This window comes from Argiope bruennichi, chromosome 1, assembly GCF_947563725.1.
Source record: "Argiope bruennichi chromosome 1, qqArgBrue1.1, whole genome shotgun sequence".
Lineage (NCBI taxonomy): Eukaryota > Metazoa > Arthropoda > Arachnida > Araneae > Araneidae > Argiope > Argiope bruennichi.
In genome coordinates, this window is record NC_079151.1 from 147,534,794 (window position 1) to 147,812,110 (window position 277,317).

Genomic DNA, 277,317 nt, shown 5'->3' on the forward strand with positions numbered 1-277,317 from the left:
CTTATAAAATTTCATCTCAACCTTAAAGAAGAGATGTTAAATTGTAATTAATATTTAAAAAAACTTTTTTTTTTTACTGAGATTAATTATATCTTTTTTTATATGAAAATTGAAAGCAAGAGTCGTTTGGCATCGAAGTTTTATGTGCAATACATAATAATGATCATAATTTATATAATATTTCGAAGAATTATTCAACAAAAATTTTTCTGATTCATCACAAAATTTAGTTTTACATTCAAAAGATTTAAATGATGGAAGCAAAACTATTTTATTTTATTTCAGTCAGTAAATGTGCTTTTAAAAAATTATGAAGTTTAAATCTTAGACAGTTCTTTAGTCCTAAGGGATCATATTCTGTGAAATACTCTTGACACTCCAACTTTTAAATACATAAATAAATGTTTTTGTCTTCTGCAATGAAATCTGACCGATTAATGAAGTATTTTCAATGAAGAGCTAGAAAAATTGGTATAGCAGGGCGTATGCAAATAATGAAGGTGTTCAACCAATCAGCGCAACGCGATGCGGTCGACAGTACGTATATAAGATAACAGATGTCTGAGGAAGCTATTCAATCGATTATTGACATTACTGACAGCTCTGATCGTCACAGAGGATGGACTGATAGGAAACTCTTCAACCAAATCAACTGTCCCTTCTGCGGGAAGCATACACTGACCATTTTTGGATTATGCCAGCAATGCAGAAAGCTTCTTCGGGATGAACTACTACCAAATGAAACTTCCATCTACCACCTTGATAACTCAAAGCCAGACACTACATCAACACGCTGGGCAGACAGAGAGATACAAGAAATCACCCCCGCCATTAACGAGGAAACCCAAGTCATCATCAACAACACACTCTCCAAAAAATTTACACAAAGCTGCGACACCTCTTCAGTTGACACTGACGGAAGCTTAACAGAAGAAATCAATGCCTTTAATCCTGTCTCCCCAAAGGAAGCAGTCAAAAAACTGAGAACAAACAAAGTTTTCTAAATCAGCACCGAGAACCCCTACGCAGCACTAAATACAGAAGAAATGGACACTACAGAGCCTCACATCAAAAAGGAAACCTACAATCAACTTAGTTCTAAAGAAACATTATAACTTAATCCTTCAAGAAATAACCTGGCAGCACCCTAAAACAAAGAGCAAATACTCCTTCGGACATATAAAAATCCAGCCCCCCCCCCAACCCAAGAATCAAAAATGGAAATCATCAAATTCCTAGACAAAAAAAGCAAGAGTATATCATGAACGAAGCCCCAGAAGAAAGACCACTAAAAATAATACTAAAAAACTCCCCATCAGCACAAGTTCCGACGATATTAAACAAAAAGTAGAACAGAAAAACTGCTCAATAATCAGGATAAGCCAAATGAAAAACTGCAGACTGAAAACCCTCCTCCCGAAGTTCCTAACTGAAGTAAAGAAGACCCCGGATTGCCAAAAGATTTTAAACATCAACTCCTTAAATTTCTTAAAAATCAAGATTAAGCCCTACAGAATCATCTTCCACAGCTATCATCTGCTACAACTGTTCTAGATTCCATCATTCCGATAGAAACTGCCATGCCCAGCCAGATGTATCAAATGCGAAGGAAACCACCCAACTAAAGAATCTCCCATCCAAGAAAAAAAAAATTGAAAACCCCATCTGCACACACTGCAAGTCCTTGGGGCATCTGGCCGCATGGAAAGGATGCCCAGCTATCCCAAGAGCACAAATAAATCCCTTCAACCCCACCAGGATCACATACGCACAAGCTGCAGCATCCAAAAAACCAGCCCAAATTCAGAAAAGGCCAACTCCAGCATCCTCCAGATCAGCACCTACCACCAACTTTAATAGCTTTCTTCCGAACCTTCAAGACCTAAAGGAATCCCTAGACTGCCTCAGAGAAATCAAAGCCCTTATTCAAGAGTTCCCAAATCTATTACAAGCAATAAATCGGAGCAAAAAAGTCAAAACGCAGAGAAGAAAAACTGCTAATACTCATAGATGCTCTCTTTACAAATCCATAGACATGCTCAAAGCGTAATCAAGACTTCTCATTGGACCTCCCCCTACAGCTGTCAATAGTGTTTAAACCGATGCACTTCTCTTCCAACCTCATATGAAGAAGTTATCAAAAAACTAGCAACTAATTTCTACAAATCCCTAGATTCCCATGAAAACGAAGAATTAAATAAAATAACCCCATACATTCCTGATCTTAAAACTAAAAGACCCCGTAATGTACTGATAATCTAACACACCTTTAAAACAAACTCTAGAAATAATTACCCCCCCCCGACATATGTCTGCTTTTCTCGTATACCTAATATCACCCAAGCCTTAAAATTTCAATATAAGTTAATATCAAATTAAATTCAAATCCCTGCAAAACATACTACACGCAAGCAGCCAATGGGAAAGTAGAGCAGTCCAACCACCCTTCAACCTACCCCTCACTACAGCAAGAGGAGAAAGTCGATCTAGAAGAAGAGCAAGTCGATTAAGAATAAGTGAAAGGAGAGCTCCGGATTCGCCTGCATGGAACAATGGGTTATCCACCGGCAGAAGGAAACGGTTCCAACTTCACCCTCCCCCACGCGTCTCTTACAACTCGATCCTGATTGGTCACCACTGAATCCCTTATATCTTCACCATCTGAGAAAGTTCAGTTAATGTCATTTTATCAGAAGCAACGGTCTAGTCAACAACTGCAAGGTTTGGAGGTAGCCCAACTGGGGCGGGTACTCCGTAAATCGTTGTCATCTTTGTTCCAACCTCATTCCAAAACCTGCTTTACTCATAACCAAACCACTACGATCTGTTGCAAAAGTATCTGTCGGTCGCGGATGGCACCTCTTCGAGGCGCTGGCGCAGCAAATTTATTCCTTGTGTGAGGATGCTATTACATCGATTCTTGTTGTTACAATGGCAGTGATTTTCAATGGGGTGTAATCGTCGGCTCACGAGAGATGGAGCACAGCATTTCCGAAGTAACGATGAAATTTAGATTTTCGCGCATGGTCATTTGACGGGTGTACCGCGGATATCAGGTTTCCGGTAAAACTTCAAATCTCCGGCAGCGGTGCGACCGGAAAGAGGCCTTGACAGAACGGGATCATCGACGGCTGAAAAGAATTGCTACACGAGATAGACGCTCAACACTTCCTCAAATTGCTTGCGTATTTGATTGCAGGCCCGTAAACAAATGCCAGCGTACGACCCTAATTGATTTGTGCTTTCGCAGGCAAAAACCTTCTCGTGTACCATTGTTGACTCAGCGGCACGAAGCTCTGCGCCTTGCCTGGGCTCGCCATTACTGTCATTGGATTCTTAATGATTGGAAAAACGTTTCGTCTGGCGAATCACATTTCCAATTATATCGGGCGGGTGGCAATGTACGGGCGTGGATAGGGTACCCCATGAATCCATGGATCCCTCGTGCCTACAAAGAACTATTCAAGCTGGTGGAGGCTCTGGAATGGTATAGGGCGTGTGCATTTGGCATGAAATGCCAAATGCACACGCCCTATACCATTGATACAATTTGGGACCATTGATACGTCTAGACTCGACAATGACAGGTCAGTGGTACGTTAACATCCTTTCTGACCACCTGCATCCATTCATGTCCTGTGTGCATTCAGACACTTGGACAATTCCAACAGGATCAGGCGCCACTCCACAGATCTACAGTAGCTACCAAGTGTCTTGAGGAGCACTCTTCTGAATTTTATTCCTTCTCTTGGCCATCTAATTTCTCTGATATGATATTTGAGGTGTTGTTGAAAAGAATTGCAAATTTGAATACTTCGAAGAATTGAATATTTTGGGTTTTGTTGAAAAGTTGCTCAGACTAAACCTCAAATCCTTGCTTGATGAAGAAATCCATTATGTCTCCCAGAAAGCAGCTATAAAAACTATCTATCCTTATAAATTGGAATTGAAACAACCGAAAGTAGAAAGACTTAATAAAGAGATATTAAACACATCAAAATATTAGTTCAAATAGAACAGAAATTAAGACTGTTTACGTATCAAATGTGAAAAACAAAAGGATAAAAGAGAAAAAATGGCACTATTGATAAATATGGAACTTGAATTCATATTTTATGTACTGATACACATTTGAAAATCCAGGTGAATAGTTAAGCATTTGAAAAACAAATTTGCTTTACTTTAAAAAAAAATTGGTTATATAATTTGAGGAACTATTTTCTTTGATTGGATCGATCGCATAATTTTAATAAGCTATATTTTATTCTACTTTAAAGTGTGTCTTTCAAAAAATTTATTCAATTTTTAAAGATAAATGGGCTATAAGAAATTCTATTTCATTACTAAGGATATTATTATTACTCTACTTCATGACACACTATTGCTCCATTTTATTAAAAAGGTGAATTAAATGTATCAAACTTCTTTTATTTCTGCTGTTTTGAAAATATACTTTTCTAATCACACATTTCTTGAACAACACCATTTCTTTTTTCTGAAGGTATTCGACAGAATGGTGAAAGAAACAAAGCTTTATCGAATAATAATTGTATGGAATGCGCTAATCTTTTTATTTAACGACCCATTAAGATATAATCTTTGTTAGATTAAATGGTTGTATCAATGAAACTAGGATTTAAAGCTAGAACATACGTCCTGTTATAACGAAGAAATGAGTATTTTACATACAATTCAGTATACATAAAATTCAGTATTCTATTTAAAACATGGTCTTCAAATTTCTTGTGTAAAAATGTCCTCTTTTGACAATTATTTTCAATTCTTTGTGATTTTTTTAAATAAAATGTATCAAGGATTATAAGACATTTCTCGGTAATGATTATGTTAATAAAACTCATAAACTTTAAAATATTTTTAAAAACAATATTAGTCATAAAGATTATTATATTAAATGTTGAAGCAAACAACTTTATTTTAGTATATGTAATACATTGCATAAAAAAGTGCAGAAAAAGTCCTAGAAATCTATTGTTTAGCTGCTACAAATATGTATAACATCGATCACACACGATAATTTTAGTAAATTAAAGAATTATATTTTGAAAAAAATATTTGAGTTTATTTTCCTTTTAATGTTACTTATTTAAATGTCAAAATGTATAATTTTCTACATAATTTAGGTGCTGGCTTTTTTTCCTTGAGATCACGAAAGAAATTTTATTTTTAGTAATGTAAAAGTATTATTTGGCAGAATCTCATGTTCGAAGCTTATCATTTATGCACAATTTTTAAAATTATATCCCTTTCACATTATCATTCTGCTTTAATTAAATGTTAGGAAAAATTTTAATCCTGCTAAATTTTTTAAATGAATTGAGATTAACATTTTTGATGCCTTTTTAATTATAACAATTATTACAGATGTTCGCTGTTCTAAACTTCGGCATATCCACAGTTTTTAGCGTCTCCTTTCAAAAGTTATTTCAAATTCTGATTGGCCATATTTTAATCGGGAAAAGAATTAAATTATTTTTCTCAATATTTAGTATAAATTACTTGTTTTAATGTTATAATATCTTGACAGACCATATATATTGGCAGACTATATACAATATATATTCACTATTTATATTTTAATTTTCGTCATTAAAACATTAATTACATCAAAATTTTAAAATGAACTGAAAGGTTGATGAAAATACATTGATAAAAAATCTAAGTAAAAGAGTGTGTATTTCAAAAAGAAAATCTACTTTTTATATAATGATTCATTAAAAAAAAGTTAACCCATTTACAAATAAGGCAGTTGAAGAATTCGTTAAAATCGCATTTGTGAAGGCATTAACTTTTAAAAAACGCCCATTTAAAATATATATTCACTAAACGAGATAAATGAATTTATATGTTTTTTTCTGTAGATAATGAATCATCTCCGCGTTTTTTATTTGTTTGTAAATTTATAATTACTTATATAAATTCTCATTTTGCATGAAATATGTCATTTTAAATCATATATTTGAAAGATCGAATGATTTCTTACTTGTAATGTTATACAATCAGTGGTGCAAATCTAAAATGACCATGATTATTTTGTTATGATTATTAAAGATTCCGAATATTGAAGATAATTGAGCATTTCTTGTCTTACATGTAGAGAGACACATAGAAAGTTGCTCTATTTCCTAAATTATAAAAATTGTTGTACGATTATTCGATTTACATTATGGTGTCTATATTGGAAGCATTTTTTGCCTATCGAAATATTTATTGACTATCTTACGATGGAGATTTTTAAAAACACAAATGTTGTGAAATTTTACAATTTGCAAAGATTCATATCCGTCAAAAATTCATATTCTCTTTGAAAAAAATAAGAGACATTTCCTCTTAATATATTTTTGAGAGGAGCTTTCTTTTAATTTTTATGACATATTTCTTGACGTCTATCTTAGTTTCACCAGACTTACATTGATGAATAATTTCGGAGTAAACACTATTGTATTTCTTTATTCTTTTCAGACTTTTTTTTTGTTGTTGTTAAAGCTGCGGCATTCAACTGCACGCTTATGGCTTTTACGATATTGTCGATATTGATATCCATTATACACAGATGATGGCTTTACTTTAGGTATTTTGAAAATTTTAATACTATTATTCATATTTAAATTCAGGTCAAGGCAACGAAAAAAGAAAGCAGACACACCGGACACAAAATCATGAGATAAAATTTTAAAAGGGTTTCTTAAAGGGTAATTTACTGTAGGAAAAAAGACGAATATTCCATGAGAAAAAACCCTCAACCATTGATCATTTCTTATCAAAACAAGAAATGTGCATTCTCTACTATCCCTCTAGATATTCGCCACACTTTCTTGGTAAAGGTGATTAAACTCGAGTAAACCTACAATGGGAGCACAAGGGCCACTATCCCGGGATAAGTGCTCCCCCTTCCCTACACAAATGCTAATAGAGGACTTTCAAGATGGTGCGTGGAAGAGAGTTAGTTTAGTTTGGTTATAATAACACCTCGTTTTTAAAGCAGCACTAGGGCTATTTCGAATCTTGGTCAGGTGACGAGGACGACACCTGAGTTGGCGCCTCCTCTCCAAACTTCCGCATCACACAGTATGAAAGAGAGAGAGAGAGAGTGAGAAAGAAAGGGAAAACCATAATCTACGCAGAATTTTTAGAATTTCTTAAACCTTTAAAAACTAAGTAAACAAAATAGTATGAAATTACTTTTTGATATTAACATGCAATCTCTTCAAGGTCTGGCCACAAATTGCAGTATTCGCTACTGAGAACTCAGTTAAGCCTTTTGAAAGCAAATCAGTACATCGATCCAGAAAGGCAGCACTGCGCTTTACATCTTTTTGTGCAACAGCAAAATACTTCCTTAGTCTCAGCGTAGTCTGGATTTCCAGGCGAGTGACATTCTCGTAGAAACCGGGCCTTGGATTCTTTGATCGAAATCTCGTCCTGAAAAACTCCAAAATCCGACTTCCATTATTCTACAGGGTTTGGCTAATTAAATTGATCTGCAACCTAAAAAAAAATGTTATTACTTTTGGGTGACATCCAAGCTTGCAAGCTTTCCAAACTGAATCATCACACCAGAAGGAGGGCACTTGACCCCGACCGAATTTCACGTGCACCCAGCCCACTAACACGGTGGTTTTTGAGCTCAAAGTTTGAGTCTTGCTCTTTCTGGTGGCAAGACCTTACCAATGCTACCCCAGTTTCTCGCAAAGAAATTATGCAGTATATCATATTCACTAATTTTTAATTAATGTAAAAAGCCACAAGAATTGTTTTGTGAGCCATTTTGCAAATATTTTTGTGAAAAACAATACACTCTTCTCATTTATATAGAATTGCAATGACATTTCTAAAGAAGAGGAGTGCTATTATTCTCTTAAATAAAATGGACGGAAACAGGGTTTGAGCCACCGCCTCTGTAATGGCAATGAGGGCACATACTTGCCCCACCCTCATTGCGCCTCGGAGCCCATACTATGTTCTGACAAAAATTCATATTATCTCATGATAATCTAGGATTTACCCCATTCATTTCTAGTTTGTTCTGTGATACTTCGTTTAAAAGAATAGTTTTCAAGACAAGCCTTTCTACGCTAGAAGCAATGATTCGTTTCAATGAAGGCTTAAGAAATTATTAAAGTTAGGATGACGTAACCTTCAATCTTATCTTTTGCTTAAATTGCATTGATGTTTATTTTCGAACGTTGCCGTTGCAATGTTTACTACGGCGATCTTTGACTTCTCCGTTAAAGGATGTTCCCATTCATAGATAAAACAATTTCATATCACATGCTCAAAATTAATAGATCTCGTGTTTGGACGAGTAGACTTTGGACTTCTCTGTTTCAATGTCACCTTTTGAGCCTTTTATTTCGTAATTGTATCAACCCTTTCCGACCAGGAAGACATACATAAACACACCTTTCGCCAAATGGAGCGATTGGATATAAAATATGGCAACCCAACACTTGAAAACAACTTTTTCGATGGAAGTAAAAAGGCTTCGCACGCCGGCCGAATCATTTCAGCTCAGGTTTCGCTAGCCTCTCGTTTTGCGCTCATTTTGCGGCGAAGTGCCGACAGCGGAGATTTTAAATTTTGTTGTTTTGAAATAATTTGCTCCCTTTCTCAAGAAAAATAAATAAATAAATAGAGATGAAAAGGACGGTGATGCAGTTGTGGATCCTGCAGTCTTTGATTCTGATGACTTGCGGAAACCCGACGGGGAGAATTTCTACAGTAAATGATGTTCTGCAGTTAGTTTATCAACTTTGCTGTAAGTATTAAATCGAATATTTAAATTTTTCATTTGAAATTGAAATATATACATTTACTGAATTCAGCGTTATAATTATCTAGCGAATATTAATGTTGTTTGCCATATCTGAAAACTGCCATAATCAGTTTACACATGCCAGATATTAATCCTATTTTATCGCTTACTAGTCACCTATGGCGATCAGTTGGTTTATCGGAATATTGGTTATATTTAATGCCTATTAAATCGCTTAGGCGTAATTTCATGTCCATGACTCCGTCATATCATCCGACATTAGAACCTTTTTATTTTAATTGTCTTACACATGCTCTTTTCATTGCATACATGAACCATCTGATGGAAATCAGTTCCGTGCTATCCTAGCGCCATTAAAAAAAACCCAATTATCTTGCTCATATTTCTTTAGCTTGCACAAATTCGCTTTTTATTCAACTTGTGAATTGCAGAAATATTGAACAGAAACTTTCTTTGCTTTTGGAGAAAATTCCCGCGATTAAATATTGGACGAAACGAAGCGGTTTGAATTTCATTGCAACAATGTAATCTATTTTTGGAAATTAGATGAAAAAAATATATTTAAAAAATTGCTATAAATCAGGGGGAAATGGCAAGTTTATTAAATAAATATCATTAAAGAGGTAATGGATTTTGAAACGGTGTAAAAGCTAATTTTGTGACATAATTTTTTCGGAAACGTCAATATGATGCTTCATTTTTAATTAATTAAAATTCTAAAATTTCAAAAGCAAATATCTAAGGGTGCTCATTCCCCTTTTCCCAGATATATGCGCTCCTGGTGTGATAGTGTCAGTGACAATTTAACAATTTTACTTATGCTCATTCGAACTTTTTCTTGCATTTAAAAATGGAAGAGAAAAGTAATAGAATAATGGAAGTAGATATTAGATTATCAAATTCTCAGAAGAAATTTTGGTGGGCGCTTCATTGAACCATGGAGTTTATTACTATGTTATACACAACTGTTTAATGATTTCAAATCAATAACATCATCTGTAGTTTTTGATTCAATTTAAATATAAAAAATCGAATTAAATCGCAAGTTGTAAAGACAAATGGACGAAGACCAGAAGAATCGCTCAATACATTTCTTTATGAATTTGTTTAGAACGCTTTTTTATAATAAATTTTACAATGGCCTCAAAAAGAAATAAAATTTTATTCTGCGTCCAAAATGTGAAATGTGCAAACATCCAAATCAACGAGTTTCATTGTAGGTCAAACGGGCTTGGTCCGTACAGCACCAACGCACACATATTCATCTTATGACTCGTAGAAATATGCAAAATAAATAAATTCAAAAAAATACATTTGAAGAATGAGGCCAATGAAAAAAATGGACGTTTGTTAAAATATGTTTAATAATAAAACTTATTTATATAATAAAACTTATTTAAATAAAAATGGTTTTATTTTTTCATATTTTAACGAATTTCTTTTTTAAATTTAAGTAAAATGAATATAAATAAATTGTACGCATTCGAAACATTGGAGTCATCTAAAAGCAGCATTTTTTATATATTTAATACAGCACTTGTGTGAATCAACAAAGGAGAGCTTATGAAAGAGGTTTTAAAAGCAGATACGAATTCCGCGATGGATATCAGTATTCATTTGTTATTCTAATCTCAAATAAATTTTTGAAATAAGTTTGAAGGATGAATTGAATTTGAAAGTGAGTTTCTGACATAAAAAATATATATATAAAAGAAGGTTTATTTCTTTCTGCAGATTGTTATTATTGTTCGTGTTCGAAGTAGTCCGTGTTTGAAATAGTTAATAATTTTCATTTCATTATTCAACTACGTTTATTGTTCGTGTTACATATAGTATCAAAATATCTGGCAACGTGTTTCGGGCTCGTTCTTCAACCCAATTATTGAACAAAACTTTTGGGATGTAGTAAACCTGCGATCCTCACACATCATTACTTCTTATTGCTATACATTTTCATTGAATGAAAAACGACCCGAAATTCATGGGCAGAGGCCGAGAATTATTTGAAGCCAAAAATACAGTGGAGGCTCCATTGTTTGCGTTCGGGAAAACTTCAATACAAGTAAATAAGAAGAGTTTTAACAAATCACACACACATTTAAAAAAAAAAAAAAAACGGACCCATTTTTTGAAAGTATGTTGACATATTTTTTGTTCAGAAATCTATTACTTACTACATCGTAATTGTATATTTAAGCCCACTTCTCCAAATGAAAATGGTTCAAAGGCCTTTCTGTGTTCATGCGGGGCATTTTCCAGTCTGTCTGTGTCGTCCAATTCTGTGGATTTTACTGTCATTGAATCCTTATTAGTAATTGACATTTATAAATTGCTATCTGACTCAATTCACTCATTATGTTGTAGAAAAATATTCTCTTTCTGCTCCAGAGACGTCTCGATGTATTTCTCTTTTTCAAAGATATACCAGCCAATGGATCATCGTTTTGATTTATCTTATATGCATTCCTATTATAATCAAGTTCCCTTTCTTTTATAACTACTCATTTCATCTTAAATCTTTTAATATTTTGTCTTGCTCTTTTCCTGAATGTTTCCTGCGATTGTCGGCATCTTCTTTTGGTGTTGTAAATAAAAAAGCATTTATTAATCTCGTTCATTTCCAACGACGGATCGGTTATATTTTTGGAATGGGTGGGTTGGTTGGTTGGTTGTTTTATTGGCACAAGAGCCAGAATAGGCTATAATGCGCCAAACGTATCATTAATAAAAAAAATTTTTAATACGACCTAAAAAAACTTTGGTAAGAACAAAAGATGTATTAAAAGTCGGCGTTAGAATTAAAACGAAACGATGGAATATTGAACAAATTTAAAATGATGGGGTTTAAATGGAATGATAAAAACCAATTGCTTTTATAAACTTAAAAAGATTTTTGTGAGGATTTTCTCCCAACAGCGTTGGCATGTCCAGTGACGAGGAGTTAAAATACCGTAAACGATGAAGATTAAAATCAGGACATTCTATTAAAATATGAAAAACTGTTAACATTTCTTGGCATCTAGAGCAAAAAGGAGCTCGATCGCCTTATAAAAGATGTTTGTTTGTTAAGCGAGTGTGACCAATGCGGAGTCGAGTCCATTTGACATCGAGCTCACGCACTGGATGAGAGAGCCAGGATGTAATTGTTGGTTTTATGTTCCTCAATTTGTTATTTATCTATTTATTCGAATGGGAGAGGCATTTACTAATTTAATAAGAATCCTCGTCATCTGACTCCGTTCAAAATGTCGCCTTTTGAAAGTACACAAAGGCTATTTCCCAATATAGCCTTTGTGTACTTTCGAAAAGAGACCTTCATCTAAATAAACTACACTGAGTAGATCAATTTACTTCTCTGAAAATTAATTGTAATTATTCTTCATTATGTGTTTTAGAAAAAGCATTTAAAAGAAAATAAAAGCGTCTTATTTGGAATAAAAATCTCTTTTAAATGTAAATGAAGCACGTGTATTAATGAAAGGTATATTTAAAAGTAGGCGAAAAAAAGGCATTTATTATATTATAATCAAGGAATGGAAGAAATGGAAGAAAACATGAACATTTAAACTCTGAGTATTGTAATTCTATGTAATTTAATCTTCCACCATGTTTTCCAACATTGACAGGGAAATAATTACGACGATGGATTTACAGTCTGTTGAAAGGAGTTTATCAGCACAAATGTCTGATTTCTTCAGCTGATCTTAATTTTTGTTTTTAATAGAATGGTCCATTATTAAGTTTTAATTACTTTCCTGTATTTGGTTGTGTGTCACTGAAAAATGGTTGAATAATTTAATTAGTTTGCTTTCGCTGTAATGCTTCGAATGCAAACTTTTTAAAAAAATGCTTTTGGGGATTGATGACGTGTTACTTCTGATAGCTATTTATATACAAAGATCGCGAATGATTTGAAAAGCTTTGTAACTTTGTTTGTATGCGACATCCGCCAAACTGTATGAAGGAACTCAGACATGATTTCTTCTAGTTATTTACTCGAAAAAGGGAATTACTCAATCAGTTCCTTCGATTTATATTTTAAATGACTTATTCAATCTGAAATTTTGAAACTTGGGTATTATTTTAAAATGTGAAGTAGTTAGAAAATCAAGATTGGTAATGATCAATTAAATTTCATGCTGCTAAGTGGCCATATGCAATTTTTTTTAAATTCACTTTTTGTGAAATTACGTGGAATTCACAAGAAGTAAATAAAATTATTTCCAAGTAAGAAATATTTTTGAGAAATTTTAAGGAAATATCAATTAAAATTTCTTCAGTGATGATATATATATGTGTGTGTGTGTGTGTGCGTGCATGCGCGCGAGCGCGTGTATGTGTGTAACACATAATTTTTGTAAGAAGAATCGTGGCCGAAGACAGAAGGAGAGATACTTTGAATTTTAAAGTTCGCATTTATTGCATTCCGGGAAGTATGATTTATGTACAAGAGGCGAGGACAAGGCATGTTCGTTCACAGCAGGCACAAAAGTAAAAGAAACATAAAAGAGAGGGAGAATATTTTTCCCAGTGCTGATATACTGTGAGATTTTATAGGAATTTCCTACACTTGTCGAATTTAGGTAAGGGAATTATAGGAATCTTTGAAAAGAATTTGTTTAGATCAGCAATTTTTATCACTTCACCCGGAACGTGGGAACTGCTGACAAAAGCATTTTTACTGAGTTTTCTATTGTATTAATTAAATAGAAAGAGTGGAATGGGATCAGGAAATAAGAGAATATTTTAGAATGAAGTTAATATGTGCTGAATTGTGTTAAAAATTAGGAAATTAATTAAGTTTAAATTGTATTTTAATATATATATATATATATATATATATATATATATATATATATATATATATATTAAAGGATATATTATATTATTATATATATATATATATATATATATATATATATCCGCTCAGATTAATTTTAGAGCACTGTTGCGCCTCTAATGTTTTCAGTATAGCAACAAGAGGTCTGTGCGAGAGAAACAATTTATCAGGTGTGATTTTTATCTACATCAAATTTAATTATACTAATGGATTAAAGCCCTTTTTTGAAGCCTCTATTATCACACCAATCTTCATAATTAAAAAAATTATCATTTTCGATAAAAGAAAAAAAAATAATAATATTCAAGTTTGCAACGCCTTTCCAAATTTTCATACCGCAACATACAGAGTTTGTCATAAACACATTTACAGATTTTGAGAAGGGAAATTAGAATAAAATTTCAATTTTCAAATTCTCAAATTCTCAAAAAAAAAAAAAAAAAAAAAAAAACCGAAAAATTCGCCCGATTTTTAATTTCTTTACTTGATTCAATCCTACTTAATAATGATCATTTAATCTGAAATAATAATAATAAGCGTGCATGGGGTCAAGGCTCTCTTTGGAGAAAGTGGTACGCTAAAGGTAGAATTACGAAATTTTTTCACATATACCCTAGAAAGTAAATGTATACATCTAGAAATATATTTTTAAATTTTGATTAGAATTTTCAATAATCTCTGTTTATTAAAATTGCTTCATTTCAAGAGCAATTCATATCCAATTATGCTAAAGGATGGCATTTTCAGGAAATAAATCCCTTTCAGTAATAAAATGAGTGGCCCAGAAATGTTGCCTTTGTTTTAGATTCGTAATTATAATTATAAAAATTTACTTATACAATTTTTTGTTTAATTAAAAAATATAAAAAACTTTCGTTTGCTATTTACAACATTACTTTTCACATAATTGTAAAAAATTCCAATCATTTTTAGCGCTTCTGTAATTGTTTAATCGAAGGTTTTTCTTTGTTAAAAAACAGTAACATAAACATGCAATTTATATTTTTCACATTGAATTGCTTTCATTGGAAAAAAAAATAAAATTTTAATAAAAATTTTGCAGGACTCATTTTTTTTATATATTTTGAAATAATTGCATTTTAAATTTAACTTCAGAAAGCAATGATGAAAAATTTATATATCTTGTCTGTTTCTAAACTTTGCTGTTCTTCTTTGCCATGTAATGTTCTATATAAATATATATTATCGCATTGTCAATTTGGTTTTGGTTTTTTTATGGAACTTTTGATTTTTTTTTTTCTAAATTGAATCTGTCAGAAAAATCTCACAAAAATATTGAAAACATTATAAGAAATAGATTCGGCATTATAACGTTGAATGAACGTTAATAAAAACTAAACTAAACCGGAATACCCAGGAACAAATTTAGTATCTTGTTTTGGATGATCAATGGGATAATTTAAACTAATAAAATTCCGTTCTGCCTTCTTTCCACGTCGAAGTGCAATCCGCTAGACTATTGGTTAAGTTTCCATTTTTATGTCTGTCTAATCTTTTGAATTTCTGTAAACATTTCGAAAAGATTAATTAATATTATGGCATATTTCCAAGTACCAAATCTAATTCTTAGAACCAGAAGTATCGGACACATAACGAAGGCGCAGACATTCTCAGCCTCTTTGTTCTGAAAAGTGGACATATAAAAACATTTAAAGCATTTTTTAAAATCATTACTTTCCCATTTCCAAGGAATATATATTTTTTAAAATTATACGGCAATGATCCATTTCAAAAATAGTTTTCTGCAATTTAGTTTTTTTTCTCGGTTAGACATCAGCAAATTGTATAGTTTTTAGTTTGTCTTTGAAATCTGAAAAAATGTGAAACCTTTAAATTCAGATGACATTAAAAATCTTTACAAAAAAAAATGGGTTACGTTAATTAATATCATTAAAAAAAAAAAAGGCGATTGCAACTCAACGGCGAAACAACGATAGGTCGTCGGTGGTTCTTTCAAGAAGTGAAGTGTTGAAAGTTTAGAGCGCAATGTACAATCTGGTAGGGAATTTTTCTTTCATAAATTTACTTTTAAAAGCTATTTTCTGCAGTATCCTTTATTGATTTATATTATTTTTTTCTGGAGTGTTATTGTATTTTAAACAAAATCGAAAAGCGACGTTTTTCTACATCGAAGTCCAGATATCGCTTAATACTTAAATTGTGCATTTTTTTCCTTTTCATACGAATGTAAACATATAAGATAATGGAATTTGGTTGCTTTGAATAATGAAATATCACGGAAAACTAAATAAATAAAATAATTCTTAATTAGCTACAAAGAGAACCTTCAAAAATTAGAAATTTAATGAATTGTAAATAGTCAGAAATCATCTACGCGTGTTATGCAAATCTTCATTTAAAAATAAAAATTCAGTAGTAAACAATTATAAAATTCTTTGAAATAAAATGATTTTTTCTTTGTTATGTAAAAAATCGAAATCAAAAAACAATTAAAAAACATTTGTTAGGTTTAGGTCTAGTAAAACGTCAATTTTTTTTTCATAATTACTTGCTCTCTTAAGATGACCGTCATGGAAAACAATTTCAACGTTGAATGTGGGACCCTTTCGTCTCTAACGCATGTTATGTCTATCGCAAGAGCAGTCATATTCTAGAGGTATCCCCTTTTTCATGGACGGCATCGTTACTTTCTAAAGTATTCTGGCGATGTTCTTAATCAATTCTTGGGCGTGGAACAGAATTTCTTTATCACGGGTTATGATGGTTCTGTAAAGGTAGTGTTGGGTCACCAATCGATCCAAACTGTATCACTTGAATATCATTGACCTTACGAATCGCCTTAATGTCCAAGTCACCCTTTTTATGGAGGAATAAATTGGAATCGTAATATTTCCTTTCTTTTTTTCTCTTAATATAAATCTACTGAGCATGCAAAAGACACAATTTTCTAGTCTTTGTAATTTTTCGGATATTTAAAAAAAATTTCAAAGTTTTCTTCTTAAAAAGGATATATATATTCTCCGATTTCCATAAGAATCGAAATAAAAATTAATAATTTGTGATAATTAAGTTTCACTGATAGATCAGTTCAATCTTTTAAAATAAATTATTTCGTTTTGAAGCTATTAAATTTTGTTTGCATTTGTCAAGTGAAAAAAATAAAGACAAGGCCAAAGGGATATTAAAATTAAAATCTTCAATGTACATTTTTAAAATAATTTTTGTAAATATTTTAAGTTACGTTATATTTTAATAACATACAATGGATTTTTCTAGCGAAATGTTAAATTTTATATAGTAATTATCATTAAATCTGCATTCATCGCAATTCTTTTCAGTAGAATTGTAGAAGGAAAATACATAAACATTATATTAAAAGGAAAATATTTTGCAGAAATATTGCGCTCCAAAATTATACCGCGCATTAAAAAAGAATTTTTAGAATAATATGAGTCATTTTTATGCCCTTTTAAAATGTTATTAAAATAACGAATATTGTTAAATAATAGTTGTAGTTGTATAAAATGCTATGATATGTTCATATTTGAACAACAACCTTCATGCAACTATCTGGAAACAAGAAGAAAAAAATTGCAGTAAAATCCGGGTATTCATTATGCAATCAAATGCGATGCCGGTTAAATACTCCAATTTCATGTTAGAATCCATTTTATATCCTACAGGAAGAAAAATAACGTGCTTAGAACGTGTTATTTGTATGTTAAATGGCATGCGTAGTTACGCTTGTCACATGACTAAAACATCACGTGAATTGACTCCAGCAATTGAAGTTCAAATTGAAATTTTATTTGTCAAGGATAACGTCAAATTAAGTTTAGTCATTGAATGAAAGTATTTCTTATTCTGAACAATATTAACCGCAAAGAACTGGAATTATTTTTTATGAAACAAGAAATTACTGCGTACATTTAAAGACAATCTATTCATGCGCGAATGGATGATTCGTTAACTGTATAAATAATAGTATAAATGCATCAACAGCAGTTTTTCTCCTCGTCGTTCAGAAATATCCTTTAAGTATAAAATAACCTTTCTCTTTTGATTAAAGATGAATTGAAAAATGGTTTTTATAATATTTTCTTTCATTTGATTTGACAAATTATTATCTAAGACGATAAATCATTTATTATTTATATGTAATTCTATGAGAGTAAGACAAATACAAATGAAGAAAATGGCTGCGTCATTTTGTACAAATATGGAAAAACAATATTTTTGATTTTCTTTTTATGAGCGTTTCAAATGGAAAATGAATAAAAAATGAAGTAATAAGTATTTTAAATTTGCAAAAAATGCACTAGTGATTTCTTTTTTATTCCTGCATATTCAAATATCGCTTTTGGATCAATGGAATTTTTTAAAGATCCAAGCTTCGATAACGCTTGTTTTTTATTATTATTTTTTCTATTTCTACGAATTTCTCTTTCTGAAAACTACACGTGCATTTCAGAGAAATTTGAATGATTTATTTGCAGAAAATCAAATGTATCTATTTGCCCAAAATTGTTTCAAAATTCTATGAAAAAGTACTTTCATGTTGGTCCTTAAAAATATATATATCAGTTTGACTAATAATATTATAGCTAGTAAACATTATTTACTAGCTATAATATTTTTTGTTTATATATAATAATAATTGTTTTATTTTTTAATTATATATAATAATTGTTTTATTTTTTTAAGATGATGGGAATTCTTTACAAAACTCTAATTCGAAAATTTTTAAACTTTTGATATGAAAAGTTATTTTACTAAAAAAAAAATCCTAAAAGATGCTTAAACAAATGTAAAATAAACCTTAAAAGCCATAAATGTGAGTTGCGCAAAGATGTTGCAAATGTTTCACGAAGAAAATTTAAAATAAATCATAATTTAAACAAGTGTTTCTAGTTCCAACAAAACTTTGTAAGTTGAACAAGGCACAGACGTTTGGTTTGTGAGGCATTCTTTCTTCCAAATAAAGTGAAAAGACCTTACGGATGGGTTTTAACTCCGGACTTCCATTTCTATTTGGTGGCGGTAGGCTGGCTTTATCCGAAAAAGAGGCAATGTTCTGGTCGACAACCATTTTGCCAAGATGTTTGCGCTATTAGCTTAATCTTTTGTTAAAAGCTGCAAAATGAGGGAGATATTAGGTGCGGTGCGATTTCATATTTTTTCTTTTGTAATGCAGTCTGCATACATTTTAAAGTAGTAGAACACACAAAAGTTGTTTTTCTTTTGTTGAATTTTTCAGTTTTCACTTAATCATTCCTATTATTAGGAATTTAAAAAATATGGACTAAAACAATAGTAGATGAATTCCAAATCTATCTATCGACAAAAAGCATAAATGCATGTTAGTGATCACCGAAGTTTTTAAATGATTATATTATAATGTTTATATTTTTTGCATTTTATCTATGATATACTCGATAAGAAAAAATAGATCAAACAGTAGCAATCAGTTTTGACTAGTAACTATAGCACATAGTGCATCCTGCTGCCCCAATGAACTCCTTCAGTTAAACAACATCGAGAAACAAGTTTTTATAAGCCGGCCGGTGGGCAGTGCATGTGTAGAAAGGTTGAAAAATTCAGTTCTATCGACGGCAAGTAATTGTCCCGACGGCACAACAGCATGTCGCTGTATTGTATTTTTTTCTTACTGAGCATGCGTTTGTAGAATTTGGTGGGCTTTTTTGACTTGAAAAAATCTATCACTTATCATAGATTCATTCCGACATTTTTTGCTCTTTGTTCTTTCTGATGCGAGTTTTTTTTTTTTTTTTTCATTTTATTTGGCATTTTTTTCTATAGTTTTCCAAATTTAAATATATGAACCTTTTTTATATATTACCTTGCTTCTTTGTATAACTATCCATCCTTTTAATTACGCAGTGAAAAAAAATTCAGGGACGCCAAAACTGCAATTAATAGCCAAGCATGGAATGCCTAAATCTATCTTATGAATTTCTACGCATGCGCTGCCTACTGGCCGTCTTATAACTGGCCGAGTGTCAACCCGGCGTTACTTTAATGAGGTTTTATCAAAAAAAGTTATTTTTTAAACCCATCTTGAGAATTTTGCATGAATTACTTTAAATATTTTCTGCCATACATTATCTTGTTTCTGTATCAAAATTCGGGAGAAAGCGTTTTGTTTATGCCCTTTTTACTTTCTCATATGTGAAGTATAGAGAAAGTATTGTAATCGTCAAAAACACTCGAACTCCAGATTTGGACGAAATCTAACGTTTTGGAACTCTCCGAGTTCTTAAAACACACTTTTGGCATTATGTTTGTCTCTCTGCCAACACTATAACTCAAAAACAATTTGAGCTAAAAGGCTGAAATTTTGTATTTGGAATTAGGACCAAGTTTATATATTTTTGTGTCTGTCTCTCTGGCCGTTCAAGTGATTATGTCTTGTACAGACGCTCTGGGGGAGTCGGTCTGTCCTGCTTTTCGAATAACACTATTCGTTAGCACGATCGTTATAAAATGGATTGAGCTAGATGGATAACATTCGGTCTACAGATATAACATCTCTATTGTAGACACTTATCAACTGTTGAAACAAATTCATCGAGGGGCTCAATATCTGTCGACCTGTACTTTCAAAAGCGTGTAAACGAAATAACTCGGAACGCAAAGACTTAAAAATATCAAATTTGGTATGCGATTTTGTGACTGTCATTTTAGTTCTTTATCACATTTTCGTTTCAATTGGTTGGGGGAAAATCGCGTCTGAAACACACATTCACTTTTATTAGAGAGTATGTGAAAAAAATTTTGGGAGATTGCCTGCGCTGATTTTTTCTATGAAACACCACAATGTTATATTTTCTTAAGTTAATAACCTTTTTACCATATGTCAGTATTCTTCCTTCCTATTATCACGAAATTCAGAAACACAGCCAAACCTGGCGAATTCGACTTGAGGATAGGCGACTTGATCGCATTCATATGCCATTAAAAAATCTGACCTATATCAGTGATACATATTGCTTCATGTACAAAAGCCTATATTGTGCTTATATCAAAGCTCGTGTTTCAAGATTTTTATTTTTATGGAGCAAGAGCACATGTGGCGATCAGATGACATGGTAATGATGCAATAAATATAACATCGACCTGCAATATGTTCCATCATTTCAAAGAACGATTTTCATAACCTAGATGCTTATCAGTTTTAATAGAAAAACATGCACGTGTGTTCATCACGCGACTTGTGCTCTTTTTTTAAATCGGAAGTCAACATGCACGTGATCCCAAACAATGTCTGGCTCATTTTTTGCCATTCACTGCTGTTCCAAGGTCATGATCTTCACTGCATCCATATGTGTGGATCATTTTTTTTTTCTTTCAACTTTGATCAGTCACGTTTTCCAGAAAACACTATTTGCGTAACGTCATTTCATTCATTGAGAGATAATGAAATTCTCAAGTGTTGACTGAAGTGTTCTTTAAATAAATGCTTTATCTGCTTACCGACTTCATTTATGGCGTAGAATGATAGCAATGCCTGCTTCTGGTGCTTTCCCCCACCCCATCTTCAAACAATTCTTGTTGTTAACCACTTGTAACTTATTGCAACCATTTCTAAGAAAAACTTTAAAAAAAACTTGTGTAGCTATTGTACTGTTTGCTTTTGATCGATTGCTAAAGCTTAAACATTAGACGTAGTGATGAGCAGTCCGGTTATTTTCCGAAAACGAAAATAAACTGTTTATGGAAAGAAAAACATTATTGCAAAAAAAAAAAAAAAAAAAAAAAAAAAAAACTAGTTGAAATGAATGATTTTGGTTTTCATTAAGTTAGAAAAACGCATACAGCTGTAAACTGAAAATATCGTGTGATTTTTATTTACTTATTTATTTATTTTTGCGATCATTTTTACTTTCTCGCATATCAAAGAAAAGTGTTGCAAACGTCAAATCATTCGGCCTCGAGGTTTTCACGAATTCTATGTTATAGACCTTCGTGGGTTACAATGAACACAATTTCGGAATTATCTTTGTCCACCTGTGAACTTGTGAGCACTATTTGTAAAATTTTATTTAATTTTCGATGAAATCCATTGAAAACCAGCTATCGATGTGCACAATAAAAAGAAAATTCAAAGAACTAAATGGCAAAATTTGACGTATAATGTTCTGATCAGAAGCATAGATATTAATTCAGTTTTGGAACAAATCCGTCTAAGGAGTGACCATCTGTCTATATGTTAGTCCGATCCATATGAATGCGATAGTCCCCCAAATTCAAATAGCAAAAATTGGAAGTGCTGTTTAGTGGCTGCAATATTAGATCTGTATTAGAATTCGAACCTGATCAGTAATTAGAAAGGGCGCACAATTCATTCTCGATTTTTTTTTCATTATGTTTCGAAGCACAAAATATTATACATTAAATCAGGCGGATTCGCTCTTTTGTGGAAGTCAAATGGATCTCTTGCGGACTTTCCGTGATTTTGGAGTGTTTGTTGTTGCTGGTTTAAATCATATTCACATTGCTGTTCTTTTTCTAGATGATGTATTTCATTATCATAAAGTTAAAAGATATTTTAAAACTTTTTCTTAGACCAATAAGAATGTACAGAAAAAAGTGACTCTTTTTTTATATATATATTTTACACATTATACTGCATCTTTTCGTGTGCTAATGAAAATAACTGATGAGCAATAAGAACTTATATACTATGACGTTCTTATTCAGTTTTAATTTCACCCTTGAAACTAAAGAATATTAAAATGACTCATTCAGTGGAATCAGCACATTTCGGTTTAAATAAAATAAAATGAACTATATTGCTTTTCGAAGTGTTTTTTTTCTGCGAGAAAATATTTCGTTGCTTTTTCACACACACAAAAAAAGTTATTATTGGCAGTTCATCCAGTATCAATTAAAACACTACTAGCCGCTTAGAAATAAAATTTTACCATTCTTGAAATGCTTGATCTCTATTGAAATGGAATTGAATCAAACAGTGGGAATTCGCATGCTTGAAAAAAAGTCAAAAGTTTCAGCTGAGCTTTGAGTTTTCGCCGACAAGTTTTTTTGGTTGATACAATGTTACAAGCCTATAAAGTTGCTTCCCGGCACGATTAGTTCTATCACCGGAAAGACTGATCTACAATCATCTGCACTGGATGCTGCTCGGATGCCGAGCCAGTAATCCCAAAGCTTGGCGATCATTTGGAGACTTTGGCGACAAAATATATAATGCTGGAAACTTCGAGAATTTTAACGATCCATCCAATAGGAACTGAGATACGCCCAGCACCTTCTCGCTCCACCTCCCGGGAACTATGAAAGGTCGGCAATCTCAAGTTGCGAGGAGTCGTGAATTAAATCATAATCGGAATCGTAGACAAGTAACGAGTCTTCGAGAGGATTGCGAACCAGCATGGTGTGGAGTCCGATCTGTTGCTAAAAAGTCCTGTTGTATAGTGTGGAAGCAGCATTAAGTTGTGTGTGGAGTTGCCAGTCGTGTGGTAGGTAGTGAGTCGGCAGTTGGATATAGCTAAAGCGAGAACTTCAGCCGTAGAGCGAAGTTCTGAGGATCCCCTCTCCTGCTGAATTCTGTCTGGCTCCTTTATGTGCTGTGGTCGATTACTACTTGTGGGCTACTATTTGTTGTAGTGTGCTGCTGTGTGCTGTCCTGTGTGCATGTCTTGGCTGTATATATTTGTCGTCTTTGTATTCGTCTCCTGTGTCTTTGTGTTAAATAAACGTCGTCGTTGTTTTCTACGAAAGGACTGTTTATTTCAGCATCGACCATCAAATCTGTAAAAGAACCCCTACGGACGAGGAAGAAAATTCGTAACAGTATCGTTTTGCCGATTTGTTCGTTCCGTGAATTTGATTGCTCCTTCAGTTTCTTTGTAACTGTATAATATAATATATAACTTTATATATAAAATATAAAGCCTTAAATTTTTCTAATAACTGCGATAGTGACAGTTAAATTTTAATACAATATGTGTTGCGACGCCAACGCCACCTTGTGAGTTTTTTGTAGCTATCGGCAGAGAGAGTGTTTAATAAATAGTGTGTTGTGAGCGTTGAGTGAGAGAAAACAATATGCACTAAGTAATAACACCAGTGTGCGGCACTTATTCATTTGCAAGTGGAGGAAATCGAATGCGATTAGGATTTGAAGGTCATATTCAGTGAAAAGGCGGTGGTAATCCGTGTGCTCGAATTTTATAAATATTTGGCTAACAAATTTAGAAATTTCTAACATTACTGATTATTATAATATCTAAATAATATTTTGAACTTACATGGAATCAAAAAAACCAATTCTAGAATTTTCGATGCATATGTATGTTTATATAATACAAATATTAAAAATGCTGAACAAAAAAAATCGGACGTTTGGAAGTAGAGGTTCAAAATTTATCTTGAGAAAACATCAATGGATAACATTACGAAATCACAATACAGTAGAAACAGACCGTTAATGGGGAAAACATTTCGTTTATTTTCAGAACATTTATATTAATGCGTGCCGAGAAGGCTTGTTTGCATATCCTAGAGCAATATAAATTTTTAACTTTACAAGAACCGCTTTTACGTGACGAAGAAGAAAAAATTTAATAGGGTAAAAAAAACCCATAAAAAATATAAATAAGAAAGGAACGCAGAATAAAGGAAGGGAAAAATGAACAGGAACAAATTTAGAACTCAGATATTAAAACCAGACTTTAAATGACATTTTAAAGAATTTAGCTTCGTTGCATTTGAAAAATGTTACAAAATAATCAACAATAAGGAGAATAAAGAGTGTAAAAACTGCATCATTTATTAAAACGGGTAAATTATGTCTTAAACTTTCTGCCAAAAGTTTATAAAAAGAATCCATTGAAAATTTTGGCAAGAAAATTATTTTTACTTCTTATAGAATCGTACTTATAAAATGCACTCCGATAAAAATGCCAGAAAGCTGTCTCAATCTCTTTCCTCAAAAGTTTATAAATAGCAGTTGAACTTATTGAATAAAGAATGAAGAATGTCCATTTCCATCACGCAGTCCTTAACCTTGTTACGATTACATTCGTGGTCAGCACAAGAAGAAAGAACTTCGTGCATTTTCGGATAAAAATAGAAAAAAATATGTCTTTTACGTGAAGGACAAACAATGCCCAATGCGACCTCACGATCTACTTAGAGAGCATATGTATTTTTTTAGTATGGATTTGTTCTTATCCCAGTATTGGGTCAATTTGATAAAAATCGATTCGTGCGACTTAATGCCGACATCTGACGAAACGTAAATACTTGATCGGTCGTGAAGCAGATAAATTTGAATTCTCTGCATTCGAATGTTTCCTCTTTCGTGCTGATGCAGGTGATTGTTGCAGGGAAAAATCATCTTCATTCCGAGCTCGCGGTTGAATTCCGATTTGGAGCAAATATCAACGCGTCCGCGCGTTTCATGGAAGTTGACAGCCGTAATAACTTGTCTTCCCTTGAAAAGAAACCGCATTCGGGAACGAAGAAACGGACAATGCAAAAAACGCTGAGTGTTTCTATTCTTCATAAGAGTTTTACGACAGAAAAAAAAAAGAGGGAGGGGGCGGAAAAATGCCACTAAGAGCTATTTTCTTTTATACCGCGCATTTCAACTGTGAAATTAATTTGCTTAAATTAGTCTAATAAGAGCGCTTGAATAGATATGAAGTGCAGTGTTGCGTCGTTTAGTAAATATAACAACTGAAATATTTGAAAATCGGTTTTTATAGTCATTTCGTCCATTTTTGTTTTCTTTTAATAGGATATATTTCAAAAAGAAAAAAATATTTATTGAACAATGTAGAAAAGATCGGTTGTTATTCTTGTTTTATCTTTGATTTGTACTTTATTTTAAGTTAACTTCAAAAGATCGCTATGCTTTAATATTTTTAAACCCATTTTAGACGAAAATCAAATTTACCAGTTTTATTCTTATTCATTAAATTGCTGATTCCATATAAGTAAAGTCTTCGAATAAATGGCTAAACTTCGGAAATGTTAAGTGCATATGCGTATATCGCTTGACAGAGCGATTTAATTATTTATCGCCTAAAAGGAAAGTTGATTCAAATGTATTAAAAACTATACATAAGAGAAAATGAATTATCTATAAAAATGGAGGACCGATTTACTTTTTTTTTTCTTTTTTAAAAATCTTGTAATCAAACCGAAATATTTTAAAAAGAAATGCGCGAATAAATTATTTCGATTGATCTAAAAGCTGAAGGTATGGAGAATTTTGGTAGCTTTACATTTAATCCACTTTTCTTTAAATCAAACAAAAAAATTTTTTTAACTAAACTTTTTTAAATAAATGCATTACATGTTTTAAAAAAGGCGAAGTGAAAAAAGGTAGCTTTGAAAATAGACATGACCTGGGGGAAAAAAACAGCATTTTTCAGAAAGAAAAAAAATTATTGTTTCGGAAGAAAAAGTAAACATTTTTAAAACATATATTTCATAGTATTAATTAATTTATTACCTTTGTAAACTTTTAATTTTGAGTGCAAGGAGAGGAAAAAAGCATACAAAGATTCAGAAATATTTAACTTTTGCAGTTCATATAATTTATTTATTTTTGTTAACAGAAAATCTTTTTTTTCTTCTGATAATTCGAACAAGATGCAATTTTTGAGTTGATAGGGGTAAGGGATGAACTGGGGTCGTTCAGTGAAACATGTAAACAGTAATTTTTACCGAGTATGGGATCATAACCATAAAGAACGACCACTAAAGGGTCTTTCTGCGAATAAATAAGACGAATACAGATAATAAGAAAAGAATACAGAAGATAAAATGCACAACACAGGTGTAAAGAAACACAAAATCACAACAGTATAGTTACATTAATAAAATTGTAAATAACATGACAGATACAATGGCAAGTATTAACAGCAAAAGTAGAACGCAGTACTGACAACAAATCCTTCAAGTGGTTGAAGAGTTCAAAAGCAGTGTCGTCCGAAGTGATGCATGATTTCCGTATTATTATTCATACAATTCCGTGGCGTAAGAACCGGGGGACAGAAGGGATATAAATGTCCTGGATATCGGCCTTAGGGGGTGCCAAAGAAATAAAGCGTTGAGCTAATATCATTTTTTAAAAGAAGAATATGAAACAAAAAACTCGGAAAAATAATACCATGTTCCAAACGCTATTTGCACTTGGAAGGCCACAGATGACAGAGGCGGAAAAAAAATCATACTCTGCCCTGGACGCAACTTACCTTCACTACGTCACTGATGCAACTGTTTTATGAGCGGGTATTTGTATTTCGTTATCCTGCATTCATTTGTTTTCCTAAATATTTTGGCAAAAGCACTTAATCCTTTACAATATTCCATCGTAAAAATATCTTCGTATACGCATGATCTATTTGAAAAGCTTCAAAGCGCCATTTTTTTGGGGGGGGAGGGGTATTTTGCATAAGAAGAAATCTAAAAGGAAACGAAAACGGGCTTGTATCTTTATTTTATTTTATTATTATTGTTTATAATTTACATTTCTTCCAAAGTGAGAATATGTGCCGTAAAATAAACTCTTTCAAAAACATAACAGTCGGCATAACGTACGAATAGCCCTAAGAATGCAAGTGGAAAAATAACAGAATGAATCCTCGCTGATTCTCGTCTCAAAAAAAAAAAAAAAAAAACTGTAGTTTATTCAATTTGTCATTTTAAACTTTTTAGCTATTTTTAATAGTTAATTATTTTCAACAGATTTCATTCCTGCTTTTTGAGAACAGGTTAAAGAATTCTTAGAGTGTGATGTATTTCCTTACCTATATGTATTGAATTATTCACTACATATAGGTAAGGACCTTATACTTAATTCACTTCACTAATTATACTTCAATTCACCTTAACATCGATTCAGATGCTGCTAGGTTTGGTGTTTCATTAAAATAGCCAGCAACCCACTGGGCCCGCTGTCAGATATTGATCATTTAGGGTGTTTTTGTTGTCGGTTGCCAAACAGACTTCTTCAAAAGGCATGTGAACAATTTCTATGATGAGGACTGATACTCGTATTGCGTTGATTCTTTGTTTCATTTGGTCTCTGTGAAAGTTTTTTTTTTTTGCCATTGAACTCTTTGAAAACAGTCAGAATTAATTTGCCACTTGATGTCTAGCGGGGCAAAACGTTTTGTTCGCCTTCTGTAATACAATCAGAACAATTGCGATGAATTAATAGGGTCATGTCCTTGGGATCCTTGCCAGCTTCACTCAGGCCTTCCTCCCTTCAGATGCCGTGTAAACATTCTGGACATGCTTTTGAATTGCCCCTTCGATTCATTCAAAACTAGAAAATTACTCACGTTTCATTAATACACTGCTTTTTTTGGTAGTGGGGCAGATGCGTACGTACATTTGCGTACGGGTCATAAAAGGCCAATAAATCATGCTCTTTGAAAAAAAGGGGGTAGAGAATGATTAGTCTAGGTTTGCTAAAGCATATGTTATCTGTTGGCAAGAGTATTTGGCGAGAAAATGTATTGGTATTTTAACTAAATTTTGATGCTTAAACAGAAGGAAAAAACTTTTGTCTCTATGTGTATATGCTGGCTCTGTACAAACCAGGCCTATCACAATCGGCAAATATATACTTTGGAGGGTAGGAAAGTGATTGTTTGAATTTTTAGTTAGAATTTTAATTAATCAAAAATTAAGAGAAATTTTGACTTTTTTTTCCGTGATAACTTTCTAAAAATTTACAGTAAGAAATAGTTTTTACTTGCAAATCATTTCAATTCTCTGCATTATTCATTCACAGTCAAAGTCTGCTAAATATAGTTATCAAATTAAAATCAATAAACTTTAAAAGAAAATCTGAAATAGAAATTCCATTCTAAAAAATGACACCTGAACTTAACTATTACCATCACAAATGATTCCAATTGTTTTAAGATAAGTGGATCATTTAAATGTGCATTTCAGCTCATTAATAGCACACAAGTAAATAAGAGAATTTAACAGTTGATAAATTTCCTAGTATTTGAAATTAAATCTGTTCAAAGCTTTTGAATTTCTGGTATTCAAATAAATAATTCATATACACATGAAATTAATAACTTAACAAGCCTGATATAGTTATAAAAATACATATTATCTTATATTTAAAAATCTAGTATTCTCGTTTATATGAAAACTTTATCTTTTCATACCTAAATATAAACGGAAAATCTTACTATAAAATATACATGCTATCTAAGATCTGTATTCTTTTTTGCAGATTAAAAATACGCAAAGACTAATAAATCAATAAAATTAATGAATTTTTTAAAATTTTAAGATAATTTACGTTAGAGGTAACATTATTTTTTGTATTAATATTTTTAAATGCACTGAATTGCATATTTCTTTCTCCCAAATATACGTGTGTTAAATTTAGTATCTCTGCGTACAATGATCTATCTTTTAAATGGACTAATAGACGCATATATATACATTCACTTTTATTCTTGGAAGAAAATCTTACTTTGTTAATTAAAACTTTTAAAGTCTGAATATTCTACACTTTAATTTTTGAATAATTTTAAACGAAAAATTTGGAAATATCTGTGAAATTTAAAGTGTATGCTTCCGTGTTAAAAGTCAATTTTTTCCCCATTCTCTCCCCCCCCCCTCCTCCTTTGTGTGTGTGTGTGTGCGTATTTACTACTTAATTTTTCTACTTAAAATTTACTACTTAAAATTTCTGAATAAAAATTAAATTAATATCAATAAAAAATTTGGAGGGTAAAAGGGCTTCGAGATTTGCATTATCTCAAGGCCCCTGGAAGGTTTAAAACGGCCATGAATTCTTCTGAAATTAGAAATAATTACATTGTTTAAAATATGAAAAAAAAAACATAGCTAATCAGTAAACATTTCAATAAAGGTTTGGATGTATATTGTTGAAGAGTGTATTACCAGAATTTCATTCAACACTATTTTTAATGACTTATTGTACATATAAGAACTATCTTCAATAAAATTAAAGTTTCTGAAGAACATACACTACATATATTAATGTAAAAATCATTTTTCTTAATTCTGTTTTATTTTTCAATAGTAGATTTGGATTATGGTTTAATAAATAGTGCAACTAGAAGAAAATTAAATTTGAATTCAGCTAATGTCTCCTAGAAATTTTCGCAGATACAAATGACCTGTTAGCAAAATATTAATGTACTTTTGATTTAGTAAGCTATGCACCTTATATTATGCACCGTATACTTACAATATTTCATATATAAAATGCAAAGTCATATAATGAACAAATAATTTATCTTTATCGGAGTACAGATTTATAAAAAAATGTAACAATTTTTAAGTTAAATCTACAATGATAAATATAAAAGTTTAAATTTGTAATAGCATTCTACTCTGAAACTGATTTTTTTTAAAACTGATATAGCATGGAAACTTAACATCCGTAATTAGAAGCTTTTCTTACTACTTACGGCATTTCAAGAATTGCTTTTACAACTTTTCCCTCCTTACAAATCATTCCAATACCACTAACCTCATTTAATTGCACTTTAAATTTAAGAAACAACTTTTTTTAAGTGCCTATATTTAAATAACATATATTTTAATGTTCGAACTTATTGAATTAAATAAACGAATCAAGAAGACATGAAGCAAAAACTAATGAAATGCAAACTCTTTCGTTTAATGCAAAACGTTATATTTATGTAAAGTAATGCCTTTATATTTAAAATCTAGAAGAAATGATTATTATTTCGAAGTGGATATACTATTTATATGAGAAGAAATATCATTCCTCAATGATTTTTGTGATACATTTTTGAATAAATACATTGAAAAGCAATTCATCTTTCATAAAAAGCAAAGTGGAAATTATTCATATAGTATTAAAACGCATGAAATAATTTTAATGAACGTATCGTTAAGTATTCGAAATTGTGTCAAACATCATGCTAACTCTTACCAAATATGGCACTTTTGGATAACGTTTAAAGTGTTGTAACCTCTTCTAGAACTGACCCTTATCAGTAACACAACCGTATTGTAAACGAGACTATTGATTGACAGTTTTCTGACTGGTACGCAAAAGTCATACACTTTTGGTAGCTTTTTTTAACCTAAGAGAGAAAAAAAAATCAGGAATAGTTTCTCCTTGTCATAACTCCACGCAAATTATGAAACAACCCGACTTTATAAAAAAAGAATGAACGTGCTTTTCTATGAAACAACCCAACTTTTGCTTACGTTTTTTTATGGTCATAATTAATTATTCCTCAATTTCTACAACGTTTTAAAAATCATTTTTTATTTATATCCAAAATAATTTCCACACGAATACACGCATTTAATATTTTTATAGAAAGGAAGGGAAATGCGCAAGTTCTTAGAAATAACGAACCAAAAATGTATACAAAATTTTCATTAATATTTGTACTGGACGTGGACATTAGCGCACATGTCTATAAATTTGGTAGTTATCTGTGCGATGCCACATTCCAGTAAAGAAAATCTCTTCTCCGTTCACTTAGCAGCTACTTAGTACAACAGCCAACCAATTTTTTGGTTTTAGATCCCCACGAAAGAAAATAAAGCATATAAAGAAATTAGACCATATTATTCTGTTCTTAACTTTTCTATTACTTCCTGATCAAAACCTGACTTTTTTATTTAATTATTTTTTAGTTCTAAAAAAATTGCTGAATTCACTCAACAAGCGAAGGGATAAGAATCCGTAACACCGCGCTCTTCCCTTCCAAAGAATTTAAAATTGCCTTTCCTGAATCAATATGTGTCAAAGAAATCCCTATACGAAGCACTAAGGGAAAAATTGCTCACTCTTTTCTTTTGTGTCCGTTATAAACAGGCACGTTCCATCGGTCCTCCCCGTAACAAACTATGCTCTTCTGTGGAAAAATAAACTGAAGTTCCCAATTTATATTCTTTTCGACTACTTACATGCAAGACTATATATATATAACTTTTTCCAGAAGTTACAGTAATATTTAGAATTTTGTCAAATCAATGGAGAGTAAAAGGAAGATAGATTAATGAATTTTAGATACATCTGTTTTTCTCTCACGTGAATAACGATATTGATAAAGTAAAATGTGATCTTTAACCTTTACATATACAAAAAAAAAAAAAATTCTTTGTGACAAAAGAAACATTAGGATTTTATTTTATTTTTTATCTTTTTGAAATTTTACATGAGCATTATAATGATAATGCAAAGTAATTTATTAAAATTTAATGCATATGTTCAACAGATTCGTTTTGTACAAGCTTGTTTCTAAAAATCAACAGTCCTTTCTTATAGTCTGTGTATTTTCTGTAGGCGGTTCAAGGTCACATTTTCTACCTCGTTACTAGTTGTCTGGTACCCGTAACGCGGTAGAAAATGTGACCTTGGAGCGCCTACAGAAAATACACAGACTATAGCACATGCTGAACGGCATCGAAGGATTGTCATATTTTTCCTTTCTCGTATACGAAGTGCACAGAAAATATTGTAATTACCAAAAGAAAATTCGAACTCGAGATTTCAATGTATCTCCGCGGATAGGCCTTTCTGAGATCGGAACACGCATTTTAGGCTTTATATGTACCTGTGATAAAGATAACATAAAAATGCTTTGAATTAAATGGATAACGTTTGGTCTTTACACCAAATTTCGAGATTTCTGCCAAATTTTGATCAAATTCTATTCAGGTGGAGTCATTCTGCCGGGATGTTCGAATGTAAGTTTACACGGTCATTATAAAAGTAAGAGACCTAGATAGATAAAATTCGGTATATAGATTTAACCTCTACGTCGTAGATGCCTATCCCATTTTGAGTCAAATCCAACAAACAGCTGACCATCTATCGGCGCGTGCTTTTAGAAGCCTGTAAAAAAAGGTGACTCAAAAACGCACTGATTTAAATGCACCAAATGTGATATATAATTTTGTGACCGCAACTGTAACTACATCAAATTTTGGTTTTTTCAATTTATGAAAAAACGTGTCTAAAACACAGATCCGACTTTCAGAAACTATACCAGGGATGAATTGCAATCGTTAAGAATCACACCATAGACTCACACCATAATACACTTTCTCGCCAAGGATTGATATTTCGTATTAATCCTGTATGCAAACGCATTCAAGGCGTTCTCTGCGTTACCCGCTGTCCACAATTTTTTTTTTTTTTTTTTTTTAGGGATAGCGTGGGTATGAGGAATAGTATTTATTGTATTTAGGAAGACTATAGTATTTATGAATAGGGGTAGAAGGGATAGCGGGTTTATTAGAGAGTATGCTAGAAAATTTTGAGGACATCCCTTCCTCAATCATCTTCATTTTGAAGGAGCAACTTTTCTTTTGTGCAGATACGCTGCTACTTCCGTTTGTTCTTACGAATTTCCAAGATTCCCGAAAGCTGCTTGGTGCTCTGAGCTGAAGAGGGCGCTGCAGTCAGATGGGCTAAAAATACTAGCTGAGTAGTCAAATAAATAAATTCGTCAAAAATACAAATGAATAAAATATAAAATATTAGAATAATATTGTACTTTGACATTGATCAGGTTCTTATCTATTGTGTTAAGTTTTACTTTGTTATTACTGTATTTTTAAACGGCGATATTCTGCAAACTTCTGCTTGTATAAATAGGGAAGTTGCGTATGCATAAGTTACAATAAATAAATAAGTAAATAATATATTCATTTTATTAAGAAATCAACCTGTAATAAGTGATTAACATTTTGATTAGGTTAAGAATGCGTTAAAATGTGAAACTATATTCATCAGTTTATTTCAAAAATAGGGCCTCATGATGCTTACTTCCAAGCATGTAAGCAATATCTAAATCCGCCACTCATCTCTGAGTACAAAAACAAACAAACAAAAAAATATTTTTGAAGATGCTGTGATATCTATCTTTTCGTATTTTTGTAAAAATTTCATACACCATCCAAATCTACAGCAACTGTGAAAGTTACAAACACTGGAGTAGGAGGCGACTTTCTGCGCGGGTGAATGTGAAAATGACCTGAGATGAGGTAGACAAAAGTAATGTGACATATTATTCTAATAAAGTTGTAGATATGAATCGTATTTTAGATTTGATCGCTCACCTGGAAAAATGCCTTTTTCGAAATATATACTCATTTTCTGTCTATTCCACAACGAAGCTGCGCAAGAGGCTTTAACTTATATACAAGGAAAAACAACTGCAATTTTGAATATTGGGTTTACTTATGATGTAGCCGTCGATTTTTATCTGTTCAGGGTCATTACCGAGAGGATGGGTTCTCTGTGGAGACACCGAAGATAGAAAGTGGCAGTGAGTTGAGTTGAATTTAGTTACATTAATCTCCTATTTCAAAGCAACACTAGGGCTATTTGGAACGGTCCTCGTCATTTTGAGTCGCGGCCAGATGACGATGACGACATCTGAGCTGGCACCCCCCTCTCCAAATTCCACGCCATACCAGCGGAAGGACGTTTGGCCCTGACGGATTTAATGTGCTCTAGACCTGCTTATACGTGACAGTTCGGAGGAATCGGGTCTCGAACCAGAAACCCTCCGGCTTCGAAGGCGAGACCTCACCACAGCACCGCAGCCCAATCTGATTTTGAGAGGTGTGAGAAAGATCTAAGATACACGTGAACTAGACGTTAAAGTAAAGCTGTTTGCTGTTTTTATCTCTGAAATTTAAATGGTAAGATTTTTATTATTTGAATTAAGAGATGAGATCAATTGTAAGAGAGCGATACATTGAATTTATGTCATATATATGCACACAACGATAAACTCACAAAAACATAAAATGGGATACAAACGAAAAGGGTAGAAATTTCAGAAAGACTACTAAAGAATATTTTTCAGTTAGAAGAGTATCATAGTGATATTCAATTTTTTTTTTATTTGTGTGTGTGTGTGTGTGTGTGTGTGTGTGTGTGTGTGTGTGTGTGTGTGTGTGTGTGTGCTTGGCTTTTCCAATGAATTAACGTTAAAGAAAAGCCGTGATGCGCTCAAAAACATCGATAAAACACACACACAAAAGATTAAATTACAGTTCAGACTAATTACTATTAGAAACAAGTAAAATTAAATTTCTTCAAACAACAATTTCCGATTTAACGAGGTTAGTCATACATTAAGAAGCTATTAATGGAATTGTTTAGTATATTAAGTAAATAAGTAGAAGTGTCAATTGTATAGCAAAAGTGTTGTCACTTCCGTCCCCATTTGCATTCCTATACTCACAAAGTTACTGTCAGGGAAACAATTTTTGAATATGTAATGAAATGGCATTCGTTGGCATCGAACACAATTTTTGAAATGCAGTGTGTGTTCGTGTTGATACTACAATATTCGATATCTTTTCAAAGTCCTTCAGATTCCTTTTGCTTTTGTGCTTGGATTTGCTTTCGGACATTGATTATTGCGGTCATTATGCAGCGATCAGGGCATCCTGCTTGTCAGGCTACCAGTGGTCTGATTACAGGACATGAGTCAGTGAAACAAAGCAAGCATTTTGTAATCAAATTCCAACGGCATTCGTAGCAAAGCATCAAAACTTCTTTTTACTATCGAAATTCGATCATACATCTTAAAAAGAAAATTTGATGCCTTCTTTAAATGTTACTGACTTCGTTTTAATCACATGATTTTCGATTTCTGGAGAGGTGGAGGGGATGGTCAATATGCAAATTCTTTTCTTTTAAAATTATTTAACGATTCATTCATAAAAATAGTTGACTCCTGTGCAAGCTTATAATGAGCCTTGAAAAGAATCAACAAATTCTCCATGAACTTATCGTCATTAAATCCTTTTCCTGCTCTGTGAACGAAACTCCTCTATGATACTAGCTAAATTATGAAATGTATCCGGTGCCGAGTAACGATTATAATATTTTTATAAGAATAACAAGATTTAATTAACAGACTGCCGTCTGATCCAATGGGTTAATCCAAGGGGTGGTAAGACTCAAGATGGCTTAAATTTTATTATAGATATTTTTTCCCGTTTTGAATATAATTTTATTTGCTTATAATTTTAAATTTGTATAGAGTAAGAATATTATTAGGGCCTGTAGCTAGACAGACATCGATTTTGCATTGTAACATAAATATCATATCATTTCAAAAATACTCATACAAGGCCGTTATATGAGTTTTTTTCTATTTTTAATAAAGCCGTTAAAATGAATCATGGTAAAGCGGCTGGTCATTTAGATTGCAGATTCTTTAATCCAGGTAATGCTTAAAACAGAATTTTTTTTCTTTGCTTGTTAATATTATTAATATTTTGATGTACCGAAAAATGAGGATTTTTGCGAAATGAATTTACTGGTCTCATTTTATAATTTACATTTTATTGCTGCTTTCAATATTTTGCGCTTCTATTTCATATATTTGAAATGGGAATTCATTGAAAAAATAAGGAAATCACAATTTATGAAATCTACTAGTGGGAAATAAACACAGAATCATTAAACTTTCAAAATTAAGTATGAAAATTTTGTCTCCCCTTTTCTTGAAATTCATTTCCTTGAGTTTAAATTTGAATGCCTCATGTTTTAGAATTTTTTTCCCATTCAGCTTATTTGGGCATTTTAAATAAATGCTTCAGGTAAGCTTTGCAAAACCCAACTTTTTAACAAAGAAAAAGAATGCATTGCCATTTACACAAGACATTTCTTGACCTTCGTAAAGTTTGTGCAAAGATTGCACTGTGTGCCAAGCCACAAGATGAAAAGTGAAGTCGCGCATGACACCACCTAAACAAATGGAATGAAGGAGTTTCCATTTTCACTGTTGAAACTCCACAGAAAAAAATCTTTTGTTCCTCGACAATGAATGAGTGGCGGTGGACTAAAATTTGTCATTTTCAGTGTCTATGACAAAAGCCTGAATATTTTTAAAGCGTGCAAATTAAATGTTCGCACAAAAAAGACAGTCAATGGATGTGATGCCTTTTAATATTTTAGGCAATTTTAAGTAAGGAAAAATAATTTTGGCTTTTGTTTCCGTTTTGGATGTTGTAATGCGAAATGTAAAGATGATTCCCAAAGAAAGATTTTTTCAAGATTCCATTTAACAAATATTAGATATAAAAAGGAAGGTTTGTGAAAATTCAAATTAAATTTTTTAATCCACTCGCCGTATTTTTTTAGTCACAAATGTCTTTCCAATCTACTCATGTATCTATTTATTAACTCATTTATGAACGATAAAAATTTTTGGCAAATCATTTAGATAAAATGAACTAAACATATTCAGAATTTAAAGAAACATCAGCGCCATTTGACTTAGATTTACTATTTATGGAATTAATAAACACGAATAATAATAATAATAATCTAAGAATAATAATCATTCTATCATTACGAGTTGGCCCCAACTTGTATTCCAGCAATGCATTCGCTGCGCAGTAACAATACATGATGGAAAATATTTGGCAATAAAAATACATGTCTTCGAAGAAGATAATGGCTCCCTGTAGGTACAACTCAAATGATTGTTTTAAGAATGTCATTTTAGCCATGAAATTGGAAAGTGCCCTCCCTCCTTTCTAGATCATTGCAATATATGATGAGTGGCCCTTTCCTCCGATCCCGGGATTGTCTATCTCTGCCCTCATGAATGTAACCAAGAGAAGAAAAATGATCCTCCGAGACATCTTTGTTCGTTGTGTGTCCTATTCTGAGAGTTTAGTTTAGTTGTATGCGCGTCCCGTTTTTAAAGCAACGCTAGGGTATCTTGGGACGGACCTCGTCCTTTTGAACCGCGGTCACATGACGATGACGCCACATGAGCTGGCACCCCCTCTCCAAATTTCCACACCACACCAGCGGGAGGACGTTTGGCCCCGATGGATTGAACGTGTACCAGATCCGCTTACACGACGGTTCTTCAGTGGAATCGGATCTCGAGCCTGAAACCCTTCCATTTCGAAGCCGAAACCTTATTTATCACCAGCTCACCGCGGCCCCTTTCTGTTCTGCAACATCTGCATGGTAGAGCATTGCCCGATATTTAATTAAATTATATTAACTTTTCCTTTGGAGGAAACGCTATGGATATTTTGTTAGTTTATGTGTGGTCTTCATAGATCTGAATATTGGGCAGATGATGAGATGGGCGTCTGAGTAGGCACCTCCTCGACACACTTCTGCACTATCCATCGGAAAAAAGGGAGGTCCAAAACTTCGGATTTCATTTGCTCCAGGCCCAATGGCACCCTGGATATTTGATGGAAACGGTTTTTGAACCCGGAGCCCTTCTGCTCAGACATTATCTCTTTGTCACTAAGTCACCTCCGCCTGCATTGAGTTATGAATAAACTTTGCTTAGCGAATTCCTTTGGTGCTTCTTTCGCAAACGTCTTTTGTCTTTCTCACATGTTTGCTCTTTGTTCTGCACACAGAACAAACTTTTGAAATTTCGAGGAAAATATTAAGTTGTTGAATTTACTGAAGTGTTCGCGGGAAAAAAAACAACGATAGAAAATAATTTTTTGTCTCTAAAATGTAAAGGAGATTAGAGGCATCATTTCATTCCTTTATTTTCGTTACAATGTAAAATATTTTTTTTTGATTGTAGCGCAAGGAATATATTCTTAAGAGTCGGAGAAGGTAGATGATGATTCTGTCTTTTGAATGAAATTATCTGATACACTCACTTTATAAATTAGCATTCATGTTTATAAAGTTATAGAAAAACAAATATGTTTACTTAAGAAAACTTTGAAATTGATTGAATTTCAAACAACTTTTATTTGATTTTATCAAATGTTTTGGCAAAATGGTTCAATAGACCCTGGAAAAAACATTTAAAACATTTAACATGTGTCATGTTGGTATAAATATCATCGCATAGATGAACTGTGTGTTAAGTAAAGTCAAAGATAACACTCGATAATATCAACTCGAGTCTTTATTTAAGGAACTAAACCTTACATCTGTTTTTATCCACGGGACGAAATGACTCAAATCTCCCAGATTTAGAAAGATACAGAAATTATAAGAACATTCTAGAACAAACGAGAAATAACAGAAAATAAATCAATAACAAAAAAACAAAAAACAAACAAGCAACTTGCAGTCAGATATGAACTTGCAAACTGTCGCTGTCATCCCGCGCCAAGTTGGAAAAAGTTTCATTACAATATAATTAAGTTGAAAGTATGGAATGCGGTAGAATTCTAGTAAATACTATCCATATTTCTTGCCGCTTTTAGATATTTCGTTAGAATTACTTTTGTAAGTTATACGATGCACAAAACAAAAAACACAAACTTATTTTCGATTAAATCTCACTTTAATGTCAGGAAGATTTTTTTAAAAAACATTTTTATCTTATCTTGGGAAGAAAAAAAATCGATTTATCTTATTTTACCCTTTATAGGGTATAATTCCGGGACATTGACAAATAAAATCGTTTAGGGCTATATCATGATAAACTGATGGTGCAAATACTAAAACATCAAAAGGTTTTTTTTTTTTTTTTGCCATTTCATTTATGAAACAAGGGTGTTAAATATATTTACCTGAGATCGTTCAGGGAAAATTGAAAGTAGTAAGCATAGTTACTACCGAGCGTTAAGGGTAAAAATATCATCGAATGCTCATTATTAAGTATATTAACCACTCTATTGTAGGTAATTTAAAACAACTTTATACAGTTTTTTTAGTTAGAAATCATGGAATTCAAATTTTGTAATGTCTTACATTAAAGTTTGAAGTCCATTTTGCGTTTATAGGCTGGCTGGGCGGATTGCTATAAAACTGTTGCAATCTGATGCAATTTTATTTATAATATCTTAGCCCCGTTTTGCTATTAGAAATCAACTGAAATATCGTAAACTACAGTATCAAATAATCAATATATCAAAAATAAAGTCAAAATATCCATAAAATCATTGATAGGAATATTTAAAATTTCAAGAAATTCCAACTGCATCAACATCAAGTCATTTTTCAAAATGAATGTTGATTTTAAATTCAATTATAAATAATGATAATTAAATACAAGAATATCTTGGACATAAGGAACACAACACAGTGGTGTTTGACATCTGAAATCTTTTTTCGGGAATTAAAATTTAATGACAAATGTTGGAACTTTACGTCTCTACGAAAACCCTTACATCGGGAACGGGTATTGCTAAGCATATTTACCACTTTTGAATATAAATGATATTTATTCTCAAAGTGCATCAAAAAATGCTAAAGAGACTTTTCAGAGCTATTAAAGTAGTATAATCGAATTTTAAGCATTTGATTACCGTATTTATCATTTTAAAATACTTTTTTCAGCCCTTCTAAAAAATCTTTTGCAGGTGGTAAGAATATATGCCAGAGAACTATGAAGGGTTAAATTTAATTACTCACAAACAAACTCAAAACTATCATTTTAATGAATATTAAATAGCAGTTCTTTAGCGCGTCAATCCTGTATTTTCGATTTCTTATCTGGGATAATAACTGCAACTTTCTCATCTATCCAGTTTTTTCGGAGAGTCATTGCGACGTCTTCTAGTGATTTCCATCTCTTCTGACACAGCGATGCACCTCCACATCTTAAGGTCAGGGCCGCTCACTTTCACCTGTCGCGAAAATGGGCCAAAAATAAGAAGGAATCAAAGGAAACTCCCTCCCATAAACACGCTTTTCGACAACGCCAACGGAATAAAATTCGGAGGTGAAAGCTGTTCATTGCGAAAGTGAACCCTCCGCTCTCGTAATACGGTCAGGAGAGTCGAGGCCAATGCAATGGTATCAACCGAATGGCTTCATTGCGCCGATTCGAACCTCGCACATCTCGCTGGCGCAGGCATTTTAATCCTTCTAGTGCCTTCACCGAAAAAAAAATGGTTTCAAATCGAAATAATGTAAGTGAAAACACGAAACGCCGTAAATTAAAAATTAGAACAAAAAACAATCACCATTCTTAATATAGTAAGCACTTCATCTTTTTCATATTGACGCTGTTAAATCAAAATGCAGATTAACAAAAGCTACAGACAATAAAACTTCGAATGTTCAGTTCGGTTATATTAATAACCCTTTCTTAAAGAAACACATGAGCTATTTTGGGACAGACATCGTCATTTTGAACCGCCGTCAGATGACGAGGACGACACCTGAGCTGGCACTCCCCTGTCCAACTTTTCACACCACACCAATGGGAGGACGTTTGGCCCACGTACACTACGGTTCTAAGGTGAAATCGCGTCTCGAACCTGAAGCCCTCCAGTTCAGAAGCGGAGACTTTACTACCAGGCTACCGTAGCCCTGTTTTCAATATGATATTCATTGGGAATAAGATATTTTTTTTCGAAATGCATGAACTGCCATGAATCCGAAAAGAAATCCTGGTTATATTATGCAGTAGCTGTATTTTTGAACTTTCTCGTATACGAAATATGCAAAGAGAACATCTTGTAAACGTCGAAAAATTCGAATACGATATTTGTGCGAATTTCCGCGTTTCGGAACTTCCGGAGTTCGAAACATACATTTTGGAATGATGCCCGTCCGTGCACTCGTCCCGCTGTCTGTTTGTGAGCGCGATAACTCACAAACGGTTTTTAGCTAAACAAATGAAATTTGGTAAATCGTCTTCACATCAAATTTGTAGATTTCTATCAAATTTTGAACGAAATTCATTGGAACGAATTCAGAGGAAGTTTTCTGTTCGGCTATCCGAGTACAAGTGAATGCAGTAGACAAAACGTAATGATCTGGTTGATGCATAGGTTTAACATCAATAAAGTAGATTTGTGCCAACTTTGGAGCCAACTTCGTCAAGTGCCCGACTCTCTCTGAGTCCGTATTTTTGAATGCGTGTAAACACAACCATTCAAAAATGTGTAAACTTGTGGAAATGGATACACAATTTTAGCACCGAAAATGCAAATGCATGCTAAATTTCGAACCGAATCTGTCAGAGTGTTGACCATTCTTTCGACCTGTATCTTCGCATGCATATAATTCAAAAATGCAATGATTTAAATAAATAAAGTTTGTTACGTTATCTTGTCACAACAGTTGTAATGATGCAGAAAATGCTGACTTCAGTAGATTAGAGGAAAGGAATAAAAGAAAATTTGGATTTGATAGATCTGAATATATACTCAAAATATATATTCGATTTTCTGGTACTTGTGTACTCATCTTATCCCAATAATACATCACCGAAGAATGCGCGTGAATTGACTCTTTTGTAACTATTGTTCGCCAATTTGATGCGATTAATAACATACAAACACCGAAATTTCTTCATTATTTTACGAAGCACACAAGTCTCATGTAGGGTGGAATTCTGATCACCTTATGACGTTTGTGGTCTTGCCCAACGTCCACAATTTTATGGGGGGATAGAGAGATAGGAAGCACTTTTATCAGAAAGTTTTGTGAAGACAGCTCCGCTTCTAATTTTTAATATACTGTACAAAACAAAATAAAATTACTTTGCTTCTTTTTTTATTTCATATCATTTTTCCCACGAGTATGTCGTTATTTGCAATCCATAAGAAAGCTTTGCGATGGAGGAGGGAAGGGGGAAGAAAAAGAATTGAACTGGATTATATTCATGCTCTACATCAGGGGTGGACAAACTTTTCCAGAGTACGGGCTACTTCCAATTTTTTCAGTGTGTTGCAGTCCACCCAGTGGTGTAGGTGTGGTGAACTATAAAAAAAAAGGATCTACAATATTTATTACAATTTAATAATAAATACGGTATATGTACTTACCTACATAACTATTAGCGTAATAATAATAGCAAGATACAATCATAATAATAATAGCCACAAATATAATAATATCAAAGGATGCATTTAATATCAAACGATTCAAAATACATTAGAGAATAAATCATTTTCACTTAAAATTAGTCCTAGAAGTTATAGTAAGTAGAATACTTAGTCCGCATACTGTCCGCCAGTCTTGAATTTCTCGGCATATGATTACTAACTGCTAATCTTGCACTGGATTCTAAGTGAGACGGGTACGATATGTCGTATTAATTGTATTCATCGTTGAAAATGCAGATTGACACAGGTAGGTAGGACCAAAGATCAATGTTAAATGATATGGATTTTTTTTTTAAAATTAAGATACTTTACTTCTTCCATTAAATTCCGAAAGTTATTATTAGTTAACTACGTGCTTTTGAAATTATGCCATTTTGAAAGCGAAAAACTTCGTTTTCCTTAAGAGATAAAGAGAATACACAATTTATATTTTCAGTTACTTCTTCCACATCAACATTGCCAAATGGATAACACATGGATGTAACAATTGGTTTCTTTGAGTATCTTAGGTCTTAGTAAAGGCGTTCACTTTAAAATGTCTTGTTGGTACAGCGGTCGATCGTTGTCGACTTAATGTCCATCCCTGCTCTACATCTTTTAGTGAATGCCTATCATAAATCATAACAGACATCTGTAAACTACAAGCTTCATCGAGGCTGTGTGTGACGTAATTGACGCGCCGCTTATTATCCGGGTATGCTTCTAAAAAAGATATTCTCACTCTTCGGAATGCTCTCGGGAACTGCCTCGGTGAAGCTCGTAGTAAAATCAAATGTTTAATTTCTTTAGTTAAATTGTAAATAAAATTATTTTTCTAAAACGTTGCAGTGATTGGAGTCACAACAAAGTATACGCAATAATAATTACTATAATCTAAATGCGAGCTTATTTGAAACACGTCTTCCGAATCCGAGCTTTGTCTGACAGTTTTTCTGATGTTGGAGAAAGATGCTGTTATAAGACGCTTTTCCAAAGAAATGTGAGCAGAAACAGTCTTCGAGACAATAAATCGGTTTAACTGGAATGTGGACATGAAAAATCTGAATTGGAACCGATATTTTTCTATATTGGCTCATGATTCAAACCCGCCAAAAACGAAAGATCGGTTAAATTTTTAATAAATATCTGTCCAACTTTTGAGATATCTTTAGTCTTTTTGTCATCAACGTTCAAGTTAAAAACGCATTCATTACTCTGATATTATGTTTAAAAAAAAGTACAATCAAGTGTGACGTGGAATAGAGTAATGTACAACAAATTTTCGAAAATCCATTGTTTTCCTTTTGAAAGAATCAAATATGTCATTTTATACAAATTGTCGTCAAAAAATTCAACCAGAAATGAAAAAAGGGGTTTAACAACAACAACAAAAGGATGTTCTTGTTGTTAAAAAGTATAAGAACAACAAGTGTTTACTGAAATCTACTGTTTATTAAATCTAGTTTGTGTAAGAGCCTTATTTTTAGTAAAAATTATTTCAAAGGTATTTTCTTGTTCATTTAAATCCTTTTCCGACCCTATTGCACATGATCCACTGAATGCGCTCCTCCGCGAAGGCCTAATGACTCAGTTTCTCGCATTTGTTCTCATAAATGCAAAAAAATTGTCAATTATTTTTTTCCCCACCGAATCTTTGAAATCTCCCGCCTAGATTAAATCTCTGCTCTCCTTCTCTGTCAATCCGCAAGCCCTTCGAGAGGCGTCACACCTTGATTAACAGTTCGAATCGATTGCTGCCATTCGTTTCCTCGAAGAAGGCAAGGGAAGTTCTAGAATTGCCCAACTATTATGTAACAACATTTTGCAACTCCGTCAGGTGTGTTTGGAAAAGCGCGTCTGTTTTGGACAGATGATGGATACGCTATTAATACAATGATATTTACAGCATGAATTATTTTGCTCTTTTTGTGGTTCACCAATGGTATGCTCGGAGGTTCCTTCAGTACCCGCTTACTCTTCTCATTTTTCAGGCAGGTTTAATGCGATGGCTTTCGTGTCGCGAGATTTTTTTTAACTTTTTCGTAAGCGAAATATAGATGAAAAGATATCGCGATCATCAAAATATTTATCCCCCGAAATTTTCAGAAATCTGCGAGTTTTTGACTTTACATGATATTATTTCTTCAAATGACGATTTTAAACACAGCTTTTTGCTTGTAAGTTACTGCAATAAGCTTGTAAAAAATTGAGAAAATCATTGAAAAAAAGGGTGATTCAATCAAACTGGTGTCAATGATATTTAAAATTTTAGATTACACAAAAATCCATTACCTAGGAATATGGCCTAAAAATATCTCCAAAAGTCAACTAAATGAAGAAATCTAAAGAAAAAAGCATATGGGGGATGAGTAAAATGCTCTTCTGCACATTTGATAATTATATGTAAATATATATATATATATATTCTTTTTTTTTTTCTTCTTTTTTTTTTCTTCTTCTTTGCCGCTTGAAAACGATGTTATTTTTTTCCATTTTTAGATATTAGCTAATTGGATTTCTCGAAGCTAAAAATTAAATAATTATTTGAAAGAGGATCTGTCACAGACAACTTAGATGTATACTTTGAATCGTATCTCAATCATGCTAGATCATTGCATTTTTTTATTTATCGTATTCATTTACTAAAAGGCATATTTTAAAAAAGAATTTCGTTCATACAGTCACATTTCAAGGAAAACTAGATTTCAAATCAATAAAATTTCGATAACATGCTTTATATATATTAGTGCATGCAACTTTAAAATCCCTTTAAAGTCAAGAAAACTATTCATTGCGTAGGACAAAATTGACTCCCATATATTAAGAAAGTGAGAAATCGATTCTTTACAGCTCATTCAGCGGAGGTATTTGGTCTTCTTTTCCTTTTTTCTTTTTTCGGTGAATATTCACAGCCTGTGTAATAGTGCATCATATCAAAATCATAGATATTTCGTCCTCGCCTTATTCATACTGATCAAGCAGGAATTCGATGACCTGATAATTCAGAATCTGGGACCGAGCGACTCTCGCCGTTAATGAAAGGGTTGAAGCTAATATCAGTCTTTTCACAGTGATATTCATCCGCTCATTAACCTAATTCTCCTGGAATTGCAAATCAAAGGGAAGTTCGAGATTTCGGTTTCATTATTTAACTAGCCGTCTTTGACAACCAATTGCGTGAATTCAATGTTTTCTACATTGTATGATTTCTAATGGTCTTTCTCAGAAAAGTGCAGGTGGCCATAAAATAACTTTTCCTCTTTGGCGACATCTGCAGCTAAAGCGAATGAACGGAATGAAACCACATTTCATATACAGGCTGTGGAAGGCTTGGAAAGATAAATTCCTCAGAAAAAAGAATTAATAGCAAAAGTTGCCGGTAGGAGAAATATTGGTGCTGGTGTCCCGTACGAGAGAGGAAATTTGCATATCGAGATGGATTATGTAAAATTAGTAGTGCGTGTGTGAGTGTGATAGCCGCGCCATGCATTCTTTGTAAAAAGGGAAGAGCCAATGACATGTTGGCAGTTCTTTCTTGACTGTTGATGTGTTCTTGATTATTATTCTCATTGATATGTGCTTAATATATTCACTGAACCAACCTATGGGTACCTGAAATCTGTAATGTACGCAGAAGAAGTTAAAAACCTGTATATCCTGAAACGGAACATAAGATGGGCTGTTGGGAACATCGAAACTCATAATTTACAGACAGTTAGAGAAGGTCATACATCGTGTGCAGTATGTTGTACACAGGGAAGGCCAGCAAATTGAAAATGTTGCACGGCGTCCAGGGGACCCAAATGTTGATGAATAAAAAATTATTCTCTGTGAGCTTCATAAATTCATTCATAACTGTGTTCTAACAGTGACAGTGTTTCCCCTATCGGCAACTTTTTGTACTATTTCTTTTTTCTTTGGAATTCCTCTTCATATTCCTTCAACAGTCTGCATATGAAACGTGATTCCATTTCGTTCATTCGTTTAAACTGCAGATGCCACCAAACAAAGAAAGTTATTTTATGGCCATCTGTATTTTTAAATTTTGGTAGATATGCAACTTGTACTATTTTAGATGCTTTATAAATGTTCTGTTCGTTGTGGCATGCTCTTTCTAATTCACTCCATTCGTCATCGGTCCTAAAATGTGACTTTTAATCTTAAAAAAAGGAAAATCAATTTTTTTCGCTAAATTGAAGCATGCTCATAAAATGAAGAAAATATGTGAAATCATTCGTCATCATTTCTCTTTTTGTGAAAAAATCCGAATAAGTTTCGAGATTTTAGAAGAATTTTTATTTGCCGTTTCGGTGAAAGCATTAGTACAATATGAACTCAAAAATAAGATGGAAAAAACGACAATATATTTTTGTACATCCAATTATATTGCAGAAAAGAGCACTAAAACTTAAAAATGTCCGAAGTATAAAAAATCATTGTTTACTTTTGCATTACTAAATCATTGTTTAGTTTTAAGAAATCATAATCTTATCCATAATTGCCACATAACTACAAAAAAGAAATCTTTTAAGCTTAGACTTAAAAAAAACATCTTAATATGCAAGGGAAAAAAGTCAAATCTTCATAATCTGGTTGTCAGCTAAAGAAGAATAAATTCACTGCGATAACAATAAAAACAATTTTAATTTACTTTTAAAAATTATTTTTAAAATATTGCTAAAATATAATTGCTAATATATATATTATCATTCTATCTATATATATATATATATTGAATTTTCAAAAGTTATCAAAAATATTTTGGTGTTGTAATGTGATATCTTTTAAACTAACTCCATGTTTTAAATTCCAATTTAAACTCTGTTTTATACAATATCCTTTAATTGTTTTTTGCAGTGCATATGTGTAGATTCAACTAAATGAGTGTTATAAAATGTAATGTGCAATAAAATAAATTATTTGAAGGATTAAGAGGGAAAAAAGTACATCTTAATGACTTTTCACAAAATGATATTGTAATTAGATTAAGATATCTTTGAAATGTTCCAGGTGTCTTCATTTTTGAAGAAATTAAATGAAATGAATAATACATATTTCGTCAAACATTAAAAGAAAATGGGGTATGCATTTTATGTTGACTTTTTTTAGCTTGTTAAAAGTTATTTTAGTTCAGAAAGACATAAAATTCCTATAAAAATTCAGTAAGTATGCATAAAAATATTTCTAGATAATTAACATTCATTTAGAATTAAAAAATCATGCATAGTTTTGTTCCAGATAAATTTACAATGGGTAATAAGAAAAAAAAGTAACAGAAAAAATTAAAAATGAAATCGCCTGGAATATTTTGAAATTTTTAAAAAATTATATATCTTTTCAAATTTTTTAAATAATATGTTTCGTTTTAAAATGTTTTTTAAGAAATGTGACGTATTTATATTTTAATACATCTGCATAAATAATTTCATAACCCTAAGTGAATAATGCGCAAAAGTGCCGTTTAGAGTCTACCGTCTCCTTAAATGATTACTAGTAAAGCCTCGTTTTGTAAGCAGCATAAGCTAGTAAAACGTTACTTCAACTTGTCAGTCGATCATAGTTACAAATTGTGTATTGTATTTAAAATTTTATTAAAAATAAAAATAAAAATTGTACAGAAATAAAACTAAAAGCATTGAAAAAGTAAATTTTTGAATGTTAAGATAATATAAAAGCTATTTCTGTGAAATAATAGTTTACGGTCATCCATTTCCATAGCGGTTATCCATTTGCCGATGAGTAAAAGTATTTTCTTGCTGGATCGTATTTACTGCCATCCAACAATAAGAATTATTTCTTATGTCTTTCTTATTAAAATTTTCTGTATGTGATACACATAATTTCAAATAAATAAACAAACAAATCAATAAATAAAACTAAATTGCTAATGAACGATCATTTTTCCCATTTTATTTTTTATCAATAATACTTTAAATTTGTTATCTAAAATGCTATTATTACTCATGAATATGTTTAGGCCAATTTTCTTTTGACTTAATTGTTTAGAAATATTAAATATTAGAAAAGTTCAAATTCTTATACAAATATCTCTAAATATAAAATGTTATAAGTAAATAATTTTACGAATCACTTTTTTTAAAAAACTTACAATGAGGAAAAATGGCTAATTTTGAGATGGAAAATTTAGCTAGCTAAGTCAGCGCTTTTCTAGTCATCTAGCTATGATTTAAGACAACAGGGCCTGTCCCAGCAGAGCTTCAACTTTAATACAATAATTAACGTATTAAATTAATGATGAAGTATAATAATTTTTTTCCTACTTATGAATTCAGTAAATAAACACTGAATTTCTTTAGGGGGAAAAAAAAAAGATCATTAGGTAAATATAATTTTTCCCGTCTTTGAAAATAGTTTTAATGAGTAATACACTGACGTGTCCGCTGTAATGAAATCTGGGCATAATCCTTTAGTGTAATGCACAAAGAAATCTAGGAAATACGAAGCAAAATGCAACGTTGTCAGAAGTGGGGTTCGAACCCACGCTCTCTTTCGAGAACCAGAGCTTAAATCTGGCGCCTTAGACCGCTCGGCCATTCTGACTACGACGAGGGAGAAACCGTTGAAGTATTCACGCAATTCATCTTACCTTGTAGAGAAAAGAAGTGACGCGGAAAAAAGGAGGGAGGAAAACAGCAGCATGATGCGGAACGAAGGGGGAAAAGAAAGAAAGAAAATAAAAGAAAACATGCTGACAAATGTTGTGTTTTACCGGCAGAGTTGTTTTATAATTAAAACATTAACACGAAATGCATTTCATAGATCAATCAATGGAAAACAACACGCAACAGTGTGACCCAAAATAAAAAACTTATTCTTTTCTGTCACGACAGTGTTGCGACTTAAGTCACGACTTAAAATGCGAAATATTCTTTCATTTTTTTTATTAGAGGTGCGCAGTAACGGTTGCGGAAAAAATTGTTTGATTTTCAAATTTCGTTTTTCCTGCAATAATTGGGGAAACCTTTAACCGAAAACAAGTCTCGGGCCACTTTAAAAATTAAAAAAAAAAAAAAAAAAAATTAATGACGCCAGTCAATGTGCACGCTGATATAGGAGTCACAGGGATATGAATAAAGCCTTTAATTAAAAAAATAAACGCAACATTTTGTTTCGGTTTGAATGGCATATGTAATTATCTAAAACACTAGTAACATTTTTATTCAGTGTTAATTAGCTTGTAAATATTACAAAAACATTTTTGCATATGGCTCTCTTCTCTGTAATTTTTTAGCTCTGTAATGGAAATTATTCCATAAGAGGCTTTGATAGTGATTAACTAATTTTGGTGTAGGACTTAAGGGCTATGTTTCTAGTTAAATTACCGTGGTCATTTGTAATAAACAGATATGATTTTACCCAGAATCTGATACCCAGTACAAATCTGATGATAAAACAGTATACAAAAATTTAACTCTATGATTTTGTCAATAAGTTTTTAATTAACGTTTTCAATACACAAGCAAGCAAAAAATGTCAAAGAAGTGGGTTTCATCCAAATTTTGTTTCAAGGCAGTGAAGATCATTCATGTGGTCACGCACGCCAGATTCATCCGTCTGTCTCATTGCGTTTTGGAATAATCTTGTTAGAATACAAATAGGCAGACATTGTTCCAAAGTTTAGCTTATAACCCTAAACTTAGAGGGTTCCGAGTTCTCGAGATTTGTTTTGTTTTTTGCAGTATTTAGAGTTATTTAATTTTGTGTTTTTATTTCATTATAAAGACCGTGCAGTCGAACTTAATTAAATTTAAATCAAGTACTGCTAAAATTGATTTTGGAATATTATTCTAATAGCATTCTTGATTAATTATCATTTGTAAATTTTATATTAATTTGCTTTATAATCCTAAAAAAATGTTTGCTTTATAATTTTTAATTTTCTGATTTTGATATTAAATATTATTTAGATTATGTTCAGAAAAGTTGTCATTTTTTCTTATCATTTTATCTAAAACTATTTTTCAATTTCAGTCGCGCATTTTTTTTTTTTTTTTTTTTTTGTATATATACAAATATGTTGAAAACCAACTTTTTTAAAGTGCTCTGTAATCAAGCGTTTTGTTTTTTTCAGTTTATCAAAATTTTCTACATAAAATGATTAAAATAAAGGTTGAATTAAAATCTATAAAGGTATCCTTGATTTTAAAAATTTGGAGGGTAAATAGAGTCCCATGATTTACATTGTCTGAGGACCCCTAGACAGCTTAATCCGGCTCTGTTTCGAGATGGAATGTCGTGACGATCACAGTACTTTCTCTTTGTTTATTCGTGTATGATAAAGTGAAATACTTTGCCTCAGTCTCTGCGGATGACTTCGCGCATCTTTTAGCATGTCTGTTGAAAAACAAAAACACCAATGGATTCCTCTCTACTTCCTACAGTGAAGAACACCCACCTGCCAGAAAGAACTTTTGACCCAATTCAACAAATTCAAATCTCTGTCTGAAAAATATTTTTGGATTCGGCTCAAACCGGGACCGCGACGCGAGCGATTCCTCTCGAAAAGGAAAGTCGGCCCGCGACCTTGCGAATGACCAAACGCGCTTTCTAGGTCGAGGTAAACGAACTGCATATGGCACGAGACGGCGCGCGCTCACTTTCCTCCTGATGCACGTCCCTTCACAAACGCCGCTTTAAATTGGTTCAGAGTAATTCTGAAGGGGAAAAAGAAACCCTAATAATAATAGAAATAACCTAATATCGAATTTACCCAAACGAGGTTTAACAAAGAAGTCTGGTTTCCCAGTATAACCAGGACAGTCAAGTATTTTCACTCTTTTGGCACTGGCGTTGTGACGATCTGAGTGGCGTAGGATACGGTATTGTTTTTTTCACTTACTAATTACATTTGGCTTCAGAAAGTGACTTGCACGTACCAACGTTTTATCTTCATGACACTCTCGATTAGTTTAGCGTAGTTATATTGACGTCCCGTTTTAAAGCACACTAGAGCAATTTGTGACGGACCAGAATCGCGGTCAGATGACGAGGACGACACCTGAGCTGACCCCCCCCCCTCTTCAAACGTCCATATCACACCAGCGGGAGAACGCTTGATTCCAACAAATTTAACGTGCATCAGACCCGCTTACACGACGGTTCTTCGCTGGAATCGGGTCTCGAACCTGAAACTCTTCCGTTCCACAGCCGAGACCTTACCACCAGGTCACCGCTGTCAGATGGCGCTCTCGAAAACTGCCGCCCACGGCATCTGTAATTCCATTGCTCATTCTCCATCTCCACGCCACTGCACTTTTTTAGGATTGCGTGCTGGATTTGTTCCAAATTCGAATAAAATGTCCTGCGTTATCCGACTTTTTGTCTATTAGTAATTGTAAATATTAAAGCATTAGAGAAATTAATTTTAAAAATCCTGCAGATCACTGATTGAATATCTGCATCTTTTAAATAAAAAACACTTTTCTTATTAGAATTCTGTAAAGAAATGTCTTTGGTTAAAACCCATAATCGAAAAAAAATCAAAAAAAAAAAAAAACAACAGTATTTTTATTCACTCGAATAAATTTTCAATAAATGAAAAAAACACAGCTAGGTATAAAAAATATTTTAAGGACTATCAAGGCGTATGTACACATTTGAAACTTCGAAAATCGTTCAAAATATCGAATATTTTTTTATTGCTTAATAATTTTCTCTAATCCTTTAGCTTTCAAACAATACCAAGATGTTGTCAATATTCGAAATATTTCTCGAGTTATAATTATTTTTCTTGAGGTGTTTTCATTAAAAACTCTAGTTACGGTGATTTTAAAACTCATTTTATGAAGAATGATATTTTCCCACTATGTTGCTTCATTCAAACAATCATAACTCAACAAGAAATGAACCAAATACAGTTATTTATATATCAATATAATCTGTATGAAATAGCGGATGTTTTGTGCTTCAATCAAAGTTATACTTATAGAAATAAATTTTTAAAAGTTAAAATTACAGAAAAAAATCTCGCTTTTTCTATTTATCGTTGATGAAAAAATTGTTTAAAAAACTATATATTTTTATAACTTGATTGAGGCAGACAATATGAAGACTAATATTAGGCATCATTTCCAACTAGAATTGTGTGTCTGTACAAATTAGAATTTAAGATATCATGTTTTAAAAATATGCTAATTAGCTCATTAAATATTAATTAATTAATTAATAATTAGTGTATTATGGTTTTTTTCTCACTGAAATGAGTTTAAACATATATTAATGACCTACTGTGAAAAAACTGGATTTTTAAAGTTAAAATTTAAAAAAAAATCTTCTAGTGTGTACGTACGCCTTAAGTACCGAAATTAATTACTTTAAAGATTGTGTTGACTTTTCATTTATTTTAAAGGCAATGCATTTTTAAAAGAAATTTACACAGTTGAGCTCTGATTAATCGAAGTAGAATGGAAGAGCCATTTCGGATGATGATTTTTTTGAAGTTAAGCCATGAACATCTATTACCGCTTTGTATCTATCGACTTAATTAGCAGTTCTGATACACTTTGTTGGAAAAGGAATTCAAAACTATTTTTGTTAGCTGCACTTATGTTCTTTATTAATGCATCAGAGTGTAGCCTTTTGTAAAAACATAAGAGAAAGTATAAGAAAATTTTTAAGATTACAGTTGGTAAATTAATATATACTTAGTCGTAGTACATTGCATATGTAAAAGTCTCAATATTTTTTGTTTGTTCCTTGCATCTTTCCCAAATCTCTTTTCGAGCAACGAAGTCGCACCATTTTGTCACTAGAAAGACCCTCTGGTTTTGTTTAACGCGTTGGCTGTTGTGTCACTCACATTCAGTTACTGTAAAAGTTTTCATTCATTGAAGAATTCGACGCGAATAGAACACTCCTATGCTCTGTTCATATCTCCTCGTTTAAACAGGCTGTTTACCGCATGAATTGCCCGTGATTCACATCTATTATCTAATTAGATATTCTCTCACAATTCTGTCATGATTAAGAGACAGTGAAGAAGGAAGCGTTGTATTAGACGGGGATCCGAATCACAGGCGTAAATATTGGCAGATAACGTGTCAACAGAAAAAAACTTACATAACAACTGCACATATGCTCTAGCTATTGAGGATTCGGTGATGACATGAATTGAAAGTTGGACATTCATCTCACTGCAAATCAAATGAACGCGCCCTCGCATTTATCCTCTGCTTCAATAATATTGTGGGCCGTGGTAGCCTGGTGGTAAGGTTCCGGCTTCGGAACTAGAGAATTTCATATTCGAGACCCGATTGCAACGAAGGACCGTCGTGTAAGCAGTTCTGGTGCACGTTAAGTCCATCGGGGCCAAACGACCTCCCGATGGTGTAGTGTGGAAGTTTGGAAAAGGGATGACAGCTCAGGTGTCGTCCTCGTCATCTGACCGGGATTCAAAATTGCGAGGTCCGTCCCAAAATAGCTTTAGTGTTGCTTTAAAAAAAAGGGGGTGTTAATATAATTAAAACTAAAATCTCAATATTATTGTGCACAAACGTGGGTACGGGCAGTCTGCATTCGTAATAGATAAATACATATTTTTTCACAATAATAAAAAATATCATTCTATCTTTATCTTTCTGCAGTAACTTAATGGATTCCGAAATTAAAAGGATACAGAACATTTGATGTTGAAATCAATTGACTCTATTACTTTTTTTTTTTTTACATACATTGATCAATTTGATGTTATTCAAAGTTTTTGTCACAAATTTTGGGTTTCAACCTCGTAGTATTAGAAATCTTAGTGTATAACAGATTCAAAAATATAATAACATTAAAATTTTTGCTATATTATTTAGTATTTCGTTTCGGTTTTTTTTTTTGTTTTTTTTTTTCATTTCTGTTTCAGTTTATGCTTTGTTAATGTTGTTATTGGTTGCTGTGTATTCTTTTACATGCGAATTTCCGCCAGTAAATATTCTAATGGACTTTTTTCTCCTCTTTCTAGCTACGAGTGAAGACCTTCGACAAGAAAGGTTATCGTGTGTGAGTTCGCATATGGGCAAAGAAGTAAGCATGTTTTCCAAAAAAATTGGAACGTTATTTAAGTTTTATTACAATATTTTAAAAAAGTTAGAAAGTAGGAATATACATTAGATTTAATTTATTTGTACATTTTTCTTCTTTATTAAGCTTATTCTCCGGGTGGGGGTGGGGCATCTCAAAAAGAATGATGAGAAGCTTCCAGCATGGTGATTGTTTCTCGACCCCTGATGGATACAGAAATGGTGTGGTTTGGTTACTTACTACCGATGACCGGACGTGCCGACTACGGGAGTAGTAGTACCGTGTCCGGTGATGGCCCTTAGGACTCAATCATAATACCCATCTATGTTGTCTCGGCTTTCTGATTATCAGATTTATCATGCCTTAGAATGGAACTGAGTAGTTTTTGTAGTTCTCTATTAAGATATTTAGAAAGCCACGAAGGATTAAATCTGTATCATTCAGCTGTTACGAAAAGCACCGTGGGTTGTTTGAGAGAGAATGATTTTTTATATGCGATATTTTGATTAAAGAAAGAAACGTCCCTCTGTTTTCACTGGTTTCACTATTTAGTGCATCGAAGAACACATTAATCAAAACCAAGTTACAAGAACTGCAGAATTTTAAAAGAAATCACATAATGTATGGATTAGTGAAAAAGTGATGACAATGTACGAAATAACATCAGCCTCTACTGAGGAAGTCTTCCCTGGATCCCGTATCGACAAAAGTCGCACGAAAATTTAATTAATGATGAATTCACACTTGAATGATGATCAATGAGCAGAAGCGCCGATTATCGATTGACATCAATGAGCTAAGAATTACACTGGTGTGCAAAACTTAAGCAACAATGTTAATTTCAAGCAGGTAGCCGTGAAATTGCAGAAAAGGGGTTATTGCGATCAGAGCAATGAACAACCAATTCAGTAGAAAGGTGATGCGTATGTAAATAGCAGGAACAAAACATCGTAGGCGACGTGAGTGTACGTAAAATGTATATAGTCGGCACGCGCAGCTCAAGACGATAGGGAAAGGAAGAACGGGGAAGCAATTAAAAACATTCGTTGCAAGTGCAAGTGAGTTCTTTCGTGAAATATGACTAGAAGAAATCACCTGGATGACTTCACACGTGGAAGAATGATCGGAAAGCTGTAGGAGGGGCGCAGCTTGACCAGTGTAGCTGAAGAGTTCGGAATTAACAAAAGTGTCATTTCGCGCGCTTGAATAGCTTTCCAAACCATAGGTACAGTAGTTAGAAAAGAGTAACTACACGGAAAGAGACTGCTATGGTGGTCCTGGAGTTGTTGGGGAGGCATTATGCTGAACGGGCGGACTGAGCTCCACGTTTTCGACAGAGGTTCTGTAATCGGAGATCGCTATTGTAAGGAAGTGATCCTTCCCCATGTGCATCTGTTCCAAGGTACTATTGGACCAGACTTCATTTTTATGGGTCAAAATGCACGGCCACGCCAGACTGCTGATGTGCAGCAGTTACTGGAAAGTGAAGATATCACTCGAATGGATTGGCCAGTATTCTATCTTGATTTAAATCCTATAGAACATGTGTGGGATGCTTTGGACAGACGCCTTGCGGCACGATTACAACCTCCGGGGAACACCCAACAACTGAAACAGATGCTGATTGAGGAATGGGTCCTCTTACATCAATAAATGTTGGACAATCTGGTGCTGAGTATGGAGATACGGTGCGAAAAAAACCATTGCAATAAGGGAAAGGCATATCCCATACTAAGAAACATCTGCTTGTTATTCTTCCTTTTCGACAGACAATCATGTGTAGCGATACTATAAAATCAATAAATCCTTTTTTTTTTGTTTGTTTGATTCAATATTATATGCATTGTATTCATTTTTGCGCAACTATACTTTCGTCATCGTTTAAATACAAAATGCTGTCTCTCATTTCTGAATTTCATGTCTCTCAGATGATTTCTCGTGGAGTTACGGTAAAAAAAGCACATGTTGCTTAAGTTTTGCACACCAGTGTATTTAACGAATGAGCGACGATGGATGAAAAGAAATTCATTAAAACAAACCAGTGCAAGTCAGTTTCATTTCACTTGATAAAAGCAAGTCAATTTCATTTCACTTGATAAGAGCAAGTCAATTTCATTTCACTTGCGTAAAAGATTGTAACGTGTGTGTAGTTAAATCGTACTCTTGGTACTAGATGGCGCTACTGAAAAACAAGAGACGCACCCTTGGCTTAAAATCATTGACTTCTAAAGCCAGTGGGCTTGTCAAGTGCCATTAGAAACAACAACAACAGATACTTGCTTTCATGAAGAAAATTTGCACGAAACGAAACATCCTAAGGGAAATGTCTTTCAATGAAACTGTACTGAGCATCGAGCTCGGGCTCTTTTGAATGGGAGTGAAAGTCAGGATGAAATGAGTTTAATTTAGTTTTATTAACGTCCTATTTTAAAACAACGCAAAGGATATTTTGGGACGGACCTCGTCATTTTGAACTTCGATCAGATGATGAGGACGACACCTGAGCCAATCGTATTTCGAACCAAAACGCTCCGGTTTCGAGGCCAAGACTTTGCCACCGGGCCACCGCGGCCCTCAGGATGAAATAAACGACTTTGACGAATTATTTTTATTATTAATAACCGATTAATGACATCGACCGTAACATATATGTTGGTAAAATTTATAATAATAAAATTATAGAATATTCCAAATACTTCTTTTTTCGACAAATTTTGACCCCGAAATCAAAGATCAAAACAACTAACAGATTTTATTACTTTTATGTTGACTTCTTTTTATCAGTTTCTCAAAAGAATTGGTAAGAAAAGAGGTGTGATTCGTACGTAGCGGGCAAATTTCAAAGAATTTTCAGTTGTAGCTGTATTTAAGTAAAACTTTTATAATTTTTAGAATTCCATTGATTTTAGTGGTCATTGGATTGAGGACCAAACAATATGACTAGTCCTAAGTCAGAAAAAAAAATAAAAAAGAGTCCCTCCTAAAAGCAAAGATTAGAATAGCCCAACTAGCGAAGCTAATCATCTGGTTGTATGACATATACTCATAGATGGAATATAGTTATTTTTGGATTACATATAAGTGATATCCTTATGTAAAAAGGTACGAAAAACAAGTGAGACCGACACGTGTAATTTTTTTTTATTTATTTTGAAGAATGGTTCTATTTTATGACGCATACTTATGTGTTCAAATCGACTTGAAAGGGCTAAATTGATGTCTGTATCATATTAGCAATTTTCCTTTTCTTTAGTTGTTATTATGTGACTGAAGAAAGCTTTTATTTGAAATTGATTTAAGCATGATTTCTTATTGCTTAGTAGAACATAAATTTAAATAAAAAAAATTCTGTGTAATGTGATTTTATGCAAAATTTTGAAAAAATTTTTATGTATTTCGCAGTCGCTTTTGCATTTACATTACTTTATTCTAAATGGCTTGAAATAGTTACGAAATATCTTGAATTAATTTGACATTTCATTGTTTCTTAAGCATTTCCACCTACACCAAGGAAGTCCCCATGTGGGTGAATAGATAAGGTAAGGTATGACATCGGTTTCAGCCTTGAGCCAAATTGGGTTAAGGAAAAGGCATTCCCCATTATATTTTCTATCGCTAATTTCCATAAATTAATTCTCCCTCAAAGGAAGCAATGCATCCCACATTCTTATCTTTGTTCAAGGATTAAAGATGACTTTCATATTTATATGATAATGTTTTGTGTTAACATTCTTCAGAAGTTATCGAAGAAAGCAACCCAACTTATGTATAATGAAATGCATTTTTAGAAAAATGCTACGAAGTGCACAGTACCATCTGCATCAAATTTTTCTCTATGATTTATGCTGTAGAATGTCAGCAAATGACTTAACTATTCCATATTAATCTCTTAAAAACTCATTCCTCTGGGCTAACAAGATGGTCGTCAAAGGTGGCTAGTATATATATATATATTCACTAAACACTAAAGAGAGGAGATTCTTCAAAATTTGGAGGTGAAGTTTTCGATTATTTGCGGTATTTTCATTGTAACTTTGTGTTGCGATAAGAAAGAATTTTCGCCATCCGTAAATGATACCATCCGCATAAAAATGCTAACGACCTTCGCATCAATAACAGGTAAAGATCATAAACCAAAACGTTTCGCAACGCACAGACAGGCCGAACGTAACGGAGACGCAACTTCGAAGGACCTCAACGGCCGCCTAAGGCTTCCTCTGCAACCTTTGAAATAACCATTACGAAGGGTTTTTTTTTTTTTTTTTTTTTTTTTTTTTTACCTCGCTTCCCCAATGCCGATTGAATAATGGCTAAGCAGAATTATCAGTTAGGTAAAAAATTACGATTTCGTTCAAAACAAAGAAAAAAATAAGCGAAGAAAATCCACTATCACTTTCTGAGAAGCCTAGACCTGGTTTCGAGCGGAAATTTGAGTCAAGGCTCTTGGGAAAGAAATGTAACTGAAGATCCACCGTTCTTTTCTTCGTTTCTTTCTTTTTCTTTTTTTCAATAATTGTCTTGATTCTTTGCTTCCTACTGATTCAGATAAGATTCGGCCATTCCTTTAACAATGAGAAATGATCGGATCTAACAAACGGATATTGCAATTAACTATTTCATCGGTTAACTCAAGGAATTGCAATGAATTAGCTATTAAGTCACTAAATGAGGGGATTTTATGCTCTGTACACTTGTAATTTTCCTTTTGAAATTAATGTTAAACAACTTAAATTGATCTTTTTTATTTAAATCACCCCAAGAAAAATCCTTGTTATCCTGTGGAAGCTTGGATTCAGTCAGGGGCTTCATTTGGGAGTAATCAAAAGAAATTACCATGTCCTGGCACTTGTGTGTCCAATGCATTTGAATGATTGGCCTTAGTGAGTAACAACACCAGGATTAAGGTTATTTATAAAAGAGCCATGAGAGAGTCTTCGTACCAATCCTCTCATCGGAGTCGTGACCTATCATATAGAAGTCTCCAATACAGCCACATCGCCATTGCTGTATCCATTATATTATGAGAAATGAAATTTTAAAAATGCAGAGTTGTCACCTTTCAATTTTCTGGTCTTTTACCAGCAGGGAAACGAGGAGCCCCTTTTTTATCCGGTGACTTCGCATCGATCAGATGGATACATTACATCTGATCGTGTTAAGATTCATAACGAAGTGACGACCATCCTGTTGGAGTTTCTGTTTGCAAATTCTGATCCATTGACTAGAATCAAAAATTATCGAGAGTAATCATTTTTCGAGCTGAAAGAATGCATCTGAATACGACTAATTGGATTTCTGTTCTTCAAAAGAAGCATGTTTTAATGATGCCCCCTCTTTTAACAAACCATATTCTATTAATTCTAATATACCTTTTTCACTACCCTTTCGTTATTTTTCGTTCTCTTTTTCACTACTGTTTTGTAATTTGCGCTTAAATGACGAAATTAAATCTTAACTAATAATAAAGGCGAAAGTGTGTGTGTGTGTGTGTGTGTGTGTGTGTGTGTGTGTGTGTGTGTGCGTGTGCGTGCGTGCGTGTGTGTGTGTGTGTGTGTGTGCGTGCGCGCGCGCGTGTGTGTGTGTGTGCATTGGCGCTCTACAGGCCAAAATTCCTCATGATTATTAAATTGACATCATTAAAAAGAAAAAAAATTTGATTTTGAAAGGATATAAAATTTATTTTTGTGCATAATATTTTTGAAAGTTATCGTAGAAAGTTACCAAAATTTCGCTTGTTTTTAATTAATTAAAATTTCAAAAAAAAATCGATCAAATGTGTACGTTCCCATCCTCCTATGTATGTATCTGCCAAATTTGGTAACTCTTAAATAAGACGTGACTAATCATGCGCGTATCATGATTAAAGGAGGAAAATAAATGAGTTTTAAGTCTGGAAATATCTGTACAAAATACAAGTAATTCTCTTTGAAAAGAAAAGTATCTGATAAATTCTTGTTTCCAGTTTCTCTGCTTAGAAAACACTATTCCTGAAGTAAATAAATTTTTAAGTCACGGTCACAATACTTGAGCATTTTCTTAAGATTTAAATCGCTTGCTAAGTTATTTAGCTCACCTTGCGCAAATTTTTGTTCTTAAAAATGTATCATTTGGACTTTCTGTGTAAAATTTCTTTTTTATAATGTTGAAAAACAAATGATAAATCAAAATATTTTGAAAGCATAAGTAAATCAGGGCATTGTAATACAGATATGATCGATGAAATCGCAATATTTGTTTGTTTGTTTTTTGCTGTTATAGACCTTTGTTTTAATATTATTTATAGTTATTAATGTCATTTTACTCAAAAATCAGTTTTAAAATCTAATAATGCATTTTATTTGATAACACTTATCAATAATTTTTTAAAGGATTTTTTATTTGTAAAAAATCTTCAGGTGATAAAAAATAACAAATGTTATTTTTTGTAACCAGGTTGTTTGGTTTACTAAAAAAATCATCCGATAGTCTGTACGCCCCAGATTCATGTTGACCTATGATATCATTTTATATTATTATGTGTGAAATTATTATTAATTGTTTTATTTTATATATATTTTCTGGTCATTTATGAACTAACCGTTGTTAAGTCATCAGCGCAGGACTTTTGCTGGTTATTCGTTACCCAACAAAATTTACATGAACACGGCATTTTTTTTAGATCGAGTCTGCAATTCTGTAAAGACTCATAAAAAAAGAGGATGTATTTGTTAAGGGGCGCATCCTGTTTAAGCTAATTTGATGTATACGTACACTCCGTTCCGAGGGACACACCGACTTCATTTAGGCAAGAATTCTTCGCATTCCGCTGGTACATCTGCACTGGAAAATTAGATGCTGTTGCGTAACGTTGAAGTGAATGACATCCGTTGGAATTATAACCATCATCTTTCAACTATTACTTCATCAAGTTCCATGAAGCTCATTTATCTCCTCGTTTTCCTGATGCCGCTGGGGGAAGTGCCATTTCTGCTGAAAACGCGGACTGTTATTTCGCAAAAGCGGATATTTAATTTTAGAATTTCTGTAATAATGATGATGAACCGAAGCAACGACGGCAAATTTATTTCAATGGTGATATGCTCTAGCATGCATACATTTTAAGGCCATTACAAATGGAACAAAACATATTTCTGATTGGAGTTAAGGACAACGAATCCGAATCATGTTCACGTGATACACGTAAAATGCGCTGAATTAGTTTTCATTGCGCATTTTTCAGGAGGGAAAAGGGCGCAACTCAATTTGTAGTTAGATGCTAGACGAATTTTGCAGTTATGCTTGTCATACTCTTAGGTGCTTGCATGTATTTTGATAATTTTTTCACTTTTAAAAAGCATTTATTGAGAAAAATGGGTGCAATATATATCAATCAAAATATTTTTCATCACTTTCTACAACTTTTTTCCATTTTCGTCCAATAAGTCTTGCAATTGATTTTTTGGTCCACCAGGCCGTTTTTTGTCGTTGACATCGAAATCATAAATCTTAAATCATTGAAACCAAAACCGACAATTGAGACATGACGGAGGGGCACCACCATAAGTATCTGAAAGTGTCCGAGGGGCTTCGGCAGCAGATTTCTTCAAATGAAACAAAAACAAAAAGCAATGAATGTCGAAAATGCAGTTTGGAGCGTTCCATGACTGGGATCTTTATGCACTGAATAACTCAATAATACTAAATGGAAAACTTTCAAAGGAATTACAATAAAGTAATAGTAAATTGGTAAAACCCAAAACCATCATCGCTTATATAGTTACTTCGTATGTTTATCAATAGATGTCACTGATTAAAATACTTGCAAACACCTAATATAATGATATCACGTGAATGCAATCTGCACCAGGTAACCGGGCATTTTTTTGGGACTAGATGAGTTTGTTCTTTTTTTTTTTTCAGACAATAGTATTATTTCTAGATTGTTTCTAGAACTTATTTATGTATTTAACAATATATTCAGAAAAGAAAAACCGGAAAAGCCAGACGCAAATTGCAGGGTGTTAAAAATAATAATGAATTTTCTTGACACTTCGTTTTTTAAACTGCTGCCTGTGATGAGTATGCCCATCTGATTCATTTCAAAATCTGGAAACTAAAACAGGTAATGAAGCTGTATCCATAAAATTAAATTTTATTTGAAAATTACTATTTATTTACAAATTTAAAGAATAATCTTTTTACCCAATTTTATAATTCCTATCTGAAAACTAAGCCAGAATATATTTGAAAAAGGCAGCACACAATTTTCATCTCTCCGACTAAAGCATCTTCTTGAATCTCCATGATTCTATCACCCGACGAAGACTGCTTATAGTTTCGGGTCAAAATGCCAAAGATTTTTTGCTTATATTTATACTTATTCGTAACAATAAAATGAATGTTGTATAACGTATTTCTCATATTCTTTAAAACACCTGAAGATGACTTTTACCTTTTTTTTTTTTTGCGTTGCTGTCAAATTGAGAATTCTAGTCGTGATAGAAATTTGACCTCACTTTAGTGAACATTTTGTATGACATATTAAATTGATCTATACTTTAAAATGGATATGTAAATTTTTTTTTGTAGAATTTCATTAATATTGCTGATGGCAGAAGAATTTTGGCTGATCTCTTCTAAAAGACCGATTCATCAACTAAATTTGATTTTATCTTCATCTCCGTAGGTGGTGCCTGTGATGGAGCAGTGTATGGCCGATCCAAGGGACACGAATACCACTCATTCCGTGAAAGAGTTCTGTGAACAGCTCACTCACGTGCCGGAATGGGTGGCCAAGCACGCCAGTCCACCGCCGCAGCTCACCAGAGTGAGTTCGCTGACATTTTTTTTTTAAATCGTTCTCCCCCGAAACAGGAGCTGATATTTTGTGCAGCATTCATCCATGAAATTTTGAAACTAACAAACATTTGCATTTTAACTTCCGCTCAAAATATCTTCTGTAGTCGAATGGCACAATGTCACAGTCGTTCGACAAACGCAGTGGCCATCTAACGTGTGTTATGTCGGCCATTCACGAGTGTTCTACATCAAGTAAATTATAACTATGTAAACCAATGTGGAAACCGGCTAGAAATGGCGTAGTGTGGAGCGGAACGCTGGATGTCTAAGTTCTATACGTGCCTATAAACATGCCTAAATTCTATATCTAACTTCTATCACTGCCTGCCATTTGGAGTGGGTCCTTTACGAAAATGTGACCGGAGTCATTAGTGTGTGGTGTTGGGGATACTCTTGTGAAGGTACATGTACTGCATTGTAGTGAGACGCTGACTGAAAAGGGCAGGATTGAAGTTTTAAAAATAGAAGTAAGAAACAGAGTTACTGGTAGTGAATAGATTTGTATGGCATTGAATAAGAATGGCGAACAAGCGCGCAATTTGCGTTAAATGAATGGTTGGCCGGAATGAAGGGATTAAAAAAAAAAAAATGTAACGATATGGAGTGATTGTCAGTAACCAACGCATGTTTCCATCTTATTTCATGTTTGTCCATGATAAGATGAAATTTGCTCAAACAACTTGCTTTTTCTTCTTATTTGGTTTATTTTAATTGCCAATAAACAATACCTTTTAATTAAGAATAACTGTTTCAAATTCAGTATTGAGATAATAAAATAATGTGCAAAATCTAATTCTTAGACTCTAAATAAAATTTCACCATTTTATTTTTTAACTTTTCAACGCAAGTTTTGCTCTCCAGATTTCTGATTTTAATTCTTTTATTGCTCTTCTTAGGATGTACATGTGATGGTATATTTATTGATGAAGATATTTTTTTTCGATTTTCCGTGTGATTAAATATATTTATTTGCGGATTGAATCCCTCAAACACAATCCAGTATTAAAATCTCTTTCGACAACATACCTCTGTTATCAAACTGTACAACTGTAATTTATTTGCATCCCCTTCTCCAAAATAATAATAATAATAAAATGTTGTTCGCAGTTAATAGTAAAAAGTAGTCCGAAATGAAGAGACGCTGTAAAGCAAAAGCTGACAAGAATTTTTCAAAATGGAAAAAAGAATTGATAGTGCTGATTGTGAATAAAATTCATGATAATCTTTCTTATGTCATACTCACCTGTGAGATCAAATTTAACTTTTGAAATATTTGTCCTTATCCTTGGCTTTGTTAATGAAAGTTAAATTATTTTAAAAAGTGGTGTATGCGGAACATCTTTTGAATCGTTTTAGTATTGAATATTCGGGAGTGGCTCTGTTCTTCTCCGCTTCTTCACTCCACGCGCTGATTGTGAATAAAATTCATGATAATCTTTTTTATGTCATACTCACCTGTGAGATGAAATTTACCGTTTGAAATATTTGTCCTTATCCTTGGCTTTGTTAATGAAAGTTAAATTATTTTAAAAAGTGGTGTATGCGGAACATCTTTTGAATCGTTTTAGTACTGAATATTCGGGAGTGGCTCTGTTCTTCTCCGCTTCTTCACTCCACGCGCTGATTGTGAATAAAATTCATGATAATCTTTTTTATGTCATACTCACCTGTGAGATGAAATTTACCGTTTGAAATATTTGTCCTTATCCTTGGCATTGTTAATGAAAGTTAAATTATTTTAAAAAGTGGTGTATGCGGAACATCTTTTGAATCGTTTTAGTATTGAATATTCGGGAGTGGCTCTGTTCTTCTCCGCTTCTTCACTCCACGCGCTGATTGTGAATAAAATTCATGATAATCTTTTTTATGTCATACTCACCTGTGAGATGAAATTTACCGTTTGAAATATTTGTCCTTATCCTTGGCTTTGTTAATGAAAGTTAAATTATTTTAAAAAGTGGTGTATGCGGAACATCTTTTGAATAGTTTTAGTACTGAATATTCGGGAGTGGCTCTGTTCTTCTCCGCTTCTTCACTCCACGCGCTGATTGTGAATAAAATTCATGATAATCTTTTTTATGTCATACTCACCTGTGAGATGAAATTTACCGTTTGAATTATTTGTCCTTATCCTTGGCTTTGTTAATGAAAGTTAAATTATTTTAAAAAGTGGTGTATGCGGAACATCTTTTGAATCGTTTTAGTACTGAATATTCGGGAGTGGCTCTGTTCTTCTCCGCTTCTTCACTCCAAGCGCGTCATCAAATGAGCATCCTAACTTCTCATACTAAACAAAACTATTATCCTTTTCCGTGGTTTTGATCAGTCAAAAAACTACTCCTAACTTATAAAAAAAATAATAAAATAAAGGATATTAGAACCTCTAGTTCCCAGTCTCATAATGTGATAAAGTCTCAGACTTGTTGATATTATTTTTAACATTTTACTTTTTTTATTATATAAATATTAAAGCGCAAGCAATGTATCTATTATCGTTATTTGTATTTAATATAACGATATTAAATGTATATGCATAACTCGGGAACTGATACGTCGAAACGTACTGTTATAAAGTATATTAACAAATATTTTTTGAAAGTTTATTGAAATTAGAGAAAAACGGCATAGAAATGAAATTGATACAGATGAAAAATTATTATTATTATTATTTTACTTTTAAAATGGCGTAAAGATTTTTTTTGTTTGATTATAGGCCCCAAAGTTATTGAAGATAAACTTTAAAATTATATTCATCATTAACTATAAATCTAATTAAAATTTTGATAAACTGTTTTCTACACTGAGCCCCTACTACCCGATTAAGTAGCTGCTAAGTACCAATTTGGAGGTTCGAATCATTGTGGAGTGTTTTAAAGAAATTTTACGTCAGAAAATCGCATGGTATAGTTCACGTATAATATTAAAGAAGAAAAGAATGTCATGATGGAGAAGAATTGTTCTCCCCTCTCGATGTAACTCATTGTGTAATAGGACTGTGCTGCCAGAGATGGAACTCCCGCCACGCCGAGTAATTGCCTTTCATCTGTCATCTAAAGAAGAGAGATGGAGAGGAGGAAATGCCTGCCATATTTCGGAATCTTCCTTCCGCGGATCCGAATTTCGCCATCCGGTGAACTGGACTGACAGGGAGATGAATAGCGCAGGATGCCGAATAGTACGGATGCCTCGAGTCCATTAGAATGTGCAGATTCTCGTTTGTTATGAATCTGCCAGGAGCAGCATGGAAAATTTGATTTGATTACTAATGGAGGGTAAAAAGAAAAACTGAACACTTAGAAATAACTTTCTCAAGTAAGAGAGGGAAAAAAGGTTTCATCTCAGTCAAAAGGAAAATCTGCAATTCGACTTTTTCGTACATAAAAAGGCGACTTTATATTCTACAACTTTTTCCCATTTTCGTCCAGTAAGTCTTGCAATGGATTGTCTTCGAATTTTTTTGTCCGTTCTTTGTCGTTGACATCGAAATCCCTTCACTTAAATCGTTGAAATCAAAACCGACAATTGGAATATGACGGAGCAACATCACCATGAGTTTCTAAAAGTGCCGATGGAATTCTGCAGCAGATTTCTTCAAATCAAATAATAATAATAATAATAAAATAAAGCAATGTATATCGAAAATGCAATTTGAAGCGTTCCATAATTGGGGTCTTTATACACTGAATAACTCAGTAATATTTAATGGAAAACTTTCAAAATGATAGCAATAAAGTAATAGTAAATTGTCGTTTATATAGATACTTCGCATGTTTACCAATAGATGTCGCTGATTAAAATACATGCAAGCACCTAATGTATATCTGTATCGAAAATTTAGCAGGATTATCTCACCAAATGAAATAAAATAATAAAAATCGTTATCTTAAAAAAGATAAATAAAATAATGGTGTGTTGAAAAATATTTTTTCTTAATTCACAGAAGTTAATATGAGTAAGGATAGGATTTTTTCCGTCTTTAAGGAAATGTCATTAACCTTGTAAGTATGCTGAGATATTAGTTAAACTAAACACGCTTCTTCTTATAGATGATAGCATTATTTTCACGAATATAATAACAGGAGATAGAATTCCTTTAGCCTAATGCAAGTTATAAAAACATTTTTCTCTTTCACTTCTTTTTCGTAGATTTCTTTCACTATTATTTTGAAATAATGGCACGTTTTTGACAAAAAATACGATTGAAAAATACAATTCAGACTGAAGCAATAAATGTGTTATTTAAAAAAAAGTAATGAAGAAATTAAGGTACAGCGACGTGTCAAGTTAAAGATAATAAAATGTTCACCTCTTTCAAGTAGGGTTGCAATCTCTGTTCGCCAAGGTGCTGGGATTCCGTCGCCAAAATGTTCGCAGCCATTGCTTCCTTCAGAGGCCCGTGAAAGCGAAAACGGGGTCAGGAAAGTTTCTCTCAACAGGTGTCATCGTAACGGAGCTCGATGGGTTTCCCGCATTCCACTTTCACTTCCAGAGGAAGGGAAAAACACTTTCTCCGTCAACATCGGGGGTGAAAGGACTTGACGGAACGCTAACACTCTTTTCAATTGTTGACAGGTTTATTAGTAAAAGAAATGAAGTTCATTTAAATTTTTACATATTTCAGTCGAAGATAAATGACTTTATTTACTACGCTTTAACTACAAAATTTTGCATGTTTTAGGAATTACTTTTTTTTTTTTGTTATTTAAGAATACGAAGAAAATGTAATTATCAAAAATGAATTATTCCTTTAAAAATGTTTTCGACATTTTTAACCTTTATGAACCCGAAAAAATAATTTGTGTGCGGAGGGAAGGGAGGGGCTTAGCCTGTGAGTATCAAAACGCGAAACTTGGTGGATAATATTTGAGTTGGAGTATCGATATTAGCTAATTTGGAACAGAATTTCGTAAACAATGATGATTTCCTCTCCCGTGCTGTGAAATGACTGGGAAAGTTGTTATACTTGCAAACATTATTTTTGCGTGCATTTAATGTTGGATGGAAACATTTTTAGTTGCTACATTTGTTTACCTAAGCATTGCCACTCCATTAAGAGAAAACATCAATACATTTATTTTGGTGCAATTATCACAGCTAGAAAAAAAATTCTCCAGAACAGCCCAGTTGGCATCATTAACAGATGCGATTTTTAAAAAATATCTTTTATACAAATTTCTGTTGTTTCCATAAGATTCCATTCTAGTTAAGGAAAACGGCGTTGCGCAAACACTCAAACGAATATCTAACTCAATCAAGGTATAATTTAAAGTTTAAATTGATTCATTTTTTAGGCGGGGGGAGAAAAATCTGTTTCCGAAATCACTGTAGAGAACTTCAGAATTACATTCAAAAGGCAGCGACAAGCCAACAGCGATAAAAATGCTTTTTACAGAACCATATTTTATAGCTGACTTCCCTGAAACTATACACTGATAACTGTATTAAGTATGTTTTCAGTGACTCATCTTTAGAAACAAGTTGTTGAATGTTGAATATTATTGATAATTGGTTTCATGTGCATGATCTCAAAGTGTTTCGTTCATTTACAATAAAAATAATTTTTTATATCAAAGTTGGTTACGCACGCTTCCCAAGAGGGAAGAAGGAGGGCAGAAAGAACAAAATCACCGGAGACGTCCAGCTAAATGACATCTTTTTTTTTTTTTTTCTAACTGAAGGGTTGAACTTGTGAAATAGCTCTTTTGCCAATACTTTTTAATAGGATATGGCTCCCAAAAACCTCATAGCTACATTTTTCCCCCCGCTTACGACAGAGACCCCTGAACCGACTTTAAGAAGGATTCATTCGAAATTGAAATAAGAAATACAGAATTTCACTTCATAATTTTAATTTCTTTTTCTTGTCAGTTTCGGAGCTTCCATTTGCTGTGCCAATGTTGTAAAACTTCCAAATTTTCATATTTCATAGACCTCTGATTATTTATGTGTCGCTACACGCTGTCTCTGAAACGAGGTAGATAAGAATAAACAATCTAAGTCACATTTTAAAATCTGGTTTTACCAATGTTCTTTCTAATTAATTTTTTTTTAATATAGCTTGAAAAATTATATGCAAACTTTATACTTCAATAACTGGAATATAGCTTCAAGTTGAAAAAACAAAATGAAATTTTTCAGATATTCAGAAAGTATTCTTTTCAAAATGAAGTATTTACACTCATTTCATATTTTTTATTTTAAGGAAGTCCTTTCAAGTGACTTCGCAATGGCATGACACATGCAAACTCGCGTGCTATTAAATATGTGTTCAGACGTAGTATTGTGACTTCGTGCAAGATGTTCAAAAATAAAATAATCTGCGTGGCATATGTGACGTGTATCACGTGAACATGATTGAGCTCCGCCCTGCTCGAAAGTAGGAACTTTGAGGACAATTCCAATTTCTGTCTTGTTTCCAATTATTCACTGAGTCTGTTCCGAATAGCCTTCAGGTATGCTTTTTAGAAATTAAAAGCATGGTAGAAATGATGTCTGAGTGATGATGTTAAGAAATTAGTAAGCAAATGAGGTACTTACAAATTTTAATGCGATGATTTCCGTCTTTACCATTCATTCGAAAGCAGCCCATTATGACTATGTATTAAAAGGATAAGACAGATGGGCACCATAGTCATCAATACACGAATGTTAAATGGCTGATGAATATAGTTCGATTTCTTTTGTACATCATTAGTTTACGTTTTCTTAAATCAAACGAAATTCGTTGTACCTCATATAAAACAATTCATGCTTTACAATTTTTGACCTTTGCAGGTGATGGGCCTGGCTGCTCTGGGTCGAATGGCCTGTGTCTTAGGGGAAGTCCAGAGACCTCTGCCCATGTGGCAAGCTTCTTTTGCAGTAAGTAATCCTTTTTATTTTAATTCAACTTCCGATTATTTTAGCAAATTTTTGAAACGTACAGCTCCCCACTTTTTCTTTGGGGTCAATACAGATGCCGTTATAAGCACGTAGATAATGAATGTGAAATGTTGCATGTAGACATGCAAGTCGCATTCGGCAATAATTATAATGTGTTCGGTTTGTGAACACGAAAATTGCTGTAATCCTAATGAAATTTTACGACTTCAGAAAAATAAATTCCGTAACGTTAAATTTTTAAATAACTTAAAACAATAATATTTCAATTGTAACTTGTTTTTAAAAAGAACTATTTTATCTGGCGAATGAATATCTTAAAAGTTATATTAACTGCATTCAAATATTCTTGAACCTTAAACTATAACCAAGCTTTCAGTTTGTACTGCTTATTTAAAAGTATTGGATGACTCTTCACATTATTGTCAATAAAAGTTACCTCTTGAAAAGATAACATTCGCACCATTCATTTTCAATGTTATTTTTATATTAGTTTGTTTTTTCATAAGGTCTTTAATTTTCTATTCATTGACAGAGTAATTATTTATACTTGCTGTACTAATGATTATTTTTAATCATTAAATCTATTTTTAACTGTATTGTATTAGAAAAACAGTTGTAAATCTTTTTGTGTTTTGTAAAAATATTATGCCTAGTGATATTTCCATAAAACCTTTGTAAACACATGTATATAGATAGTATTTAAAAAAAATGCATACATAGATATATTATCAAAATAGTGATAAATAATCAGAATATTTACTATGATTCGAACAGATTTATTCTATATCTTCAGTGCTTGAACCTTATATATATATATATATATATATATATATATATATATATATATATATATATATATATATATATATATATATATATATATATATATAATTGCCATTTCCAGCGAAGAGAAATAATTCCGAAACTGAATCAGTAAAATATGGATATAGACTCTCAAGAATTTTTTTTTTTTTGATTAAGGATAAGGATATTTATATATTGAACTAAAAAATTTTCTACATTCAGTAAAAATGGTATTTTGCAATTATTTCAAAAGTAGTGTGGTGACGCTACGAGGCATGTGTAATTACTTTTGTCTCGTAGCTGTTATCTGGCTTATAAAGCGTCACCACAGTAGTATTTAAATTACAAAATATTCTATCCTCGTCTTTGGCAATTGAGCATACAGTTCCTGTATTACCTTTATTATTAAAGACTTGAAAAAGATTATTTTGTGAACTGAATTTGGTTTTCAGTTTTGTGAACATTTGAATTAGTTAACGTTGCTGTTTCCTTTAAAAGACAGTAGCATATTTGATATTGATTCTGTAAACAAATGATTTCACTTAAAGCACCTTAAAGTAAAGCTATAGACTAAAATCTGTTTTTAAAAAAACCGCCATATAATCCCTTATTACTTTTAAAAATGAGTTATATTTTGGTAGAATTTTTTTGTACTTACTATCAATCATCAATTTTATAAAAATGTTACATGATTCATTTTCTAAATACTTTTTAAATTTTTTGCTCCTCTGTTCCCTCATTATCTGTCTAAGTTCTTTGATCGTATATAGTGCAGCAATTGTCTTTGTACGCAATATAATCTCCGTTTCCAATTAAAAATAAAATAAATCGTAATGGATATTATATCAGTGCGGGCACATTTCTAAATCAGACCACATGAAAATATTTGCTTTTTTAAGTCGGCAACAGTCATCACTAGAATTAGCCTTTTTACAATATAAACTCCCCCCCCCCAAAAAAAAAATGAGATGCTTGCCACGCCCCTAAATTCGATATATTCTAAGTTATAGAGAAACAGTTTGAAACATTCTTTCGACTTGGTTTATAGATTTTGTAAAACAATCATAAATACTCCAGACCCATTTGCGGTACATCCATGAGAGATGATTTCTCGCTCTCATTGTATAAGATAATTGAAATCTAGAAAAAGAAGTTTGTAAAAGTTACAAAAAAATGATTAAATGTATTGCGGATTTGAAGGGAATGTAATGCACTTCGCATGCTTTCAAATGAAATTATAATTATTTTTATTTAAAACATGCTATCAACTTTTTAAATTATGCTAAAAGAAATGATGCTCTTTTTTTTTAATGTTCAGTGATCAAAGATGCAGCTTATCACGTTGATTTTATTCAATCTTAGACGTGAAAATAATTCATGTGATAAAAAATCCGAGATAATAAATTGTACCTCCAACATTCCGAAATACTTTCTTAGAAAAGCAGTTATTGAATTAAAGATCACACTGTAAGGAAAGCCATGCGGTAAAAATGAACATATATATATACAGATTTCCCTTCATTTTTTTCCGTTCATAAAACTCTAAATGTTCGTCATTTCAAAGTGATCTGTGAGAAATTCAAACTTTCAAAACAAAGAGCTGTTTTGAAGAATACAAAATGACGTTATATTGCATGCTCTCATTTTGAGTTTACAACTTCATTAAACGGAAAGCAAACAAAAAAGACTGTTTCCTATTTACAACTGGTTGTGTGTTTGGATTAAGAATTGTTCTTAACATAGAATAAGGACGAAATAAATTCACTCAACTGGTTTCATATTTCTTTCTCCCGCAGAAATGTTTTCCTGAATTTCAGTCTACAACTTCTTTAAAGAAAGACAGGTAAGCTATTCTTATTTATTTCTATTTGAATATATTAAGTACTTTCCCCATTGAGTGATTTCTCATTTCCAGAGCCACAGCTGAAGTTTAAAAAAACTCGAAGAAAAAATAATCTCTTTGCATATAATGAATAAAAAATACAAAATAGTAAATACATATATTGTAATTGTCAAAACAGTAGTAGCAAATATATCTTTTATTTTTATATCATACTTTTGACCACTCAAATGACTAATTACAAACTTTTGCGACAACTTTTCTCCCCTCAAATTCGCTATCAGGAGGTGTCACTGATATTACAATCAAAATCTAATTAATTTATCTATTGCAAACGCCCTCGTCTACAATGTTTGAAAGCTCTACTGCACCAGAAAAATGAGTTGGAAATCGATTACAGAATTCCATCTGTAAAAACATGAAACAAATTAAATAAAGGTGTTTAAAAATAAATTCAGACACACAGAGGAAAGAACAACAATAACCTAAAATGAGATGCTTGCTAAATAGATGATTAAATGATGATGAACCAGTTTAGAATAATTAAATAATATGTTTTGAGTCTACAAAACAATATGGGGACGGACTTCTTCAGTTTCAACTAGGTTCAGATGAAAAGTAAATATATAAAATAACCCCTCAGTAGACAAAATGAATCTCAAATGCAGAACAGACTCCGAGAGCCGTGATTCCCCGAGTTGGGGGTCAAGCCAATTTATACTTAAGTTCTGTGCCTTTTTATTTTTGAAATCTATTGATCATTTTGCAAAAGAAATAGGTCTCAGTACACTGACGCATAACTTTCAATTAGATGCTATGCTCAGTGAATGGACATCCATGATAAAAATTTGCAAAAATGGGTGTCCAAAAAACATTTATGGCCTATATTTAAATATATGAATTCTAAAGTCCAAGACTGGAGAAAAAAACGGGCCATGAGAAAGTGTTGACCAGTCAGTAAGTACTCTGTCCGAGATCGCAACGTACATTGATAATTCGTCTCTTTTAGTAAACCGGTCTGCTTTAGCCCGTCCTTCACCGCTCGGAATATCAATAAAGTGTACTGTTAAATTTAATAAATGTAATTATTTATTACTGACCTTTTATCTTTTTTCAAAAAGCGATTCATTACAATTAATTACCATTCTGCTTCCCATTAAATATCATGTTTATTAATCTATAACAGAATAATAATGACTTGCTCTTATGACGGCCAGTTATAAGATGGCCAGTAGGCAACGCATGCGTAGAAAGACTGAAAAATGCTGTTCGGTCCATGGCTAGTAATTGTCCTGAAGGGACAACAATATGTCGCTGTATTGTATTTTTTGGTCACTGTACATGCGTATGTAGAATTTGGTGGTTTTGGGCGCGAAAAAAATGGATCCTTATCATAGATTAATTCCAACATTTTTTGTTCTTTATGATTGCGAGGTTATGTGTGTGCGTGTGTTTTTCCATTTTATTTGCCATTTTTTTATAGTTTCCCAAATTTAGGTACATTTGACCTTTTTTATTATTATTATTTTATTTTTCCATGTTTCTTTGTATAAATATCCATCATTTTAATACGATACGCAGTGAAAAGGAAAAATTCGGGAATGCCAAAACGGCGATTTATAGCCAAGCATGAAATGACTGAATCTTTCTTATGAAATTGTGGCAAATATAAATCATACATCGCATACTATAGTATAACTGGCCGAGTGTAAACCCGGCATTACAATGCTGTACATGCTTTGAAATACTAACAAGAAGAATGGGAATGGAGGAGGGTGCGTGGCTATCTCAGAATTTATAATGGAACACCTGTAGAATATTCCTCTCTCTCTCTCTTTATTTTCTCATCTCCGAAATACACATTAAATTAGCATTATAATCAATAATGCATACCAGACCTTTCTGAAACCCATTTTTGCCGCGCCATTTTTCTATTCGTGTCTACGCGAACGCGAAAATTCAAATATGCAACGAAGCGCAGATCTCTATTAGTGAACACTGGCTTTTTCTTTCTTTCTGTTTTTGCTACTCTATGAAGCTACATTAACTTTTGTGATAGGAGCTAGGTTTGAAAGACTGGAATAATACTTCCTTCACGGAAATGCAGAATAAAATTCGTTGGTGGCATATATGAAATTCGAATGTCACTAGCATTCAGCAATACTCAATCAGCAAGGGGGAAAGTATATTTTTTTAAAAATGTATGTATTGCAGTCAGTTTCGAAAGTTTCTGCTTTATTGATTTTTTTTTTCATTGGCGTTTGAAATTTAAATTTGACAGCTTTTTGGGCTCTCACCAGGGGCTGTTCCCTTATAGAAATTGCAGCAAATCTTATTTTTTCTTAGTATAACCCAACAGTCTAATGCAATTTCTTTATTTCGTGTAAAAATAATATGAATAATTCTACAGATTTGAATGTCACTAGTATTCAGCAATACTCAATCAACAAGGGGGAAAGTATATATAAAAAAAATGTATGTATTGCAGTCAGTTTCGAAAGTTTCTGATTTACTGATTTTTTTTCTTCTGAAACTAAAATTTAACAGCTTCTTCGGCTTTCACCAAAGGCTGTTCCCTTCAGAAATTGCAGGAAACCCTGCTTTTTCTTAGTATAATCCAATAGTCTAGTGCAATTTCTTTATTTTGTATAAAAATAATGTGAATTATTTTACAGATTTGATTGTTCACAAATGTGAATGTACAAAATGTTATTTCCGCATTATGGTCTTTAAGCCCTCTTCGTTATGTTTTAAACTTTTTCCATTGGCATCTCTTACTTCAGAGGGAAATTCCAAAATCTCCACTTCTATCAAGATACATTTGTACGCTTGAGGGTTAGATCAATAAAAACATGAAACATTAAAGAATAACAACTAAAAGGAAATTAAATTGTGAATAATTGTACAGTAAATGCTCATTAATTTTTTTTAATCAAAGCATTTTTCATCACTATTCTTACAAATTTAAAGAGCTTGAAAGGGGAAAATAATCTGATTGACTATAATTTAGAATATTCACACATTTCATAAACAGCTAGTGTGCCATTCTCAGATTCCATTTTCATTTTTTTAAAGATATATGTTCATACATTTTAAAAATATTTTATAGTAGTAAATTCATTTGTAATTTCATGTGTTGCTGTTTGTTTATTTTAAGCAATAATATTTTGTTTGCGAAGAAATGTTTGTACTGTAACTCACTATTAATTTATAACTTTAATATTTAACTCTTTTTTCTAAAGAAATTTACTTAAAAATTTTGGTATTTTATATTTCCATAATTTCTTTTTTGAGCTGTACTACGCATCACAATCCCCTAGCCTTTTATAATTGTTCTCAGAATTTTTTGGTAATAATTATTTTTAAACTATTTGATAAATTCTCTTTGATGTCTAACTAATCTTGTTATTCAGTATTTTAATTTTCTTAAATTTTGATATTTCACCCTTCTTTGGTGTGTTCCGACATTTTCTAAATTCTCAGAGTGATTTTTTTTTTCGTTACTTGTAACCTTCATTTCTTTGGATTTTCTGGATACGAAGGATTAATTTTTAGACGATTGCCAGGCCTCCCCACCCCCAGAAAAAAGAATAGCCGGTTTGAATCCTTACCAAAGACGGCCCTTGACAAAATTTTCAATCAAGATTCATTTTTTCATTAATCTCTTTCGTTTTCATTCCTATTTTTATGCACTTTAATCTTCAGACTCTTAAGAGGATTTATTATATAAGATATTCATTAGTGGTGCTGAAGACTAGCTGCGTTCAAATATTATTCAGAACAATCAGCTTCGAAGGCTTTCCTCGGCACAGTTGCTTTAAGTTATCACTGATTTCAGAAAAAAAACAGCAAATTGTAATGTTATTGTGTTTAATGTAGAAGCGACTTGATTATAAGATAGGCACAGGCACTGAAATGTTATTCTTATCTCTTTTCAGCATCAAAAACAGAAGCGAGAATACTTTAAGCGAAGGGGCAGAGTAGCAGCCATTTAAGTGCTCTAAGTTTTCAAAAGGGTTCTCATCGTGGATTATGTGATAATGAATGCTGTTTCCCATCAGCATCGTCAAGACTGGAATTGTACAGGCAGAATTCTCTCAAAAGAATTAATAAGCATTCTCACAGGATGAAAAGCATTTCGTCATGTTTACACCAACAAAAACCTAATTAATTCTTTGTCATTTGCTAGCATCATCAAGTGATTCTGCAAAGGCATAATATATGCAATTACTCTGGTTTAAACACGATGCAATATTTAATGAACTGATTATTGACTTAAAAAACTTCTTAGTTCATAGATAAAATATTCCATATTTTTGATAATTTCATTTTATGTTTACCTTGTGAGCAGTACAGATGCTGCATGTGCATATAAGTTTGTACTACTAAATGATTTGGATTTGCCTCCTTTCAAGTGGAATTTATATAGTTCTTCTGTAGGTTGCACAGTAAGTAGCTTGATTCCTTCATCTTAAGCAGTCACCTCATGTGTGATAAACAGATTAACTGCCAATGAATAATCTTGAAATCAAAAGAGTTTTGATTTTATTTTTCAAGGGGCAGAAAATCACACTATTGATTCCACAAAATATCTCCATTTTAAGAGAACATCTAAGATTTCTCCTAACTTGTAGCCTTAAAAGATAAAAATGAATTAGGAATGAAACTCTTCTTCATTTTTAAGATATAATTTATTAAACATATTATACAAAGAAATTGAGTATCTTTAGAAATGAGATTTCATCTGATATAATATGCTATGTATGAATGCACACTCGCAAGCATTTAACAACAAACAGCATTAAATGTTAGATGTAAATCTGATCACTTTTAAAAAATGAAATGTGTATATCTTACATCTGTCAACTGTATATTTTCATATTGCTCTGTACATATATATATTTCGTTCATGTTATTCATCAATATGTAATTTATCTACTATAGAATTCTTAATTAAAATATATTTCAAAAAAGTGGTTTTCATTTTCAACGTATCATTTCAAACATCTACACTCTCAGCATTAAAACTGAATTTTTATCACATACAAATCTTAATAGTGCTAAGGCCTTTTTATATACAAACAATGGAAAAATTCAACTTTTAAGATAAAATTATCACTAATAATTAATACATAATAAAATGTAGAATGTAATATTTTTTCAATATATTTTAAAATATATATACTGAACAAACATTTTTAAATATAAAAAATAATTGATAATTGATAATAAAAAATAATTGTTTGATAATAATTTTAGCTATTTCACATAATATAAGAAAGACATTTTTCTATTAAGAATATAAATCAATTTTTAAGTATAAAATATTATATTATTATAAAAGGTCAGATTATAAAACATTCAACACCTTGCATAAATGATAAAAATAGATTCAACATTCCATAATATTTATTGCAATGGCTGAATATTGACAGAAATATTTGGGGAATTATTTACATAAATAAACTTTATACAATAATTTACATCTACATATGAAACATGGTTGTTTTCAACAACTGAAGCCATATAGTGCTTAGATAATGAAGGATGATTTATTGCATTCTCAACTCACTCCCTAGTGATATCTAAAACAAAGCTTCTTAAATGGATTTGCAATCCACAATAATAAAAAGAAGAAAAAAAAATCTGTACAATTAAAACACAGTGAAATGGATTACTATTGCACAAAAAAAAAAAAAAAAAAAAAACAATTATTCACTAATTTTATTTGAATACTACAGATTACTGAATATTAAGGATTAAAGAAGTTGAATATTTGATGTTCTCCAGAAACCTGCAACAAGAGTGGAACTTGCATATGCATTAAAATATCTAAAAACACACAACATGGAGGGCACATTTGATAAACAATAATCCTACATTTTAAATTTGATTTTAAATTAAGATTTATAAAGATCTTTTATTAAACTTTTAAATTAATTACACCAGTTCCATTAAGAAAACACTGATGAGAAAGTACATTGAGCTGAAAATATATTTCTATGAAAATTGATCATGTGATTTGCATTTCACCATTTATGAAGGTCCAGCAATCAATGTGAAGTGCATAATTGTATTAGCAAGAAGAACTTCCATCATCTTATAACGCAAATATATTTTCAATCATGCAATAAAATAACATTTGACTTCTAAACTGATAAAGTAAACAATGTGCATTGGTGTAATTATTTATTATGAAAGGAACTATCTTCTCTCAACGACCAGTAACTTGACTACCTTCTTAGCTTTAGCATACTACTGACTGAAGTTAAAATTATCAAAAATTTCCTTCATTCATATATCAAAATAAAACAAAACATAACAATAGAGTATGATGAGCAATTAGAGATTGAAAATTTTTTTCACTAGATAAAACACTATTCATTAATCTCAGGAAATTTTTATGGCTGTTCACTTTTATTGCCTAACTCCAAGTAGGATTTCAAAGCAAAATTTAAGAAGCTCTGATTTATAATGATATACTAATAATAAAAATCGATGTGGTCTAAAATTACATGTATGGCAATTAAATATATAAAAGTATTTTCCTAAGTGAACATCAAACACTCAGATATAATCAATAATTTTCTTTCAATATCATCATATAACAACAACAAAAATTCTATCAATTAAATATAAATGAAATGCAGTTATTTCAGTTGCAATTTAAGGTCTTTAATTAAAAGAATTCAATTTTATGCAGCTCATTTAAATTACATAACAATTAAAAAAACAGCAGCACTTTTATTTAATATAAGCTGTGCCAAAGGAAACTATAATTAACAAGTAAATTCATTTCATTTCAAAAAAGATTTCATCAGATTTTTTTTTTAATTAATGGAAAGAGAAGAATGAATGACAGTAATGAAATTATAGGGAGTTTATACATACATACTATATATATATATATATAACTAATACTCTGAGATATTTCATCTAAAAAAATAAATCAAGAGCATATAAAGCCTTTAAAGAATTTTCAGCGCTAAAGAAATTGTTATTAATAAGAAATCTAAGTTTTGTAAGTAATAGGCGTAAACTACAATCATTTAATTTTGACTAGATAAGCTTACTGACTGAACAAAATCTCATGTCAGTCTTTTAAGATGGTTTAACAGAGCTACATTTTGATGGATGAAAAAATTCAAGATAGTAAAAGAAGTATACAAATTTATTTGGTCATTAATCATGGGCTAATTAAGATACAATTACTTTTAAATATGAGAATAAATTTTTAATCCATAGATATATTAATTTAGATATATTCATAATGATAAAAAATAAATATGAAATTGGTAAAAAAAAATTAATGCGTAAAAATTAGATAATTACATTAAGATTAATTAAAGTTATTCTGTATTAGGGCTTTAAAACTTTCTTTACACTTAGCTCTATTTCAACAAGAAAAAAATATTCAAGACCATTATCAGAAAATAAATAGCCTGAAACATAAAATAATGGTAAATAAAAAGGAATTAAAATTTAAAATAATTATTCAGAAAATTTTCTCAATTGTATTCTTTTTTGCATCTGCATTAGATATGGCAATCTATAATTAATTAAAGATGTTTTATATAAATTAGCAGCAATATTTTCTGCTAAGATATATATCAAAATATAATAACGTTGATTTCAATATATTGCTAAAATTTATTAATGACTAATAAAACTTCAAAAGAAAAACAAAACAAATTATATACATCACGAATATTTTAAAATAAAAGGCACTTTGAGCTATATATCACTTATATGCTTCACTCATTTGCTAAGATAATTTTTGTAACCACCTATGATGACCATTGCTACTTCTCTTAAACAAATCAGTCCACATTTAGCCAGTGTGTATTTTAAATGTCATGGGCATGTGACATAAAAGTATCACCAAGCATATGTGGATGAAAAATATCTGCAAAATTACATTACTATAATAATACAATTTGTCAGCAACAATATGTTTATGGCCATATTTTATCAATGATAAAATAATGACATCAACTGCTGACAGTAAAACAAGAGAATGTGAATTTTTGTACCTAAATATGAAAATTTCAATGATATCAAACCTATGAAAAATTGGTTTTCATTTACAGACAAAACAAAACCTCTAATCTTTCTCTTCATTTAAAACTGGCCACATGTTTTGCAAGAGAAAAAAAAAAGTCTAAAGCTCTTTAAAAACTCCTTATTTTTTATAGTTTTATGTCATGAAATCCATATTTTCTGGTGTGAATGCGTCTCTTGAGGATAGCATGGGATCCCCCGTCACAGGATGGTCATCTTCCATCATGAGATCCTCGAATGTGGTGAAATTGGGACTTGTGCAACCAGTGGCTGGACTCTGGCTGCAGGAGGAAGGGGTCTGAGCTTCCTTCTTGACCAAGAATTGCATAATGGGCATGCGTTTGCGACTGGAATCCCCATGGGGTAGTGACTGTGATGTGGATGTTGGAAGGTTATCAGTGCTTATGTGCTCTGGTAAGGTGGCCAAATTAGGCTGACTGCTGGGGAAATACCTATCTTGGGAAGAAGATCCATTTGACAAGGGAGGACTGAGGGTGTCTTCTTGTTTGATGAGGGAATTCAAATCTTCTTCAGTGGATGGGTACCAGGTAGAATCGCTGATTGGGATATTGTTGGCCTGCAGTTGGAGTTCCAAATTCTGAATAAGACAACAAACAGATATTTATAATATTTATATTGAATGTTTTTTTGTTTGTTTTTTATTACAGACAAAGCCAAAAGTTCAGAAAAAACGTTTAGCAGCCAATACTGAATATACGTTTTAATTTATAAACTTATTTCATTTTTAGCAAATGTTACTAGTATAAAGTTTTATTTAAAAATTTGCATGCAATCACAATATGCATTACGTTAAAAAATTAATAATGCCACTGAAAATGTTGTATTAAAATACAGACAAACAAAATTATCATTTTTTTAATTGAAATTTTCATAGCAACCCTAAGAGTTTACATTTTAAAATAAAAACTATGCACAGCATGCTAATAATTATAACTCTTAAAAATATTTACACATATTTTTTTTTAATCAAAAATGTCATTTTTTAATGAAATAAAAATTATATTATCAAACATAAATTTAATTGAAAAAGTACTTAAAAATGTAATTAATATTAAAAAAAATTTTTCAATACAGAAAAAAATTATATAATATATTATGATATAAATTGAATAATGAAAGTTCACTTGCATTGAAATCCTTATAAATAAAATGAAAATATCTTGCCATATTAACTATAGCAATATTGCTAACTTTTATTTTTAATGTGAAACTTTAATCTTGAATATATTTCAGGAATTTTGTGATATGTCAAGCATTATTATAAAGTATTTAAACATACAGATAGGAAATTTGAAAATAGTTTCAATAATAAACTTTAAAATATACAGTGTGTCCCAAGATTATTGGGACTAACTTTTCTTAAAGATAGGGGACATCATAAGGATTTAGATTTGCATAGCAACCCATAGTTGGAATCATCTTCATTCGGCGCTAGGTGGCATTGTTGACAAGAGCACTGGAGGAGCACTCAAGTGACCTGCATTGCCACGGTCATTTGAGCTGTATCGCCTGCAGATAAGTATATAATGTTTTATGAACTATGAGTGGGCAGATATGCACTTAATTTACAGAATGGCAAAAGAAAATGCATCACCAACTGAAAGATTGTATTGTGAAAGGTACCACAGACAGATGTACCATACCGTTGGATGTTTAATAAGAGCAGGCCACGGGCGATTCATACTCTTAGCATGGAACAAAATATGTTGGATACCATTTGAAGGAATCCGAATACCAGCATACAAGCCATCACTGCTGCCATTGGAGGATCTCAGAGTAGTGTTCATGTTTTGCAACATGAAGGCTTGCACCCCTACCATCTTCAAAGAGTATTATTACTCTCCTCACAGATCCTTCTGTGTGTGTACATTTTGCATGTTGATGTCACAAAGAAACGCATTTCCCATCCTATGTTTTATTTACGAATGAGGCATATTTCATGCAAGATCACTTTTCAGTGCATATTAGGGCTGGTGTGGTTGATGACCTCTTAGTCTTACTTGCCTTGCTTGTTACCAGCATCTCTAACATCTGCAGATCACATCATCTTTTGCTCAAAGTCAAGTATGTGCTACCAAACATACTTGACCCTGTGCCACAACATGTCAGACACCATTTATGGATTCAACATGATGGGGCATCTCCCCATTATGGCAGATGTGTTCAATATTTGAATCAGGTATCTGGTCACTGATGGATTGGACATGGTGGAACATCATGCTCTCCTGATTTAAACAGCAGTGTTGTGCACAGAACACTTGTGGATTCCGAAATAGATCTAGTTGCAAGAATCATCTATGCTTCTGTAGATAGCCAACAAAATAAAGGTGTATTTGAGCATGTCCAACAATCCATGGTCCGACGGTGGAACACATGCATCACTAGCATTGGCAGAAACTTTGAACATCTTTTGTGACATTTTTACATATCATCTACCACAGAACGTTTTAAATTTGACCAATAAATATTTCAAATGATTTCAATCTTGTGTCTCTTCCTTTCTTGTATCTGCCATAACACTTTCCCACAACATTTTCCGACCATGGGTTGCTATGCAAATCTGAATCTTTGTGATGTCTTCTATCTTCCCTTTAAAGTTTGCCCCAATAATCCTGGGACACCTTGCACCCCAGATATTCTATGTTTTGTTCAATAACAATATTGCAGAGCCATTAGAAAGCAAGTTCATCAAATAACTATTTCAAAAATAACATAAAGATAGAAGAATTAAAAATGGGCTCTTTAGAAAAGCAAGTTTGAAAAAATAAGGCAATAACCAGCAGCACATCTGTTAAATATTTTGTAAATTAGATAAGCATCTAATAAAATCCAAAAGCAATTTTTTTCAATTAAAAAAAATAAACTTAAATATATGCTACATAAATAAATTCAGGATTTCCCCTTCAAAACATAAAATTTCCATCAACTTAACAATTGAAAAGTTAAAAAATGCATTAAAATTATATATCTAGAGAATCAATTTTAGAGCTGATAGTATGACAAATCAGAGGAAAAGGGGGGAAAAAGAGAGAGAGAGAAAAGGGGAGGCAATAAATGACTAAGAAATAAACTGCTAACCATAAAGATAAAATACAATTATCATTAATAAAATTCACCTGTATTTTCAGCAACAGTTTTTTATTTAACTGATCCATCATGCGTAGCCTAAATTCTAGGTCTGGGATTTTTTGAACTTCTTTCTTCAAGCATCTCACATAGTCAACAGAAGCTTTCAAAATTGTGCCTTTATTTTGTCTAAGATCTTTCACTAATTCATAATGTCTAGATTAAAAAAAAAATCAAAACTTATTAGGGTACATTTATTTGAGCAGAATTTATGAAATACAAAACAAAATACAACTGAATAGAGCAAACAGAATTTATTTTAATCAATTCCAAATATTGTCTAAAATAAATGAATAAACCTATATAATATTAGAACCTGTACAATTTCAGAAACCATTTGCATCAATGTGAGCCAAAGTAGAAAGATAAAAAATGAAACCATATACAAATTTGAATTAAATGCACAGCTAATCATAAATTAAAAAAATAATAATAATAAATTTAAATACAGTAAAAGTGAAATTTGATATAAATTCTTTAATTATAACACTATAAAGTTTTGCAAATCTTGATTATAATATTCTTTAAATATAAGCTATTACTTTTTTGCAGCTAATTTAATTTAATGAAGTCATAAGGAAACTTTTTCTAGCCTATTTACTGCTGGTTTTTAATGCAGTGTCACATACTTTTAGTCCTTACACATAATTCTTTAATTAAAAACTTACTATCATTTGCAAAAAGTTCTCCAAGTTTATCAAATATAAACAGAGAATAGTAAGCATTCATCATTTATTTATTCTTGAATAAGAGATAAAAAACACATTCTCACATTTAACAAATATTTCAGTGAACTATTTTTTTTTTTCAATTAACTGCCAGATTATATTCAGTATTAGCCACTTTTAGGTTTGCCATGTTTCAGTATTAGCCACTAATTGGTTTGCTGGAACTAATAGTTATTAAAATTTAATCAAATATTTTATGTAATTTGCCCTTAATGACTTCTTAGGCAAACCATTTTTTAATTTTAAATTCTGGTAGAAATGGAACATTTACTACTGCTATTCATTTTGATATACATCCTCCATACTTTTTTTGTCATCTCACCTAAAATTTGAGTTTTAGTTTGAAATAGAAATGATTAAACTCCAACTAATATAATAAATTTCTTGTTGAAACTAAATATGTTTATAAAAATATAAGGATAAAAAGGTAAAATTGTTAAATACAGAAATTTTATTAGAGTAACAGAAATATGTTTCCTAGTTTACATAATATCTCAGAGGATTATTCTATAAGACTTTTTTTAAATAAACAAAAAATTCAGAGCACGACAATAAAAATGCAATTCTCAAATTTTTAAGAGCAATAAGATATTTTATACATCTAATTAAATTACAGGAAAGAACAATAGTGTTCCAAAATGAGTACACTTAATTTTCCCCCCCATAACGGCTTACATATTGAACTATGGAAACTTTCATAAATTTATCTTCAACAATGGAAAAAAAATTCTAAGATGAAATATTAGTAATAAAATTAGAAATAATTGAGTTTCATTACAGAATATTTTATAATTGTTAATTAACTTAGAAATATATTCACAAATTAATTATAAATAGATTAAAAAATATTGTATGATAACTAAATTGGTATTATTGGAAAGACAGATACAGATGGAATTTTAAAAAAGTGCAAAAAAAATCTATAATATTTTTTTCAATAATGGTGGAAGAAAGCCAAAATTTTATTTAAATTTCAATTAATTAATGTTTTTAAAAAATCACTTTAAAGTGCACAGCCCAATTCACCAAAGTATATTTTTGTTCAAATTTAATAGCCCTAGGTTAGCCTATCCTACACACTGCCAAAACACACAGTCTCTTTAATTATTGATAGAGGTAAATGGGAAAGGTCAGATAACGTTAAAATTAATGCAGTTTAAGATATTATCCATACCTTTTTAAATAGTGTAAAATTTATAAATACAAAGTTTGCAATACATCCACATCTGATGGTATAAATAAGAATGAATCAAATTATCCTGATTAATACTTACGGGTCACTACTTCTTGGAAGTAAAGTTCCCAGTTCTTTTATTCGGTCATTAATATTGAATCTTCTTCGCCTTTCAACTATAGATACAAAATGCTTTTTTAATGCAATTAATTGTAACCTGTTTCAATTATATTTGATGCTATTTTAAAATATATTTATTCATAATAAAAATTGGCTAGTTAACCGAAATTTTAAAAACAAAATCATTAAATTTATGATTATATCTATTATGGTAACATGAAAAACTTTGGACCAAAACTCCTATTGCCAAATACAAAATTTGATACAATTTCTATTTTATGATTTTAAAACATCAATGTATTGATTAGTGAGACCACTGTTCAAAAAAAATATAAAATCATAAAAATAAAATTGACAATTTATGAGCAAAGAATAAATAAATAGCAGACCAAATGTAATAAAGCTTACAGATAATGGAAACAGAAATGTTTCCACAAGGACATTCAACAATGCAAATCATACAACTTCAATAATAGAAGAAAAGTTAAATCTCTTTTACAGCAAAACAAATTTTACAAAATGAATTCAATCTCTTTGCACACAGGCCTTATTCTGAGCAGAACTAACTGGTTTTAATTTTACCATTTTTGTGCTAAATTTTATAACAAATATTCTCATTTATATGTATATTTTTTTGAACATTCATGGATAAATTATTCTTTTCAGAAATATGATTAATTACATACATTTTTTTTTGCATTAAAAGCTAGTTTTTCAATCCAGTAACTAAGTAATTGGTAACTTGGAGAGTTAGTTTATCCTTCAAACAATGATTTTCTGTTTAAATTTAGGTAATTTTCAGCGGTTATCCTCTAATCTCTTTTTACTTTTCCAAAAATACATTTTCTTTCTTTCTTTTTTAAGTTGTAGAAAGAGTCAGACATTTGGTGTTTGAAAGACACACAAAACAGTTCAAAATAACAAAATGCAAAATTAAAAGTATTAGCTAAATTCACTAATAACAAAGATTTTTTAAATCAACTTTTTTACATGAAATGAATCATTAAAAGTTCATACATTTAGAACCTTTTGAAATAAGAATAAGAAATACTTACTTCGATTGTGGTTATCTTTCTTTTGCCTATCTTTCTGAAAGGCTTGTGTTTTTTCATCAATCTGTGAGTCAGTTTCTGAAACATCTGTCAGTCCTGCAGGACAGGAAGTAGAAACACCATCCAGTGTGGGAAGCATTGAGAGAACCTGAAGAATATCAGCTTCATCTGGCTAAAAATGAAATGCAACCATTACACAGGGTTTCATTTGCAGAGATGAAAAAATTTATTCAAATTAAATTTCTTGAAATAATTTACTTGAAAAATTCTTACTTGTTTCATTATTCAAAAAACAAAACACTTATAAGAATGTTATTAGAATTTTTAAAAAAATCTCTCCAAAACCAATGAACAATATTATTTTTAAAGCATTCAATTTACAGTATAAGAAACCTCATTTTTTTAAGCCTATATATCCATAATTTTGACAAAGTTTCAAGTTTTGTCATAATTTTCATAATTATCTTTTAAACAATTTTCTGCAACCTAGACTATGTAGCTTAATTATTTACTAACATATTTCAAAATTATTTTCTAATTATATAACTTGCTTTAGGATTATACTTTAAGCTATAATTTCTAACATTAAGCTGAAGATATCATAAAAAAATCATGTGTTTAAAACAAACATTTTCTATAATATCTCAGAAATAACTCCTTCTTAAAACTCTAGTAGTTCTGAATGTGTTCCCATAATTTTGTTCTGATGAATGTGCTCCCTCCTTCTGATTTGCCAAAAATACATCTCATACATATTTATTTGGAAAATACAGAAAGGAAATGATTCTAAGAAATATTTTTTTAATTTGATATTAGCATCAAGAATGTTTAAAAAGGTTTTACAAAAATAATAAAATAAATTTTAGCAGAAATATTTTTTTTCTTCATAAAAAAGATTTCACCTGTAATTTGATTCAACAAAAAAATTACATTGTTAATTTCTCTCAGTCAATTTCAGTATAAAACTAATGCACGAATGGCACCCATATGAATGCGTGAATAATCAAATATATAAATAAACATTCCTACAAAAAAGTATTGCCACAAGCGCTGCTGAAAAAGTCAACTCTCCTAAGGAACATAAGATGACTTCTTCAACGAATTTTCTATTAAAATCAAGATAATCAAAAACGAAATTTCATAAATGGAAATGAGATCATAACTAAAATGATATTTCATGATGAAAAAAAATAATATATATATTTTTTAATTTAGGGGAGGACAAGTACTCACATAATCAGACTGAGAAGTGCTACTCACTGCTGTAACAGGTACTGTGAGACTAGGATCTAATATGTTATCAGCGACTGAATCTGTGCAAGAATTCAACTGCAAATCATTCCAAAATTCTTCTAGCTGTAAAAGAAATTTTATTAGTAATCATTCAGAATATAGTATTGTACATGCAGAACAAGTCATCTGACAAGAATTTTCAGAAACTATAAAATTTTAATGTTATTTATATTTAAAAGTTAATACAAACACTAAATGATCAAAACACACATATGACAAAATGCTCGAAAAAATTTAGTCTTAACAACAATCAATTAACAAATCCTCCCATTGATTGTTTTCATTCAGAGAAAATTTACAAGTTTTGCTAATAATTGCTATTAAGTGCAGGAAAACAAAAACAAAAAGAAAATACTCATAAATTAGATTTGGTTGCAAAGTATACTTTTTTGCAAAAGGATAAATCAAAATTTGATACAGTGTAATTTTATTCTTCAATATTATCTTTATTAAAGATAAAGACGAAAGTGTGTTTCTTTGTTGGTGCTTTACAGGATAAATTGCTAAATCTAAAAGACCAAATTAGGGAACCTTTCAAAGTATATGATATTCTTTGAAAGGTTGCGATATGTATTTTGGAGGTATATTTTAAAATTTTAATTGAATAGTAATTAAGCACAATTTAATCATTTTTCTTCAATAATTCTAAAAATATTATTCCCCAAAACTAATTTGTATATCACTTTAAAAATGCACAAACTAATCTGCATACCACTCTTTTTAATGATGATAATTTTATTAATCATGCAAATTCTTCCTAAAATCATTTGCAACTTTTTTAAAAAATATTTTATAGCATAATTTTCAAGAATTTTTCACTGTTCAGCTAAAATGCAAAACATTTTTATCATTCTGTCAAATATTTATTGCATGATTTTCTTCCATTATTGAAAGCAAATAAAAAAAAATTCTATTTAATATTTTTTTAGTTGACATGAGGAATAAGAAAATAAAGTTATAATACTATAAAAGTTAGAATGTAAATTATCCAGGTAGTTACATTTTCAATAATTTTAATATCATGCAATGCAGAAAGAAAGAATATAATAATTTTTTGAAGTGTTTTACACTTAAACATCTTAAAAAATGCTTCAAAAGTTTATAATGAGAAATTTTTCATCATTTACTTTTTCTTAAAAATTGCGGGGGGGGGGGGGGGGGAGACGGCATCATTTTTAATATTACTGATTTCAGGATACAGATATTTTGCAGAAGATACACTTGTCAACAAAATAAACATAAAAAATATTTCGAAGCACGATTTTTATTAAAATTAAAATTTATTTTTTGTTTGTAGATAAAAAGAAAGAGCAATTTTCAGTATTTGCAGTGAAATGTAAACTGATTACTATACATAAAGCTATATGATTTTTTAAAAAAAATTATAATAGAAAAGAAAAAGTCCAATTCTAAATCTAGGATCATACTAGGAAGGAAAAGAAAAGGAGCAGTAATATCATTTAAAAAAAAAAATCAAAATATTTTTCAACATTCTCATGTACTAATATAACAAAATGTAACAGATACCAATACTAACAACTTTATTTATTTAACTAAGCATTACATATACATTGGAATGATCAAAATTTCAAACTAATAAATTAAAATTCAGGACAAAGGGATAGGAGGATAAATTAAATTTAAGACTATTGTTTATAAATGATTGTATAAATCATTTATAAACAATAAATTGATACAAGAATTATTAATTTAGTGTAACTCCCTAAACATAAATTATTTCATGATTTTTCTGGTGAATCAAAATGATAACATAATCCAAAAATAAGAGATCCTGTAATTATTCACAGGAAAACACAAAGCAATTAACTAGTTATAAATAATAGATAAACTAGATTGGAAAATAAATGTTTTATTTTTAACTAACATTCAACATTATTTTTGTTATTAATATTTAAAGGCATGACTGTTGTTAAATAACTATAAAATAAACTATTATTTAACTTCAGATAATTTCTATCAAAAAGCAAACTTTAATGTTAACAATAAATCAATATCATTTCAACAACAACAACAAAAAAGCAAAATTATTTCAGAATGCATATTAAAAAAGGTGTTTTTCAAACTCGAGGTGGTCTAACATGTGGAGATTTCTCAAAATTTTGAGTTCATATTTTTTGACAATTGCAATAAATTCTTATATGAGAAAGTAAAAATGCAAAAAAATATAGAAGAGAAAAATAATGAAAAATAAACAAAAATTATCTTGATACAAAATATAAAAGACAAATAACTCACATCTGTAGGGCTTGCAGCATTACTGCTAACTGCAGCTGAAAAGTCACTCTGAGGACTTGGTTCAATACTGTTCACTATATGGCTAGTTGGTAAACTGTTGGCACGACCATTGAGATGGGAATGTGAGAGATATTCACGGACTTGACGTTGCCGACTTTCTTGCATATGATATGGAGTTGGATTTTCAAGCTTACTTTTCACCTAAAAAAACAAAGCAAGAAAGATTGAAACTAGCAGAAGTAAAACTCACATTTTCAGATGATAGAAATAATTGTGACAACTTATATTATATATATATATATATAAAATAATTATATACTTCACTTAAAGAATGATCAGAAATTGATTACTACGAATCTAATTCTATCTAAAAGTAATCAAAAATCATTTATGCTAGCAATTCTTTAATTCATGTTTGAGATTCTGAATATAATTGGTTAAGGAACCATTCACAATATTAATTTTTGATTTAAAAATTTTTTCGATCCTTTACATTTATGTTACTACTCACTTACTAAACAGCAAATGAAAATTAATTCATAATAGGCATTCATTAAAAACATGCAATTACATCCACAGCTAAAAAAGATTGTTCTTTAAATTATTCACCACATATTTTTGTAGACACAATTTTATCTAGAACACATATTACATATTGTTATTACAAATTATTATATATATATATATATATTATTATTATTATTAATTATTATACATTACAAATATATTATATATTGAAAAATGTATAGATAATGAGCCTTTTTTTAAAAAACTTTTTTTGAAGTTATGCCAATTATTTACATATTTTCTTTAATACAAAAAATAAATTTAGAGGAAGTTAATGGCTTATAAACATTGTATTATGATCAGATTTTTTTTTTTTTTTCTTCTTCTTCTTTAGAGTATAAGATCAGAAAAATGCATAATATTCTTGCTTAAAAAATACTAATTAATGTAAAACTAATATATATCAAATTAATTAACAATGTTTTATTAAATATATTAATAAAATATATACAAACAATATGTATTTCATAAAACACAACAGAAAGAAAAGTTTTTTTTCTTTCAATTTAATGCATAAGTTATTCATTTTAATTACTGCATAAATTTAAGAAGCCCAGGTTTAAAGCCATGTTTTTTAAGTTTATACAATACAGACAAATATATAATAATTTGAAGTTCATGTAAAGTTCAAAATTTTCTTAAAATCCAGAAATTTAAAACTGTCCTAGTAAACTAATTAATTCAGATGGCAACTAAGTAGTTTATTACCATTAGTACTTGCTTGGGCACTTGAACTACAGGAAGAGGTGAAGAGTATATGGGCACTCTGATGGCACTAGATGTTTGAGATGGAGCAGAGCAAGCCAAGCCCCTTTCCTTTGCTTCTTGCTGCTGGAGCTGCTCCCGCATCAGCTGCTGCTTGAGGGCTGTTCGGCTCATGTTGGACCGACTGATCATGATGGGTGGCTTTAGAATGACCTGTCTGCAATAATAATAAAATTAAATCAACTATTCAACAATTCAGGACTAGTAATTCTCATGCTCAAAGCAATAAAGAAAAAAATATGAATTTATCAAACAACATGAATTGATTAAATTTGATTGTTACAATGATATCATTGAAAGTACTTTTGCGTCTTTTTGTCAAAACCACTATTTTAATAGTATGCTGTTAATTTCCAATAATAAGTAAATCAAAGGTTAAAAAAAAAGATTTTGGAGAAGAAACAAGAAAAAATTTTCTCTCTTTCTCAATCACTGAAAGATTTCTCTTTTTTTAGCAGACAATGGGGCTTCCTATTCTTTTATTTTTTCAAAAGTAATAAAATCATTTATCATCTTGTCTTACTGGTTCTCTCATGCAGTAATAATAACTAATTGAAAATCACATGGAAAAGCACAGAGAGGAAAAAAATTTACAATGACTTAGAATAGTAGCATTGGCCCATACTATATATATATATATATATATATATAAACAGAGAGAGGATACATTTCTAGTGCTGCAGCATCTACCATATGTAAAGAAAGAACTAAGATGGTAGCTTCAGTACACATTCTTTTTAATGCCCACTAAGGGTAGCCTGCCATAAAAGTATCAGAATACTGTTCATTATTCAAAATTAATTATCCCATATTAAAGGCAAAACATTTTCTAATATAAGAAGAATGATTTTTAAATGCAATGCATATGCAATTTTTTGTTTATGTAAAGTATCATCTCTATATTAAAACTCATATTAATTTGATTTTTTTTTTTTTCCCCCAATGGTTTTGAAACGTAAATCCAGTTTGAAATGCAAATTCTAATTCTTAAGATTAAAGTAGCTTGAGTAAATATAAAATTTTCCCAATTCAATGAAATGGATAAGTTATGATCAGATAAAATTCAAGCTTTCTATTATTAAACATAGTTTGTAGTTCTTTTCAACATGTCTCTTATAATAGATTGATTTCTTTCCACAGAAATGTTATTTAACAAAAATAAAAACTGCATTTTTAAAGTTTTAAGAAAGATTTTAAAAGTATTTTTAATTATTAAACTTATATTCTAAAAATTACAAGAAAAAATAACAAATTTTTGATGTTAATTAAAAAAAAAAGCAACAATTAAAACATTGTTAAATAAAATCTCTGTACAGCAATTTGCACAATATACAGCAAAATTCTAAAGAATGCTGAAAACTGCTATTTTTACTCTTTTCTAGAAATTACCAAAATTTAATTTATGTATTACCTGGAGCAAAATAATGATAATATTAAAAAGCAAATAATATAAACATCAATGCATATTACTTTAAGCAAATAATTTAGCATAAAAAATGTTAAATTAATGTTTTCTTTTCGAAATAATTATCATAAAAAAGCCAAAAATATACACAATGTTGCAGAAAAGACAGAAATCGATTACAACTGCAGAAAATTCTGGGAATTTCTTGATTAGTAAAATAATAAATAGACATTTTCAAACATTTAGTTCAATTCAGAACATTATAGAATGTACACAATGGAATAATAAAGATATGAAAACTTTAATATAGTGTCACGTTTAAAATTTAGAGTTGTATAAGCTAATTTTCTCATTTCCAAAATTTTCTACTAAAATGCAACTGAATGTAAATATAATATGAAAAGTTTCCCTAAATAATGATGTTCATCAGGGGAAAACTTTAATATTAAAAATGTATTATATTAATAAAAAATTTTTCTTAACGTCACAATTATTTTTTTCTCTTCCTAATGTAAAATAATTCAATATATTTTTTAAAAAACTGGAACATTTTTCTTTTTTAAAAAATATAATGAAATATCAAATCATGTAATTTACATGAATTTGAAATATATATCAAGAATAAAAAACAAATTTCCCAATGGTATATCAAAGGTTTGTGTACAAAAAAGAAAAGGATATAAAGAGCTTTTGCAAACATTAATTTTACTTCTAAATTTTTAAACCTGAAAGAAGTATGGAAATGAGAATATGCAATTTTGAAATTGTTGTTCAATAAATGTCATAGAGTAATTTTTTTATTCAAATCTTTTTAAGAGTATCTAAAAAATGAATCAACTAAAGAGATATACAAAGCAAAAAATTGATCTATTTTATAATTTAATATTACATAAAATTCTTCAAAGCAAAAATTTATATATATATATATGTAAGAAAGAGAGAATTTTCAAAAGATTTATTACAATATTTCTCAACAATGAATTATATCATAATTTCGGAATATCCTTAATTTTGAAGCCAGGTTAGTATAAAAACATGCTTTGGAATGATATTTGAATGAGAATTGCCTTATTTTTAAACTGGTTCATAAAGAAACAGTCTAGTAAATAACTAAATAATAACAGTCTAGTATGTAAAATAACAATACTCAGCACCATATATAACACGTTTTTTTCTTCTTTCTTTTTTACATAGATGTGCATCTATGTATATAATGCAGATTAAGTTCGCAACATTAAAAAATTAATTTAACTCCCTCAAATTAATAGTAAGATGTCAATTTCTTTATTTGCATCATTTCAGGAAAACTATATTCATGTCATAAGGAATACATCTTATTCATCTAACAATATATCATATAAATGAACTTAATTACATCTAATAATAATCATCAGATTATTATGAAAAACAAATAATATTTATAATCTGTTATTATGTTAAAACATTAAAAATTATAAATTGTACACAGAAAATACTTTTAAAAGAAAAGCATTTAAATCATTAACTTGATATTATAAGTTCAGTCTTTTTAAACATTAAAGCATAACATGAAGAATGATGTTTCAATAAATTGATTTTGAGATGCATGATTAAATTCTAATTATTATTATTATTATTATTATTTGCCAATAACTGTGGTAAGATATAGTAATTTAAAAAATAAATAAGACTTTTTTAAAGTCTTATTTAAAAAATAAATAAGACTTTTGTCAACAATTTCATACTCTGTATTTGAGTATGAAATTGTTGACAAAATTATACCAAATATTAAAGCATGTTACTACTTGATTGAATTATCAAATTTGGTAAGGTATCATCAAAGATCAATTCAAGTTTAATAGTACTGTACAATTTATTCTATCCATGAAAATTTTTTGGTTATTTTCAATTATTTTATGTTTTTCTTAAAGCAAAGAATGTTATACATTTTTAAAGAAAATCGTTCACTTTTAATTCCCATCATATAAGCAAAATAATGAAGAGACAAAGATTGTTCCTAATTTTTTATTAGATATCTTTTAAAATACTGGACTTCTGATAGCTGAGATTACATGCAAAAGGAAAGTAAGTTTATAGATTCAATAGAATTTATTTAATTCATGCAAAATTGTCTCATTGCTTTTTAGAAAATATATAAAAAAAAACATTATTGAATATTAAATTAATGAGAAAGTTTGATGGAAGGGCAAATCAAAGTGAGTCAAAATACAGATTTATAAAAAATTTAATAAGTAAATGAAATAAAATAAAAATACGACAAGCAACAAATTGAAAAATCATAGATAAACCACTTTCATTCATAACTTTTAGCATAATAAAACTAACATGGGCAAATCAAAATCACCAATATAAAATTTTATTTTAATTTAGTAAAGGGATTAGGAACATTAAGCTGTATTTCTAAACATTATTCAACATAACGATTTGATTTTTATGATTGAATAATTTTACTTCTAGCGAAAAAAAATGAACAGGATATGATAGATTAATTATTTTTACTTCCTTTTACAACAATGCCAAAAACAAAGAATTAATAATGTTTAAAAATAACCTTTAAAAATATGAAAACATACATTAAACTCATATAAACAATAAGCTCACAAAACATTTTTTCATAAATACATTTAGTCGAATATAATCAATGACACTTGTTTTTCCAGATTAACATATTGTTGACAAAGAAATTGTAACAACATTTATCTACGCACATTACTAAAATACGCCATTAGAAGATTTTCATTAACGTCAGTAAAAAATATTGATTCTACGATATATGAGACAATAATTTTTTAACAAAATCAGTAAAAAAAACCTACCGTATATTTATGATTCACATCTTTGACTAGTGTCTAGCTAGTCGATCAGTACAGCGGTAGACGATAAGCGAAAGTTATTGCATAACAGAGATTGCCCAAAACCAAAACAAGTCTACAGTTACAACTACAGTTAAGATTCAAAGCGGAATAAGTCAATATTACTATTTCTCTTTTAGTATTTATGGCGTTGTGTTTATTTATTATTTGGCTTCATTATTTTTAAGCAATAAATATAGCTATAAAAATGGTGCCTAATGTTAAGAATATTAAACCAAGTATATAAAAGAATCAATTTGGTAGTAATGACGTCATGGTTTTATTTGATTATGCTTTGTTTTTGAGTTTCGAAAAGTTAAAATAATAAAACATTTCCTCATCAAAATAACTCTTTCAAGAAATTTTGAAAAAAATGCACAAAACAGAGCGTTATAAGATTATAAATACAGTCTTTATAAGATTCTTTTATTCTTTCTTGTAGTTACTTCAAAGTCGCGCACTCCTTACATTTAAATTCAATTCAAATTAATGATATTAAGCGAGAAGGTGAGAAGGATACAGGATTAACTTAAGATTAATTTCACAGGATTTTCTAAAAAAAATTGTCCTAATACACCAAAATCCAAAAGCATAATATTAAAGAAACATTCATAGCACTAACCATTATGTGTTTGAGGCGGCTTCCAACATTTTTTTCTTTTTTCAGATATGTTAATGACTTGGCGTTGAGTTAAGCGAATTTAATCTGCATTTTGCTGCATGGTAGATAATAATATGATGAACTTGCATTACTAATAAGCGTTGAATTAGACTCAAACATTCGACGGGGAGAAACAAAATTTTTAGAATTATGACTTATCAAAATAACCAGCGGGAGTGGTCTCCCCAAAATTTCTCGTATAATCTCTAATAAAGATGTTATTTCAAAGAACTCCTTACATAACACAACGTACAGTATTTATGAAATATTAACCTTTGTTGTGAATTTAGCATTTTTACTCAATCTATCGTGTCATCTTTGGAGAGTTTTTTGGCAATTTTAACACTGAATGCGGAATCCAAAATCATTTTCGTGCTTCAGAAGCATTTTTCCCAATCGATTGAAATAAAAATTTGATCCAAAACTAAGCTTATAGTCAAAAAATCCCATACCAAATTTGACTTAATTCATTCGTGGTGCTTTTGAGTTTTCACATTTACATATTTCTAAAAGTAAAATCTGTGTACAGAATTTTATCCTCTAACTCTATTAGTTTTGTGGTATCGTGTTAACCTATAATTGAATAGCCACACAGACAGACTTTCTCTGAATAAATTTTGCACAAAATTTGATAGAAGTATACAATTTTGGTGTAAAGATCATGCATCAAATTTCATCCGTCCACTAGCGAAAAGCGCTTTTGAGTTATGTTTGTTAAAGACAGATAGACGGACGTTTTCCAAAAATGTGTTTTCGATACATTTTTTTTATTTTTCTCAGTCAAAACAATCTGTCATGATCAACAACAGCAGCAATGATTTATCAGAATAACAAATGGAGAAAGAAAATGATCAATAAAAAACTATTTATATATCTTTATTTATAATAAAAGTGAATGCGCATGTGCACATCGCTCTCCACACTAGACTGTTTGACTTAGAGCTACCAAACAGAGCATAAATATAATTTGAGAGGTAAGAATGTACATCTAAGGGCGATTTTTTCGAAATTTTAATTAGAATTTAATTAATTAATCATTAAATGAAATTTTTATTAATTAATCATTAAAAGTTTTCCCATGATAACATCTGAGCAATATGACAGTAAAAATCCTCTAACATCATCTTAAATTTTTTTAAAAAAAATTATCTTTTTAATGATACGAATTTTTAACACGTAATTTAAATTTTTATTTTAAATCAATTTTTTTAAAAAAAAACATTTGTTATCAATTTATTACAAACTAAATAAAAATAATATTTAACCTGCACTAGCACGTTACACTTGCATGGGAAAAATTAGCTTTTATCAACGTGTTGCCATCCATCACGTTAACAAAAATTCAAAATAAAAGATTACGTCAACTGTTATTGCATTAGACTGCATTATGCATATATTATATATAGTAGGATAAACGGTCTAAATGAAGTAAAGAATAATGTTTTAAGCAGTTTGAATCAATAAATGTTTTGGAATTTAAAATAGGCCTCTATGAGTCAGATTTAGTAAAATGATTTTGAGACACTAGCATTTAAATAAAAATAATGTACACTTTTTTGCGAATAAAATAAGTGAATTTTGGAAATCTGAATATTACTATTCTATAAAAATGCGAAATTTTAGGCCATTCCACCGACAGTTTCGATCATGGTAAGCCAATCAGTTTCCGTAGTTTCAAAAAGGCTGACTAAAATAATGAAATTGTTGGTTGCCTAAAAATAAGGATGTTCTTTATTATTGGCCCAGATTTAGCCGAAAAAATTAAAACGTTTTTTGGTTTAAAAGCTAGAATGTCAAGTATATCTCGCAGAATATGGATCCTTAGGCCCAAAAGAAAGTATAAAATCGAGATTTCATCATTTTTCAAACGATCATTTATTGACTAAAAGAAAATACTTTTATTTGCACCATTTAAATTTTTTCAAAAGTAAAACCAAAAACTGAATTTTAGATTAATCAAAATTTTTTTTATTGAATAAGCCTTTGAGGTATTATATAAATTATTAAAAAAACATTCTATAATACATATTAATACCTGAACGGTTTCGTTTCCATATTTAAAAAAAGGATTTGAAAAAAATAATTTGTATTAATTAAAATTTAATCATTTCTGCTACAAATTAAAGTTTAAAATTTAGTTTGGCAAAGAATTAGGGAAATGAATTGTAAAATGAACAGAATGGAATACGGAGGTTCTAAAATAGCATGAATTATATCTATCAAAATGTAAAGTTTAAAGATATTTTGTTAAAGAATCTATTAAGACCATGTTGCATAAAGAATTTAATTAATAATTTTTGCGAGTATTAATCCTGACGAACTGAGAAATGGCTAAAGGGGCTAGTATTAAATATAAAAAGTCACGAAGTCCAGCGCAATAAAGCGTTAATAGTATATACGGATTTTCTATTTCAAGTCTTCAATTCTTTCATTTTAGTTGATCGTGGTACGTCCGGTCTAGAGTTGTGACTTTTGTGTATGTGTGTGTGTGCTTTGCTAAGCATAAATGTCATCCCTTATATGAGAGTACAAAAAAGGGCGAGTGGAGAACAGTATCAATTTTTAAAGACTATTTCAATTCCCAGTAGTAAAGGGTGCGAAAGGTGTATAAAGATGCTGCGGGTATAGGCCTAAGTGGTAAGGTGAAGGAAAACTAAAATATTTTTGTAATTGTTGTCTTGGTAGATATGATGAGAAAGGAGACAATGAGTCCACCACTCACCAGAAACCATTTATTTTAGAGTTGGGAAGAGTTCCAAATTTTGTACTTCTTGTGCATCGAAATAGTAGGTACATACAACCATATTAAGCAATATTTTTTACGATATCGCTATAGTATTACGATTACACAAACGTTGAATAATATCTTTATGCCACTAAAGCCATTATTACATATTGTTCAAAGGATGATTCAGAACCTCTTCTTTCTTTCAAAAATTTTGAAAGATTTTCAGAACATGACAGTCATTAAAATAAATTAAACATTCTTCCTTTAACTTTTAATTCATACAGCTAAAAATATCTTCAATCGCCTTTTTTTTTAAAAAAAAATCCATATGCATTTTGTAACGTCGCACTGACGTCAAAAATTGAGGAGGAATGAACTTTTTTTGCGGACAAAATTTCTATTGCATGGCTGAATATATATTCTCGTCTTGACGTTGAAAGAAGTATTACTAAGTGCGAAACAAAATCGAAAGAATAAAATTATCGTCATTTATTTTCTATACGAGAAGAAAGAATATATCTCCTAGAACTTTTCAATGCATTTATAATGGCAGGGCTTAAACTTACATTAAGGATTTCAATGAGGCGGAAAGATCAAGAGAAATTAATGGTTAATTAATTTATTTTTTTCGTTCATAAAAAAATTATTCCCTCGTATAGAAAGTGGCACTTGAATTCAACAATATTTTATATGAAAAAAAATTATGAAATTTATAACATGAGAAATTAAATGTTGATATTTTTTCTTTTAAGAACAATGAATTTAAATAAGTAATAAATTAATTTTTTTTAATAAACAGCAAGAAATTGAGCATTTCTAGTATAATATACAAATATAAAATATTAAAAAATGAATAACGACACTCAAATTTCATCTAATCGATTACAAAAAAAATCAATCATTAGAAAATAATTCAAATAAATAAATGAATCGGAAGATAGAGAGAAAAAAAATGGAGTTTTTTTATTTACTAGGTATTAAAATAATCAAGATCACAGATCAGAAATGAGAAATATTTTTAGAAATTTGCTATTCGTACGGAAATTCAAAAATGAAACTACGTTAAAATTACCGCAGAAATTTAACAGAAAATATATTGCTCGGAATTACAATATTTTTCATCCCACTTAAAATTTCACATCGAACTATAGATAGATTTCTATATGACATTGGGAAACTATTATTAGTCACTATTACTCCGTAATGGAAGAAATGCATGCATGGAAAACACGCCTTTTTATTGACATTGCATGCAGCTGCTTGCTCTCGCATTTCGACCAACCGTGCAAGAGAAATATGTCGCTGACGACGAACAGCTGCTGTTTAGATGCAACACAAACCCTTTCTGGAGAGATGCCATTCAAATTTCGATTCTGTTTAGTTTTCCCATCTTCTGGGCAAGTGTACGCATACAAGTACAGGTATGTACATGCAGCTGAAGTTCAATACGTAACTTGATGGTGCAAGAAAAATATAATTTTATAGCCAACAAAAATAAATGTTTATATTTTTATTGTTCGCGAAGAATTTTTACATTTAGTCCATTGCAATTCTAGGATTATATTTTCACATTTGATTAATTATTTGTGTAGAAATTTAATAGGGACTCAAGAAAACAGTTTTGAGAGAGCTATAACTTGTAATTTTATGCCAAAATAATTAGTTCTGAATCTGATTCTAACGTATTTAAAAGTATACCTGAACAGAATTCAGTTTTAAACCAAAGTAATCGATAATTTGTATGACGAAACTTGATATTTTAAAAAAATATGAACGTTTCCTTCTGTCTTAAAATCGCGACTATTGCAAAGACCTACAGAGAATTACTTATTGACGCCAACTTAAATAGACAGGAAATCGAATGGATATGATGGAAATCAAACTGAAGAAAGATGGAACATTTGATGATTATTTACACTCAGATGAAGAATTATTGCGCATATAAGCAAATAGATAAATATAATTATTTTATATTTATATATTATAACACACAATATTTATAATTTTAAGTAAAGGCAGTCCAAAATTCAAACATTCATCATATCATTTGTATTTCTCCACTTTATTCAACCAAAACATTTTCATACCTCATCTGCGACCATTTTCGAGAAATGGCAAAAATCATCAACAAGAACCAAAGTCAGAAGAAAAAAAAATGTGCGAATGCCAACAGATGATAAGAAAAATTTAAATGGATTGCACAGCTGGATCTAATTTCCTCAATCAATCCTAATTCAATATAGATCAATAAGTAAATTTTAGCTGATAACTTTAAAAAAGGAATTTGAAATTCTAAGAACATCATAGTCAAGTTCGATGAATTGTGAAAAATGTGAAATCAAATACATATGCGCCGTATTGAAAAGATGCGTGGCATACTGCATTTTTATATAGAGAAAGATTTTATATCTTATTATATACAAAAATATAGATTCGAAAAGTTCATACAGGCGTATATACACATGAACCGTATTCCAGCAATTGTAATATTTCAATCGAAAAATGAGAAAGTTTTCTTATATTTTAAACATCACTATTTCCATATTTAAAAGTTACTAATGAAATAAAAAAAACAACTTATTTTTGATTAGAAGGTATAAAATTTTGCTTTTGCTGTGTTATTTTTTTAAATCCGAATTACGATCCATGAGAGATGACGTTCCATAATATCACCTTGATTCATCGCATAAAACGCTCTCTTCGTGAGAGTAGAAATGATAAATAACTGTTGTGACATAAAATGCAAACAAAAAGATATGTGCAAGCATTAAGGAGAAAGTCGTGAATTGAGCAAACGCTTCTAGGGCAGGCATGTCGAATACGATTTCAGACAAACATCAACAAAAACTTCTCCGTTCTTGGAAACAGCGTACTTTCATAGATTTTTTTTTTTAAATTAATATCATATTGACTATAAATCTCTGATACATTAATAATGCTTTGTTTTCTGAATAATACAAGGAAGCAAGTTTTCAAGAAATCATTTTTGAAACAAATGCCACATTTAACTCGAATTTGTCATTTGAAAGTATTAATAAAGGCGGTAACTTGAGGCTAGTGTAAAAAATTCCTTACTTTAGTTAAATTTTAGTATCTTTTAAAGTTTTTCTAACAACTCCAGATATTCTACAAAAATGTCAACAGCATTAAGAGCATAGTAAAACAGCTATAGAAGGTTTGCTACAATTAATACAATTGAATATAAATATAAACGTAGATTATACATTTGTTAGAATTAATACAGATATAGGAATCCATCTATGCTCACGTGATGCAAGTCAAATGCTCTAAGCCAATTTAATTTTTAAATCTTGTGCATTTGGCAGGAAGAACGCGTAAGATTGCTTGGCATAATGTATTGGATTTTATACGCCATTCCATTTATCATGTGAATTTTTAAATATAACAATTCATTTGGCCTCACTTAATACATAAAACTGGAAATATAATGGATCAGTCCGATCCGAACATTATACGTTTAAACAAAAACTTATGAACAAGTCGCTTTTGGCGACCAGCTGGTTCGCCGGAGATATTGGTAATATTTGATTCTAATAAAATCGTCTAAATATATTTTCATGGTCATGATCCCTCCCAAATCGCCAAGCATTAAAACCAGGTTATTTCACTTGTCTTACAAATGTCTCCTTTATCGTGTACTTGAATCTTTCTAATGGAGATAAAGTCTATGATATCATAGCGCTATTATACATGTAAATATGCGGTTCATCTACATTCTAAGGTCTTCATCTATTTCGTAATGCTATTACTGCATTTTTTTTATCTAGTAAACTAACTAGAAATTAAAAAGAATCCTTCTTCTTTAATTTTCAATAGTGTAAGAAAATCACGTGATAAAATATTTGGTAAAAAAAAATGTATTTCAGAAAAAAAAATGCAATGTGTAATTGGAAATTAGATATAAAAGATTTTTAAAAAATTACCAAAACTCAGGCAAAATTTGCATGTTTATTATATTGCTACCATTAAAAATATTAATATGAAATGGTGTAAAATTTATTTTTGAGCAACAGAATTTCCGAAAGTTATTGCAAATAAAAAAAAATTAGCTTCATTTTTAATTGAAATCCTAAAAAAATCGCCATGAGGCATGTTTCGACACTGCTGAGAGCGGTCATATGTTCCAAATTTGGTAGCTGTAGATTGAACGGTATAGCCTGTAGAGTGCCAAAACACACACATTCATCTTTATTATAAGTATAGATAAAGAGTAAATACAGTTTCATATCGATGTCAAAGTACATAAAATTTTCTTTTTATTAACTCCATATACTAACAAAAAATACTATTTCAATTATAAGTCAATTCATTAATTTTTGCCAAGCAGTATGTACATTCCATGTTGAAAAGTGCTGCACGACGAGACAGTGCTGAAGATGTCATAAATAAGACTTCATTTCTTTGCATCTTGTGAAGCAATAATCATAAAAGAGTATTTAAAAAATGATAACGAATGTTAAAAAAAAAAAGTAATTAGAAACTAAAATAAAGTAGCGTAAATAATTTTAAATTTTATGAAAGGTTTTGAAAAGTAATTTTTTAAATATTAATTTATTCTACAAAAGCATAATATTATTCAACAACTTATATATTCATATTTCAACAGATAATAATCATAAGTAAGTACTACTGAGAATACTGAAATATCACAGTATTTTATATTATGGCAGCATTAGGAATATGGCCATTTTATCTTATTCTGTAAATGATTCATTTTGCTTGCAAAAAGCAAAATGATTAAATTAATTAATTATATGCGAATTCGAAGTGAAATATCACATTATTTGATATTAGAAATACCACCATTTTATTTTATTCTGGAAACAATTAATTTTTCTTGTAGAATAGAAAAAAGCTACTAAAATTATTCTCTGTATAACTCTCTATTTAATAAGAAAAAGATAAAAAGTGCTTTAAAAATTATAAATATTTTTAAATAACGTTTACTTAGGAATGATTTATTATTTTTGATGGTCTGGCATCGATTTTTTTAAGAGTAAAAATCTAATGCATTAAAATCATTAGAATTCTACATAACTGAAAAGTATCATCTACAAGTCATAAGAAGCCACGAAGTGAATTATTTGCAAATAAATGAGTAATAAAATGGACGAAACTCGAGCACATTTCATTTCTGGTATAACTCTGAATGAATCCGATATTGAATATTGCAATAGCAATATTCAAGCGAAATGAATGCTTACGAATAAGGAAAAACGAATAAAAGGAACACAGAAAAGAATATTCTAGCTTTTGCTTCATAAAAGAACACGTATTCATGCAACTGTGGACCCAGAAAGCAGATGTTCTTACTAACCTGGTAACTGTTTTCGCGCGGCGGCCAACTTTCCCTGCTGATTCAAATGTCAAACCTTTGACGGGGAGACAAAGTTTGTTCTCTTGATGTTTTGCCGAAGGTCAGTGGACTAGAACGAGGGAGATTTATTTTTCTTTGAGATTCATCATGACGATGAAGAACGTCAATGATTGCGAAATTTTCACACCTTAAAGGAAATGTTCCATTTTGACCCAATCACCATGTTCCCCTTTATATTATTTCTTCTAAATCGTTAGATTGTTGTCATATTTATGTACATGTTAAATTTCTTAAGCATCATCGAAATAAGTACATCTTTTGACGATGACCCCAATGAAATTTTCCAACAAAATAAAGAGGTTAAATGATATTAGATATAAAATAAATTCATAGTGTATTCTGCATTTCAGTAGTTTCAAGAAGACTAAAGTAACAAGTAGCAGAGTTCAGGGGAAAGTTCGATACCCGATTCCAAAGGGTATAAAGATTTGGTGAAATGCCCTCCCCCGAAATATCAGTAAAATATGAATAGAGAAGCGTCGGCTCAAATGTTGTCTTCGTTTTTTGACCATATTTCGAATTAATTAATTATTCGTGCCTACATAATTATAGGGCAAAGCTCAAAAATGGAATGTTAATCTTATCAAACTAAATAATTTTTTTTATCGAAATCGGGAAGAATTAACATAGAGATTTATCTAAATTTTGAGATCGTATTTCTGAATAATTACATCATTTCTCTATATATAATTAATATATGAAAAAGTAAAAAAAAAAAGTACAAAATGTTTACATATCTGTTTGTACAAAAACAATGTATAAAAAATAACAATTACTCCTTTTTTCAATCAAAAAGGTTAGTTTATTTTCCAAAGTTGCAATCTGCTTCTCTTTTTTCATTGAAAAATGTAATGATTTTCATCATCAGAAAATGCAATTTCCATGAAAACATAATATTTACTATTATCCGTTTTAAAAAAACGAATAAAATATTCTTAGACCAGTGAATAGTGATACGATAATTATCGGTCACATTACTCGATCACACATTGATGACTGCATTTTTTTCAAAATCACATGGTAGAAATATTTTAGAGTGTGAAATAACACAATGCAGATGGGTAAATATTTTATCTGGAAGAAAGAAAAAAAAATTACTACCACGGTCGAATCTGAAAGATTATCAATTCCTATGCGGAGTCCTCCTACACCCTCCAAACTTATCAGAAGCGATATGTAACTAGGAAAAAGTAACCCTTCAAAGCAAGGCGTAAAAATGAAAAGTTCTATATTATTATGACAAAACACTTACAGGCAGGTTCGATAAACATATATGATATGGATTTAAAGTTTTAGTGCAAAGTTATCATAATCTATGTGCCAGAAACAGAGGTAAGAAATTCAAAAAATGTGTCATCTAGCCATGAGGAAGGCGAGCCCCGTTATTGCCAACCTTAAAATTGTATTCTTGTATTACATGGCAAATTAAAATGTACAGAAAAAAGTTTTTTTTTTAAAGATGCATGTTTTAAATTAATTGAATGAGCTTAATTGACCTTTATTTACATTAAAATTCCTTAACAGACAAAAATTCTATTTCCTTGAACTAATTAAATGAATATTATTTATCTCTTCACTATTGATTAATAAATTAAGTCTTTATTGCGCACAGATCATGTGGTAAACATTTACTATTAAACAATAAAAATATCCCAACATATAGTTTCATTAAATAAGGCTTTAATAAATAGCCAATCCTTACACTAACATGTTAAAGTGTTGTTTGTATTCTAGAAAAAAAAAACTTTTTTACTTTGCATTTTAAATATGAATCATTTCACGGTCAAGAATATAACGTTAATTTCAGCAAATGATGCTATGTAAGTAATATCAAGGTATTTTAGAAATGTTAATTCACTGGTTTGAGTAAATGCTTCCAATTCTTATAAGAAAAAGAGGGAAAATGTCAATTTTTTTTTTTTCGTGACTGCAGTTTGATTATACACACAAGTACAATACATCTGGTTTCTTTTGTTCTTTAAATACTAAGAGCCGAAATGAAACATTTATGATACTACATCACTAAAAAAAATTCAAAATTGTCCAACAAAATCAATAATATAAACCGCAAAGAAAGTCTAAAATCCTTTGTTTCATACTTTTACGAGTTTACTCATGATTTATAAAAGTCCAAAACCTAGTCACGGCTTAAAAATTTGATCAATGAATTGAGATTTCTACCATTTACATGACGGTGTAAAAACAAACTTTTATTTTCCTAAAAATTTTGTATAAAATGTCTTGAAGATTTTCATTGCTCATAGTAGAAAGTGAAATGGCGAATAATGAGTTGGTTTCAAAAGGATATAAAACGTGCTTTTCTACTTTTTCACTCAAGTGCACAAAAAAAGAGGATATTACAATCAAGTGCACAAAAAGAGGATATGACATTTTAAGATTCTGCCTTAGTTCCAAATATTTCTGATGGAATTATATGTTTATGTAGATGTGAATACAAAAATGAAGCCAAGTAGATGTATGAAATTTAAGACAACGGATGCTTCCAACCTGCATTAATAACTTTTTTTGTAATTTTAAGACTTTTTTTTTAAAATTTCCGTCGTCGAATAAATGATTTTAAACTCGACCCTTATCTTTACTAATTATAAAGATGAATGCGTGAGTGACTTAGATCTACCAAATTGGCACTTATATATACTTTGGAGGGCGGGAAAGTGCACCTCGGGGCGATTTTTTTTAGAAATTTTAATTAATTAAAAATTAGGGCGAAATTTCGGCGTTTTCGGCGGTAACTACGGAACACATTACTGCACAAAAATGATTTTTGCATCGTTTCGAAAATAATTGCCTTTTTAATGATACTGATTCAATATCCATGCGAATATTTTCTAAATTTTGACAATTTTTTAAAATTATTTTTTTTTAATTTCCAACCACAGATTACTTTGTTACCCTGAAAATTTCATTTGTTCCATCAAGTATTGAACCGCATGATTTTTTCATTTTGTTGAAAACTAAAGAAGAAAGATTCTGTTTAATATCCATGTAACTAGGGATTGCAATACCGGTATACCGGGATACCGAATACCGGTATTTTGAGCCATTTGTACAATTTTGTAATACCGGTATTCACAAGTTTAAATACCGGTTTTTCGGTATTTACTAGAAATTTTTGAAATTGTCTTCACTATATATTCAGGCAACGCGAACATAGCAAAATAGTATGCGGTTTTTTTTTCTTGTCTCCATAACGGGCGAAATTAATTAGCTAATTAATTGCTTAAATCTAAATTAGCGAAGCATGAATTATCCCTGAAAGAAAATATTGTATCCATAACGACTGATGGAGCAACAATTATGAAAAAAGTTGGAAAGTTGATTGGTGCAAATCAGCAATTGTGCTATGCAGATGGAATTCAATGAGGAGTAATAGATGTATTATACCAAAAAAATAAAGAACAGAAGAATCCAAATACTGCGGATATAGAAATTTCGGATTCCAACTTTGAAAAGAGTGAGAGTGATATTGACAATGAAGATAATGACAATGTAATTGGTGAAGAAGATATTGCTCATGAGGATGAAATATTAACCTATCAAGAATTGCTTCCTATAATTTATAAAGTTCGAAAATTTAAGATACTTAAACGTTCCCCTATAAAAAGGATATATTACTAAAATATATACTAACTGAAAATAAAACAGAATATATGTTAACATTAGATTCTAAAACACGTTGGAACAGTTTACTCCTAATGATGGAACGATTTTTGTAACTGAGAAATCCAATCCAAAAAGCAATAATCGACTTAAACCTGTAAATTAATTTTTCAGATAGTAAATTCGACTTAATATCCAGAACTATATCAGCTCTACTTCCAGTAAAACTGACTATTGAGGCATTATGTCGGAGAGATTCTAATTTATTAACAGCTAATGCAACAATAAATTTCATGTTGCAGTCATTGAAAGAACTGCACACATCACTATCTGAAGAATTATATATTACATTGAAAAATCGCACAGAAGAAAGGCATACCGAAATAGAAGATGTCTTATGGTATTTACATAATTCTAATGATTTTAAAAATGAAAATGAGAAAGAAGAAAAGAAAATAACCAATTCAAATTTGATTAAGTTTAGAGTAAATTTTCTTAAAACTTTTTACCCACAAATCTATCCACATTCAGAAGAATTCGGTTCAATTATCGAAGATTATGATGTCACTACTGTCGATAGTGGAAAGGAATTGTCTCTTGAACAAAAATTAGAATTAGCGATAAATAAAAAAAGTTTCAACTAACCAAAATACAATACAGAAATCAGCTATAACCAAAACCATCCGACGAGAAATCGATTGATTTGAAGATGAGGGATTTAGAGGTAAATACTAGGAAAAAGTATATCACGCATTGCTAACAATACTACCAACTAGCGCAGATGCCGAAAGAGCGTTTTCGACAGCTAGTAATTTTTACACAAAATTACGTTTCAGGCTTAATGACAGTACAATTGATGCATTATGTTTTTTAAGATCACATTTCAATAGCACCACGGACTAAATAGTGATATTTACACTTTTTTTCTGATTTAAATAAATAAGATGTTTCTTTACTTTTTTGGGATTATATACTGTTATAATTTATAAGTTACAAATTATTTTTTGTGATATTTACACTCTCTAACAAAACTGGGAAATAAAACCAAGAAACATCTATGTTTTCTTTCTTTTTCTAAAATTTCTAATACCGGTTTTAAAACCGGTATCCCGGTATAAGATTTAAAAAATACCGAATACCGGTATTGAAATTTTGGTCCGGTATTGCAATCCCTACATGTAACCTACAAGACAAATGAAAAAAAGTATGGTTACAATATCACGAAATTTAGAAGATAGTGGAACAGGACATCAACATTTTAATGCCGCTATGATGCTACAGGATTGTCACCATTTGAAAGATTCATGTACACAATAACAGAACTAAAGAAAGACAATTAGAATAACAAGGTTTTAATGTCAGACCATCACAGCTAAACGGTTTATCTGATATCAAATATAACCATTTTCCTGGCGAACTAGCAGGTAATCTGAGACAACTAGTAAAATAATAAAATCTTAAAGAAATCGACAATGAGTAAACCGTCAATAAAAAAACGTAATTTCATATACTTCTGGAGGAGTTTCACGGATGCATTCAAAAACATTGCAATAGCATAACATACAATATAACATATATAACGCAACAATATTTTACATAGTAATAAATATCATTCTTATACTGAAATATACGAGAAAGTCAATGGAGAATTTTTTAGGACGCCTGACACATTTAATTAAATCTTATTTTATTTGCTTGTTCGAACTAAATACATGTATTTAGCAAATGAAACATTTTTGTTTTAAAAATATATCTAACTCTGCTGTATTTTTTGGCACCTCTTGTTTGAAATACAGAAGAATTGTTTTCTCTCACATTATACACATAATCAATCATACGATTTATTGCGGGGATCTATTTAAATTTATTTATTTCGTTGAGCCGTCCAGAAATAAGACGCGGTTTGAAAACGCCCTTGTTAAATTCAATGAACACTGATAAATTCTTCTTACAAATTTCTCTTTCCTTATTTACATAATTTTCTCTTTATATAAATTCTATAAACCTTTTTCCAATTTTATTTTGGTATGCTCTTTAAAATATTTAATATTAATACATTCATGAACTATCTTAAAATATCTGTAGGAGTAACAATATCATATTTTTATCTTTAGCTTAAAGAGATTTTCTTTCGAGATATTTATAAATCAATATCCGAGTGGGTGTAATAATTATAAAACATTTTTTACAATTTTTTTCTTGATCATTATTGCTGCCATTTCTATTTATAAATTGGATAAATATTTGACTGCTATAACCAAACTGTTCGCGAAAGTGTGAAGTTTTAAAATGGAGAGTACTCATTTACAAAGATACTGGTGTTGCGTTGCTGCTATTCACGTGCGCTCGTTTTTAATCGCTGTCTTTTATTTCAAATATTCTAATCACTGCATTCATTTAATTACGAACTGCCAATCACATCAAATAAAATATTAATCACTGTACAGTGGAGTTAAAGATTGGATTCAAAGAAATATTTGACAGAAACAGTTGACTGAAAAAATGGTTATTTCTTGCATAAAAATGAACGGCTAATAATCAATAACAACTATATGATGCATCAACATGCTCAAGTGTATAGTTCTAATAAAATGTCGTATTATAACTAATAAAAATTTATTCTGTACAACCATATAAAAATAATTGATATGGTTGCACAGAATTAGTTTTAATTAGCTAGAATTTAGTTTAAAACACCAACGATTGATTGTTTGAGTAATGTAACTTTGCTTTCAAACAAAAATTGAATCGTTACATGGTGTTTTTACTGCATCTGCAAAATATGTAGAAATATGTCTTGGTATGTGCCGGTGAGGATGTTGGTTATAATTTTCAATACACTGCCAACTTTAGTTACACTAATTATAGGTATTCACATAACACAGAAACAGACTGACCACTAGATTAAAAGACCATCTCATCTATGATGCTCATGACACTTTTTGCCTCCTGCGCTTTATCCCAGATGAAAGCACAAACACTGACTTTATTTACTTTCCTGTAGTTGCGAAGAGTCATCCCATTAATGCAATTATATTTCAACGAATTAAAGTCAAGAGAAAATTACTGAGCAGTGACATTTACAAAGTTGCAAAGCCGAAAACAGAGAATTAGATCGCCTTATTGACGTCAATCGCCGGCGATAGAATAGGCAATCTGAATTAGAACAAGTTACAAATTTTTTATCGCCCGAAACAACAATACGGGAAAATGAAAAGATCTCGTATCTGACAAAATTGTTTGGGATGCAAAATCCATTCTTGATGTGCAAGAGATTTCCATTTCTCAGATTCGGAGTTGTTATCTGCTTGCAATCGAGGTTATTAGAATCTTTTGATAAAAAGTAGCGACTGTCTCATTCAATGCATTGTTCTATTATCGTATCCTGAATGACACAAGGTGAAAATAAAAAGGACTTTCTCGCGAATAAACATTCACAACTTTGATCTGCTGAGTGAAAGTGACATTTTTTCTAGGCTTGCTTTCTTATTGGCCTATAATTATCGCTGCTATTCTATAGATATCCCCGTACAAATTGCAGAATTGTTCCAAACAGATAACACATTTTCTATTGGATGAAATATTAAACCATATCGACACTGTGAAAATGAAAAGAAAATCAATGCTTAAAACGTTCAATACCACGAATTTCAAAATGAAGAATCCAAATTAAAAAAATTTCAGCTCTTATAACTTTTTGTATTGAAAATACAAAGGAAGTTATTATTATTATTTTTTAAAGAGGAGTATTTTCTCCTGATCTTTTTCATTTGCTTTAACGTAAGAAAGTCACTTCTAACGAGTGAATAAAAACATTATGCAACCAAATGTTTTAGATTGATATCACAAAAGGCATACGCGGAAACTTTCGTCTATAAAACATTTGATGTCATTTTTTTTTTTGCTGCTTTACATGATGCCACTTTTATTATTCTTTATAAAAGATATTAATAAGATTTTCAATAATTTTCATAATTCCTTAAATATTTTTTTGCTTCATCTTTTTATTAGAGTTAAAATAAATTGCACTCAAATTTATTTAATAATTTTATTGGAAGCAGTAGTCCTCTCATTTTTGTAACTAAATGCAAATAATTACAAATATATTTATTATTTTATTCAACATAAATAGTTAAAAATATCTCATAAGTTCATTTTGTAAATGTTACTGCTTTTAGTAATGTCTCGCAACATAGTGGAGAAATTTATGCATAAATTTATTCGCCAATGGATTTTTACCTAAAATTTGAAACTCATCTTCACTTTTGCATATTAAATATTATCTATGCAATTCGCTTCTTTTCGAGTTATCGTAGTCATGCATTCATAGACAAAAAATAATTCCAAAAAGGTTTTGACGCCTTGGTTAAAATCCTCCATAATTACCGCTATAGAACACTAAAATGTTGAAAACAGCCGAGACAGTCAATGGTATATAGTACGTATAACTCTGGATACTTTTGTAGAGCTACGAATTCCGTCACATAAAAGACCAAGTTTAAAGTATTTTAAAGAACATTTTGATTTCAATCAAGTGTTTTAAAAAACACTTATTGGTGGAATAAGACAAAAGAGCAAAGGAAAGACGATCAGCTTTCTTTTTATAATTATTGGAGATTTTCGAAGAGAAAAGATTTTGTTAAGAGAAGATGTAGGTATTCAAATTTCATTTAATCAGTGTATTTTCTTGAACTGTGTAACAGTGCGGCGCCCGTAACAAATAACCAAGCACATTTGTTCCTTTCCATCGTAAATGGAAAGGAACAAATGTGCTTGGTTATTTGTTACGGGCGCCGCCCTGTTGCACAGTTCAAGAAAATTCCATCGTAAATAGAGGGAAATATATAGATAAAATTGTATGGTATATACTGGATATATAGAAATATACCTAGTATATAGATAAAATTCCATCGTAAATTTAGGGAAGCACTAAATACCCTCTCATAAAGATGTCCCAAAAATGACTAATGGATTTTGAAAATCAATAATAATAACAATAATAAGACAGAATGCGATAGAATATCAGTTGAGGGCATACGCTCAGGGGATAAATCAGGGAATTTTATCCCACCAAATTACAAATTTAATTAACATTACCACCGATAGGCGGTGCTGCAAAATAAGAATATTAAAAGCGGTATGAAAATGCTGCAAAAAAAATTAAGCAATGTTTTCAATGTAATCTCCATATTTGAAGCAGCAACATGAGGCAATACAGAATGTGATCTCAAGTATTTCTTTTTAACTAAATCTGTTACAGATCATCAATATTAATTAAATTGGCAGCTTAATGGGATTAAATTCCTCGATTCCCTAAGCGTAAAGTCGCAAATGATGCATTTCTGTCGAATTCTATCTTTTTTTAAAATCAATTTTCAAAATCCATCAATCATTTGTGAGACACCTAGTATATAGATAAAATTATTTAACAGGGTTTCAAAAAATGCATAGAATTGTTGATTTAAAAAAATGAAACAGAGCAAACATTCCGATGGATGCAGCAGTCAGGCCATTCAGTCAAGGTAAGTTCTCCCGCATTTTATGCGTTTGATTAATTCATCAGTTATACAGTAATTGAAATCGAGACCGCATCTGAATATCAAGCCACCTGAGCGCGAATAATGATTCAGGACGAGTTGATGGCCGAGTTATTAGGCATGCCGACCAATCCATTCAGGATATGTTTTACAGGTAAATAAAAAGAATGGCGCAAGGTCGGAGCTGTCTAAGAGCAAGTAGTAACCGGAGAGCGTTTCGCAGGAACATGATAGGTCTTGTTAGTTCCCGTTTCGAATTTTCGATTCAGAATCGAAACCAATGATCGAACATGGTCTGAAAAACAAGTGAATACGAGAAAAAGGAGGAAGGCGGATGAAAAGCAGGATCAAGTATCGCTATCGTCTGCAGTTGCAGGCATTGTTCGAATTCTGTATAAGGAGAAACAAGAGAGCTTCCGTATTTATCAGAGTAGTGGACAAGAACTGTTGGACAAGAAAGTAAGCAACTGTATATCAGAGTATTCTGGCGACTCAGTGCATCACTGAGATGCGAATCACACGCTTCATTGGGTGCATCTAGATTTTCGGAATTTTCATCCGGGATGCTCTAAATATTGAAGGAGGAAGGTGGAAGGTTAGGATAAATAGTTAAAAAAATGGAAAAATAAAGAACAATTCGGAAGGTCATGTCACTTTTTATTGAAAGATAGTACGAGCAAAAATGCATAACAGAAATATTCAAACGAAATACAATAATGTATTGCCATCAAGCACTAAAATAAGATTAACAGAAATGGAGGGGGGGAAAAAGGGGAAAACGGAATTCTTCTGTAACTTGTTTTTTAAATTTAGTGTAGTGTAAGTAATTGTTTTGTAAATTTAGTGTTTAATCATTTTCTTAAATTTTCCTTTCCGAACCAATTACTTGTAAGTATATATAAATATATATGCATCCATGAAGGGTGCTACATATGAGCCGTTTATTTTGAAAGTGGGACAAGTCCATTTTTGAAAAAAAAAAGGGGGGGAATGATAGTTGAAGATAAAATTTGTTATGATCTTTTTATGCGTGAACAATTTATAGAAAAAAAAAGATTCTAGTATTTGGGGGATGAAAGTTTTAGCTCATAACAATATTGAAAATATGTTTATTTTTAAAGTGGTGCAAGTTCATCTTAGATTGAAATTATTTTTGACCGAATATATTACTGCAAAATTTAGCTCTGATTGCTCTATGGTGAAGCAAATGTGGTCGTTTGACATCGTGTCTGAAATCTGGGGTGTTTCTATCTATCCAGCTCTGATATTGAAAATTGGCGGTTGTGCAATATTTCATAAATAATAAAAAATATATCTTAATTTTGTGTTTCGATAATAATATGTTTACGTCCAACACCGGTTGTTCAGTCCAGTGATAGTGAAATAAATATCATTGATCACACATTTTTTATTGTCAGGACATTCATTTTTACCGAATGATCGTGATTTTGGAGTGGTAGAAATGGCAATCTGGGAAATCAGTTCCTTGTATATTCCCCAGGATTACTCTAATGTAATATGGAATTGTCGAAAATCTAATAAATTTTTAGTACATGAAATGAAACGCGAAAATTTTTTTTCAACTAAACCTCTGGAGAAAGCGGTTTTAAAAAGTAAAAAAAAAAAAAAAAAAAAAAAAAAAAAAAAAGACGCCGATGGAGAAACCGTGAATTGGTTAAATATATGCCAGATCAGATTTTCAAGAGACGCACCTACAAAATGTTTTACAAAACTTCGATAGAACAAGATGCTAAATTTAAAATTATCCATTTGTCACTAGAACAAGGAAGATCAAGTAATTTCGGAAATATAAAATCATCTTTTATGTATGAAAAAAGGAGATCTATTAAATATCTATTATTAGATATACTATTACTATATAGAGATCGATATAGTATTATCGATCGATCGAGTATTATAGATCGATAATACTATTATAGATCTATTAAATATCTATCTATTAAAAGGAGATCTGAAAAATACAAGGATATGAATTTATTACGACATATACCTCCCGTTCATCATGAATATTTTAAAATGTTAAATCTTTAAAATGTTACTTCTTTTCGTGAGCAATTTAGTCTAAAATTTGCAGTAAAATTCTAATTTCTTTCTACTTTTGAATTACTGTACTTTCGTACACACGGGCAGATGAAACAGTGCCAGAAAAGTTTTTCCAAAATAACAAAGGTAAAAAAAAAGAATAAAAAAAAATTCATTCATCAACATTTTAAAGGAGATTATTTTTTCTTGACAATTACAGTACTTTTTCTACGTTTGCTTCTGAATATATTCCACAAAAATTCAAAAGCCGTAAAAAGGAGAAGAAAATTTGTTCCTGATTGAATTGTACAGTAAAATGTAATTAAAGGCTTGAAACAAAAAGGCATGGTTATCACTTTCTTAACTGTGCGCGGGTGCAAAGTCCAAGGGTGCTCATTACCTTCCAAAGGCAACACGCGGAAAGCTTTACGTAACTCACGTCGGTAGGTGTACTTTCAGAAAAAAAGTACGACACGTGTGGCTCAGATTCGAGTCCCTTCTTACAAACCTGTTCTTTAGGAGGAAGTCCAAAGGTCATCTGAGGCGTACGTCAGCATAGAAAAATGACTGTCCACTAGTTGACGGGGGTCTTTTTTTACTTTCTCTTTCTTTCGCATAATCAATTTTCCTGGTCTCCATTTCAACGGTATAGTTCAAAATATGAGAATTCTATTGCGGTTTCGTATGCTCAGTAACATGAAATAAAAGTGATGGTTCCAGCGATTAAAAAGAGGCATATTAAATAAGTACTGCTAGAAATTCGGAAAGAATTCATTAGAAAGGAAGCTTGTCTAATTATATGAGCTTAATCCAATAACATGTGAATTTGCTTAACTTCCTAATTAGATGGCACATCTATTTGGGACAATTATTATTATCATTAAATACCTTTATATAATAATATATAGGTATTTGAAACAATTATGATTTTTAAGTGATTTTTGCAATCTAGATTTCTCAATACTTTCATCAATTGTAAATTTAAAATTAAAAATTTGGTCATTCGATACATGAGTAAGTTTCGTCATAGTATGCGAAGGCGTTAGGAGACTGGGAATATGACCATTAATATCGATGGTTTCTAGATTCGAGACTCGATTCTGCCGAAGATGCATCGTTTGCATTTTAAATCGATCCGAATCAAACATCCTTCTTCTGGCGGAATCTGGTGAAGGCGGTCGGCTCAGACTAAACTTTCGGGTATCCAAATGACGAGACCTATCCCTCGTGCAGCTTAAAAATGGGACGTCAGTCAAGTTAAACTAAACCTCTCAATAGCAAGATGAATGCATGAAAAACAATTGAAATGCAGTGCTTCCTGGACAGGGAAACCTCCACATGCATTGGCATATTTTATCAATGCATTCACACACATATCCAGAAATTTGCATAGACAAATAAAAACAATTCAATCCTTTTTTTTTTTTTTAAGTTTTTCAAATTAAAAAACATTTTAATTGCAGGAAAAAAAAAGGAAAATCAATTTTTAACAATATTTATTAACTTGCAATGAAGCATCAAATATTTCATTTGCAATAAACATAACTAAGTTGAACAGAAGTCTAAAAAAATTGAGAAAAATTTATGTTTTAATACATTAATAACTATTAATTAATACACAATAATTATCATTAATATATACCGACCGAAAAACAAAGCTGTAAGTAAACTCTTTAATAATTAAAAAAAGAATATTATTAATTACGATAAAATTTACAAAAATTAGAAATTTTTTTAATGTATTTAATTTTATTTTCTTCTGAACGGCTCAGTTAATAATATTTTTAAAGTTGAAACACAAATTGCATTTCAATACCTAACATGAAAAAAAAGGAGGGGGAGGGCAGCAGAAATTCCAAGGACATATGACAATTTCTTATATGATAAATAGATAAATGATAGATAAGCGCCCCAAAGTTGTTGCGCCCTACGACGGTCATATCCAGGTAAAACCGGTACTGGTAGAAAGAGAGCGAAAATATCTTGCAGATAGAAGTCTATTCAATTTTGTCTTTTTCTAAGTAATTGGATATTACGTACTGAACAAACTATCGCGAATTTTAATAATCTGTTCTTAAAAACAATAGCTGCAGTCAATTTTTAAAAAGGAATGATTTGATTGAATTTTTAACAATCATTTTCAAAGAATTTTGAAAGCAGTATTTCCTGGTTTAATTATGAATAGAATAAAGTCTTGTTTTAGTGAACTACCTCAGCTTTGTATTGTAATTCTTTTAACCCTCTCACTACTAACTCGGCCCTACCCGGCCTGCAAGTTCCACACTAATGAGTCAGTTGGGGGCCCGTTCTTTTTCAAAAGTGAAATTCAGGATGTAAAGAGAGAGCATCCTTAAGGATAACTTGCTTTGCATCCTGCATCCCTCGTTTGAAACAGAAACCGGCCCCGAAACGGTCCATCCGTACAGACTTGTATGACCGGGTAAGCAGCACAAGGGTTAAATATTTAGTTTTGCGTATACAAATTACATTCCATTTCATCTCATGAAATGCAGAAATGGTTTTGACAGGATATGCAACCGTGATGTATTTTAAGCATCAAAACGCAGAAAAACTGTAATATCTTTATTATAACACTCATATCAATATTTTGCGTGACATTTAACATATTTTATAAGTAAAACGCTCTGACTCGTTCATTAGCCAACATACAGGGGGGGGGGGACAAAGAATAAAATTATATTTAAGTTTCCATAAATTTTCCCATACATATAAGGCAAAAAAATATTATCACCATTTCTATTTCCAATCATTCTTTTTTGGCCATGTTTAAGCACTTTTTAATTCTAATGATTGGCTCCTACCATGAAAATAACGATATGCATCAAATTTATAGAACACAATAACTTTCCTACAACGACTCGAAAAACAAAAGCTAAAAATTTCCTGAACTTTCAAGGTCTTCAAACAAAGAACAATGCTCCCCGAGCAAAATTAAACTCCTTTTCAAGCAAAACGTGATGTGCAGTTGCTTTTACTATTGCAATCGCCGCCATTGTCTTTAGATTAACTTATCAATAAAAGTTTTCTTCTGTTTTTCTTTTACTGTCTGTCTCTACATATATCTTCTCCAAATTCTTAAACAGCAATAAATTTGTAGCGTTTTGAATCTGATTTACGGTTTTTCGATATTTAACATAATTATCTGATATTCAATTTCCAATTTTTGTGTCCGCCATGAAAATGCCATTTCTTATTTACAGGCTTATTGTAGCGTTCAATCAATGCTTAGTTATAAAAATATAGCAGTATAAATAGGTGATAAAATACAATTTCCCACAGTGTACACATGAATGACGTTATTTTAAAATTTATAAAAATTAAGAGAAAAATTAATAAAGCAATTCCACATATTTTGCGTACATAATTTTTTGAATTTTAAATAGACATAAAAAAAAGTATTTTGTTAGATAATAATTTCAACAAAATTTGAAAAAATGCATTAAAATTGCAAAATCAGATAACAGCATGAACGCACCTTAGACTATTGTGAAATTTTTGGCGATTAAAATGGCTACAAATGATATCTTACTGAATTTTTCTGTGTCACGAAAAGATCAATTATTTAAACTGAGGAAAATATCGGCAACGCTTTCAACCATTTTATGTTAACTTTTTAATCATTTGTTTTATTGTTAATTTTATTTGTTACCTTTTTAATAATTTGTTTTATTGCTAATTTTATTTGTTAACTTTTTAATAATTTAAAAGTTAACTCTTAAAATATTTGTAATAATTTTTTTAATTATTTCTTTATAATTTTGTATGTAATAATTTTTTTATATTTGTAAAAATTTTGTTAAGAAATTCAACCTTTTCATTAAAAACATATGCTTGTAAAAGTTATTTTTGTTTTATGCCATCCAGTTTCTCAATGGCCATTCTGTAAATGGTTTAATGATTTTACTTTTCTGACTTCAGAGAATGGCAAAAAAAAAAAAGGAATTGAAATCAAACATGCAAGTTCTAGATGTTTAAATATATCGTATTTCAAGAATAGCTTTTTTTCTTTTGTTCTTCCAATTTCCGTCTTCCGCGAATATTTCTTTGGAAAACACAGAATGAGTCGGCATGATTAGTTTGAAGGGAAACAAGTGTGTATTGCGTGGTGAAACTGGCAATCTCATCATGAAGATCACACCAAAAATATAGTTTGATTGAAAACGATTATGATAACTCCGTTAAGGGATGATGCAAAAAACTTGAATATCTTCCAGGCTGGCTGATCTTTCAATTGCATTTTTGTCATAAATTCCAAACTGTAGTCTCTGTCAAATGAGCATCGTTTAGAAAGTTCTTTCACGTTAAAACAACTTCAAATGTATTTCAGTTTGAAAATATTACTCGCCGTTTCTAGCAGAGAAAAAAAGCCCTTTACAACGTTTGCTTAAAAAAGAGGTGTTATGCAATCGTCATTAATATCCTATGAATCCTCTAAACAAACGTAAAATTACTTTTTTGTTATTAATGGTTCATCATGATTCTTTTTTTTTTTTCTAATTATACAATTTAGGTTTCCCGGTGACACTTTCGTAAACAAGCGACTTTTTTTCGCCAGATTTAAATGGGAAAAAATTGATTTTGAGTGATGGCATTTGATTATCATAGATCATATAAAATAGTAATAACAATCAAAGAATTAGTTCCCAACTCCAACCAATCGCACCATTTCGCCTTTCACTTTATACGAAAACTCATGATCAATAGATTTGCCATTAATATTCGCTTACACCTCTCCATTTTCAAGAGATAACCCTAAAACATTCATTTTCTGTATATTCTCTAAAGGAAGACTCCTTAATAGAGTCTCCTAGCTAGAACACTGCATTGATTTCGCCATTTTGCAAGCACAAAAAGCCATGTAGCAAGCATAAGTACGTTCATTGTACAAATATAATTTAAACAATATTTTATTTTGCTACGATATGATGTAGTAGTTGATCCAAGTGGTTAGCATCATTAAATTAATATTATAAATATGGTGGCAGAATAGCTGGTCACAAAGTTGCCTTTTAAGACTTTATTTTCCGTATTTTTCAATTTAAATGCAACCAAAATAATTTTGCACGAATGAATAGAATTATTATTTTCTCTGGACAAAGTGAAAAAGTGCATTGAAATAAAATATGAAAAAAAAAATACCCTCTTTTAAAAAAGTAACAATTTTGTAAAACTTTATAGTAAAAAAAACCGTGTGTTTTAAAGGAAAATACCTCTCTCCATTTATTTGAGATTCCATTGCCCAGTAGGGTTCCATCCGTCTATTCCATGTCACATTTGGGATACCGTGTTCACATAAACACGGACATTTACATTTATATCATGACACACCCTTGGCTTCACCTACTTCAGCTCGCGGTCATAAGCTCGGTCAGTCAGATCTATATCTATCATTTTTTTCTTCGGACTTGGGAGTTTCAAGCAACCCACTTCATCTAAGTTTCAAGATCACATTTTTTGATTATTATAATACTTTCTTTTTATGAGAGAAAGAGAAGAATGCAAAACGTTATTGTGAAGTATCAACTAGAATACAAAATGCATTTCCTCAAAGCGCATTTTAGCTCATTTTAGTCGGGCATTTTTCACTCTTTCCAAACTGATACATTCGCAATGAGTGATTTCGCAAATCAGACTCTATCCCTCCCTTCCAGTTTCTTGAAATTCAAATGAAATGAAATCGAAAATTGTTCATGAAACAATGAAATCCAGATTTCGTGTTTGGAGACGATTTGGAAAGTTTTCCTTTTTGATTCTACGAACAGTTTTCCTCTAAAAATTGCGATTATTCACGAAACAAGATTTTTTAACAAATGAACGAAAAAGAAGAAGGATACAAATATGGCAAAAATAAATAATCATAATAAAGAATTTAAGGTAAATAACATATTATTCAGATTCATTGAACAGTAGAATTCATTTCGATAGGATTGAATTCTCTCATCTTAATTTCCAGAGTTCGGAAAACAATAAAATGGGTTCCTCCAAGAATTTTTCTTTCAAAATACTTATAAATGAAAGCAGTGATCATTTTCTTAGAGTCACATACTAAGTGACGGTAGATTCTAAAACTAACCGGAGGGCATCATCTCATCAAACCGTTCGCGCATACTCTCTAATAAAAATGCTAACCCCATCCTCCGGTAAAAATGGGGGACCTTAGGTAGGCCTTGCATGATATGGGCGTACAATGCTTACAAAATATTAACCTTTGGCGTCATTTAAAATTTTTTACCGAATCTATACTGTGATACTTGATGAGTTTTTTGACAATAGTATTCAAAAATCGAGTTTATATCGACTGAAATCAAAATTTGATACAATTGTAATCACAAAATCTTATACGAAGTTTAAGATTTAAGTCATTGCATTTTTCAGGTATCGATCGCATTGACATCCTTCTGAAAGAGCAAGAATGTCTGCAGACATTCATTCCTTGGTTGGATTTGGTTCAAAATATGTCAGGTTATACAATATAGATGCTAAATCATTATATTAAATTTTACCCATCTAGCCTCTTTTCGTTTTGCAGTTATCATTTTCGCCATTACGCGGACAGCCAGACAAACTTCATAAAAATAGATTTCTTTCAAAATGTTATAGAAATCTACGAATTTGGTGCAAAGACAATATACCGAAATTCATTCATTCAGCTCAAAGCGTTTTTATCTTTGTCACAGACAGACAGGATGTCAAAAAGTGTTTTTCGAACTCAGGCAGGTCTAAAACGTCGACATTCGTCGAAATCTCGAGTTCGAATCTTCAGACGATTACAATACTTTCATAATACTTTGTATAAGAGAAAGTAAAAATCATCTCGATTTGTGTTCAGTATCATTGCAGTGTCAAAATATCTGAATCCGACGATTAAGAAATTTGATTAGAGTAATGTCTTTATCTCAGTCATTAGAAGAACCAGGATTGTATTCATTTTTTTATTATTTTACTGTAATATACAACACAGATATATTTAAAAGGAGAAATGGTGGCGAAATGAACAATGTCTAATAGATATTAATCAAAATAGTTAAAACTTTATTATTTTCATAAGAGTATAAAAGATCTCGCTTTAATTTAATACAATGTATACACATCGGCACTATACGACTTGATTTGATAGGAGGTAAAATTTTTTCATATGTTTACTCGAGGAATTTCCGTACTGTTATCAGTTTCACATAATACATGGCGCAACACGCGGGATTGAACAATTGCTGAAAACTATTTCAGAAAAGCAAAAAAAAAAAAAAATCAACTATTTCATTTTAAAAAGAAATTTATGAAAAACACCATTTCACATTTTATTATAAATGATTAATATAAATGTAAACAAGATTCCCTATAAAATGATTAGAAAAAAATATATCTTAAAAATGGAGGGGGGGAGGGCGAAAATTCGAGACTCCATCCTACAACAATTCCACTATGTATGAGGGTACGATGCTCCACAAATCTGTCCATTCAAATACCTTCGTTCTGGAGTAAATATTTGAAGGAGTTGCCTATATATCTCAAAGAGATATATCAACATAGCTTTCAGATGTATTTAAAAGGATGAGAATAAGCCTACTGTCTCCTAAACCTTTCTTTAGCCGCAATATCTAATCGATGCACAGGTCGGGATATTCTGATTGGTAGGGCGTTGGATTCACATCTCTTGGGCTGCGAGTTCGAACCCCGCCACTCGAAGATTCTCCGTGTACATGGTGGCTGGTGCATGCATCAATCTGCCTAGGACACGAAGTACTCCAAGTCAAGACAATACCGCTAGGGATACTGGTCAGAGGTAACCGTTCTCTGATTCAGGTCTAAATTATGATCTGTGAATGAAGTCCGCGCCGTGGAAAGAGCTGCAATTTAGTCCTAGATGGCACTACTGAAACAAGAGACACTAAAACTCGACTTAAAATAGCTAACAATTCGTCAGCGGGTTTGTCTATGACAAGTGCCATAAGCTACAACAGCAATAGATACATATACAGTCTAGAACTCCAAGCTATTTTTAAACACTTTGCAATTTGAATTTTTCGACCGGAATACTTATTTACGTTCTCATTAGGACTAATTATTGTATTAATAAATAAAAAATCGAATGAACATATTTAAGTACGAAAAAAATTGCAACTAACGGAGGGCTAGCAGAACACAAAGCAAATCTAAATTTGTTCAAAAACATTAAATTCTCTAAGTGTTGCCGACGCCATTTTAAAAACGACGCAAATCTTAATTACCAAAACAAAATTATGTTTGAACGCGAATCAAAACAGAAATAAAAACGAACGAACGAATAACCAACAGTATTAACATTTAATGCAGATGTCAATGCCGAGAAGATTTAAAAGATGTATTCACAAACAACTTTTGATTCCCTTCTCTTCTCGAAACAAAACATTTGTTTAGCGATCGGATAGCCAGAGAGACGTACGTGACTGTCTTACGAAAAATAACTAAACAAGCGAAGAGATCGCCCCGAAACAGGTGTATTGACGCAGGATGTTTGAAAATTGTATTTATAACGCTGACATTCCAAAAAATAATAGCTGTTTCTCCTATTTTTTTAAGACTTGAAGGAAATGAAATAGCAAGGCCACGCTGCATACACATTACATAAGAGAACATAAAATTTAATTAGTAGGCAAGAGGATTCCTTTCTTCCATAATTTTACTCATAAATCTGTTAAGATCTTCGATCATTATTTTTCCGAGTTTTATCTTTACTTTTTGCACATTTGTTGTCAGTCTTGCGGTGCCGAAGCTTATCTTAGCCTAAAAATTGAATCACATTTTATTTAAATATTGAAAGGCTGGGCCTATGGAAAGATTCATCGCGCGTAGAATACGTTGCACTCTTCTGAACTTAAAGAAATGTAGTTTCATTTTTTATTTACTCTGTAAAACAAATAGTTCATACTCTACTCTACCGATAAGATAATAATCATAATCATAACTGATATCCCTTGCCTAAACTTCCTGGACACGAATGACCAGTTATCGTATTTGGTTTCAAAATGGCCAGCCATCAAAAAGGATGCCTCCTGACACCAACACAAACACGTTAATACCATTCCACCTCCCAGGGAAGCAAGAACCTGCTTATTAATCTAGTGATTTCTCATCCCCGTATTTGAGATACTCTCGATGAAAAAGAGTTGATCAATAAAATCACTTTCTTTTCCCAACAGTTTTTAATACCAAGATTACTAACGGAAAAAATCTGAAAATCTGAAAATCTGAAAATTGTAATTAATTAGAGCAAAACTGCTTTCCAATGAATCGAAATTATTGCATTTTGTACCAGTTTTCACAAAATCTCTCCCCTTCCAACTAAATAAACCGTGCATTCGAAGAAACTGTAAAACGCGATTTTGGTATCTTATCCTTCTTCTGAAAGAAAACATTCCAATCATATTTCACGACTAGACATGTCTAGCTATCCCCCTCTACATTAATCTCATAAACACAGCATTTCACCTCCGCGCTCGGCTCGTGTTCGCAGTAACATCACGTATCCATCATATGTGACCGCATGAATCAAATTAAGGCTCTTCAAAGGAGAGACATTTTCTTTCTTCGCATGAGTCATCTGCCCTAACAAAAGTTGTTGAATCGATTGAGTAAAGTATCAAAGACCAAAGCGTTGAGTGGCTGGTTCTTTTCGAAAGGGGCTTTTTGTACGAGGGGCCGACGTAATCCCGAATGAGGGAGGGAAATAATAAAGTATCTGACCTCTGAAAGAACACTTGAAAAAAAAAAAGATTAAAATAAATTCAGATTTCTAGTCTGGAACACTGTAGCGCTTGAGCTCATTCCATGTGTTATTATTTTTTAAATATTATATACTATTTATTATATAATAACGATGACGTGGGCACAAAAATGGGTTTAATATCGTCACAATGCGCGTGTGTTTAAAATAGTTACTAAAATTATGAACAGTAGAGCTGAAAACAATGAAAAGCGGTGACTTAAAAATATTTTGAAAAATAAAATATTAAAATCAGAAAGAAAAAATATATTTGGTAATAGAATCAATTCCTCTGGAGAAGCTGGAACGGAAAAGTAGATTTCTTATCATCTAAATATTTTCAAATTCCTTTCGATCCTGAGGGAGGAGGGGGGCAATGAAATATTGCACATTGAAGCAACATATATTATTAATTTATTCATATCGCATAATTCAGCATTTATCGGAAATTGAATTTTTAATAAATCTGAATCGGCATATTTAAACAAATAAACAAACATAATCAAATAGAGTTGTAAGAATTAAAGCACGGGCATCTTTTTAAAGCTATTCAACTTTAGTCAGTGTACATTTAAACAATTTCAAATTAAGGGAAAAGAATAGGCGTAGAAGTTTTAATTTTATTCATTTAAATGCAGATCATATTTAAAGCAGACGTTACTAGGTGTTAAAAATCACTTTTCAATCCCTAATTTCTAAGCGATTGCAATTATCGAAAAACTTTTGATGCATAAGTTGTTCGGCCTAATGAGACGCTGATTCAATTTATTTTTCTATTTTCAATCGATAAGAAGATTTAAGTTAAGAGAAATGAAAATATCAACTTCTCGCCATTTCCATCTTCTTCATCTAAATAGGGCCTATCGATGAACTCATCCAAAGTTTTTATTCTCCTTACGACATATCCCAAGGGGTTAAACTGGAATCGAAACTTACCTACATGATATGGGAAAGGCGTTCTACACACATATACACACTACTATACGTATATAGTGGTGAAAGAGAAATAAACAGATGAACGGAGAGTTCTGAGGACTTCGGTGGTTAGGGATTCTGGGGATCATGATTGGTGAAGATTTCAGAAATTTTCTAAAAGTCGTGTCATGAGAACGTCGTGTCGATTGCAATAGCAATCTTACAATAAGGAATCTACTTAATCGCTATCACTGAAAAGCGAATTTTTTTTAAATCTTAATTTTGATGTAAAAATAGTTTTTGAGCAACAATATCATCCGTTCATGAAGGAAAACTCTCGCATTTTGATTCATTTTTAATTAAAAATATAGTTAATATTTTGATTTTTTTTCTTTTGTGAACACTTATTACATAAGAAGTAATTGTCTCTAAGTTCTTCTACTACGGAAAATTAAAAATAAGAATAATGGGAGAAAAAATGTCGAAATCAACTTAACGTACTTTCAAGAAAAAGTTTCACGTCTGATATTTGCAGAAGAAATTCCATTTTTTTTTAATCAAATGATTTTCAAAGAGTTAAACTTTATTAAGACAAAGCTACAAGTCATACTTCGAAAAGCACCACCGCGTTCCTTTGAAAAATGAAAACTGACTCAGGTATTGTATATATACCTTTCAAGATATTCCTGCAAAATCCCCTAACATTTCGACTAAGGTCAATGGTGCTTTTAGTCTGTTGAATGAGTTTATTCTAAGAGCAAAAGAGCAGATCCATCACGATTGATGGGCTCCGGAAAGTAGTAGAAGAGGAAAGGAAATAAGTGCCTATAATTTTAAGAAAACCCTTCTACAATGGAAATGCAGATTTATAATCTAAGAAAAAGATTACCAGATCGAATATTTAAAAATAAAACAGTCTTTACATTTAAACGTTCATCAAATGGCCCCGACATCGCTCTAAAAATGTGTACATCCTCTATATAATTGAATTTATAAAAATACTAGCCGCCTTTGGCGACCAGCTGGTTCGCCAATCTTAATGTTCGTTAAAATTTTAATAATTAAATATTTTATGCAATTCCTACTTTAATAGCTTCTTCATCAAAATATTTTAAAACTTCAAATTTTGATAGTCATATAATTCTCTCATAATATTATCAACGCCTTCAGTCATAACGTAATATGTATCTCTCTAATTTTCTGTTAGTTCCTTGTTAGTTAGTTAGTTCTAGTTAGTTAGTTAATTTATACTATAAATTAAAATGGAAAGGATTCATCTGCAATTAATATAGTATTTTTTACTGAAACAAAAATATATTTTTTATAATATGATTACTGAAAATAGAGTCACTGAGCATTTAAACTTTATGGGCACTAAAGAATATCTTTCCTAATTTATGTAATATTTCAAGAATTTGTAAACAAAATATTCTCAGATTCATTATGACCAGAACGATTAATTAACAATGTTTAATTTTAAATGCATCAAACACTAATAAAATAAAACGAATCGTTTAAAATAATCGGTTGAAAACAGGTTAAAAAAAATTAAAAAACCGATGTACTTAAAATTATAAGCTTATACAAAAAATATATAACTAACATAAATACAACTTAATTACAAAAACATGCAACTAACCTAAAAATAATTTAAATCATCCGTTGATAATGGTTGTCATGTCAACAATCAGAACACAATGCGCATGCGTGAATTTTCAACGTCAGTTATGGTAACGCAAATGCGTGAGTTTTTCTACGCCAGTTGGGGTAACGCTATGCAGATTAGAAATTTTTAATTTCCTTCATTCTGTTTTATTTTAATTCAAAAGTACTTAAGAATGAATCTGAAAGATCGATTCATTCACAATGTTTAATTTTAAATGCATCAAACATTAAGAAAATAAATAGTATCGTTTCAAATAATCAGCCGAAAAATCTTAAACCTAGCCTCATGACTGTTGGGAAAAAAAACTGAAGCATTACTCATTTGGCGGTGGGGAAAATGAAACGATTTTTTGGCGGGAAAGTTAGTTTTTAATTAATAATTAAAATTCTAATTAAAAATTCAAAAAAAGGGCTATCCTATCTGTTAAGTTAGATCAAACTGCACACGGTGTGCAAATTTGATTAAAATCGGTTAAGTAGTTTAGGAGTCCATCGCGGACAAACAACGTGACACGTAATTTATATATATTAAGATAAGATTGGCGGTGGGGAAAATGAAACGATTTTTTGGCGGGAAAGTTAGTTTTTAATTAATAATTAAAATTCTAATTAAAAATTCAAAAAAAAGGGCTATCCTATCTTTTAAGTTAGATCAAACTGCACATGGTGTGCAAATTTGATTAAAATCGGTGAAGTAGTTTAGGAGTCCATCGCGGACAAACAACGTGACACGTAATTTATATATATTAAGATAAGATTGGCGGTGGGGAAAATGAAACGATTTTTTGGCGGGAAAGTTAGTTTTTAATTAATAATTAAAATTCTAATTAAAAATTCAAAAAAAGGGCTATCCTATCTTTTAAGTTAGATCAAACTGCACACGGTGTGCAAATTTGATTAAAATCGGTTAAGTAGTTTAGGAGTCCATCGCGGACAAACAACGTGACACGTAATTTATATATATTAAGATAAGATTGGCGGTGGGGAAAATGAAACGATTTTTTGGCGGGAAAGTTCGTTTTTAATTAATAATTAAAATTCTAATTAAAAATTCAAAAAAAGGGCTATCCTATCTTTTAAGTTAGATCAAACTGCACACGGTGTGCAAATTTGATTAAAATCGGTTAAGTAGTTTAGGAGTCCATCGCGGACAAACAACGTGACACGTAATTTATATATATTAAGATATTATCCTTCTTATTATTTGAAAATTGTTTTCTTGCCGTAATAAAATAGTTTCTTTGTTGAATCAGAAGAATTTTTATTGAATAATCCTCTAAGATATTTCATAAATTATAAAAGATATTATGTAGTAGACGTAAGATTTCAAAGCTGAAGGATTCTATTTTCTGTTTAAAAAATATATTTAGTTTCAGCAAAAAACAGAGAAATACAGAACAATAGATTATCTAGAAGTGTCTGACGGATATTTGTCTTTTTCAAAATAAAGAAGAGCTTAAGCATTTTGCATAGATGATGCATTTGCAGATGATATGAGGAAGTTTTATATTATAATATTTGATAGAAAAATAGGTTTACATTGAAATTATAATCTCCCTTTGTTTTACTACATATCTGTATTTTTGAATTAAAACTATAATATATCTACATTTTTTTAAGGTATTTTTTATTTAAATGCGAGTTGGCATTTTGTGAACAGTTCATATCAAACACATTTTCATTTTTTCATACATGCCGTTTACCGTTACCACAATAGTTCACTTGATGTCTAGGTAATGTTACAAGCACTTGTTACGTTGCGAATGATTGAAATTTTGCACTCAAACAATGAAGCATGGGAAAGCTTTCGTGTACCGTGGCAGTTCATTAAAAAGACAATTTTTTTAATAACAAAAGACGTGAAAATATTTTAATCTTGAGTGATGCAGAGTGCATCAACTAATATTCCAATCATTTTGGAAAAACAGAATTTAAGGTATCATCATATCTTTGAATTTTGAAACGACTACTGTCTTCGAACAGATTCTGAACTCATTCCCTAACAATTAAAAAAGGCATTTTTTTTTAAAAAAAATAACAAATTGGAAAAGGTTATCTCCAAAAAAAAATCTGTTATTTTAAATGCCATCCTTCAAAATGTAAATTTGCGAGAATGATGAGGAAAGAATATTCACGATTTTTGGAATTCAGTTTTGCGTTTGTGAGAAACATCTTTTATACGGAATGGAATTAAAACATTTCCCTAGTAATGCGAGGGTTGTCTCTAAAGATTACGCATAAAGAAACTCTAAAAAAAGAAAGATTAAAGAAACTGTAAGGTTAGGCCAAAAACAATCATTTCTTGTAATAAGACGAGGGGAGGGGATGACACAAAAGTCAATCTCTCCTGGGGATTCCTCGCTATTTAATTAAGAAAAGGAAAAGAATGTATGAGATAAGATGTTATTGGAATAAAAGCTTATATTACTACAATGATATCGCCACATAAATAGCGACACATAACATAACGCCATCGTGAGCCCCCGGTGCCAATAGCACTGAGTTATTTAACCAGTTGGATGAGTACAAGATGGAAAGAAAAGAAAAGGGGAAAAGAAACGACAAACCATCAAGGGTTCTCCAGAGAGAATCCCGTCGATCTCAAATCCTACGTGACTGTATTTTTGGCGAAGTAATAACTAAGTAAAGGGAACAAGAATACCTCAAAACAAATGGTGACAATGGGTTGAATTTACAGAGAAGTGAGATTACTAATTGAAAAGGGAGGGAGGGGAAAAAATTGGTAAACAGCATTATAAACATTTATATGACATGTATAAACATGTAAGCAAACATTGTAGAATTAGAAATCTGTATCGTCCGACTGGGTCCTGTGATTTTGATTTCCTTCGTGAGAACGTAGGACATTGCATTTATGAGGGAATAATTTCGGCTGATTTTGACGAGTGACATTTTGGTCTTGGTATTTGAAGAGGTCTTGGTATTTACGAATACGATTTACTATAGGGTGAATCTTGCCGCGTGAAAGGATATTCGATGCAACTCACCAGTACCAGTCAGTCGGTGCAGTGAATTAGGAATCCTATCTCCCTACAACTGCAGAAAGGAGAGTTGACTAGAAGGAATCTATGTAGGTATGTCGGGAATGGGCCGTGTCCATAAATAGCAGCATAGGAAAGATTTCAGACCGCAAATCCTTTACTAATATCAAATACTCCTCATTACACTGCAACTTAATTGAGGTTATCTGACGCAACACTTTGAAATAATGTGCTACTGTCAGTTTCTATTCCAATAAACTCGTGTCTGATACTTTTTCTAATGTATATTTTTCTTTTATTTAATTCATTGATGAAGATTCCCTTGCAGTGGTTTTTTTCCTCTATGTTTCGACCTCGTGTTCTATTGCAAAAAATATTTATTTACGAATGAATGGCACACTTTCAGAGTTTATAAATGATTTTCCGCGATCCCCTGCATAATGTCCAATTCAGTGATTTCCAAAAATTGGATCTTTTCTTCCCAAGCAAGAGCAGAAAAAAACAAAGATAGATTTCATTGCAATATATATTTTCATACTCAGAAGTACAATTTTTCATAGAATCTAACAGAGTGAAATATAAATAAATTGGATAGAACTAATATATTTTTAACAAACAAAATAATATTGCAATTGCACAAAAAGGTGCAAAAGTTTGTCGACAGTTTTCATAAACTTGTATTTTAAACATTAAATCCGTTTTTTTTTTTTTTTTTTTTTTTTTTTAATGGTGATGATGAGTAATGAAATGCAGTAAATGAAAAGTTAAGACCCATAAAACGAGATGGGAATTTGCGTCTTCTCGCACGGCTGAGCGTAGCAAATCCAACACACGATTGTCAATTGAGCAAAAGAGCCGCGCGTCCCAGTTTTGTGGCGTAGGTGGTCGCCAAGGGTTACCTAGTTGTAAAACTGATCCTGCTGAACGATATCTAAGCGAATAAACAGCATTATTAGCGGCAGTTAAGAATGAAAGGAAAAGATTTAAGATTTCAGGTAGATTAAGCGACGCGTTAGAATGAGTCGTCTGAATCAAATTAATTATTAATTTCCGTGTTTGCGATTGGCCTTGGCTGTTGAATAAAGTAACATTCAAATAAAGAGTATTTCTAAGAATAAAAAGCAAATGCATTCCTCTTATGTAAATAAATAATGTCGGTTTCCGTTTCCTTCTCCATTAAACTGAAATTCGTTTATATATATGCAGTACATTCCCGAGTATCCGGCCTAATGTGGCGGAAGGGTAGGCCGGATAACAAAAAAAGCCAGATAGGCGGGAGTTCTATGAGCTCATTTCTTTGCCCACCGATAGCAGAGGACAAAATTTTTATATCAAAACTCACTGTTATAGTGCGTATTTTCTAACTGAGTACTAAACCTCCATTTATTTCAAGCCAAGTAGAATGTGATCGCGGCCGGTAAATCATAGAAGCAGCCGTTTTTTGCTGTTACGCCAGAGTCTAGTCACTGTTTAGCGCGTCATTTCACCTCTGTAGTCACCACAATTTTTTTTCATTCATCACCCATTTTGAAATCTTCACTGTGGTACACATAAAAAAACATTAAGCATACACCAAGAACAATTTACAAATACTGTATATATTGTACAGTTACAACCAGGAACAGCGGAAATAATGGAGGTCCGTTACACATTGTCGAAACATTGAACAAAGAGCAGAACGCTATTCTTTTCCTTTCTCAACTTGTATTTTGCACACGACACGTAGGAGGATTGCAGCAGATGCCCGCTTCCAATGCCTTGGTAATGTTGCCAATGTAATACCTTGCCCTTATTAAATTAATTAATATAGTGAAGACTAGGCCGGATAGTACAAATGCCGGATAATTTTGAACCGGATACTCGAAAGTGTACTGTACTCCGAAATGAAATAAATTTTTTCGGCAGAAAGCTCGCGGGCTCGAGACACAGTATCACCAAATATCTGATACTGCGCACGCAAGAGTAATGCCTGTGTTATAGAAGCCTGGAGAGGTGGTGTTAGTTTAGATACTGTCGTCATCGTCAGACCATAGTTCAAAGTGATAATGTACATCCAGAAATATTTCAACTCATGTAACTTCAAAAGGGGGGGGGCGCAAATCCATCAAAATTAAAAGCTTAGAGTAATTACATATCTAAACCCTATCCGATTTTTCTCAATATTAAGGCAGCCAACTACACAATTTTTGGGAAACTTTGAATTTTTAAATACTTTTTATTATTTTTGAATATTTTATCAATCATAAACAAGAAAATGATGAAAAAGTTCTTTTTATAAATATAACATTTTTTGAGAAATAGGGGAATTTGTATTAAATTTCAATGAAAATTGATCAAAATGTTTAACAATCTATTTTAAATTGCAATTCCACAATCATAACTTATAGGGGGACAATGATCTATAAAATGACCCAAAATCAGAAAAAGCGTTTGAAATGCGAGTAAATGATAGGAGAATGTGCGAGTAAACATGCATCTTTTTCTATTAGTTTATAATTGAATTTTGACATAAATGCTAATAAATGAAAAAAATATATTTCACCAGTTGAAAAAGGGACGACATTAAAAGATTTTAAATTATATTTACATAATATAAATATAATATAGAAAATTAGTTTCTGCGAATCGAGCTATCTCAGCTATAAATATCAAGATAACTATTTTCAAAATCGCATCTTAACAGGGTAGATAGTGACGCACATGGTACATCTATAATTAGAATTTAAAACACAACCTGAGCTGAAAAAATGTACTTTTGAAAGAATTTCCGAAGAGTGAGTCAAAGCGCATAAGTAGTCCAATCCAGGCGGAGCCCATGACTATTGGCGTAGCACTTGGGTACAGCATGCATTTTCTTACCCTATCGTCTTGTTTGGTTTAAAAAAATAAAAAGTAGGCACTAGTAAATGGACATATATTTTGCCTCTTCCACCCCTTCCCTCCTCTTTCCTCATCCTTCCTTTCTAGCAATCCCCCCCCCCTCCATGGAATCTATGCATTCCTTGTTCTACCCATATTCCTAGAGCTAAGTATCTACCCATATTCCAACTATAGTGTTCGCTAAATAATTGAACACTTCCCTGTACTAGAGCGATTATCCTCTTGTTGGCACCCTTTCAATAACAATTTGCGGTTTACGGCGGCCACGTGTCCCGCGGATGCGACCGGCTCATAAAACAACAATTACGCGTCATCGGCAACAGTAAAAGTGACGGTTCGTCTCAACGCAATTTCTGAGGAATTGTGCGCGTAAGGTTACTTAGCAACAGATGCCGAACGGTAAATACGGATTAGAATGTACTCAACGCAATTTCGAAACGGCAATGCTCCATGAATAAACGAATCTGATTATTGACAGAACATGGAGATCGCAAAGGCAAATGTCATTCTCAGAGGGAAGAATTTGAAAAGAAATATCGGGGATTTCCCCCTGGATTTTATATTATACTTTCACAAAAAGGATTTTAAAAAAAGAGTCGAAGATTATTTTTGCTAATATGTTGCATAAATAAAGATTTCGATATGAATCGTAAGCATTAGTAATTATATGAACATACTAGTATGTAAAGAAAAAAAGCAGCTATAAGTGACATGTATGCTTTTACTGGCAACTCTGGAAAATGATCAAAATTACAAATACAATTATATCATGTAATAAAGAAATTGACAACAACTTTAACTAAAATAAAGAGTTCAAGATTTTTCTCTTAATTAAATAAAATAGCATGCAATTTATAACATGCAATGAATTTTGACAGCAAAAAAGTGTTAATTACAATAGTTGGATTAATTAATTCCTTTCTTTTTATTTGGAGTAATTTAAATTTAAAAAAAAATAAGCCGTGTTACATTAAAAAGCAAAAGCGACTTCGATTTTTGTATTCGATGAACAAAACCTAAGTCATAACTCCCCGGAACGTCCGAGATAGTACAGTTTCAGACATTTTGTATAAAATGAAAAGACATACATAGATCCTGATGAAAAAACATGGAACCTGACCACAAGAATTTTCATTAAATATTTTGATTTACCATGCCTTTTTCTTAAAAAAAATAATAATAAATAATTGATATTTAATAGATATTAAATAAACCGATATTATTAAAAAATACTTTTAGCAGTAATACCTCTTTTAAAAGTTAACTGTGCATGAACTATTTTTGTGAACGATTTCATTCCACTGGGTGCTTTTTTTTAATGCTATTACAGTACAATCATTAGAATTAATGATAAAATGAACAGAGGTTCTATATTAAATTGGACTGCTACAGTTTTCCATTTGAAATCCCAATTTTACTTCTTGGATATTCAGATCGTTCTTGAATGTAGTTTAGGAAATATGGTTACTTTGGTAAAACAAAAGTAGAGTTGCTTACGTTTGTCTCGAAAACTGTCATGACTCTATTGGCATTCGAAGAAAATTGCGTCGATGTTGATAAGCAGAGAGCGCGTTAGATGCACTTCCTGTAAAACTTCCAATTATTTTGGAACTGAAAAAATACTTTAGGATGAAGCTTGTTGTCACTTTTCATTTCTAACTTGTACACGCAGGCACCAAAAGGAGCTTTCATTTTTGTTTTTGCTCTGCAGTTGCTGCAGATGATTTTGTTTTATCACGAAGTTGGTTCCCTCAGTTACGAAAAAAGACGCATTTCATCAAAACTGTTATTTAAAAGAGAACTTCTCAAACTTTTTTTATGACTCCGACTCTTTTCCTGGAAGGAAATTATTTCGCGTCCTTACTTATTGAAAAAAAAAAAAAAAAATTCCTGCGATCTCGAAAGTGGGTGATAAGAAATAAAAAAATCGAATTTGTGCTGAATGATAAAAAAAAAGAAATTGAATTACAAAAACTTATTTAGTAACCATCATTAATTCGCTTCATGTCAAGACGGGTTTCTTAATAAATTCTTACCGACAGAAGCGATATGAAATACACAGACTCTGTAAAATTGTTCACGATTTTCAACGTAAGTTTCAGATTTCTGAAGAGGCAGTTGCTTAAAACTGGCAAGTCTGTCAGAAAAATGTTATTAGCCTAGATGGTAAATAAATAAATTCGTAAAAGATATATATTCTATGAAGTATTAAAAAATATTAGAATATTAACTCTTTGTCAAGTACAAATGGTCAGGTTCCTGTCGGTTCCATTACGTTCACTTATTTATAAGCACAGAGTATCTATTGAAATAGTAATTTTGTGCAAACGTCGATGTCGCACAGTCATAGTAAATTAATAAAATTAATCTAAAATAAATCATTAAAATATGAAGTAAGCTAAGAACAAGTTGAAAGGCAAAAATTAAATTCACTAGTTTATTAAAAGAGAAGGACCTCACTGTCTTGGATCTCAAAAACTCGACCTCGATTTAAAATGCTTGATTGAGAAAATAGAAAAAATTTCATTGCCTAAGGTGCAATGAAACTTTATGGATATGTTGAATTAATCTTTATTAGAAAAATGTAATCTTATTAAAAACGGAATGGCATATCATGGGGCATGAATGTAAATCTTCCAATATCCATAGCTGTTCGTTGTGTAAAAAACATGATCTAAAATTGTTGTTCTATTGAAAGTTACAGCATTATTCTTACATTTGCCTCATATAGACAACTTTGATATGCAGTTAATTGGTAGTTACGTATTGAAGACAGCAAGAAAAATACTTTGGAAGAATCTGAAATTTGTTAAAAATTGGAAAGAGAACATTTTTATTGTCAGCTAGTGGCATCTAACGAAATCTGAGATTTTAAACCCATCGACAACAAATAAAATTCATATTTAAAAAATATGGTTTGGTAAACGTATCGCATAAGTGGTTTTTGAAATGACAGAGAATTGTAGAAAAACAGCAAGTTATGATATATTACGGAAAGCACTTGTAAGTCTGTATACTTACACGAGCTTTTATATCCTTTTAAACGCAAAAAGTTTAATCAGTAAAATGTCCTTAAAGCATGCTTCAAATACAGAATGTGAAAATCAGTGATGTAGATGATAATTACAGTCAAATACCTAAATCAGTAATTTTTTTTAAAGAATTAATAGGATAAACACTAAGATATAGTACAGCTGAGTGCAATATAGTACAGGTACTTTAGGAATGCGATGTCTCATTCATGAAGATATTTTTAATATGTGCATAACTACTACAACCAAACATGTCATACTAGAAATATAGTTCGGATAATCAAATCAAGCATGATTAAAATAATAGCAGTCATACAAAATGACATGCGTGGAAAGTTTTCGAATCGGTAAAACTCAAAAGAATGAGGACCACCTGTGATGTCTGATAATAAAGATATTTCTAATTCACTCACAACCGTCAGAATAATGATTTAATATTTCACCAAACTAGAAATGCTACTCAGGTGGCTAGAAGTATTTTTCACAATAAAAAATTAATCAAAGAATACTGTATTTTTAAATTGGTGTTCATTAAAATCTGTTAACTCATTTGGATTGGCATTCCCACGTGTATCCGCATCGTCTTATTTCGAAGCATCTCATTCTAATTTGATTTCAAAGGACAAAGCACTATCAACAAAGAATACAGAAATGCAGGTAGCGAGGGACGAAGCTAATGAATAGAGATCAACAAATTTTATGAAACACAAACTACCTTTCTTTGTCTGCTTATTTGTTTATTTCAATTATAGAAAAGGTCCATGAACTACCCAGAGTTATTTAACCACGGGAGGGGAGATGTGGTCGGAAGGGAAGGATTTTGTCCATCACCACGATGTCAATTTGGGCCATGGAGGGATGCCCAGGAAATAAATTATTAGCTCTTTATTTCCTCCTTTGAAACTAAATACAACAAGAAAAAGGACAAAAAAAAAAATATTATGGCCTGGCCGCCAGTTGCCGTTGTTGCATCTCTGCCACAAGAGAATGCAAGCCTCTTCTTTAAAATATATATATAAAAAAAATTGAATGAAAAGGTAAAATTTTCATTGCAGCCAAAAGTCAGCCAGTATCATCACCGAAACAATGGGGACTGATAAATAATCTGTCAATTTGACCAATGATGCATGCACAACCACAAAACTGCCCCACGTACCTCGTGTTCTTCGGTAGGTTGACACTTCCTTGGACGTCTTCTCTGGGCTTCTTGGAGACCTGGTCGCCGGTATCCTGGCCGCTCTGGGTGCGCTTGAGCACCTTCACAATACACTTGATGATGGGACGCTTCAGCAGATCTTTGGTGGCAGCGGCACCCTGGCTGTCGCACAGTGTGAGCAACGTCGCGCGGGGAGGAGGAGCTTGTGAGCAGGAAGGGGCGGGGCGAAGGATGACGTCACAGCTGGGCATGACGTAATGGTGATATCACCCAAGGACACCGTTCTGAAAGATAGAAGCAGACGATTCATCTCAGATAAGGAAGTGCAGTTGTAAACTAACTTCGGGGAGGGAAGTAGACATAGAAGTTCGAATTTGGAATTTGAAAGGGCATTCATTGCTAATCACATAATGGGAAGGTCGTTCGAAAACGTTTCCCTCATATATTAAGATCGGGGATGCCTTAGAATGAGCAGCAAATCGTACATCATAAAAGTGAATTTAAAAATTCTAATTATAACAGAAATTTATAAAATATTTTTTTAATTATGAAGAGGATGCAGTAAAACAGACTGAATTTTTTTATCTTCAAATTTGAACTCTATGGAAACTGGAATGAGGTGCGGAGGTTTAAAATGGAAATGGGGACAAAAAAAAAAAAAAAAAAAAGACAAACAGATTGGTTCATTTGGGATGTTTGATATAATGATAAAACATTAATATTAGAGATAGCGTTAGTACACATAATAGATATTATTATTATTATTATTATATATATCAAGGAAATTATTAGAATTGAGTAAAAATACCATATTTTATTCAGTACAATTGAAAGGCTACATTCTGTGTATAGCAAAAGGTGGCAGTCGATTTCAGTAGAAGTTTTTAGAATATTCTGTTTTCCTATTCATCTCAATTTTTAAGGAAATATATATTTATATTAAAAAAAGGAACAATAAAAGTGTATTTGTGGATATTCTTCATGCCGGAAAAAATAATCTAAAGCAGGAATCATCGTGATGACTTAGGGTGGTTTGACTATTAAAAGTAAGTTTGAGGCGGGAAAATGAATAAACCCAGCGATATATATAACTTCTGTGTGTTCTTTAAAAACTGAGTTTTTAAAGAAATATAATTTAATAAAACAAATCACCGAAAGTGTTTTCTTTAAAAACCTTTATCGCATACTCTCTAATAGAAGTGTCATCCGTCCCCCCCCCATCCTCTCTGACATAAAATTGTGGACGTAGGGTAAGATTGTGAATCGCCAACGCCATACAATCATTACGAAATATAAATTTTCGTCGTGAATCTAGCATTTTTAACGATTCTATCTAGCGATCATCGGCGATGAATCCCTCACATGCGTTTAATACACAAGAATTCGAAAACAGAATTATTATTTAAAAATATTTTTCCTACTGATTGAAACCAATATTTGACACAAAATGACATTTGCAGTCAAAAGATCACACACCAAATTTCATTTATTTAAGTTATTGTGTTTACATGCATGAGAAAGTACAGATTAACAGACGGTCCAGCTTTTGTGAGATTTGGTTCAAAATTTCAGTAGAATTTATATTTCAGATTTTAAACCTGAGTAACACATTTTATCAGTCTTACTCTTAACGTTTAGTAGTTATCAAGTTCATTTTACTTGGAGAATTGGACAGACAGTCTTCCTCTGAATTGATTTCATTCAAAATTCTACACATTTGATGTCAAGTCAATGAAATCAAATGTCATCTCTCTAACTCAAAGAGTTTTGGAGTTATCGTATTAACAAATGTACAGGGATATGAGCAGAAATATGTTTTTCAGATTCTGGAAGGTTCGAAACATTGAGATTGTCAAACGCTCGAGTTTGATACTTCTGATGATTATAATATTTTCTTGTTGTCTGCTTCGTGTTCTAGAAATTAAAAATTATATTGGAATATCCTTCTGAGATATTTAATCGCTATTATTCAAAAATTCATATTTTATAAAATTTTACGAATATCTTTATTTAGAGATTACTGTATATCTTGTTCCCATAGATGCATTAGTAATGATAGATGCATGTGTTACGAATGTTTTTATATAGTTTAAAGCATGTTTCTTTTTTCGTTTGTTTCTTAAAATTAAAAACCAATATTCTGACTCAGACTATTCCAGCGTACCTTTTCTTTCGTATATTCTATTTATAAATTTAGTTCGAAAATATTCAATTAAAACTTCGAAAATTTCCTTTTTAGGAGGCAATTTTTTTTTTTTTTTTTTTCGCACTGATCTTGCCATCATTCTAAAAAGAAACAATAATGTCTGAAGCGTAACATTAATAATAATAATAACCACATCGTCAAACGAAAGAGAAATGAGCTGAAGGTCAATTTTTTCTTTTCATCAATGCGTGAGTATTGTTTGGTTTAATGGCGCGTGATACTGTTCGCATGAATATAAGATTTGGAGATTGAAATCCGTTGTTTGATCCAAAATTAAATCGTTAAAAATGCAATTGCTATACGCGGAATTCATCAAAGAGGTTTCCTTTTCTTTTCCAGAAAGTACATACTTCCCTCAGTAATTCGTATCGAAATTTTTATTTAAAGTTGTACATTCCACTATTCGGAAACGCTTGCTCTATCTTCTTTTGCGATTCAATGGATTAGCTTTCAGTAGCAAAATTAGAAATATTTGACTTGAAAATTCTTATACTTAACTTTCTTTAATGCTTCTCAAGCCAATTAATAAGTACAATGTAAAACTAAATTAACCAGTTACAAATTTTGAGGAAAACAATAGAATTCTGTTATGCAAGCGCATCGAATATTTTTAATTTATTTAAATGAACGAACTGAATCAAAAATAAAATATAATTTCCATATTCATTAGCATCGCAGATTTGGTGTTGAGGGCAATCTTAAAAGGTGAACAAAAGATAAGAAACTATTTTGGAGTGACGGTGCTGTAAAGAGGGATTGATGCTCCAGACAGCAATCTAGAGGAATTTCTATTCACATTCTGAAGCTAAATACGACCATAGTATGATAGAAACATTTTGTCCCTATACCCTTCATTTGCGACTTTTCAGATAATACATAATCCACTAGTTAATTTACTATCGTCTCGCCCTTTATCAAATTTTATTTGTGTTAGCTAAATTTGAAACGCTCACACTGACAAGAAGTACCATGAAACTTTATCGGAAAATTGTTCACCATGGATAAGATAAGCAAAGGAATCTAGCAGTTGGTAGCAAAACAGCGAGCAGTGAGAAAAACAAATTGCTTCCTTCATAATTTCCAAAGAAAGGAAACTGGAAAACGCAGTTCGGTATATATTGAATTCTATCTGACGAAAGACGTGATAGTTTTCAAGAAAGCTAGATGTTTGTTTGATATATATGCAAATGAAACAAGATTTAGATAACAAGATTTAGATTAAAATAGATAAGACAAGAGTTTGATGATTTTAAATATTCCGATAAGAAAGTCAAATAAAAGAAAGAAATTCTTAAGAAATATTCTGGAATATCAGAGAAGAAAAGATAAAGAAGTCCCTGCAGTCAGTGAGCCGGAAGTTCAGAGACATTACACCTGTTCATAATCACTAGCAATAGGAAAATGTAGTTCTATTTCGAGATTTTGTTTTTCCTCCTATACTAATACTAATTAATTGGTTCACGCCCTTCCTTTAAAATATTTACAAGGATCCTCCTATCTTTCATTCAGGATTTATGGAACTGTTAAATATTTATATTTAAATACCTAATTGTATCCTTTACAAGAATATATTAAAAAAGAAAACGCGAAAATTCACTTGAGAAAATACGAAATTTAAATGGTTATTATGATTTACGTATTAATTTTGTTACTTCACTAAGTGGAACATACATTGTGACGAAGGTCACCAGTATAGCAAATTACATAATAATAAATGATTGGTTACAAAAGGATCATTCCAGTTTATATAGTATTTAACATTTTCTTTCTCTTGTACACAAATTACTAAATGTATTGACCAATTTTGAATTCCTAATTTCCTGTTTTTCTGATAATTTGCATGAACTGACCATCTCGCAAGCATAATTTTTAAAAGATTCGAAAGCAGTTTAAATATTTTTGTTCAATTCAATCAAGTCGATATCGGAAGTTTGAACGCATTATTTATAGCAATTAGAGACAGCATTAGGTACAAAAAAAACTACGAGAGATCCTTAGCCGCTAGATGTGGTACAGAGTTACTCTGGCGACTATCCTTATATTGAAGAGTGAATAGATAAGATACAAACCTCGCTCAAGACTGAGTCAAACGGGAAAAGATGGATCAACTAGGAGAAATCTAACCTGTTGAAAAAAGGCCAAAGAAAATAACAAGCCATCAAAGCGCAAAACTTCGTGTGTGGGCGAGAAAGGACAAAGTTGTAAATGGCCAGCAGCCGTTCACACTGAAATCCTCCGGAATACCACACAGTACTTAGTAAAAATAAGGAAATAATGAATAAAACAGAAAAAAAAGTAAAAACAACAACATAAAGTACGAGAGGAAGACAAAACAATGTCCACGGAAAATGCTGATTAAGCATAGACCAATTTTTTACTCGATAGTTTCTCACTAAACAAGAAGGTAAAGTTAGAATTTCAGTAACATTTTCAGGACCATTTCCATTCAGTCAGAAGGCCACTGTTCGCATTGATAATTCCGAAGTTCATACTGTTTGATATTGCATGGAATCCCACCCACTGCTTTCATACAGGAACACTAACTATCCATTCTTGCTTAAAAAAATCTGGGCTGATGAGCCTTGAAAGATGCATGGTGATTAAAAATGCAATTAAAGTAAAAATTTCCATGAATCTTTTAGTTTTTAACATTATCAAGGAGGTGTTTCTTCTATAAGTCTTCTGGATTCCCCACCATCTATTTTGCTGCAAATTCGTCATTTTCATCTAGTCTTTTGTTTTAATTTGAATATTTGAATACATGATTTATTGAAAGTAATGTCAACTTTCTCCCTCTCTCTCTTTTTTTTTTTTTTTTGTAGAAATACTTTAAGATTGCCTATTCTTTGATTTCCAGCAAATCCTGATATATTTTTAGCTAGAAAAGTTCGATTTTTTTTTTCAAATATGGAAACAAAATCATCAATAACCCGAAGTCTGTTAAACTTTGATCTTTTAATCAATCAACTGCATCCAACTGTATTCAAAGAAGCTGTCATAATGATCTAATCTGAATATTTTATGACCAAATTTGATTCTATTTTCAAGTATTTTATTTAGACCCATTTCAATAAATCGTGTAAAAAATTTTATTAAAAAAATCTTAGTCTGAATATCGATGCATTTCATAGTTCGAAATATTCATCGTAATCAAAATTGTAATCTATCAGAAACCTGCTGCCTTTTGTTAATTTTCTATATTCACTTCCTTCTTAATCCTTATGTCAGTTACAATATATCCACTGAGCTACCGAACAGCATATTTTGAAGTTGTGCTATATATTTGCTACTGATAGAAGCCGCAGCCTTTGAATAAAGAAAAATGTTGAATATGTGATCTGTTGTAAAAGAGTTCATATGTTGATCGAGAGAGAAAAAAATGAAACGAAAGGTGAATCGCGAAGATATAATAGATACAATTATGAACTGGACGCTCTTCCCCACTTCTTTCTGGCGCAAAGAAGAAACGAAATGCAGTGAAACGAACTCAGATCCACTCCTGTCTCATAGACTCGTCTGGTCACACTCGCCGATACATCAGAGCCATGCGTATTCCTATGCGTCTTAGACGTATAGAAAGAAATCTATAAAAACTAAACAATTTTCATTTCGATATGAGATTTTAATTCATAGACTATTTATTACTGGTTGGTAGAAATAAATTCTGCTAAAATATATGTAATATTCAAATACATAATTTACTTCTAAATATATTAGCGTCATGCACGGAACTATTTAATTGCGCGTAATGATGCAACATAACATAACGTGCATAGAATAATTTATCAACTTAATTTGTCATTGGCTATAATGATTAAGATAATGTCGCAAATCTTTTCACTGGATTATAGGAACCAACTTGATAAAGGTGGCACATTTCAGAATCTATTTACAGTAATAGTAAGTTCTATAATAAGCTGACACGTTTGAATCTACGAAAACTCTCCTTCGTTTTTTCAAACGTTAAATAAGTCCTCGGAGAGTATGTGAATGCGGGTCGGACCCATTGTTTCAGTCCACATGTGACAACTTCAGCAGATGTCTGTCGCGTATATTAGAACATCGTTTCGATTCTACCTGTCTTCAAAATTCCCTTTATGTCGTTCGTATTCTGCCGTATGTCAATCATCAAATGAAAAAAAAGCACACGCAGTGTGTCTATGACATGTACTACAAATCTGGAAACGCTCGCTACCCAAACTTCTACCGAGCATTTCCCCGTCGCATCTTTCTTTCATATAGCTGAAGGGAAGGAAATATAAATTGGAGAAAGCAATTTTCAGGTTATAAATGTGGAATCACTTTGGACACGAAATCATATAACTATGCTGTGCATAGCATCTTCTAATTTAGTTTGAAAATCCATCCAGATATAAAAATATGAAATGGAGGGGGTGGACATCGGATTGAAATCTATTTCTTCATTATCTATAAAACAGCAGTAAAAAAAATGATTCTGTCCTCCACTTTCTGTTAGAAAAGTATTTAATGAAGGGAGTGGCCCAGAAGTAAAACTTTTCTTATTACATTTTATATGTACCAATAACCGATTCTGGTTACCAGTAGGACTGTGCCGATTTTTGATGTATCGAAATAAATCAATATTTTTTGTAAAACCGAATTTTTCGACGCCAGTTTTCGAAAAATATCGTTCTATCGAAATCATGCTCATGAATAATAGTTCACGATGAATCGCGATACAATAAATCGATATTCACGGCTCCTTTGGGTTTTCGATTTCGTTTTGGTTATCGGTTAGTGTTTAATTTTGTTGCTCATCATTCTTATTGGCCTTCATACAGAATTTGTGCCAATATTTCTATAAATACAGTCATATTCTAATATATAAAAATACTTGTTTTAAGCATTCATTTTGGAATGAACCGTTTTCTGTTCCCTAACTGAATGATACCATTATGGGAAAATAATAGCAGTTATCGGAAGGTTGTAGGCTGTCGTTTGTTTAATCGCTGCATATTCATCTTCGGAAATAAAAGCAAAAAGGATTCATATAGATAAAATCCACAATTCTATTCGTAGCTTCAAACTTTATTAAAGGGGTTTTAGCACTATTATTTTCCAACTATTTTTTTCAAAGGAAAGAATTTTTTAAAAATTTAAATCGAAACTTCCTTTTATTTGAAGTTATTCTGATCAGTCAATATGTTAAGAGATGGTATTTACAACTTATAATAGCTATAAATAAATAATATAATGTATCGAAAAATATCGATATGTGTTGGACGATCTTTCGCGGTGATAAAGTTCAGTCATCGCTCAGTCCTAGTTATCAGCTGGTTCTCCAAATGACTTATTAAAATAAACAAACAAATTTGCTATGCATAGATTGCTTTTCAAGCAAAGAATTTTTTAACTCCAGACTAGCAAGCATTTAAATCGTACTATTTTAGAAGCTCTACATTTTTTTTTTCTACACATTCCGCATATCTGTTATTTATCCAACCATTCCGCATAGCCTTCATTTTGGTAAGCCACCCAAGTTCGAGTTTTAATTTGGAAAAGAAAATGGTTGAATTTTAATGAATCCAACCGCTTATTTGCTGAATTGAAACAAGTGTGCAAATAATGTTAAGATAATAAATAAGTGAAACCACTCAGCATCGAAGTTTTATGTGTATTACCCAACATGTTTCATAATTTTCTTAATATCTTAAAGAATTTTAATTTAATGCTTCGAAAAAAAATCAAGATAGTATAAGTTCAGTTTTAAAAGAGCTATAATATATTTCTATGATCCAATTATATTACAGAAAAGGATAGAAATATTTAGAAATGGAAGAATTATAAAAGACTTTATTCATCGCTTAATTCTGAAATTTAAAATTAATTGCAATAAATTCAAAACCAAAATATTTACTCAGAATTTTATCAAACTATTTTTTCAAACAGATAAAATATGAAAAAAAAAAGAGCCAAATCTATATTGCCTGCAAATAACCGGGAAAAAAATCCGGAAGAAAATATTTGTCGAAGTCATTAAAATGACATGAATTTTATTACAAGTCTAACTATAAAATATATTTAAATTTCATTTCAGAATGTATAAAATCACATAGAAAGCAATACGACGATTAAAATGGTATCGTTGAAAAGAAAATATTTAAAATTTTAAGGTGCTGTTAAATTTATTCAGTCATCTATAATACTTTCCATATTATTGTTTTTCACGGTAATATTGGGAAATATAATGAGGATAGATGAAAATATTGCAATAAAATTGAGCTTTTATTTTAATTCAATAAAATTTTAAATTAAACTTTTAAAAAATTGTGCCTCAAAGCTCAAATTCTGGACCAGAAGAGATTTAGTTCTTTTGGTCTAAACTTTATAAACACCAGCAAGTAGACAGAGATAAGTTCTCATGTAGCTACATACCTTTGTTTTTATTAAGGGCAGACATTTTCTGCTTATTATTTCTACTATTTTTTTAAAAGTGTAGTATTAATAGCAAAAATAATTAAAGTACATTAAATTAATGCAATCATAAATAAAAGCAGACTTCTACTTGGCAGTATTTCATCTTCCGTGCAAGTATTGTTGTAGACACCATCTGCCCCAAACAACATCATACTGATCCTTGATAAAGAGTGAAAACTCTACAGCGATCACTAATGAAATGTATTCACGACAGTCAACAGATAAAAAATGAGCTTCATGCAAATTATATTAATAACTAGCATCATTTTCAAAACATTCAATGGAGGAAAATTAGCTTTAAATAATTTATTTAATCAACTTTCTTCGATTAAATCTTCCATTATACACTGTGGACCTATTCTTGAACAAATTCATTATTCTACAAATCCAGAATATGAGTTATAAATATTTTAGTTTATAACCAGCAAAAGAAAAATTAACATCAGAATACTAAACAACGGTATTTGAATTGCCAACAGACCGTGTCGTCCGTTGCAAATTCCACAAGCGGAAAAGTTCCTTATATTTTAAAAATCATTACAGAATACAACATAGCAGCTGCACATAAATTCAATAGAAATCATAAATATAATTTTACTTACTATTTAGCATGTTGGTGCTCGAAAAAGATACACACCGCGTTTGATACAAAATCCGTTTTGTCGATAACACTCTTCCCCGATTTTCAAGCCATAATATTACTTATCAGGAAAGATGCCATTCCATTTCTATTTGCAATAAATTCCACCCAATAAGACCAAATCTCTAAAGCCTTATCTATAAAAGTTACTAAAAGCTTAAAAGATTTTGTCGAAGTGTTACTCATCTGGCACTTACTGACTAAAATCCTAACAGCCAATTTATTAAAAATTAAAACGATATTGATTTCAATCATTTTGAAAAAAAGATAAAAGCATTAATATACAGGGTGTTTATAAAGTCCCGGACCCATTTTGATGTTTAATAACTCGTAAAATAATAAAGATATAAACAAACTTATGGCATTTATTGATGGAGTAACTCATATATTTTCCTTTTCAGGTTTGAATATTTTTACTTTTGTAAATATCGTCTGCACGTGTGGTTATTTTTAGATAATTTCATTTTCCAGTCTAAATATCTGTACTTTTCTAAATATTGTCTGCTTATTAATTGCATTTTTCTCTCTTTTGTTTTTGGCAACTATTGCAATGTTATGTTTACTTTTGATGTGTTTGTTCTATGTAGTACTTTTGTATGTGATGTTTTATTCGAGTGGATATTAAGGAGAATGCGTACACCACAAGAGAAAGCACAGATTTTATGGTGGTTCATAGAAATGAAATCGATAGTGCAAGCACAGAGAAATTTCAGAAGAATTTACCAAAACGATCCTCCATCCAAAAACAGCATCTTGCGGTGGAAAAAGAATTTTCTAGAAATTGGAAGTATCGAAGATAAGAAACGTTCCAGACGTCCTTGCACAAGTGATTTTGATGTTGAGCGTGTCAGAGAGACATTTTTACACAATCCTAGAATATCTGTGAGATCAGCGGCAACAGAATTGGATATGCCAATTTCGACGGTGTACAAGGTTATTAAGAAAAAATTAAGACTGCATGCATACAAAGTTCACATTGTTCAAGTTTTGGAACCGAACGATAGGCCTAGGAGGATGGCCTTTGCAACAGATATGCTAAGGAGGATAGAAGATGCTGCTGGTTTTCTGAAGAGCATAATGCTCTCCGATGAAGCATCCTTTCATGTTTCTGGCATTGTTAATCGCCATAATGTGCGCAAATGGCTCTGTGGATGCCGAAATGCTTGTCGCTACCTGGCGTGAAATTGACTATCGACTTGATATTCTCCGTGCGACGAAGGGGGCACACGTGGAAGTTCATTGACAAGGGTCATGAAACTTTTTGAGTCTATTTAACCATTTATGTTATTAATTTTAATCTATCTTTATTATTTTATGAGTTATTAAACATCAAAATGGGTCCGGGACTTTATAAACACCCTGTATTTATCGGCGACTTTTCAATGAAAGGGAAATAAAAAAATGCATCAATACATACAATATTGCAAAATAAATCAATATAATGAAAACAAATAAATAATAATAGGATACACGGCATTATTTTTTTATTATCATAATTATTTTTATTTTATTTAAATACAAAAAAAATTATATACTATTTGTGTTACTGTAAGAACAGGACACTGAAATCTTTTCGTGATTCTGCATGTGCAGAATCTTTCTTAAATGCACCACTTTTTTTTTAAAGATTATCTACTGTCTTCGAATAACGAATCATCAATCCCCAAATAAATCTGTCAGTTTGGCTTTTCTAAAAAAAAGTCAGCTTTCGTACACACTATTTTTAATCGTTGAAATGCAGTGTATAATGGCTGGTCACTATTTTCATAACGAATGATGAAACTTGATTCGAAATCGGCGATTGCCTCGTAATTCATTAACTTTCGAAAGAATGGCGTGTGTGCAGCTGTCCGCGTGCTGACTGTTTTAGCTGCTGTTGACATCGCAAGGCGGAATAATTCAAAACATAACTCATCGGCAGAAAATGTGACGCGATTTATTTACTCGGCGGTCATGCAATATACGTTCTGGCAATACGTATTAAGATGAAAAAGAGCACGAAAAGTGAAACTCGACCAGGGGGAAGGTCTCCCCAAAACTTTCTCGCATACTCTCTAACGAAGGTGTTATTCCAGAGAATGCTTCGCATAGCATTGACGTAGAATAGTTACAAAATATTAACTATTGGCTTTACTTGAGCATTTTTACTGAATCTATCGTATCATCCTTGGCGAAATTTTCGGCAGTTAAATCCTAACATGCAATAAAAGTATCCAAAAATCGAATTTCCGTCTTAAGCATGCTTTTCTAAACCAAAATTTGATTCAGAACAGCTACAAAATCACGAATCAAATTTCATGTAGTTAAATAATGGTATTTTTGAGTCACAGCGTTTATACGCTTCTGAAAGTATAATCCCGACAGACATTCAATCCTCAGTTGGATTTGGCTCAAAATCCGATAGGCGTCTACAATATAGATATCGCATCTGCGTAACGAATTTTATCCGTCTAGCTCCCTTCGTTTCGTAATGATCGAGTTCACCAATACGCGGACAACCAATGAGACTTCATCAAAATAATTTCTTTCAAAATTTGATAGAAATCTACAAATTTGGTGCAAAGATCATACTCCAAAATTCACTCGTTGAACTCAAAACAGTTTTTCAATTTTTTTTTTTTTTTTTTTTTTTTTTTTTTGTCACAGACTGCTATAATGCCAAAAATGTATTTTTTGAACTGAGACATGTCAAAAACATGGAGATCTGACAAAGTTTTGAGTTCGAATTTTTTGACGATTACAATCCTTTCTCTAAGAGTATAGAGAAATATTTTCATTTTGTATTTGGTATAGGAGAAAGTAAAACTGATATAAAAATAGAACTCGGTAGTTACGAAACAAATAGTAGTGATGTATGTTTCCATCTCTCTAGCTCTTTGTGCTTTCAACAGTGATGTTCCTTCTGACAAGGTAGGAAAACAAGCACATATATTGGAAAAAAAAACCCTTTAGATATAATTTTTTTTCTGGGTGCTCTGAATCTGTGTAAATATGAAAATATGTAAAATAAATTATTGAAAGACGACATGGTTTTAATTTTCACGAGACTTTCACGAGCGTTTCCTTCTATTAGCAGTTTCTATAAATAACGCCGGTCAGTTCAAAATTAAAAAAAATTAAAAATAATAATAGAAATTTAACGAAAAAATATCATTACAGGTACAATAATTTTTCCAATATTTTATTTTCCTGTGCCTTATTGCTTCCAAATATACGAGAAAGTGGAAGGGAGGATCATCCTGATTTCTCGAGCTTGTTTTGTGTAGTAAACATTTTGAAAGCCTTGCAACACACAGTTCCGTAGTTTAATGTAGAGATACCCTCTGCACATTATCAGGATAAAGAGCCCCGAAATTTGTCAAGGAAGCATTTCAGTGCAATAATGTGTAAACACAGACTTCTCCTGTGTCGCCAATACTTCAAGATAAGTGTTCTGATCTTGCACAATGTCTATATCGCTTTGAGTACTATAGAGAAATTTCGAGTTCATTGTACGTTTCCTGAGTTCAGTAACAGAATGTATGAATACGTGAGGAATAACGCGACCTACTCACTTGTTTTCGAATAACTGCGGTTGATAAAGTTTAGCAGTGTTTCTAAGTGATAGCAAAACAACCTTTGACATAGATACAGAACCCAAATAACAATCGTTTTTGGATTAATTTCTTTTTTTTCTTTCTTTTTTTTTATTGAGCAACCAACTTTTTAGAAATATTAATTCTATTTTCTAGTTGAATTTTTTATAAACTGCTAATCGGGGTACCACTTATAATATGCGATCAAAAATTTATTTTTAGTACTCCCGAATGACATGCATGAAAATGCCTTCAGATTGTCCAAAATGATCTTTTCAAATAATGATTTGCTACTGTTGTTTGTTGGTAAGATTCATTTTTCTTCGCTCATAATTTCAAAGAGAAAAAGGATGATTGCATTAGTTTAAAACTGAAAGCATAACAAATACAATGATTATATAAATAAATGCTTTAAATATTTCCAAGGGAAAAAACTAACAAAGTTCATGCAAATAGAGGAAATAACTAAAAGACTGTTTATAATACGTATTCCACTTGAATATGAGTGGCAAAGTTGAAATTCAAAAAAATTCAAAAATATACGTAACATTCTTATTTAGAATGTGCTCTGAACGTTTATTAAAAAAATTTAGCAAACATTGCAATTTTTGTTATAGTTTTAAGCTTAGCGAAGAGAATCAACTAAATATTTTAGAAAATTACATCTTTTTATAGGCAGATTCTATCCCAAATTTGATACATTTCTAGCAATTTATGGTTAGAATCAAATTGATCGTGGCATTTTTGATTTTTTTTTCTTTTTCACATGAACATAGACGGATAAATATACACGCCAAATTTCAATATATATTTTGTTATTGCAGAAAATTTAAAGCATAAAGACTCGGCCAAACCATGAAATCTACTGTTTTGGCGATAGTTTCTCTTTATAAATTTCATGGAAATGAAAAAATAAGTGAGAAAATCAATAAGCAGTGATAATAGATGTTTCTTTTTTAATATTAAAATTCAATTGCTTTATAAATTGTTAGAAATATTATTGTTTTACAACCTAGTTTTTACACCGAGTTGGACAATATGTATAAGGTAATAATTATAATAATAATAATCTTATTTAATTCTGTTTTCTATAAAATGTTCACAAGTTTTAAAAATGGTTTGTTGTGAATATTTATTAATATATTGAATGAACATGATGTAAAAAAGTTGTGACAAAGAAATTTGCTAAACCACTTAAAAATATATTACGCTACAAATTTTTTCCGATTTCAAGGCGAATATTTAATCAATGCTATATTGAGAATGCTATTATGTTTCTGGATAGAGCAAAGAGTTTCTTAAATTTGAATTGGAAAGTGACAGCAATGCAATTTTAGAAATATTCTCTTTATATAGTGTTGCTACAGTCGCTCACGACGAATAAATGGCCTTAGTGAACTGTCACTTCAGAACTTGCAACCTTATTGTGAAATTTTCGTTAATTACTTTAAAGGCTCACATTTTATGCCTGAATCTGTGGACTTAAAGATGATATATCCTTCTAAGGTTTTGGAATGAGCTTCAGGTCCAGCGAAGTTGTAAAATAATATTCCATTACAAAACGGTGGCCACTTTCAGCTATTTGTCAGCATTTCAATGTGGATTTGGACAACAATGGATTAAGCGACACGATTACCAGAGTGACGCATTCCATAATTACTTCTTCAGAGACATCTGAGACCCTGTGTGCTCGTAATAATAGTGGACATTTCTGAAAATCTTGCATCATACAAATAAATAGCTGCCGGGTCTCACATGATGTGGCGTGAATATCGTCATTTATGGGCACTGCTCACGACGCAAATTCCACACTTCTTACCGAAACAGAGCTGAATGGAAAAAGACCAGTTGCGCGCGGTGTGAAGTGGAAGGTTGAAATCTATTATATCCCAATTTCCAATATTTCACGTCACGAAAGATGAGTGCTAGCCGGTGTGGATGGACAGAGAAAAATTTAGGGTATGCACATTTTTGTGGGTAGGAGAAGCTTGTAGTTTACTGCAGCATGGTTTTAAATGAAGAGTTTGGAATGAAGCAGACGTGGCATAGCCGTTGATGTTCTTATTAAATGCTTGAGCTACAAAATGGAATTGCATGGCGAGATTGTGAATGGTTGGTTTTACAGAATTTCGCGATTCCATAAGATAAAGTTCCTGCATTCAGTTTGGACATTCCAGATATTTTCCAATGTTAACTAAGCTTATCTTGTTTGCTTCATTGCTACTCTGTCATTTCTCACGACTTCAGCATGCTGAGATTTGCGATTTTGTTTTATAATGGGATCCCAATGACTCTTTGAGCAATGTACAAAAGTGCGTACGCATCCATACCAGTTGATTTGAGATTAACCAATGTATGGGCGTTGGGCTTTCTCATTCCTATTATTTTTTCCTGGAAGCAATAGCAACAAATAAAGAAAGACTAAATAGCATAGATGCACTGCCAAATTCTTTTACTTGAGGAGGAGAATAACGTAACTGCAATTTTTACTGTTATTTATTTGGTAATTCCTTGTTTCATGATTATTTTTTATTTCTTTGATTTAAAATGTGGTGCCAGATTCACGGCATCAAAGTATACTTACAAAAATATTCATTTAAGTATTAAAAAAGAACTGATTTTTTTTAATCAGTCAATAATTCGGGCTATTTTTAATCACTTCTAGAGGGCAACGCTTCCTAGCAGATAAAAATACCTTTGAATTTAAGCGAAATGTCATTTGTATGTGCTACTATAATAATCATAAAAGGCAATCAATTTAAATCGCCTGCAAACCAAGCCATAAACCTGTGGGAATGATTTATCTCATTGTTGCATTAGCCAAGGGAATTAATACTAAGATTTGTAATTCAAGTACTTCTCGAGAAAGAAGGGGAAATTTTTGGAAAAAAGATAAGACAAGCTCAACTAACATTTGTTTAATCAATATTAGTTTATCTTTCTTGAATCATATATGATATATCAGACAGGTGGCAACCATTTTAGGGGTTGTTTATTTAGTGGTGGCGGTGTCACTGCCCCCCGACTGCAGACTTTGATTTTGAGGTGACAGCTGATAATAATCTAAAATATTCCAGTTTGTTCCCCAGCAGCCAATCATGCATAAATAGCCAAGTCCAAAAAATTGAACGTTATTGGGATGCAATTTAAATAGAGATTGCTTAAATATAGGTTGAATTCATTACTACGGTATTTCAGTAATGCTTTATGATTGTTGTCTCCAAGAGAAAGAACTGCAACGGTAAAAAAGAAATTCCGATCTTTGAATAAGTTGAATTAGTATAAATTATGAATCAGTTGAATCAGCAAAAAGTTTATATTCCTTAGAAAATATTTTTTGAAATGGTGCGATACGTTTGGGCAATGATTGCGAATGGGATCATTTTAAAAATCTGGATGGATGAAATCTGTTGAGTGAGAGCTTAACCTAAAATGATAAACTTGTTACCCAATTTGGATAAAATCATCCAAAGGAAGAGACATTTCTTCTGTATACTGTTTTTTAACTTCTAATGAAGCTTATATATATCACACTCACAAACACACAAAAGTGCCCCGTTTATAAAGACTTTTTCAATGTACGTACTACTATCCCCCATAGAAAATTATCATCCAAGAAATTATAGTTAAAAAAAATATTTGTATACAAGATATAGTGATTAGAAGTAAAAATAGTTTCTATACAAAATAAAGAACCATGACTTTCACAGAAAAGAAAATATTCCTTCTGTGCGATACCTTCCAAACTCACCATTGACCGCATGTCATAATTCACTTTCTTATGTGAAAGTATGAAGAAAGCTGTGGTAAGAATACAATCGACCGACTTATTTCTTGAAAAATATCTCGTTTATGTTTAATATCAACTGAAAATATCTCTGATAATTTATCTTATCTCTGATCTGAATGATCTCTGATAAGCGAAATATTTATGAGAAAGCATTTAATATTTATTAAATGCTGTTAAGTATTTTAATTTATGTATCAAGATCTCGAGCATTCCCCCAAATTTTTCGAATCATTAAAAAGTTGCCGCGACACCTGATAAACAGATCTCTTAGGTGGTCTAAAGTTTGAACTTTACCGAATTCTGGAGGAAATCGCTGCGGTTACATTGGATCTAAAGTCAGGAAACAGCCACGCGTTCTTCCCTGATTTTAGATCAGCGCATGATCGCTTTTCCTCCGAGCGGAAAAGCGATCATGCGGAGGAATATCAAATGACTTCCATTAGAGCAAATGCTGAAAATTTATCTTTTTTTTTTTTATAATTTTAAATGAAGGTGATTTTGGTGAACCAAACTGAAATAACCTGAGTAATATCAAATTTTTCAATCTTATAATCTCAAAAAATTGGATACAAGAAACATCAAAATTTGCAATGAATCAAAAATCAAACAGAATTTCAGATAATTCAATTTATGAATGCTGTACATGCATACGTATGTTCAAATGATTTCATTAGCGGATCAAAATGTGAAAATTAAAAATATATATATATTTAAAACTCATTTATGTTTGTAGGTTCATTATAGAAGCTTGTACTTTTGGTTATTCAAAAAATTTTCAATTTAATAACTAAAGGATTTTTTTGCAGCGTTTTGGCTTAGGGGTAGCGCGTCTTCCTCGTACTCTGGGCGTCCCGGGTTCGAATTCTGATTCGGGCATGGTTGCTCTATCAGCGAGATGTATGAAAGTGCCCGACCCCTGTAAAAAGGGATTGTACAAGCGAATGTGTGCATGTCATCTTCATTTGAGCTAGAAGTCAGACTTCAGCCCTCGGCTGCTCAAGGGTCTTTACTCTCAGAAGCTACTGTACCCTCTTTTCGTGGTAACACAGACACGACATCATCAAGTTTTTTTTTTTTTTTTTTTTTTTTTTTTGAGGGAGAAAGATATTAAAATTCTCTTCGTATGAATTTTTCTTTGCTCAAATTGAAAATTTAAAATGAAAAGCAAGACATTTTAATATACAAATAGCTTTTTGCATTATTTTTAAGCATTGGATAAGAATTTACAGTCAACAGATTAACATGCGTTGAAAATTTGGAACTACTTTACAGAAGATAACTTAATAGAACATTAAATTTTTGGAGGAGTCGCCAAGCTATTGAATTAATAAGTCTTAAAAATCACTTGCCTTGAAAACGGTTCTCTCACCCAAACCTTTCGAGTGTTTTTGTTTATTGATAACAAATATTCACTCTGTATAATACCATGAAAATATTTAAATAAGAACTATTGGCGAATGCAATTGTTAGTTGTTATACAAATTTGCGAAACTTTCCATCAAAATCAAAAACGTTCCACGGCATTTGCCATTTAATTTGATACACTTTCAGTTTAAAGGCTAATTTAATTATTAAAATCATAGCTATCTTTCTAATTTCACCTACTGATCGAAATATATCGTTTTATTGCAGTTGAATATCACTGCATTGCATAAGAAAATTAAAAAAAAAAAAAGAGTTTTTAAGCAAGGATCGAGTTTGCCCAATTTTTAATGCATCAAAAGAAAAAGAAAAAATTGTAATTACATTAGCTGCAAAACAGTTTAAGTGCAACAGAATTATATCAGCACATAGAAATGTGCTTTCGAAAATAAATGTCAAGGTGGATCTTATGTTAATGGAGATTCTCTGAGAAAACAAAACTTTTTTAAATGTAAAAATTGTGGAGAAAAATCTTAAGTAAGCAGAAATCCTCTAAACAGAAAAAAACACCTTATGATCAGCGGTCACGCCATTGAAATTCCCAAACCTACGTTATTGTAAATTTTGAAAGAAAGAAGAAAAAGAAACTTCCAAAGAACAGGTTTCAAACATTATCAAACGATTCCTCACAAGAAAAGAATAACAAAGCAAATCCTCACACCCAAAACGAGTTTAAAATGCAGTAACAAAACTGTTGAAAAATTCAGAAACTATCAGAGCATTCAAAATAAACATTATGAGTAGTATTTTTAATTTATTATTTAATTTAATGCAATTTTTTTATTATAAATAGTGCGTTTCATATTTATTTGCATTTACTACTATTATAATATGACAAATTATGGGTCAGAAGAAGTACTATTTTAAAATTTGCATAAATTATAGACTGAAATCTGTCAGAATTGCCATTCGTAGAATCTATAATCGTTTATTCTAATATAAAAATTTATAGAAAACAGTGCATATGCATTTCAGAAATCCAGAAATTTCGAATTTGAATAAATAAATAATCTTAAAGTCCAGCTTTATTTGGATCACTTTTCCCTTTGATTCGTGTTCTGTTACGTGACCATCATTTCCGAATAATTCATAATTTTTCTGAATAATTTATTTCATAAACTCTCTCTCAAATTTTTTAAAGACAGAATTAGCAAAAAAAAAAAAAAAAAAAAAAGGATCCTATAAGAAAATTTACAAAAAGTCAGCTAAATTATCTGAAAAGATTCTACTTCTTAATTAACTTTTCTTCGTCAATTAATTGATCTACAACGTTGTTATTTCACTGTTTCTGAATTGAATTCCTGATAAGATACAAACATTTGGCATTTGGTTCACAGTCCACGCGAAAGCGCCGTAAACCGGTTGACAAAAAGAAGCATGTCTGATACCCAAAATGGATAATTAGTCGGTGATTACGCGACAGAGGCTCCCTTCCCAGAAAAACGTTTTCACAGATAATTTCAAAGATGTAAAAACAATAGTTTATCTTCTAACTACGCATTGCTCTGATGGTAAAAATCTCTAGAAAACTTTGATCTAATTTTATGTAAGAGATTAAAGTAGCGCTTATTAATGATTAGAGAACAAAAGCGTGCAGGTGTTTGGAAGATTTCCAAATAAGGAACTCTGTGAAAAGGTAAACGTGAAGATTAAGTCTCATTAAGTCTCTTCCCTCCCGGTAAATTCTTAAAAGAAATAAAATATTTTCAAACCTTTTATTAAAGATTCGTCATCAATATATTATATTTTAATTTTAAAACTATATCTGTACTTTAGATTGTTAAATAATCCATTTTTATAAGCCCGTTTATTTAAAAGTTATATCATCATTCATTAATTCCCTCAACTCTGCAGCTTATATGGAAACAACTGTTTTTTCTTAAGAAATGTAACCCGAAAGTGAAAAGAACAGCTTCTAAATAATACCTTATCCATGATGATTAAAACGACTTATTCTTGTAAAATTATATTAAATCATAACAAAGGTATCAAAGAAATTAAGTATCAGTATCAATCTAGTATCAGCTTACATTAGTTGGTATTCTTTAATAATTTTCCGCCCATTTCTGCGGGGCATTAGATAAGAATCTCTTCTTCAAGTCCTCAGACAGCGTCCACTGTGTGAAATTTCAAGCTTCTTATCTCCAAATGCCCTGAGGAACCTCGTGACCTCCACCTTCCTCGTTAAAGAAGGTGGGTTCCACTAGATGGCCTTGGGAAAAGAATACTTTCTGCATGAAATTATTTTTTTATAACACTCTGTAAACAAGCGCAAACAAGACTCATTTTGACCCATGCATTATTTATGATGCCGGCTTTACTTCCTTACTTATGCCATTTCTTATATAAGGCACAAGTAATAAATGAATGCAACTCCCTGGGAAGAAGAAATCTAGTATTCTGGTCGAATTATTATATACATTTCTACAAATGCATCAATAATTTAACTTCTGTTTAAAACGAAGTTTCAACCTTTAAATGAGACATCAAAATATCAGTGAAAATTTGGCAACAACAGCAAAAACAGCAAAAAACAATATTCCACCCCACCCCCTTTTTTCATGCTACAAGAAATAAGTTCTGTGGTCTCATTTCGCCTCCATGGAGTATAATCTATTCCGATTTCATCAGCAACCAATCACTCTACATCAGGGATGGGCAAACTACGGCCCGCCGGACGGTTCTATCCGGTCCGCGGATATCATCTTAATTTTGCCGGTCCGAGGCAAATTAAAAGAAATATATATTTATATATTATATATTGATCTCCTTTTCTATTTTGATTAAATATTAGTTTTTTTATTCCTTTTTTTTTCAAAGGACTGCTGATCTTTTTACTTTCTCTACTTTTGTTCTACAAAACATAAATCGACGGAAATAGCTAGCACAGACAACTTTCAATCGGTAAAGTGTTAATAGAGGAAGCTCTTTGTTAGTTATAGCTGTAGATTGGTGCCAACAAGCGTTATCTCTTTCTCGGGGATCAGACATATGGGAATCCAATATAGGTGAATTAGACCTCAAATATGCGCATTTTAAGCTCCAGACAGCGGCTTTCTCTTTTGGCCCGAGTTCTAATATTATAGCATCATTGTGAATAGTGGTGAAATTATTAAAAGTATTGCGTAGCTAGTGCTTGTTTGGGTTATTCGTAAAATATTTTAACCCCAAAATGGCAACTAAAAATGTAAAGTTGATTCAGAGTGCCGTGCTTTTAATGATGAATGGCCCTCGAAATATTTTTTACAGTTGTAAAAGATAAACCAGTGTGTCTCATCTGCAATGAAGCTGTACCAGTCTTCAAAGAATATAACATTTCCCATCAGCTTACATCTAAGCATAAGAATTTAAATTACGAAGCAATGACCGAATATGAAAGAAAGCAAAATGCAGAAAGTCTTTGTAAAAAATTATCAGGTCGACAAAAATTTTTCAATAAGGGAAGCAGCAATATCCAAGAAGCAGCTACACATGCAAGTTACATTGTAGCAAACAATATTTCTAAAAATAATAAAGCTCTCAGTGATGGGGAGTTTGTTAAACAATGCATGCTCCAAGTTTGTGATGTTCTATGTCCAGACAAGAAAAATAATTCTGAGACTGTAAGCTTATCTCGAAAAACGGTGACTTCTAGAATCCAAGTCATCGATAAAAATTTGACATCACAATTAGAGTCAAAGTTTGGCCAGTTTAAATTTTGCTCCATAGCTATGGATGAAAACACAGATATAAATGATACTGCTCAATTAGTATTATTTATAAGAGGTGTTGATGAGAACTTTGAAATTACTGAGGAATTGGCGAGCATGCGTTCTTAAAAGGGAACTACAAAGGGATGTGATATTTTTCGTGAATTTCAGGAAGGGCTTTTAACTTTGAAAGTGTCTATAACAAATATATGTAATATTACGACCGACGGAGTGCCAAATATAACAGGAAAAAAATCTGGATTTCTTGGACTCTTTAATCAAAACTTTCCCGGAAACAATGCTGTTTTTCTACATTGTACTATACATCAAGATTCTTTCTCTATGTAAATCTGCATTAGATATAAAACCCGTGCTTGATGCAGTCATGAAGCTTGTAAATATTATTTAATCTCGTGGGCTGACTCACAGGAAATTTCGAGACTTTCTTCAGTCCGTGCAATCTTAATATTCTGATGTACTGTATTACATCAAAGTAAGATGGCTTAGTGCAGGATGTCTTTTCGAACGAGTTTGGTAGCTGAAAGATGACATTGTGTCGTTCTTCCATGAGAAACAGTTTTCTGCGGAGTGCGAAATGTTAGAAGATACAGAATGGCTTTCGGACTTGAGTTAATTGAGTTGCAATCTAACAATCATTTCAAGCAGTTGTTTCTAAATATACAAAAGTTAGAGTTTTAGAAATCATGATCGAAAGTAAGTTTCCCAAATTTAATATCTCAAGCCCAGAAATCAGTGCTATGTTTGCTTCATCTTATATATGTGAACGAGTGTTTTCAATTATGAACCTTAGACAGAATTATTTCAGAAGTAGACAGACAGATGAGCATTTAGCCTCGTTCTTAGAATCAGTACATCTCACTTCGAACCTCAATATAAGGAACTTCTAAAAATGAAATCGCAATTTCATTCATTTCATTAACATATTTAAATTGTAGTACTTGTATATTGTTTTTAAAATTTTAGAAACATTTATCTTGGCCCGCCAAACTTTTTTTTTTCGATTTTTGGCCCGAGATCGAAAAAAGTTTGCCCATCCCTGCTCTACATCAAACATGCCAGAATATAAATGGACCGGGCAATAAAATTATTGAAAGATTATCAAAAGACAGAAAGATTATTCATTGACATGAAGGATTTTTAATTTATTGTTGCAGCATTGATACCATCCCAGGAAGAGTTAAATTCGCAATCAATCCAACCGCCATATCATTCTTCTGAAAACAAAACTTGAATCAATTGAGATTACCACACATTTTATTAGAACAGTATTAGATCTACGAGTCCTCAAAAAGAGCAAAGTATTCTTTAAGATAGTTCTATTTTTAACACCCAAATAAAAATATTTTTTGGAAAACAGAATAGTTATCTTTCATCAAAAGAAAAAAAAAGCGATTGAATCAGAAATTAATGAATCAAGCTATTGCATTGAGCTCACAAGTAATTTATTATTTTGTTTCAAATAAAAAGAATTTTGCAAAAGTATTCTCATTTTTGAAATTAAAAAAAAATATATGTAATCCAATCTAGGACTAAAAATTTCCCCTACTCGGTATTATCAACACATATATGATGATTGTACTAATTGCTATAGCAGAAAGGTAAGAATAATATACCAAAAGTGGCAACACATTTTATCTTTGAATGACTTTTGAGAAAGATACACCTCTCAAGTTTTTAAGTTGGACTCTGAATCATAGCAGATTCCGCCATAATTTAAGAAAAAACTCATAAATACTTTTTGAGTAATTTTCTGAAACTTCAACCAAGTTCTTGTGCGTTTCATAGTAATTGCTGTAATTGTCAAGAAAACACAGATTTGAATACATAAGTCATCCTGATATTATCTGCACTCTACAGTTGAGGATAAGCCAATTTTTATGCTATCTTTAGGTTTACAACATTGCGAAAAGTGCACAGTGTGAATTCCATTACCAGTTGGTAATTTCTTGTGAATATCGGTGAGAAGATATCTGCCTCTAATTTTTGAACTCTACAATGTTATAAAAAGAGAACTTGTACACCATCATAAAATTCAAACGAATTTTTATTTATTGATATTAGCTGAAATTGCATGTTATTTCCTAATATTTTCCCGATTTTAAGAAGTTAATGTTTTAAAGACGATTACAACAACTTGTATACAAATTCAGTTATTTAATGACTATATTAGAGGAAGTTGTAAATTTTTTTTTTTTTGGTATTTATCTTGAAATTGAGAGTCAAGCATGGTTTAGTTTACTTATATTAATGTCCCGTTTTAAAGCAGCACTAGAGCTATTTTGGGACGGACCTCATCCTTTTGAACCGCGGCCAGATGACAAGGACGACACCTGAGCTGGTACCCCTCTCTCCAAACTTCCGCACCTCACAAGCGGGGGGGGGGTTGGCCCGATGGATTTAGGGTGCTCCAGACCCGCTTACACGACGGTTCTTTGGTTAAATCCTGTCTCGAATCTGAAACCATCCGGTTCCGTAGCCGGATTCCAGACCACCACGGCCCATAATGTGCGAGTCAAATAACAATTTAAGAATTAAAACGTATAAAACCTTATGTAATGTTGACATTCAGTTTCAATGTGTGAAGCACACGTAAAAAAAATATGATTATGATTTTTTATTATGAAGGTTTCATATAGACGAATATCAGAAGTAAGTATTAAAGGAAAGTGAATTTTGCCGTATTTTGAATAATGCCCCGATTCCGAAAATCTGCTTTTAGAAATTACTGTTAATGGATTCAGTGTGAAATGAATATGGCTTTACCATTTTGTTGTTGAATTTCAATCGTATCGATAATCTCTGCATTTTTAATTGCTCGTTTCCTCACACAGCCTGACAAATTGACTCATTCCCTAAAGCAGTTTTTTCGGACTCGGAGCATTATGCAAAATACGGCAAAATTCACTCTGTTTTGGGAAGTGAGTTTATTTGGCGATTATGTTACCTTACCTACATACACCCGGTATTAATAAAAGTAAAAAAAAAAAAAAAATCATTACTCACAAGACCTTATTTAAGCAACTATTTTTTTTAATTTTCAGTCGGAAAACTTTTTAAAATTCTTTAACTGAATGACGTAATGTCTCTTTTATTCTCTTCCTCAAAATTTCCAATAAAAAAAATCACGCTGTCAGCTGAGTTTCGACATTCAAATTCAGTAATCTAATAATTCCCCTCAGATAATAAGAAACAAAACATTCGTTGTTGCCTGGATACAACCATTTCACATGGAGATAAATGGTTTTCCTCTTCCCTTCGCCACTCTTTTCCCAACCAGAAGCGGAAGGAAGTGAATAATACTTGACGCAATAATACGCAACGCGTCCAAATGATACTTTCACTTCTATATTAGTAAGCGGACGTCTTTGATTATCAGCTGGACTGCCGTCCGCTAAATTCGGAGAGGGCCGAAGTCCGAAATTTTGGGTTAGAAAGGACAAGATTTTCGAATTTAAATATTCAGGGAGAGAGAGAGAGAGTTTAAATAAAATCCACACTGGTCTTCTCTTTGGTGACGTCTAGTCACTGAAGGCATGCTTCATTTTAAAAAAATAAATATTTCAAAACGCGAATGAGATGTTAAATAGAATCTTCTATTTCTATTGATTATGAGCGTTCGAAAAATATCTTTTCCTTCAAGGAATTACAATATAAAAAAAACCAAAAATATGATCAGAATCAAAAGAAACTTCCTTTTCCTTCTCCTCCAAACTCTTGAAAGCTCGAAATTCAATGATCTGCTAGTAAAAGTTAACATAAAGAAGCCATCTCGACTCATTTTCAAAACTTGGAATTAATAATTTGTTTCAAATTTTTTCAATATGTAGTAAAAAATTTTATAAATAAAATAGGAGCATTTTATTCATCCAAGAGTAGAAATCGAAAATGAAAAAAAAAAAAAAAAAAAAAAAAATCTAATCTGGCAAACCTGCACACATCCAAAGAAAGGTTATAATAAAATGGCTAGGGGCATTTCAATCATTTGTGAAAAGTACAAAGTCAGTCTTTCGTTAAAAATAAACAAACAATAGATAAAATTGCTATACTAATGGATTGAATCTGGTGTCCGTCGCTTCATTTATTTTTCAAAAGGAATTAAAAATTACTAAGCCCCGTTCAAATATACCCAGGAAAATCACCTTCCCAGGCCATTTCTAAACACATTTACAATACTTTTTTATTTTATAACGTGTTTTTTCTTAAATATCTCTGGCTGACTGGGACAAATCTAATTAAAATATTTGATTTACATCTTCCGTTTCTTGCATTCAATCTTATAACTTTAAACAAGCAATTCTTGTATATATATATAAATTCATTTCGTGTATCTCGGAAACGGCTCTAACGATTTGGATCAAATTTTATGTTTAGATAAGGTTTTGCTTAAGGCCCTATTTTTTATAACTAACTATTATAACTTTTTTTTTCTATCTGCCCTCATGCTGACAATGTCATATATCTCCATATCGTAAATTCTTATCATACTTGCATGTTTGCCATAGGATGACAACCTAGTGGTCCTCAAAATTTTGTGAAATTGTGCTATATGACAATTTCCGAATACGAACACGTTCGGCTGACATCCAATAGCAACAATGCAGTCATTATGTTAACCGATTCGAATAAGATGTTAAATGAAGTGTACTCATGTTTTTTTTTTTTAATTTAAATAACTAGTTCATATGTAGGTAAGATGGAAAAAATATTCGTATGTAATCATTATGTGATTCGTAACTAAATATTTTCTAAAAAAAACAACAACCGTGCACTTGCTGAAGTTTTATGTCCCTAGTACTTTATCTTACACATAGTACAATCTATTTTTCGATTACCTTGCATTTTTAATCCAGAGGAACAATAACAATGCAATAAGAAAGTTTTCCTACCTTTGGTAATACCAAGAAAACGATAAAACTTTTTAAAAATACCTTGAAGCGATCTGTTTCAGTAGAAAACTTGAATAGTCAACACGCGATTGAAGATTTTTCATTTTACATTTGCCCTTTTTAAGATGATCAGCTGTGTGCTTAGAGGATGGCATTCATTTTCAAAACCCAATCATTAATGCAGAGGGTATATGACAGTCTGAAATTTTCTTTACTCAATTACTTTAAATTATATAATTGTTGAAATTTAACTTTCTCAATAAGATTTTTTTGTAGAATAAAATGCAGATGATAATGTCCTATGAATTTGTCATTACACAATTTAGATCGTGTGCTTGATCGTGTTCTGATCGTGTGCTACACTAGAGACTAGTACAAAATTTTGTTAGGTGGCAATGTCACGTCAATAAAACATGATTAGAGATACTGCCTCTGTGCAATCATTGTAAAAGACAAACTCAGAAGAAGAGGAGGTTTAACTAAAAATGAAGCATAAGAGATTCCATTTCTGTGGAAAGTTTTTCCTTGGGAGAGAAAGTTCTGTCAATTTAACCTTTCCAACAAAATGGCAAAAATATCGTAGCAATAAAAACATTCCGTTGGTAGAAGAATGTACGCCAGTGGTCAATAACACTGCACGTCTTATACGGCAAGACGACAAAGTTTGAAACAACTGGCCAACTTCACACGGTAGAGGAAACTTGGGATCTATGTACACATCGAAAATGGATAGCATCCAAACTGTGTACGCAGCAATTTCTAATGCTGTTGATATGCCTTATTCTACTGTTTTGAGAATAATGTGGGGAATTCTCGGTAAATTTCCCACAAAATTGACAATCTCTATCACCAGAGTGACAAGGACAGGAAAATTCGGGTAAGATTTGTCCTTGCGCAAAGTTCATTTGATGCTGTTTGACCTTGGAATGTTTTATGGATGAAGGATATGAATTATCGCAACCATAACTTAACGAAGTTGCACATTTTAGGCAGCAGAAACGCCCTACAAATCCGCCGTCTTTACTTTCTGTAAAAATATCGGTATCGTAGGCTTCACCTTATTTTTTAAAAGGGTAACACCAACAGGGTGACAAATCACATTCGTTAGCGATTAAGAGACTCAAGATCTGGTAACAATATGTTCACTGCGTGCAAGGTATAATTTTTATTCAAGATAATGTCACCCTTCACTTCACTTTCTGGCCAACTACTTGATTTCCTCGTTCAGTGAATCAGATTCCTTTCATTGAGAATTAATATAAGAACAGGTTTATAGAGAACAAATCCACAATCCTGCCGCATCTAAAAGGCAGCTATAACCGGCATATTCTTGAAATGAATGCACATTTATGTAGTAGTATGTAGAGATAGAAAACTATTTTCATACCAAATAAACATGTAAAAAAGTTGGGGTTTTTTTTTTTCCCCCGCTGGAAAACCCCCCATCTAGTGAAACATTTGTGAAGCGTTTTACGTGCCACAACGCCACCTATCAGCGAATTTTTACATTAAAATATGTTTAGAATAAATCTTGAGCTCCTGGTTGAACTATATGTTTCTAAATCTCATTTTCTTATACACTACAGAAATTCAAAATTGTGAAAAACTACATTAGATAACATCGTATTTTTATTTTTAGTTATTATACTTCAGACATCATAATATCTTATTTCATTTTTTGTCATTAAGCATTATTTATGTAAAAACTGGTTGTTTTTAAAAATCAGTCAATATGACATGAACTGTCTTTCTCTCGTACGAGTCGGCCGATTTTGTTCGAAACAAACCGGTTTGATGCATTTATCTTGCCGAGAAATAATTACAATCCGACCGACACTCTTGTTACTGACATTTTAAAAAGAGCATTTGTAAAGATTTATCACCCTTAGACTCCTCTTATCTTTATTTTATAGGAATTAGATGAATATCTAATCATTGTGATAACAGAGGGAGGAGAACACGTCTGGGCATTTTCCGCTCATCTTGAGCGCATGAGCCATCTAGTCAAAAAGGGAGGAGGCGATCTATTACAGTTCTGCTTGATTCATTTCCAGAGCGTCCTGCATATCTATAAATAAGAATTAAGCTTTTTACCTAGCAAATGGAGATATAATGAAATTTCCTCCATTGATAATGAATTATATTCTAAAGAACATAACATAAAGATGCACAAAATGATGAAAAGCGCTTTTCCATCAGAGATAAGTATTCATAATACATATATTTTATAGTGAGCTTAAATGAATCTAATGAGTCGAATGGGGAGTGTTATAAATTAATTTTTACGTTGAGGTACACGAAACATGAATAAAGTAATTGAGTCATAAAAAAATAGACTTAAACATTTTGAAAAATCACCGCCTTTCAAATATCCCTGGATTTAAAAAAAAAAAAAAAAAAAAAAAAAACTATATGAGTGTATATCTTTCTGTTCATTGACCACCACCGTTAAATGCGGATGCGATCAGTACTTGGATGCACGTTGGTATGTAATCCAAGCAAAATGTTTAAATTTCTATGAAATTTTTCCCATAACCTGTTCTCAGGAAGTTTGCAAATTTTTTTCCATGTACAAATGAATACAATTACAAAAAACTAGATAAATAAAACTTGGTACACAATTTTAATATAATAAGGTCGATTCGGCATCAAATGTTGAGCCAAATCCGTCGAAAGATGAATTGCCTGTCAGGCTGCACACTCACATGCACGCACGCGAAGAAATTGAACCAAGGGGAAGGATCTCGTCATTTCTTTCCACACTCTCTAATAAAAGTATCATACCCCCTCCCCCCCTGCATAAAATGTGACACTTGGGCAAAGGAATAAGTGTAACGAGTGCTTCAATTTTTATTTTCAAACCCTGTATGTATTAACTGCCAATGGATGAATAATAATTACATAATCTTTGTCATTTTTATTAAATCTAGCGTGTGATGAGCGATTTATCTCCTGCGATTGATGGCTGGCGTGCGGTTCATATGAAAAGCCAGAAAATCGAATTTATATTTCGGGTGCCTTTATTCCGATTCATTGAAGATCGCATACTAAATTTCATTTGTTTAAATCGTTGCATTTTTTTAACTATCGAGTTTATGTACCGACCGAAACTTAATATTATAAATTTTAGATGCTAAACCTGTGCATCCACTTTTATCTCACTCGTAACATTTTGCTGTTTACTAACATTCCGAGGGTGGGGCAAACAGACTTCTTTTGGATTTCGAATAAAATTGGATAGAAATCTACAAATCCGATGTTAAGCTCATTTACCGAATTTTATCCATCTAGCTCAAAGTGTTTTTGAATGACCCTGAACACAGGCAGACATACAAACATAATTCCAAAAATGTGTTTTTCGGACTCAGGAAACTCTTAAACATGCAGATCGGTTATAATTTCACGTTCCATTTGTTTTTGCCATTACAATACGTTCTCTTTATATACCTTGTATATGAGAAAATAAAAACGCAATGGCTTAGTTAAATGAATTTTAGTACATGACTTTGTTATTAAAATTGTATTCTGCGTCAAGGTTTCATTTCAGTTGTCAACACTAGGGTGACTAAAATGCATACTCTATTTTTTCCCCTGTAGTGTAAATCACTCAATTAAAAAATGAATAAGCTTGGAGTTTGTTCCATTGCCTAAAGCTCACAGTTTTTACCCGCAAGGCATACAGGTAGCACATCTTCCACGTAATCTGGGCGTCCGGGTTCGAGTCCCGGTGCGGGCAGGGTTGGTCTTCAGCTGTTCTATATGTGAGGAGTGTGAATGTATCCCTCTGTAAAATGGGGTTGTGCAAGCGAATGTGACGCGTGAGCATCTAAGACGTACTCTTGGCCCTAGTTGGCGCTACTAAAACAAAAGACGCTCTCTCGGCTTAAAATCGCTGACTTTATCAGCGGGTTTGTCTATGACAAGTGCCATTAGGAACAACAACACGAGGGGTAGAGGGGGTAATACCTTTATTATAGGTCATGCGAGAACGTTTTGGGGAGAGCTCTCCCACTGAATTTTAATGCACTGTAAAATAGAACAAAAAAATGACCTTGTGTGCAAAGCTCTACTTGAGTGTTGCCACTGATGTCCAAAGAAAATATTATATATATTTTTAGTTATTGCATTAATTATTTCAGCTGCATATAATTCAGTCGCATGGTTATTCAAAATAATCATACCGATTACAAATGGGTATAACCTCAAAAATAAGAATAAAAATTTCAACATAATACAAAAGGAAGTAAAGAATTTTGTTTGCATGAAAAGACGGAAGTTTGCAAGAAAAATCAGGCAGTAGTCAATTGCATACAAGAGTCTGTGAAACATTTTTGCAGACATTGATACGCGCCCGATAATCACATATATGTTCTGCATGTAGGTATCTAAATCTTCTAAAGTTATTTCTTGAATCTTCATTTTATTGGGATACGCCGTAGATTCAATCTTAACGTTTTTTGTTTTGTCTGCAGCAATGAACTAATCGAAGATCTGCATGTAAAATGTTTCATATGATGATAATGAAATAGGTTATTGAACGGATGATCAAAGAAATGGTTATGTAAGCAAACAACACTTAAGTTTATGTTATCATTTTTTCAAATATTATTTCCTTATCGTTTCTTACAAGGAAGTTATATCCATTTTTACCGACTGGAACTTTTTTGAATCACCCTGTATATTTGTGCTTAGACTTTGTGGACCGGCTACAGGATTCTACATTCTTATTACAGTTATGAAATGTGATTAATAAATGGAGGTAATTTCAGCAATTGTATAACATCAATGAGCTCCCAGTAATAAAATAAATGCAAATTGAAATATTTGAAAGGTGGGCTGTTACCCTGAAGCCTATACCGGCGAACAGTCACTGCATTCTAAAGAATCTCAGGAACGCTGAAGCATCGACACAAACAGAACTATGATAAAAAAAATCTCTTGCATTCCTTTTTTTTTGTGTGTGTTGATAGCTCTCACCAGGCGCCATTTCTCAGAAATGTGTTTGGAAATTTAAACATAGATTTCTTTTAGAGACTGATAAAACACTATTTAAAATAAGTAGAACTTTAAAGTTCTGTTAATCTTAATATAGTTAGCGGATAAAACTCAACAAATTACTCGGGTTTTCTAACAAAATAGTAATGGCATGCTAGCATTTTTCATCTTCTTTTTAAGTCGCTAAAAGATAATGCAGGCAGCTCCTTTTAAAAATCCACAATGCATCCTATCTTTTCATGTCATTATAAATCAATCCATCCATCCATTATGGGATGATACAAAACATCTAGGGCTTAAATCTGTCGGTAAGATAATAGGTGAAAAGACAGATAATCTCACTTGGGGAATGAAATTCTAATGATTGAGTGTTGCTGCATTTGTGTCACCAACCGTGAGGCAAAAACAAAAATCCATCCAGTACATTTAACTACAAACGTAAAGGAAAAGTTATGAAATGAACCATGAACCTTATCGCCAATCTTATCACTGAAAATGTACTGGGGAAATTATAGTAGAAGCAAGCAGCACTCAGAAGAAAAAAAATTTAAGGTAAATTAAACGGTTCTAAATATGATTCTATTGCAGCTAAAAATATCTCATGATATTTTATAAAAAATTCATTTAAACAGAAAATGTTCGTACTTGAGTAATTTTTTTCTGAAAAGGAAATTATTATTACTATTATTATTATTATTTTGTAAACTATTTTTCCCCTAAGACATGTCTTCTGCAGACTTGAGATGTCACTAACTAAAGATCAACTTCATTCTCTTTTATCTAAATTCCATCTGACATTTACAACAGCTTCTAACACACCTGATTAGGAAGTAATCTTCGGCAGGAAAATCCCCTCCCTCTGTTGATTTAGCGATTCTCTCTGACACAATACAAAATATTTATTTATCAGTTTAGTTTTGATTAAGAAAACGTTTCAAATCTACACACAAATGGCTTTTACATCCAGATCTTGTTATGATATTCTTAAACTAATGAAAAATAGAAAAGATAATTCTTAAGATAAGACTGACGGATAAGTTGTTGAACACTTCTAAAATATTATCAAACACACCAAAACAGATACATTTCAAAAACAAAGAAATAAAAAAACTGCTTATCGCTGAATAACCTCCAATGACCTCAACATAAAGCATTGTGGTGGGCCTAATTGCATGAAAAATCAGAAATAAAATCAGTGTTTGGTTAACGAACATTAGTCGTTCAAAAATAAGATTCCTTGCTTGAATTGTATGTTAAATAATCATCGATTGATTACGAATTTTTATGGGTTTTAATTCTATCTGGGAACCCAAAGTGTAAATAAAAAGTAGTCTTACCATTCGTATATTAATGTAATGACAGTAATCCAAATTGTGTCGAGAAAACAATGATTAACATTCCTGTCTTATCTGTTTCATCAATACTTTCAGTTCTTTTTTAACGTAATGTTTGGTTTAATTTTAAACATATTTACGATCCATTTTTAAATAGTATCTGGGTTATTTCGGAATGAAACGTATTTCGTACCACGGGCAGATGACAAAGACGATACATGAGCCAAGAAACCTTCAAACTTCCGCTCCATGACTCCGACGAATTTAATGAGCGCCGAGCCCTCTGGCACGGCGGTTCCATATAATATAAATGCTTCTCAAATCTGCTATCATCACCAAGCGTTGAGACTTAATTTTGAATGCTCAAAATTTCCAGGCTCTGCTGAAAGAACATTACAAATATAAGCCGAGTCTTGGAACACTCCATCTGCAGCTGGATCTCATTTCATCCATCTCTTAAGGCTGCTCAACGATGCATCACACGAAAGTTGCAAGTTTCTACTGAACTGGTAGGCCTCTCAACCGAATTCCTTCTTCTAGGTTTGCGAACTACTGGACTTAAGTCTCACGCAAAAGTAACGAATTATATTTAGTAAAGACATCCTTATTCAACAACTTGTTTTGTCTAGTTACCATTAAAAAATTAAGTGCAAATACTTTTTGACTAATCCCATGAAGAATTCAGCTTTCCTTGAAGAGGTCCTATGACATCTTTTGAAGATAAACTGTACTTATTGGTCTGAATCATTACTAATAAATAATTACTGCTTACCAAATTTACCAGCATAAAAAAAATCATGTCTAGAGTTTCGTTATTCCACTACTACTATATAACCCCCCCCCCCAAGAAAACATGATTTTGTGCTAGTGGCACGATTTTGTGCTTTATCTATCAAATACCTTAAGATACGTGAAGTTATTTATCATAATATCATTAGTTTAGCTTTTAGAATACTGACTGGATCTTCAAATATTTTCTGAAAGCAGGAATCTTGGGGGAAAAAAAAGGCCACTATGAAAATGCTTTTTTCCTGTTTTTCAAGTTATTTAATAATAAAGATCATTCATTTTTTTCCTAACCAACTACCAAAATAACTATCCTCATCTCCTTGATTTGTCAGTCAATCAGCCAGTGACGTGCTTAGTTTTACAAAAGGGAAAAGTTTTGGAACTATTTGCAGCATGAAGAAATATTCCATAGAATAGCTTCACTAAGAGAATGATATTCTTGCTATTTTCTAGTACGACAAATATCGCACAATGCCTTCTGCTATTGCTTTTCAACTTCATTTAGTGACAAATCCCACTGACAAAAGGGGGTAGACAAAGCACTTCTGTTGCTGCCTTGCAGCCATTTAAAGAATGCTGAATACAATCATAATGTTTTTTTTCTATATTCTTGCACAAGCATGGTTTTAAATATCAATAATCTATATCCGGAATCATGAAGCTCTATATCATGAAACGAAGAATAATTCAGCTTTCCACAAAATCGTGAAAGTTTAAGAAGATTTATTATGGCTTTATCATTAACCAATAATGCTGTGCTCGCAGTCGACTGGAAGGTTATAATTGTCGGGACCTATATTTCGATTTTTATTGCAAGACGTCACTCTTAACGCTGCAGAAAGAGGGGGACCCTTTGTCATATGCCATGTTCACATGAATCTCTTCGAGCAAGAAATGCTGCCGATTGATAAGATAAGTTCTAAATAAATCCTTTTTATGATTCACGTAATGTGATAAATTTAGTATTTTTACAATTTTCCTTTTATTTATTTAGATAAGCGTGTGTCATCTGGCATGATTTGCGAATTTCACGTCCTTGTTTTTTAATACCATAAATCATAAGACTCAGAGTCAGTTTTTGTTAAAGAAAGAAAAAAAAACTTTAAATCACTCCTGCTACCTGTGCAAATATTAGCCAGATGTAATGTACAAAACTGAGTGTGTGAGAGGGTTTTTTTTAAAAAAGATTTGTGCGAGTTACGTTTTTCCATTTGCAGTTTTTCTCTTAATTTAACTAAATAAAACATATTCAATAGAATTCGTAGTAACCAAAAACATACTTTTAAAAAATAAAAAATAGATGTGGATTTAAATAAAAATATTTTCCTCATAAATGAACATTTAAAAAAATAATATATTTGTTTTTAGAAATCTGCTTACTCAATTATGGCTATTGTTATAAAATTTAATTTTTAATCCGGAAAAATAATATTATTATTTTTTGTGATATTTTGACAAATCTCAAATAAATTAAACTTGAAAAGCGCTATAACGGTTTGCAGGGTGATCAGTTGATCGGAAATTCTGCGTTACGGAACATTTTTAAAAGGATTAGAATGTGTACACAGCATGGTGGCAGTTTTCATGATCACCAAAATTCGTGGTAACTCACGATAACCTTGCTCCTAAAAAAGTCACATTTTAATAGTTTAAATTATATATATTATTTATGAATTTGGTTTATCTGCATAGGTTTTGAAATACCATCCTGTATCGACATTACTTTTCACTAGCATTTGAAAAAAAACGTGCCCCCTTTAATCATAGGTGAATGCAAGGAACACTCAGTAATTTATTCAACGATTAGTATCAATTCGTGCTGTATGTAATTTATTCAACAAATTAGTAAAATTTATTTAGTAAATTGAAACAACTTTAATTTAATTATGCAATTTATTTCATTTTTGACAATCTAGCAACCTTCACTTCTACGATAAAATCAAGATATTAATTTCGAAATGCAAATGAAAATAGTAAGCAGAATATGTATTAGTACAAAAACAGAATGAAATGTTTTGCATCGTACACAGTAAAGAAGTTAATAGATTAATTTAAATTAATAAGGATAATTTAAAAATTAAGCTAAACATCGTATAGTAATTAAATTTACATTACTATTGCAGCATATTGAAAGGCGAGTCTGTCAGAAAATAATAGAAGAAAATTAGTCGAGGCATTATTGTCGAAAGAAACTGAATAATGTTTTCATCATAACTTTAATAATAGCAAAAACACATGATTGAAAGATCCAATATAAAAAGGCTTTGAATTCAATTACAACATCATAAAGCATTATTACAAATTGTCTTTACAATAAGTATTAAAAACTTCATTAATATCAAAGGAAAAAATGCACTTCATTGAAATTGGTGTTATTAAAAAGATAATTGTCTACTCTTTAAGATGACATATAGATAATTTTTGTGCAATATTGACAACAGAAGTTATTTATGAAACTGAGTTAAAAAGGAGACAAAGCTTGGATAAATTTTTTGACATGGATTTCAGTATCGAAAGAAATAATGAATTTTATAAGTCGAAAAGTGACACAGGAGACTTGGAAGAGAACTCATGAATAGTATGTGAAAATTTCGTTGTCGCAGCTGCCCATCGTTTTGGAAGAATTCTTTTCATAGTCAAATATACTCATGTAAGAAACTAGCCACTGTACCTGCAGCTGAATTTGTGTTTATACGCTGTAAATGTTAGTTGAAAACAAAATACATATAATTTTACGTTGTACAATTTTCTTATTCTTATATTCAATCTCTTGAAATGTTTTAGAGCCCTTAGTCTTAATTAGAATAATAATGAATTAATATTAAAGATAAAAGACATTCTCGTCTCACAGTTTGGCACATATATGTATATTTCCTATTTCAATAGGAAAAAGAAAAATTGTTAGAAATTAAATTGATTTTGGAAAATTGATTCAAATTAGAGAAATAGTCATACAAAAATGAAATTTATACCAATGTAAATATAATTTTTTCGAATTTTAAGATGATGGAAAATTTGTGTGATAATATGTTTCTAAATTATGGTTGAAAAACTTGAAACCATTCTACCACTATTTCGTCCTTTTTAGGATGATGCAATATCTAATTTTTCAATAGCGCAGAATCCTTCTAGGTGCTAAAGAGCTTGTGTGCCAAATTTCATTCAATTCCGTTAGGTTATGTGTATGTATAAGTAAAAAAAAAGAAAAATCCCGGACTTTTAATTTTATATGTATATAGCTAAAATAACTAATGACTTAAACTAATTTAGCTCCTTAAGTCTTTATAACTGACAAAAAAAAAAAAAAAAAAAAAAAATCGAACTTTTCGTTGTCTTTAATCGTAGTTAAAGAAATGTATTTATTGTTGAAATAGCTTCATTGCATGTCAGTTACCTTTTTTCTCAACTAATACACAGTCTGAAGTGATGAATAAGAACATTTGAGAGGACGAACCATATTCATTTGATTTGACGACCCTATCCATTTTGCGCTCACACTGATTGCTCATTTCAAAGTTTAAATGAAAAGAAAAATTCTCACTTCAGCGAATTTAGCCTATCACATTTGTCTCATGCTGAAACTCGAGTAAAACTTTTCTCTTCTTAAAATACCTTTAGAAAGAAGCAAAATATTGTAATCATAATGCGCGATGTGCGGATCACGCTAGGATTTCGCGTATTCTACTTTTGCTTAAATCGGGCCGTTATTCCATTCTGCTCGACTTACTCAAGGTTTCCCAAAAATTTTATTTTTATGTTTATTAACTTGCATATTTATTTGGCATGGATTTATATAATTAATAAGTAAAGGGTGGGGAGTTGGAGGTGTATCATACAAAAGGTGTACGCGAATTTATTGCTCAATAAAAATTATTATTTAACTTGCTTATTTTTCCATTAAAATAAACACAATAATTTATTTCATTTAACCTTCATGCGTTAAATGTTCCGTCTTGATGAATAGATAATAGTTTTATTGTGACAGGAATTTTCAATGAGAATTGGGCTGTGGCTTTCCATTTTGGGACAATATCTCGCTGTATTTTGTCAAGAATTTGTGAATGTTTCTCTTCTTTCCCAAATAATTTAACAATTTGAATTCGTGTCTCCTGTTTTCTCTTTTAGTTTCCTTTCAGACAGTTTATTGTCCAAAAGAATTTCATTTTATCACACAAAAATAAGAAAATATAGTGATGTTAAAAGCATAACATGATGATTTTACCAAACGAAAAATAGATATAATAAAAAACGTTATCGTCAAAAGAGGGAGAAATAAAATACAGTCGAGCCTCTTTATGGTATTTTTCTGCACATTTTACAAACTGATATAAAACGATTGAATAGTTGGATCGAAATTTTAGCAAAAAGAAATTTTGATCTTTGTAAATATAAAAAAAATAATTACATTTTAATATTATAAATTTACTATAAAAGTGAGAATTTTGATAGATCTATGGTAGAAGGAGTTATTTCAATATATAGATCGATGTTATTTTTTTTATTTCTTTCGCTGTTTTCATTCACATATTGATATGAATTATTTTTTTAAATATCATTATCTGATGTTCTGAGAGTCACTGAGTAATAAATTTATTATGAATGAAGTTTATTCAATGTTTTTCAGAACTTTTGGGGGGAAACAAGATAAGTTCTAAGCTTCTCAGAAGAATTCACCGCGTGTTTAAAAGAAGATGGAATAACCTTCTTGCATTCTTCTTCTTCATCGTTTAAATAAAATCCAAATGATTCGTCTTCACCAAATGTGAATAATTCCGAAGTCTTAAAATCTACATCACAATTCACATACTCCTCGAAGGAGATATCGAAACCACGGAAAAGAACGACGTGTAGCTGTAGCTTTTATATCTTTCAGGTCTGGATGAGCGAAATCATTACAATTGTTATAAATAAGGTAAGCATTTACACTATGCTTTCTATAATTATAAGTTGGAAAGCTGAATATTTATTTCGTTCTGGCACACGAGAGGTATTAAAATATCCCGATTGTTTGTTCCATTTCTTGCTCAACGTGACAGCATTGCATAGTAAAAGAGAAGAATACCTAAGTAGTTTCATAATTCTTATCAGTTATTTCTTTCCTTTCTTTTTTTATAGTTTGGTATCTTTGAACAATGAATTATGAAACGAAAATAATGAATCATCTTGAAGGACAAATCAATCAAAATATCTTTCTTAAAAAAAAAAAAAAACAGAGCATTTGGAAATGAATAAAAAAAATATTCAAAGCAAAAAGTTAGTTTTAAACGAACAGTTTCTCGTATCCTTCTACAAAACAGTGCCGTTGAAAGTAGTTTCAGAATTACATCCGATAATTTAAAATAATTATAGCTGTTATCAATCTATGATGAGCAATCTAGATGATTACATAATCTTTTTTAGAGGAGGGGGACGACAGTGAGATTTGAATTATGGACTTTTTTGTAATCGATATTTAAAGAGATCAGGCTATCACCCCGCATCAGTTTCAATTTCAGCCAAAACGGGCAACTCCGCGAACCGCGCGTGAGTCACATCCTTAATAAATTCAAGGACTTCAAACACTGCTTTCAATCCTTCATTCTATTAATCTGCTCTCTGACTCAATGTACGCTTCGAAAACCGGGGAATCTCATGTACTTGACAAATGAATGTTTTCCAAGTCCAGCGACGAACGAATCACAGTGAAATGTTGCTATTCTTTTTTCCTTCCCATTTCTCGTATGTGAAATACGAATAAGCAACGTATTGTATCAGTCACAAAAAAATTCCACTTCGAGATTTTGCTGCATTCTGCTATGCTGTCTGTATTTCTGTTGGTAACTCAAATTCTTTATAAGGTGGACAGAGCAAATTTTATGATGTAGTATTGACGTCGAAATTGTAGACATGCGTATAATTTTAATCCGGATTCATCAAAAGGGCTCCAAATAAATACCTGAAGTCTTTAAAGGATCGTGGAACTAAATGAACCAAATCTATAATTTTGCCTAGTTTTTCTGAGAAGGGAAAGCAAAATTGTTATCTATAAAAAAGTTCGATGTCCAGATTTTGACGAATCTCCGCGTTTCAGGTCTCTCCGAGTTCGAAGCAGGCACTATGTCAGTCTGGAAACACGATGACTCGAAAACTCTTTTGACTATACGGATGAAATTTCGTGGACTTTAGATTATATTTGTAGAATTTTATCACATTTTGAACAGGAAGTCTGTCTGCCTGACTGTACGATAACAAGTGAACTCGATAACTACAAAACCTAGATACAATTTGGCATACAGGTTTAAGCATCTATAATGAAGAATCTTTTTTAATTTTGCCCCGAATTTGTCAAAGGGTTGTCGTGTGTCGGTCTGTACTTTCGCAAGCATGTAAACGCAATGACTAAAAAATGCGATGGTTTAAATATATGAAATTAGGTTTGGGATCTTGTGAATACTAACTCTATCTAATTGTGTAACTCTATATCAAATTTTGCTTTCAATCACGTAGAAAAAAGACGCTCAAAATTCATATTCGATTTCCTATTACTTGCGTATTATAGTCTGTAAATTTTCTGTAGGCGGTTCAAGGTCACATTTTCTACTTTGTTACTGATACCAGAAAACCAATAATGAGGTAGAAAATGTGACCTTGAACCGCCTACAGAAAATGCACAGACTATAATCGTATTTCCATCAGGGATCAATCGCAAAATAAAATTTATAAAGATCAAACGTTAGATTCAATAAAATGCTAAATTCATATCAAATGCTATTCATTTCGTAGCTATTGTTCATTAATGGTATTGGAAGTATTGGTTTTTTCCCCCTGCATTATCACTAAGCACACGTCTTATGTGTGGGACTGTGAGCAGCCACAGCATTCACGGCTTTGTCCAAGATCCGCCTTTTTTATTGGATAATGGGGGGGGGGGGAGGTAAGGCCTCTATTAGAGACTGTGAGAGAAATATTTGAGGAGAGCGCTTCCGCTACTTTATTTTGACATTCTTAATAAAAGAAATCATTCCAAATTTTATTTCAATGCACTTATTCTTTTGAAAAATGTCACTTTTTCACAGAAATTGTTAAATGCATTAACTTGTATGTTAATTATCTTGTTTATATATTAAGAATTTTTAAATATAATTAAATGTAATGAGGAAATTAAAGTAAAATATTAACAGGCAATCCATCCGGCATTGTCGAGTTGCCAGTAAAGCTGCAATGCTCCTTTTAAATTTTTAAAAGAGTGCAATCATTCGACAATATTTGAAAAAAAAAGTGCGCGACCGAAAAGCACTATTAACAAACTGCTGGCCACAAAAGCAATTTTGGTTACTTTCTGAATTTTTTTTTTTTAGTCAATTAAGAACGTATTGTTCTGTTTATCAAAGATAATATTTACTGGGCATAATTGAGGGAGAACAATCTCGACTTTTCTCTTAGAATTCACGATTTTAATAAAAATCGTGAATTGTAAAGGAGAGGGGTGGAGAATAAGGTTTTGAGCGGCATTATGTTTTGAAATGTATTACTTGACATAGTAAAAGATTATCATTCGTAGCTCAGTTGTAAACAATTTTCACACTTATCCACTTTAAATTCGAAACTTCAAAGAAAAGACTGAATCAATGCGAAAATAAATGGCCAAGTCGGAAAAAAAGAAAACAAATAAAAATTAGCTTTTTGGGAAACAAAGAAAAGAAAGACTTAAGATGCTTCTTGATATGCAGCATTAACAAATCATGTTTAAAAAATACTGTACATCGCGTTAAAAATATATGAAAAAATCTAAGAATTAAAATTGAATTTGAAACAAAATTTAAAATTTTTTAAATTCTCCAAAGAAAGCTGCTCTTGTTTTCTTTGATTTTTTTCTTTTCGCGGATGTAAATGGAAGTCAGGAGATCTAAATTTACTCAGATTTGAAGACAAAAATCCGAGAAATCAGGACATTTGAATTTATTTTTAAAAAAAATGTTAGCCAACTTCTGAAAATTGTCATATAAAATTATTTCCGCATTTGAAGGGGGGGGGGACCTTTCAGTGTTAGCAATTACTTTCACTTATGAAAAGACATATATTTTCTAACAGATTCAGAATGATTGACTTCACCTCAGATAAATTTTAAAATTAATTACTACAGACAAGATATCTCTCGAAATAAATGTTTTCTCTACCTGTTATATAATACTAGAAACCGAACAAAATCGCTTATCATTCTGGGTTAGTTTAATGTAATTATTTTTATGTTTCGTTTACTGATGGACATCGTAGTTGCACCTGAGATGTCATCTTTCTCTTCAAACTTCCTTACTACATCAGAGGGAGAAAAACATTTCCAGAGCCGGCCTTCTCTTTAAAGGGGCCTGGGTGCAAAAAATACTTGGGACCCTAAATTTTTTGTAAAGTAAAAAAAAACATTAACATATATTACTAATGCATGTTTAGTTAATACGTGATTTTGCTTTTGTAAGTACATTAATTATTTCAGAAAAAGATGCAATATTTTGCCTTTCCTTTTTCGATGCTTAATGTAGCCAGTGCATTTAAACGTTCTGCACCCATGCATGAACGAAGATAATTCTTTATTAATTTTAATTTGCTAAAAGAGCGTTCAGCACTTTCTATAGCAACTAACAACGTAAAGAAAAGTTTAAACATAGTTAATATATTTACAAATAACTTCTGATGATCGTTATTTAGTATGTATTACAAATATGTCTTTGTGATATATGTTTTTGCATCATTTTCATTCAAATCCCGTAGCAAACCAATTTCCTGGATTAATTTTTCATCGATGTCTTTGTTATAAAGGTTTAGAAAAGTGTTTCAGAAACATTGTAATTCACGTTTTCTGAAGTTTTTGTATTAGTGATTAATTTGAAATCAGATCTAATATTTGGTATACTTTTAAATCTATCTTCTGTTTGTACAATAACAGTATCAATTACAATATTTAAAAATAACATTATGTTCTACTTTTTCTGTAACTTCATCTATAGCTATTTCATATTATAATCTTTTTCGATTTTTCAGGAACGATTCGTTTTCTGAATGATTCAACTATGCGCTAATACTTTTGTATTAGCGCATACGTCTAAAACTGTTTTTACAATTTGTTCCAAAATTTTCGATTTCAGTTTTAATTTCACCGACTAAATTAAAAGCCGATTCAAGAACAATTGTTTTTGCTGGGAATAGTTTATTGATAGTGTTAATTTTCGAAAATATTGCAAACTATACTATTAAACATAAAATAAATAGAATTTCTTGCATTGAATCCCATAGAATTTTAGCTTCGCTGTGTTATTCGGCTCTTATATCAATATATTCTTTTACGGCATATTTAGTTTCTTCAAACTGTAACTTTTACCGAAACGGTTGCTTCAATCGAACGAATGTTGCATACTGATTTCAGAACATGTTTAAATGCTTTGACAAAATTTTCCATCTTTTTGCAGGTGCAGAAAATAAGCAATATAAATGTTACAATATCCCCCAAAAATTTTTGCAATATACAGGGTGTCCCAAAAAAAATGTATACACATTTTAGCAGCTGATAACTAAGTTATTTCTTCTTTCTTTACATACTGAACCCATTGAACCGAGTGATGGCAGACAGACTTAAATTTTAAGAAAGAAAATTTATTCTAAAATGCTACTGGAAGTATGAAAATACAGTAGAAGTACAAAGACAATTTAAGAGGGAGTTTAACAAAGAACCACCTACACGAGTTACCATCACTCGAATTAGAGATAAGTTTGAAGCTGATGGAACTGTTCAGGACGTCCATAAACCTGCAACAGTTGTTCAATTGAGGGAAAACATTGAACATGAATGTACGAATATCCCAAGGGAATTGTTCCATCATGTGTGCTATTCCATCGCTTCGCGTTGTCAGCAGTGTCTGGAGCAGAACGGACATCAGCTTGAGAAAATGCGATAACAAGACAATAGAATGATATTTGTAGAATCTTTTACATGTTGAAAATTATTCGAATTATAATAAACCCCAAATTTACAATTATTTAAAGTGTGTATACATTTTTTTGGGACACCCTGTATACTGCTGGAAGCGATATCACAAATTAAAAAATTAAAAAAGTAAGATAGGCAAGACACATAAATTGCATGAGGGTTTAGAGCAATTACTTTAGATAGTACACCTTTATATTTCCGCTTCATGCTGCTAACGTTGTCGTATGCCTGTCCTCTACAACCATAATATCTAAATTAAGATCACTTAATATTTCCAATAGAGCTTTTGTTAGTCTTTCTCCAGTCACATCAATTACTTCAATAAATCATTTAAATGACTCATTTGTATTTAATCTTTTCTCTGCATATCTAATAATGACTGAAATTTGTTCCTTCTGGGAAATATCAAGAGTACAATCTATTTGGATACTATAATACGTGTCTACTTTTAAATCGTTTTTATTTATTTATTGTTGAGGACGTCAAAAGACACTTAGCCAGCTACATAGATACAAATAAGTATATATACTTTCAGTATCAGTGAGCGCTATTTTTGTTTAGAACATTATTTTAGTTTTTCCTCATGTTGGGGGCCCCTCAATCGCGGAGCTCCGATGCATAGCATCCGCCGCAGCCCCTAGATGGCCGGTCATGAACATTGCGACTGAAGGATTTAAGGAGCAACAGAATAGGTTTTTCGGTTGGAATCGGATCTTGAACCTCTAACCCTTCGTCCCGAAGCGGAATCTTATCATCAGACCTAAGCATTATGGGAGGCTTCCAATTTTCGTCTCTAAATCTGCAAATCAGCAGACGGAGTTTTTCGCTTATAACTAAATATTTCATTTAAAAAAAAAAGAATAAAATTGCAATATATATGTGTGTGTGTGTGTGTAGAGTTATCCTTTCTTTCTTTTATTATACGAAAAAAAAAGCATTGCTCCTTTTAATGCATTGTGCAAGTTTACAATCGTTAACTCCTTTGTCTGTTGTCAACTTCTATTGCACAGTATCATCATGATGTTAAAATGTTCGGAATGGAATCTCAATGTGCTTAAATGTAATTTAGTTTTAACAAGTAATCGATATTTTATACCTGTATGTTTAGGATGAATGTATTTTATTATTAATGTACTTTTCGTATAGTCCAGGTACAAAACTATTTATTAGTGATGTGACCACTCGTAGCGTTCTATGTTGCGTCAACTTAAGTATTCATCAACTCGAGTGTCAATGATAAAGTGATCAAAAATCTTCAGAATAACAGTTACAGTCATGGTTAGTCCATTTAAACCTCCTTCCAGTATCTTAAGCGTACAGTACAAGTACTAAAAACACAAAAGAAATCACATCACTTTATACCTTTACATCCTGAATTTAGAACTTTTAATGGTATTTTTGCATCATTAGATCATTTTGGTGCGGAATAATTCCAGGAAAGATAAAATAATTAATTGCAGTAATTTGATTTCTACCTTCCACTGCCATCTATTGTTTGAGGCCGGAACTAAACTATCCAAATCTAGTTAAGAAATGTGGTCACATTATATGCAGATAAAAACATATTAACGAGGTGCATTCATTAACATGCAAATAATAATAACGCTTATAGCTTTCAAAACACTTGTATGTAGAGTTTTATTCAGTTACAGATAAAAGAAAATTTTGCTAGTATTGGTTATTAAACAAAATCACGGATTTGAATATTTGCAAGATTATCTTTCTTGTTATTGACATAAAAATATATATAATAAAAAAATTTACAATTTATTTCATTTAATAATATATTTATTTATTCAAAAATTCTAAAAATCTTACGAATTTTGAGAAGCATTTTATTTGATTTTAAATGCAAATTTAAAGCCTCTAAAAATTTAATAGCAGTTGTCGCAGAATTGAAACAAGGTTAAATAACCGATCATTTATACCGTCATCGATACTTTTAAAAGCGTGAAAAATAATAATTATTATGTTTAACATTTCAATGATATCGGTTTCTTTAAAGGCTGCACTAATAAGCTCATTTTTGCAGACAGTATTACGCTTCTTGCATTTAAATTAATATTATTATGAAACACATTTCCTAAATATGACGTCATCATGAATATGTTTGACGTCACTGAATTTTTAAACTGAACTGAACGAACTGAATTTTTACAGTATACATATTCGAAATTTCCGAAGGTCGAAATCTGAAATTAAAAGTAGACGAAAACAAAATTCAACATTTCGAGGTTATCTGGCTCAAACCGGCTTCAATGAACTATGATGCTATTCAGACGATGCTCTGAAACAAAAGAGAATTCAAATTTATGTACTGAAATGAAACCATTTAAAAAATCTATTATTTAACGCAATAATTATACATAATACACGAATACTTCAAAAATTCTATGGATTCTTAATTGTGTCGGTAAGAAAAGGTATTCCTGAAACCAAAGGTGTAATGTAACTATTAGATGATGAAAAAAGGCAAGACAGTGAAGGGGTTAAAGAAAACTCTACTATAAATAGAATGGAAAGAATCTTAACTACTTGTTCAAAACAAAAGTTGAAAAATGGATGGTAAACTAACTCAGTAAATAAAGGGTTCAAGAATAAAATTGCCAATATGATAATTTAAAATAATAAAAAAAATCCTTTCAGTGAACATTTTTTTAAAAATTGAAATGTATCTAATTTCGTCTTAATACTCTAATAAATAAACAATTTTTATTGATTTATTTTTTCCCAAGAACTCTTTGTCAACGTTTGATTTTATTTAATGCTTCGGTATTTTGATGGATGTCTTCTTTTTGTTAGGCGAGAATTTTCTACATATTATAAACAAAGATAATAATAAAGTTCCAAAGAAATAATAATAAATCTTGGAATATACTTTTCATGTGTTGCTTCTACTTTGATAAAAAAAAATGAATAAAACCTATTAACCAATTAATTGATTTATTTAATACTTGCAAAGGTTACATTTTTTAAAATCGATTTTACACAAACTTTTTAAAAAAAATTAGAATTCTTAAAATTTATTTTCTTTATTTCTCGGTGATAATAAACTATTAAATATTTTAAGAATTAAATATCAGCTAATGGATTTGTTTAATCAAATTTTAATTCTGTACAAGTGACGTTACTTGCTTATGAATTTGAAAAGAAGTTGATTTCTGTATATTTATAATAAAAATACAATATTTAAAGGTACAAGGAAATTATAATGTTATAACGTTTTACTTCAATAGCAAAAACAAATTTCTAAAAACATATTTTTATGAAATTTATTTAGTGCACTAGTTTCCAGCCTCTTTCTTCTTATTTTGAATCAATCTATTTTATTCTAATTTTTTAGAAAACGACAGTTTTCCATTGCACTAATGACATTAACTTTGGTCCCGGATCCAAATAAATACGTGACAATAATATTTAAAGGTAGATTTTCTAGATAACATAGAGTCAAGCATCCTTATCCGAGGATTAAATCTTATTCTCAAATACCCCTATCTATAGGGTCAAATTTCTATAGCATAAAATCAATCTCCCCATTCTTAGGAAGAATTATAGAATTGATTCAAGAAATATATTTGGGATTTAAGTAAAATATCAGAATACATTCCTCATATATATATATTGTTCATAATTAAGTTTATCAAGTAGTATATATATATATATATATGTAATGATATTTTAAACTCTTCATTTCAATTTAATTAATTTCCAAGGTTTTATCTTAATTTAGCCCATAGTAACTTCATTCTAAAATATTCTCTTATTTCGCGATCCAATTCCACTTTTTCTACTTAATTAATTCAAGAGAAGCTTTATAAAATTTCTGAATCGGCTGAACGCCAACACTTTCACACGCTCAGCGTGAAGGGATAGAAAACTGTCCAATAAGCACATTCTTTTTAAAAGATCCCTGTGTTTCCCTTACATGTGATTGACATGCGTCAGAAATCCCTATCAGAATCTTAATAATATATTAGCACTGTAAAATAATATTTTCCCTATCCATATCTCATATTATATAAGACGAGGGATAATTTATTTCTCGCTTCTTCCCCACTTCTGCTTTTGTGCCGCGCTGTGGCGAACGCGTCTTGCCCGCACCTTTCTTGCATATAATCATGCTTGCCTCCCGGACAGAATAAATCGGACTTTAAAAAATAAAAAGTCTCTTCACTGTCTTCAAACTGCATTCTGCATGTTGTTTTCTTAATAAAATTGTCGAAGAATTGTATACCTTTATTTAGAAGATTTATTTATTTCCGACATATTCCAGTTTGTGCAGCATAATTTAGTTAGCAGAGCTACATGCTATTTGTAAATGCAAACATAATCTGTAAAGTCATCACTTGTAGAAACTGTCGCCTCTTGTGTCATGGATCACACAGGTATCAGGTACGATGAATCACTGCTTCGAGGAATATGATGTGAATTATCGTGCTCTTTTTGCAGGTTATAATACGGAAACAAAAGTTATAGTCTCAAACGTGCAAAATTAAGATTAAGTTGTTATTTTTTTCTCCCTCAGAGCAGCTGGAATCAGGAAAAAAACAAGGCTAGCAACAGTGCAAACAATAGTATGATACAAGGTACAAGATATCCTTTATAGTAAATCATTTTGTGCTTAATTGTTATTTTTTAAAAATCAAACCTACTGTTTATACACAGTAAAAATAAAATTTGAATTAAGTTATATGAAATAGGATATATATAACTAAATTAAAAATATAAACTCTTGGTTATTAGTCTTATAATAGAAAAAGTCATCCAAGTATAACACTCATTCCTAAAATAAAACAAATAAGCAAACAATAAGCGTTTTTGAGACAATGGAGTTCACCACCTCACTCAAGCATTAAACATTAATCTGAAGACAATTCAAAGGACCAAGACAATAGCTCCCAGTGCTACTGCAATTTGGCGCCAAAAAAATCAAATAAATTCATTGAACCAAAAATGCATAAGTGGCAACAGAGAGCGTCTTTAGGAAGTAAAAGGGAAAGAATTTTCTTTCAACTTCTACATTGTGTTTTTCTTTGATAATCTTAAGAAAACACTTACATCCGGTTTGAGAGCTATTATTTGCTTAATTTTTCCCTAAGAGGTGCATACACAGTACCAACAGAAATTCATTCTTAGAATTGAAATACTCTTCAATTCATATTGCAGCAAACATTATTCCTTATTTAAAATCTCGTTTGAAATTATACTGAAACGTATAACTTTTAAAAAACTTGAAGTTATTTTTTTTCTTTAAAAATGAACGATGGGTCCCTGTGAAACAACTCCTGTCAAACAAAAGTACCAAAGAAAACCACGAACTACCAAAAACAAATCAAGACCGATAGCAACTCGGCAGAGTTTAGCCAAAGTTGGCTCTTGCGCCTCAAAAACTCACATCCATCCATCCTACAACTCTTTCAGGCCAAGGCTCTCCAAATCGACAATTAGCAGAACATTCAACCATCGGAAAATCTATTTCGGCAATGATAACATTTTATTATATCGATTCTTTAATTTTGTAAAAACATAATAAGCTAAAGAAAATAATATAGAATAGTAAATTAAAACAATATTAATTGAAAATAATAAAAAAATAAAATCTAACATGGCTGAAAAATATGAATAGAAGAGAGCTCAGGTAAAATCTAGCTTAACTCTTTTTTCCCCCTCTGCTGGTCAATGATTTCTTCCATCTTTCTATAAGTGCGACAGTGAAGGCTCAGAGGTTTGATGTCTTTACCTTGCCAGTCTTTTGGCCAAGATAATTTCATGTAAGACTTGAGAAAGCATTTTTTTTATCACGTGTTTAATCGTACCCACTGACAGTTCACAGCAAAATAGGGTCGAGTTAATAAACAGCAATATTGAATCAGAAAATAGTTATAATGTGATACATTTTTGTGCTCATTGTTCATTTTTCGTGAAACTTCCCTATTCGGGAACAATATTTATAAGTTACTTCATTTCTTAAATCAATTTTTTTTTCACTTAAGAAGCAACACCATCTATCTCAATTTAAAAAAAATTAAATAAGAATGAGAAGATTGAATTCGAAACCCCAAACGAATAAGATGATTTTTTTTGTCAAGTTTAGTATGAACATAAAAACATAAACCCTACAACCGTTTCAGATGTGAAAAAAAAAAAATCCGCCATATTCAATATTCTTTTGGAAAAAATTAGATAATGAATATATGTATAAAGTCCTCTTTTTCAAATTACAACAAATCTAGATGGATGACAGGATTTCTTCAAGGACGATTTATTCTGAATATTAATGTTTTAATCCCAAATAAATAAGATAAGAGGAGGATAAATGGGAATGGATAGGATAAGAGAAATTTCTATATTTTTTGGAGGGGGAGGGAGAGTCTCCATTGCATCCATTGAAAAGATTTTTTTTGATAAATTGTAACTTAATTGATAATAAATACATCACTTTATTTATGATCATTTATCATCTCTTAGGAAGTTTCTTAATGCCACTTTCACAGAATGTGCCCATTTTATCGTTAAAAAAACTGCTCAAAGAGCCATTTGCAGGCCTTTTAAGAATTGAATTTTTTTCTCTTTGCCAAAGAGCGGTGTAGATGATTGTCCGAAGATGTCAAAACAGGTCTAGAGAAGGATGGAATAAGACATTGCAGCTAACCGGCAATAACTTCCACCTCCTGGTCAAAGATACATGCGTTATCTCAGTGAAAAACTAAGATTTGATGGTTCTGGACAATGCTGATCAATGGTTTGCTTCAAAATGTCCATCTGATTTCACATTTAGTAAAATAATTTTTTGTTACGCTGAAGCTGTTCGTAAAAGATAGATCCCATCAGCAACAGAGCATTTCTTTCAGGAATGGGTGCTGCCTCTTACAGTTGTTGATGCCGGTTTAGTCAAAAGCGGCGGTCCAACGACCTGCGACCTCACGGATTTGGTCATAAATCTGACATCCAACCCACTAGGGGACCACACTCCCCCGTCGCCCGCGGTACGCCTGTAGTACGCCTGTAGTTTCCCGCAAAATGTCGGTAGATGGATAAACATCAAAGAACCGGAAAATTTGTTTGGGCTATGGGGGGGAAGTGAGTCAAAGAAACTGAGGGTTTTGAGCGGTCGAAAGGGGAACGCGTGCCGTCTGAAGATTTCTCTGGTCGTGGGTCCGCTGCCACAGGCGGGGGTGGCACCACGAAGGAAGGGGGACAGTTTTATGACCACATCTGTGAAGATCATCCGGTCGTTGGACCGCGGCTAAATAAGTCCATGACTGTTTCCATTCAGCATTATTGCTGACGATCTACTTCGTTATAATCAATCTGAAACAGCGAATCGTTCCCATTATTCTTCAACAATAAGTCGAACGTTGATATAGAGTGATTTAAAATATTTTTTTGTGGGATATTTAAACATTAAGGCGATTATATAAGCCAATTCGAATGCTTTCATATTCGACTTCTCGGCTGTTTTCCGAGTGGAGATAAATTGACTATTTGTGATGAGCTCTTTAAACATGGTCATTAACCACGAATGGTTTACTGGAACGATGTGGTCTTAGCTGTGAAATTCCCTCTTTCTTAATTTTATGAATTCTTTGTGCTTGGGTTGCATTGTCTTCATAAATAGCTCTTATCAGTTTCGAGTTTTGAAAAGCATCTTTGTTTTTCGGATAGTAAGAAAAGCATTAAATGTCTAACATGCACTTTTCGTCCTCCTTGTTTACATTTAATGTAGATGATGCATTGATACAAACACTGGCGACAGCATCAGCTTTCAGCAAATCTGTTTCAAATGTTAGTAATAGCAATTCAACATCATTTAAAAGATCAGTACTACTGAGGAGTAGCGGAAATTTCCCAAAGCTCAAATAATTCATAAAAAATTGAAACAATTCCGTCTATTTCCTCTTGAGTGGCATCAGCCTTCACTTTATTTGCAATTTTCATTTTGACTCTTCCCTTGGATCATTTCTCGGGATCAGCAACTTGAGTTGCCACTAACTCTGAAGTAAATTGAAAAAAAAAAAAAAAAAATACATTTTGGAAATCACTCATTAACGTACTTTTCATTGAATTGCTTCAAATCACTGAGGGACAAATAAGAAGAAAAAAAAAAACGGCGAGCATTCTTTGTATTATCTTTTCATTAATGTAATAAACAAGAGTCTTAAAAATAAATAGGAAGAGATGTAGATCCTAATAAAAAACATTTTCAAGGTCAAAAGGAATGCAGTATTCACTTCACTTCCCCGCCATCACTAGAAATGAACAAACGCAAACTTGCCCACAAGGCCCTTTGACGATTAATTATGACAATTACCGGTTGGTTTCCTTCTCCTTCCCATCAACAAACTCTCGCAGGCGACTGGTAAACAACCGGTTGTATTCCCCTCCGGACTGAATGTATCTATAAGGTCAAGTGACATGATTAAAGTATAGAAGAAAATATTTCAGAAAAAATGCTCAAGGTAGCATGAACTTATATAATGTTTCGGTTTCTTTTTTATAAGAAAGGGAAAAAAAAGCGAGCCGACGTGCCCAGAAATGTTGAAGCGAGAATACTTTCTTCTACTTTTCTATATGAAACTCACGTTAAATATGTTAGTAAATGCCTTGGTTATATAAAGTTTGCGTGGGAAAAGAGAATTAATATGTGATGCGCGTCGCCGCGCTTCAAGAGCAAAATCAGGTGCAGAGCTGTCCTTGGTGCAAGAAAAAAATGGCCACTCTTCATCTTTACTTTATCTTAATACTTTGTTACTGAGATCTTTTTTCCTAAGTGAAATAATACGGACGCAAATGAAATTTTATCAGAGAAGTAAAATTAAGAAGTCATTTATATGAATCTTATATTTCTAATGACAGTCGTTTCACTTATCATAAAAAGTCCGCTTACTAAATAAAATGCGGCAAATGGGCAAAATTGCATTCATATCTGATGCAGTTATTTCTAAAAGTAGCAATAAAAGAAAAGTGAAACAAGCTAAGAAATATTTGGGCTTTTATGCACTCATGTTAATTTTGTGGTAAATTGATTATTCGGATTCTAAACGGCGGTGCCCAAGTGCGGGTCGTGCGTCCAATTATTGTCTTTCTTATATTTAAAACCTATAATTGTCATTCATAGATGCTACAATTTGGTTCAAAAGTGACAAGTAATCCATAAACATTTCAAGTGATTTGCGAAATCGTAGTTGGAGGAATACAGCACATTACCAAAACAGATGTCATCAAAAAACGGAATCATGGCATTTTTTAAAAAAAAGCATCGGAATTATGAATTTTTTGTTAAGTGTATTCTCAGGTGTCCCTTCTGAATTGCTAATTTACATTTCATTCATCGACAGGAGGACGTGGCGCATGAAACTTCAGAAGCTCAACACTGATTAAAGAAAATTATTTAATATTTCAGAAATAAAATCGCTTGCTGTCATCTGCCCAAAATCCTGAGAATGAAAATGATTGTTTACTTGATGTAATTTTTTAATTTACGACCAGCTATAAAGACACGGCAACGTCGTGTGCATTCCAAGTGAACGCCACCACGAACTTAATTCGCAAATTTATTCAGAAGATAGCGACACGTTTTTTTTTTTTTTTAGTGCATTTCCTCAATGGCAAAAACGAAATGAAAAAACACGTATAACTGGACGAATCCTTCCGATTATGGCGCGAATGAACAGGCGTCACAAATATGCTAATCGCAGCAGTCAAGTGGAGTTACGCGTGAGACCGATTCACACGAGGGTGGGAACGGCAATCAGCAAAGTTCACGTGTAGAGAGACAGAATTGCGACGGAGCAAGTATTTAAACGCAAGTATTAAATGGAAGAGCAAAGGAAAAAAGTCTCCTACCTGAGTCTCTGCAAATACCTAGCACCGACAAATGTGACATTTTTTAAGGGTGGATGCATTTGTTCATTCGATTGGGAATGAAGGGAATAAATTCATTTTCACTTTTGAATTTTGTAATGATCTGAAATATAATGCGGTAACAAGTCTAAGAGACATCTGCGAATTCCATTTTGGAATCTACTGAGTATCTTGCAGAAAGAAAAGGGAACATCAAGAACAGTACAGAACATGCTTTAATTAAGCATGTCAGGTGATTGCGACATCATGTCAATTGATTCCACTTTTCAACAATGAAGATGTTTAGCTTATACTTTTTCATAATATTCGCGGTACAATAGACGTATCCGGTGTGCCTTTATTAAGGGGCATGACAATTTACTAATATGTCCTTTTCGTGACAGGGCTTACTTCTTCAGTTGAAAACGTTCATGAATATACAAAATCGGGAAACTCTGTTCAAATCATAATTATTACATTTTTAATTACGACTATCCTTCTTAATTTTGGAATCATATCTTTTAAATATAACACTGACTTGCGCTTACAATTTTGTAATCTCTTTTTCAAATACGTAGGAAATTGAAACATTCCGTTTTGTTGAATTTAGTCTTGAAATACCAATTTTTTCCATTTGCATATGAGTAAGTATTTACCAGGTGATTATAATTCTTAGTTACACCAAATATATATTTGTGTTAAATTATGACTTAAATATTTAGGAAATAATAATAATTAGAAAAATATAATTACTGTAAATGCACAATTTTTAATGAAGATTTAATTATAAAAAAGTGTGAAATTTGCTTAAATTTGTAGATCTACCTGCCGTTACAAATCTGTGAGTTAAATGTCAAGTCAGCTTTGTTTCTGCGCCCGATTAAAGACGACGCTACAAAGTGATGAAGTACATTTCCATTCCTCAGTGCAGACTAAAAAGCAAGATGCATTCTTCAAGATTTAATGCATCATGATTTATGGCCCCAAATTTTCTGTTTCGTCTTTTCACCGAAAAATACTTTTCAGATTTAATTAAATTAACTTGAAACAAAAGCGGATCTCCAATTTCCCTCTCTGAGAATCAACTGGGCAGGTATTTAGATGTATTAATAACGTAAAAAGATGTTGCTATCACCATTTCTTGAACAAACATTTGTTCAACTAATGCTTGGAGGCTGGCTTTAGGTGACATCACGTGATGCAAAAATCGTTCAAAGCGCTCTACAGGGAAGACTTTTGAAATGAGAGTTCCCAAATTCAGCATTAACTAGTTCTTAGGAGGTTAAGTCCGCACTAGAAAGGAAATTTCAATATTTAAATTATACTTCCAGAAATTATCAAGTTGGTCGAAATTAATTTTTTTTTTATTTCAATAATCTCAAAGCATAAAGTCGCCCCCCCCCAAAAAAAATTCCCCATAATTTTAAAATTTAAAAACTGTGCAATTATATTTCTATGATTTTTTTTAAAAAAACTTTCTAGAGCTAGTTATAGACAAAATTTTATAACAATGCTTTCCCTATATGCGATCGCGAGCAACAAGATAGTAATATAGAGAATAATCGAAGTGAATATTTTAATAGCTCTCCTGCGGCCGAATAAAAATAATAAAACATTTCAGTTTGTTACGAAGTAATGCTTTAAACTATTTTAAAGCATCCTATGTTTTTTTAACCTGATAATGTTTTTGTTTTTTTAATTTAGAAATCTTTAAATTGCATGAAATGAAAAACATTACGCAAAAAAATTACGTATAGCGATTGATGCTATCAAGATAGACAAATCAATCCTAAGCTATTATAATTCTAACAAGAACTAATAATTCGAACTAGAAATTTCGAATCTTCTTCTTCTTTCTTTATTTTTGTTTTTTCATGCATTTATTTTTGCTTGCACATGATTTCAAGAAACTCTTTCTCTCCTTCTTGTGTTTAAATGCTGAACATAATCTGGGGCATTTTTTTTAAAACTATAGTCTTGGCCTTTACCTTTCCAGTTCCTCGTCAGATCAGCAACACTAAAACAACCTCAAAAATAATAAAGCAATGGAAGGGAAGACTAAGTTTCTCCCTTCTTTCTTTCGATCATCACTGCTACTACAAATATGAATGAGTTCTTACTGAAAAGAATGACGTTATGATTTTAACGAAGGGAAAATTGAACCATAGAATTTTTTCGACACAATCTATTTTTCCCTTTGCTCTGAAACTTGCTGAAAGGAAAAGTTGGCTGAAGTTGAAAGAGAAATAAAAGTATCAAACAGAATTTTGAAACAAAAAGTCAAAAAATAAGGCTGAAGTATGAAGAAAATTTTTATTCATCTGTTTCTCTAATAATAAAGGTGTGTGTGTGTGTGTGTGGGTATTGGCGCTCCAGGATAGACCGTTTGACTAGAAAAGGAAAAAATGCACCTTAGCAGGATTTTTTTGAAACTTTAATTAATGAAAAGTTAACGAAATTTTGGTGTTTTCCCGTGATAATTTCAGAAAATATTACAGCAAAAAGTAATTGTTACACTCTCTTAAAATTCAAAAAATTATTTTTTTAATAATTTAATTTTTTTACACTTATTCTGCCCTACCCTCTTTATTTTTAGTAACTTTTAAAAAAAAATATTTTAAGCATATTTTACAATAATACATTTATTGTTGAACTAAAATGTACATTTTTTCCTTTTTTCTACTGATGCTTCTTCTTGGCTTTTTTCCCCCCATTGTTGAGGATGAAAGTATGAAATGACTGCTTACTTTTCCATAATCAGTAGGTCTCTGTTTAAAATTAATCCTATATTTTATGCTTTTCGAAATGTGTTGCATTTACAATTAATGGTTACTAAATACTAAAAAAATACTAAAACTAAATACTAGTAGATAAGGTTGTGTTCGCGCACTTTTCTTCACCCCGCCTGATCACGTGACTCAATGTGTTGATGTATATGTTTTCTGTTCTGTGTTGTGTTGTGTTGTAATAAAAGTGTGTGTCTGACACGGCGTGGTTATTTTGAGAAGCTATATTGTATGTTTTTGTTTCTGTGAAATTGGAGTTAATTTTGAATTTGAGATTTTGTTATGTAAAAAATAGTTTTGGTTTGTTGATATTTGTTTATAAGAATTTACTTACTTTCGGATTGGTATTAGTAATTCCTGTCAATGTATTTTGTTGTGCAAATTATTATTTATAGTTGAAAGTAGCATTTCTGGTAAAGTTAGTTTTGGTTTGGGAATTCATAGTGTAATTATTATTAAAAGTGTCGTAGTTTCGATTTGAAAGCTTTCGCTGTGATTTCAAAATGAGCAGCACAAAAAGGTATAATTTGTGAGAGGTTGTACGCAAGTATTATTTTCATGTCTATCAACCACGTCGTTGAGTACTAAGTTAAGGAAAGAGGAGCGGCGGATTATTGCGGGAGAGTTAGGGCTTTCCGTTCCTGATAACTTAAAGTAATTCAGTTAAGGGAGATAATTGAGAAAAGTGAAGTGTTTAAAACACGAATTGAGGTAGTCCAGGGCCTAGTAGATCAAGTAATAGCCGATACTCAGGCAAAACAAATGCAAGAAAAAGAAAAAAATTGAAAAAGAAAAAAATAGAAAATGAATTGAAGTTAGAACTAGAAAAGTTAAAATTCAATCAAATAGAGAAAGAAATAGAGTTAGCAAATGCTAAAAAATGCATTAAATAATATAATATATTGCATTAAATAATATGCAAAGTACTGAAATCGTGGATTTGAATTCATCAACTGTTGAATTAGAAAGCTTAATAAAAAGTATTAAAACGGAATCATTTAATTTATTTTTCAGCTCTTTGGAAAAAGCATTCCAAAACAAAAAATGTTTCAGAAAATTTGAAAGCAGAAATTCTGTTGAATATTTTGGGTAAAAAAGTCAGTCATTTGCTAGTTTATATTAATCAAGAAGATTTAAATAATTTTAAAAAAATTAAAACTTTAGTTTAAAAAAAATTTGAACCCGCCCCTCAGGAATGTTTAAATAACTTTTAAAAAGCTCGAAAATCCCCATCGGAGAGTTTTGTTCAATTTGCATCCAGATTAAGTGCATCTTTTGACTACTATTGTCAGTTGTACAAAGTGAAGGATTTCCAATCTCTATGCGAGCTTATAGTGTCAGATAGAATTTTGGAAACTCTTGATCGAGAATGAATGACTCACATTGCGTAAAACAAGCTGAAAATTACTTTAAATCTCATGAGATTGGTCGAGAGTATGACATTTTCTTATCATCGAAAAGTAAATGTAAAAGTGAGATAAACAATAAGATCGTAGCAAGGGAAACAAAAAGATTTATGGGAAATAAATCACAGAAATTTCTAAATTGGCGTTCTGATAAAACCGTTTCTAAAGTATTCGTGTCTGAAATAACGAAATTCAAGGTGCGTTATGTGTAACAATAGTGCCAATCATCCTCTTTATAATTGCCCCAGTTTAAAAAATTTTCTGTATGGAAAAGAACTAATGTAGCGAAACGGAATGATTTGTGTTTCTTTTTGTGTTTTCCACATAAAACTCGTGATTGTCGCTCTGATAGAAATTGTTTTTGCGGCAAATCGAATGCTACATTTTCAGCGCAAGGGAAATAGTAATTCTAGTTCACCATCTGAAAGTATTGCGATTCGTGAACCAGTCCATAACGAGGAGGTAGTGCAGAGCCAAATGGTAAAAAAAGCTGCCAACACCCAGTCTGAGATAGTTGCGACGAGTTTCAAAAGAACCAAAGTAAAAATGTCCTTTTTAGTACTTACTGTTCATGCATTGGTTAAAAATAAATATTCAGAGTTTGTGGTGGTTCGATGTTTATTGGACGTAGGAAGTCAATCTTGTTTGTGTACAAAAGCTTGCGCAGAAAGACTTCGGTTGGAAAGAATAAATACGGTTGTTTCATGCGTTAATGACGCTACTATGGTGGTTAATAATTGTGTGAGAAAAACTGTTGGAAACAAGGATAGGAGCTTTGTGCGAGAATTGTCGATGTTAGTGGTCAACAAAATCACCGATGTAACCCCCAACAAGGTAATTGACATAAATATGGAGGTATTAAGGTTTCCATCCCTGGCCGATCCTAGTTTTAATATCCCAGGATAGATAGACTTACTTTTAAGAGCTGAAATATTTTATGAATTGTTGAGACCTGGACAGTTCCGTGATTTGAATTCTTCATTGTTGTTGCAGAATACAGTTTTCAGTTATGTTGCCAGTGGTAGTCTAGATTAAATGAAAGAGAACAAAGTTCATTGTGGATTGATTTTAGATATTGATTTGAATCGTATTATGAGAAAATTCTGGAAACTTGAAAATGTAGATAATGAGGTCACTAAGAGTCAGGGGGCCTTGTTATGCGAGGGGCATTTTGTGAAAACCCATAGGAGGAATGAGGAGGGTCGATATGTGCTTGCAATGCCTTTGAAAGAGGAACCCTCTTGCTTAGGACATTTAAAGGATATTGCGGAAAAAGACTTAATTCGTTATGGAATCGTCTGTCAAAAAATTCAGATTACTAGTCGTTATATTTAGATTTTATGAGAGAATACGAGGAGTTAGATCACATGGAGAAGGTTGATGAGACAACTGAACCATTTTCCTTCTTTCGTACAGAAAAATCGACCACTAAACTTCGTGTAGTTTTTAATGCATCGTCTCTTACAACTAAAGACATTAGCTTAAATGACATTCTGATGAAAGGAGAAGTTATTGGGTCCTGGGAAGTTATTGAGTTCTGAGAAGTTCTGGGAAAGGAGAAGTTATTGAGGTCGTATTCGCGACCATTACCGGTTTTCGGCGACACAAATTTGCCTTTATCCCCGATATAGAAAAGATGTATCGTCAAATACTCATCAAGTCAGATCAATGCGATCTTCTAAGAATTCTATGGAAAACAAATTTTGATGATGAGCCTACCATGTATAAGTTGAAAACTGTAACTTATGGGACGTCTTGCGCTTCCTTTCTTGCCATAAAAACTCTTAAATAAGTGGCCATAGATGAGAATTCCAGATTTCCCCTGACGTCTGAAATTCTTCTGCATGACACTTACATGGATGACATGGTTCAGTGGCTCTTCAATGCTAGAGGGTGCCAAAGAGTTACAGCGTCAACTTATTGAAGTTATGCAGTCAGCGGGACTGAAATTACATAAGTGGCTACCAATTATGAGAATGAATCAAGACCATCAGAAGATAGTTATAAATTTGATAAAGAGGAGGAAATGAAAACATTGGGAGTTCTATGGAAGCTCCATGAAGATTGTTTTCCTTAGACGTCAAGCCGAATCAGTTGTATACTAAAAGAGAAGTATTGTCAACTATTGCCAGAATATTTGATCCACTTGACCTTCTGGGTCCGGTAATAGCTAAATCCCAAATGATCATGCAAGAACTATGGCGTATAAACACTGATTGGAATGATGTTCAGCCTGAATCAGAATATCGAGAAGGGCATCATTTTTTAATTTCTCTCAAAGCCTTAAATGAAATTTAACAGAAGAGTAGTCCTTGACCAGCCAACGAGTGTAGAGCTTCATGGCTTTGCAGACGCTTCAGAGCGTTGTTATAAAGCAGTGGTGTACAGCAAATCAGGTGATGTACAAGGAACTACTATGATTAAATTAGTTGCTAGTAAATCCAGAGTAGCACCGATTAAAAGCTTGACGATTCCCAGGCTAAAATTTAATGCCGCAGTCTTATGAAAATAGTGATTACAGCACTCAAAACGACAGTGACTAGTGTCTACTATTGGTAGGATTCGACTATTGTGCTTTCGTAGCTCCAGAAACAACCAATAGATTTAAAACAGTTTGTCCAAAGTCGGGTAACAACGATTCAAGAAAATACTAGTACTAAACAGTGGCATCATGTATCCTCAGAGCAAAATCCAGCTGACATCTTATCTCGAGGTATAGACCCCGAGAAACTTGTGACTTATGGTGGAATGGACCTGAATTTCTTGCTGACAATAACTACCCTAATCATCTGGTTATTGTATCAGAAGTTAATGAAGAGTTCAATGCCGAAATTAAGAACAATTCTAAAAACTTCAAAATTTTTAATATTACTGAAGGACATTTAATGTACGAATTAATTAAGCTTAGTAATAATTGTATGTCTATTTTGCGTGTTCTTAGCTACATTTTTAGGTTTAGTGACAATGCCCGAAATCCACTTGGCTGTACTACAGGTCCTCTCAGCAGCAGTGAGTTGAGAAAAGCTAGGAATTTCTTGGTTAAAGCGATACAGCATCAAGAATTTGCTGCAGATATTCAAAATCTGCAGCTCAAAGGATTTGTTTCTCCAAACTTTAAGTAAAAAAGCCTCAACTCGGTTTTGGATGATGATGGTACTTTGAGGGTTGCAGATCGACTAGAAAATTCAAATTTAAGTTTTTCATCAAAACACCCGGCAATCTTACCAAAAGGTAATAAATTTACTATGATTATTTTAGAGTATTATCGCAAGAAGCATTTGCATGTTGATGCTTCGAATTTATTATGTATTGTTCGAGAAAAATTTTGGCCCCTATGTGGTCGTACAATGTCGTAAGGTAATTCATCAGAGTATTCCGTGTTTCAAATCAAAACCCATAAGTGTCTGGTCAATTAATGGATAGTCTACCTAAAGACAGAGTTTTAGCTGATTTTCCTTTTAATTGTACTGGTGTAGATCTTTGTGGTCCATTCATGATTAAATATAATAATCAACGAAAGAGTACATTACATAAAGTGTATGTATGTGTATTTGTTTGTTTCATAACAAAGGCCACTCATTTCGAGATTTTGTCACACTTGACATCTGAGTGTTTTGTAGCTTCTTTAAAAAGATTGATTGCGCGGAGAGGCAAGTGTGGAAAGTTATACTCCGACAATGCAACAAATTTTAAAGGTTCCAATAATTAAAAAAGTTTCTTGAGTTAGTGAAAAATCCTGATGAAATTCTGGCTAATTATTTATCTGTAGAAGGAATGAATAGATTTGAAATTCATTCCTCCCAGGGACCTCATTTTGGTGGCCTTTGGGAGGCTGCTGTCAAATTGTTCAAATTTCATTTCATTAGAGTTTCGAGGGGAGCGAATTTAACTTTTGATTAATTTCTGACATTAGCAATCCAAATAGAGTCAATCTTGAATTCGCTCCCACTCTATCAATTATCAGCCAATGGAGATGATTTTAGAGTTTTGACACCTGGTCATTTCCTGATCCATAGACCAATGAATTCGATTATCGAGCCTGATTTAACCAGTTTTAAGGAACATCAACTTAAAAAAAGGTTAAGAGTTACTAAATTAGTGCAACAAATTTGGAGAAAATGGCACCGAAGTTACCTGAACGAATTGCAACAGAGAAATAAATGGGTATTCAAGAAAGAAAATGTTCACGTGGGAGATCTCGTGTTTCTAGAAGAAAACAATTTGCCAACTCATAAATGGACTCTAGGTAGAATTAAAGAAATATATTATGGGAAGACAAAAAAATCAGAGTGGTTCAGGTAAAAACCCAATTTGGCATGTTTAAAAGGGCTATGACTAAAATATTTGTATTGCCCATGCAAAAATGACTTCCATGTAAAGATATTTGAGCATAAAATGTGAATTTATTGAATTATTATTGATTGTTATTCAAATAACTAGATTGAGTTCTTACTGTATATTACTTGTCATATTACGTGTTTAGTTGAATGTTTAAAACATGCTAACGAGGGGAAAATGTTCGCGCGCTTTTCTCCACCCCGCCTGATCACGTTACTCAATTTAATCACATGACTCGTGTTGATGTATATATTTCTGTTCTGTGTTGTGTTGTAATAAAAGTGTGTGTGTCTGATATGGAGTGTTTATTTTGAGGAATAATATTGTAGAGATAATTAACAAAATGTATGTATTATGTGAGGAGTAAACAAAGGAATAATGTAAAGCTTTAAAAATAGCACGTCTATAAAAATTACGTCATGTAAAAATTTCAAGTCTATAAAAATTTAAATTCAAAAACCCTTTGCTGAGTAAGCAATCAAGGGCAAATTAGATAAACTGTTTGATTAAAAAATTTAGTAACAATCATTAATCCCAGCGAAGCAGCTGGCAAGTAGTTAATAATAATAATTAAAAAATTATAATATTTAATATCAACTAAATAATAATATTTAATTTAAAAAACTATTATTATTAATAAGGATATGCATCCATTTTATTTCAACTGATTTCAGTGACATTGAGAACAAAAATATGAAATTTTAGGATAAGAAAATTCTTAAGAGATAATCAAAAATTACAGCAGGTGAATCAATTATTTTTTTTTCTGTAACTAAATTTTAGACCAAATAAACAGAGACGAATGATTATTTTACAATATTATTTTCATCCTTTCCCACTGAATATACACTACAAGTTCAAAAATATACCGATACTGCCGTATTTGAAAATTTCTTCAAATTTCTAGTGAAAGGCTAGACGAATCGGAGGGTTTCAGGTTCGAGACCCGATTCCACTGAAGAACCGTCGTGTAAGTGGAGCTGAGGCACGTTAAATCCGCCGGGGCCAAACGTCTCCCGCTGGTGTGGTGTGGAAGTTTGGAGAGGGGAGTGCCAGTTCACGTGTCGTCCTCGGCATCTGGCCGCAGTTAAAAATGACGAGGTCCTTCCCAAAATAGTCCTAATGTTGCTTTAAAAAAACGGGACATTAATATAGCTAAACTAAAGCTGTACGAAATGCTTTTGAGCTTCGAACATGAAATATATATGATTGAACTCGCACCTTTTAATGAAGACGCAACCACGAGGGCTTTTAAAGGACCGATCAGGAATTGATAAAGAACAAATTAATTTAACCGTTTCACAGAAAGACTGTAATTTAACCGTTTCACAGAAAGACCGTAATTTAACCGTTTCAAAGAAAATTATTAACAAAAATTCTCAATTTTCATCGATGGTTTTGTTTGCTGTGAATAAATATTCAGGTACATGTTTGTTAAAATAACACATGTATGCGAGAAATTATAAAAGTTCTTTTAAATTCCAAAAGTTTCAGTTCATTCAGCTATTTTTTAAAAAAAATTCGTAAAAATCCGAAAGTTTTCGCATTCTTTTGATCAGATTGTGCATTTATATAGCCAGAATGGTTTTAATGAAACGCTTGCAAACTTTCTAGAAACATATAAATATGACGTCATTTTAATTGCAAAAAAATGAACAAATATTATGAACAAAAAAAAAATCCAACTCCTTAAAGATAGGCTTGCAGCTTTTTGGTTACACAATGCAAAAAAAAAAAACGAACCTCCTTTTTGGTGCCTAAAAGTTTGAATTGATTTTGATTCTATTCAATTTATGTTGATTTCAAATAGGAGAGCAGTTCTTCTCCTGTCACCTTTACTTCTTGAGATTTAAGGAACTAAATTACAAATATTTAAAACTTTACACTGCAAATTATTCCGTGAATTTAAAAAAAAATTAATTGAAAATAAATTAAACAATATTAGCATTTGATATTATACTCATAGGGAATGCAGCTTTGGTAATGGTGATGATTCATTAATGAACATCAATAGGTAATTTGTGAGGACTTAAAAATGGGTAACCATCTCTTAAGTCAGCAGAGAGTCCATCCTTATTTCTTATGCCTATGGAATCACAAATCCAAATAATAACATTGGATAAGAAAACAGTGACTCACCGGTGGAAAGCGAGATGCTCGAAAAAGATGAGCAATTCGTGAGCCATTATTCAGATAAAGCAGAATAATCTTGTCTCTGCCGCATATAAAACAAGCAACAATGGAATAATTCCATGATTAGAAAACCCCTTGCTTTGGATGTAAAGAACAAAAAATGCCTTTTAGAAGTTACAAATTTTTTTTCATGGTTGCCAAAGCAGAATGCTCAGAAACTATGCTCATTTTATGAATTCCGTGTCTAAGACACGGAAGAAGAAAAAGTGTGTATCTCATGCGTTTTCGCAGTCAAATATTTTCAAGAAAACCAGAGGCCAGAAAATTATTTTGATTTAGTAAAAAGCAAGTCAATCAGCTTCGAAAATCTTTGAAATATACTAGATGATTCATTATTCTCACAACCTTTTAGACATTTTTTCTAGAAAATCTTTGAGAAATTAGTAAACGATTATGAACGAACGAAAGCAAAATAAATAAATAAATAAAAAATAACCAGGACCTAAAGGAATGGGAGTACAATCTCAGAGATGATGGAATATTCATATGACAGCAACTTGCTGTTGGAATCTGAAAAAAGATTGCTAAAACGAAATTGCATGAGAAAGTCAAACAAAACTGGGTTTAAGAGTGGAACCAAATATCTATTCTTTTGCATTCACATGATTCTTCTGATTTCTAATTCGTTGAAATTTTTGCTGACACAAGCTGAGGAGACGAATGATTTCACAGGGACACAAAAAAAAAAATTGGAGAGCCAATAAGAGGATAGACGAGAGACTCAACTGACTGCAGATGACTGTTGCAAGCTGCAAAGACACTGCGTAAAAGAAGTTCAGTTAAGAATGCCAAACAAAAGAATCGAAGTAGAGCAAAATAACCTTTCTTTCCATTTTTCTTTGATTCATCTTATTTCTAAATTTTAATTAAATTGCTTAATATCTGCAGGCATGTTGTTGTGATTTTTTTCAATGAATGAAAATGTTTCAGCACATTTCTCGAGGAAATGAATTTTAACGCTCATAGCTTAAATACCATTTGATGTATTAACAGAATTATCATACCTTAGAAATAATAAACGATGGTGAAAATCTAAACTCAGATTCGTTTCCATCCTATTCAATACGCATGAAATAATTTTTCGTTAGCAAAAATCCCGAGTAAAATGTGTGTCGACCTGTATTATCTTCTACCACTGAAGTACGTGGATCTCCCATAAACGCAACTGACGATGTTTGGGGACTATATTCTCAGCGAGAATCTAAAGTTGTTCATCTAAATGCAAATTTGAAATGTGAATGAAGACAAAAGCAGCAAGACAAGATTCTATAAAAAATTTTAGATGAATCACCCATTATCATATTAAATATCTGTAGATTCTCAAAATTTTATAATAATCTTCGCTAAAAAACTGTTTTAATTTTTTAAATGCAATCAACGAAAGAAGATAGATGAAAATGAATGAATTCGGAACAGTGCCAAACTAGAATCGGTATCGTAACTGCAATTCTTCTGCAACCAAGTAACCGCAATTGCAGTCGGTATCTTAACTAAAATTCTTCTGCAACCAAGTAACTGCAATTACAATCTGTATCGTTCTGCAAATTATTTGGCTTTTAAACAGACAAATTATATTGCAACTATGGAAATGTCTCTCGTATAATCATTTATAAATGCGGCTCAAAGGAGTTGTCATTGAAACAAAAGATTTTAATTTTAGATATCATTTGAAAAGGAAATGTTTACATACGTGCAATGTCCAGACAAATGAATCGCATTTACAGTATTGAAATTTGGAACACGGCCAGTAATGATGAATCAGTACACATCCAAGCCTGGATTTAAAATTTAATGTAGAATATTTTTTTATTTAATATTTCATTTCGAGGGATTTTTCGTAAATATTTGCTCGTATTATTGTTTCCGATGAGCTTGTAGAAAATAGATGAAATACTAGTGAGTATATATAATTGTACTTCTAATGAAATTTCTTCCAAATGTCTAATTTAGTTTAATGTGTTTTTCTACATTTTCCCCAGACAGGAAGCTTGTTTGGATATCATTTGCTACAATAATTTTATTAAAATAGTTTAAAAATAAGATTTCAGATTTTTTTTTTAATTAGCAGATTTTTAAATTGTACAAACTGGGCTGTTTAAATCAATGAGAATAGGATTTATATTAAAGAAATAATTCAGTAAGCAGCTATAATCACTCATCGTCCACTTCATAAAAATAGAAGAAAATGAAAGACATCGATTTAAATAAAGATTTGTAAATGAAAGAGGGAATTAAAGAAAGAAGAAATAATTAATCTGCGTTATTATTAAGAAATTTCCTACTGGGATTCATGCATATTGTGCTGTGGCGAATGTGAGAATTTAAAAAATATTATTTATTTATTTATTTTCTTTCTCGCACCAAAAGTTACACCGCTTTGAGTGAGCCAGACGACATTTGGCGCACAGCGTTTGCACTCCATTTGCATCTCGCTGTCAAATTTTGAACAAAAGTCCTCCACTCGGCATTTCCTAATTGGTCCGTGTTAGAAATGATCACGATGACTGAAAAACGTAAAGAGCTGGAAGTATAAAATTTAGTGTACAATTTTAATATCTAAAAGGCAGATCTCTTTTAAATTTTGAGCCAACTCCATCAAGGGGTAGAGTGTCTGTTTTTATGCATGCAAGGTCAAAGAGGCAAGAAATGAATCTTGCTATGTGATCTTATTAATACAACTGCAGACCTACGTAAAACTTTAGTTTCAATCGATTTGAAAGAAGACGTCCAAAGTGCAAACGCGGTTTTCTTCATTGTTTTATGAAACTGCTACGCGACGAGATTTGGAAGAGACCCTTCATATGTACATTTCGGCTTTACACTAGTCCCCGATTCCAACAATTTGAGCACTTATGGGATCCACTTTCTCGTCCGTGATTCACAATCTTTATTCAGAAGGATGAGGTGGGTTTCAATTCAGCTTAGTTGCATTAACGTCCCGTTTTAAAGCAACACTAGGTCTGTTTTGGGACGGACCTCGTCATTTTGAACCGCGGTCACTTGGGCTGTCACCCCCTCTCCCAGCTTCCACACCACACTCGTGGGAGGACGTTTGGTTCCGATGTATTTGGTGTGCACCAGACCCGCCAACACGACGGTTCTTCTGTGGAATCGGGTCTCGAACCTGAAACCCTCCAGTTCCAAAGCCGAGACCTTACCACCATGCCACCGAGGCCCCCGGGGTGAAGTGGGATTTAGCATCTTTATAAAGAAATTATGAGAAAGCTTCATAGGAAACACTCATTGTTTCTTAAAGAAACGGGTGGAGCAATCTGAACAATCCATTTACTATCTATTTATTACTTTTCTATTTTTACCTCCTTTTTTATTCTATTTTCTATCTTTCTACTTCTCCATTAAACCTTACCAGGTAATGTAAATTCGACGAACTTTTTCCATGCATCCACTTTTGTACTTCATCGTTGCTATGAAAAATATTAATCGACTTTGGCTACTAGTTGTTTTGCTGAGAGTGTTGGTAGCGTTTCATTTCAATGAAACCTTTTGAACGTAACTTGATTTTCATGGTTCCCTCATTAAAGTGTTTTTAACCATCAAATGATAAGATAATTCATTAAGATCGTAATATTTTAATAGACTTACTTATATCTATTGCGCATATAAATCTCCCTTATGGAATGAAGCATCGTGGCATCACAATTCCGTTAGAAACAAAATAGCTTACGTAATCCATCGTTTAATTATACGTTGTATTTTGTAACTTTTTTTTGTTTTGTTTTCCCTGACCAAATAAGGAGCACAATGCTTCTTCTCTAAATTTCAGTAATGGAAAAAAAATCGTGCAATTGCACATTTGATGAAATAATGAAAACAGTTAGAATTTCATTGTAACAATGATATGTTTTGTTAAAAGTCAAAATTAAAACTGTTTTAAAAAATTGTCAAAATGAAGAAAAAATAAGACGGCAAAGTTTTGTGCTATAATACTTCCGGGTGTTGTCGCGGAAAATATCAAATTCGCTTCATTGATAATAAATTAAAATCCTGAGTAAAATTTTTTTAAATGTGTATCGAGGTGCACCTTCGCTTTCTCAACAACAAATTTGTACCAACTTTGATAATTCTAGGTCAAATAATCTGCAATGCAGAGCTCCAACTCATACACGCATTCTCCTTTATTAGTAGTAAGGATAAGCAAATGCAGCGGCCCCAAATAAAACATCGAAACGTCGACACCCTACAAAACATGACATGAAACGATACGGCTGCAGAAAATGACCTTCTGCGGCATTACTGTTTGTCGGTCCAAACACAGAGTTGTTGACATCCACTGCAGGCATGAATAATCGGATTTGGAAAAAAAATACATAGAATACTTAGCAAAGAATGAGACACGAGGAGATAATCAACATGAAATCAAAAATTGCGCAATTACTCGTGATAGCGCTACACGTGTTTACGCTTCATTTCAATCTTTTCTCATTTATAAACCCCTTCGATTCGTTTACACTTGGAGATCATCAAAGCAACAATACTACAAATCAGAAATTTAGATAGTGTTTCTGGGTAAAAAAAAAAATTAGTATCAAATAAATCTGAAATGTTCTTTCGGTGTATTTACATCAGAGGTTGCTAGTCCATTTAGGAATTGACAGTGCTATAAAAATATTTGTCAAGATGCAGTTTAAAAAAAAGAAAAATGTCTTTTCATAAATGGCATAAAGTTATTCATTTCAAATCCATATTTGAAATGTGTTGGAGTTTAAACACACCAAATACATCGATATATGATATATATTCCTTGTTGGTTGGTCAATAGAAAATGATGCGAATGCTGAAGAGACAATTCAGTGCATGAAAATATCAGAGCTTTCTCCCACCACACATTTCCGCCTTCGCTCAGTTCGATAATGCTTATTCAAAAATGAGTATCACATAAGATGTGCCATAAATCATTTTATGTAATAATCCATTATTATTTATTATTACATATAATGCCCTTCATTTATATATGTACTAAATAATAATAATGGATCCCCCCATAAGATTTTTTTTATCAGAATAATGTTTTAGAAATGACTCGGGTATTTCTTTTTTTAATAATAACTTCTAACAAAAGAAAATAAATATTGAATAAAGCAGAAATATTTCTGTCAAGACAGTAAAAACTGAAACTAAAACTCATAAATATCCAATAAAATATGAAGAGAGGAAAAACCGAGAGAATGAAAACAAACTTTGTAGGAGAGTTGGGGAGAAAAAAAAAGAGAAAAAAAATAACCAGAGCTCCAAGCTAGACATACTCTGACTGCAGCTTCAGCGCCTCTAATACCAAAAAAAAAGAAAAGGATTCATTTTTCTTTCAAATTGAGCAATCAGTTGTGTGAGCAATGGACTTTTATGGACTATTAAGACCAAATTGCATAAAATATTTAATTGAAAATTTTAACGACTATTAATCCTGGTGAACTAGATGGTTGTCAAAGGAGGTTGTATTTATTCATTTCTTTTATTTTTTGTGATCATGTTTGCGTAAATAAACACAGTAATTAAAAATATATTGTTTATTTCATCAAATTTTGAATTTATAAATGGTATCACGCATATCTTTAGGCAAATATGACTATTTTTTATTTGTGTGTCTGTGCCTGTGCAATTAGTACGGAGTATTATAAATCAGAATGAGAAAGTGCAAATGCGTCAGTCCTTAGGTGATTATATGCGTTGAAAAACTACTCTTTGCCCTTTTCCAAATTGATCCAAAATTTATTATATATCTTTTAATTTGAGTGAAATCCCCAAATCAATTTTACATACATAAAATGGCACAATTCTAAAAAACGGGTTTTTCGAACTGAGGCAGGTGTCAAGCATCAGAGAAGTATTAGGAATTTTTAAATGGTTAAATTACCTTCTCTATGCACGCAGAAGTATTGAACTTGAGTCATGAGATATCACCATGGCCTCTTAATCAATGCTATATTATTTCGAAATAATGTTCCCGTTTATAACTGGCAGATCTTAAAGTAATTCGGACACAGGAATGCTACGTGTCCGGCGTAAACAAGTGATACCAATACATCAGAACCAATCGGAACATATCCGTACTTCTACACTGAATGATATTACTATGCTAATAAATCACATATCGGAGCTATTTTGTCTGCATTACAGCAATGATGAAATAATTTGTCAAATGTAATTATCATAAAGAAGACATTTGGAAATAAATGAATTGACAATAAGTGATATTTAAAATATTGTTTTTTAGCATTAAGATAAGTAAGCATTTAATGGAATACTACGGAAAAAGTTCCCAAGAAGGATGTGTTACTCATTCATTTCATTTCGCAATTTAATCCATGCGGCTAATAAATCTAAAATCGTGAAGAAGACACGTGATGGCGTAGTCACGAATCCAAAAGTAAAACTCATTCGACGATATGATATGGAGTGCCTCCGTGTTTTTCATCTTGCAAGATACAGAATGGATTTCAGCATCTTAAATGTGGTGTCCGAATCGAATTGTCGTAATTTAAAAGTTTCAAATCAATTCTTGAGCCATTTTTAGTCGTTATAATTGTATAAAAAAATGACACGTAATTCAATCCAATTGTTCTACTAACTCTTAATTGGATCCTTGCGACAACCCGTTTCCTTAACAAAAGAGGCGCCTAATTAGATAGTACAGAAAAATAACATAGTCATGGGATTGCCGTACATTAAAAGAATATCATGACAACATTCACAATAAATAGTTGAAATATTTTAATTTTTCTTAATGAATCTAATTATATTTAGGCAACTAATACGTTTGGCAATATCGTTAAGAAATAGCTAACTAAAAACAAAACTTTTTTTTAACATGGGCTGGATGTGAATTAGGCCGTGCATGTTTTTTAAAAAAAATCATTCTGAAAAGGAGAGAATCGTTAATCCTCATCAAATCGCTCTGAGCAAGAGAAGACAGACCGCTCTCCATAACAAAAGAACTCCTCTAAAACTACTTTTTCTAATGAAATCGTAGCGTTTATTTTTAAATATTTATAAGTAGGAACCAGAATAATCTGCGGAATCTTATTCGAAATTGAAAAGAGAACAAATTCAGGGAAAGATCGAAATCGATCTGATTAATTTTTTTTTTGTTTTTTTTTTGTTTTGTCTTTCCATTTATTGAATTTATGATTTAGGAGAATTTTCCGATCCCATTTTTGACCGATGTTTTTTATTTGTCAATTAAAAGTTGTGAACAAAAAAAAATCTTTCAATAATATCGGAAAAATTCAATTTAAAATATTAAATTTAATTGATTGCACAAATTCTAACTAAATTTTAATTTGAGATTTTATTAAAGCTATCTTACAAACATCGAATATTCTGAAAGAAGAAAGAGAGCTAAAACGTTTTGCGATTTAAAGCCGTTCTACACGGCCCTAAATTTCGATTACAGAAATCCTTCTCTAAAGCATATTTTTTACTAGAATTCGAAACAAATCCCCAGCTTGCTTCGTTATTCCGTGATGTTATATAACCTTCTCTTTATTAAATATTATCACAAATAAAAGTTTAAACAAAAAAACATTCAAAAAATGATTTCATAATATCTTTTTTTTAATTTAATAGCAGGTAATCAGTTTCCATTGCGAACGAAGCTACAAATAGGATGACACAGCAAATTCGAAACAACGAACTGAAACATCTTGTCAAATTTAGAACGAAACACTGACTGGAAGACGATGTGAAAAGAAAATTTTCGCAAATCGAAACGAGAGAAAATAGAGGAAATATGGGAATAAAATCGAGAACACGTTGCCGGAAACAACGTCTGGATGCTAATAGGGGAAACCCCTATCTGAGAGAGAAATAACGGATATGATAACAAGGCGGCGTCCTTAAGGAGCCGGCATCGCTCAGCCGACTCTCTACCGCTTATAAATCCCATTAACATTTCCCCATTTTTATGCAGACAGAATGCAGGATTCCGAGGCCGTAAAGCAGCCGAGAGAGAAGCAGATTTTTCTCTCTTACCTGCAAGCGAAATCTCCAGAAGAAAAAACAACGCCTTATCCCAAACCAAAGCAACAAGTGGTAAAGTGTCCGGTATATTTTTTTCTCCCTTACATGATGTTAGGAATCTGATGTACAGTTGCATAACAGTTGTTACGTAACAGTTTTAGTGGCGGTAAATGTGCAGCAATTTGCAACTTTATGAAACTTATCAAGTCATTAAGATTAGTGCAATAGGAAAGCAATGAATATTCTAAAGATAATGAATATAATCATATCAATTGTGAAAAGGTGGATTATATGCAAAACTATTTCACTTTGACGGCTGCATATTTTGGGAGAGACCCGCGCATTTTCTTAAAGCCCGCTTGTAGTAGTTTGGTACGATGCGTGACAATTATTATCACAGATTCCGATAATCCTGATCAAATATTTTTAAAGAGAAAGGTAAATAGATAAATGTTGTATGCTACTTGCACATACACGGAATTGTATAATAATGTATAATAATTTTAAAAAGAATTAGACATGCATTCAATGTTTCATAATAGTCTCGATTATTAACCCCAAAGTGCTGTGATAAAAACTTCAATCACAAATTTTTAAAAAGAAACTTTGCTACATGAAATAGAGACAAATATTTAAATAACGACGTTTGTTATATACGAAGTTAGATTCATATACAAAATTTGGTTACTGTAAGTAAAAAGTTTTCAGAAGAATTTTCGCGTAGATGTATTTTTTCATTCAATCCAGCATCACAATTGTGCAAATAATCATGAGTTTGCAGTATTTTGAAATTAATTAAATCAAATGTAGAATTGCAAGAGAGGTCGACAGTTTCTGACAAAGCATTGCCGATTCAGAAAGCTCAATCGTCTGTAAAAGTATCAACTGGTATTTGAACGCATTCATTTTAAACGGATCTCGAATTGTCCATTATGTATCTCGGAGAATAAATAGCAGATGCCAAGACATCATTCGGCACATTTCATCAAGTGGCGACTGCTTACTTGACGATTCTTCGAACACTTTTGGGGAGAAGTCTGGATTTTTTTTTTTCAGATATATGCAAAGTAATTTAATTTTTTTGAACGTTTCAAATGTTTTGAAATTTTTGTGTGATTTTGTATAAAATTTTGTTTTAATTTTTTTATACACCAGGTATTAACATCAAGTATGTTGAAAGTGACTCGCAATTAGGTGTTTTTTAAAAAATTTCATTTCATCAAAATTTTCCGCTTAGATGCTTTTACAGAGATCGAATTAAAATCAATAAAAAAAAATCAGATTTTGTATTTGGGAAGGAAGAAAAAGGAGGTCGCCAAGACTTGCATTTGCCTGAGGACCTCTACAGGGCTTAATCCGACCCTGGATGGCGCCACAAGTCTAATTAATACGTCTTTCTGCTTGGAAATCAGAAGTGAGATTCGGTGAGGAGGTATTCAGTAGGTTCTTATTCATCTCAACCTCTGCGATCCATCAAGAAAGGCATTCAATTAATTCATAATTCTAAGTAATAATTATATCTGTTAATTACCGTTTTACTTTAATCTGAGTATTTGAATTTGAATTTATGTTCTTATACGTTTACATAATAATATTCAAAATGTGTATAATTTGGAAGATACTTTGCAACTAACTATAGAAAATTATTAACTGCAACAATTATGCATCAGGTAATCTACCAATCAGTTGATGTTAATTTACTACTCATATAATTCAAAAAAGCTATACAGTATTTTAATAAAGTCACATGAGAGTAGAATATGAGTCGGCGTACTGACAGGAATTATAAATGAAATTTAGAGATGTGACACAAGATACAAACAGATTTTTTTTCAATTTATCAACTAATTTTTTGCAAGAAATCTTCAACATTACATGCAATTCATATTTTAAAAATTAAACAGAAAACGCAAAAAAAAAAAAAAAAAAAACCTTTAAAAAAATCGTCCATTGTGTTTCACAAAGTAATCTGATAAAATTAATGCAATCGTTGAAGGTTGCCAAAATATAAACAGCTGAGCGAAAATTATGATAATTGATAGAGTGAAAATAATTGATAAATAAGAAAATCGGCTTATTGAAATATTCGCCCGCAGTACACATGAATAAAATTTGCTTTTTATTTATTCATTAATAAAAAGCAAAGCAGTATCATAACCAGTTACATAAACCAGTTAATTAGTTCAGAAAATTATCAAAAGGAAAAATATATTTAAAGAAAGAAAAAAAAAAGCTTTTTTACGCCCAAGAAATAAGCGTTCGTTGCAAAGCATGCAATTGTTAAAGGAACTCATTTCAATGATTATATGTTATTAAAACATATAAATGCCTATTTTAAAAATCAAATAAAAAATCATTATCTGAAAGTAAAAGTATTAATAATGAAAAATTTATTGTACAGTAAATGAAAAATTTTTGTACGCGGTTTGATAAATGTCAAAGTCGAATCCAAATCACGCAGACGCTATCGGTTATTTCACAAGTATCTACTATAAAGACACAGTTTCATTTTAAGAATTTTTCTTAGAACTAGTTAGAATAGCCGCAGCTACATTTTCTTTAAATGGTGGTAGTATTATCATATTTAAATAATTTGATGGAATTTCATCAAATAGCTTATGTTAAAAATTTCTAGTTATAAAAATAAAAATAAATATTAAAAATTAAATCCTTGAATTAATATACTCTTTAAAAAATAAGCTACTGAAGCTTCGCTCAAACAGGCGAAAACAACACGCGTTACAAAACCAACACAAACTTATGCTTGCATTCACATAAAGAGATGAAACAATCGGCAAAAATCATAAGAAAAGCAAACATATAAAAAGTTCAATATGACTTTTCGCTTCAAAGAGTTTCTAAAGTAAGCAATAACGGCATAGAGCACTAAGAATCTCATAAAAACAACAAGTTATTTTTATGAGATTCGTAGCAATTCAATATTCATGAGTATGCACAAAATGTGAGAATTTTAGACACAGGAAGCAAAACCTCATTCGCAGAATTTCATGCTTTGAAGTGGCAACAAACAGCAATGCAAAAGATAGATTTCAATATAAATGATATTCTCCATAGAGATTTGGTTGCAAAGAATAAAGATTTTCTAAATTATGTATACCAGTAAATTAAAAAAAAAAAAAATCACGTTCATTGTGACATTCTAAAACATCAGAAAACTTGTCACTCACCTTCCAGTTCCTTTTAAACTTTCAAAGTTGTGCCAAACCGGCGTGCATTCGGAAAGGAATGAAACAGGGGTCAGATACGAGCGCACTGCTTTTCAGATAACATTGTTTTCCGTCAAACGATAATATTATCGGCTGCATTTGCCTCTCGCTGAGTCTGTAAGTAGAGAATATTCCAAGTTCCGCTATTGTTCGGTTCGGTTGAAAATGCCGAAGACAGGGAGAAAGCAGAACGTGGTGTGAGTGGCAGGCACACTTATTCGACAACCCGAAGGGAGAGTTTTTTTATTTCTGCTTTTTATTTTTCCTCATCTCTCACTCTCTCTCTTCTAGTTAACCTTTTTTTCCCTTTTCCCATTGGCTTACAGAAAAGACTCTATAGGTCGCTCTCAACTCGAATTCTAAATAACGTGCACCGGTGTCACTTTCAAGCCTCGCGGCACTGGAAAGAATAGAGCAAGGGTACGGTTACAGAAGATATCAAATAAATGGGCTTCGGAAACGAGAGTTCCGTCTGGAAGAGTAATTAATATTAATTAATTAAAAAAGAAACGTCGAGCGGTGGTCAGTAACGTCTGGTATTCGATCTTAGGGATAAAGAGATTCATTTAATAAGCGGAAAATTAGTTTTAAATAATTAATCGATTTAATAATTATAGAAAAACATATAAAAAAATAGGTTTCGGAGATGTTGATAATTGTTTTTATTTACTGATATCTATGTTTGACTAGAAGCATTTAATAAATAGGATTCAAAAAATAAAATTAGTGAACAGAAATAAGTTATGTAGAAACATATGAATGACAGCGAAAGTCAGATAAAAATATAGTTATATCACGCCCACACATTTATAGCGAAGAAAAAAAACTGAATTTTTTTTCACTCTGCTGTTATATACCTGTTTTTATGTATATTATTTAATGCCATGTTATGATGAAAAAAAATGCTTTAAATTATAGATTGTAAATAAATAGAAAAACAGCAATAAACATATGATAAAATTTCAAGATACGTTAGTGGATTTTTTTGGAAGATAGTTAAAATACTTTGATATTCCCCTTTTACATATGTGATAATGGTTTATTTAATATAAATAATGAAGAGGAAAATTTAGCGTGAGAAAATATTTAATAATTACTTTAAAAGTATTTTACTGCCCTATTTCTGAAGTAAAAATGTTTTGAAATACAAATGCAATGAAATATAATCTGTAATGAAAAATAATTTTTTATGTACTTAACATAGATTTAGAAACTTTAATAAAATTATAGCATTTGATTTCTCTTCATTATATATTATTTCTTGAAGAAAAATTCATAATTCCTTTAATAAACAAGTAATATAAAAAAAATATTTTTAAGTCCATTCCGACTTTCGCAAAAACTGAACTCGCATTCTTCACCTTCACGTGAAAAATACTGAAATCCTTGCATTTTACCGATTGAGCTACTGCCAGTTGACGTCAATTTTCATTACAAACTGCTAAAACTCTATTTAAAGTATTAAAAATGAGTTAAATTTAATAATTAATGGATTAATATTTGAAAAAACTGTATTAACATCAAGTGTCATCCACTACAAGTTTAAAAAAATGTATTTGAACTTGAGTGGATAAACAAAAAATATTTTATGAACGATGAAAATTTGAACAAGATATATAAATATATATAGAGAGAGAGAGAGAGTGGGCTAATAATAGGAATCGAATAAAAAAACAAAAAAGTGATATCTATTGGTCATCGAATTACAGAAAGTTGGAAAGCCATAGCAGCATGATATGTCTTTTACATTTTGTGCAGGGATAAAAATAACTACATGGTAAAATTTACAGAATGTATATAGTTTGCAATTTGTAAAATTTTGTGTTTTTTTAAGTATGGAGAGTATTTAAAGAATGCAATTATGATAAAACTTACGGTGAATTTTTCTGGTGTTCAGATGGAATTTTAGGGAATCTAGAAAAAACAAACACTCAAAATATTTTCATAAATGATATGATATTTTAAAAATGGGATAACCTGAAAAAATATCAGTACAATACGATTAATGGTTTTAACTAAACATTTTATGTCTATATTTAGTCATTCTAAAAATAAAAAATAAAACCTACTATAATACAAATGTGTTGTCGTATGTGTGTGTTTGAAATGTATAAACAAGTCCTTCGCAGATATTAAGTGATATATCTGATATACTGAAAGATTATGCTAATTCTTCTTTCATTTTATTATTTTGAACCACTTCGTATGCTGCTAGATGCATTCGAATGGTAATAAATAAATCATAATATATTTTTAACTCAGTCAAGAAATAATGTTTATCTGACTACGCCACTTAGAGAAATCTCCTTTATACGATATTCAAATGGATCAGGATCCTTTTTGAGAAAACTCAAGGGCCGCGTTAAGACTGACTATGTAACTTAAAGCCTTGGAGAGGTGGTACGTGAGACAGTACCCATGTCCCATGCTTCCACACCGCTCTAAAGTGACATCCCCGAAGAAAGATTTGCCATGCAAAGCAAAACTTGAGCAGAAATGAATCTTCCGATGTCAATTTTCCACTCAGCATAATTAGTAATTGTATATTTATTATGAATTTCATTTAGTATCGAAATTCAAGAACGCATTTCCAGTTCATTGCTATCGACAATTGTATAGATAAAAGCGAAGCGTATTGTATTATCAGTTTGATTTATCAGTTATTTACGATTGCGCAGTTTTTTAGATCTCATTCGAAACCTGTTTCAATGACATCTAAGATTGATAGATATTTATAGAAATAAAGTTGAACCATGCAATACCGAGCCTTTCAGCCTTTTGAAAGCCTAATGGCAAGTGCAAGATCAATATCTGACAACAATTAAAAGGTCATGGAAAAAAATGGTAATCTCGCATCATTTTTAATAAATATAAGTTTAAAATATTTTTCATGTATTTAGGACTAGGTACTACATAGCCTAATTTGAATTTCTGACACATACATACACACAAACAAAAATACAAAACTGAGGGAGGGGGGAGGGTGTTCTCTAAAATTTCTCTTGTTACTTACATAAAAGGATGACTTCTTAAATAGTGTCGAAGTTTCATATATTTCTGTGATATAGGACCAAAAGTTGTAAGAATCCAAAATTCTGTTTACGGCTGATCGATCGACATTGAATACTTTCGTCATTTTGCAGTTTTTTTTTCTTTATAATAATAACTCTAGAAGCTAATATATGAAATATGTTAGAGGAGTTGCCATTTTAAAATATCAAAAAAAACTCTTGGTTGATGATCCCATTCAGCTGGAGTACATTGTAACATCTCTTTCATCGCCAGCTCTGTACAAATCCAATGCCCATGACTTTCTCGTCTGCGAAGAATGTCAATAGAAGATGATTAAAGCTTTAGATCCTGATATTAACAAGTTAATTTCTATAGATTGGATATTGCCATTAGAACGAATGATGAGGCATTTACGAAGCAAACAATTGTTCACAACATTCTACAGAGTATAGTGCTGACTCTAATGGTGCCAAATTTGGCATGTCACTGTTTAGGCAGACGAGCATTCTACCACTGAACCGAATTGAGGATGATTTTTATCTTAACCAAGTACATACTGGCCACGGTGTATTTTCTGTACATCAAAGTCATTTCTTTGACAAAAGTTCGACGTGGCACCGAAGACGGACCTATAAATCACGTGATCAAAGCCTATGCATTATGGCGAGAACGCAGACTCAGAGGCCAAGAGCTTGGATGTCTTTTGACGTCGAAGAACTCATAAAAATTCCAGTCATTAAATCTTCTATTAGGGACATTTTGTCAAAACCCTCTCCTAAGGTAAAAAGTTAACTTACATTAATATATTTTATGCATTTTTAATGTTTCACAATTTAATATGTAATTTTTTTTAATTCTTTTTTCTGTATCAATATGCGTTTTCTCTAGAGGGTTCATTATGGTTTGCAAGGGTTCAATGTCATCAAGTGTCGTTTGTTTCTTCGTGTTAGGTGGGATTGTGCATCGGCGGCTCCATCAAGTTTCCCGCATGATCTCTGGCTGGATCGAGGTATTGCTTGCATGTCACTGTTTAGGAGCAAATACTCACTAAAAAAAGGGATCAACAATTTTTTTAGATTCTTAATTAATCGAACGGTTAATATTATTTTCCAATAACTTCAGAACATATTGTTGCACGCAAGCCATTTTTATATCATTTTAAATGTCAAAAATAAATAAATAAAATTTAAATAGATTCCGATTTTTATTCCCGAGCAATTCTTTTTCTTATTTTAATTCATTTTTAAATATATTTTACAACAATGCCTTTCATTGTTTAATTATTATATTTGCATCCGCACTCATTGCGAAAATATTAAATACTTTTTTATGTGAACATATTCGCCATTATATTATTATGAAAAATTTTAAAAATAAAATAAAGATGGGCGAATCAAACCTAAAACATTATTATGACGCGATGCTTCATATCAGAAGCTCGAATCGTTTTCAGGTTTATATTTTTAAATATTCACTCGAACGCTCTATGATGGCGTTATATATAAAATACGACATATTGAGGAAGCTATCTACTAATTGTTTAGTTTTATAATATAGTAAAGAAAAAAGAGTATATGTTGATAGTTAATCTCTTTTCGTGAATGGCTTTTTTCCAAATTTCTACAGGGACATTCCATTTTGATGTAAAAACTGCATATCAAATTCCATCTATTTAAATTACTTCTTTCTTGACATAGTATAGATATTTACTTACACAGGAATATACAGACAGGTAATCACACCAAAATTAATTTTTTCGAACTCAAGGAGGTGTAAAGCAAGTCGAATTTTAATTTGCCAATTACAACTTCTTACCGAATGTAAAATGACTGTTGTTACAATATTGTGAGTTCGATGAACCGTGGATCTGTGACTAGGAAAACAAACAAGGAAACACGCATAGCACATTTAATAAATCAAGAATCTACTCAGCGTTTAAATTGAATGTAAAAGTGCCTGCAGCGGAAGGCGACATTAACTCATTACATGAGGCAGGTATAATTACAGAAACGGCAATTATGATTTAATGAATGTAGTATCATTATTCTAGTGACAGAAATGATTTTTACTAGTGAAACATTCAAACAAAGAATTGGCTATTAATCTGTTGTACATTCTTGTAAGCGAAAGCGGTACAAAGAATTGGAGAAAACATTTAATCCTAAAATTTCGATAAGTTTCGTCGTTCCGAACCCCCCCCCCCCAAACACAAAGTAAGTTTTGTGACTGTGTGTTTATATATAAGGAGCTTAATCCAGAAAAACATTTTCAATACATACATTGCCACTTCCGTATGAAAAAATATTACAAACAATTTTTATTTTATTTCTTTGTCTACGTGCTGAGATTCATATTGAAGAAAAATATTATTACCTTTTTTATCATTTGCATTATTTATCATGTCTAATAAGAATACTTTTAATTGTTGCAAATATCTACTTGTGTGTTCCTGCTCCGTCTGATAACATTATCAAACTCAAAATTTATAATTATGGAAATCAGAGAAATGAAACTAACCTTATTGAAAGAATCAACAGAGGAGACAATGAATCGAGCAACAGTGAATGAAAGTGAGTATGAAACAAATTCAATAAATTGATTATTTTGTATTAAATCGAATTCAAACGTTAACTTCCAAGTTGTACGAGATCTGGACTTTCCATTTTCTTTCTAACTTTAAATGTCTCTGTTGACTGAATTTACCAGATCACGAGAAAATCTCACACCTAAAATAAATGCTCGCCCGGGGAATATTCCTTTTTAAAACTAAATAAGTTTTGATAATTTTACCAGGGACTCGAAACGCTGAGTAGACAAATTCTTTTCTGACTCTATACAAGTTCCGAATACTCGAGCTTTCCGAATTCTCGCACATTTTCTTTCGTACTTTCCGCCTTCCCATTCGGTACACAACACTGTACTCCCGACATTGTTTGGACAAAGAATCTTTATAACATATTAAATTTGATTACTTCCTTAAAATGCTGAATAGTAAAAAGTGTTAAAGAACTAAACGACTGATTCTTCAAAATATGTTTTACACACTTTATATACATATATTTATATCACACACACACACACACACACACACACACACACACACATATATATATATATATATGTATACACACATTATCTACCAATACGTATGTGGACACCCATGCTAATGAGTATATCTGCTATGTCACGCCTTCCTGTGCTTGAATATCGTGTAGGAAACAGCATTAGCATTAGTCGCATGCAAGATACCACGAAATTCAGAGCTGCCTGACTTCGAGAAAGGCGTAATTGTTGGACATCACAGAAATAGCCGATTTTTAAGGGACATATCTAATGAGTTAAACATTCCAAAATCGATAATGGCTTTTGTGATTAAGAAATGGAAGATGAGTGGCGATTCTCGGAAATATTGAGACCGCTGAGTGTTGTCGCTAAGAAATTCGGAAAAACTGCAACAAATCGATGGCCCATATACTACAGAAGTTCCAACAAGCATCCGAGACTGTTGTTTCGATAAATATCATCCGCAAGGAAGCGTATTTGTTAGGTTTCCATGGTCATGCTACAGCCCATAAGCTTTGATTATAAAATCCAATCGCGTTGCTCCGTTGAAGTGGTGCAAGGTACGTCGAAATTAGACCGTAAATGAGTGGAAACCAATTCTCTGGAGTGAGGAATTCAAGGTTCGATTTCTACCAGTCAAATAACAGAGTCTGTGTTAGGAGTATACATGTAGAATGCTTTTTTCTAGAATACTAAATTAATGTGCCTAAAGTAATGTTTGGCGGTGGTGGAATTATGGTCTGGAAATCTTTCTCATGGTATGGATACCCTTGATCCCAATTCATGGTAAGCTCAACGCCAACTCCGACTCCACTATTCTAGACAACAATGGCCTTCCTAGGGCCGGGATAACCTGGTTTGTAGGGCGTTCGATTCGCATCCCTCGGGTTTGTAAGTTCGAACCCCGCCGGCTAATTACACTCCGTGTATATAGTGGCTGATGCACGTATAAATCTGTTGTAACCTCAAATTCCTTCATGTCGGGACAATACCACTGGGGTACTGGATCAGAGGTGATTGTTCTCTGATTCAAATCTAAATCATGATCTGTGAATGAAATGTATGAATGAAGTCTGCTCTCTGAAAAGGGATGTGACGCATGAATAGCTAAGACGTACTCTTGGACTTAGATGACGCTACTGAAACAAGAGACTCTAAAACTAGGCTTAAAATCGCTGACTTTGTCAATCGTCTTGTCTATGACAAGTGCCATAAGCAACAACAACATGTGCTTCCTACGCTATGGCAATTTTACAGGCTCGATAATTGATGACAGCACCATTTGTCATGTTGTGAGGTTCACCATGGGTTGGTATTAGGGATTTCAATGCCGGGATACCGAATACCGGTATTTTGAGCCATTTGTACAATTTTGAAATACCGGTATTCACAAGTTTAAATACCGTTTTTTCGGTATTTTCAAGAAATTTTTTAAATTGTCTCGATTAAATGTTCAGTGTTCGCCAACATAGCAAATTAGTATACATTTTTGTTTTTATGTCTCCCTAACGGGCGAAATTATTTAGACTGTGAATACAAAGTTGCATCGTACAATCAAGAGAAATGATAAAATACTGTTTGACAACGGCTTGCAAAACCCTCCGCGCTTTTGCGCATACGTTAGAACGGGTTTAATTCGACAAAATATGGATGAGAGGAAAGATGAAAGGTCGAGATGTTTACATTTAACAATGAAGACTTTTGGTTTTATGAGACGTAAACATTACAGATAATTAGTAATACAGAAGGAAAAAGACACTAATGCACAGTAAAATATTTCAGAGCAACGGAAGACGGAAATAATGCACGTCTTTGCTGCAAAGCAAGCATAACGTGATCACGCAAAGCCTAAGATAGCGTTCTGCAGTGACGGAAGAGGTTTTCAACCGGATACAGGACAACGCTCTTCAAAAAAAATAAGGGCCTAGAATGAAGGACGCAGTGAAACCGCACCAAAAAGTCACATGCGGAGAGTGTAGTGGTTTGGTCGTGTACGCACGAGGGTTTGATGTCGCCCAGATACGACTGTTTTGCGTATTGACGTCACCATGCAATGAAAAGTGGGATTCATCTGTACACATGATGTTCAGTAACTATTCTAGGTTACTTTCCATTTGTGCGAGCACCTATGTTTCAAAAGCTTATCTTTTCTCGCAATCTGCTGGCAAAAACTGGTGAAATGCCTCTATCTTGTACAGATGCAGTTTCAAGATTTCGTACAGAATGCGTTGGATCGACCTTTCCGGAATTCCTGTTACTTTACCTGCTTCACGTGCACTACAACTCCCCGTTGAAGTCTCGGCTGCCACATTTCTCTTGACCCTTTGGATAGCAGGGATCGCGATCAGCGCTGACGGATGGTCTGCCACTTCGTGGACGATCCTCTAATCTTCCCGTTTCCTCAAAACGGCGAATTGAATTCAATATCCCATTCAATGAAATAGGGTTTTTCTTCGCTTTAATTCCTTTCACCGTCCGTAACTGTCGCAATGCTTTAGTCGCGGATTCATCGTTCTTATAGAACAGTTTAACCACTTATGCTCGATCCGGTAGAGATAGCATGCTACTGGCGTCGAATGACAGATCCATTTACAGCCTTGTGTTTTATAGCTATGCTGATTCGCATAAACCGTCTCGGTATGGCGTGTGAGGGCCATCTATCGGTCATTTTTAAATACATTTTTTAATAGAAATAACAAAATCCAAAGGCTCTCTGAACGTATTCCCGCACACCGCAATTTTTTGCAAGCATTACTTTTTTTATGATTTTTTTGAAGTTTGCACGAATTTATGCCACACCCGGTATATGTTAATATTAGATTCTAAAACAGGTTGGAAAAGTTCACTACTAATGATGGAACGATTTTTGAAACTGAGAAATCTAATCCAAAAAGCAATAATCGACATAAACCTGCAAATTAATTTTTCAGATAGTGAATTCGATTTAATATCCAGAACTGTATCAGCTTTACTTCCGATAAAATTTACATAATTATATTTACAATTTATTTATTTTTATATTATATTACAATTATATAATTATAATGATTTTAAAAATGAAAATGAAAAAGAATAAAAGAGACTAACCAATTCAAATCTGATCAAGTTTATAGTAAATTTTCTTAACATTTTTTACCCACAAACCTTTCCACATTCAGAAGAATTCGGTACAGTTATCGAAAATTATGATACCATTTATGTCGATAGTGAAAAGGAATTCTCTTTTGAACAAAAATTAAAATTAGCGATAAATAAAAAAATTTCAACAAACCAAAATACAATACAAAAAGCAGCTATATCCAAAACCATCCAACGAGAAAACGATTTATTTGAAGATGACGGATTTAGAGGTAAATGCTTGGGAATATCGCGTATTGTTAACAGTACCACCAACTAGCGTAGATGCCGAAAGAGCGTTTTCGACAGCTGGTAATTTTAGCACAAAATTACGCTCCAGGCTTAATGACAGTACAACTGATGCATTATGTTTTTTAAGATCACATTTCAAAAATTTGTAATAATACCACAGACTGAATAGTCATATTTACACTTTTTTGTGATTTAAATAAATAAGATGTTCCTTTACTTTTTTTTGTGATTCTTTATATACTGTTATAATTTATAAGTTGCAAATTATTTTTTTGATATTTACACTCTCTAATAAAACTGGCAAATAAAGCAAAGAAACACCTGTGTATTCTTTCTTTTTTCTAAAATTTCTACTACTGGTATTAAAACCGGTATCCCGGTATTAAGATCTAAAAAATACCAGTAATGAACTTTTGGTCCGATGTTGCAATCCCTAGTTGGTATGATGACAATGCGGTGTTTCGACTGAACTAATCTGCCCAGAATCGAGACTTGAATCCAATAGAAAATCTCTGGGATGAGTTGGCTCTCCAAGTTAAGGAATACAGCAATCTTCCAAAATCGGTGAAAGAACTTACATGTCTTCACCAAGCCGAAAAAAATACTACTGTCAATCATCCAAACATTTGATGAAAGTATGCCCGGAGGGCTAATGCTGTAATTGCTTCAGGAGGAATCTGTATACCAAGTATTGAATATGAATGAATTGTGTTTGTCTGCTTTGTCAGAGGTGTCCAATTACTTATTGGTAGATAATATATATGTATGTAATCTCCATTAAATATGTTCTAAATGACGAGACAAAGAGGTAAGATAATAGTGATTCAAATATATGACCTTTCATTAGCAAAAAAAAAAAAAAAAAAAAAAAAAAAATATTGTTGTGTTTTGTGTAGACAGTGTTAGCTAAAATAAAGTCCAGAAACACTGTTTTCATTCTGAACACCAATACAAATAAATACCAGCTAAAGTGGTCTTCCCGAAATTTTGTCTTGCCTCTCTAATAGAAGTGTTATCCTTTCGCACCCGTATAAAATTTTGGACTTTGCTCAAAGTCGTGACAGACAAGAATGCTCAGAATTTTATTTTCAGTGTCACGTGTATAAGCTTTTTGTGCTTTTGATTCATAATAAAATGAAGAAAGCCGAGGATTCATTTCGGATCTTATGTCTTGTTTTTTCGATCACATGAAACCTGATTGTGACAGATAACAGCAATTTTAGTAATCATTTTACGTATCAGATTTCATCTATGTAAATCGTTATGTTTTCGAGTCATGAACTTTAAATGCATGGGAATATACATCTCGGCAGACGGTCAATCCTCTGACAGATTTAGTTCGAAATTTCACCCAAACCTGCACTTCAAGTGTTAAACCTTTAAATGTGTAAACTTTTGAGTTATAGCGTTTACATGAAGAAAAGACCTACAGACAGCCAACCTCTGATCAGATTCGGTTCAAAATTTGATACGGAACTGCACTTGAGATGATGAATCTGAACACCAAAATTTATTCGTCTAGTTTTTCATTTCTTTCTAGTTTGCCTAGTTTCATTCTGCCGAGTACTCTTGTTCTCAGGCAGACAGTCTTTCTGTTCATGAATTTCGTTCAAAATTTGAAAAGTGTCAATAAATTTGATAAAAAGACCACATACCAACTTTCATACATTTAGTGAATAGTGATTTTTTGTTTGTTCATTGATAGACACACAGACAAAGGGACAGATGGACATATATAATTCCAAAAAATGTCCAGACTAAAAAAAAGTCTGGAACATGAAAATTCAGCAAAATTTCAAGTTCGATTTTTTTTTTTTTTTTTTTTTTTTTTTTTAAGATTTTAATATTTTCTCTTAGTATACTTCTTTTACGGAAAAATAAAATAGCAATGAAAAAAAAATGAAAAAAATATTTTGAGCCTTTTTTTTAAGGCTCTCTCAGTTATTTTTTATCCAGGCTTCCGAAGAAAGCATATTTAACATTAAAGGGCAATCATGGTTTAATATGAAATTGTTATGGGAAGAAGGTTCAATGCGGCCTGATAAAAGTATTTTTATCAAATGTATTTTTACTTTTTATATTTATTTAATTTGAAAAAGCTGTGTTCATTTCGCATGTGCGTAAAGTAATGAAAGTAATTTTTTTTTTCGAATGTAGCAGGAGGACTGTGGTATTATAAAAATTTCTCTTTAAACGTGTATTGCACTTCTTGTTTGAGAAGATGGACAGTGTTTCGCAACCTCTTCTATTACGTGGAAGATAAGAACCAGAACCCCTTTCGATCAGCCATCACATTGTCTACTTCGGTCCCATAGAAATATATCTTGCTGCCACATACTGAGCAATAAAGTTGTCATTACGACCACTTCACGCCAAAATTGAGCTTGAATGCTGCTACCTGATACAATAAACGAAGACAGGAGTGGTCTGTAGAATTTTCAACTCTTCCCAATTTGGATCGCTGCATTCAGTTTGAAGAATTCGTGAATGCAGGAAATCTACAGGGATATATGGAGGAAGGGGGATTTGGAAGTGCATTCCATCGAATGGACGGATTTAAGCCGCGTTTCAACGACCTGTGGCCTTACGGATTCGGTCATAAATCTGCCAACTGACCCACTGTAGGACCGCCCCGGCCTGTGGACGTCGATCCGGTGCTTCCCGCAAATTGTCGGTAACATGAACAGACATCAAAGAACCTCGAAAGAGAGGAGAAAGAGAGCAAAATGTGCCAGACTTTTGCCCTCCGACAAAGCGGTCGTCTGAACAGGGCTTTACGTAGTAGGGTGTGGTGTGATCAGATACAAGCGACTGTCCTGTAGGATTGATCTGAAAAAGGGAGAGGTGTGACGAGGCATTGGATTCGGATAATTGAATAAACTATTTTAAAATAGGACAACTTAGTAAAATTATATACAGCTTTCAGGAAAAGACCGGTTAATTTTATCTCAAAATGAAATTTCAAGAGGTTAAGTGGTACTGCACCAGTATCAACACGTTAGCGTAGAAAAAAAAACTATTTTCAATATAAGGAATAAGTTAGATTGCTCTTTTTAAAAACTGGAAAAAATAAATAAATCTCAAAAATACTAATTTATCATTTTTTAAGTTTGATAATCCAACTATTCTATTCTGCTTAAATGAATTTTAACAATTGATTATGTCATTGTGGCAGCGTTGCCTATTGATAATTACAATTTTTTTAAAATCATTTCTGTGATTCTATTTAAACAATTCATTCGCAGTTCTGTTTGTCTAACTTACTACAAATCTACACTCAAAGAGGAAATTTAAAAACTAGAAATACAAGACTGCTCTTTGCTCAAAAGACGATTCTATTATATAAAATCCTGTTCTTGACGGTGATAAAAATTTTTTAAATTTTCCGTCAAATTATACGTCATATTTCGAGGTCATTTCTTTTAGGCATAATTTAAATAAATACGTTGTATCTGATAGAGGAATTAAATTATGTTGATATATAATTAAGATCCTTTTTAACATTTGGGGTATAGTTTATTAATTGCGCATTTATGGGTCAAGATGTCTGAGCTTGGGAATGCTAGCCAGATTTTTGCATCAAATTATTTTTATTTCTTGTTATACAAAGGATGTATTGACAAATGATTGCAATCATCGAAAATATATATTTCGGAATTTTAAAAGAGCTTCAGCATTTTCAATTTTCCTGAATCCAAAACATTATTTTTGAAAATGCGATTGTGTGTCTGTGTACAAACCCGATGATTCAAAAGTATGAGGAGTCAGATCATGGAAATTCGGTATCCGACCCTTACAGTAAAATTTTAGATGCGTAACAAATTTTATTATACTTAATTCGGCAAAGGTGATAGATAAATGCACTTAAAATGTACACCGTTTCTTCACTGCTGTGGGAAAATACAAAAAAAAAAGTCCGTATGCACAAAGGTATTTTTGTCATTTTAGCATTGTCACTTACAATTGAATTAAAATTAATATGTATGTGTGTGTTGTGATATCATTAATTATTGCCAACTATAATTATCAAAACAATTGAAAAAATGTAAGACCAGAATATAAAAAATCATTTTGATGATTACTGTTAAATTGAAACGTTTATTAAGAAAAATCAATTAAGTATATTTGTAGGCATTTTATGATTAAAATGAAACAGCCATATAAAAGAGAATTATTTCGGTTAATTATGAAGCATTCATTCCGTTTTTATGTATTTAAAGTTATCACTGAGATTATTTATCTTAGGTATTAACACTCTTGAAGCGCAATAAATTTTTTTCCATTCTTCTGACGCTAAAGCAAATAAACTAATCAAACTGAAAAAAGATTCAACCTTCACAGAGAAATGAGTAACCATTCCATTTTCAAATAAAAAGAAAGAAAGAAAAAAAAGCCTAACTTAAAAGAACTATCAACAATTATTTTTAAATTTGGGAGATGAATACGGACAAAGAAAGAAGACCAGAGATTTACAAGGCACAATAAGAAAATTGAAATTACCATTTTTTTGCTTAATTGAATCCGGAAAAGATTCGAATGAAGAAATCACAAGTGTGATTGGTTTAGATTTTTGCGAGAAAACCACTAACAACAATTTAATTATTGAATTGAAATTTCAAGCACGAAGTCGAGTTTTATAAACCTTCTCTACTGAGCTGATTAAAATTTGCAAGTTAAGGTGAAAGTTTGGGACGATCATTGGCATCAATGTAGAGCCAAACTGAAACTTGGAAGGTCATGATAGACGTGATTTGAGAAGAGAAAGATAAATTTTTTGAAGGTGCTTATTAGAGAGTGAATTTGCCGTAACACAGGACTATTTTTTTGCTTAGTGGGTCTACAACATTTATTTCTGATCAAATGAGTTCATATGCAAAATTAAGTAGTCCTGGTCATTTTTTACTCATAGTAATTCTTCTGGACGAATATTGATGGATAAATAAATTGTGCATCTATTTATGCAATTCGTAGAGAAAGACTTTGTTCCAGACCATTGAATCTTTACAAGGGCCTCCAGAAGTTACGTCTAAATCCTGTTGAGAAATTGCAAGAGGATTTAGCAAGATGAGGATATTGAAACTAGATACACTTTTCCACTACTGGGAATATGCAGTTAAAGACAAATGATAAAAATCGGTCATAGATGGTTGCGAAAATCAAGAATTCATGGAAGATAGGATATTTCAATTATTGAAAGTAGGGCTGAGATTAAAAAGAATAGTGTATATTTATCTTGGCTTTATTGTGCATTAGTTTCCGAAAATTAAGGGAAAAAAATTTAAAAATTTGTAATTTTGAAGTGTCTATTATATGAAATTTATTAGAAACATTAATCAATCAGTGTTTCCTAGATTAAGAACAAAAGAGAAAGAAAAGAAAGTTTATTTTCTGTCTCGAAATTACGCAAGATGAATACATATCAAAAATGTAATATTCGAATTCAAGTCTTGTCTGTTTCAATATAGAGTGTCATAATCTCTAACAGCTATACAGTTTTTCTATAGCAATATTCTATGGTCAGAATGATAGTGCTTCGAAGATTATTTGAAGAGCCCGAGTGGATTGATACAGAAACACTTCTCTGCGGGTCGTTCCAAAGCTAAATTGGGATCAGATGAGGAGAGTGTGTTAGACATCTTATTCTCATAATAGTTTTTGTATGTATTATATTCAACACCATCTAAGTTCCTTGTGGTCTTGCATTATCATCTTATAGAATGAAAAATTCACCTAATGCATCCGCGTGCGGGAAAACAATTGAACCAAGAATGCCTTCTTTATGTAATTGAACCGACAAGTGCAATACAATTGAATCTTTAGACAGGATCCTTAGCTCATTGGGGTCATCCAAATAGATGCCTGGCCAAAATATACATCGAACTCGTTAAATCTGCCTCCTTCATGGATATGACTGAGATAATAATGACTGTGTGGCTCTTTCAGCATCAACAATTTTCTGCAGACATTTCGCAACCAAACTTTGGGCTCAACAGCAAAGTTGCACGCTAGGGTGGAACGAAAAAATCAGTTTTTGATTTTTAATTTGTAATAGCGCGAAAAAGTTGCCTTTGGATGTAGATAAAATAAATTATAAATATGAAAAATATTGAAGTAGGTCTTGAGATGCCGCAAGGACGTTAAAGTTTCATAAAATTGAAATTTTTGGTACATTTTAAAGTTTTTTTTACGAAATAATCAACTTTTGATTTTTAATTTGTAATAGGGCGGAAAAGTTGTCTTTTGTTATAGATAAGATAAGTAAAAATTATAAAAAATATTAGAGTACATCTTGAGGTGCCGCAAGTTAAAGTTTCATAAAAACACACTTTTAGCTTGCCTCGATTATGAAATGAAAAGCTTTCATTAGGCATTGTCATATGAATAAAAGTTTAAAAACAGTTTTACTATTGCATTGGCATGGCGCTGTGTCGTCACCGGAGCGGTTGTTATTGAGGTAAAGCGGCGATTTGTCTGCGTCCAGTGACAACGACAGAGCTGGTTTCAAATCAGTAGCTTTGTCGTGTTCAGTTGAGTTGGCGTCTCCCCTCCGTCTATTGTGTGACTGATTAACGTAACTGATTTGTTAGTTTGTTCTTGGATGCTTTTTTGTGAGTAAAAATGGCATAGTCTAAATTAGTGAAGACAAGACAAATATCGGAGAGTTCTATTTTTTGGGAAATTTAGTGATTTGTTTAAAGTTGAACACACTACTGAAATTTATTTAAGTTTATTAAAGATTTATTAAAGTCTAGAAGCAGAAAATGTTCAGATAAGTTTAATTACAACTCCATAGAATTTAGAGAAGAAGCTGGACGTTAATTTGATATTGCTGACTTTTATTTAAAAAAAAGTGCCAGTTATGGAATGAAAGGCTAGCATATGCTCTAACAGGAATATGGTTATAGGCAATAGTGATATTGCTACCACAAGCGCTTTGAGGAAGAAAGAAGCAAGAAAGAGTAAAGAGCTACAGAGGTTAGTTAAGTTTAATCAAGAACGGGAAAAAAATGCCAGTGCATCAGTAACGATTACTGGCGACAATGACAATGCTGAAGAACAACAGTGTTCTTTACAAAAAGAGGCAAGCCAACCAGATCCATCAAATGGACAAGAAGCGATAAAACAATCAAGTATCTGCGCGGTTTGATATTAAGTTAAAACTTTATTCAGAAGACATCTGAAGCTGAACCAAATAGTTTAGGAGACTCGGTTATCGACTTTCCCTGGCTTCCTTGTCACATGTAAGCAGTGGAAACCGCTGTGATCCTGGTGGTCGAATCGGTTCAAAATATTTGTGGTTCAATCGCAAGCGAAGAATACATAAGAGTAAAAATTGACTCACGTGTGAATATGCCAAAGTTTAATTTTAAAAATTGTTTAATGTGGCAAAGAAGCAAACATTTTGCAGCTGTAACATTTGTAATCATTAAGGATACAGAAATAAGAAACACAAAATTGGGCATACATTTTTTTATTATTATTATACTTTGTAATTCATAATTTTTTCTCCAATTGTAATGCTTTTATATGTATTTAAAATCATCTTTTGTAACATTATATGAACGAAAAATTCATAAAAATATTTTATCAAAGTTTATATTTTTTCAATTTTTTGACAAATTTTAAGCTCTTTTCTGCACCTCGAAATATTGTTATATTGCAACCAGAATTTTTTAAAATTCTTTTTAAACTTAAAAGCTAACTTTTCACCACTATTGCCAAACTAAAATCTAAGAAAAAATTTTAAATGCTCTTTTTAAAAATGTCCTTTTTTCAATTTTTTTTACAAATTTCAAGCTTTTTGCGGCACCTCAAGATAATATAACATTGCAAACCAAATTTAGTAATATTGTTTTTGAACCTAAAAGGTAACTTTTCCGCACTATTACCAAACTAAAATCTTAAAAAAAAAAAAAAAAAAAAAAAACCATTTTTGTTCTACCCTATTGCACGCTTTCAGTGACTCGCTATCCCATCGGCATTTGTGTGTGCCAATTAAAGATTGTTATTGATGCATGTGTGTTTCATATGGTGGCACGGTGTGAAGAGTAAGCATATGGCATAATGTCTTGCAAACGGTCTTCCTTCGGGAAGCCCATTGCACAAAGCTTGCATAGATTCCAGTTGGTGTCAATCAGATTTTCTTTTGTAGCAATCATTGGAATGCTGCCATGAAAAGAATATCTAAAGTAAATTTATATAGCGTTTCCATGCCACCTTGAAGTGCATGAATAACAGAATGGTTCCCATTCATTCATCTAGCTATAATAAAATGATTCTGAAAAGCCTCTTGCCCAATAACATACACCTAATTCTTCAGACAAATGAAATCGAGTATCCATATCGAAAAATAAAATGACTACCTAATATTCACTACATTATTTCTATTTGCAGAATCTATAGAGGCTAATACAGCGTGCTTTAGACCAAATGACCAATAACGTTAAACGACGGCAATTCCCCCTAATTTGAATGCCATATTCTGATGCAACAATTTTTATGCATACTGCGTAATACATTTATATTTATTATTTATTTGATATTCTCCTTTTGGAAATTAACCTTTAACCTTTTTACTTATTATGGAGGTTCCTCACTAATTTTAAAAATTGATGCCTTTGTTATTATTTCAGTGCTCTGAAGTTTTTATACAAGCTAAAGAATCAGTAACTGTCTTTCACATCTGTTTCGATTATTATAACATATACAAAGTTTTATTCTATTTTTCAAATGTTAAAAGTATTACAACATGATAGCAAACATAAAACATTATTTTGAATGCTCCCAGTCCTATGAAAATATTAAATATATTTATTTGTGTGAAAGTTTTCCTGGTTATAATTGAATAAATTTTAAGAAATAGTAGTTTTCAGAAAAAGATAACATGCCATTAAAACTGGTATTATTGCATTAATAGTTTTTGGAATAAAAAAACACAAAATTTTTGGCATAAAAATTTTTTTCAACAGGCTATAAATTTTACACTATTTCCAGAAAAATGTGACAGATATTAAATAAGATAATGATAAACCATGGAAAGAAAAGATGAATCTGGATAATTTGAAGACATTTTTATGTAACCAGCTTAGACTTTTCGGCTGCATAACTAATAAGGAAAAAACCATTTTTAACCCACCTTACACTTTCCTGTAAATTATTGAGAATATTTGTCACCAGTCTTTTTTTTAAAGAAAAACTTATCAATCGAAGATAAATTTTTAAAAAAAATGGAGACATGTTAAGTGAACATTAAGACAATTTCAAAACAAAACAAAAATGCATTTTTTTTTTCAGTTATTAACTAATGAATTTCTTTTGGCATTCTTTGCATGTAAAGCCCTTTTCGATATTAAATGGAAATAAATGATTAAAATTATAAATGAAAAGAATCAATAAAAATAAGTCATTCCAGAGATGCTCTAATTTTTCTTAAAATGCTGATTCACTGATAAATTGAGCATCATTGCATCACTGCGATTCTGAAGGGTCGTCTGATATGATATATAAAGGAAGAAAACATTAAAAAAGCCGCAATTTTTAATGTTTGAAATAATTGGCCATGCAACAACTTCAAAGAGCGGTATTCTTTGTAGTGTAATGTGTCTTTTAGATAAACTTTCTCATTATTGTCGCTAGTGATCTACTGAAAATGAACCTCGGGTTGATAAAAGAGGAGGATTAGCCACTATTAAAAAAGAATAGGGAATGATCTCGAATCTCATTGTTTTCTTATTTCCACAATAGTTAAAAATGTGTTTTTATTCCGAACTTACAAATAAATGCATTTAGTATTTTCATTAGATGAAAAAGTAAAATAATTAAAAATGTGCACATTTTTCATCCACGAGAGTGGCAATATACAAATAAATAAATGAAATAATCAAAAACGTAGAAAATATTTTCATTCAACTAAAATGGAAACAAATGCCTTTCTGTATTCCTGAAGTAACAGTCTATGTTATTACCCCATCCCATTATTCAATCATTCAAGTTCAATTTCAAGCTGATATTTGTCGTATATATGGCGCATTTTAACCTACGTGGTTTGTAGCAGAAAATCGAGCGTGTATTCAGGATCCGGCAAACAGATTGAGTTAAAATGTTGCGTGTTTTAACAATTTTAGCATAAAAAACACTTCTCAGCTTTCTTTAAACTTGGCCATTCAATTGTTTTCTTTTCGTCTGTAATTCCTAGAAAATGTGATTTTTTTTTTTTTTTTTTTTTTTTTTTTTTTTTTTGTATTTTTAAATGGATCTGGTTCAAAGTTAGAATTGAAGTGTTCCTACTCTTCAATTCTGGTGCAAAGACCACATACAAAATTTCGTCTAATTTTTTGTCCCTTCGAGTAATTGTGTTTTCTGATATATACGATTCTGATATATATGGGCAGAGAGACACTTAGAACTAATTCTAAAAACGCTTTTTTTTTTTTTTTTACTCGAAGAGGATGAAACGATGAAATTTGTCGGAATATCGAATATATATATATATATATATATATATATATATATATATATATATATATATATATATATTGCAATAGTGGAAAGAGAGAAGAGTCAAAAAAATATTTATCCCGATGATTATAGAGTATGATAGGAATTTTTTTACTCGAGTCGATTTAGGTAAGAGGAAAAATGGGTATATTTTAAAATAATTTGTTTAAATCACAGATGTTTATCTCTTTACTCAGAGTGTGGGAACTTGTCTATTTCAGCAATTTTAAAGCTCGTGCAGCATTAATTAAATAAAAAAAAATGTGAAATTGGATCAGGAAATAAGAGACTATTTTAGAATGAGGTTAATGTGGGCTGAATTAAGATAAAAATTAAGAAATTAATTCATTGTAATTTAATTTGATGCCAGTTATCTAATTAATGAGTCTATACCAATGCTTTTTGTTGGAACAGGAATTATGAAAACTATTAAGAATGGCATCTGCGGTTTCAAAAGATTTATTTATAGATGCCCTTTATCTTGCCTTTACTTAAAGAAAATATAAAAATTTTGTAAATGCGCTCAAATTATAGAAGTTCCAATGACAATGTTCAGATTGACTAAAACTGCTGATTTGTTTTTAATATTATGGGGCATATTCTCTGCAGTTACTAATATAGAAACTGCAGAAATATATCCAAATATGTTAAATACTTTTTTCAATATTTGAAATGAATTTTGCTTAGTTGTCACCGAGTGACATTTTGAGTGATGAAACTCGATGTTTAAAAGCAAATTATTTAGTTCCATGTCGCACTTATTACGTCATTGTTATTGTGATTCTATGCACATTTTTATTATAGTCCTGTTCTATTTCCATTTTAATTGTTAATTTTTAATTTAATTTAATTTAGCACTTTAATATAAATTTATTGCATCTGAAATGATTTTGATTCGCTGAAATCCTTTTTACCTTTTCTTCCTCCCCCCCGGGGGGGAGGACCTCGAAATGAGGATGAGATGCTTCCGGCATGGTGGTTGGATCTCGCCATCCTGGAAGGTACACTAATTGGTGGGGGATCTGACTCCTCCCATCGATGACGGGATGTACTTCCTTCGGGGAGGGTTGTACCGTGGCCGGTGACGGCCCTTAGGACTCAACCACAGTTCCCGAAAATGTTGCTGTTGTGGTGGTCCGGTCATTCAGTTTTATGGTTTAAATCCGTGTGCCTTCGTGACGGGTCGGAGAGTTAGATGGTTGACTTACCCTTTCTTCCAACCATTTTCATTTAAATAGATACATTTTACATTTAAAGAGATGTTTTATATTTTTAAGGCTTCTATCATATTTTTAAAAAAAAAAAATAAATCTAAACAAATAAAATAAAAAAAAAATCCATTTGAGATCCTAAATTATAACAGAAATATACTATAGATAGATAAGAAAGGAAATGGGTACTGCATTTTATCATTAATATTTTTTATATCTTAGAATGGGTCAAATTCGGTGCATTTCGGTCCATTTTGTGATAGTTTGATAATCCGTATGATACAATACATATATCGTATGATAGAATACAATACAATACATATTATACCTGCAATACATATACCGTTTGATACACACATATAATGACCATAAAAATTGAAAGACTCATGCAAGCAGTCTTCAAATTGTATGTTATCTTTTGCCGTAATATCATTTAGTTTTCTGATTCCTCTTGTAAATAATTCCTCTGGAAATAATTGGCAGAATTTTTATTTATAAGCTTTTAACGGGGGAAAATAAAGTTGCTAAATATTTAATGAAGCAATGAATACGGCTTTCATTCATTTGCAATTACCTAATGTTGAAAAATATGCAAAAATATATTTTAAAATTTAGAAAAAAATTGCACTGCAATTAAATTAATATCCTTTTTTAATTGAATTTTAAAATAGTTTAAGGATTAGTTGCGTAATAATAATTTGTGAGCTATCGGGGAATATCAAAACAAGCTCAACTTTTAATAAATCAAAATTCTAATTAAAATTCTCAAAAATTAACGAGATGCTCGTTCCATTTCTTCAAAGGATTCAATTTTAGTAGCGCTGGCTCAAATGGTGTGTCCTATAGAGCGCCATTCAGAGAGAGAAAGAGACATTTTCCTTTATTTTTAATAGAGACGAGTACAACTCGACAGTGTTCTTTATGCATTGGAAGGTTTTGTTTCATCTGAGGAGACCTTAAAAATATATCCCAAAAAAGATGAAAAATAAATTTTATATAACGATTCGAAAGTTTTTAATAAAGCTTCATAAGTAAAATTAAGTAAAGTTTTAAAAACTTTTATGCATTCTAACGGCCACCATTTAAAAATAATCGAGAAATTCTAACGTTGTTTATAAGAAAAATTTGACATTATAAAATAATGATGCATTATCTGGTATTTGAAAAAATGTAAGTAAAATTTTTACAAATCATTTAATCTCTCTCTCTCCCTGTATGTGTGTGTACTTGTATATGTGAGGGCGCGTATATGTGTATAAGTTTGATTGACTGGACTGATTGATTTATCTTTATACTATTTCAGACCCATTTGAATGAGATTTGACTCTCATGTTCCTTGCATCTAGAGATTAAAATCGAGGGTAAAACGTTTTAACGTTTTCCTACCCTAATTTCATAGCATATGGCCGCCTAAACAATTTTACACATTTTTAAAACTAAAACAGTGAGATTTTTCGTGACACCAATTTTATTTTCGTATATTTATTACTTGATTTTTAATCAATTTTCCAAAGATACTTTTATGACAATCCCTTTTTTTTTTCTGCTTAAACACTGAAAATTCTTCTCTGTTTAATCGATATATCTACCCCGTTTTTACCTATGTTGAAGTCAAGTTTCTATCTTCGAACATACTCGCTTTTGCTTTATTAAGTAAAATAAGCACTTTTTAATAATCATACATAGTAATTTACCCTCAAATATTGCCTTTTAAAATTATTCCTATTTTTTTTAATTCTTTTTTTTTTTTTTTTTTTTTTTTGCCTAGTTTTGTTTCATATTTTGGCTTTTTAAATTTAAAACGCGCCTAAGTTGACATATAGTATATCCTTTTAATATCTGTTTTTAACGCGAACTTGCAGTAGCGTGTATAAGAATTTGTTATTGCAAATATCATTTTATGTGTCATTTAACTTTACTACTTATTTATTTATTTAATTTCGTCGGCAGCATATTTGTAAAAAATCGATGGAATTTTGTTTTCCTCATTATATGATTACTATTTATTTTGTTTGAAGGCTGAAAATAGGATTTGAAATAAATTTTAAGATTTTTTATTATATAGAATCAATAAAAATGCTAGATTCACGCCAAAGATCTATTATATTTCGTAATTATCGTTCACCAGTGCCTTTCAAGGTATTCGCGGTCTTACCCAAAGTCCGTAATTTTATACGGAAGAAGGGATATAAGATCTTTATTTGAGGATATGCAAGAAAATTTTGGAGTCCCCCCCCCCCGACTGTAATTCGTCTTGCAAACTATATATGTTTTAAACCGAATCCTTTTTTAGTTTTCAACAATGGAAAAAAATCATGTGATTAAATATTGATGAAACAATGAAAATGTTTTGAATTTCGGAGCAACTATATAGTATATTGTTGAAAATTATGTAAAAAAAAATATTTAAAAAAAATTGTCAAAATTCTGGTAGAATTTGCAAAGCTATCAAATTTGTATCATTAAAAATACATTTTTTTAATTTTTTGAGATGGTTTGGAATTTTTTTTTTTTTTGTACTGTAATATTTTCGAAAATTAGCTTGGAAAAACTCCAAAAATTTGTTTAATACTTAAATAATTAAAACCTAATTAAAATTTAAAAAATAACTGCTGTAGTCCGTTGTCAAGGAACTCAAATCGTTTTCATTGTTTCATCAAATATTTCATACTCAATTTTTTTTCCATTGTTGAAGATGACGGTATGATGGCATGGCTTATTTTTCTATAATGTTTAGGCTACTGCTTAAAGCGTGTTTTTAGTACACTTTTTGAAAAATTTCTTTTACAACGAAAGTTTCACTTTACAAGAGAGCACCGAAGAAAATATTTTAAGGCACATTCGTTTTTAAAGCATGTTGCCCTTTTCCGAATTTCGATGATATATAAAAATATAGCATCATTCTTATCATTTGAAGATTGCTTTCTTATAGCAGTAAACAGAATTTTATGCCGCAGATAAATTTAGATTAGATAATTCTGTGAGATATTACATAAATTATAAAAAATATTCTTTAGCGCACATAAGACCTCTGTATTGAATAATTTTATTTTCTGTACTCATATTTTTAAAAAGACACATTTGTTCTCAGCAAAAAAAAAAAAAAAAAAAATCAAATTAAGTGAAATATAATCACTTCCACTTTAAATAAAATTTTACATTTTACAGGCGATGGAAAAAATTAAGAAAATGCATAGTGCAATAAATAGAATGGTTTATTATTATCAACATACTAAAACATTTTTAATCGTGATCTAATCTACGAATTTAGTTAAAATTCTGCTTGAATATTTAAACTAAATTTGCCACTAAAACTTTAAAAAAAATTATGTTTTTCATATATTAAGGTAACTTTTATTAGATTGAACTTTACATTTCGAATTTGAGATTAAGATTAAGACGGTCCTCAAGGACTGCATCATTCAAAAGAGAATTGGCTTAAACACGCAGTTTCGCCATTGGAATTGATACTCGTATTTTCCAATATTCGTATTGATATTCTGTAGAATTTTCTAAAGGCATTGTATTCAATCTCTCCATTCAATTGTCGAATAAAAAGGAATAATTCGAGTTAAAACCCAAACATTTCAGAGAAAGGATAAAATGAATTTTCGTTTAACAGTTTTATTACCTATTGATTGCATATGGATTGATCATCGTTTATAACTTCATAGTTTAGAAATGCAAAGATTTAAAGAATGCTGGTAGTATACCCTATTAGCATAAGTTACTGTACAGTATCTTCACGATATTATTTCATATTCTGAATTCCAGACAATACCGTGAGTACATCAAAATATTCTTTTTAGTATTTTGTACTAATAAAGCAAGTATTGATGGGCACTCAATGAGAATAATATTAGACATTAAAAAGTAAAATGAAATATTAAATGTGCACCAATGTATCAGAATATCGAAGATTTTCTGCTATTTTTATTTAAATTAAATCTTCTCGGGTACCAGAAAAGAAAAAAGAAAGAAAAAAAAAGGGTCAGAGAAGCCATTATCTTTGAAATTACATACATGCGTTTTGCAGGTATTTTTTATTTAAGGGGAGGGCATAAATGATGGACAGTTATACACACTTGGTGCAGTATTTCCAGCCATTCATCTCGAACTAACAACCTTATTAAGCTCTGGCTTTCTTGTAGATCTTAAGAAGTTTCATAGTTCGCCTATGAAGATAGCTGAATATTTATTAAAACAACTGTTGAAGCTTTGCTGGAACTTCGAATGCACTTGCAAAAACTGACTGGAAAAAAATTTGAAAAGGAAACCATATATACAAATATATCATGGAAAATCGTACTTCCCGGCATTTTCTTGATGGAACGGCAGGAGGAAAAGGCTTATCAAATACTTTACTACTATTTGGAGTTGAAAATTTGCTCAATTTTCGTCTATTGACAAATTTATCGGAATGCTTGCAGGATTTCATTGCTTTACACAAAATATGATCGCGAAGAAAAGAAAAGAGTACCTGACGTTGACGCAAGAGAATCAGGCAGATCTTCGTAAAAAACACAAACTATCTTTTACGATCTATACAAATAGCATCACGAAGAGCATTTGGAGATTTAAAACAAAGTTTTTTGTTAGAATACCTAAAATAATTAAAACAACATCTATTTCTAAAAAGAAAAAAAGAAGAAATAAAACTAGCCATTAACATTGGTGTTGTAGTGATAATAGGATCTGATAACTAAAAGTCACTCTATTGACCTTTTGTTAAAAATATCGAAATACTATTCAGCCTATTCAACGACTTTATACGTCAGAAATGATGTCAGAGAAGAAAACAACTATCCAGATAAACTTTCCAACTTGACTAGTCCAAAAACCTCAGAGAACTGCAAAATCCTAATCTGAAGATGAAAGAAGTCCGTTAAAAAAAGGAAACTCATCTCCTAAAACTGAGAACCATCATTAAAATATAATTATTCGTTATAGACAACGAAAGAAACCTCCAAAGAAACTAAAGTAATCAATACTGAGTTATATTAATTCCTTTACTGCTAATTTAATTTTTCAGAACAAAATAATGTTAATTAAAATTCCAAAATTATTAAGAGGAATTATTAGGAAAAGGAAAAAATGTTTTAACAATTCAGCCTTTGTACCATAATATTCATTATCTTTAAATATAATAACCTTTTCTCCATTTTTCTGTAATTTCTAATAAGTTTTGTAAGCCCACATTGCAAAATAGTGCTGAAATTATATATTCATGTTTTTACTAGATTGACATTAACCATTAAGTAGGCAAGGATTTAAAGCGAAATAAAATATAATAAATTAGAAAATCTTGAACGCTTATAGTTGCAACAACAATTTTTTAGATAAAATGTCTTTTTTTTTTTAAGTTCTCAAAATTTGCATCGGTGAAAGAAAATCGACAGCCACTTATGCATTTTCAGATTATCATAATATTCCAGTTTTATATAATACTGACGCTCTCATTTACCCTATCAGTTTCAATGATAAGGAATCAAAACAGTCGATGAAGGTAACAATTCATACAAATCTTCATGTATTAATTTCGCACTTGATGATTAAAAAAAAAAAACTCTGACCCTAATAAAATCTTTCACTTATTGCCATGTTGGTGATTTGTGAGTGAAGCCACAGTGGGCTGATGAAGATGACTTGGTTTCGGGACCGAAGGACTCCAGGTTTGATATACAGCATCCCCAAAGAACCACCGCATAAGTAGGTTTGCTGCACGTTAAATCCGCCGGGGCCAAATATTCTCAAATTGGCGTGATGAGGAAGTTTGGAGAGGGAATTCCAGCTTAGGACGCTGTCCTCGTCATCTCAACATAGTTCAAAATTACAAAACCCGAAACAGTCATAGTACTGCTTTAAAACGAGACATTAATATAATTAAATTAAACTATGCCAATTGTAAGTAGATTGAATGAATAATAACAAAATCAGACGTCCCAACATTCTGCAGCTTTATCTTTTATTAACTAGATCTCTAAATTTAAGCAACATTTGTTTACTTCGACTATACTATACAATAATCGTAAGGTAAAATTAAAATTATCTTGGTCATTTTATATCCAGTTCTCTATGCCTCCCTTCCTAAACAGTAAAGATTTTTGCAGACTTAACTCTTAATTTTTCAACGACGGGGTTTGGAGGAGCGGACAAGAAGTCAAAGACAAAGGGCAATTGCCCTCCTAGTGTCACCGCTTCTGTCTTCGATGAAAACAAAATATCAAAAACTCGAAATAAAATATTTCAGTGTGACATTGTTGCGCAGCAAGGAGAAAAAATAAATAAATAAATAATACTTTTCGGAAAATGCCGTTATTTCCTCATAGTGTGAATGAAGTAATGAACATTTTAAAGTGTAAACACTATAGCAGTTGATTATGGATGCCGTTAATATATCAAAGTCTCTTTATCTTTTTAAATTTTTCATGTCCTACTGGTGAAAAAAATCAAACTAATTGTTAGCTATATTGAAAAAACATTTAATTTTACGAATAAAATTCTTTAATTTGTGTATCAAAAGAAAAAAAATGGCATCGTATAGTTTGCTGCTGTAAGCAAAGCCAAGTTTAAAATTACTAAAATTTTTATTTAATATTTTAAGGTTGTAAATTTATAAGGTATGATTAGATATACTTGCTATATTTAGATAAAACATTGAAATTCTTCAGTTGATATTGTGAGTGTTTTTTTTTTTTTTTTTTTTTTTTTTTTTTGTATTTTAAATCCTATATTAGTATTTTTGTTTTGTAATGTCATCGTGACCATGACAACTATTCTGCTTGAACGCTTTCTTTTAATTTTTTTTTCCAATAACAGTTTGCTTTATTTGGTTGATGTCTAATCTTGGTTTTTAATAATTTTGATCTTTTTTAATCTATGATTTTTTTTTGTAATTAAAAGGTAATGAATCACAAAATTCTTTTACAAATGATTTTATTGCTTATATATTTAGACTATTTTTATATATTTAGAATTTGTTCTTATGTAAAATTTAGAAATTAGAAATTTATAGAATTGTCTCAAATTGCAACTTTGATGAATTCTGAAATTGTTATACTTGCTGAAATTTGCCTAAAATATTGAATATTTTATTTATACAATGTATGTAACTTTGTATGTACTTATATGTTTATTAATGATGAATTAAATTTTGACCCTGTTTAAACACTAGCAAAACCAATATTGGTTTTGTAATTGTTTTTGGTTTGGCTAATGAAATGTGTTGGAATTTTTATAAATTTTTAACAGCTATATAAGAATTGTTGTTTGCATATTACTTATATATTGTTTGCTATAATATTTTATAATCCTTCTAAAAATTCTCAATTAAAATTGAATAAAGGTTTAAATAAAGACTTTTTCAGAGATATCTATATAATCATATAAAACAGTATGTGTGTGACTATGATTAGGGATGATAATTCTTTTTTTAAAGATGTTTCTTCATGTATCTTTGTATATATATATATATATATATATATATATATATATATATATATTCAAAATCTGTCTTTATTTGATTTTTGAACTGTTGAGATATAAATGGTTATAATTTTTATGTGAACATATGTATTTATTATGTTAACTTTTTAAAGGACCATTTTTACTCTCTTGTATACAAAGTATGGAAAAAGTATTATAATCATCAAAAAATTCGTACTCAAGATTTTGGACAGTCTCTTCATTTCAGATCTCCCTGAATTAAAGGGAAAAAAAAAAAGTATTTTATCTGTTTGTGAAAACAATGACTCAAGAATTTTTGAGCTAGATGGATGAAATCTGGTATTTTGTCTTATAATCAAATTTTAGATTTCTGTCAAATTTTGAACAAAATCTATTCACAGTAAGTCTGGTCAGTTGGTTATCAAGTACAAGTGAACTCGATAAATGCAAAAGGCTTGGTAGATAAAATTTGATGCACAGGTTTAGTGTCTTAAATGTTCATTCTTATCAAATTTTGAACCAGATATGTTAAGAGGTTGACTGTTTGTCAGTTTGTGCTGTCAATTAAATATAAATGCCAAAATTTAAAGCAATGAAATTCAATTTTTTTATGTTGTGACCACAGTTGAACTTCCATATCAAATTTTGGTTTTAAATCAAGCAGTAAAAACTGTGTCTTTTTACTACTAGAAAATACATTCCTGCATGATAGATTCAGTAAAAATGCTTGATTCATGTCAAATATCTTTATTTTATAGTTATTATTTATTGTTATCAAGTGAGGTATTTACGGCCTTACCAAAATCCGATAATTTTGAGTTGTCCGAGGGGGATAAGACTTTATTGGGGTGACCACTCCTTCTGGTTGGATTTTTCTAATTTTATTTTATTAAAATGTTGTTAAAATTGAGATTGATTTAATAAAACAAATTCATTTATCTTATTAGTGAACATCATTTTTCAAATTTTGGTTTATTAAAATGTTGTTAAAATTCAGATTGATTTAATAAAACAAATGCATTTATCTTATTAGTGAACATCAATTAATTTTATTAATTAATAATTCAACTCAAAACATTTTATTATGTTTTGAGGTCAAAAAGCATACATCTGAATGTTTGATAAAAATACATAAAAGCAAACATCTGAATGTTTGATCCATTAGAAAAACATTTTAAGAACTCTGTCTAATCTTCTTTATATTATTAGGTGTTGGTAAGTTAGTATTCCAAATTAATAATACCTTATTTATAATTTATTTATAATTGTTATAACTGTTAAAACTATGCCAAACTGTCAAAACACCTTGTTAAGGTTCTTTTATTATTAATAATAATAATGAAGTTATTAAGAGATAGCAGCCTTAATCGGAGACTATAAATTGTTTAATGGATATTTAAGAATTAATAAATTTGATGCTTTTAGATAAGAGCTAAAGAAATATACATGAATATATCATAAAAGTTTTTGTGAATATTGATGAATTAATGTGTAGTCCAAATAATGTTTGATGATTGTTTTGATGAAAAAATTAAGTACATATTTGAATAAAAAATTATGTTATAATATTATTGAATAATTAATTAATTTTCTCTTGCACACGGGTGCATTTTTATTTATTTATTTATTTTCATCTTTCAGTATACAACAATAATTTTGTTAGCATGTCCCAGATAGTTGGTGTGTGGGATATTACCTTGAATGGCAAAAAGCATTTGATTGAGTTTGAACATGGAACAACATCAGGAAGACGGATAGTTAGAGTGGATGGAAAAGTAATTTTGCTTTAAAATATTTTGTAATGATTTTTGTATTTGTTTTGTGTTATTTTTAGCTTAAACAAAGATTAAAATATTAAACTTTAGCTTTAAAACAAATATTACAATAAAAAAATTTAATTGAAAATTGAGTTAAGTTTTTAATATTCTTTTCAAATATGCTGCTGTTGTTTCAAAAAATATTTTTTCTTATATAATATAAGAAAAACATTTTCTTATATTTTCCATACACAAAGATTTAAATTCTTTTTACCACCTTTTAAAACTGATTTTATCATTAACTTTGTAACAATTTTCCCCAAGCTTGAATGTTGGCACAGAATTCAGTTAGATAGTCACAAAAATATGTGGAGGTATTCCTTGCTTTGTCGTATTCTCAAATCATGAAATTATTTGCTACTTTTCCTGCAAAAGGCTGCTGTAGAACTGATGGAAAAAATTGTCAATTTTTGTTTCTACTTATCTAAGATTTTAAGATGTAGGCATTAATGAATTAATTAATCTGTGATGTTGAAATACTTAAGTTTCAAGTCTTTTATTTTAATTTTATATATTTATTTGTTATTTTGCTAAAATTGTTCTTAGTTTCGTAAATTTCATCCATATTGTTTTTTAAATATATGCTAGTGCTGTTTAAAATATTATCCTGTTAACAAAGCATCTGTTAATATTTATGAAGTATTATAGTGTAGGGATATTTTTTTTTACTTTTTTTTTCTATGATTTCAGTACTAATGCATATCAAATAATCATGTGTGCAACTTTGTATTAATTATTAGATTGGATTGTAAAAAACAGCAAATATCAAGAAACCATTTCCTTTGTAGTGCAAAAAGGTGATCAGTTATTTCATATCAAATAAAGAGATATAGTTTTGAAAAACCTGACTACTATTGCAAATACTGATTCTATAGTTTTTAGTAATTGCAGAATTTCTTATTCATCATTGCTAATGTGCAATCTTAGTTTCCAGATTATTGTGTTTGAGAGTATTTGGAAACATAGCAAATTATCTTTCATCATAAATAAAATTTTTTTCTTGAAAAATAATAAATTTTCATTCACACACCTTAGCATAAATGTGACTGCTTTGCATATATTTTTCTTCATTTCTTTTATTAAGTTTTTAAATGAATTAAAAATGTTACCATTGTTCACAATTTATTTTTTTAACAGGAAATTGTTAAACGTGACTGGCTCTTCAAATTAGTTGGGCATGAAAATTTCAAAATAGGAAATAACAATTGCTCCATTGTTATCTATCCTGCCAAAGGATTGTCCTTTGAGTATTCCCTAATTGTGAATGGAAAACAATATAAAAAATTCAAAGAAAATCAATCAAAGATTTTAAAGACTTGGATTGTTGATGTTGATAATGAACCAACTCGAATAGTTTTAGGTATGTAATTTTTCTGTATTTTTCCACTTGTCACATTATGTATTTTAATCTTTCTTGAATGTATTTAAACATTATTTAAAGTTTTATTTTAGACCTGACTCATGCTTTTTTGTTTTTGAATTCTATCCCTCAAGTGGACAAATTTGCTTTCTTTATATTCAGATTCAAAGCAATCAACTCATTTTTGCTGCCATAATCTTTAAAAAAATTTCCATGTTACAACTTCTTTAAATCAAAAGGCTTCAGTTATTATATTTTATTATAATTGTTAATTCTTATGTTGAATTTTTTGGTGCCTTTCTTTTTTAAATGAATGATAGAGTAATTTTATAGATACACTTTTTTTTTTGGTTATAAAACCAAGAAGAACACTTAATCTTTTTTATTAAATTTGAAAATTCCTCCGATTTTAGCTTGTTTAGTGTTTATTGAATTTTTTTAATCCATAGTAATAATAAAAATTAGTGTATGTTAATCAACTAATATTCAGAAAGAAGGGCTGTTTCCTAAATCATTGAAATGTGACATAAGAGTACTGAAAATTAGGTTGTGCAGTTCAAGGTAAAAAATTTAATTATTTTAAAAATGAAGCAAAATTAAACATCATATTCAATTTTTTGCTGATAGCTCTTTTAAAGGAATTATTGTATAAACACTATTTTTGCATAATTTTTAATGAATAAAAATTGTTTCTTTCCTATAATATTAGTTTGGGCATTAGAAATTTTTTTTATATTAACATTACTATTTTTAAATGCAATATAATTGGATGTATAAAAATATATTTCTTATCCCTTAAAAATTGTTTTCTTATTTTAGTGTGCTGATTGAGCTGTCCTCTGAGTTATGCAAATTATGAGAAATATTCTTTACTACACATAAATTTTAATTATTGAATGGTTCTACTTTTTCTCTTATATTCTGAATAAAAATTTTTAATTTCATCAAAAATATTTTGATATTAGTTGAAGTTTAAACATTATCTTTTTTCAAATTAAAGTTCACATTTTAGTTCAGATGACAGCAAAATAAAATGTATTGCACAATGAACAGACTGGTATAAGATTTTTAAAGTGGTGCATGCTATATATCTATCAAATTAGAAATTTAAAAATGCTTTTCTGAGGAAGCCATCAAAAGCAAACTATATAGAATATTTAATTGAAAATTTTAACAGCCATTAATGTTAGCTAACTAGCTGGTCACTAAAAGCATTTATGCCTCTAGTTATAGTGCAATTGGCATGAACTATGCATTTGATGTTTGATTGGCTTTAATAAATATTTACTCTGATTTTAAAGGCACTAACTTTGTTTTCAAATTCTTGATGTATCTCATTTGCCCAAAATTTTAGCTGCTAATGGCATACTAGCATGTTAAAATATTTGTAATCATTTTGTAATATTTATCTTAAAATATGAATATTTGGTATTGCTATTGTATACTTAAACAAATATTGTATTTTCCAGAAAAAGATACTCTTGATGTTTGGGTCAATGGAGAAAAAATGGAAACTGCGGTATGAACTTGATTTAATTTATTTTTTTTTTCATTTTATATAATTATAATGGTGTGTGAAAAAAAAAATCTTTTATATTCTTGATTCATATATTGCTTTAGAATTTATCCTACATTTTGTTAGAAAATATATTCAAAGGAATAGTATTCAAATTATATATTTTTGAATTAATTCTTGTTATATTTTATGATAGTTTTTTTTCTTGCTAATAGCAAGTCCCATGTTCTTTAAAAGTTCGATTTTCAGTTGCATTAAATAAAAGTGTCAGATCTTCAGCAAAATAATTCTTTTCTTTTTTTTAAAGAATTTAAAAATTCAAAATGTTTTTAAAATTAAATTAATTGTAATTGAATTTTTAGCAATGGCTTCTTTCATTTTATGTGCATTTAAAATATTGTTCTGATAAAGGAGAATTTTGTTAAAATTATGTAAAAAAATTGATTGTAATTTTCTTTGCATAAATTAAAATTTTATTTTGTACGTTAAAATGGAGGTGATTATATTCTATTTTTATTTATTTATTTTTCAAATTTAGTTTAAATCATTTTCCTATTAATTTTTTATTGATAGAAAGGCATCCTATATTATTGAAAACTTTTTTAAAAAATTGTTGCATTCAGGAAAGATATTCACAGCATTCTTAAAATGGCATAATAGACTGATTACATATAAACAAAGTTGCCTTTTGAGAACTGTCTTAACTAAATTTAATGGTTTGAGCCCTGCTTTACATACTGGGAAAAAAAACATTGCTAATCAATTTCTTCCATGAAATAAATAAATAATTAACTAAATATAATTGTAAAGGATGAAAAGTTTGTTTGACTAAGAAGTCAGACTATCAAGCAATTGTTCATTTGTCTTATGCAGAAAGTAAAAATATTCATGTTAATTTTTAGACCAAAGCATTCCAGCTACAAAATAAAAAAAGGAAATAAATGCTTCTTATTGGCAAAGCTCACTTTTCTCTCATGGACCCATTTTTGAAAATCCTTTCGTTTATATGGATATAATGAAAAATGTTGAACATCTTCGAGCTTTGATAGCCTAGACGTTATGCATGCAGTGAGGTATCGTTTATTTTCTTTAAATATAAATGCAAGTGTGGCTTGCTTTTGGGTCAGAAAACCCTGCAAGACCCACTGCTTAAGATTTTAGGAAACATTTATTAAAATGCTGAACAGCGTAGAGATTCTGTACTTCCTATGTACCATTTCTCTTCCTAGTTGCAGTTATTGTCTATTATTTATTAATATTGATTCTTCAATTCTAATCTAGTATAGGAAAGTTAATACCACCATCTACATCAAAATATTTTTTATTACATTTAGCCTTCATTTATTAACAAAGAAAAGTGTTTATATAATCTTTCATATAAGCCCTCCCCCTCTCCCTGACACACTCCACCCATGTCTGTACAACCAAAAAAGCAAACTAATATAGTAATTACATTTTTAAAATGTTTTGAAAGCAAAAGGCTGTATCTTTTTGTGAAATAATGTAGTAAACAATTAATATTTTCAAAACTGCATCGCCACTTTGCTAAATAAAGCTGTTTGAAAATATGTACTTGCATCCCTTTAGCAGTTGCAATTATTTGAAATTATGTTGGAATTTTTATTTCTTACTTGCTACTTTTGAAGTGCAATTACAATTACCTGTGTTTAAAATAAATAAAATTTATACTCAGAAATTCCATATATTTCATATTGGAAAAAAAAATCTTTTTATCAGTTATATAAACTTTTAAAATTCAATCATATGTATAAGGAAAAACTGTTTCTTTACTTTTCTGATTCCGATGACATGGTAGAAATGTCTTTATTTCAGGATTGAAGCCCATGGATCAGTTTAAGATTCCTTTGAAAATTCTCTATGTATATATATGTATAAGTACGCATCCTCCTGAACACATACTTAGAGAATCTTCTTAAAATATTTGTTGTCATCTGGCAATTATTCTAGTTGTGTAGCGGAGTGGTAACTCAAGTGTTGCTCTTGTTATCTGAACATGGTTAACAATTAGGAGATTTTTATTTCCTTATCAAAATGGAACATAAATTGAACTAAATTGGTATTTCATAGAAATAATGCATTGATTCTAGCAAACTATTATATTAAAAAAAATTTAACATCAGTGCAGCTATTAATATTTCATAATTTAAGTTTAATATTAAGTTTGAAAATGGGGAAAAAGGAAAACATTTAGCCTTTTACTTTTTTTAAAATTCATTACATGTTCTGAAAATTACTAACTTAATTTTGAAAATTTGACATGTTGCTGACTGTAAAAATGTAAAGGGAAAAAGTAAATAAATAAATTTAAAAAAAAAAAACTCTAGAGGTTTTTATTTTATTTCGTATTCCTGAAAATTTGTGGTTTTTGCATTCAAATCACTGAACAGCTTTGGTCTTTTTTTTTTTCTTTTGAAGTAAAACGATATAAAAACTTGCATAGAATGAAAAATGATACTTAAAAATCTCCTTAATTCAAATAGCAAGCTATTAATATTTAATTTAATATCCTTAAATTGACTTTTAAAATAAAGATTTTACTGAAATTTTGAGATATAAACTGATAATTTATTTAACTTATTTATTGAGTGATATATATTCAGAAATATTAAATGTTTGGCATATATAAATTATCTATCTATTATCTTATTGCTGAATTCAATATTTTACAAATTACACAAAATGAAATGAATAAAAATTTTCTTAGAAAAATGCACCTTGAAATTTTTATTGCTTTTTGCAATCATAAATAAACTAATGCACTATCTTATTCACTGAAGTTTTACATTTTTATTAAACAAATCATCTTCCAAAATTTACGTTTTATGACCAACATGTTCCTTCCTTTATCCAAAACTATGTATTTTTTTAATCTTTTGTTAATATTACTGACTGAATTTATTCTTTTATGCATTTTATATAGATTGCAACTTGTTGAGGTGCTGCTAAATTGTATCGGCCAACTGTAGTTCTTTAGTTGATCTCATAAAGTTTGCAAAATATGCCTATTGTTTTCGAGAAGTTCAACATCCTGACTAATCTTTAGCTGCAATAATTTTTGAAAAAAGGTTTTTGCTTTGTAGAATGTGCTTAAGTGCTTACATTTTAAAATAACTTTTAAGCGCCTTAAAAGTGCTTAATTTTCAACAGAAGTGTGAAGAAAGATTTTTTGTTTTGTTTCCCACACATTGAATATAACAATTTGAAAGCATGGTCATAAAGGCCTATTTACTAAGTGTATTAAGAAAGAAATCTTAACAAAAGGGAAAAATTCAGAAAAAGGAATTCAGTCATTCCTATGCATTTTAAAGTAACAATTAATGGTCCCTTTTTTGTGTTCCCTCTTTCTTCAACAATTTGCATTTCTTTTTTTGAAAAACTGGAATAGTTATCTAGAAGGGGCGGTAAAAAATATGTTTTGTTTCATACTTGTTTCAACTTTAAAAATGTTTGAACTTTAATTTTTAGTATGTTGGATGTTGAAGAATTTATTTAAGCTATGCCTGGTATGTTTATATTAACAAAGTATATGCAGTCAATGGAAAACAAGAATACAGCAGAATGAATTTGATTCATGAAAGTGATATATCAAACATGAGTGAAGTTGATCTAAAAAACTTACTGTGAAGCCTCTTTATATTATGTTGCACATTCTCTTTAATGCATTAGTTTGCATCCAACCCTTGAACAATCTATTAAAGGGATTTTATTGTACTATATTGAATTATAATTATTTGCAGTAGTAATTACATTAATGGATCATGTAAAATCTGGAGTGATGAGATTTTAACTTTAAGTCATAAATTTGCAATGATCGTAATTTCTTTTGCCATGTTTTTGAATTTTGTTGAACTAATCTCACCAAATAATAATTTTCCCTAAGGGAGGGGGAACAATGCTGGATATGGTACTTAAAATTTTCAAAAAAAAAAAAAAAAAAAAAAAAAAAAAAAAGCTTTTCAAAACTTTTATTTTTAAGTTTTAGTTTCAGGTTTGCCTGTTCAAAACTCAGTTCTAATAATACATAGGTATGACACAAATTTATTCTTTTTTTGTTAGTTGGGTATTCACATGCTAATATGGCATGAAAGTTTTGATTGTAGGATATTATCTATTTTTAAAAAAATTGCAGTTCATCTCAATATAGTTGCCATAATTTATTAGTAGGACATCAATCTGTCTTTTTATCAATATAGAGCTTGATTTATTACAATTTTTCCTCTTTTTCAATTAAAAAAAAAACTTTGCTTGGTTTCATTCTTTTTTTAAAAATTTTTCTCCCAAATTTAAAAAGTAATTAGATAAAAGAAGTATGAACTGATAATAATTAAAAGAATGTTTAAGTAGACAAAATTAATTAATTAAAAAATTTTAATGAAATCTTTTTAATCAAAAATCTTTTCTTATTTTTAAATGTGAAAAATGAAAGAAAAAAGTGAGAAATTTTAATACTATTATATTCAATTATGTGATTCAAAATTGGTGCATAATTAATAAACTTAAAATGTCCCAATTTTTTAGGGTTAAGAATTAATTAGGGTTTAAGAATTTATGTCAGGTGATAGAGTTAATGTCATTTGCAATTCTTCTTTTCATTTTAATATTTATTATTTTCAGGGGGAATTTGTAGAAGATGGGACAGAAACACACTTTGCCTTGGGTTCCTATAATGCATACATTAAAGCCATGAGTAGTGGCAACAAAAGAGAAGGCATTATACACTCTTTAATTGTTGGTGATTCTGTTATTCCTGAAAGCAATGACTGAGTGAGCAATATTTTTGCATTCCGTCCAATTTTGATGAGTTAGTGAATGGCTCTTTTCCTTTCATCAGGGAGGGTAGAGAGACTGTTACATACATGCACAAGTACTTTTGGAACTTAACAGATTGCAATTTAGAGAGAAATGCTGTTACTATTTACATAAGTAAGAAAATCTATTTTTGATTGCTCATTTCAGGGTGTTGGTTTCGAATTTTATTTCCAGTCCTTTTGATCTGTGTATTTTAAAGAGTTATTACCATTTCAGGGATTGTCAAACTTTTATGGTGAAAGACCTAAACTTGTATCTCATACTATTTTGTTATGTATATTTGAACTATGTATATAATATTAGAAATGAATACATTGTAAAGTGATATTAATAATAATTATTATTATTATATATATATTAAAATAAGGAGAATCACACAAATATTTTTGTTGAACTTAAACTCTGTAGTATAATCTTGCATTGCTGTAAAAATTTCTGAATCTCTGGTTTGTAACTAATTCTTTTCAGTGAAAAGTGCAATTTCGAGTTAGCTTCAGTTATTTTCTTAAATTTAATGGAATTCATATTAGAAAACGATTGTTCATAGAAATATGTTGGCCTGAAATTTGTTAAAACTCAAATGATTGTCAGTCTTTTTCTGTAAAAGATTAAAAAAGGTTGTTGAATATGAGAAATTCTCACCATGTTATGGTTTTTACTTAAAAAATAACATGTTTAAATTACATCTCTTAAAATGATCATTGTTATTGACTCATGTAATGTCTATAAAATGAGTGAAATCACTCTTATATGAATTTCTCTTTAAGATCATACTTAATAGGATTATTTCTAAAGTATGTGAATTACTTGTTAAAAATTTAATAAGTAAAGTTATGATAATCTTATTTTCAGTTTGAATTTACTTCAGAGACATGTCTCAAAAGTTACAGTTTGCTATTTTTTGATCGATGTAATTTTTTTAGTTTTATATGAATTTTAATTATGTGTAAATTATGAAATGGTAGTTTTTGCTTCCAAATGTGAAATATTTTCACCGTGATATTTTTAATTACCACAAAATGATTTGTTGTCAGTTAATGAATTTTACTTTTTCGTATTATCTATGTTTATAATTTGCATGAAATGTTGAAATAGTTATCAGGATGTTGTGAGATTGCTAGTCATTGCTTGTTTTTCATGTCAATAAGGATATTCTGATTTATTATTTAGAATGGATGATAAAAAAGTCTATATATGATAGTTAAACATTAGGTATCTACATCTGTATAGTTTATGTTTGCAGTAGTGCAGTTTTTAAATGTTAAGGTACTTTGGATAAAATGTGTTTCATCTTTTCCAAAATAAGTTTTGTGGATTTTTGAAGTACTACATTGCTTATAAATAACAGTTTGCTTCATTTTAAAAGAAAATCTGGATTGCATATTAAAATGACCTTTAAAAAGAGGTCTTTGTTATAATTTAGTTAAATTTCTACTACATGTAAAATACAATAAAATCTATGTAGTAAAATTGTTATTTTACTGAACAAATTTTATTTTTGTATGCATAGTAATTAGTGAATGAAGTATATGTTTTAAGTTTAAATTTGGTTGCATGATTGTTTGTATATTTTAATATGTTTGTCTCTTACTTTTAAATCATCAGTTGAAATGTTCTTATTCATATTTTTTAAACTTTTGTTTATTTTTCACAAATAATATAATCAGTTTGAAATATAATTTTCAAAGTTTTGAGTTTGTTCCAGCATTTTTATTGAAGATAAAGTCATGAATTATAAAGCTAATCAACAGAGTAACATAATTATGTGTAGGTAAGCTAAAATGAAGACTGCTAATTATATTTTCTGTTTTTGAGAGGCGAAACTCCTTATATTTTATTCCAATCAAAATTGTAGGAATAAAAAATGAAAAAGTTTGAAAAATTAATTACTAATTAATATAATGAAACACCATTATCTTTGTAGTCTGGATAAAAACATCCTAAGGAACTGCTTGGAATTTATTTATAGTTACTGGAACAGATATTGGAATAACAGAAAATTGCATCTTTTTCTTAACAAGTCACTTAACCTCACTAATTAACTAAAACTAACTTAACAGCAATTAACTAAAATTATTTAGCTGTCATGTTGTTTTGTAGCAATTATCTAAAATTATGTCGGTTTGAAATATTTGATTAATATTAAGTTTGCTAATTAACTATGAAGAAAGCAAAACTTTACATGTAATCTCTTATAGTTTTGTATTGTGCATGCCTATGAAACAATATTTACATTACAATTACAATTAAAATGCCATTTCTGTAAAAGTATATGATGGTATAAGTATGTAAAAGTATATGATCAATTATATATAATTGATTTTGCTGGTGAATCAGACCATTCTACTAATCCATAAGTAGTGTCATCATTTTTCTTACATGAGAATGGTTTGGATGTTTGTATTTATTATAATTGAGAAACCTAAATTGCTGACAAAAAGAATTCATTATCTTCTACATCCTTCTTACTTTTATCAATTTCATAGAATAATAATAAAAAAGACTGTGAAATTGATTTAAACAAAATTTGTATTTGATACCTAATTATAATAATAATCCTCTCTCTGTAAGCAGCTTGTGTGCATTTGCTTGATTCTTATCTTTTGAATCATCTCTTTGAAAATATCAGACATAACATCAAAGAGGCAATGACGTTAGCTTGTGAATTATCTTTCACTTACGCTCGTACACCATTCTCCTCCTGCTGAAAGCAGAAGCTCTGTTTTGAATAGGTTAATATATATTTTTTTATTACCAACAAGAGATATGTAGTACATGAGAAAAGCTTCCACCCTCAATATTGATGAAAATTACAAATATTAAAAACTTGTTAAATTGTAAAAATGCTAATCATAATAATATTAGTAGGATTTTATTTCTTGACATATGTTTTGTGGTAGAAATGGTTATACATCTAGGATTAGAAAATTTTAAGTAATGGAAAAAAATTTAAAAGATTTTTTTTAAATTTTGCTATAACTATGAAAGTAATAATAAAAGCATAATGACTCACCTTGATTTTAATATGCATATAAGTACTTCCTTTTTAACAGACAGATTGCAAAAGTTAGATTTACCTAAATTGTATTTATACAGCAAAATTTATGAATTAATAAACTGTAGACTATTAAAATTCTGACTGTGTAAAAAAAATTATTATTTATGTTATTTGAATATTGATTTTTTTTTATTTGAATATCTATTTTCTTTTGCCAACACCCTGATTTAATGTTAAATATGCATATTGTGTATTGTGATGCTCAATGGTAAAGTTTATATTTATTTATTTATGCTGCTTTGTAAATATACTCATAGCAGATGCTTATTTATATTATACAAATGTTATTTTAAGATGGATTTAACATTTTAATCTAGTCATGAATTTTAGTCTGTAAGTATTAGTTTTATGCCACCATGCATAATGGCCCCAATTTTAAAAATATGAATTGTTCTTAAATAAACAGTGAATATGGTATGATTGTAAGAATTAAATTAAAAAGCTGAATATCATATGCTTTTGTTCGGTGAAATGTCCTGTCAAAGAAAATTCCTGTATCATTAATTATAGGTTTCTTTCTTTCTAATTTCGGAAAATATTGCTCAGAGTACAAGTTCTTTCTAATAAAGGAATATTATATTTATAAAAAGTTTTAAAAATTATAATTAAGATCTTATAGATATTATTTTTGCATTTAACAGAGAAATTAACATTTTTAATAACAGAGAAATATAATTGCATTTATCACAATTGAACAAAAGCCATTTAAATGAGATTTTTTTAAATTCATTCTTTAAAATGAAATAATTGTTTAATGAAATAAAGTAAATATTTAGCAACTTTCTAAATTAAATTTTAATTTGATGCTTTTTATATAAAATAATAAATGAGAAATTTCTTTTAATTTATTTATGAAATATTTATTCAGTTAAAAAACAAATAAACTTAGAGACATTATCAAGCAAAATTATTCTCACAGCATATATAAAAACACACAATATAGGTATTAGTTTTCACATTGCACAAAAATTCTTGAATAATACAAAATCAAGGACGATGTATAAATTATGTATTGAAATAAACTTATTTACTTAAAAATAAGTAATTATTCATCTAGTCTTATTTGGTAGAATATCTGCTTAATGCATTTGTTAAAAATGTTTCAATACTACAAAAATTATTTTGTTTTCTGTATAGAATTTATATGTTGTAACAATATTAAAGTTGTAAAACAATGGTAAAAAGAACAAATCTATCCTGAATAAAGAAATAAAATTATGATTTGTGTTTGCTTATTTATTAGATAATTTCTCTTCAAAAAATGTGCTTTTATATTTTGACATATTGATTTTGGAATCTTGTTAGAAATTCATGTTGGGTTAAGAATTCAATTTTATGAATTTCTTTTTATTCTTACTTTATATGAATTTCTTCATAACATGCCTACTGAAGCCTATACATATTGCTTAAACTTCGAGGGAGGGAATTTTGCTATGCATTTATGAGAAGCAAATCAATTTAATCGATTAATTCAACTATTTCCAGTTAGTCAGACACAGGCAAAAATGGATTTATTGCTTTACCATAGTGTAAAATGTAATGATTTTTGGATTCAAAAGTTGACAGCATTACTAGCAAAAATGATCTTGATATACCAAAAATAATCAAAACATCTTTATTTTCATTAGAAAATATATAAATTAGGAATTCAAATATAAATTCATTTTAATTTAGTTAAGTTTTTATGCAAATTAATATATTCAATAGTAGCTCATCAATTAATCTTCCTAAACATCAGCACTTCATCAACAACATTTCAAAATTTTATTTATTTCAGAAAATCAACATTTTCTTTCTGATAATTCATGATCTCCACTTAAAATAAAGATGAATATGTGGTGTATTGGCTATCTACTCATTTGACCTAGAGCAACCAAATTAGTCACATATATATTTTGGAAGATAGTAGAAAATGTACATCTCAAAGCAATTTTAATTAATTAAAAATTAAACAAAATTCTGGCGTGTTTCTGAGAAAAGTTCCAAAAATATTATGAGCACATAAATAATTTTTATATCCTCTTAAAATTAAAAAATTCAATTATATCAATTTTTTTATGTATTTAACAATAATTTATATCAAATAAAATTCAACCAGGATGACCACATTCATACGAAAAGTTAGCTTTTATCGAAGTGTTCAAATTGAAAGATTAACTTGAATCTTATAGCATACGGAACTTAGAAAAGTTATTTTTAGCATGTCAGTAAGTAATGAAATTAAATAGAACACATGATATTTTCCAAACAGAAAAAGATTTTATATTTCAATAACTCTAGTATTTGAGGCAAATGATATATATATATATATTCAAGATGTTTACTCTAATCAGGTCTCAGCATAATTTCTACATAGCTATTACTAGGTATATTCATTAATAGGAAAAACGGCTTAAGTGAAGTGAAGAATACTAATTTTATACTGTAGCACCTCTTTTTCCCCTTGTGACGTTTTGCAGGGGACAAGCAGTTGAACGGGAGACCTGCATCCTGTGGTCGACTTTTTCCCAAATGCGCAACCCTTGCGCTAACACCGAATGCTTTCGGTTGGAAACGGTGGAATCCCTCCACCATACTATTTTCTTTAACCTAATTGTCTATGTGTGTTTGTAAATTTTGTAGTGTAGCTGTGTTTGTGTAGATTAAAAATATATTTAAAACTGGGCAGTTCATTAGAAAATCACAACACACTCACAATAAAATGTGGTGCTAAAACGTGGAGCCGATCCAAGGATTAGATAAGTAGTTTTGTTTTGTTTCTGAAAATAATAGAAAAGTTAAAAATAACTTGTTTTATTCTAATTTAGAAAACTGTAATGTAACTCAGCAAAAATAACTTTTGTTTTAAGCAACCGTTCTGTAAGTAACAGAACCAGGTATTTATGTTCAGATTAAGCACTTTTCTTGATAAGTTTACTGAAAATATTTTGCGAGTATTCATTTTGTAATGAGATATCTTTTTGAAAGCTTTGTTTATGTGCTTTATTTCTGTTCTCCATCCAAACGTAATCTTGTTTTTATTGAATCGTTTCGTTTTGAGATGAAACAGATAAATTATTGCTTTATTATAGATTGCTTTTTTTTTTTTTAAATTTATTTAGCATATCCGGTGTTCTATTTTTCTTTTTGTATCTCTATACTGCATTGTATTTAAAAATAGGCTATTAATCAATTTTTTTTATTCCTTTTATTAAGGGAAGTTTTCTGAAACAAAATGAAAGTAGATGAGAGTATGCTTTTTTTCTCTCTCGGAATAGGAAAAGTTCCAAGAAGAGAAATTGTTTTATTGATATGTTTATTTATTTATTGATATGTTTTATTAATTATTTTATAGTATTGAAATATACCATGTGTGTTCCTTTTTTTTTTAAATTCAATAAGAATACTTCTTGACTTAAATTTTATTTGGCATTATTCTGAAAATCCTTTTTTTTTTTTATTCTTTTGAAATTTGAGTGTATGATTTTCTATTGTTTTTTGAGAAATTTGATAATATATACCAAACATAATTTTGTTTTATAAATGTTAATTGAGAATTTTTAAAATATATTTTTGCATATTGAAAAGCGAATTAGAAATTGTGTATCAGTAAAATGTTAATATTGGTTATCTCTTTTTTAACGTAATTGCAAATTTTATTGTTAGTATTTTGAATTTAAAGTGAACTTTTTATGAACATTGACTTTTATTTGAACATTTCTCAACTGATTGCGCTTAGAGAAAAATAAATTTTTATTTGGTGACGCGTAAAGGTAAACGTTCAATATGGCATTTATGCCTAAAGGTAGGAAACAAGATTTAATAAAACTTGCCACAAAACTTGGTGAGGAGGTGGAAAGTGGTCTTAAAGTGATTGAATTACTCGAATTAATATTGAAAACTTTGATTTACAAAGAAGATTTAGACTTTGTGAAAGATTCTCTAGAAAACATTATGACTGAAAGATTAAAACGTAAGGAACGAGAACGTATCACTGATGAAAAAGAAAGAATAGATAGGGACAGAGCTTACGAGTTGGAAAAACTCCGTCTGCAAGTGGAATCTCAGAAGTTGGAGCAGACTTCTGGTCTTGAACTTTTGCCTGCAGACCAACAAGCTACATTTAACTTGAAAAAGTTACTCCCCGACTTTGACCCGCAGGATGGGGACATGACCCTATTCTTAGATTTATTCGAACGTCAAATGAAAATTCTAAAAATAGGTAAACAGAACTGGGTTGCTCATCTTCTAGGGCTACTACCCAATAGTGTGGCACAGCTCATTGCAAGAGAACCAGAACAGAAAGTACATAACTTTGACCATATTAGATCCATGCTACTTTAACGGTTTAAATTAAGCGCTGAGAGGATGCAACAACTCTTTATAACTCACAAGAAAAAAAACCTGAAAGCACATGGAAAGACTTACATTTTGAACTGCGTAGTTATTTTGAAGCATGGCTAGCAGAATTGAACATAACGGAGATTGAAGAATTAAAAGATCTAATGATCCTGGATCAAATGAAGAAATAAATTCTTCCCGAAGTCAAAAACCATTTTATTGATGTATGGAGTGAATGGGTTACCCCAAATGATCTAGTGGAGAAATTGGACAGTTATGACAACTTACGCTCTGTAAACTTAAAGCTTCCCCCAAAGCCTCATGAAACAAAAGCTATTTACCCAAAAAGGAATTAATATAACCCTATTTGAATAAAGAGATGATAGACAGAGTCTGCTGTGGATTCCCAGTCAAAGAAGGCGTAATAACGGGGTCCCCAGTCAAAGTAGGCGGGATCCCAGCTACGAAGACAGACCCCCTCTACCATGCTATGATTGTGGTGCGCCAGGAGTTGTAAAGGCGAAATGCAATCCTATAGTTCAAGGAGACAGCACTCAACCTCCAGCCCTTAATCTCATGAACTTTCATAATATCTCATTGGAAAGCCAGCCACCAATCATTATTGAAATTACGATTTGTGATTCCCAAGCAGCAGTGTGTGCCGACACTGGGGCTACACATTCGGTTGCCGGGGAAAACTTTACCATTTCCTCAAGAATAATGGACGAAGATTCGAAAATAGTACTGTTGACATGGCCCTAGCCGACGGGCATGTACAAAAAATAGATATACTCACAACGACGGTAGATATTGGTGTGGCAGGAAAAGTTATCCACACGAAACTTATAGTCTTGAAGAATTCCAAGGGAAACCGAACTCTTTTCGGTACAGATTTTCTGAGAGCTGCAGGTATCGTCCTGGATCTTCAGAAAGAACTTTGGTATCTCTCAGAGGCTCCTCACCAATCGTTTAACTTTATTGAACCTCCGGCTGATATTAAGTCTCTCCTGGTTGTACCTGTTGCATCCCATCCCTGTCAACTTCGAGAAAATGAGGGTACCCATTTCTCGAACGAAATTCAATTCTCTACTCAAAAGGTACGAGAAATGTTTTCAATCAGGGGGAGAATCAACTTCTTTCATCGAGCATCGAATCAACACTGGTGATCATCTCCCAGTCGCCGTACCACCGTATAGAATGAATATTTCCAACTAAAAAAGAAATATTCAAACAAGAAATTGATCGACTTCTTGCCGAAGGAATTATTGAAGAGTGCGAGTCACCATATGCCTCTCCAGTGATCCTAATTCCAAAAGCCAAAGGTACCATGAGACTTTGTATAGACTACAGGAAACTGAATTCCATCACTGTTCCAGACTCTTATCCATTGCCACGAATGAACGATCTTCTACATGAGGCAAAGCCGACCCCTTTCATGTCAGCAATTGATCTGAAAGCCGGTTATCACCAAGTAAAGGTCCATCCAGATGACCAAGACAAAACAGTGTTTGTTTGCCCTTTTGGAACATACCGCTTCAAAAGGATGCTATTTGGACTCAGAAATGCACCGGCAACTTTTCCAGACCACCTCGGCAATGGTTTGGAAAATATCTTTACTCTTGCTTACCTAGATGACATTTTCATTTTGTCAGAGACGTTTGATAAACACCTCTCAGACTCGCAGTGTGTCTTTGAAAGACTGATCCTCTTCAAGCCAGCCACGAGAAGTGCTGCTTTGCATCCTGTAAAGTGAAATATTTATATTTTTAGATAACTCAGAAAGGAATGGAAGTTGATCCTGAGAAAATTGCCTTTATCCAAAGCATCCAACCTCCGCAGAATGTTTAACAGGTCCAATCATTTCTACAGACTTGTTCCTGGTTCAGAAGATACATATAGAATTTTGCCAAGATTTCACAACCCCTCAGTGACCTCACAAAAAAGAAATATCCTTGGAATTCTTAAAAAGTGCCTTACAACACCCCCATTGTTGAAGCTAGCTAATGGCACCAAGCCATACATTATCCGGACTGACACAAGCCACTATGCACTTGGAGCTCTTTTACTTCAATATACCAGATCAGAAGAACATCCAATCGAATATGCAAGTCGACTGCTCACTCAAGCAGAACGCAATTATTCAACAACAGAACGGGAAGCTCTGGCTGTTGTTTGGGCTTTAAAGAAATTTCGTGGTTATTTAGAAGGTTCTGAAATCACTGTGGCATCCGACCACCAACCTTTACGATGGCTCTTAAAGTCTCCAACTGGACGACTTGCTCGATGGGCTCTAGAAATTCAAGCTTTCAACCTGAAAGTTTTGTACGTTGCCGGAAAAGCCAATGTAGTTGTAGACATGCTCAGTAGACCTGTATGTGATGAGAAAGAGTCTCCTCATGAAGTGTATAATATAGCTATTACTGACCTGCCTGTCAAAAGTGCTAAAGACATGTGTGAAGCCCAACTTGCTGATAAAAATCTGAAAAAGATTATTGACAGTTTCGAATCTACTCAGAAAACAGAAGATTATGCCAACTGGTCAGAACGTGGGGTTTTAATGAATCAAGGTGTTCTTTACAGATATTTGCCAGATGCTGATTCCGAAGAGGCAGAATTGGTAATTCTTTCTTCAGAACATGATTCTATAATGGAAAAACACCATGATGATCCGATGGCCGGTCATTATGGAGAAGGTACGTTTCAAAGAATTGCTAGACGTTACTATTGGACTGGTATGAGAAAATACATAAATGATTATGTAAGAAACTGCCCAGAATGCAACCGATATAGAGCTAACAACCAGAAGCCAGCTGGTTTACTGCGAACCCCAGTCTATTCTTAAAGATTTGAGATAATCTCGATCGATCTTTTTGGCATACCACTGGCCATACATCTGCATTCTTCCAATTCGGAAGAGAATGAAGGACTGTTGATGATGTTGTACGAGATTTCAAAGCAGTTGTCGAGAATGACAGTTTTGTATCCGAGATAACACCTTATCTCAAAAGGTTTGCAAACATCATGAACGAATTAAGGGAACGGATAGAAATGAAACAAGACAGAAGGAAGATATATTACAACAAAAACAGGAAGAAAGTATTTTATTCTCCGGGTGATAAGGTTTGGGTAACATCACATCCCATTAGTAACAAATTTAAACGTAAAACGTCGAAATTTGCACCACGTCGAGATGGTCCATACATCATATTAAGGCAGCGTTCTCCAACTACCTATGAAATTGCTAGACAAGCGATCAATCCACCTCCTTAGGAGGTGGATGGATCATACCTCAGCTCTACGTTCGTACAGTCAAAACCTGTATTCCAACACGAACAATCTCTAAATTAAAGGCAAGTAAAAGCGCTTACCTTTGTTTTGTTGGTTGGAATCTCTTTTTGTTTACATACTGGTGTTGTTGTCTCCATCTGCAGCTGAAAATCTCAAATTTCTAATTAGTGGCAGGTTCAGTGACTATGACTCATTAACACGGGGAACTTATCTTTAAGAAAATTATTTGATTGTTACTTGATTATATGTTACATGATTAAGAATAAATATATTTACAAGTTAGAAGAGTATAAAACGCGTTCGTTGGTTGCCGCCAAAACGAGAGGAAATCAACAAACCCCTGGTGGTGAGAAGGGAAAGTTCTTTACAGTTAAAACTGATTACAGTTAAGGCCTGGTTCCCGACACTCTCCCATCTTTGAGTTTCGTAAAGGACTTTCGAAACTCAAACCAATGAGTCCAGGAGAACATTGGGCTTTAAAAGCCGGCCATAACGGGATCTTCTTGGTTGTCTCACATCTGGAACAGCATGAGAGTCACTAGAGGTAGGTGTATCATCAGGAATCATCGTTGTGGATGGAGAATCACTCTTTGGGAGACTTGGGATAGCAGATTTTTCACTTTGGCTGATCTCAAGAGGAAAAAGTCTTTGGATTGGACGTAGGAAAGACCCAGATTTGGTCTGGACTTCCACGAGGCGAACTTTCTTGTCTTTTCCAAGATATAATTTGATGACTCTTCCCAAAGGCCAATTTATTCGCTTGACGTTACTATCACCGATGAGAACAATGTCTCCTTCTTTAATTTTAGATTCATTACGAATCTTTGAAAATTCTCGAAGATGTCCAAGATATTCGATTCTGAAACGCTTTCTGAGATCTTGACATAATTTTTGCCTGTAGAAGAATCTTTTATTCATTCTCTTAGCATCTATTTGATCTATATCTGGGACTCCTATTTCTTTTACATCTTGCAAAACATAGCAGGTGTTAATGCTATAAGGTCCTCATTGTCTTCACTTAAGTATGTCAAAGGCCTTGAATTTATAATGCCCTCAGCATCACATAGTATAGTGTACAATTCTTCAAATTGTATGGAGGCCTTTCCAAGAATTTTTCTTAAGATAGATTTCAACATACCTATAAGCATTTCCCAAAATCCGCCCCACCATGGGGCTGATGGGGGGTTGAATTTTCATTACTGAGGCATATTCTTGTATTTTCACCCAATCAACAGATTTCAGCTCATTAGAAGTACCCACTAAGTTGGTTCCATTATCTGAATAAATTGTAGCTGGTCTTCCTCTTCTAGAAATAAACCTTCGTCAAGCTAGAATACAACTATCTGTTGATAAACTAGTTACTAGTTCGATGTGGACTGTGCGATAAACTGCGCATGTAAAAAGTACAGCCCAACATTTGCTTTTGTTTTTCAAATATAGTGGTCCGCACAAGTCAACTCCTACTACTTCAAAAACATAAGCATCTCTGACGCGATCTTCGGGTAGCGGAGCACTTGCTACTTCTAATGGCGGAGATGAAAAATGTTGGCATATTACACAAGTCCTTATTACTTGACGTATTGTTTTTCTGCTTTTTAAGATCCAATAATTCTCTCTTAAACTCGACATCAAAATCTGTATCCCAGCATTACTAAGTTCAACATGCTTTTCAAAAATAAGTTTTCCAATAACATCATGCTTTGAAGGCAGCAAAATTGGAAATCTAAATGTCGGTAGATCATTTCTTTGAGAAATTTTGGTCTTTACTCTTAATAAACCATATGAATCCAGGAATGTCTGTAAGTTCAGTTTTTCGTTCCCCAAAAAACATTGACTTTGAACTTGTTTTAAAATGAACTTTTCTGCAGCCTCTACTTCTTCAAAATCTAGAGTACCTCATTTTCTTTCTTTTTTCTGGGTTTTAGCATTTTTATAAAAACGAAAAATCCAAGCCGTGATTCTGGTCATTTTTCGGAAAGAAGATACCTTAGAAAAGTACTCTAATTGCTCTGTCGTGGTATTAGTGACAGAGACAATAGATTTTCTTTTTTCGGAGTTTACAACGTCGAAATCTGGCATAGTTTCGAAACAGGCCAATCTTCTATAGGCATTCTCAGCCAATTTGGACCCTTCCACCAAAGAGATTTCACAAGTTCCTCTGCATTGGAACCTCGTGATGGAAGGTCAGCTGGGTTTAATGTTCCACTTATATGCCTCCAGTCTTCAGGATTAGTGAGTTTACGAATTTCCAGTACCCTGTTGTAAACGAACGTGGCCCAATTCTCATTTCTTTCGATCCAATACAAAGCATTCATAGAGTCAGACCAGTAGAAGATTGGTATGTTCTCAAGTCCAAGTTCGGATATGGTTGCTTTTGCCAATATAGCTCCAATAGTACAGGACAAAAGTTCTAGGCGTGGAATAGAGATCTTTTTCAAAGGAGCAACTCTATTTCTAGCTTGTATTAACTGGCACGACGTGCTATCAGCAGATTCAGCTCTCAGGAAGATACATGTAGCGTAGGCACTCTGACTTGCGTCACAAAAAACATGGATGGAAAATCTGGAATCTTCTGCAAAGTCCTCACGTACACATCTTGGTATTTCAAGATCATTCAATTTCGGTAACTTCATCTTCCAGCGATCGAATCTTTCAGTTATCAGCAGAGGGAGTTCAGCATCCCAGGACAGCCCCAATTTCCAGCATTCCTGCAACAAAGATTTGGGCTCTAGAGTCACTGGACAAGAAAATCCTATCGGATCAAAGATTCGATGAACGGTTGACAGGATTTTTCTTTTTGTAATAGGTCATTTATCTTCTTTCATCAAACTTTTCAAATCTAGAGATATAGTGTCCTTTGGTAAATTCCACAGAAGCCCAAGAACTGGAACCTTTCGGTCTTCTTGCCTTTCTTCAGTTTTGTCTTCAGTAGGAGAATGCTCCTACCCTCGAAGTTCAAACTTGGCAGTAGATAATAATGCTTGCGATTCCGAAATAAATCTAGCGAGTTCTTCTTTTCTGTTGACGCTGAAAACACAATTATCAACGTAGAAGGACCTCATAAGTTGCTGGGCTGTTTCCTTGAGATGATCTGGGGCGTTTTTTAAATGAAGTTCTAATGTAGCTCCTAGAAGGAAAGGACTGGAGGAGATTCCGAACACAACTCTTTTGTGCTGCAGGATCTTGATATTTCCGTCTTTTCTTCTATCCTTCCATAAAAATCTGAGATATGGTCTATCTCGTTCTTGTAATCCAATTTGCAGAAAGGCCTTCTTGATGTCAGATATCACTCCATATATCACGAAAGCGATTTATGAGAGATGGAATGAGTTCTACAAGATTTGGTCCTTTTTCGAGGCAGTCATTAATAGAAGGTGTATTCTTTTCTTTAGTTGAACCATCAAAAACGGGTCGAAATTTGGTCGTTGAATTCTCCTTGAAGACAGGATGGTGAGGTAAGAAATGCTGTCCTTCCTTGATTTCTTGCATAGGATCAACTTGTTCAATAATACCCTCACTCTGTCAATCCTGAAAAACATCATCATAATCGGCCAGCTTTTCGGCACGTTCTAAGGCTTTAATACAACTGTTAAGTCTTCGTTCAGCTATCTTTCTGCCATCAGGAAGAGGTGGATGATCATGTATCCACGGTAGACTGACAACATAGCGCCCCTCGTTATCTCGTGTTACACTGCATTCAAAATGTTCCTTGGCCGCTTCTTCTAGTTCTTTTCTACTTTGAGTTTCCGCAGGGTCATTGATATTCAATGTATCAAGCCTCCAAAGATCGGATATATTTACGTCGTTGACAAGTAGCGACATTAGCGTGCTGGAACTATCATTTTTATTAATTCCTGATCTTCCAATAACTGTCCACCCTAACTTGGTGTTCATCGCAATTAAATCAGGCGAAAGTTTTTTAATTACTCCTGTAAATAATCTGGCTGCTGTATCTGCCCCTAATAATATGTGAATCTCCTTGGGATCGTTTTCATACAAAGATTTTCATCTAAGCAAATATCACTAACAAATATACCCAATTGTTTTACTTCTTCGATGTTTTTAGAATCTAATTTGGGAAGAGAAGTGCTAATTTTATTCTGATCCATTACTTCTACATTACAACAGAAATTATTTTCTGTATTACGCAATTTAATGGAATACATCTCTTGTGGTTTTCCCGCCTTTTCAGTTCTCCGAAAAGTCCATGAGTCACCGTTTGTTCCCCAACACACTTCAATTTCATTACATCCGCTACGTATTTGCTGACATACGACCTCTGGCTCCCGAGGTCAATGATCGATCTAACATAGTGTTTTAAATCATTATTTTCGACGCTAACTATTAAAGTCTGCAGATAAACCTCCCTGGAACATAAATTATTTGCCAACGCGAAATTTTCATTTAAAAAATTATTCTCATCCTTACTTTCATTCAAATGAGTATTATTTTTCGGAACAGAATAATCTTTATTGCATAATATGGATAAATGTTTTTTACCACAGAGGGTACAAACTATTTTTGACCTACAAAATTTAGCAACATGAAATTGCTTTGCACAAATAAAACACGCAGCTTTTTTAGACAGTATACGTTTCCGTTCTTCCAAACTTAAAGTACGTGCGTATTCACAATCAACAACATCATGAAATTTGTTGCAGAATAAGCATTCCGGTGTCTTTATTTTTACTTCAGAACTAATCAATTCTGAACTGCTAAATCTCTTTGCAGTGGAACATCTAGGATTATTTATTTTTCCGCTCGATGAGTCATAACGCAACGGGGGAAATGAATACTTTTCTTTTTTCGAACTCATGGGAGAAGCATACATTAACGTTCGTTCTTTTGCTTTCAGCTGAAGAGACAGGAAGTCGAGCAATTCATCTATTTCATATTTATCCGATTTCATGTTTTTATTATATTCTAAAACGAGATCGGGGGGAAGGCATTTTAACAGGATTGGGCAAAGTAAGTTTTCGTAGGTTTCTTTCAAAACATTAAGAGATTCAAGAGATCGGATTTCCGTCTGTATATTATCAAACATTTTTCTGAATGATACAATATCATCTGAGTTCTTTAATGGGCAGATACGCAGTAAATTATTGAAATGGGTATTAATGAGAACATCTGATCTTCCGAAGTGTTCTTTAAGTAATTTTATGGCGATTTCGTAATTTTCTGGTGTTAACGAAAATCCTTCTATGGTACTAAGGGCAGAACCACCTAGGTATGCTTTTAAGCAATTAAATTTACTGACTTCACTTAATGAATCATTTTCATGTATGGCTGATTCTAAGTAGTTCCAAAATGAAAGCCATAAACTTGATTGCCCGTAGAATTTAGATATCGCAAGTTTTGGCAATTTAATGTTCGATGATTCTTTATAACAGGAACTTGGAACATTCAAAGAATCAACATTTTTTGGTCGCTCTAAATTTCAAAGTTATAATTTTTTGGGTGTATTCCGATACTTCTTTTTCTAATTTGTCCTCGGAAACGAATTCTTCAATTTGTGAATCTAGATTCTTTAATTCACTTGACTCAACAGCAAGCTGCTCTAACATTTCTTCTAACATATCGACATTTACATCTGTTTTCGTTAGTTCTGTTTCAATAGTTTTACAAATTTTGGTAATAGATGTTCTCAATACTCCCCGTTTCTTTCTTAACCTGCCACTTTTATCATCCATTTTTAGAATTGAACAGTTCGAAATTTATATTCAGTAAGATTCAATAATAATAATAAATCAGTTCAAAATTCTAATATATATTTTTCAGCTCTAAATTGGAATAAACCACACCAATTATGCCAACAGGGATGCCAAATAATATTCCAACACGAACAATCTCTAAATTAAAGGCAAGTAAAAGCGCTTACCTTTGTTTTGTTGGTTGGAATCTCTTTTTGTTTATATACTGGTGTTGTTGTCTCCATCTGCAGCTGAAAATCTCAAATTTCTAATTAGTGGCAGGTTCAGTGACTATGACTCATTAACACGGGGAAATTATCTTTAAGAAAATTATTTGATTGTTACTTGATTATATGTTACATGATTAAGAATATATTTACAAGTTAGAAGAGTATAAAACGCGTTCGTTGGTTGCCGCCAAAACGAGAGGAAATCAACAAACCCCTGGTGGTCAGAAGGGAAAGTTCTTTACAGTTAAAACTGGTTACAGTTAAGGCCTGGTTCCCGACAACCTGGAAGCGGATACACCATTTCATCTGATTCGTGAAAGAGGCCGACCACCAAAACTTAAATCCCTTTCCTCAGGAACCAATAGACCTTCAGATAATTCAAATTCTGTCTCCTTGCCGGAACGTCGTCGGAGCAAGAGGGGGAGATTGTAGAACCCCTTTTTCCCCTTGTGGCGTTTTGCAGGGGACAAGCAGTTGAATGGGAGACCTGCATACTGAGGTCGACTTTTTCCCAAATGCAAACGCGGAATGCTTTCGGTTGGAAACGGTGGAATCCCTCCACCATAATGTTTTCTTTAGCTTAATTGTCTATATGTGTAAATTTTGTAGTGTAGCTGTGTTTGTGTATATTAAAAATATTATATTTAAAACCGCGCAGTTCATTAGAAAATCACAACACACTCACTATAATACAGACTTTCAGTCCTATGAATCATTTTTAGTAAAATAAAGACATTTAATACTTTGAATAAAAAACAAGGCAATTCTCTTATGATTAAATCCGAGTGAATTACGAAAATTTAAATATTACTATCTCATAAAAATTTACGATTTTAGACAATTTCAAAGAAGATATGCTTACCAACGCTCGGTGTTTCCCCAAGTTTGATTATAAAATTGTGACTGTACTAAAATAGTGATATTCATATTTTCATAATTCGGCAAATGATAAGTTTTTTTTATTTAAAAATTGGAGTGTTAATCAAGACTATTTCACTGAATATGATTTCTTAGGACCATAGAACTGAATAAAATGTAGATTTTATACAGTTCTAAATTAGTCCCCCACCTCCTACAGTCCTTTACTTTCAAGAACTTTATCGGCGTATGACTCTGCGTTTTAAAGTGCAGATTGTAAACGCTCGATACATAAAATAAACATTTCTTATTTTAGGATATTACGACCAACGATTGAAAGTGTTTTAAAGAAATTAAAATCAAAACACAAACTACATCAAATCCAAGCAGCAGAGAGCATCGCACTCATTCTATTTATATTTAAAACATAATCCTCGTTGCCATATGCAACAGCAGAAAAATAGTTTCATTTAACAGAAAATAATATATAAAATATTTTTGATGCAATTACTTCAAAAATAAACATGAACAATTATAACAATTAAACAAATACAAAACATTAATAATTATTTATAATATTTAGTTACGTGTGAACCACAATAACTTGCGATGATGAGTTGCGTTACTCACAACCTGTTCCTACATCACTCCCTTGCCAGTAACGAAGTTACGCTAATTAGAAAAAAAATTGAAAATGACATTTAAATTTAATATGAATAGAATGCTCTAGAACAACATTTTATGCATCGTCTGTAAAACGCACAGGTCGTTTTATTTTCCTTCCACAACGTGTTTGTGTGGTTAAAGCAGGCAGTTTCTCGTCCTTTATTAAATCACTTAATGCATTCTTATGTTGCATCCTTTCAGTTGAGCCACTTCTTTTGGGTTCACAAGATGCAGGACTGTTAACAGTTGATGGCAATGGAGCATCAGAAGTGTCAAAATGTGTTAACTTATAGGCTGGTTTATTTCGATCAATTGAAATATTTACATGTTCACCTTTGATTAATAACGTGAAAATTTTTTGCGGTCGTTGTAATACTAAAAAGGGTCCCTCATATGGCGGTTCTAAGGGGTTTTTTACGCGATCAATCCTAAGAAATATGTGAGTAGTTGTATTTAAATCTTGTGGAACAAAAATGTGTTGTTTACATTTTTGCTTGGGTATTCTTGGTTTTACTAACTGCATCTGTTTTCGCAGATTATCAACAAAAGAATCTGTAATGGACACAGTTTTCGAATTTTCAAAAAATTCACCAGGTAATTTGATAGACTTACCAATTACCAAATACTATTTCGGCTATTGTAAAACTACAATCGTCTCGAAGAGAAGCTCGTAAACCCATGAGAACCGTAGGCAACGACTCAGTCCATCGAATACAGTTGTGGCATCTAATGGCTGCTTTTAGCGTGCGATGTAGGCGTTCTATCTTTCCATTACTTTGGGGATGATAAGACGTCGTATGCCGTAATTTTACACCACAAATGATTACTAATTTTCTGAATAATTCTGAAGTAAACTGAGTTCCTCGATCCGTAACCACGAGAGAAGGTACTCCAAATCGTGTTATCCAGCATTCGTAAAAAGCTTGTGCAACAACTTCAGCAGTGATCTGCCGTGAAGGAACCACTTCCATCCAAGATGTGTGTCTATCTATGTATGTCAAACAATAGATGTATCCATCCGATGGAGAATACGGCCCAATCAAATCAATATGAATTACACTAAAACGATCATCAGGCGGTTTAAAAGTTCCAAATTCGGATTTTGTATGCCGCGAAATTTTATTTTTTTGGCAATGTAGACATGCCCGTGTCCAGTTGCGAACTTCCTGTTTCAGTGAAGACCAAATGAATCGTGATGACATTTCTTTAACTGTTGTACGAATTCCGGGGTGAGCTAAACAATGGATTTGTTGAAACATCCGCATACGGAAAGGCTTTGGAATAAAAGGTATAACCTTTGATGTAGATGTGTCGCACCATAAAGATTTTCCGGATGGAAGTTGACACTGCTTAAATTTCAAGGATTTACTGTAAAGTCGCAGTTGTTTCAGTTCGTCATCATCAATTTGGGCATCAGCAATTTGATCATAGTCTATAGATGGCAGGTAAACATTAGCAATTCTCGATAATGTATCTGCGACAATATTTTCCTGACCATTTACATGACATATATTTGTGGTAAATTGAGAAATATACGGTAAATGTCTCAACTGTCTTGGCGACGCTTTGTCATTCCTTTGCTTAAAAGCAAAAACTAAAGGTTTATGATCTGTGAAGATTTGGAAATCTCTTCCTTCCAAATAATGCTTAAAATGTTTTACGGACAAATAAATAGCCAAAAGTTCACGATCGTACGTCGAATAATTAGTTTGTGCCTCATTTAACTTTTTTGAATAAAATGCGATAGGTTTCAACCCATCAGGTTCGTGTTGTTGCAAAACTGCTCCTATAGCCAAATCCGATGCGTCTGTGTGAAGAGACAGAGGATAATCGGAATTTGGATATATCAACATTGCAACTTCTGCTATATCCATTTTGCATTTTTCAAATAGTTTTACAGTCGCCTCACTCCAAGGGACTTTTCTCTGATCTTTCTTTTTGGCACCTTTTAAAAATTCATGAAGAGGGGCTTGAGTTGCCGCAGCATTTTTTATGTATGGACGATAGAAGTTTAGCATACCTAAAAATGTACGCAATTTTTGAAGGGTATTTGGCAATGGATACTCTAATATGGCCTTTACTTTTTCAGGCAGAGGCCTTGATCCTTTAGCCGAAATTTTATAGCCCAAGAATTCTAGTGAATCAACTCCTAAAACTGATTTGCTGACATTTATGCGAAGCCCGTAATTATTTAAGCGTTGAAGAACAATTTTGAGATGTGAACGATGTTCTTCTGCACTAGAAGAGGCAATCAATACATCATCTAAATAAGGAAACACAGTCTAAATTTCGAAATACTTCGTGAATAAATCTTTGGAATGTTGCCGGAGCATTCCGCAAACCAAAACTCATTCTGTTAAATTCGTAAAGTCCAAACGGAGTAATAATAGCTGTTTTTTTCTTGTCCTCCTCTGCAACAGGAATATGAAAATAGGCCTTAAAAAGGTCAATTTTAGAAAATATGATTTTGTTTGGTAAAATTTGCTGGAAATCTTCGAGTCTAGGAATTGGATATCTGTCTGGAAGTGTTTGGTCATTCAACCTTCTGTAGTCCCCGCATGGTCGGAAAGATCCATCTTTCTTCGAGACCATATGCAGTGGACTGGCCCACTCTGATTTAGATGGACGAATAATATTATTGTCCAGCATAAACTTAAATTCCTGTTTGGCAGTTTCTAATTTCTTCGGATCTAATCGCCTTCCTTTAGAGTACGCTGGTGGTCCCCTAGTTTCTATGTGGTGTTTTACAGTATGCTTTACATCAGAAATAAAAAAATTAGGTTTTGTAATAGATGGGTACAAATACAATAAATCTGAATATTTACAGGCACTGTACATTGTATTTACACTGACGTTTAAGGCAGGTGCAACTTTACCTTGAGTAGAGAGGTTAGTTATTCCATCAATTAATGTTTTATTCTTAACGTCAACTAACAAATGGAAACGATTTAGGAAATCTGCTCCTAAAATTGGCTGTTTTATATTTGCTATGACAAAAGGCCATTGGAATTCACAACGTAATCCCAAATCAAGGGTTAATACTTTCGTTCCATATTTTTCAATTTCAGTTCCATTTGCAGCATATAATTTATAGTCACTAGTTGAAATTTTTTTTGCGGTATTGGGAATAATACTAACATCAGCTCCACTGTCCACAAGAAAACGCAAACCCGTTGTTTTGTCAAAGACAAATAGACGGTATTTACGGCAATCCTGATTTACTTCCGCAGCAGAACTCGCCGTTAAGTTTGCTGCTGATGCTAGTTTTCCGAATTTGCATTTTTCCATTCACAGGGTTGTTTACATTTATTAGGATAACATTTTGCTCCAAATTTATAATGAAAAAAAACAGTACTTGCCAGCAGGATTAAATCGTTTACGAGACGCGCTGAGTCCCCGATTGTTTTGATTAGCAGCTCTGCTCCTTGAACGACTGCGTTCAAGTTGTAAGCGGTTGATTTTACGCTCCAAAGAATCAATCTGCGACCGTAAATTATTTATTTCACTATCATGTTGTATATCACCTCTAGATGTAGCATATATTTCGCAATTCGGATGCATTTCTACAATACGGTCAGCCATTTCGGCAAGTTTCCGGATATCTTCATTGCTGACGATTAGTATATTTCGGATGGAATCTGGCATTTTTTGAAGAAATAGGGTTTTTAACACATTATCGGAAATCCCATCTATCGCCAAACTACGCATTTTTTGAAGTAGTTGAGTTGGCCGTAAATCGCCTAACTCCATTTCTGACACGAGACGCTGAATACGTCTATTTTTGCTTTCTTTAAAGGTATTCAGCAATCTCTCCTTCGCAGCGGTATATTTATTTTCATTAGCATCAGTGACTATATCCCATAAATTTTCAACAAATTTTGGTTCCATCTGCGCAATTAAATAATGAAATTTTGTTTCCTCTGATTTAATACCACTAATGGAAAATTGCGCCTCCACTTGGTAAAACCAAATTTCTGGCTTTTCTGTCCAAAATGGAGGTATTTTTACACTAACCTTGGCTACTTCACCATTAAATGCAGTATCAGTGTCACTTAGTTTCGGTTCGTGTTTTTCGCTGGTCGCCATTGCAGTTCTGTTTCCGGGTCACCACTTTATCGGCGTATGACTCCGCGTTTTAAAGTGCAGATTGTAAACGCTCGATACATAAAATAAACATTTCTTATTTTAGGATATTACGACCAACGATTGAAAGTGTTTTAAAGAAATTAAAATCAAAACACAAACTACATCAAATCCAAGCAGCAGCGAGCATCTCACTCGTTCTATTTATATTTAAAACATAATCCTCGTTGCCATATGCAACAGCAGAAAAATAGTTTCATTTAACACAAAATAATATATAAAATATTTTTGATGCAATTACTTCAAAAACAAACATGAACAATTAAACGAATACAAAACATTAATAATTATTTATAATATTTAGTTACGTGTGAACCACAATAACTTGCGATGATGAGTTTCGTTACTCACAACCTGTTCCTACAGATATGCTTACCAACGCTCGGTGTTTCCCCAAGTTTGATTATAAAATTGTGACTGTACTAAAATAGTGATATTCATATTTTCATAATTCGGCAAAAGATAAGTTTTTTTTATTTAAAAATTGGAGTGTTAATCAAGACTATTTCACTGAATATGATTTCTTAGGACCATAGAACTGAATAAAATGTAGATTTTATACAGTCCCAAATTAGTTCCCCACCTCCTACAGTCCTCCTTATTTAAAATTTAGATTAGACATTTTCCAAAAGTAAATTTATTGATTGAAACAAAATATTATTACTTACTCGTTTAAATATTTTTGAATGTAAAACTAAAAATTGAATTTTATTATGAATCAGAGGAGTTTTTATTAAATAATTCTTTGAAATACTGAATAAATTATAAAAAAAAATATTCTGTACAGCACAAAAATCTATGGTGAATGATTTTTTTTTCATATTAATATTTATTTTTAAAAAAAACATGTTTGGTTCTAGCAAAAAAGTTTTTGTTTTAATCGAAGTTTAATCACTTCTACTTAACTTCATATTTTTTGAGAGCTGACAGTAAATTAGAGATAATAGTATAAATAACAGAACAAAGCTTAAAAATATTTTGAAGAGAACAAGTTACATGAAATACTTATTTAAAAAATCTTGAGGAGGAATAATCTTGCCAAAGAGTTGATTGCCAAAGGCAGCAAGTTTCATATAAAATAAAACATACATATGCATGAAAAAATTTGTTTTTAATCAACATGTTCCCACCATTTAGACAAAAGCCCAAATGAACTGACTGCAAGATTTAGTACAATTTTTTTAAGCATAAGTATGTATGAAATGAAATTATATTTTCTGGAAAAATAAATGCAAGAAATAATTTGCGACTTTTAAAATATCTATATAATTGATTAAATAATTCACAGTACAATGAAAGGCTTCTCAAATTGTATATCACTACCAAAATTTGAAACTTAAAAATATTTTGCTGGGGAAGCTACTATACTGTTCGAATTGATTGGGACAAACGTTTTTCTTGTCCGAGTTGGTATTTGACTACCAGTGATGTCCCAAATTGGTTATATCTGCTTAGAGGCAGTGTGACAGATTGATCTTTACTTTAATTTGCTCATTTAACTGGTTTTAGTATATCAGTAGTTCAGTTGTGAGCCTTTTAGCAAGGTAGCTGGTGGCTATAGTTTTACCTTTCGTGTAGCATGTGCTACTTTAGCTTGTTCAAAAATGGATTATACTCTGAGGAAGTGTTTTAAAATAATTACTCTTAATGAACACACTTCTATGACTGCGAGAGATATAGCTATGGCAGTTGGAGTTGGAAAATCAATTGTTTCAAGAATATTAAGTACATTTTAAGATTCTGGATTATCATCTCCAAAAAGAAAAGGAAAATGTGGGTGCAAACCGAAAACTAGTCCAAGAACTGATAAAATTATAATAAGAAATATCAAAATAAATCTAAAAAAGACAAGCAAGATGATGTTGAAGGGTACCTTAACTATACAGAAAAAGCTTCTGCAAATTGGCTGTAAAACAAGACAGAGAAGAAAAAAAAAAAGACTTCCTAATTCGGAAAATGACAAGAAAAAAAAAAAAAACCCGATTATTAGACTGTTAATGACTGGAAGAAGGCGAGTTTCAGTGATGAAGCATTTATTTGTGCAGGGATATAAATCAAGTTAGACAAGATGAAGGTGAAACTCTGAGACCAGATTATATCTGAGACTGTGAAACACCCTTCTAAACAGATGTTTTGGAATTTTTCACAAATGGCATTAGAAGTTTGTTTCTCTTGAAACATGATAAATTCTGTCAAATAGAAATATTATGCAGTAGGATTGTTCCATTCATGGAAACATTTCAACATGACTTGACTCTTGGTCAGACTTTGGAATTGGTTCATTCCTTTATGGAGGAAAATAAAAGTGCTTGATTGGCCTGATAATTCAACAGACTTTAATCCTATTGACAACTTATGACACATTCTCAAAAATCATGTAGGTAAGATTTATTGCTTGACAACAGAACAAATGATAAAATGTGCAATAAAAGTGTGGATCCATAATGATGAAGTCAAGAACACGAACACTACACTAGTGTTGAAGAGATCATTTCTGCTAAAGGAGAACATCCTTTGCACTAATATAGAGATTTATCAATCTACTTAATGTATTGAATGATTATAAGCTAAGGTTTTAGAAGAATTAGATTTTTTTTTTCATTTGTCCCAATTAATTTGAACAATCAAGTATTAAGACCACATAAATTAAAATTTTTAGTTGGCAAGCTAGTTAGTCGTTGAAGGCAGCTAGTTTCAAATAATATCTATCAAAGGATAGATTATTCATGTGTATGTGAATATATTAACATCAAAACACCATTAGCATGATAAATGAATCTTGATACAGCAACAAAACCATAAATTTCAACCATAAAT

The 277,317-nt window shown here is 31.5% G+C and overlaps 3 protein-coding genes and 1 non-coding gene across 7 annotated transcripts; 2 read left to right on the forward strand and 2 right to left on the reverse strand.

Moving 5' to 3' along the window:
- Positions 1–8,504: 8,504 nt before the first annotated feature.
- LOC129976008 (uncharacterized) lies at positions 8,505–77,329 on the forward strand. Its single transcript, XM_056089374.1, has 6 exons — positions 8,505–8,776; positions 54,370–54,431; positions 63,094–63,234; positions 70,041–70,127; positions 72,749–72,795; positions 76,731–77,329. The coding sequence occupies exons 1-6, from the start codon at positions 8,656–8,658 to the stop codon at positions 76,774–76,776; spliced, it is 504 nt and encodes a 167-aa protein (XP_055945349.1). The 5' UTR covers positions 8,505–8,655; the 3' UTR covers positions 76,777–77,329.
- On the reverse strand, positions 48,879–48,962 carry Trnal-uaa (transfer RNA leucine (anticodon UAA)). The gene has a single exon. It is a non-coding gene; the product is annotated as a tRNA-Leu (tRNA).
- A 132-nt stretch (positions 77,330–77,461) lies between the features above and the next one.
- On the reverse strand, positions 77,462–214,233 carry LOC129975821 (transcription factor E3-like). 3 transcript variants are annotated; one of them, XM_056089174.1, is made up of 9 exons: positions 214,088–214,233; positions 138,614–138,897; positions 91,899–92,112; positions 90,624–90,824; positions 88,335–88,430; positions 87,078–87,246; positions 86,003–86,078; positions 83,991–84,156; positions 77,462–81,451 (listed from the first exon to the last, which is right to left on the reverse strand). In XM_056089174.1, exons 2-9 carry the CDS (start codon positions 138,862–138,864, stop codon positions 80,990–80,992), a joined length of 1,635 nt encoding a protein of 544 aa, XP_055945149.1. In that variant the 5' UTR covers positions 138,865–138,897; positions 214,088–214,233; the 3' UTR covers positions 77,462–80,989. The 3 variants fall into 3 exon arrangements, with proteins under 3 accessions (XP_055945149.1, XP_055945066.1, XP_055945230.1); XM_056089091.1 differs by having other exon boundaries at positions 88,308–88,430; XM_056089255.1 differs by lacking the exons at positions 138,614–138,897; positions 214,088–214,233 and adding an exon at positions 96,177–96,291 and having other exon boundaries at positions 88,308–88,430.
- Positions 214,234–241,747: 27,514 nt separating this feature from the next.
- Positions 241,748–252,955, forward strand: LOC129970570 (fas apoptotic inhibitory molecule 1-like). Of its 2 annotated transcripts, none has more exons than XM_056084470.1 (5): positions 241,748–241,957; positions 244,366–244,499; positions 245,679–245,901; positions 247,371–247,420; positions 252,053–252,954. In XM_056084470.1, the coding sequence occupies exons 2-5, from the start codon at positions 244,389–244,391 to the stop codon at positions 252,200–252,202; spliced, it is 534 nt and encodes a 177-aa protein (XP_055940445.1). In that variant the 5' UTR covers positions 241,748–241,957; positions 244,366–244,388; the 3' UTR covers positions 252,203–252,954. The 2 variants fall into 2 exon arrangements, with proteins under 2 accessions (XP_055940445.1, XP_055940446.1); XM_056084471.1 differs by lacking the exon at positions 241,748–241,957 and adding an exon at positions 242,047–242,181 and having other exon boundaries at positions 252,053–252,955.
- Positions 252,956–277,317: the final 24,362 nt, after the last annotated feature.

Coding starts and splice junctions, on each gene's coding strand:
- LOC129975821 (XM_056089091.1), bottom strand. CDS start 138,864: ATGCCCAGCTGTGACGTCATCCTTCGCCCCGCCCCTTCCTGCTCACAA. Junction 90,825..91,898: donor TGCCCAAGCAAGTACTAATG/GTAATAAACTAC, acceptor TTGTTTTTTTAG/GTGAAAAGTAAGCTTGAAAA. Junction 87,247..88,307: donor GCACTTCTCAGTCTGATTAT/GTGAGTACTTGT, acceptor TTTCATTTTTAG/CCAGATGAAGCTGATATTCT.
- LOC129976008 (XM_056089374.1), top strand. CDS start 8,656: ATGAAAAGGACGGTGATGCAGTTGTGGATCCTGCAGTCTTTGATTCTG. Junction 8,777..54,369: donor GTTAGTTTATCAACTTTGCT/GTAAGTATTAAA, acceptor TCCTCTTTCTAG/CTACGAGTGAAGACCTTCGA. Junction 63,235..70,040: donor CACCGCCGCAGCTCACCAGA/GTGAGTTCGCTG, acceptor TGACCTTTGCAG/GTGATGGGCCTGGCTGCTCT.
- LOC129970570 (XM_056084470.1), top strand. CDS start 244,389: ATGTCCCAGATAGTTGGTGTGTGGGATATTACCTTGAATGGCAAAAAG. Junction 244,500..245,678: donor TAGTTAGAGTGGATGGAAAA/GTAATTTTGCTT, acceptor TTTTTTTAACAG/GAAATTGTTAAACGTGACTG. Junction 245,902..247,370: donor ACCAACTCGAATAGTTTTAG/GTATGTAATTTT, acceptor TGTATTTTCCAG/AAAAAGATACTCTTGATGTT.